A 273777-nucleotide genomic window follows, 5' to 3' on the forward strand; every position below is an offset into this window, starting at 1 on the left:
TTGAAGTTGAGTTCTGTGGTATGATCAAATCATACGATATCCCAAGTTCCACCGGCCCTCATGGACTCAACCAGATGCTGGACCAAGTTAAAGATCACCTGGAATGTTTTGACCTGGAGTGTGACCTTAGCCTAGAAAAGCGCGTGGATTCTACCCCGCACATGGCCCGAATCGGTTTCCAATTCCCTAAAATGAAGAACCTCAAAGACTTTAAAAATAACGCGCTCGATTGCTTCAGTTGTGGGGATCATTTGCAAGATATCTGCACCGCACGGATGCCAGCTTTGGAAATATTAGAGATCTCTAAACAGGACGGAACGGTGGATGATTTAGTACGAAAGATTGTACAGAAGCAGGATTTATTTGGTGGAGTGAAATATCTACGTGTGACAGATGTCCAGAATCCAGAATCAATTACTGGATTAAAAGCAGCATTCCCTAACTTGGAGAGTCTATCAATTTTATAAATTTACGGGGAAGTAGGACCACTTCTAGAAGTGTGTGCCACTCTTGGATTAAAATATTTGGATTTGGGCTTTGACGGTCATCTTGAAAATTTGTCCGAGTTTATTCAAAGTTTTCCAATTTGCGAGGAATTATTGTCAAGTATGAGTAAAATTTGTTGCATATTAGCCTCGAGTATGGACCATACTGTATGGTGCTTAATTATTGATTTTTTTAACGACACTAGACTTCAAGGTTTTGGACATCGAGTTATTTTCACGGGTTTCCGATGACTTGGATCTTGTGGTGGATGGAGTAGCGAATATGAAACGGTTTTTGTTGGGATTGAAAGGATTGGAGAACGTAATTATTTCGGGCATTATGGTGAGTCTGATTTAAAGTGATTTTAAAAATTTGCTAAATTTCATGTTTCAATTCATGTTTCGTATGTTTGTAGATTAACGATGAAACCTGGAAATGGGTGGAACCCTTCATTTACGAGAACAAAATTCCAATCGTGTTCGGCGATAGTTGCGGTGATTCTGTAAGCTTAGGCTTAAGAACTTATACACTTACGGAAATGTCGTAATTGCATGAGTACTGTGGTCACCTGAACCAAATTAAAGCTGCCTGTCTTCATATTACATACATGAATATGTACTATTTTACTACTGACTTACAATATAGACAATACTCAGCATGTTAACATTTATCTTAATTAATGTTAAATAGCGATTTGCCAGTTTTTAAAGATAATACTTGTCAATCATTTGTTTGTTGACTCCTTGTTTGTAATCGTTTTCAAGCTCTGGATTTAATATATATGTACTTATTAAATATATAATATTGGAGTCCTATGTTAAACTAAACCTATATTTGTGTATTTTTTCTTGTAGCTGTGTGACCATGAAATAATATTTTTAGATGAATTTTAGCCAGTAACCAGCCAGTAAATTACACAAGAATAATGAGAAGTCCCATGACATTTTTTGCCAGACACAATATACCTGGCATACCTTTGTTTCTTGCCAAATTTTGAACAATGATTACAGCATTTATTGTTAAATTAATGAAATAAACTTAATTATTCCTCTACCAACAATACAGAAGTGCGTTTATATATATTTCACTCTGGTCCTATTTGTTGACATGTTAATAAAGGATTACTTGACTTGACTTGACTTGTCCTAGGAACCGTACATCGGAGAAATAAATAGGATGATGGAGAGTTGTCACATAAATAATATGATATTGATAACTGGCTTATCTAAGAATACGATCAAAGATCAAAATATTGTATTGTCAAATCATCCTGATCTTTGACCAATGGCTGCAGCTTTTGATCTAGATTTTGATCTTGCAGCGTATATGTATTTACATAGTGTATATCTATCTTCATCTTGACCTTTTAGTTCAAGATAAAAATCGCAAATATGAAAAGTGTCATTTTAAAAACTATTGACACACTGATAAGACAAATATCGAACCCATGTACATAAACATGTATGTGTGCATTCAACTGCACACATTTATGTACGTACATACATCCTTTTTGTGCCAAATGCCAAAAATTTAATTAAATCCGTCATACATGCATTATAAAGTATGGAGTTGTAAATTTTTGGGTCTGATGACTTTTTTCGAAATGATAAATCATGGAATTGCAGATATATATTGCAGATAATTTTAATGCGATTGCAAAATAGTGTACAAATTAATTAATTAATTATTGTACTGTGTAAGTATGTATTATGTGGGGTAACCAGAGTACTCATAAATAAACAAGTGGACACGAAACCATGATAATAATCGTACATCGTCATCATGATTATCTATTTAATTGTAATTTAGTTAATTGAAATTTGCTTTACTGCAGTAATTTTGGTAAGTCCTAAACAATTAGAGGGGTAACCGGACATGAAATTCTATCCGTCCTCAATTATACTTATTTATTCAAGTCTAATTATGTTTATTCCCAAATAAATGGGTACAGATTATTATCAATAATTTACTCTGATCATAATTACTTGTTTTACATATGTCATGTCCAAGCTTATTTTGCGATTGTGGATTCGCAAATAAAATAAAATGGCGCCGAACAGTTCCCATCCCGCCAGTTGAGGTCGAATAGCGTGTGCTGGAATGCGCAGCTAAGATTTTCTGTATCGTCGGGTTGGTCGATGAACCATCTCGTGTAATAAAGCGGCTGCAAACTTCCTGCCACGACGTTGACCCAGACCCCCTCGCGCGACTCACGGGCCGCTATCCAACTTTGTGTTCCGGGTAGAGTTACTAAAGTTGAGGGTTCAGTCAGGTACTTATGAAATTGTAAAATGTTTCTAAAAATGTGGTGGCTTGTTTACCATTTGAGCCGCCGTTTATGAAGAGGTCAACCAAGATGCGATCCTTTCCTTCAGAGTCGACGGAAAGTAAGGTTTTGTTGTTTCGGTAGCAGGCAAAAAATGCGTCGTCAAATGGGAGCTAAAATTCGGTATGAATGAGAGGGTGGATTCGGATTTTTGTCGTATTAACAGTGAGGGTATTTATTTTGTTCCTTGGTATATTCTTACAATTAGTATCGTAAAATAGTTTACGAAGAAAAACAACGGGTTTGTAAAAATCGTCTGCTTGGTAACGTGATTTTTTGGTAACAAAATCTTGCGAGGCTTAGAAAATCCCGTAACCTTCGTAACTTATTTATTTTACGATACGAAGAATACTAAGGCGACAAAGGAATCATGAATACCTTCAGCATTTTTATTTAATGAAATTCATGAAATTTTTCTTAACAACCTGCTCGTCGGACACGTCCAGTTCCAAATCGCCATGAATTACAGTGGTGAATCCACTCTCCACAGTGACCATGGATGTCCAAGCTATTAAGACTGTCGAGATGGTGAGAAATCTCATGGCTGAAGAGGGTTTGGGTTGCATTTTTTTAATAGAAAATCTGCTAAATTATGTATGTGTTTCGGCTGAGAAAGCTGGAAACTATCTGACCAGACATGTCAGAAAAGTAAGCCTTTTTGTTTTTACCCTCGCGAAAGTATCATGGTCAATTCAATTGTTGGAGGAGCATATCGAATCAGCGATAAGTACGTATAATCCGGTAAGACCATTGTGTAACTTAAATGTGCAATGGTATGCATGTCTATCGAAGTAAGGTTAAAGGTGTTGTATGAACGTATGCATGTATGTACGTGCTACACTTTAAGGTGTGATCACGTCCAGGTCTGATTTGTGATTGATTGTGACATATTTATCTCAGTACTTGTGTGAAATTAGAGAAGCGTACGTGAGACTGGTCACACTGCATGTGGGATAATTGTTGCCAGATTAATGATTTGCATAAATTAGAAATAATTTCATAAAATGGGAAAAGGCGGCCGATTCGATCATCCAGCATATTTATTTAAATTCAGACGGTATTTCATAAAATGTATGTTTGGACATAGTGACACCAAAGTAAAATAATGCGGTGCACACTTTCCATATCTATGTATGTAGATATGTACATACATACATAGCTATCTGTTTCGTCCTAAAGCTTAGATACCCATGGACTTTTGGGGACCGTTTGACCAACATTTCACAAACGCAGGTATCAATCCACCACGCCAAATTTCATCCATCTAAAGACATGCAGTTAAGCCATATGGGGGTCACTTTTCCCAACTGGTCACTTAACTGCGAACTTTAATCAGCTTGTGGTTGCCACATCTAAACGCACACTTGGGGCAAGAATTTTTACAAATTCTCCCCTCTACACGCATCACATATTTAAATACTTGGACAAATTGCTTCCACGATTCTACCAGAAAGCAAACAATTGCTCCCAAAAGGACGGCACTACATATCACGAACGGAGTCAAGATGCCCCCATCTAGCTCCATCATGGCGGGCTTCTCTTCCCTCCTCTCACCAACGGGTTGTCTCGCGGCCCATTTCCTCACCCGCATTTCCACCTCTATCCGTTGATAAATTCCCGTTTCGAAAAGTATTCTGTAATATCCCGGGATTTTCGAGATAACTTCACCCGAGAAAATTACCCCGAACGGGACCGGATGTCGGACTTGTTTTCCCCGCGTGAATTTAATCCAGAAATAATTTCTCGACAGGAATTCAAATTCCGCGGCAAGATAGTCAGACTCCGCGATAAAGACGGATCTTCCGCACGAGACGATTTCACTTTCGACAATCTTCTGAAATTCCGAATACGATGGAAGGGAACGTTGGGAATAGATGGAAATCGGGAAATGGGGATGTTTCGGATGCAATAAATTCAAATTCGATATTTCTTCAGGGGTGAAAGTGTTGATGACTTCGTTTGACGAGAGGGGGCTTCCACCCACCACATTTTCGCTGATCCTATTCAGTGGAGTGTTTTCCTTCAGATCGAGCAAAAATTCGGGAACACGCACGACTTCATCGAGAGCTTCAAACGTGAGAGATAGCAGACTAAAACATGCTTCATTTTTGGCGGCATTCCCAATGTTCAAAATCATCAATAGATTTTCTTTGGTTACAAAATCGATATATTGACCGAATGCTTTGTAATATGGGACGACGTCCTTCAGAAAATTCGAATTTGAATTAACCCCTTTTTCGTAATCCCCGCCACACGAGAGGTCTGGAAAGGTCTCTTTCGTATAAGATTTAAACGGTGCGTTAAGTTCCGTAATCATCAAGCCACTATAGCAATTGGTCAAAATAACCGTCATCAAGCACCATGAGCCGAAGATCATTCGTAGCCAGGAGAGTTTCTCAATCTGCCCCGGGATAGGGGGCGCTTCTTCGAAAAGAGTGGCAAGTATGAAAAGCCAGGGAGAAAATAGGACCTTGTGCATTCCGATGCAATACAGAGCTAACAGGGTGACCGAAACTATTGACGCGACAGAGACCGCCAACCCTGCCCATAGCGCGGGTTGGAATGGGGTAATGTAAAACTGGAAATCAATACTGGATTCTTTGTAACACGTGAGAAATTCTAATCCGGTGAATTTTACGGTGATTTCTACATTTTCGTCGTACAATTCCCTGATTTCTAGTATTGGCGGGATATTCCTTTTAGGAGCGGGGATAAGTGAGACATTCCCGTGTCGAAATACAATCTGTGCTAGAACTTCGAAGGATCGGTTTGTCTTCGTAGAGAAGGGATTGATTTGTTGAGAACTTGATATTAAGGAGTAATTGATGTCGTCGAACCCTTGGTAACAGAATTCTTTAGGTTGACGCACCCACGAAAACATTGTGTCGACAAGAACGTCGGGCGTTTCGGTTTGCTTACAAACATCGTACGATCCTTTGACCAGAAGATGAGTCTCGCGGGGAGTGCAAATCTCCAATTTCAAACTGTTCGGAATTATGAAGGCGACCGCGAGATTTAAAAAATACAATTTCAACGGCGGGTTGAACCGATCTTTTGGCCAGATTGTGACCCAAATTGCGAACACGTTTTTTGCCATGCGCTTCGAGTATTCCCATTTGTTCGGAGTTACGCTGGAATACATGGTTTGCATCACGGTGGGATGCAGCCATGTCGTCCAATGAGGTGAAGTCATCTCCAGCAGAGGCATCCTGGGCATTAGGAGACTTACTTTGAATTGCGCGAAGCGTCCGTTTGAAATTGGGATTGCTTTAACCAAATTATTTTGATCGTGGTAGAGATGAAGTTCTCGAAGTAGATGAGGGGATCGTGCAAGTTGGAGGACTTTGAGGGGGGAATATTTCCCTAGGGAGGTTGGATTTTGGTGGAACTGGGCGGACTTAAGGCCATTGTCGGAGATAATTTAGAAATCGAAGTTGCTTCCGGGAAGGATGAAATCGTAAAGGTTTATCTGATTTTGTGAGGAAGTGAGTTCATGAAGGGTGAATAGTATTGTGGAGAAATGTAGGATGCGGGTGAAAGTTGACATTTTGAAAGTTCTTGTTAGTTTGAAGAATAAATTACCGAAATTGCTTTCAGGATTGGTAAAGTCGTAGAGGTTTATCTAATTTTGTGATGAAGTGAACTTATGAAGGGTGAATTATATAATGGAGAAATAAGTATGTATAAGATGAACTGCCGTTTTCGAAAGCTATTGTTAGTCTGAAGATAATAGATAATTGAGAAAGAGGAGCAAGCATGACGATGGACAGAAGCTTTTTAATCAACTCGCGTTACGTTACTCGCTAGACATGGAATTGGCGATAGAATAAGTAATGTGTGCGTGTCAAATAAATATAAAGAGAGGACATTACTAAATAGGTAAGTATGTATGTATGAATATTAAAGAAGTCATGCATATTATCAATTTTACAAAGTATGTACTATAATGTGTAAAATATTTATTCGAGTCCCTATAATGTACATACACAATATCTATGTACATATATGTATTATATATGTAAATATACGTATTCATAATACGTACTTATATACGTGTCTGTGTCTATATATTATGTAATATTTATTACTAAATTTGGAAACTTCGTATTTTACGATCAAGAGAAATTCATATCACAACACCAATTTTTTCATATGACACGATTTTATCATGCAAAATTACGTGCCCCCCACAATGCAAAAACTTTTAGCTTTTAGAAATCTGTCAAAAAGTAGTGTTAAAACATTTTGTCGATAATTTAAAAGATTTAAATTTCACGTATGAAGAAGTCCACAAATAAATGACAGGGTATTGAAACTCGACAGTATGTACATTTGCAATAGTTGGTTACGAATGAATGACAATAGTTCGTTAGTAAGTTATAATTTTCACATTGACAGCCTTTATTTTTTAGATTCGAATCTTGAATAATTTTTAAAAGAAATTTCTTCGAAAAATTTTGATTTAATGGAATCATATGCCATATAATTATTTATCAGGCAAAAAATTGTTATTTCACACAAGCTCATTCCCATGAAAGTTTGGTCACTATGCATAATTTACGGTTGCATTTCTAGCCAATTGACAATGGAATTTCCATATTCCTCCATCCATTCCATGTTTGCCCGCATGGTGGCGACAGAGGCTTGCAGCGAGTCGTTAATTGGGAGAAGAATTTCGCCATTGTCGACAATAAATGTGGCCAACTAATAATATTACGAGAATGTGTAAGCATTAATTAAGTACATCTTTATAACAAAATTATCACGGTTAGGCAACAATTTTTATGAGGAAATATTTGTCCATGAAATTTACACTACACGCGTCAAAAGTTGAGGAAAGGGTGAGGAGCTTTAATTTAAAGGGTCAAATAATTTTTAGTGTTTGGTACACCGTAAGAAATCTGATACAGTCACGAAGGTATTGATTTCTAGCTATTAAAATTACTACCGCTTGGTGTTAAAATTATATCGGACCGTAAAAATTTACTACCGATATGATAAAACTTTAATACCAAACTATTAATAGACGGTTAAGAGTGCAACAAATACAGAAAATCTTACCCGATTAAAGTCCGCCTGCGAAGTTAGGGACGCCACTAACGTGGACACAATTCTCTCCACTGGATTAAGCGACCCTTCCCCAAGTGTGGCGATGACTTCGGCCAGTCGAGTCTCGAGCAAGGTGAACACGAGAGGTTTGCCAAGTTTGTTCATGGCGACGCGTTGAATTGCCGTGACGGCGTCGGATCTCACCAAGGAGGACGAGGTATTCATGGCCTTCTCGATTAGGCTGGAAAATGTTAAATTATTTTAAATCCGAATTTTAGTGTTTAAACACCTTTGCATTCGGATGTCTGTAACCGTGCAACGTTTGTGAAATTATTTTGCAAGCATTTTGCAAGAAAAAAGATTAAAAATGGCTCATGTTTAGACTTATGTCTAAAGCATAAGCTAATTTGCAATTTTTTTTATAAACGCTTCCTGAATTTATCCCGTTACAGACATTCGAGTTAATCGGGCTAAAGTTCAAAAGTTGTCCACAGTTCGTAACTTACTCTTGTAAAGTGACAGTGTCCTGACTGCATCCCAAACCATTGAGTAGTCTCGGCTTGACGGGCGAACCCTGAGGAACCTCGAGATAGCGGGAGAACGTAAAATCGTACGCGGTGCGAGGTCCAGATGCGACAATGGCGCAATGCAGGACGGCTTGAGCATTTATGTTGACGCTGGGTTAAAAATAGATATAAAATTTCATGTCACATTTCTTACTTTTCAAAAGTAATTGAACTTTACGGATTTATCGCAGGATTCGCGGCCCATTCGGTGAAAAGCTGTTGCGCGAAGTTGTAGCATTGTGGTAGTTGCATGGAACACGCCCAATCGAGAAGTTTTGCCCGGTAGATGGCAGCAATTCCGATGTGATCGGGTGAATCGGGAATGCCAACTTTGAGCAGGGCTTGTTCCAGGCGGGGGAGGAGGTAGGCCTAAATTATTTGCATAGAAATTGGAGTCATAGATTCAAATTATAACTGAAATTCGTAATACCCGCCAAGCCTGATACGAATCGGACGCGCTGAGCAAGTTGTGCGTTTTCTGGAGATGCCTAAATATGACGTCCCACACTGTAAAGTGATCCTCCTGGGCGAGATAGGTCGTCAAATCGAGCGCGGTTTGGATAGCAATTCCATCTTTGAAAAGATAATTGTTTAGTGTAAATTAGCCATAATCAATAACAGATATGATTAACTCTATTATTTGTGAATGGCTAAGCGGTATAAATTTCTGAAAATAATTTTGGCCATTTATAAAATAAAATCAATTTGTGCAAATTTACGGTACATTGGCCTTCGAACTATTTGCAAACTTCAAAAAATGTTAGGAAGTTTGATAAGTTTCTATATATTTATGAGGTTATACAAATTTGAATAAGTAAATTGCAATTTGTTTTAGTATGCATAAATATTTAAACAAATTACATTACAATTTTGAAAAATTTCAAAAATGTGCAGAAAATTGAGGTAGTCAATTGTGTACGTGGGTGTTTTATTATTGATTTTCAAAAGGTATGTTCCGCACTGTTTCTGACCAAAATTTTGATGAAATAACAAACTTGAAATACATTTAGGAAGTCGTGATTTTTTTCAGCTCAATCGGTTAAAAGGAACACCCGCAATAAATCATCCAAATTTACCTCGAAAATATGCAAAAATTTACGACTTGATTCCATTATCATCCCAAAATCGTTTCCCCTTCATGCTTTTATTCAACGTTTGAAACGGATAATAATCACTAAGGGTCAAGGCTGGACTGTACGGGGGGTGGTTTATGACGGTGAAGCGTTTTTCGTCTGCAGCAGCCCTCGAAACCAGCGAGGTATTTGTTGGCGCGTTGTCGTCTAAAAAAAGGCCAACTCTTTATTTTGACCTCACGTTTCTCTTCAACCGCAGCACGCAGCTCCGTCGGGGTTCCTGCATAGGCTGCCCAGTATTTCCAGCAAGAAATTATGTAAGAAGGGGACCTTTTGTATCATTGTAAATAGTCATAATCAATTTTTTGGCAGATTTTTACGCTTTTGCTTTCATGGGCGGTGGTAACCCCCCGTGCTCCCATTACATGAAGTATTGTTTAGTCTGCAGGTCATAATAGTAAACCCAAGTATCATATGCAACTACTAAAATATGAAGCAGGTTCCAGTTTTCATTTAATAGGTTAAAATTGGCATTGCAAAGGTCAACTCGATCTTGTTGTTGAGATGCCGAAAGCAATTTTGGTACCCAACGGGCGGAAGCCATTTTCATACCTAAGTCTTCAGTTAACGTGGAACAAATTGTTGGTTTTGGAACACCCATCTTATCTGCTAAATAGGACAGTTTCAATCGTGGATCTCTAATTATTGGTTCCTCTAGTTTCTGGAGCCTTTCTGTGGAAGAAACTGATTTTGGGCGTCCTGGCGACTTTTTGTCCGAGACCACTTTTCGCCATCATTTGAAGTTACTGACCCAATTTATATTGTGCTTTGTGTTGGGCAGTTTTCATCGTAAACTTTAAGCATGCGATCATAAATCTGCGACACCGATTGCCCTTCCAGCGTTAAAAGTTAAGTCACACTACGATATTTAATTTGCAAATCTGACATTTTTTCCGTCGAGGTAAAGTTTGCTGATTTATTGCTAGTGGTGATGTTAACCTAAAGAGCTGAAAAAAATCACAGCATCCTAAATGTATCTGAAGTTTGTTATTTCATCAAAATTTTGGTCAGAAACAATGCGGAACATACGTTTTGAAAATCAATAATAAAACACCTACGTACTAAATACTTACTTCGAAATGCCATGACAAAGTAATCGTCCAACAGTTGACTCCTGCTGAGGGGCGTGATCACGGATGCATTTGCATTTAGCTGCTCCCGAATTAAGGTTTCCAATGAGAGGGTGTAAATGACCCGGTAATATCCGGTGGCGTCCTGATTGATCATTATCCACTTGGAGGTGTCTACATCTGTAAAAGTGGCGGACGTGGTGGACGAGTTGATCCAAAGTTGGGGGACGTGATTCGGCAAAGTTGGAACATCTTGGGACACGACGGTGACAGGAAGGTACCACAACGTGTCGGATGGGTCGTCCGTGTGAACGTATCTCATCTAATGGAAAATAAATATATAAAATTATTTACGTATCTGTAATGTAGAATTCGATGACTTATCGTCAAACATTTTTAATATTTTCTCGGTTCTGGGAATTTATCCTAAAATTCTGGACGATAAATTGGTAGTCAACAATTTGATTAATAGAATGACGGTGATGTTTTTATAAGTAAGATAAACCAGTTGAGGTCCAATTTTTCTGAAGGCTACTTCGAGGAGAAGTAGCCTTCAGAAAAATCATCTTTCAAAAACTGTCAAAATTTGTGGCGTATATTTTTAAACAAACTGTAACCACATGTCTACAAATTCTTTGTCCATAATTTTAAATTAAATTCCTGGAGCCTAGGAATGATTAAAAATGTGCTGATTTTCGCACATGAGACTCGCATGCTTTGCAATATTTTTTAAAAAACATTATGCATAAGCAGTTAGTGGATACTGGGGTACAGATTATTTTTTTCTGGGTCGGCAATAAAATTTCTACAAAATTTAAATTTGTCACCCCAATGTAAGTGACAACTAAATTTTCATTTAGCTGAAAACAGATGAACTTTGACCTACCTGCGTGATTTGGATAGAATTTGGTCCTGTAGCCGAGACGTAAACGAGTGGATGCCCTCGTTGTAAGGTCCACGTGTCCAGAATTGATTTGACCGTTAAACCGACAGGAAGTCGGTTATCTTCTGCCGCTGCGATATCCAAGTTGCGAAATAGATCGTCCGAATGTGCTCCTTGATACTTCCTGGGGAAGAAATATAACAATTATTGGAAAATATCTATATTTCCCCACAAATTTTTCTTCTACCAAAATTTTGGAAGTTTAACTTAAAATTTTTGAAATTTCCAATCACTAAATTTATAAATACTTACATGTCTTGCAGATAATATTGCAGGCCTTTCTGGAAAGTTACTTCGGTCAGGAATTTCTCTGTCATGCGGTTAATAGATGCCCCCTTGTCGTACGTGATCGCCCCCACGTGCGCGTCCGGTGCCGTCGGATGTACATTGTTCTGCAAAGGGTGACTATTTGGCTGGGCATCGGCAACCATGGAGTTTTGTAGCTGGCCGATGGTACTCTCACGGGCACGGAATTCTGGACGGACCGCGTCAACGCCAAGGTTGGCGACATATGTGGCAAAGCCTTCGTTCAACCAGCTGTTGAAAATTGGAAATGATAAATTTGTAAAATTTTGCACAATGAGTGGTAGAATTAAATTTGAGAAAGAAACGGTACATTTGGGTCCACCAATTTAGAGAGACGAGGTTTCCAAAATTCTGATGTCCAAGTTCGTGGGAGAGGACGCTCTGGTAAATTTTGTGTAAAAAATGCTACATAAAAATTTGAAAAATTAATTCGTCAAAAATAGTTTTAACTTTTTACCGTGATGGAATTACGGTTCGACTCTAACGTTTCGCCATCGTAATACATTAGGAGGCCCTCGCTGAAAAAGAGAATATTTATTATAGTGCGGGTTTGAAGTTCATAATTTTTTTGTATCACTAAAATTTAAAGCCTTCAGATGCTGAAAAAGGTAAATTTTAAGATTTAAAACTTTTCCAGATTATTTCTAAATTAATGTTAAAAAATTTCAAATTTTCAGTCAGGTTTATGCGTAAAAGGTACAACTGAAAGTCAAGTTAAAATTTTAATGAAAGAAAAGTTTAAAACCTTCACAAAATTTAGGAGTTATGTAGGACCTAAAACCGATAAAATTGTAATGCATTTTGGGTTACGGATTTATTAGTTTTGTGGAAATGAAAATTTCCGAAAAACCTCGCAGGTAAATTAAGATTTAATTTTTCTCTCATTTATTTGCCAAACTAAATGCGTATTCACCAATATTTTACAAATTAAACTTACCTGTACAAATTAAGTCCATAATTTTCCATCGCACCCGCCCCGAACTGTGGTACTGCAGCAGAATCCATCTTTTCCAGTGGGTACGGGAATTGGAAATAGTCATCGAAAAATTGCAATAATTCTGCGGAAACTTGGGCCGAGTAGTTGCCGCCGCCTCGAGCGATGAGATACGGTGGGGCGTAGGCTCGGACCGGTTTTCCCCCAAAAGTGGGAGGATCTGCTTCCGCAAAGGTGAAGTCGGAAACGACCATGGCGAAAAGATAGGTCGACATGGGAACGGTCTTGTTATACTTGTCGATTATGAAACCAGGTCGGGTTTGGCTAAATAGTTACATGTAAATTAAGTGTAAATAATTATCTTCTTCGATAATTTTGGATATACTGTAGAAATTATGAAATTTCAATTAAGTAAATTATAAATAATCTACAAAATTATTGAGGGGCAATTTATGCAGTCATTGGTAAATGTAAAATTTATAAGTTTTGTTAAATAATTTTACAAAAGTTTACGAAATAAAAAGGCGCACTTGAGTTGAGTAAGTTTAACAAAAATTGCGAGAAAATTATTTAGTATGTATACACCCGAAATAGTTAAATATCTATTTTTTACTTACTCGGCAGTTGAAGATAGTAAATTCGCATTTGCCAATGATGAATAATTAAATTTCCGAATAATGCTGAGGTCAATGGTTGCTTTTAGTTCGGGTTCGTCGAAGCAGGGGAATAATTTCCTGGCGTGGATGGATTCCATTTGAGTCGCGGCGAGACGTCTAAATATGGTAAAAAATATTGATATATTTTGCCAGAAAAATTTTGATGGCAAAATTGTTGCAAAAATTACTTGGTCTCTCCGGAAACAGGGTCGACATAAGTGCTGAGGTAGAGCCCATTTAAAATGTTGGTCGAAATTGGGGCAACAAATTCGATGTAGAGCTGGTAAAGCTGACCAGGATTTAAGATCGTGTTGAGGCTGATGGAGTAAAACTGCACCACGCCCTCGGTCTCGTTGGAAGTTTGTGTTACTTCAATTACAAGATCGGGTTGGTCTGGTTTGGTGACCTGGAAGGATTTGGAAACTTTAAGTAATTTTAAAATTTGTTATATGAGTGAATTTTTTTCGAAAATCCAATTAGAATGAAGTATGGTTACAAATTTTCAGTAGTGGTTCAAGTCACAGAATTTGTGAAGTTTTAAAATTGCTACATAAATTTAGTAAAACTTTTTTATGCTGGAGAAACTTGTTCGCAAATTTATCTATTAAACGGATATATTTTTATTTTGCAACATTATTGCAATATTTACCAAGTATTTTCTAATTTAAATAAGCTACGATGCAAAGTAAAAAAAGTTGACGTGAAGACGCCTATTAGATAGATAATAATTTTATTAGCGACTAATTTAATTTTTAATCTGAGTAATTGTTTGTTAGTAATTTTGTTAAAATATTTAACCCACTCGCGATTATAATCTTTAATTATTGAGATTAGGACAAAAACTTCACAGCCAAAATTTTGTTTTGAATTATGCAGCTCTTCGGTAATTTTTAAGTAGTAAAATTAATTAAATATTTATTTCTCCAATACTTAACCTATATAAATTAGCATATCTGCGACACTCTAATTTTCCTACATACTCACCTGAATTGAGGACTCATTAATCACGGGGAGATAAGAGTGAAGTGTTATCAGTCCGGTGGCAATGGTGGGTGTAATGTCGATCCGGACTTTACCAGGGGCTGTAAACTGGGCCCCGTAGGCGGGGTCATTATCCAGCAAGACGAGGAGTTCCAACTCGTAATTAGACGGAATTATGGTGCCATTTAATCTGTACAGGGGAGAAATCTCGTCCCCCTGGGGAACTACACTCTGACTTGGAAAATTGAGTGGGGTACCGTCATTTGGGTGAGGTGGATCCAACTGGAGGGGGACCTGAGCGCTGACCAGGGCGATGAAAAATGGCAAAATTGGCAAGACTTTTGCAAATGATGCCATCATTGTTTTTTTGAGGGAGGGGGGGGGGAATAAAATGCGACAGATTATGAAAAAAAGTAGTATTTTGTTAATTCCTTCAGCTCCTGACCACTAACTGGACACGATTGGATACAATGTAATGCTTTTATGGACATAATTTGCATGCAATTGGGTTGATTGATAAGTAAATAAGTAGATCAATCAAGATAATTAAGCAAAGCAGGTACATAATCAATTTTGTGGTTATCAAACAAACGAAGAATTGAATCGGAATGATGGCAAATTGGCATGCGTTAAGAGTATGGATAAGCGTACAAATTGCATACATACATATGTAGTCTGGTCAGGATTATAATTGATGTGTGCCAAGTCCAGTCAGATAACTAAGGCAACGACAAGATTACAAACATTTTCGAAAACGGGATTCATTTACATACAATTGTTTAAATAATGATTGTGATTCTTAAGAAATGATAATACATGTCGAAAAACAATGACAGAAAGGATGACAGATGTATGAAAATTGGCAAAATATCGCGTGATTGTTACTTCAATTGTTTAATTAATTACTCTTAAATTTTAGTTACAAGTAATTAATCCGAAATCCGAATTTATTTATTTATTGAAGTACGATACATATTTCAACCAGACCATGCACCTCCAAGTAGTCACCCCACATGCATATTTCACGCGCATGTAAATGTTTGTATCTGCATTTGATTCATGTAAGATTTCTTAACTGGCATATAAACAGCAACATAAATTCAGCGATGACAAAGTGAATGTCACGACCCCATAAATTTTACACATTGTGAAATTATAGTCTTTTAAACTTCATCCACATCCCCCATAGTTTTTGCATCGTTAAAGAAATGAAAGTATTTTTATGTGCGAGATAAAAATAATATGCATGCAGCATTAAGAAAATGCAGTGGACCGAAAGTTACCTAGAATCAAAGACCTAGAATCAGGTCGTTAAAGTTTTTGAAATCATTTTTATATTCGGTGCAGTCATACTTAAAAACAAAATATTTAAATGACGAATACAGGCATATACATATATGTACATATTTAATTTTCAAATAAATAATTAAGCTACACATTTCTCAGTTAATCGTCCCCATTAGGATGCGCTCATACATCTTTTTCACCGCGAGGGGTTGTACACCGTACTTTGTGGCTGCAAGTGTAAAAGAATTTGAGGCCCTAAAATACACATATATATACGATGTCACATCTTATCGTCTTACCGTACGTTATCCGAAATGGGGACGTGTACCCGTACAGATCGAAACAACCAATTATGTTTAGCGTGGTTCCCGTCAAGTCAGGGAAAGCTTGGGGAAATATGATGACGATGTCATTCGCGTCCGCCGCCTCCAAATAACCCGTTTCCGCAATGTAGTTCGGAACGACTTTCAAAATTCTGATGAGGTAAATAAACAAAAATTAAAAATGATGGTATAATTTTTCTTAGTAAATAAATATTCATAAGTTCATTCATTACGAGTTAGCATCGCTAGCAAAAAAACGAAGTTCACAAGTTCGCAAAAAAATGGCTTAAAAATTCATTACTCGTAGGCAAGTATTGAGTTCGCATTTTTTAAAATTTAAATTATGTGTGTTCCAATGTGAACCCGCTAACTCTTTGTGATATTCCCCCATCAATGGTTAAGTAGTTTAGTCATTTTGCCAAGTTCATATTCATTAGCCATTTTTCTCAATTAGATTTTGCAAATTCCTTACATGTGAATAATGTTCTGTCCACAGCCATGAAACGCAAAGTGTAATTTGCACACAATTCCGCTCTCGGGTCTGCATCTGTACGGGATGTAGGCGTAGCCGAACTCTTTCCACCCGTGAAAAGTTGCATTTTTCGTGTCGAAGAATTCATTCTGGTCAAACTTGAATAAAGTTCCGCTCGTCTCTTGACCAATTTCGAGCCTTGGATTGACCCACGTTTCTGGATAGAGGGTAGAAAACATGTCCTCAACGCCGGAATAGCCACACCCACAAACAGCGACGACACTGATAGAGCAGATTCTGTGATCATTGACGGACGAGGTGGGCTAAGAAACAAGTGAACAAGTGTCAATTAGTAATTAGTGTGTAAAAGTTTAGTTGTATTTTTATGTAAAGTGCATATTTATGTATGTATGCGGAATAAACTACTTATGAATAAGTTTACGAGGTTACGGACTTGCGAAAGTTCACGTGAATTGCATCCATGAAACTTTGCAAAATTTGTATATTTATAGTACAAAAATATTAAATACTAAATATATATATATATATTTTTTAGAAATATCACAAGTATTTACATACAAGTACATATTTACCTATTACGTAGTAGTTTCTAAGATTATGAAGGAAAATGACTTATGTATGTATGCAAATAGCAAGTATGCACATACACACGCAGATCACAGATGAAGAGTACTTGTCTCTATAGTTTGCAAAATTTGTGAAAGAACGTTCGAGTGATTTCTTCCCTTGGGTTGATTTACAAGAGATATATTGGTTAGTCATAGTTTTTATAAACTTTGTAATCGATCTTAAGTCTCCGGATTTCAGGGAGATTTTTACTGGATTGCAATCATCCGAGTGAAATGTGCATATCTACATCCATAAATCGTCAAAATCGCATTAGCATACTTACGTAACAATGGGTCGACGGTATTTTTGCTACCATGTCCTTTAGGTGACGAACACCGTAATGTCGAAAAAGACCAACGTTGAATCTTGATAAGACTAGAATTTAGCAATAAACTGAACTTAATTTGTCTAACAAAAAAACATTAATATTTGAGGCCGTGAATATATAAAGCAAGAGGAGTATTTTTAGTCAGTCTCATCTTCTTAGATCAATTATGCCCTGACGGACTTGAGATGACCTAATGAACTCCTACCAGTGGCCGAGGAAGCGTGGGGACAGATGGACAGTGTTCCCACGGGTATTCGATGTCCCCATCATCTCCCCATGTTATTTATATGAACCCCTCCCTCCCCTCGCCTACAATGTTACTGTTCAGCTAAATAATATTAATAGTCTCAATTCCTTGGAAAATTTTTTGAGAGGTTATTTGGTTTTTTGGAAGATTATGAAATAATGTGCCAGGAAACCTTTTAGATTTTTTTAGACTGTTAATATTGGCAGAACAGTACTTTTCCCACAGATTCCGTGGCCACTTCCCAATATTTTGTTCACGACTCCATGTTTTATAATCTTGTTACTCACAAGCTGGAACGATATGGTCGATTGCTCCGTGATAGACGTAGGCTCTAAAATTTTTCAAATTTCGCGGGTCATCAATGAAACCGCGCGATGCTAAATAATTAATCCAGACCGTGTGGTGCGTAAAGTTAAAAAATTGAGCGGGACTTTCAACCAATATAATTCCCACAGGATAAGGACCTATATCGAAAATGATATAAAACTTGAATTTACAAATTTCCCTAATTTTAGCAACACAAAATTTATATGAATTCTCAACTCACCCCCTGCAAATACACCGGCGCCCTTTACGAACGATGAATAAATGAAGGACAGCATCATGGAGAATGAACCGCCGCCCGATAACCCGGAAACTGTGATGCCTGGTTCGATATTAAGCCGACCTGATGCAAAAAATTAAAAAAAAATTATTAGCACAAAAATAATTATGCAAATTTTATACTACAAATATAAATATATTTACGAAAATATTAATTACTCACTCAATTTTTTATAATTTTTACCCCTCCCCCTGTCGGAAAGGAAGAGGAGTAAAATTAAGACAAATAAGGAACGATAACTAAAGCTGGAATTAATTAAGGGTAACATTTTTGTAAAATTTTGAGCACTTGTTTTTTACAAAATTTTTACAAACATGGGAAAGTTTCCACACTGAATTTTAATTCTGACAAAAAAAAATAATTTTAGCAACACGACTCATTTTTTAACACTGAATGAAGAAATCTCATTACAATGTGCCAACATGTATTTTTTAAGTCGTCTGAAGAAAAGTGGAGCACTGCAAGCATAAAAAATTTAATTGATACTTATTACTAGGAAATTGCCGTAATTTAGGAAAAGAAGATTTGACCCATGTAAAAATTTTAGGATGGACTGAACACGCAGAGCGGAGCGGATGCAATGAAAGTGTGAGGTTTAAATAATTTCATAATGATTATTATCGTCAACTGGCAAGGTGGTAGGTAAAGGAAGTTCATTTCATACCCTGTCGCATAGAGATTTGCATATGTGATATGTACTTAGGTTCGACTCAGATTTTTAATTTTCTTGAAATGTCTCTAACGCATCTAACTTTTTTCTTAGGTGAGGCAAAAGTAACAATGGGTGCCCGTAAAAAAAGCGTCACCATGGTTACGGCGAAGCCTAAGTATGCTTTCGTATACACCCTTTGAAACTGTTGACAAGGCTAGAGCCTAAACGGTTAATCCTACGCAAATGGTGTAAAGAGCAATCGTGCAGAGGAGATTGAGGAGATGCGGTTTTACAGCTTTCCCGACGGAAAAGTTGCATTTTGAGCCCCCAAATTTCAATTTGAAACTTTACAATCAAAATTTGAGACACTTGTGTCAAAGGAATATATGCATAGAACCTGATTTTATTGTAAAAATCGGTTATGCATCATTTAAAACAAATCCGATTGAGATCGGTTCAAAACTGAAAGAGTTTTGATGGAGGCATCTGAAACCATTCATGTTGCTAAGCATTCTTCATCAAAATTGCAATGTAGCTGGTTGCTAGTAGAAGCCAATATCGCAATTTACTAAAATAATAGTAGTTGTCTTTAAGAAATTTCTGGTATAAAACATTTAGACACGCACTTGCGGGTCAGAGTTAGGAAATATGGGATTTTTGATTATTAATCTGGACTAGGGATAATTGTAAATTCTACTGAAAATTTTAAATTTAATAATTAGATTACTTTGTCAAATTTACGTTTTATTGCTATATACGCCACCAGGCGTATTTGCATTTTATATTTGAATGTCCTACACATACTTTGGTTTGATATTAGAAATTCAGATTGATTTGTAGTTTTTATTGCATGAATAACTAGTGAGCATCTTATGTCAATTGATAATCTAAAAAATGTTCTCCTGAGCAAAACATTGAAGTTACATACATACAAATATTTAAGAGCAAACTAAAAAATTTAATTCTAACATAATTAAACCTCACACAGATAAATAATGTGGTACAATTTCTTAATAAGCTCTTCCGCATTGGGATCGTCCTTCCCCACTTTTTGCAAAATGATATGAGCAAACTCCTTCGCCAAGATCGCAGTGTCCTTAAAATTCTCGTTGTGCTTGACAATATTTGCCATTTCGAGATAGCCTATCTTGATCTGGTACTTGAACGTGTCCGGATTATTATACTGGACCACGAGAGAGGCGAAATCCCGTAAAAAGTTGGTGGAACTTGCCCTGAAGGAGGCGGGAAGCGCTGTGCTGAGTACTTTCAGACATGTGATGGCTTTCTCGACATGGTTTAGCGTGTAGAAGATCATTTCGTTGAGACATTTCGTTGCCGCGGTGACATTTTGGGGATTCAAGAGGGCCGCGTGGCTCTCGCAGTATTTAGTCACGAGGTCCGTTGGCCAGTAAAGACGCGGAATGGGGAGCAAGACGTCCTCAGCGATGTCTCGGATAACCCGACAGAATTGGGTAAGTCGTGCCAAATCGTAGTCGTACCCGACAGCAGCAAGTCGTTCGAAGATTTCGTCCCGATCCATGGTTCCAGACTCGATGAGACATTCGATGTAAAGGTGTTCAAACAGGCCGGCTACGGCCCAGCTGTACGCTTCAAGGTCGGCGAAGGTCGCGACCTTTTCGGGTGTCGGGAGGGCCAGGAATCTCCCCGCTAAGGAGGCAAAGTTGGACATTGTGGTTCGAATGAGGGAACGATAAGCGGCGGAAAGCGTGCTAAAAGCCGCTTGTAACTTGGTGGTGTTTTTCATAAGATATTTTTCTGCGGGATTCATACCGTCTGAAAATTAATGATGGAAGTTAAAGTTTTCTTTGACTAATTTTTGCTATTTTTGTAGGTTATTAGTTTGGAAATATTATTAAATTGAATATTGGGGGTATTCATTACGAGTTCGTATCCCGACAAAAAATGCTGGCCTTGGATATGTGCAAGTTGCAAAAACCATAATTGTTTTGCTAACATTGCTAACGATGCGAACCGTTATGAATCCAGAATCAAGATATAACTGTGATGCGAACTCGCAATGAATACCCCTATTAATTGAATATGAATGATATTTTGCAGGATCTTCGATTTCGAAATACTTATCTACAAACTTACATTCCACATCGCTCGTGAAACCCCCCAGTTCGTTATCTCTCAATAGTAGGGGATATTTTTCTGTGAGATCTTCAAACCTTTTACTTTCCGGAATGTTGTAGTCATCCTCTAAAAATAGTATTTTAGGGATTAGTTCCTACAAAAATTTAACCACATGCCGAAAACCTGTTAAATACTTATGTACACGTGCTTACAAATAATCACATGTTTAGAAATCTAGTAGATATAATCGCGCAGGTCTTGATTTCTCGGTATTAAAGTTGCTCTTGGTATTAAGATTATACCGGTTCGTAAAAATTTTCTACCGATATGGTAAAACCTTAATACCGAGCAATTACTAAACAATATTACTTCAAAATACCACTTTGATTGAGTCAGACATAAATAAATACTGTTTGGTATATTAATTTAACGCTGGATTTCTAAGAGCGTATGTATTTGCTACCGATCGTGTCCGCCGTCCTCGCCCAGAGGTAGCACACAACAAAGACATCCTTCAGATTCTCGGGGAGTTGGGCGATAATGTAGGAATACGGTTTACTCTGCATGACGAGGGTTTCATAGCACCACTCCATGGCGGGATTTTGATCCAGCCCGGGCCTCTTGTACCTCTTGAAGAAGAATTTGACCAGGGTGACGAAGGAGAGGAGGCGGAATGGCATGAAGGCAAAGTTGTGAATTGACACCTCCTTCACCCCAACTTTTGGGGCCATCTGAAAGTTATTGGAAAATGTCAAGACATATTTTGCAAATGGGCGAAAATCCTCACTTTTGCAAGTGAAATAGCCGGCAATTTTTTTCAAAAATTCTACAAAATAAAAAAACTCTCTGTAGTACAGCTTCTCTTCCGTTGCGGTTTTCTTATGTAAATATTTCACACAAAATTCATGCACTAAAACGTCAACTTTTTTTATCAGAGAAACGATAATAAAGTATGAATAAATATTTACTTAGCATAGCTGAAACAGTGATGGGGTACTAAATCCTACTAAATACATATGTATGAAGATGTAGGTACATACGTACATAAATATGTATGTATATAATTAAGAAAAACCATCAATGTTTCTCTGCTGCGTAAATGAAAATTTCTTGAAAAAAATATTTTGGACTAATTACTGTTTTTAGCTTCTTAGGAAATCTTTCTTACTTTTCACTTCTTAGGAAATCTTCTTCAATGTGTACATAGAATCTATGAAAGATAGAACAGTCAAACAAAATTGGTAAATTTCTCACCTTCGCTCTTCCTTAGTAAAGATTTTAATAAAGAGCAACGCTTATTTCTTTAGTCAGGTAATTGAAAACGTCACGATCCCATTCTCACTAACTTTGAGTTATTACTAAACGGATTGTATGGTTTAGTAGTAAAAAGTAGAAATGGAACAATTCGTCTTATGGTTTAATTACAATGCAAGCACTGGATTGTTATTGAAGCTTTGTAATTAAGGTTAGTTTATTTTTCTGTTGTCATGGCAACGAGCCGGTTTTGTATACAATCCAGCTTTACGTAGGTATGTATGTATGTACCTATGTACATTATACGTAAATAAATTGAGATACAGCTTACAGTGATACATACATATCTGAGATGCATGAGAAAATCTCTTCATGACATCCTGTCCCTCTTGGTTGTTTTGACAAAGCTGTGGATATTGCAGAATTTGTTTAGTATCCCTTTAAAAAATTTCAATGTCGGAAGAGTTTTTTTTACATTTTTGATAATTCGGTTTATGGCTCTGCTTGGGCAATTAGTAAATACGTTGGCACAAAAATGTTAGCCAACTGTGCAATAAATTATGAAAGAAACTAGGCAGTCCACGTGTATAATGGAAATCCCTTATTTGAATTTATGTATATATTTATTTATCTAACAATGGAGGTCTCCCAACGTGTGCTCACAGATTTGGAAGAAATTAGTATCAATCGATCACAAATATAATTAGTATGAAATTTTCAAATAGAACTATCTGGCAATGCGCAGGTTTGGCGGAGATATTTGCATAAAAAGCGGAGAAAACGCACCAAAAGGCAGGCATATTTTTCATTATCCAAATTTCCTGCGCATTTTTCCCGCTTTGGATGGAAATATCTCCGCCAAACCTGCGTATTGGCAGATAGTTCCATTTGCAAATTTCATACTAATTATATTCGTGATCGATTGACACCAGTTTGGTCCAAATCTGTGAGCATACGTTGGGAGACCTCCATTGTAAGATAGAAATAGATATGAATCCTATACATATGTAGGACTTTATTCTCAAGGCGCTGTTAATTCCTTTAGTTGATAACCTCAAACTTGTTTACCAAGAACTAATTATGCACGTGTCGTTCTGCTCGTTCTCATGATATTTAGAAATCATATTTATACTTTGTGTTTAGCTACATACGTTGTGTCAACTTTCAAGAATTCTAGTTGAATAGACACGACCACGACGGTTATATAAGCCCTCAATCACTCGGGATAAAACAGTATCGCTGTCTAGGCATATCCATCCAATTAAGTTTGATGGGAATTTTGTCGAGGTGAAGTAAAAAAAAGGTAAATAGACATCCTTTACAGTTGAAAATCAAGTGTGGCAGTGCAAAAACAAACCGGTCGTGATGAAGAACTAATATTTTGCAGGAGACGCAACCACAGTTTTTAGGATAAGTGTACATATGTGCATATGTACATTGTAAGGTTTACCAGAAAAAGAGACAGTTTCGACTTGCCCTTTCAAGTAATTCCAGTCGCAGTTAGATTTTCTGATAATTTCTGATTACGCATATGTGTAGGTATATTACGTTATTTGTTTCAAACGGGTGTACGTGAATATATGTATGTACATATTTATATATGACGATTTCACAATTCGGCTGTGCACCCGCTTAAAATCACACGTAATACACTCTGTCATCTCTAGTATACACATCCGTATGCTCAAAAATTCCTGTATAATTTGATAACAATTAATCTCAGAGGTTCCAATGCGTGACGAGAGACAGCCAGGGTTTTCACGCAAGCTTTCCTAGGGAAGCGCATACAAATTTTGAAATTATATTTTTACCTCCAAAATTATCACAACAAAGTTTCCAATTGAAGCTTTCCATTGCTTTGTATGTGAATACATAGAAAAAATAGTATTCCAATTTTACACACAAGACATTCCAGCTCCAAATATGGTTCTTTCTATCTAATCTGTATGAGCATGCAGTTCTCAAAATTTTGAAATGGTATTATCGCTCGCAGTCATGCTTCTGAAATCTGCAGGATGCTGTAAATAGGCGAAACCGTTTGACTATAATCCTCCTGTAAATTGGTTTGTCAGTCTAATTATTCACAAAACTTAATTTAAATTGTGCACATTTTTTTGCATAGGTTCGTAAACAATGGAGACAGTCAAGCAAAAAAGTTGCAAATCTTGGATCACAAAACCTCGCGAGATACTCGCTCTCCGGACACTGATTAAGCTGAAATATGCTCGAGATCCTGGGCAGGAGAAGGATCAGTGGTGTTACGACATGTTGCTCAATTTTGGCGAGGCGTTCGGCATGATGTGCAAGTTACTTCCGAGTGAGATGCAACATTTCCTAGCTGCTCTATACCTCGCCTTACGTGTCATTGATACGATTGGTTTGTGACTACAATTTTGATCAAAATTGTGGACTTATCTATTGTTAATTTTTCTTGAAATAATTTGTAGAGGACGATGTGGGAAAGAGTTGTGAGTGCAGGATTAAAGATCTCGAAGGGGTACATAACTTCTTAAAGGACGCCAACTACCAGACGTCCTGCCAATGTAAGAACTTTTTAGTGCACCACTAACTAAGTATACTATCTAGTACACACTCTAAGAAACCCGGTAACTAAATAAGTTATTACCAGGCGGAGTATCTATGTAACTCTTCCGCATGGTAATTAATTTATTATTGAGTGGTAGACATTTTGTTACCAAACCGGTAATAACTTCGGTCGCGAGATTTGAAAATATGGTAACTAATTTTCTACCACTCAATAATTAGATGCGGTAGAGTCACATACATACTCTGCCTGGTAATAACTTAGTTCCCGTTTTTCTTAGAGTGCACATGTATCAATGTATGTATGCAAGAAATTATTAAATCAACACTCTTGAAAATCCAGCATTAAAATTATTCCAAGTGGTATGTATGTATATACCAGCTTTACATGAGAAATCAATACCTGCGTGACTATTTCAGATTTCTAATATTGAAGGATTTAGTTATTACTTAAATAGATATTAATTTTCAAGGTTTTTTTTGTATTATTGAGCATTTATTTGTGTTTATTTGAACGTGGGACTAGTGGCCTGTCCAGGTTGTAATTGACAAATTTTACATACTTATTTTTCCAGATGGGCTCAACCCCAAGGAAATTACCCTGATGCAAAACCTTCCAAAAGTTCGCACCTTTTACCTCCAGCTCTCCCCCGTCCTTCAAACCCTTGTCGACTCCGCGGTGCAGGAAATGGCACGAGGGATGATAAAGTTCCTCGCAAAACCGCAAGATCAACCGCTTTGCGATACCTTTGTCGACCTGGAAGAATACTGCTACATCGTGGCGGGGATTGCTCAAAAAGCGATATTTTCATTCCTGACAGAGGAAGGGTTTGAACTTGAAGAAAACGTGTCACGCCTAATTCCAGGAGAACCGGGTTGGCTGACGGGGTCAATTTCGTACTCAATTTTCAACCAGGAAGCCAACATTATTCGCGACATTGCTGACGACACGATGGCGGCGAAAAGTTCGAGACTTTACTGGCCAAAGGAGCTTGTCGAAAAATACGTCGCCCAGCAGAGTGACCTCGTCATCCCGGCGAATCGAAAAGTTGCGATTTCCTGTTTAAACGAGCTCATAGCGCACACGCTGACCCACGTGGTCCCGATGTTGGAGTGGCTGGATAATCTAAAATGCAAGAAAGCCAAGGAAACCATGTGCGTCTTCTTTTTAAAGAATTTGGCCACGCTGGCGATTCTTTACGGGAATGGGAAAACTTTTAAGTACGTGTTGAAACCGAGCGTACCTACGTTGGCGTATCTGCTCGAAATTAGTACCGATTTTGGGAAGATTTTACAGGCTACGAAGAAATATTGTGGTGTGATTTGTAGGAAGGTGGGGCCACGAGATGTGCATAAGGGTCTCGTGCTGAGGGAGGTTTATGCAATAATGGCCAAGTGTGATTATCTTTTGTTAAAGTGTTAGAAACTTCAAGAATCATGGTAAATCGTGTTCAGTTTGTTAAATTGTTAGAAAATTAAGGAATTGTGGTAAATCGTGTTCAGTTTATTAAATCACATAAGTTATGTATGTACTAATTATGTAATACATACATGTTTGGAGTCAAAATGTAACAAAACAATATGTACATATTTATAATACGTTAATCAGCACATTAATTATGACAATCGCCACATATTTATTTGTGAATTATTCAGGGGACATGGTGTTTAGGTATACAGAAATGATTTACAATATGGGAACTTTTATTAAGGATGCATTCACAATGACTACAATTAATGATTCCAAAGTGCAAATGTTGCGTAAATGGTGCATAAATATATATAAACTGCATGGATTATACAGTGATGTTCCACATCGAATTTGTACCATGTTTTGAGTACATGTCCATTTTTGCAATTTTGGTGAATTATTTTTCTTGAAATGTGATCCTCCCTGAGCCTGTAAGTATGTCAACGGGTTCCGACACCCTACTGGTGTCAAATGCGTATGAAATAAATGAAAACGTTTTCAAAAAACCTTAAATTATTTGCTTAAATTCTTTAAATGGTTTTCAGGGAAAAGATGCGAAGTGCAGATTAATATTAGGAAGGAAAGCCAAATCATAATTGAAATTAAATATCCCACGGCGATATCTTCTTGAGAGGAAGGCTTTCCTGTTGTGTCATAACTTATGACTCATAAGACAGAAATTAAGCACCCTTTAAGACGACTCACTCTATATATTCCATGACCCAACATTATGCATTTTGTACATCAATAATAATTTTAGATAGTTTGGAGGAAGAGGTTTATAGAATCATTGCTTGTAAAACAGTATTTGAACAACTTAACAGTGAAAAATTCTCTCATTGGATAAATTTTATCCAATTGTTGGACCCTTGGAAGAAGATACTATATAAACTGGAAGGTGGAGTTTACGTGAGAGACTGGGTATCATTACGTTACTCACGTGACGTGAACAACAGCGCCCAAATCGTCGAAATCTTTTTTTCTCAACCACAGGCCGCTGGGCTCGCTCACCAGGCAGCAGCTCCAGCAAAGTTCAGTTTTCCGCGATTACATTAGCCGAATGAGCCGAATTATCCTATTATTTAACATTGGTTTCTTTTATTTTGGCGTTCAAGTTATTCAATTTGTGTCAGAATTTGAGTAATTTTATTTTGGCGTTCAAATTATTCAATTACTCAAATTCTGACACAAATTAAATAACTTGAACGCCAAAATAAAAGAAACTACTTTGAAGTAATAGGATAATTCGACTCATTCGGCTAATGTAATCACGGAAAACTGAACTTTGCTGGAGCTGCTGCCTGGTGAGCGAGCCCAGTGGCCGGTGGTTGAGAAAAAAAGATTTCGACGATTTGGGCGCTGTGGCTGATTCACATGCGATTTATTTTGTTTTACATTTGAGCAAGGAGCCACTACGGTTGGTTGGACCATTCTCTGTTTTACTCAACCAAAGCTCACGCAAATCTTACACAACTTTATTTATGTAGAATGTGTTAAAACCTTGCAGGTTATAGGTTGATTTGCATAAAGTTATTTTGTATAAGGGTCATATTGTCTAATCTTTATTGAATAAACACTTTTTCACATAACAGTACTTTTTACATAATTGGATATCGCATAATTTTAGGATTGAGTATACTCGTGCAGGCAATAGCCAATTAATTGGTAAGTCTAGGATTTCAAGTGTATTTTTGGGTTATTAATACATAAAAATGTGACTTCATAAGTTTACATATACCCTTATACCCTTATATGTAGAAACTTATGAAGTGAACTTGTACCATCTGACCATTTCAGGGCCAGGCATTCATCAATCCTAACATTTTGCTCATTTCAGTGGTTATTATTTTTCCGGTTATAATTTTTCTTCAGCTTCTAATACAGATTTTGTGGAATACTTAGCTTGGTTCCCCTTACGAACTATTTTTGGTGAAGAAGATCATTCAATTTCTTAGAAGCCAGTTCCTTATTTGAAATTTAGTTTGTTTATTGGAACACTGCGTGTGGAGCGAGAGAACTAAGGCACCAAAAATGCTGGACAGAACCAAAGTTTGTACAAATCGAACGAAAATTAAGATTATGCAAATTCTAGTTATGCGAAATTGTTATTTTGCATAATTTGAAATTAGGCAAATTCCCATTATGGGATATGGGTATTATGCAAAATAAATTATGCAAATCAACCGGAGGCCAACCTTGCATTTGCAAATTTTGAAGTAAATGTGTGATCGTTCGACACTAATTTGATCAAAATCGGAGGGTAAATAAGTAGGTTGAGAAACCTCCATTGCCCGTTTAATTTGCATGTTCCAATGATTTTCTCATTTTTTGCAGCAAAATTAAATTGAGCGGAATAAATGAGGAATTAATTAGTATAATTGCTGAACCATGTACATATGTACCTACACATCCTACATACATAAGTACATATGTACATATGTATGTATGCACATTTTTGGGAAGAGAATAACTTGGTAGCCACGTCCAAGTTTAATAATTTAGGTAGTTAGGGGTATACCTAAATCCAATTAAGGGATTGCATTAATTACAAATTTTCAGTGTTTGATGTGTTTGATTGAACAGTGGTAGAAATCTGGTAAGTCACACAGGTATTTACACTCGGTATTAAAGCTGCTCCCTGGTATGTAAAAGTTTGGTCCTGAAATGGTGAAACTTTAATACCGAGCTATTACTGCACGGTATTACTTCTAAACACCACTTTGGTAGAGTCATAATATGATTGTCATATATGAATACCGCTTAGTACTGGATTTCTAAAAGTGTATGTGTGCCAAACCAGGGGGTACTACGTATATTTCGACGCTAAATACTACCTTTTATCGGGCAGTGTTGATTGACACGTCGAATCGATTACAAATAGTATGCAGTCTTACTAAGGAATTAAATCTGTCGATATGTCCTATTTCATGTGCCAATTCATGGTTTAATTGGTTAATAATTACCTACATTATTATAATTAATTAAGCGTTAAATAATATAAAAATGGCCCTAGCCATACGAAACGGAACGAAAGGATATACAGAAGGGAAATTTGTGCTTAATAATCTCAACATGAGTGTTGCTCGGGGAGAGATGTAAGTTTTGCGAAGACTTAAGTAATTCTAGTTTGCATGGAATTTCAAAATACGTCATATTTTTTTAAAATCATAATTTTATTTTAATTGTGGATGTCTTCTTTATTTTTTCAGTTATGGTCTCCTTGGAGCAAGTGGTTGCGGGTGAGAGGAAATTTTGTGCTTAAAAAACTACCTACCTTATAAACACAAACAATTTGCAAAAAAAAAATTAGCCAAGATTGAACGTTTCAATCTCATTTAAAATTTCAGGAAGACGACCCTGCTGTCCTGTGTCGTCGGCCTGCGTAGGCTCGATAGTGGTGGCATCTTCGTGTTTGGTCACCAAAGGAAAGGTCACCTGGGTCACTTGTGTGGCTACATGCCTCAGGTAATTCATAAAACAACCTTACTTTTAAGAATGTCATCAACTTTTGTAAATATGTATGTATGTAAATACATACGTACGTGATCAACTTCATAATTAATTACCGAATATATTCAAATTTGTGTGACATTTTACCCCTCAGGAAATTTCCCTCTTACGTATTTATACCATTCACGAGGTACTCCACCATTTCGGGATGATTTACGGCATGTCGCACGAAGCTATTGAAACGGAGATCAAATTTCTCGCCACATTTCTCGACCTACCCCCCACCACGAGGCGCATTGAACACTTAAGGTGAGTACTTAATTAGCTAAATAGCCGTGCATGACGCATGCACTCTTAGAAATCCATACTTTATATGACGTAAAATATAACTCGATATAACTTCCAAAGTGCCACTACCCCACTTATGGCGAATCGCTCTCTCTCGGCCACAAAGTAAGCCATTTTACCCTGTAACAATATTCACAGGGTAACTAAGCGCAACGACCGTAACCCTAAATCACGTTGATTATGACTTTACTTTCTTGCTTTGATGACCCCAGGAAAAGTTACTTAAGCGTAGTCGCAGTATTTAGTACTTTAATAATATATTTTATTTCACATTCAATATTGCATTACAAATTACCCTTATTATGAACCACTACACTCTTAGAAAATTCAATATCTTTTCATGAAGTAAAATGGAACGTTATGCGGTTTAAAGTAAACCTCACTTGATTCGAAGTAAAATGGTCAACTTCATTCAAAGTAATGACAAAACTCACCAAATGTGAAGTAAAACCACTATTTTCTAAACCATAAAGTAAGCTATTATACCATTTAGAGTAAGCAAACCCCATTTAGGATATTCTTCAGACGCTGACTTTTCCCTCGCTCTCATTACAACTCGCAGCTCAGCCAGTCAGTGCTGGTTAGTTAAATTGATAGTTAATTAATTAGTTAGTTAACTCATAAGCAAATAATGGAGGAAACGAGGAGGTTATTGCAACAATTTGGACGGGGACGCTGAAGGGTAAGAAATTCGCACAATTTGCATAATTTATACACAAATTTAATTTACATTGCGTTTAATTTTTTATTTTAATTGTCTTTAAACAGATGACGATATTACGGACGAGACTCTGTTAATAATTTCAGGAGCAAATTGTCAGGTTTTCTAGGTCATTTTAGGTCGGCTTTGGAATGCATTGTACAATTTGTGAGAACTTGGTATATCTTTGTTTTAAGTGCAAAACTAATTTTAAACCTTTAGTATAACATTAAAAAAATTATCTTAAGTTAATAGGGTCCAGCGTTTACAAATATCCTCACTAGTGGTTCATAATAAGGGTAATTTGTAATGCAATGTTGAATGTGAAATAAAATATATTATTAAAGTACTAATACTGCGACTACGCTTAAGTAACTTTTCCTGGGTCATCAAAGCAAGAAAGTAAAGTCATAATCAACGCGATTTAGGGTTACGGTCGTTACCCTATTGGGCGCTCAGTTACCCTGTGAATATTGTTACAGGGTAAAATGGCTTACTTTGTGGCCGAGAGAGAGCGATTCGCTATAAGTGGGGTAGTGGTACTTTGGAAGTTATATCGAGTTATATTTTACGTCATATAAAGTATGGATTTCTAAGAGTGTAGTGAGGATATTTGTAAACGCTGGACCCTGTTAACTTAAGATATTTTTTTAATGATATACTAAAGTTTTAAAATTAGTTTTAGTACTTGAAACAAAGATATACCAGCTAAGTTCTCACAAATTGTACAATGCATTCCAAAGGCGACCTAAAATGACCTAGAAAACCTGACAATTTTCTCCTGAAATTATGAACAGAGTCTCGTCCGTAATATCATCATCTGTTTAAAGACAATTAAAATAAAAATTAAACGCAATGTAAATTAAATTTGTGTATAAATTATGCAAATTGTGCGAATTTCTTACCCTTCAGCGTCCCCGTCCAAATTGTTGCAATAACCTCCTCGTTTCCTCCATTATTTGCTTATGAGTTAACTATGTAACTAATTAAGTAATTATCAATTTGACTAACCAGCACTGACTGGCTGAGCTGCGAGTTGTAATGAGAGCGAGGGAAAAGTCAGCGCCTTGTTTGACTAAGAATATGCTAAATGGGGTTTGCTTACTCTAAATGGTATAATAGCTTACTTTGTGGTTTAGAAAATAGTGGTTTTACTTCACATTTGGTGACTTTTGTCATTACTCTAAATGAAGTTGACCATTTTACTTCGAATCAAGTGAGGTTTACTTTAAAGCGCATAACGTTCCATTTTACTTCATGAAAAGATATTGCATTTTCTAAGAGTGTGTGATAAATTTTCCTCCAGTTTTGCCGTATTTTTAAAAATCTATACGAGTTTATCTTTGTTTCTTGCAAATATTTCTAGTGGGGGTCAAAAGCGGAGGGTGTCCTTGGCCGTGGTCATGATCCACAATCCTGCCCTGCTCATACTTGACGGTATAATTTGAGCCAACTTAAATATGTATAATTATTATAATTATTTATGTATAATTGACATTAAGATGTAACTTACTGATGACCCCCTGTAGAACCTACGGTAGGCCTGGACCCCTTATTACGACAAAGGCAAATATTTTAGATAAACCTTTTATTAACTTACGATTATCATGCTTGCAAAAAATCATTTGGCGTTCTCGATATAACGGCTTATACATATATTTAAAATCGCTACTCATTTAGAAACTATGATTCATTTGGTAAGTTTGATAAAAATTGGCAAAATACTTGGCAAATTACGTTCCAAGCTAAATTTGCGAGATTTCCGAAGTTTGACGTAAGTATGCCCATTGGACTGTTGCACTATTATTTATCTTTGATAGGATTTGGGAGCATTTAGTAGAAATTTCGAGGACGCGTGGGACCACGATTGTCATATCAACCCATTATATCGAAGAATGTAATCGATGTGATAAGGTGAACACTTAAATCAAACCATCTATGAATTATGTTTCTTAATTTGTGGAATAACTTGGATAAACGTGCTTCGGATTATTCATGGATTTAAACGATTTAAGAGGACACAAACATTTTACAAACACACGCATTTCGATTTATCAAGTACATCCAGGCGGATTTTTGTAGTTTAAGATAATTTGTGCATTTTTATTACTCCAAAATAAATCAGGGCGACATATTTTGAAAAATTTGGATTTCAAAACATTGAATTTGAAGGATTTATCTAGGATTTTACGAGTTCTTGCAATTTTATAAAATTAAAAATGCTCCTCCAGGTCGGTTTCTCGGCGAGGACGCACCGTCCGCCTTCCTCACCCTCTACAACTGCCCTTCTCTCGAGGAGGTCGCCCTCCAGCTGTGTCGACTGGACGAGAACCACGCCCCAATTTCGACCACACTACAACCCGATATTACCGGAAGTTCTAGCAGCCCGATATTTCAGGATGGGTGTGTCGTCAAGGCCAAGTTTTTTAGCAGATTGTCAACCACCTTACAAGATAACGTAGCCCTGTCGCCCATGAATGTCGATACGAACCACATCTCCATCATTCACACCCTCGTCGTCAAAGCTTGGCGGAGGCGGAAACGAGATTGGGTGTAAGGGCAACATATTTATATGAAGTTTAGTTCATATTTGTAGTCCAGATGTCAACGCAGCCGGTAGCATTTTATGCGCCGACGCTGCCGAAAAATCATCCACAATTGGCGACAAATTGGTCAACCATGTGGTCAGTACCACGTGGTATTTATATACCAGTCTACCAAGGTGGTTGTGATAAGTATCAGTAGTACCGATTGTAAAGTTTTACTACTTCTATATAAAAGTATTCTTACAGACCAGTATTTATAATTTTAATACCAAGTACTTAATTTTCATACTAGGCTCATTTTTGGCGAATTTTGTGTGCCAGTCTGTGTCTTCCTCATATTTCAAAACGTTGCTGGTCGCGAACCTCGAACCCTGCCGGTCTCCTTAGTCACGAACGATGTCAATTTATCCAATAATTCACACCTCTTTAAACACTGCTCACAAAACGTAACGAACCAAACTTCTTCCAAATGTTTGGAAAATTCAGGGATTTGTAATTTTTTGGAAAACTTTGAAAACAATGAATTCGATTGGGTAAGAATTTTTAAGAATTTTGGACGTTGGCATGTTATAAACACTTTGTAATTTTACATACTCAGATCACTACGTCGACGTATCAGGAAGGGTATGAGAGCATCCAGAATGGAAAAACCATCGCCCTCCTCGCCTTCCCAGGAAACTTTGGGCATCATATGAAGGACAGAATCGTCCAAAGAAATTTTGCAGACAGCGGGACCATCGACGGCTCCACGATAACGATCGCTCTGGACGAATCAAGTATGATTGAATTATCTATGTAAATACACTGTAAGAAATCAGTTATTGATTTCTCGGTATCAAAGTTGCTACGGCTTAGTCTTAACATTATACCGGCCATAAAAATTTACTACTGGTATGATAAAACTTTAATATCGAGCTACTACTACATACATACACTGTAGTACTGACCAATACCACTTTTGTAGAGTCATATGCATATATATATGAATTATATATTCTCACAATATCTTGGTATTATTTTAATACCGGATTTATAAGAGTATATGCATTTATGTAAAACGAGATAAACTTGAGCTGGTCGCTCTACTTTGTATGTACATATCTATAAATAAGCTTAAATTAAAAACTTCACGCTCACGCTAAAATTTAATCTTTTTCACACATGATTTCCGAGTTTTAAACTTGGAAATTACATACATATATATCTATGACTCACAAGGGACACTCACGACCTGTCGTTTGAGTCCAGAGTACCCACCATGTTTTTTAGAATCTACTAGGACCCCTGATGAAGGATTCATTCATATTTCCGTGTAAAACTCATATTTGGCCCAATGGCGTGGCGCCAAACTTAAAAATTTGCATTTTCGACCAATTTCAAACCCCCATAACTTTTGCAGTTTATGTCGGATTTTTAAAATTGTATGCTTAAAATGATCAGAAAAGTCGAAATTTTAGAGAAAAAAATAAAAATACAAAAATTTTAATTTTTGAGATATTTTTAGCATTTTTTCGACGAACCCGAAATTTCGAAATTTTGCGAAAAGTTAAAAGCGATAATTTAGGAAAAAATTTCATAGAATACGAAAGTTGAACTCCTTGTCATGATTTTTGCCAAAAATTTTGAAAATCCGTCCAGGATTTCAAAAGTTATGGCGGTTTTAAAATGAAAAACCATCAAATTTGGCGAATTTGGCGCCACGCCATGGCGCCAAATATGAGTTTTACACGGAAATATGAATGAATCCTTCATCTGGGGTCCTAGTAGATTCTAAAAAACATGGTGGGTACCCTGGACTCAAACGACAGGTCGTGAATGTCCCTTGTCAGTTTTGAAACTTATTGTCATAAAATATTTCTAGATTTAATAACATCGTCTTGGGCAAAGCAGACCATTGTAGCAAAATATATCGATTTTGTCACGGCCATAGCGAAGGCTTGCTCTTCAAGTCCTCCCGCAGCTCAGCAGGGTATTCCGACCCCGGGTTTTACTGGGTTGGGGTTTTGGGGTTTTACTGAGTGGTAAATTAATAAAACCCAGCGGGTTTTACTATGTTAAAGGGGTTTTACTGGGGTTTTACTGGGTTTTACTCGGGTTTTACTAAGTTTTATCTAAATTAAAATAGATAAATCAATAGAATCAGTTTGCAGGTGAATATCTAACTCGAATTAAGTACTCTGATTAATATTCCGTAAATTTCTCTATTTATTTCGAATTTTTGTTTGTGATCTAAAAATCATAATTTAAAGCTTGACTTGGAGTTTTATCAAATTTGTATTTTTCTTGTGTTTCTGGCATTTTGAATTGAAGTTTTTTGATAACTCTTGATAAAATTCATTAATTTAACAAATTGATATAATATTGTAAGTTTTATTACTTCGCCCCAAACATTGAGTAAAACCCAGTAAAACCCCAAAACCCAGTAAAACCCAGTAAAACCCCGAGGTAGTTGTTTTCAGAGTAAAACCCCGGGTTTTTCCGAACCCTGCAGCTCAGCCTCCTCTTCAAGTAAGGGATAAAACTACTGAACTGATTATGGGCAATTACTGACATTTTTCGAATGGTGAAATTAATTACAAAATTCAATTTCCCAGTACAACGCCATCTATGGAGGCATTGGGATTCACAGTTTCCTGGCATTTACACAACCCGGGATTTTAATTCTGTAAATTTATGTATTACATATCTGAAATTAAGAGTGATAAAATTTTGAAGCTGATTTACATATTTCATCCAGCACGATGTTCATGGTGTCCTTGTCGACCGGCGTGTTTTGGAGTATCGACAGAGCGGCGGGCCTGGAGGATCGCGACTACGCGGCCGGTGTGTCGCTTCGACATCTCATTGCAGCCAGCATGATTTCCGATTCGGTGAAAACAGTGGTCCAGATGGCGCTCTTTGTCACAATTTTATTCAGTCTTTATGACGTTGAGGTTAAAGGGTCACGGATAGTGGCGCTCAGCCTGATATTCGTGACCACCATGGCAGGAGTTGCGATAGGTTAGGTGGTTGGAGGAAGTTTAAATTTGGCGCGTTCTCATAAATTATTTTTCGATGCAGGGTGCATGATTTCTTCGCTGCGGGGCAAGGACATTGAAGTCATTATAATGGTGGTGTTAATCAACATGGTGCAAGGGTATTCGTCAGGTTAGAGTTTTTATTTATACAGGAATTTTTTGATCTCCAATTGGTAACGTGCGTTTAGTATGGCCCAACCATCTATATTATAAGCTGGAAATGCCTTTTGGCAACGGAAGTGAAAGTTATTTTGAGTGACGAAAGTGAAAGTGGAGAAAGTTAAGTTTCGAATGGGGCGAAAATTCAAAATAAGTTAAAAATTCAAAAATTTCAAGTCAGATGGTGGTTATCTTGGAGTTTTTGTTTAATGGTGCTTATCTGAAATTGGTTGTGTGATGGTGCTTATCTGGGAGTGGTTGTCTGGAAGTTGCGGTCTGTTTAGGGTTATGTAGGAGTGGTTGTCTTATGATGGTTATCCCGGGGTGATTATCTGGGGTGGTTGTCTAATTGTGGTTATCCTGGGGGAGGGTTATCTGGCAGGGGTTGTCTTATGATGTTATCTCGGGGCATACCTGTGCAGCTTCACTCAATTTCCGCAAATTGAAGCTTCATTCACGATGAAGGAGTGAAGGAGAGTGAAGCTGAGTGAGGGAGTTGAAAAGTTTGATCGAGTGAGTGAAGGTGAGTGAGGGAGGCCCAAATGAGAAATGAGTGGAATGAAGGGTGAAGGAGATAAGGCTTCATCTCCTTCATCTCTCTCACTCCTTCTCCTCCGGGTGAAGGAATACAGGGTAGATAATTAGTTTACATACTCAAATAAGCGTCGCAATATTAACATAGTACGGTCTCATATTACCCCATGCAATTTTCACCGTGCCCCAACCCAGTCTCACATTACCCCAGCCCAGTCTCAGATTGCCCCAGTCGAATCTCACATTGCCCCAGTCCAGTCTCACGTTACCCCACTAGATGGCGCCAAAAATACTTTATGATGACTCGAGGGACTGAATTGACTGAAACAAAGAGTGAGGAAAATAGCTGAGTGAGGGGAATGAGTGAAATATAAGGAGTGAGGGAGTGAAGAGAACTAGATTTATCAGTGAGTGAAGCCTCACTCAGGAGGGGAGCTTGCGAGGTTGATAATAACAGATCCTGATGCCCTTTGGATATGTGGTAGGGTCCTATGAGTGTACTAAAACCCTGAAGTGGTTTGACTCCATAGCCACGTTTGCGCCCGCCACACCCACTCAAAAATGCCCAAAAACCGCTTTCACTCCAGTTTTCACTCACTCAAATCCACGCCAAAAATCCAATTTTGCTCGGATTTTGAAATTTCTTTCACCATTACACTCCCAGATAGTTGCTTTCTTCAATCCAATGTCAATCTCAATTTTGATGATGATTATTTCGCAGGCATAATTTGCGTTGTTGATTACTACAACATTGCTCATTCAGAATTTTAAATTTTAAAAATACTAATAATTTCGAAAATATTGAGTTTGATATCGAATTGAAGAAAGCAACTATCTGGGAGTGTAATGGTGAAAGAAATTTCAAAATCCGAGCAAAATTGGATTTTTGGCGTGGATTTGAGTGAGTGAAAACTGGAGTGAAAGCGGTTTTTGGGCATTTTTGAGTGGGTGTGGCGGGCGCAAACGTGGCTATGGAGTCAAACCACTTCAGGGTTTTAGTACACTCATGGGACCCTACCACATATCCAAAGGGCATCAGGATCTGTTATTATCAACCTCGCAAGCTCCCCTCCTCAGCCTTCCTTCACGCGAGTGAGGGGAGTGAAGGGCAATTTGGCTCGAGGTGGGAATGAGTGAAGTTGAGTGAGGTGAGATTCACTTGCTCAGGTATGTCTCGGGGTGATTATCTGGGAATGGTTGTCTGATGATGCTTATCTGGGGTGGTTGTCTGATTGTGGTTATCTTGGGCGAGGGTTATCTGGCAAGGGTTGTCTTATGATGGTTATCTCGGGGTGATTATCTGAGAGTGTTGTCTGATGGTGCTTATCTTGGAGTGGTTGGCTGATTGTGGTTATCCTGGGGGGTGGGTTATCCGGGGTCGTTGTCTAATTGTGGTTATCTTGGGCGAGGGTTATCTGGCAAGGGTTGTCTTATGATGGTTATCTCGGGGTGATTATCTGAGAGTGTTGTCTGATGGTGGTTATCTTGGTGGGGAAGGTTATCTGAGAGTGTTGTCTGATGGTGCTTATCTGGGAGTGGTTATCTAATCGTGCTTATCTGGGAGTGGCTGTTTAATGGTGCTTATCTGGGAGTGGTTGTCTAATGGGGGTAATTTGGGGCTGGTTTTCATGGGGGGGTTATCTGGGGAGATTATCTTGGAGTGGTTATCTACGATGGTTGTCTGATGAAGGTAATCTAATAGTGGCTATCCTGGCTACTTTATTTTAAAGTAAAGTAAAGTTAAAGTGAAGTGGAAGTTGGTAACGGGTTGGTCACTTTAAAGTAAAGTTAAAGTGAAGTGGTACAGTTATGTACACCCGGGGCTGACTTCTAATTCACTTCCAGGGCACTTCGCAGTGAAGTAGCCAAGACAACCTGTGACACAGAGCTCAAGATAACTACCATGAAACATTTAATTTTGTTTAATTCACTAATTTCCAGAGACATTTCATTTAGCTTATTTTGAATTTACCCGTCATTCTAAAGTATCTTTACTATCACTTTTGCTGAGGAACATTTACTTTTACTTCGTTGCCGGCAGACATTTGCAGGTAATGATTCTCGCTGGCCCGGCGGGAGACGGGCTTATTCGCTAGTAGAATAGAAAGAAAAAGAAGAAGCACTCTGCTCTTTGTTAAGCAAATAAGGAGGATGATTCTCCTATGCGACTCTGAGAGGTCGCCAGAAGCTCTCAATGTTAAACTAAATGGCAAACTCACAGAGTGAACTCCTACGCCATCTATGATATGCATTGGATCATCTCATTCTGTGTCCTTATATCGTGGTGGTTAATTATTCGTCGCTAGAGCCCTCACTAACACTATCTCTTACGCATTTTGTATTTACCAATGCTGAGATCCTACCCATTGGGCCCAACTCCTGAAAAGTTTTTGTGATAGACGGATTAAGTTGCATTTTACAATTAGACGCAGTTTTCTAATCTCTATTTTTTAAGTTACACTACGCCCCAAAAATTATTTTGCTGAATTATTGTTAAGTAAATGGACAGTATTTCTCTTAAACAAATTTGAGTAGTCAGTTTTTAACGACTAAAAGTAAATCAACTTCCGTGTTATTAGCCCGGTAAGAGGGGAAGCGCGCACTGTTTTAAAATTTCGCGCGAACTATGTACCTTTATAATTTGTGCTAAACACAACTGTTTATTTCAGGAAGTCTGTTACCCTTAGACTGGGCGCCATGGTATTATCGCCAATTTTTCTGCAGCCTGCTGCCCTCTTCGTTTCCAGTGGAGGCACTCCGCTCCATAACTTCGCGGGGGTGGGGACTGGACAACTTCTATGTTGCGAGAGGCTTCCTCAGTGCTATTGTGTGGGGTTTTTTCTCCTTGGTCGTCATAGCATTAGTCGAACGGAGAAAGCACAAATGATCATTTTCGAGACGTGGTCAAGTCAGTGAAGCGTTCGGCCATGTGATGACGTCGAGGGTCGTATCGTCAATAAACGGACTGTAGCTAATTTTTTAGATGCCTTTGGAAATGCCCTTGATTGTTCAATTTTTCTAGGTGTAGGCAATGTATTTAAATGGATATTTCTAAAATACATTCAATTCGAAGTCTTGAGATTGATGCATCTTTTGATAGGCAAGTCTAATTGCAAGTAAATTTCTTGTTCTACAAGACTATAGTTTAAGCAAAAAACAATTTATTAAATAATTTGACATTTTTTCATAATAAATTTCCGAAAAAAATGGATTAACTAACTTTGCTCAAAACCATAATTTTGTGGAACTAGAAACCAGGTTGGAATTACGTGTAAAAAAATTAGTAAATCATCTAAGGAAACATTAACCACCTTACAGATTCACAGAGCTGGGCGATTATCTGTTTTTAAGGGTCGATTGAGGATTATAGATTAACCACAAAATAATGTCATTACATTTTTTTCCTGGGATTAATTCATGTCCGGATTAATCTGAATTAATTCATAAATTCTGCAAACTTCGGGATTATGCGTTAATATTAATAATCTGGAACTGGAGCAGAAACCAGAATTGAAATTTGATCCAACTACGCTGCTAAGTTTTCAATAACAAAGCAATAAAACTATGACATGACACAGAAAAGATTGGTGAGTGACTTGAAGTTCATAATTTTAACAGTTAATGTCGCATAAACAATTTGGTGAGGTAGTGTAATTGTAGTACCAAGGGAACCCATTAAATGTTGAAGATAATTGTGGTTTTACTTACATAAATCGGCTAATTTGTAAAGTTTATTCAATTTTAATAGTTTCTCAAACTTCATGAATGTAATTCTTGGCACGAATTATCGCATTAAATTGTTGTTCCATTAACTCCACACATTTCGACATGAATCTGATCCTTCATCCCGTACTGCTTCGAGTCCTGGAAAGTGTACACTGACCCGAACAACCATCCCTCCACAAATTCGACATACCATGGAAGTTCTTTACAATCAGGGAATTTTGTGAGCACAAACTTCCGCAATTTTATGTAATCTGCCACGAATTCCCTGATAAAAATGAAACCGCAATTCCATTCAATTTAGCCATTCTAATTTTCTGGATAAATCATATGCATACTCGAGAACTTTGATTTCGTCATCAACGAATCATTCAAGGATAGACCTTTCCTCACTTTGAAGAAAACTGTACCATCCTCTTCCCCGTACAAGAGTTGTTTCTGCACCCCGAACAAATCGTTCAAGATTGCCACCATCTGCAAAAAAATTGGTTTTCAGTGATTAATTGCAAGGGTGCAAGTAATAACCGTATGAAAGTGGTTTCTTGCAGACATTTTGACCTGCAAGAAATGCAAGGAGCAAGAATTTACATCGCGCCCGTGTATTTCACAGGGCGCGTCCCTATTTCTTTCAGTTTCTAAATAGCACCTTGAATTTCCTGCAAGAAATGCAGCCAACCTGCAAATATGTAACTGCTGGTTTCGGAATAAATGAATCCGGATTTCCGTACTTTTCGTATTACCTAGTTCATTGAACGCGTCGCTAGATGGCGCATATTTCTTGCGCCTTGCATTTCTCAGGTTTCTTGCTTTGCAATACAAGAAATGTGGAAAACTTGCCAGAAACGAGAGGCTGTTGGTTTCGGGAATGAATTAATCTGAATTTCCGTACTTTTCGTATTACCTTGTTTGCCATTTCATGCCATGTAGTGAACACCGGGTTGATTCGGAGAAATTCGGGTAGCTCGATATTTTCCAGCATCTTGATAACGGTCATATAAATGGGGAGTCCAGCTTCCTACGGTAGGATAACAAATATGTATGTAGTTGTACTATTACACGCACTCTAAATAACAAATAGTCTCCCGAGAAGTGATAAATAGACGTGAGTGCGTTATAACGTTATAACGACCTCACGTCTTTTTATTAATATATTTATAAAAATTTAGCATTTTTATCTATTTCGATAAATATAATATTTTTTTTTACATGAAAGTGCTAAAATTTTTAAACAACGCGGTTACTTTTGGTGCATGAGTTTTTTATTTATTGTCCCTTGCCGACAAAATGTCTGCTTAATCATTGTCATAAAACAGGGAACTAAAATACCTCTCCCGGGTGACGATTTGTCTCCAAATTATTTAAAGCGTATAACTTTCAGTAAATTATTCAAAAAATTAGTCACCATACATACCGACATCCTAAAATATCTGATTGTATCCACGCAGTACTCGTCTATTTCTCCTTCCCTCGACTTGACAAATGTCCACCCAGAGGACTCGAAACACCGAAGAAATTCAACTTTCCCCGATTTCAGAAACTTTTCAGTTGTTAAATCAGAATTTGCAATTTTAGCAAATTTAAAAATTTCTTTTCCCGAGTCTGCAATAACAGCAAGGAATGGTTGTTCCTTGAGGAAGTCCAAATTGATGACATGTGTTTTCAAATTTTGCAAATCTTGTGAAAAAGATCTCATTTTCATTATGACCATTAAAAAATGTTACTAATTTATTTACCAAGCTTGTTAGAATCTTCATCTTTGAATGCTTTAACTACTGCTTCGCGAATCATGTCGAAATTCTTGGCCTTTTTCAAGTCTAGACTATTTTTGTCGTTATCGTCAGAAAATCCGGACTTTTCCTTGGTATCGTCAAGCCAATTGTCAAATATCGTCGAGAGGATGAAGCAGTGCGAAAGTACGCGAAATTTTGCTGAATAGATTGGATAAGTGGGACATAATCGGAGGACATAAGAAACAGCGTGGTCGATAATGTACTCTGCGCAAGCAGGTTTGATGAATGATCCGTAATGGTCAGACACCCATTCTTCCAACTCTTGCTTAAGGGGAGCTACTTCTTGTGAATCTTGTGAAATGGCGTCTTGGTTGATACGTCTGGAATTGAGTCGTATTTTACATAGCAAAATTAATTATTAATACTGAGACTCTGGAGACCAAATACGCCATATCAAGTACTACAAAATTCGAGATTTCTCAAAATTTCTCAAAATCAGGAATATTTATTTTGTGGAAAGTTATAATATAACTTTCTGACTAACGCTGTTTCTTATGTCCCTGTCCCTTTAATTTAGTAGTTTCACGTATGTACACTAACCTATATATGTTGAAAAGGAATTTTTGTTTTTCGCCAAAAAAAACTCAAGAAATGACAATTCGTCAAAAATATTTCGTCCAGTACAGGAAAATGATGAAAATTTTGATTTGTTCCTAATTACTTATGAAATCAATGTAGTTCTCAAAGGAGATTTTTGTTGGAAAATAATGGTCACAGTGAGGTTAAAACGTAATAAATTTAGTTAAGTAACTTACTGAAAAGTTGGTGGGATGAAGAATGAAAATTCCTTCTCCAACTTAGAAACGTGACAAGCTGTCACTGCCTTTTGAACCGAAGGGCTCAATCTTTCGGAGAATTGACTGACATTAATTGAGAACTTGATCACGCAGGGGGCTAAATCGCGTCCTTTATTACCATTCTCCATATTTTATAGCAAGTCCTATATTTAGGAATTTTAGACTTTGTTAAGTAATGAAATAATAGTGGGCGAGTGAGCGGTGACAAGGAAGTTGTCTCGGTTTTGTTACATTTGGATTTCCTAATTTTATACAAGATACGGAAGGGTTAGGGAAATTTCCTCAATTTATTAGCAGATTTTTATCAAAGAAAGTACATGAATAGTGTTTTAATGATATATGTACATACATCAGGGTATTCCGACCCAGGGTTTTATTGGGTTTTAATGGGTTGTTAATGAATAAAACCCATTGAGTTTTACGGTGTGCGGAAGACTCCAGCCCATGGACCCCCGCAAGTGGGGTGTCCACCCCACGGTATCCAGCCCGTGATTAACTCCAGCCCGCGAGCTCCAGCCCAACCGGCAAGGGGATAATGTAATTGTGACGGAAAATGTGGTCAGGCATGGAGGGTTTACGCATCGCGAATGACATTAACCGAATAACCCCCATTATCCTATTATTTAACACCCGTTAATTTTATTTTGGCGTTCAAATTATTCAATTTGTGTCAAGAGTTTGAGTAATTGAATGACTTTTACGTCAAAATCGTCATCGGGGGGACATTTAATAGCCTGTCGATGTTAAGAAGGCCTGGCTTCGTATATCCTGCAACGCTAATGTCCCCACGATAACGTCATCTTCCGCCGTCACTGATTGAGAACCCCTCCATGGCTGTCCATCAAGATGGCTGCCCTCCGTTGTTGCTTTAATTCAGGATACCGTGAAAAGCCGTTCACAAAAAAGGTCTCCTTCTTCGGGGTCAACGGTTTTTCACGTTTTCAAGTTTCCATGTCAGCTGCGGGACAACGGATATTTCCGTGGTAAATTTTTTTAGCTGGGGAAACGGCAAAACACGTTGACACTAAAAACTAAAATTAAGGCCTTGGTTCAGAATTTTCCGTCGTAACACTAGGTCACTTCATGTAAGGCGTATCCAGGTTAAGTTGGAATAGGGGACTTTAAGTCATACCGCGCAATTCACCAAGATTTTTGTCCTGCTATATTATTTATTTGCTAAACTATCTACTATCTTACTAACAATTTATATGGCAGTGCACACAATGTATGCACCACCATTCAATAGTCGAACCATCATATTTAGGAAGGTGAGATTATTAATATTAGTAGTCATGGCCCCAGCTAAAAATAAAATAAGGTAAAGTATACATAAATATATGACTAACAATCCCGATTTGCCATGCACCGTCTAAATTCCATCGGCATTATAACGGCACCGACGGCTGAGCTGCGTAAATTCTGCCACCCCTCTGCCGCGTATTTCCCGTCACACTATTTTCATACGGCAGGGAGTCAACCTGGGATGCATAAGTACTACACAGTACCATTGCTGGCCAGTATGCAATTTGCCGAGCATATATGCAGACGTAAAAATCCTTCTTTCGGCATACGGTTCACCTGCGGGAAACTAAGTTCACCACCGCCATCTGCACGCTCTCTTTACATCTTTTACACAAACTGCCCGCACCTTTATAATCTTTCCTTGCCTTGGTGCATTATTATTTTCCCTCGACTTGGTGAATTGCAAGTTAACTTATTTATTGTTTTAACAAATATAAAAATGACAAAGTTTGCGGTAGTGTTATTTCCTGATGAGGAAGATTGTATTGATGTGATCTCTTCATCGTGGGTTCTTCCGTCCATGACTCCTGATCAAAAAGGTGGCGAGAAAATTTGTCGTTATCCACCGCATAGTATTCGAGGAGCGAAATTGGCAAAGTTGGTTATCAGTCATGTCCAACCATCCTCCACGTGGCTAGTCTGCTCGTGTCGTGTTTTGTGTGAGTTTGGTAAGTTTAGAAAATTACATATTCATCTCTATTAGTGCAAATATAAAATTTATTCATGAATTTAAAAAGATTTTATTCGATTTCAGATGATTACTTAAAGGCAAGAGAAGCCTCAATTCGAGCCGAAGAGACTTCCAACTTGGAGTCGTCAGCGGTGGAGGAAGCAGATGTGCGTCGTTTGCGAAGACAGAAAGCTTTAAAAAGCCAGAAAAAGACGTCAACCAAACTAGCCAACACTCATGAAACGCCCAGCACAAGTCTTGGAATTGAAAAGGATAATCCGATTAACTTAACAAATATCGACGAGTTCAAAATTGTTGCAGTGGCACAACAATCCGAAGGTCACTCGATATAAAGTATTAATATAAAAAATATCCGAATTTACATGTTAAAATGTGGAATTTTAAAATGCTTTTTAGCGATTAATCAGGCCAAGTCTCCCCAACATTTTGAGAGTGAGGGGGGAGGAGGATTTGTACTCGAGACAAACCAACTCACACCTGAACCACCTATGCCATCAGGTGAACTTCCCAGCGCCGAAACTATCATTACATTGTTGAAGGAGTATCAGGCAAAAAACGAACGTAAGGACATTCTTTCCATTAAACATTCTTTCCACGAAAAATGGCACTTCATGTAAGTTTTTGCAGGGTTCCAAGAAGCTGTTATTGATAGGCTGATTCACATAAGCCATAAATTAAAGAGTTTGAATCTGGGTCCCTCATCAACACCGAATTTCTCATTGGAAGGGGCACCGCCACTTCCGTTGACATGTAAGGAGGATCTTCATGCTCTCAACATTTGGCTGCTTTTGGGGAAAAATCAAGAATCTATGGTACCGATAAAATAACTGAATCGTTATTCAAGTGAACCGAATAAATTAAGATTAATTTTCATTTTATGTTAAGGTTACCTTCCTCAGTCTTCATGGCGGGGACAGTGTATCATCCGTTACAGCAAGTGTGATGAAGGAGATTTTTACAAATCAATTTGCAATTACCGTCAGCTATACTGGGAAAGGAGGCAAAGCAGTTTGTGGAATTAAGGGATCTCTCCTACACAAAATTGCAATTATTAGTAAATCGGAATTAGTTTTTATTAACCGAAACAAACTATTTTCATACAAACTATGAATAATTATACTAAAATTATAAAATTTGTGTAGGAGGAGTGAGATCAAATCGAGGATATGAAAACTCTACAGAATTCGAAATAAAAGAAGCAATTAAAAATTGGTTGCGGAACGCTGGAGACCGATGTGGGGGTCGCGAGGCACGTCGCCATCATAACGTTTAAATATGAGCAAGAAATCAGCACGGACGGAGAGGCGCTATCGCCGTAATGAAAAAAATCGTATTTTAAGTTTAATTAAGGGTAATGATAATTTAGTTGATAGTAACATTCCAAAATTAGTAGTCAATCCTGTTAACGTAGATATACATATGACACAGGAAGATCCTGACATATTTGATAAAACGATTGTAAATCTAAATAGTGAAGCGTTAGCCGACCCATTACCAAGTTTATCTTTAACAGATAGTATTAGAGTTTGGGCGTCACAACATTACATTAGTCATATGGCAATTAAGGACTTACTTAGTATTTTAAATCCTCACGTCAATAATATTTTACCAGCCGATTCGAGAACCTTAATGAAAACCCCACGAGTTATTAACGTGCAAAAGCTATCTGGTGGAGAATTTGTGTATTTTGGTATTCTTGCAGGAGTAGTTAAACGAATGTCAAAAAATTATACCAGCTGCACTTTCCCAATAATCTCTAAGTTTGAAAATGAATGTCAAAACAAGGTTGTGTCAATATCAGTAGGAATTGATGGGCTGCCAATTAGTAGAAGTAGTAAGAAAGAATTTTGGCCGATAATTGGCCTGGTCGATCAAATTGAAAACTGTTATCCATTTATTATAGGCTTGTTTTATGGAACATCAAAACCGACTGATACAGAATTTTTACGAGAATTTGTTAATGAATCTTTGAAATTACAACAAACAGGATTAATTGTGGGTATCTCAAAGTTTAACTTCAAAATTTCTTGCATTATTGCAGACGCCCCCGCAAGAAGTTTTATCAAAGGGTGCAAGCAGCACAACAGTTACGATTCATGTGAACGATGTGTTCAAGAAGGTGAATGGTTAGGTAGAGTAATTTTTAGAGAAATTAACTGCCCGCTTAGAACGGACGCAAGTTTTTTAGCTAAGAATGACCCTGATCATCACAAAAGCGACACAGAACTAATAAAATTAAAATTAGGCCCAGTTTCTCAGGTGGTTCTCGACCACATGCACTTAGTTTTTTTGGGGGTTACACGTAAAGTACTTAGATATTGGGTCAAAGGAAAGTTACCTCATAGATTATGTTCTCGGGAAGTATTGTTTATCTCGCAAAACTTACAAAGGCTCAGACCATTTATTACCAGAGATTTTCAACGTAAACCACGACCTTTGTCGGAACTTGACCACTTTAAGGCAACCGAATTTCGACTAATATTACTGTACGTCGGAATTTCCGCATTTCACGATTCAATTCCGCTTGAAAAGTTTAAACATTTTTTAAAACTACAATCCGCAATGTTTATTTTATTATCGCCAAACGCGAGTATAGTTTCGTGGAATCATTTGGCTAAGTCATTGCTGGTTCAGTTTGTACAAGAGGCAGAAATAATTTATGGACTAGAATTTATGGTATACAACGTTCATTCTCTGATTCATCTTTCCGATGACGCCTTACTTTTTGGAAACTTAGCAAACATTAGTGCTTTTCCGTTTGAAAATTTCATGCAGACAATTAAAAGAATGTTGCATTCTAATAATTTTCATTTGAGTCAAGTAGCGAAAAGGTTAGCAGAAAAGGAGGCCATGACAGTGGAAATTGACCAACATGTGAAAACGAAAAGGAATGAATTTACAAAATCTAAATATGATAATATATACTGCTTAAATGACGGACGGTATGTTATATTAAAAAGTTATGTAAATGAATTTATTTCTGATTTTTATAAAGTTGAAGTAATTGGGAAACTACCTGATTATCCATTTAATAGTTTATCAATAGGTATATTTTTAGCAAATGTGTCAAAACATGTTATAAGTGTTAATATTACTGATATTTGTCACAAATGTATGTTTCTGCCGTATGGAAAATCTTTTTTATGTGTACCATTACTTCATACTATGAAATAAATATGTAAATGATAATAATGCGGATTGCTGTCGGGAAAGTGTGTAAAGTATTCATTGCAAGAATGTTACCATATGCATGCCGTTGATGGCACCACACAAAAAGCATACGATCGCATGCTACCAGCAGACGCTGGCCCGTCGACATACTGCCGAGCGCTTGCGACGTGAGGTAGTGCGGCCAAAACTGACACTCAGCCGACGGTTTTCTTAAATCTGAAACCAGCACGGATCCCGACTACGGGCCGACGGTGCTGGCAAATCGGGAATGGAACCTTTTTTCAAGCTACACGAGATAAGCTTAGTGACATATGCTAAAACATCGAGCTAAAAATTAGAAATGACGTGGTACTTATCTTTCCGTTGAATGGGCACTTGGAAGTCAAATATTTGAGGGCAAAGTTCACAGTAGCGGCCTGTTTTTTTCTCAAGCGGGCGAGAGGAGGAGTGAAAATTTTCTCCTTCGAGTTCACTCCGCTCCCTTCACTCTCGCACTAGTTTCGTTACTAGTATGCAATCAATATGCATTTCCAAAAATATAAAACGAAATGTGGTAATAAAAATAAGTCGACTTTAAGGATTATGATTTCTATTTAATTAATACATTAATTAATTAGACACTTATAACTTATAGAACCCATCGTCACTTTCTTATTACGGATAGGTGGATAGTAGGATTTTAAAAAGCAAATATAAAATTATATGAATGTATGTATGCACCAATTTACGAGATTGTTAAATTTTCTCAAAAATAATATACATTGAATAAAGTGCGAGCGTGTGAGGATAAAGGGAGCGGAGTGACCTCGAAGGAGAAAATTTTCACTCCTCCTCTCGCCCGCTTGAGAAAAAAACAGGCCGCTACTGTGAACTTTGCCCTCAAATATTTGACCTCCAAGTGCCCATTCAATGGAAAGATAAGTACCACGTCATTTCTAATTTTTAGCTTAATTTTTTAGCATATGTCACTAAGCTTATCTCGTGTAGCTTGAAAAAAGGTTCCATTGTAAGTGTTTTGCCGTTTTAAGTTAATTATGTATGTATGGAAAATAAATAATATGCATTGGTGCTCCTTCCGTATCTGGTTCCTAGATTGTTCAACATCATATTGTGTAAAGCTAGGACTTTTAACGGTGAATTGAATAGTACTATCAACTATGTACAAAGGTTGCACTCAAGCCATAAAAAGTCCTAAGACGTATGCATTTGTAAATATTAAGTATGTAAGTCGTACATACATACTACCTGGAATTTGTACAACCATAAAATTCATAATGACCTGAAACATACGACTTCGGAACTATCTCTTAAAGCATCCAATATTGTTGTGTGATTTTTTATTCACTTGACTCAAACCAAAAAGTTGAAAAGGTTGAAGCTGTGAAGACAAAGAGATTTATCTACATGTTTGTAGGCACGCAGCGAAATCGCAATCAACTGTCCTGCTGTCCGTCAGTTTAGTAACCCGATGCACAATCAGATTCGGTCCGAATGCGTTCCACGGGTGGCTAGCGAATTCGGCCCACATGCGGATCTTGCCGCAAAAAGATTTCGCCCCGAATGCGTAACCCGAATTCGGTCCGTATGCGACTTTCAGCATTCTATGCGCTTTCGGAGTACAGCTTTCTATCCGCGTGCTATATATCTCACTCGCTCCGAATGATATTTCCCGAATTTAAAATAATTAAAATACATAAGTCGAAAGTTCACAAATCAATTTACTTTATTTAATGTAGCAACGGAATACATATAAACTTACATTTATATTGCATCCTAATATACTGACAAATTATATCATTTTATAGTACCACCTAGAATGGAAACTTACTTGAAAATTTAAGAAGAGAGCTTTGGTGTTTTCCCAGCTCATATCGGATACAACATGATTGGTTTATTTTTGATTACTTTTGACTTCCTGGACCTGATGGCCAAGAACACTGGGCACTTATTGGCACTTAACCAGTTTGATGACACATCCGAAACCAAAGTTTTATCTTCTTCTACGAAAACCACGGCAACGGGTTTATTCTTTAAACTATTCACTGTTTTCTGGGACGTTGAGTAGCGAAATCAGCGACCGGTGCTAAGTGCTAATAGCGAAAGGCATGGCATATAGTTTTTAAAAACCCCGCTGCTGAGCTGAGCTCGCCCCGCATTCGGGCCGTAGTCGGCAGCAGAATTCGGATAGCGAGAGAAAATCCGAATTCTGCTCGATAGCATAAATTTGTCGGTTAAACGAAATCTTTTTTTAGCTTTGAAACCGAAGGTGGCCCACCCGCTACTGTGAGTTACTACATAGAATCTGAAATTAGAAATCTATCCGTAGTCGTAATTGAGGCGATAATTTCGGCCGCCTCTAAACCGAAAACATCGTATGCGGGACGCATTCGGGCCGAATCTGATTGTGCATCGGGAAGTACCAAAACCAACAGAAAATCACACATTTTCTTCATATGAAAAAAAACAGAAATTACCTATAAATCAAATAACTTTTAAATAATTGTACGCTGATGGATTATTATTTTGTACTTAACTCTCGTGCCTTTGGTTTGGTGCAATTAATAAGCAGCAGTCAATCGATGTTTCGTCAAGGTATCGTTTAATTTGATATACCAACAAAATTCTGCATTATTAAAACAATTGTCATAATTTTATTTTGTTCGAAAGTCTACTATATATGCTAATTATCTTTAGCAGAATTACGTGCTAGACCAGATTAGTACATAAATACCTGTCAACTATTTTATCACATTTTAAATTTCTAACTTATCAGACCCTTGCAAAAGTAAAAACATGGAACCGGAAACCCCCTCTCCGGAACAACAAGCTTTACAAAATCCGATCGTAAGTATACTTGCACAAAATTTATGACCTATGTAATATTTACAAGAAATAACTAGCATGATGTTAACATGCCTTTATTTTTACCAGATTCTTCAAAAAATATTTCAAACTGAACGTCTCCCTGTAAAAAACTTGCGTCTGGTTTGCCAATCATGGAATCAAATAGTACTCTCCCTTCCCTAACCAAAATTAGGTTTCGAGTTGTTGCATCCGCATGGATCAGGGGACCCATTAAACTGCTGTACTACAGCTCCTCTTGAATTATTTTGCCTCAACATGGAACCCAAACTCGCAAGATGTATATTAGAATTGGAAGAAGGATGTCATCAAAATTATTTTCAGCCAAAAATTTGCTCCTCTTCCTCCCGACTACTTTTATTTTGCAACACGTTTTCTCAACTCATCGAAGAAATAGTACTCACCTTCGAGGAAAAAGACCTGATCTGGGCCATGTTCGAAACATTGCAAAACTTCTGCCCAAACTTGAAAAAGATAGATTTCAAAGTGCATGAAATGAGTGAAGACTACATGCGTTCCCAGGGTATGGCACCCCTTTGCATCAGGCCTAAGTTGACCTCTATCGAAATACGTGACCTCGAAGGGCGAACAAGTTTCCTAAAGATGATACAAATGATTATCAATTCGACCCCAAACTTGACCCATTTCGTCTACTATGGCAAGCGGTGCCCAGATTTGAGTCGATGTGAAAAAATTAAAACTATTGAAATTCTATGAATGGCATGAACTTATCGTATCTTTCAAGTTGTGCTGGCACCAATGGACTCAACGAAATGTTGGACCAGGTGAAAAATCATCTTCAAGTTTTAGTCCTGTCGAATTTTGCTACATGTGATGATGAATATGAAAATCGTGATGTCGAGGATGGAATAGAGCTCGTGGCTGAAATTGCTTTCAAGATTCCAAAAATGCAGAGTCTTATCAGATTTGAAAACCACGTGGTGGATGCTTTTACTTGTGGAGATAATTTAGAAGATACTTGCACCGTGAGACTCCCATCCCTGCAGACTTTGAAGCTCGAAAAAACATACCCTTATTACTTTCCGTCCAATCTTGACGACTTGTTGAAAAGGGCGATGAAGTCGAAGAATTTATTCAGTGGGGTCAAAAATCTTGTGCTAACGGATGTACGGGATGTCGAGTCAATTAATGGATTAGGCCAAGTTTTCACAAATTTGGAGAGTTTATCAATTCTTGAGTGGCACAGTTATGAGAAAGGGGTGGATAAGAAATTTGCCCATCTTATCCAATGGGTGGCCTGTTGCGACGACTTGCCTTCAAGTAAATATGACGATATACATAAGTTTTGGCTCATTTTGTGCGCACATTAATTTTTTTATTTTGTATTTTCCTAGCTCTCAAAAAGTTTGATGTAAAAGTTTCAGGATGGCCTAGAGGTAAGGTGGGTGCTCCCGTTTCGCGTGGAGTTGAACGCATGAAAATGTTTCTTGGGGTAATCAAAAGAAATAAATTGCCTGATGTAACTATTAAGAATGTAAAGGTGAGTTGTATTAGACGTAAAGTTTTTCTCAAAGTAATTTTGTGATTTCCGATATTTCTAGTTTACGGAAGAAGTACGGCAATGGATGGACCCCTTCATTCTTGACAACCAGATTCCTATTAAATTTGAAAGAAAATAGGTAAATGTCCGATGATGAAAGAGGAAACATTTACGAAATGGACACAATTTTTTAGTATGAATGAACGATTTATTTCTAACTTTTTCGGGAAAACGGCCTGATTTGTAGTACATATTTATGTATGTAGAGGTCAATAATTATCAATTAGTTACTTGACATTACGCAACGTGTGTACCTCCATATTTATGAATCGATACCGAAATATGTAATCCGTTCACCGTCACTGTATACAAAGTTTATTAAATTTGAATAACTTATTTATAATTTATAACTTATTTATAGTTTACGAAAATCCACAGAGATAAGTACATACCTTCGCCCCTGCTTTGCATTGGATGGGTTGCATGTAAAATTTTTGACTTTGGTTTACAAACTGATAATACCACTCAAGAAATTTACAACGGAAAGTTATGGAGCGCAAACCACACCCGCCTCGTGTAATCTTGGTTTTACTCGGACATGTTCATTTTTGCTAAAATCAACGTTTATGAAAAACTAGTGAGCGAAATTAGTTTCGGGTCTTGCCAGAAGCTCGACAAAAATGTTGGTTAGAATGCACAAACTATTTCAGATAACTTATGAAGGTCCAGGGGATTTCATTCATTTTTCAGGTAAAATACGAATTTAAATCATCACAGTGATTGAGCAAAGCACATTTCTTTTCATATGTACACACTTGATGCACATCAGGATGTGCAAATTTTGGGAAGAAATTTATGCCTATTTGCCTATTTCCGTATGCTTACAAATTTAAATTTATGTAAAGAATAACGATAACAATGTAATTTGCTTTCGTGAGGAATTTCCACTACTTGTTAATCTCAGATTTCAAGTAAAAAATTTCAGTATCCCATGACCCATGAGTAAACAATGACCCCAATTGGTTTGATACTATGGCCACGCATGCCAGACCCTCTCAAAGGGACAATAATTACAAAAATCAACCTATTCAGGCCCTCAGTAGAATTTAATTTTGCTCGGATTTTGAAAATTCTTGCATCATTGTACAAAAGGATTTTGTAGTCTAAAATAGTTACATATTTTATCACACTCCGTGTCAACCAAAGGTTTTTTAATTTTTTTAAATACATAGTTTTGAAAATTTCCTTCTTAGCAGTATGTCTTCGAAAAAAATCAAAATTAAAAAAATGAGTGGAAAATTGGATATGGGGGAGCGACTATCTGTCTCTATGAATCTATAATTTATTAATTTGGGCATTCTTTCCGCCGGTGATTCTTTCCGGGAGATCTTTTTTTACAAGATTTCCTCCACGAGATTTTTTCCGATTACGATCTATGTTGTAAGTATGTACTGTAGGCGTGAATGAACAAAGTGGGTAATAAGACTGATTTATTCAATCATCATTTACACGAAAAATTAAAGTATGCACATAAATTCGTAATGCCATCTAAATAATAATTTCTCAAATCTTCTGTAATTCTCGAAACGAGATTTAACATTACATCTTCGTTCGAGTAACTCCACCCTCCTCGACGTGAATCTGATCCTGCATCCCGTACTGCTTGGAGTCCTTGAAAGTGTACACCGACCCGAACAACCATCCCTCCACAAATTCGACATACCATGGAAGTTCTTTACAATCAGGGAATTTTGTGAGCACAAATTTCCGCAATTTTATGTAATCTTTCACCAATTCCCTGATAAAAATGAAACCGCAATTTAATTTAATTCAATTTGGTTATTTTCATTGTTTTCGTAAATTATGTATGTACATACTCGAGGACTCTTATTTCGTCGTCAACCGCATCATTTAAGGATAGTCCTTTCCTCACTTTGAAGAAAAGTGTTCCATCCTCCTCTCCGTACAAGAGTTGTTTCTGAAGTCCGAGCAAATCGTTCAGGATTCCCACCAACTGCAAAACAAAATGAATTTCAGTGATTCGGATGCAAATAAATTCTTCCAAGAAATAACTACAGAAAAGTCGTGGCTTCTTGCAAATATTTTGACCTGCGAGAAATGCAAGGCGCAAGACGCTAAATACTTCCCGTCGCTATAGTTCATATAGCGCGTCGCCAGATGGTGCATATTTCTTACTCCATTTTGCACCCTGCATTTCTTCCATTTCTTGCTTTGTAATACAAGAAATGTGAAAAACTTGCCAGAAACGAGAGACTGTTGGTTTCGGGAATGAATTAATCTGAATTTCTGCACGTTTTACCTTGTCGGCCATTTCATGCCATCTGGTGAAGACCGGGTTGATTCGGATAAATTCGGGTAGCTCGATATTTTCTATCATTTTGATAACGGTCATATAAATGGGGAGTCCAGCTTCCTAGGATTACAAATATGTGGTCATATAATTTTCAAAAATGTCAATTTTTTAAAAATTAAACACCATACCAACGTCCTAAAATATCTAAATGTGTCCACGCAATACTCGTCCAATCCTCCTTCCCTCGAATTGACAAAGGTCCACCCGAGGGACTCGAAACAGCGGACAAATTCAATTCTCAAAGATTTTTTAAACTTTCCACTTGACAAATTTGGATTTGCGGCTTTAACAAATTTAGTAATTTCTTTGCCCGAATCTGCAATCACTACAATGAATGGTTGCTCCTTAATCATGTCCATATTGGCGACGTGTGTTCCCATTTCGTCCAAGTCTTATTAAAAAAATATGTTTTCATCTTTTTAAATAAATATTAATGTTGGTAATGTGTTAACGTTGAGCGTATTAATGTCAACTAAATACATATATCATTGCATGTCTCGCATATCTCACAAATTATACCAAAATAGCTTGCGAAGTTTTGCGAAATTTGCAAGATCTCGCAAAATTTTTGCTGGAAAACCATGGGATTTTTTTTTGAAATTTTTAATTGGGCATGTTTTTATTTCACAAAATCATCGTACCCATCACCAGACATGGAAATTCCTGAAATCCATGGAAACAACATCAAAATAGGTGTTTCTGGATGTACACATACTTGCGAGATTTGCGAAATCATATTATGCGAATTCCCTCCCGATACAAGCTTCAAGTTTGCTAGTAAATGATTTGCGATCTGGAATACGACGTTGTCGTGAGTACGCTCAATGCATGTTCAGCATTTATTTCTTACCAATTCCGTCAGAATCTTCATCCTTGAATACTTTAGCAACTGCCTCGCGAACCATATCGAAATATTTAATCTTTTTTAAGTCCAAACTACTTTTGTCGTTATCGTCAGAAAATCCGGACTTTTCCCTGGTATCGTCCAGCCAATCGTCGAATATTGTCGAGAGGATGAAGCAGTGCGAAAGTACGCGAAATTTTGCAGAATGGACTGGATAAGTGGGACATAATCGGAGGACGTAAGAAACAGCGTGGTTGACAACGTACTCGCCATAAGCAGGCTTGATGAACGATCCGTAATAATCAGACACCCATTCTTCCAATTCTTCCTTGAGGGAAGCTACTTCTTGTGAATCTTGGGAAATAGCATCCTGGTTGATACGTCTGGAAATGAGGTTTAGTTTACATGACAAAAATAAATCTTTTGATTTTTTTTTCACCGTGAAATATTTCATTATGGTTTGAGTTTTTAAGTTAGATAAATAGTTTATTAGACGTCGTGAATTACGTTGTTTTGTTACCCGACGACATTAATTATTGAGAAATTGAAGTTACCTAACCCCATTTTCATCGAATGTGTTGTACATACATACGTACGGCTTATTTCAGAACGTATCGGTTGGATACCAAATGCATTTAAAAATCCAGATTTCTCAAAATTTTCTAGGAACGAACATTTCTTTGAAATTTTGTGGAAAAGTCTATGGTAAATGAAAACTTTAATGTAAATATGGTTTTTTGAAAAATATTTTTCTTCCCAAATTTTGTAATTTTCCCTATACCAACCAATGTTAAGAAGAGGATTTTTTGTTGTTCAAACTCAAAGTGACAACTCGTTAAAAAATATTTCGCATTTGGCAGGAAATCATGAAAACCAAAATTGTTTACTAAGGAGGACAACCCTTCACCGACAGAATCACCGATCTTAACGTCCTTTGGATATGTTGTAGTCCTAGGTGAGTCTAGCAAAAGTGAAGAAGGATTTCATTCAATGGCCGCATTTGCGCCCGCCACACCCACTCAAAGGTGCGAAAAACACGAAAAATACCCTGTTTTCGTTCATTCAAAAAATCACCAAAAATCCAATTTTGATCGGATTTTCATAATTTAAGCATTTTTGTGATCCTAGATAGTTGCTTTATCATATCCAATAGCTAACTCAATTTTTTGAGTATTTTCGAAACTTTCCTGACCAGGGGTATGCCTTCGAAAAAATCAAAATTTCAAAAAAATTGAGTTAGCTATTGGATATGATAAAGCAACTATCTAGGATCACAAAAATGCTTAAATTATGAAAATCCGATCAAAATTGGATTTTTGGTGATTTTTTGAATGAACGAAAACAGGGTATTTTTCGTGTTTTTCGCACCTTTGAGTGGGTGTGGCGGGCGCAAATGCGGCCATTGAATGAAATCCTTCTTCACTTTTGCTAGACTCGCCTAGGACTACAACATATCCAAAGGACGTTAAGATCGGTGATTCTGTCGGTGAAGGGTTGTCCTCCTAAGTATAATGCGTAATTATGAAATCAATGTCATTCTTAAATGAGATTTATGTTCACAATGAGGTTAAAACGCGTTAAACAAATTTAATTAAGTAACTTACTGAAAAGTTGGTGGGATGAAGAATGAAAATTCCTTCTCCAATTTGGAAACCTGACACGATTTCACACCCTTTTGAACCGAAGGGCTCAATCTTTCAGAGAATTGGTCAACTTTTACAGAGAACTTGATCACGCAGGGGGCTAATTCGTGTCCTTTGTTTCCGTTCTCCATATTTTATGGCAAATCCTTTATCTGATAATTTTAGATGTTGTCGAGTAATGAAATGAAGTAGCGAGTGAGCAGTGACAATGGAACTTTACTCGGTTTTGTTGCGTTTGGATGGCGTAATTTTGTACCAGTTGCGAAATACTGGCGAGGTGTGTGAGGCACAGAATCGTCAAGTTTATATTGGTTTGAGAGTAAAATAAGTGCTCCTGGGAAAATATTGCAGCCTAGTTTCGCAACTGTTGAGGCAGGATATGGTAATGACGTACAGTGTTCCCTGGAAGAACATTGTACGTATGTACATATTTAATATGCACACAAGTGATGTACAAGAATGTAACCATGTATGCAAAATATTCATGTTGAGGCAGTTGAGAAATATGTTTTCAGTTTATTGTCAAATCTTTCAGCAAGATCAAAGTAAGAAAGTACATGAACAGTGTGACGTACGTGCATATACTATCCTCTTACTTGAGCGTGTCACCTCTTTTTGATAAATCTCACTATGCCCACTTCCGGCCATACGGGCTTTCGATGCTGAATAAACTCTATGTAATGCGTCAAAATATGAAAATTATGTAGTCTGATGCAATTCACTCAGAGAATGTCCATGAGTTATGGAAAACACATTTTTTATTATTGCACGGCTTTGGGAATTTATTTTAAAATTCTGGACGACGAAATTGCATAGTCATCATAGATGAATAAAATGGCGGTGAGTTTTTTAAGCTAAGATTAAGCCAGTTTCGACGAGCTCCAATAATTCGACGAGATCAGCTTCCGCCAAAAATGACGATGGGGGAGGATCCAATTAAATTTTGGGGTAAAACGCACCACCCCCTCCAGGCCAGGTCATGAAGTCGCATAATTTTTTGATAAATTCCCAGTTCCTCTCAAAAACTTCATTCATACCGCTTGTAGCTTTGGTGCATATAAACAAATGTGTATAAATCAGATTAACATATATTTCGCAGTTTTTATTACCTAAGTACTAATTTTTTTCTGGTAATTGCACATTAATTAACACCGAGTTTTTGAAAGGAAATAGGTGCGAATTTCATGAACCAGGTGGAAACCTTTTAATGGGTTTTAACTTCACCTTTTACCATAAGGTTTTATAGATAATAAAACAGGAGTATGTACATACCTACATATGTACAAACATGCATACATACATGCATATGTACCCGTACATACATAATGTTGGAAATTGTGGTCATTTGGTCATTTAAAATTTAACAGCGCCTGAAAACTTTTCATTGTTTGGAGAATATTCCGCTTCAACTTCCTCCAGTGGGACATCCTTGTTTCCCATTCGAACAATCCTTGTCCACCGTTCTGTGCGTGGTAGTTGCAACATTTTTTCCGCGAAAGTCATTTCCTCCCGGGATAGGGACTGTTTTGCAGAAAGCTGTAAAGTGAATTAAAGCCCCTTAAAAGAACAATCCAATAAACAGGTTGAACTTAAATAATACCTGTTTTGGCACCCCATATCGGTGCAACTGGTACTTGAAAATGGCGTGGATAAAATCAGTGAAGCTAAATTCAGGCCAGGTGGTAGGAATGAAGTGGACATAGGCGTGGCTGGCCTCCCACATCATGAAGTCGGATAGTCGCAGATCTCCCCCGGTCCGAATTAGCAGGTCCACGGGTTTCATGTCACTCAGATTTTGGGCCTGTTCGATTAAATACTCGTTCCATTTGGATGGCGGGATTATGTCCGAGTTATCGTTGACCTTGTCGGATTTGGTACCTTCAAATGCGTTCAAACTTCGAAGAATGCCTTCCCGACCTGAAATTGAATTAGTTTAATGAAGGAATTAAAAGTTTAAATTGGAGAGCTAATGAAATATTCTCAAAGAATTTTTCAATAAAAATCAATCGAAAGGTCATCTAGTATTTTCCAAGCTGCAATTCATACAGGGGGAATGGATCAAGGATTTAAAAAATAAATCTTGTCCTAAAAGCAGCCCTACAATAAACGGTCTCCTATGATGACTTATTAGGTGCAAGTCAACCATTTCTTATCTGAACTGCCCACACATATGTAAATATAATTACGAAAGTATAAGTACTAAATATTGTAATGTGCAGTTTATTTTCGCATACCTGTATACCCCACGGCCATATTGAGCTTGAAGGGTTTAAAGTTTTTCGTTTTCTGCATCAAGTTTGCCAAGCGAAATTTCAACTTTGACGGAATACTTTCCCAATTTCCGATCACTTGGAAACTCGTATCCCTATTTTTTCCGGTTTCACTACAAAACAAAAAAATAGATTAAGAAAAACAATTAGCTTGAAGACCCTCTGAGAATTGGGGATCTATTATGTTGTCGAGCGGACAAACAAATTAAAAAATATATAGCAATCCAATTCTTTAATAGTTTCTGGGTAAATTCAAAAAATAAAAATGTCCCGTTACTCATTGGACACTCCTTACAAAATACAAAATTATATTTTGTTGCATACATATGTGCATTAATTAAATTTAAATTTAGATATGTGAAATCTGAAAAAAATCCTCATTTTCAATTTAAGAAATGAATTTTCTTACACATCTTGTATCATAGATCCAATCTTTTTATAAATGACATCCATCACGCCTGCGATTTCTTCCTTAGTGCGCTTAAAGTTTTCGGAGGAGAAGGCGTAAACGGTAAGTTCGTTACATCCGATCGCTCTGATCCACTCTTCCAAACCGAGGCTCACCCTTGACCTGCAAATGATAAGTTATAAATCAACCAGAATTGATACCAGACAACTTTTTATGTCTTCTAAAATATTTTTTTTTAACTTTATGTATTAGGTTTTACACGCTAAAAAAATGATTTACCCAGCTTCATGCCCGTTCACAGTGTTTAACCCTTTTGTTCTCGCATAGCGGCGATTTCTATGAATAAATTAAGACCACACATTATTGCGAAGTTTAATTAAAAGCCTTTTTAGCTTTTTAATTGTGCTAACCCATCCATTATGATGGCAATGTGATCCGGTATTGGGCCCATTTTTGCAACTGACGTGGCCAAAATTTCCAGCAAGGAGAGAGAATAAGTGTCCATTTCTGTCATTTTGAGGAATTATTTTTTTCTTAAAATGCTCCACTTTCTAGTAAAGTGGGAAGAAATCGATGGTGAGATACTTCATCGATGCGTAGTTAGAATGTGGGTATGGTGAGAAAATGATATGACTTTATACCTTGACCTACGAGTTCATTTTGTTGTTAGTACAGTACAAGATTTCAACCTGCGTCACATAAGTGATGAAGAACTTGTACGTACCTGGATACATATATATTTATGCAATTGTTATCAAGGAAAGGCTATGGGAAAAATGTTATGCATTAATTTATTAAGCCTTTTCCACCACAAACTAACCTACGACAGTGTGAAACTGTGTAAAGATGTACATATCTATGTATGTGCATAGTTTGAAGACCTGGCGTCAACTAGATTCTGAGTAATGGTGATATTGTCTGTGGGAAATAAAAATCTGATCGTTTCCGACGATATATTTCGCAACTTGAGTTGTTTTGCTAAAAACTGGACTGTGTAGTAGGAGGGAATATTCCGAGATGTCAAACAAGTTAAGAGACTAAAATGAGCATACTTCACAGTACACGCATTGTCATACATAAAGTGAACAATTTATGAAATTATTTTTTTCTTTTTGAATTATGTATTCCAAAATTTGTGAGTTTTTGCATTTGCTTAGAATTGAGCATGAAGTGATCAAATCAGTAAATTCAAGATAATTATTCTGCTCAAGGTGCATCAATCGGATTTTCAACTAGATCAGATCGTCACAAGTATTGTCACTACAATATGACTGTTTCAAGTCATAGACACGTATACCCAGCCAGAACCCGATGTTAAAATAACGTTGACACAACCGTTTTAAGGTGCGATTTGTGCACTGTTACATTAAAGAGCAGAAAAAAAACGAAATCAACATTGACACTATGTTACGCAAGCCAGGTTTATCAACAGTGCATCAGCGCATCATTTTCACGTTGCTGAAACGCGTTGAGATAGTGTCTCAACGCGTTTTCACTGTGAATCCGCAGCGCTGATTTTACTCTTATTCAACGTGAATTACAGCTGCTGTGATGATTAAAATCACACTTCAGAACACGTTCCGCCATTTTAACCACGCATTCCGTTCCACACATTTAGTGAAGTTAATCCACACTCTCAATTTTTCTAATCGTTCAAGATTTAGTTAAATAATTACAAATTAATTTAAATTAAGTTAAATGGGACCTAAGCACCAAGTGAAAACCCCATTTGTTGTCGTGCTGTTCCCGAATGAAAACTCTGTTGAGGCAATCCCGTCATCTCTTCTGTTCGATAACGAAACAAAGTGTAAATGGCCAAAGAAGGTCACTCCGGCTTTTAGTAATAAGAAAAAGGACAAAGCATTAAGGCCTGGCTCGGATTGGGATGATTACGATTGTCGAGTTTTAGGACGATTTGGTAGTTTTCAATGTTATTTATTCAATTGATTTAATTAATAATAATTTTGGTAACTTATTTTATATAGCTACATATGAGGAGGCCACTGATGGATTGAAATTAGCTGAAGCTACGTCAGATATCGAAACTAAATCAGATCAGCAACAGCATAGGACCAGAAAAAGAATTGCTTCTCGGCCATCCCCAAAATCAAATTCGTCAGCCGGATCAGATGAGGAGGAGGAAATACCGGTCATTTTGAATCCTAGTGTTGTGGTCTCAGCCGAAGATGATGCCGACTTTAGCCCAGAAAGCATTGTTGAGCCGGATGGAAATTTTCTTGGTAATTTTTTTGCTGTTCAATGATATATTAAAAGTATATTATCGCTAAAACCTGATGAATTGTTATTTAGTACCGCCAAGTGTTTCGGTCGCTCCTTCAATAACCGTGGCTCCAGCTTATCAAGTCGCGGGGGATCATCAACAATTTCAGCAGTCCTCTCAAACCATTCTTTTGAATTTGGATGGTTCATTTAATTTAAATTCTCAAAATACGGCCCTTTCACACCCAGCAACAGTTTCTATCCCTGTGGGAGGGCCATATACAACCAGCAGTGGAGACTTAACTTTGGGTAAAATTGTATAACTATAATCGATTTTTGAAACAATTAACCTATTGTTTTATTACTTGGTGTAAACTAGTTTATTTGTAATTTCAGGATTTCAGCAGGTTGTTATCAATCATCTTGCAGCAATTGAGAAGGAACAGAAAGATATTCGGGGGCTTCTAACAGAGATTAAAAGGAATCAAGAGTCAGGAGTGTCGCCAATTGCTAGGCCTGTGCTGGATTTCTCTACTCTTCCTCGATTTCCATTAAATAACGAGGGAGAACTTGGCGCCTTTGAGACACGACTTCAACTTGTGGATGAATACAATTTATTTGTAATTGCTTAATAGTTCAATTTAGTTCAAATCAAGTGTAATTTAATTAATGGTGGATCATTTTATATTTTCATCGTTAATTTAACAGGTAGAATATTTGATTGGAATTGGAGGAAATGACCTCAAGGAAACAGTGACAGAAATCTTAAAACGTGTTTTCAGTAAAGAAGTGAGAATTCAACTGAGCTACACTGGAAAGGGGCTGAACAAAATCTCATACTCTTCGTTTATCAAAATTAATGACGCTTTAATCGGTGAGTATAAACCCTACATGTAAAAATATATATGCTTTTGAGTTACCCTACTAATTAGTAACATTTTTATTTTGCAGCGGCAACTAGACGAAACAGAAAACTTGTAAATTCATTAGGAGGAATCACAGAAATTCAGATCAAGCAAATCATTATGGACAAACTTCGTTTCAGTCGTAAATAACTATTGTGTGGCATTTTATAATATTGTCTATGAAGATTATAAATTTATAGTAGGAATTATGTCAGCGAGTAGAAATAGAAGACGGATAATTCAATCAAATGTTATGAAAATACAACAGGAAATTCACGATAAGGTGTTAGCTCAATCTAATGTTTCCGAAGAAATAGAGCAGCCTGCTTTAATGTTGGAAGAAGATGAAGTAGGGTCAAACTGTCAGATATTTTTACAGCCAAGTTCTAAATTAAATGAGGTCCCATTAATTTTAAATTCTAATCTAGTTGAGGGTGACGAATTAGAAGTTGACTTAAAAGACAGGTTAGCTAATTGGGCAGTACAGCATAATATTACGTCAACTGCCATTGATGATCTTTTGGGCATTTTATCTGCACATGTGACAGGTTCTAATTTACCAAAATGTGCTAAGGGTTTAGTGGGGACTCCAAAAAATTATGAAATTAGCGAGATTCAGGGTGGTTCATATCATCATTTTGGGCTGAAACAAAAATTGTTATTCTTATCTAAGGTGTTTACAATACCAAGGGATGGAGTGCTTTGGATAATCCTAGGAATTGATGGATTACCAATTAGTAAATCTAGCAAAAAACAATTTTGGCCAATTCTAGGGCGATGTATCAACGTAGCGAATAATGTCCCATTTTTAATTGGTTTATATTACAGCGATAATAGCAAACCTGTGGATGTCAGCGAGTTTCTCCAACCATTTGTAACAGAATTTAAGAAACTGTCACAGGAAGGAATAAGAATTAATGGTATTCTTTATCAAGTTAGACTACAGTGCATAGTTGCAGATGCCCCGGCAAGAAATCTTATTAAGCAAACTTCAGCATTTAATGGTTATAATGGTTGTGACCGTTGCATTGATAAAGGCGTATGGTTAGGTCGCGTGGTATTTAAAAATTTACAAGCGGATTTAAGGTCAGATATTGGATTTGTTGGGCAGGAGGACGCCAATCATCATGTAGGTATTTCCCCATTAATTGGGCTAGGCGTTGGCATGGTTTCTGGGGTTGTTCTTGATTACATGCACCTTATTTGTTTGGGAGTTGTTAAAAAGCTATTGAAATGCTGGAAAAGAGGACCCATGCACAAGGAAGGGAAGTATACAATATATGAAATTTCAGATAGACTGATTCAACTTAGAAAATTTGTTTGCTCGGAGTTTAATAGGAAGCCAAGGCCACTCTCGGAGTTGGAGTTTTGGAAGGCGACAGAGCTCCGAAATTTCTTGTTGTATTTTGGCCCATTTGCTTTAAAGGGTTTACTTAGTTCTGAAAAATATGAGCATTTTATGGCTTTAAGTATTGCAACAAGAATTTTGCTTTCAAATAATCGTAATTGGTATAATTACGCCCGACATTTAATGTTTGAGTTTACAAAAAATATTGGTAAGCTATATCATGATCAATTTTTGGTTTACAATGTTCATTCGCTAATTCATTTAACGGACGATGCTGATAAGTTTGGGTCGTTGGAAAAGGTCAACGCTTTTGCTTTTGAAAATAGTATGCAGTCTTTGAAGAAAATGTTGAGGGGTAAGAGTCGTCATCTTCCACAAGTTATTAGGCGGGTGACAGAGTTAGAAAAGTCTAATGTTTCAAACACAACGTTTAGGATCGAAAACAATCTCCATATATCAAAAAAAATTAACGATCGTGGTTGTATTCTAAAAACTGGTTGTGTTGTGATTGTTGTTAAGAAAAGTGAAAATGATTTTGTTGTGAGAAAGTTTAAAGGACAATCAGAGTATTTTACTAAGCCTTGTAAGGGTTCCAAATTTATGATTCAAAAGGTATTTAATTTAGCTTTCCGTTCAACAACTATAACTCAATCTGAAATAAGATGTAAAGTTATGTTATTTCCTATTAGTGCAGATAACTCTTTTTTCTGTGTCCCGTTATGCGAAGAGTAAAAGAAGTTTTAATATTTAATGTCTTAGTATAATAAGTTAGATATAATAGATATTTAATATTTAATGGATAGTTTTAATTTTGTTCATGAAAATAATATTGTTATTCATTTTGTTTTTGGGTACGATATGAATAAATAAATTCATGAGAAAAATAACATTTTTGTACATGATTTTAACGTGCAACCACCCTGTACTGAGCACCGTGCAAGCATAAACATTGTGACAACGATAAGCCAATGTTACACTTTGTTGCAATGCACGGCCAAGTCAAGTTTCACCAATGTTGATAACATGCTGTAGCCACGACCGGGCACAGTGCTCACACCATTATGCTCCGCCCTGTTTGTAACATTAAACTAACACGCTTTAGGCGGACGTCATACGTAGTGCATCAACACTGTTGATCTAACGTTATTGTAACGTTCGGGTTCTGGTTGGGTAATTTGCATATTTTGGCTTATTTTTATGCATATGTATTATTACATACATACTTGTGAAAATGTAGGCATCTACAAATGTAGAGGAATTAAGAATACGACAAATTCTTGGCAAATCCACTTCCATGAGTTTCCACGCACTTACATGTAGATCAATAAATAAATGACAGATTTGTGTTTACTTGTTTAATTAACGTAATGTGTATATGCTTATTTACAAAATAATGTGAATAAGTTAGATCGACATGTACATATGTAGAACGCAATCGATTGCGTTCTAAAGATTGCAATCTTTAATGTTTTCAGAGTAAAAAGAATACTGGCCGCTTGAACATGAGAAGTATTTTTTGGCACTGCCCGGAATACATACGTTTGTATATATGTGAGACGATTAAAACTTTGAACAATATTGGCTGGGGACAATATAAGATAAAGATAAACTAAAATTAGAATAATATTGTGTAGTAGTGGCTCGGTATTAAAGTTTTGCCATATCAGTAACGTATTTTTATTTACCGGTATATGTAATTTTAATACCAAACCGTAGCAACTTTAACACCGAGAAATCATACCTGCCTGAATACACCAGATTGACATATAACAGCATTATGTCATCTTCCTTTACGTAATAAATATGGTATAATCTTCCCTCTTTCATACATAGCAATAAAATTGTCTTATAAGATTATCTTTGTTTTGTCAATGCAACCGAAAATTTGCGTAGTTTGCAAATGACGTAGACCATGAACTGTTTGTATATCACGTCTTTTTGCAGATAAGGAGTTACATACTTTGGACCCCAGATACAAAAAACAATTCGTGCCATTGATACAAATGTATGGTCCGATGAGTGATCTCCAATTTTTCATGCAGTCGCAATTTGTCACTTGAACTCAAGCCAAGTGTATCTATTAATCTCAATTAAAATAAACTACTTTATCCCTAAATACGTCGTCATGGAGACGGTTAATAAAGCTGACAAGGCTGCTTTGTTATTGGACGAAATTAAACTCAAGATAAAAGGTGGTGATGAATAATTTATTTTAATCTTGGATAAAAAAGTAAAATTTTTCGTTTTTCAGAAAATGAAATAATTTCCGCGTACAGCGATTTACTGGATGACCACTTATTGCTGGGATTTCTAAACGGGAAGAAGCTTAGATTGGATGAAACGGTGAAATGTGTGAGTGAATAATTTGTGTAAAATTATGTAATTCTAGATTTATTTAGTTTACATAGAATGTTTTTTTTTGTATATAAAAGTTGGAGCATTTTATTAAAATGAGGACCGGCAAGTATAAACAATTTACGAAAAAGTTCCGCCCCTCGACCGCAACCATGGTGGATAAAGGAATTGTCAACATTTTAAAAGAGAAGGATCCCAAGGGCAGAGTTGTGGTGCTGTTCCAAGCCAGTAAGTCAAGTCATACATAATTGTTTATTTTCAGAGTGGCGTTTAAATACTTTAGCACAAATTTAAATATTTACATCTGTTTAAATATTCAACTTTTTAACCATAAAGTTTTGAAACATTATGTATTTAAAACAATTCTACATGGTCATTGTTGTGGATGTAAGTATTTTAAACGTTTAACTTACGCTTACCTTTTCCGAAATTTTAAATAGTAAGGATGATTTATTTTAATTAAATGGTGTAAATACGTATACGTACATACTGGAAATAACAGAAAACACTCTTAGAAATCCAACATTAAAATAATACCAAGCGGTATTCACATACATAAATACATATTTGACCCTACCAGAGTGGTATTGATAAGTAATGCAGCGTAGTAATACCACTAAGGTTAACGCTATACCACATCGGTAGCAAATTTTTACGGACCCTGAATAAATTTAGTGCATACAAAGCAGTGGCAACTCTATTAGTATTTAATACCGAGAAATCAATACCTGCGTGACTATATCAGATTTTTAACAGCATAGCGGCTGCGCAATGCCTAGGCGAACACTGTTTTTTTAAAGAATATGTATGTCCAGTGGACATATTCTTAAAAAGATTGAAAATAACTCCAATTTTTTAATTGCAGGTCCATGGATTCCGTCCGAGGCATCGCTAGAGGACTGCATCGCAACCGCGATGTTTTTCATGGATGAGGCGATTCGCAGCGTTTTCTCGGAGGGGAATGAATTGGTGTGTATCGTAGATTGTAAGGGGTTTGGATTCAATCAAGGGAGACATTTCACGCCTAGGATTATTTTACTAGCTGTGGAACTCTTCATGGTATGGCCATTTAACATTTTGAGATTAAAATGCGTAATTTTGTACTTTCCGTACTTCATTAATTTTCTAAATGTATTTGTACATACATACTTCACATAACGAATTTCATGAGTGGATCCATTACAATTTTGACACTACAGGACTTTCATAGTACACTCTTAGAAATTCAGTATTCAATAGTACCAAGGAATATGACTCACTTACCAATGTGGCATTGATAAGTAATACTGTATAAAACATATAAAGTTTTACCACATTAGTAGCAAATTTTACGGTCCGGTATCATTTCAATACCAGACGGTAGCAACTTTAATACCGAGAAATAAATACCTTATGTATCAGATTTCTAACAATGTACGGTATTATTACATTATTGTTGTTTTTATCAAATTGTAGCGAAGTTGCCCCAGCAGACCGAAGGCGTTTCACATCGTGAATGAAGGGTACGTGATAAATGGTCTGCTTCGACTGCTGAGGACACAACTCGATAAGAAATTGCAAGATCGGGTTAGTTTGTTTAAATATTCAGTTAAGAGAAAATATTCACTTTGAGAGTATTCATGATACCTTCGTATCCTTAGTATTCTTCGTATCGTAAAATACTAAAGTTATAACGGTTACGAGATTTTGTAAGATTTTCTCATCGAAAGTCACGTTACTACGCTTACGATTTTTACGAAACCTGCCCCCTTGTTTTTTCTTCGTAAACTATTTTACGATACTAATGATATGAAGGAATAAGGACAGATTTGTGTTATGGAAGATTTAAGAAATTATTTTTACGTTTCTAAAAATCAATAGATTCTACGTGGCCAAATATTAATACAAATATTTTTGATGTTTGGAAATTTTGCGCAGTTTCACTTCCATTCTTCGGACTATGAAGGGTTGCATGAACACGTGCCGGCATCCCTGCTTCCTGCCTCCCTCGGGGGTGAGGTCCTCTCACTGGAGGAAGCGTGTGATGAGGTCATCATTCCCAGGATCTTACAGAGAGATGATTTCTACAAGAAACTGGCCAGGTAAGCATACTTAGGTATTTGGGTACCTTTTTATTTCTGAAAAATTTCAAGCAATTGAAATTTTAGTTTGACATTAAACGTCATTTTTCTTGATTTGATAGGAAGGTGTCATTAAGTTAAGGAAGGAAACGGTTAGATATGGAAACTATATATGTATATTAATTTTTTATCGATTTAAGACCGGATATGTAAAGATGTAAATGTATTGCTTACATACTAATTAAAATCGGAATAAAAATACGCTGTGGGGTTTATCAAGTAAAATACGTATCTCATCAAATTTTATTTTTGAGAATAAATCAATATTTACTTAATTGCGTTTTGAGCGACTTTGATAGGCAAGATAAGTCTGCAAATCTGCGTTAAATTATACAAGTACGAGATACGAATGTACTCTCCAACTTGCACAAATTGTGCAAAACTGTGAATTTTGTATTAAACAGTACCATTCAAACTGGACATCGTTACATATTTACATACATACATATGTACATATGTACGTTAGTGTATGTAAATGTGTATGTACACATATTAAAGGCAGGCTCCACTTGTAGCGAATATGTACATCAAGAGCAGACATGTACATATGAATTTGAGGGCATGGTCATTTACATATTTAATATCAACTTCTCATATTTGTGCGTATCACTTCCAGCACTGTGTATGATAAATACTTCTGTATACTTCAATTAATCTCTGGAAAATTTATGTACACGAGCACCACAACTTTATGCAAATTATGTATGTATGTATTTCTGTATATATGTGTCTGCTCATAGTTACATACATACAAATGTGTTTAGATAAAGGCAGATATAAGATGAATTGATCGAGTGGCCATGCGTTTTTTGTGGAAAGGTCAGTTACAATCAAGTGGACTTGTAAGAAGACTCTAAGGACTATGCACACAACCTGTGATCGATGTGGGCAGAGTTGGAGGTCAAGGTGACTGAAGGTGATACATGGGACTTTTTAATATGACGAGTTTAAGAGGGAGCGAACTAAATTGTATTTCTAAATAAATTGGTAGCTTTAGAATTAACCGGCGAAAAATGGAAGGGTTTTAAACCACGGCAAGTTTCTCGCGTTACAAATTGTGTACATACATACGTCGAGCTTATATACATACGCACGTATGTATGTAGGTATTTACTTACATATGTGCGAATGCATAGCGGTAGAATGTAGGCATACAAATATGCGTACATTGGCATAATTATAAATACGACAAATACACTAAACTTACATAGTTTTCACATAATTTAGGACATGATGCGTGGATGTATTTGTGCGACGTGCTTTTGCAGATAAAGAGTGAGATCTGACCTGAAATGAGAAAAACAATGCATTTCTGTTATGTATATTGATTATATAATACCTACAGATTTAGGTAGGTGTAGGATCGAATGGTCAGCAAATTCCAATGCAGTCGCAATTTATCACTTGAGCTGAAACGAACAGAATTAATTTTAGTTTTTAATACTCGACCAAAGTCGATCTCCACGTTGTCATGGAGACGATAAGTAAGACTGACCTGTTGCTGGACGAACTTAAAGAGAGAATAAAAGGTGATAAAATAAATAACTATCAGAACCAAGAATTGTGCAGTGGTGTGTGTTACCAGTTGAACTTGGCGCTTGATAACCCACGTGTCTCACATTGTCCAAGCTAATGTCACCTAGCGGCAGTTGGGGCACTATGTTACATTTTTCGTTTCTAGAGGGCGTTTTTCGCTAAAGTGTCAAAACGTTGACGAACACGATAACAACGAAACACACCCTTTAGATCTCCCGAGACTCGATCAAATGAACGGGCACACCCCCATAGTTGACATTTGACCTGTGACATGCGTACACCCCCTAAAGTTGACACTTTACCTGTGACGTTGGCACACCCACTAAACTTGACATTTGACCAGTGACCTGGGCACACCCACTAGATTTGACATTTGACTGTGACCTGGGCACACCAACTAGACTTCACATTTGCCCTGTGACCTGGGCACACCCACTAGACTTGATATTTGACCTGTGACCTGGGCACACCCGCTACACTTGACCTATGACTTGGGCACACCCACTACACTTGACATTTGACCTGTGACCTTGGCACACCCACTAGATTTGACATTTAACCTGTGACCTGGGCACATCCACTATACTTGACCTGTGACCTCTGTGCCCCACGGTATAGTTGACACTTGACCTGTGCCTTACTAATTTTAATTACCTACAAGCGCCACCTATCGGATGTTGGCTGTTTTTCAGCGCTAGAGGGCGGGCTTTTGCTTTAAGTGCCTAAACGTTCTTAAAATGTTAGAACAATGCCATACTTCAGAGTTGTGACCGAACGTTTTCCGTGATTAACCCCTAGAGTCCTGAAGAACGTTTTTCGTGGCCACCCCCTTTAGAGTCGTGACTGAACGTTTTTCGTGGCCACCCCTTTAGAGTCGTGACTGAACGTTTTCGTGGCCACCCCCTTTAGAGTCGTGAAGAACGTTTTTCGTGGGAACCCACTTTAGAGTCGTGAAGAACGTTTTTCGTGGCCACCCCCTTTAAAGTCGTGAAGAACGTTTTTCGTGGGAACCCACTTTAGAGTCGTGACTGAACGGTTTTCGCGGCCACCCCCTTTAGAGTCGTGACCTAACGTTTTTCGTGGTAAACCCATAGAGTCGTGACCGGACGTTTTTCGTGGTAAACCCATAGAGTCGTGACTAAACGTTTTTCGTGGCCACCCCCTTTAGAGTCGTGAAGACCTTTTTTCGTGGGCACCCCCTTTAGAGTCGTGAAGAACGTTTTTCGTGGGCACCCCCTTTAGAGTCATGAAGAACGTTTTTTGTGGGCACCCCCATTTAGAGTCCTGACTGAACGGTTTTCGTGGCCATCCCCATTTAGAGTCGTGACTGAACGTTTTTCGTGGCCACACCCTTTAGAGTCGTGACTGAACGTTTTCGTGGCCACCCCCTTTAGAGTCGTGAAGACCTTTTTTCGTGGGCACCCACTTTAGAGTCGTGACTGAACGGTTTTCGTGGCCACCCCCTTTAGAGTCATGACTGAACGTTTTTCGTGGCCACCCCCTTTAAAGTCGTGAAGAACGTTTTTCGTGGCCACCCCCTTTGGAGTCGTGAAGAACGTTTTTCGTCGGCACCCCCTTTAGAGTCGTGAAGAACGTTTTTCGTGGGCACCTTCATTTAGAGTCGTGACTGAACGGTTTTCGTGGCCACCCCCATTTAGAGTCGTGACTGAACGTTTTTCGTGGCCACCCCCTTTAGAGTCGTGAAGAACGTTTTTCGTCGGCACCCCCATTTAGAGTCCTGACTGAACGGTTTTCGTGGCCACCCCCATTTAGAGTCGTGACTGAAGGTTTTTCGTGGCCACACCCTTTAGAGTCGTGACTGAACGTTTTCGTGGCCACCCCCTTTAGAGTCGTGAAGACCTTTTTTCGTGGGCACCCACTTTAGAGTCGTGAAGACCGTTTTTCGTGGGCACCCACTTTAGAGTCGTGACTGAACGTTTTTCGTGGCCACCCCCTTTAAAGTCGTGAAGAACGTTTTTCGTGGGCACCCCCTTTAGAGTCGTGACTGAACGGTTTTCGTGGTCACACCCATAGGGTCTTGACTGACCGAATTTCGTGGTCACACCCATAGAGTCGTGACCTAACGTTTTCCGTGGTCACCCCCTTTAGAGTCGTGAAGAACGTTTTTCGTGGTCACACCCATAGCGTCGTGACTGAACGTTTTTCGTAATAAAATAATAAAATCGTTGTGATTAGAGCCCGCATTGCGGGCTTAAGAGACTAGTAGTCTTAGAAAACTGGTATTAGATTATTGATTTGAAAATTGCGGTAATGAGTGAATTAAGTGAGGAAGATGAGAAGGAAACTCATTGAATTTTGAAAAGCCAATTGAACCAAGAATGAGAAAAAAGTTGCGAGCTGGCCGGAATCGAACCGGCAACCTTTCGTTCTGATCACTACCGGGTTACCACTTTCCCCACAAAGCCCTGTGAATGGCTGATGCTTAATTCTCACACTTGGCTGATGCGTATTTTTTAAGACGGGAGGGATATTTCATCCTCTTCACCCCGTCTCAAAGCATCGAATCGTAAATTTGGAAAGGAGAACCGCTGAAGTATATTGTAAACATTGATTTGAAAATTGCGGTAATGAGTGAATTAAGTGAGGAAGATGAGAAGGAAACTCATTGAATTTTGAAAAGCCAATTGAACCAAGAATGAGAAAAAAGTTGCGAGCTGGCCGGAATCGAACCAGCAACCTTTCGTTCTGATCACACTTGGCTGCCGGTTGCCGGTTCAATTCCGGCCAGCTCGCAACTTTTTTCTCATTCTTGGTTCAATTGGCTTTTCAAAATTCAATGAGTTTCCTTCTCATCTTCCTCACTTAATTCACTCATTACCGCAATTTTCAAATCAATGTTTACAATATACTTCAGCGGTTCTCCTTTCCAAATTTACGATTCGATGCTTTAAGACGGGGTGAAGACATGAATGTAAATACTATAGGGATTGGAATTGTATGGGTAGGAGAGCGAGACAGAATGGGGAGGGATTATGCGGGATGTTGCCTCATGCCACGATTTGGTGTCTGGTGTACGAATACATAGTGCTTCTATAGGATTTGGTGCTTGTGCCCGATTACTTAGTGCTTTATGTAGAATTTGGTGCCTCTATCCGAGTAATTAGTTATTATAAAGAATTTAGGAATATTCAAAGGTGCTGCGGGGTTGGAAATAAGTATTGTTAAGTTCAAGTTTTGTACAACCTAAAGCCACATAAATTCAATACTTGACAGAACTATCATTTTTAACAATAAACGTTAATACAATTCACGAATATCTAAAACAATCAGTCCCCATTAAATAGAATGTGTTTACTTAAACGTTGGCGAATTTGAGGTTTATTTTACAATTTTCGTTTACCATAAAAGTAAACCCTGATCCTTAAAAAACTGCACGAGCTTTATAGTAAGGGTTTCTTGGGACTCTGGGTTCGAGTAAACCTTAGCTGGCCGTGGGACGGCGGAGCTAAATAATTCTCTGGCAACCGTTGGTTTTACTTGTCGTTTTGGTGTGCTTGGTGGGGACGTCAGAGTGTCATTGTTAGCCTTTCAGGGTGTTAAAATTTATGTACTGTAGGTCACGTTGGATTGAAAAGCTTGGGTTGTTGATGGGCTAGCCAAGTGGTTCTTTATTTCGTTGTGGTAACTGTCAAATTTATGATAACAGTTGGGGCAGCAAACCATAAGGTGGTCAGAAACAAATCCGCGTTCTCGAATGTGTGGAGCTGTTAAAAAATCCTTAGGTTAATCCCAAGATCAATAGGGTTTCATGTAAAAATGATGTTCGTTAATCTTACGAGTTTGGACCGAGAGTTCCATATTCTGAGAATCCGGGTTAGGGCTCGATTGCACACAATAGGTGGAAAAAGCGTTAGGAGATAAACGACTTCGGTTGCCAACACTACGAGATACCACCTCGAAATGCAATGAACATATCGTGGAGGCATCACTGTTCCCCCAGTTTTCGTCGTTCACCAAACCTCTTCCAAAATCCAACCATTACTGAAGTCGATCGGGTGCTTTTGGAAATTTAAAAATTTAGTAAATAAATTTTCGTATATAAATTCATAATTATTACAACGATCGAACGAATTAAAATATCTGAACATTGATATTCCCGGAGGTAAACCGTAACGCGATTTGCACCCAGGCACGGATCATGTTATGTGACAATTTGAGTTCTGTCAAAAATATAATTTCAGCAAATGCTAAATTTAAATGAACAAAATTGTAGTATTTGCCAGTATTTAGATTAATTGTAACGATAATTTGAAAAAAAACTGACAAACACAATATTTGTACACATAAAATCAATACTGTACTCAATTCTTACAGTAATGGTCACCCGGAGCCTATGTGGGGGTGACTACAAGTGATATATTTGTAACAAAGCTTATTATCAAAAATAGGGGGTCCAGGCACCAAGTTATGCAACACAAAGGCCTAACTGCAAAAGTTTATGACAGCCCCGTCGTGGTGCTGGATGATGACTCATCCAGCCACAACGTGACACAAATATGCATACATGTTCATAATGTTATTATAAATTAGTTTAAAAACATTACAACGCAATTAATCAATTTATAAAATAAATCAAACCGATACAAGTATTGTTAAATTTTTCACCATTTCAGAGTTACGTATTTTGCGGGTACCCCCTATGTCGAAATAAAATAAAATCTCCTTTAGAACGCTAGATGGATTCAGACGCACAGTCTGTCTCTCGTGAATCTACTGGCCAAGATATAAGTTGGCCAATCCCTATAGTATTTACATTCATGGGTGAAGAGGATGAAATATCCCTCCCGTCTTAAAAAATACGCATCAGCCAAGTGTGAGAATTAAGCGTCAGCCATTCACAGGGCTTTGTGGGGAAAGTGGTAACCCGGTAGTGATCAGAACGAAAGGTTGCCGGTTCGATTCCGGCCAGCTCGCAACTTTTTTCTCATTCTTGGTTCAATTGGCTTTTCAAAATGGTATTAGATTATTACTGACCGCAGTACATACTTAAATATAATTTTTACGGGCAGAGTAATAACGGGAATTATCGATTATAAAGAAAATATTTATTTTTGTTTATAGAAAATGAAATAATTTCCGCATACAGTGATTTACTGGACGACCCCTTATTGCTGGGATTTCTTAACGGGAAGAAGCTCAAAGTGGATGAAACAGTGAAATGTGTGAGTGATTTTTTTTGTAAAATTATGCATGGGATACTAGTTTGACCACTATATTTATGTGTAAGTTATATAAGAATTTTTTGTTGCATGGAAAGTTGGAGCATTTTATTAAGATGAGGACCATCAAGTACAAATACTTTACAAAAAAGTTCCTCCCATCTACCACAACGATGGTGAACAAAGGATTTGTCAATGTACTTAAAGAGAGAGACCCAAAAGGCAGAGTTGTCGTACTAACGCAAGCATGTAAGTATCTTTAATTGTTATTTATGTATAAATAGTTACATACATGATTATTTGTCGTGACTGTATTTTAATTTTAAATGGGTATTTGATCGATTTAAAATAGTAATTATACGATTCAGAAACTTTGTGACAAATAATTTCTTTAACAGTTGAGCCCGATGCAAGCCTTACGTAATAGTAATGTCCGTCTGCCTGATAATATGTAAATCCTGGTTCTGGCGAAGCAAAACTTATTTAGTTAGAGCTTTTTAATTAAAATTAATTAAGCAATTTGAACATGACATGCACATGACGTGTCAAATTTGGCCCGGAGGTCAATTTAAAATACGGGCAGATAAATTATTCACAAATTCTAAACAAAATTCTTATAATCTACGTAATAAATATTTAATTGGGCTTCCGTCCACATAACATCAATATGACCAAGGGGTCAAAACTGGTCGAAATTAGTTACCCCCACTTCAGAAAAAAATTAAACAAATTATAAAAAACTATTTCCTAATGATTATTATTTTTTCATTTCAGGTTCGTGGGTTCCTTCCGAAGTAACGCTTGAGGACTGCATCGCAACCGTCATGTTTTTCATGGATGAAGCCATTCGCAGCGTATTCTCGGAGGGGAATGAATTTGTGTGTATCTTGGACTGTAAAGGGTTCGGTTTCCATCAAGCGAAATATTTCACTCCTAGAGTTATTTTACTTGGTTTGGAAATGTTTACGGTAAGGAGATATCATTTGAATTTGAATTTTTTAAGACTGGATTTATAATTTTGCATATCAAAATCATTATAACGGGCGTACTCACAACAGTGTTGCATTTAGAATTGTATGTAACTCATTTTAAAAATTTGTGAGCTGCGGGATTCGCAAAATTCATAAAAACAGTCCTGTCACCATTTTCCATGGATTTCGGTAAGTTCTTTCGCTGGTGATGGTGAGGATGAGTTTGCGAAATAATTTTGCAAAGAAAAAATCATGCCTAGTTGCTGGATAAAAATTTTTTTTAATCCTTGGTACTCCAGCAAAAATTTTGGGAAATTTCGCAAATTTTGGTCGAACCTGGCAAGTCATTTCATACATACATACGTATGCTCCATTTACAAAATATGCGAGATATTTAAACATGCATGAAATATTTGTCGTGAGTACGCCCAATAATTTTCATGAGTATACTTGACTTATTATCTGGAGAGCTGAAAGCAGTTCTGCTTATACCTATTTGTAGCGAAGTATCCCCAGCCGACCGAAGGCGATGCACATCGTGAATGAGGGGTATTTGATAAATGGTATTCTTCGACTTATTAGGACGCAGATGGATAAAAAATTACAAGATCGGGTTAGTCCCTTTAAAATACCTTTAAAATTTTTGGTTATACTGAGGTTATTAATTATTCCTTCGTATTCTTAATGTCGTAAAATAGTTTACGAACAAGGGGGTCAAGTTTCTTAATAATAGTAAGCTTAGTAACACGGTTGGTAATGATAAAAAAAACCTTGTAACCGTTGTAACTTATTTTACGAAGAATCCTAAGACTATCAAGAAATAATTACAATTCAGTTTAAGTGTTAATATTTAATTATAGGTTAAATTTAATTAATTTAACGATTTAACGAAAAAAAATTAACTCTTCTAATTTAACCAGACTAAATTTTAGGAAACCGTATGGTTTTAATGATGTATATAATGCAGGCTGAACGAAATTTGTACCATTTTTTGCCAAATTTTGCAGTTCCACTTTCACTGTTCGAACGTGGAAGGGTTGCACGAACACGTACCGGCATCCATCCTACCTGCCTTCCTGGGGGGTGAGGTTCTCTCAATGGAGGAGGCATGCGATGACTACCTGGTCCCCAAGATCCTCCAGAGAGATGATTTCTACAAGAAGCTGGCCAGGTAATAAAATTCGTGGAGTTGTTGTTTACCAATAATTTGGTACCGTTAAAGTTCTTAATTTGTTTAATAGGAAGTCGTCGTTAAGTTAACCATGTGAGGAAATTATAAGTAATTTTTTCAACTGTGTAAAAACTAAAAGCCAGTATTTGTAAAAGTTATAAATTAATTAAAACCGTAATAAAATAAGCTGCGGATTTTCCAGTATAAATAAATGTCATTAATTGTTATTATTGCATGGCAATCATATCCCATGATAAATACTTATCGCTAAGCGAATATGCATGTATGGAGGATAGATATGCAAATTAGTTACAAACTTTGCAAATTAATTAGATTCACTATAAATGCATATGCATAGTCTGAATATATAGGTATTTGCATAATTTGCTTAAAAATGCTTGAATTTTAGTCTAATCTGTATGGACATATATAAGATAAAAGGCTTGACACATACATACATAAGTATGTAGACAAGTCAGATCATATCTAGCCAGTTATTCAATGCCAACTCTTACGTACTTAAATGTCAACATGTTTGACGTAGATATTTCAATTAATCTCATTGCATCAAGATTTGCACAATTTTCTTAAAACAGTGAATCGTGTGTGCTAATCTGGAGAAACTTTGCGTAGTCAGGCAAAAATTAACTCATTTGGAGAGATAAATAAAAAAGTTGATACAAATTTGAGAGCATGGCCATTTATTCAATGTCAATCTCACAGTCAGTGCCAATGTATGGATACATTTCAGTTAATTTCATTCCATTTGGTAAAACTTAGGATGAGTAAAAAGCTCACTGCACCGCGTTATGTAAAATATTTTTCGCGAAATGTTGAGATAAAGACGGAGAATTTGGGTGGATCCAGTGGCAACTTGTGTGAAAAAATCAGCTTGACTAGATAGATTAATATAATGGAGAAAAATTTTATGTATGTATGGAGACCCTGCATAAAGGATGCGATCGATTTGGGAGAGGTTATAGGCTTAAGTATCTTATCCTTCGAAGTATGTGTGTTGATTATATTATGGGGCAACGCAGTGGGAAAAATGCTCCAAATATCAATAATAACTAGTGCCTTTACGTAAGATCCCTCACTTAATTCCGGACATGATGTCGATGGAATTTTTACCGTGAAGCATTTGAAGGAGGTTAGTGGTCAGTTATCTGAGACACGTACATATGTATGTATAGATTTATTTAAGTATAACTTAAAAGTACTTGGCTTGGCCAACTTAAATAAATAATTAGTTAAGAAATTGGTGATGTATGGTTACATATTTATACATTATAGATCGGACTCCATCTTTGTGTAAAATGCACGTGTATCAGTGTCAAGTAAGTGAGTGTGTTGTGTAAAAAATATGCGGATGCGTACATATACATACGTATATGTTAAATATGACAGATCCACTAATTTAGGTTCTATTTAGTAAATATGTGTCTACTATTAATAATTGTATTTATATAAATACACAAATACATATAACAAGAAACACTGGGTAAATTTGCAATAATATTGAGACGACATCATCATACAGATAAAATCATGTTGAGATTTTTTTACGTACACGTGGAGAGGAAGCAGATAAGAGCAAATACTTAAATAGATAAATGCTTATATAAATACAAATTCAGTGGTGCATACGTACGTACTTATAGTTTACAATTAAGGTTTTGGTAACGTTGTATCTATGCTTACACAACGTGGCATTGTCTATCATTTATTAGTATCGTGTTTATTTAAATAATTAATGTTATCCTTAAATACATTTTCAGATTTTGGGATTAGAATTTTAACGACAGGAGTTTGTTTTGTTTTATAATTATATATGTAGATATCTGGATGATTTAGATGTGAGAAGTTGTGATTTGCATGTAGGTAAATAGGCGTTAATTTTAGTTGTGAAGAGTATTACATTTATTTTTAAGGATTTAACTCGTATGGTCAAATTAAGTACGTAAATATGTATGTCTTTAATTGACATTGAGATAATTATGTACATGTCAACTACAAGACATTAACTTTTCCATGCAGATTGGGATTGGACTAATGAGAAGGATTGATTTAAGAGACATCAAAAATGTCGCACTGTCACGGGGTGCATTTTTAGGACGATATTCTGGTACTGATTTACTTAATAGGATAGAATTGCCATTAAATGTATTTCATAAGTTTTCATGAACCCTTTATACTTAAGTACTTTTGTGTACAAAATCAGTTTTGCAAATTTTAATATAAATGTTTTTCCGACTTGTTGTCACATAATAATAACTAAAGTTTTCGTTCATTTGGACATACATATGTATGCAAATATACCTCTTTTAGACATAAATACACATAAAATTTAGCTTATTATCACATGACTGGCACAATTTGTTAGAAAATTACAATACGGACTTGGGAGGAACTTGAACTTGAGTACATATTAAAATTTTCAGTGTAATTTGACAGGTGTTACAAATACTTTACTTTAAATAGACTCAATATGTACAATTATGAAATTGAACACATAACTTTATTACGTATCCATTATTATGTATTAACTTAATTTATGCTGTCATTCTAAAGTCATGGCTCGTATTATCTGTATTGTTGATTTTTTTGATAGTAAATGATCTGTCACAATAATGTAAGTATTTAATTTAAGTAGTAATATTCTTTGAAATTTGCGTCGAAACTTGTCATAATTCCGAGAATTTAAGTATGCATGTGACTTACACATACGCATATCCCTCTTAACATCTCGACTATGACTCATAATCGACTTTTCCTTTTTTTCATAACTCTCTTTTTGAAACCATCTGCTACTAAATATTAATATTTTTTATAATAGCCGACATTATATGTCCAGGTGAATTTTTATCTGGTCACATGAGTTTTTTCGGATATAAAATCAGACGAATTCTCCCCAGTTCAGTATCAATCAGTTCCTTTCCGCTTAATAAACTTGTCTACATACAAGAAATCATTACAATCTTGAAGAAATGTAAGTCATAAGTTTTTTTATAAATTTCTGAAAATAAATAAGCTACCCAACTTTTAATTTGTATACTCGTAGATGAAGAACATCAACGCTCTCGTCGTCCTGGTCGTCCTTCTCGTCGGGATGGTTGCGGTGGAGGCAGCTCCCCAGCGGTTCGATTGGGCGTGCACGTGGCGGTGCTCGTTGTACAATGTGTGCATGGCGAGGGGTGCGTCTAACGGAAATACCAACAATTGTGGATCCTCGCCAGCCGGGTGCGTGTGTGATAAGCCGTACTGGCTTTAAGCATGAAGCCAACAAGGGAGTCTTCAGATAAGTCTCAAAAATTGGAAGAGTTTTAACTACAATTCGGGATTAAATGACATTTTAAAAATCTCCTATTCTGTAAAAATTAATAATAAAAAACATTTAGACTTGCATGGAGGATTTTGTTAAAGTTTTGAGACTATTCTCACCCTAGTGAAGTAATTTGTAAAAATATTGAAGAAATTCACGCAGGTAACTTTGTAAAGCGATAAACTTACAAAATTTTACAAATATTTCCAAAGAAAATCAACTTATCTGTTTAAGTTTTTGTAAACTTGCACAGATAAAGAGCGTCTTTTTATTTGGTAAAAGTTTGTAAAATTATTTTATGAAATTTACAAAGTAACCAATGACCTCACCAACTAAATAATTCACATGTGAAGGCTATGCATGAAGAATGTTATTAGTCCATTCCTGGATAAGCTTAGCTCAGGCTTACATACCTAGATTAAGTTTAAAATATGAGAAAGTATTGGGACATTGTTGGCCATTATTTACTTTATGCGGTGACATCGTTAATGCACTTATGACCTTTGTAGTAAAGATATTTTAGACATTTACATGCACAGTGGCCATACTCACAATTACTTTTTCCTACCTTGCAAATTGATCATATCAAAATAGCATAAGTTTTGCAAAACCTTTTACTAGAAAACAATGGGTCTTTTAAGGTAAATTGACGATTTATTTAAGAAATTCGTATTTGTTAAATAAGTTTATATGCGACAGAACTTATGCATGTATGCAGAAATGTATGTAAGAAGTATATGCATGTGACTATGTACACCTAATAATGTATCGTATGTACATAGTTTATGACCATTTGTTTCTTAAAAATGTGAAGTATCCTGTCCTGAGCTTGATCGCCATTGTGTCGAAATTTGTGTACATTTAATTTTTGCAACCTTTCGCAAATTTTCGGATGTGACGATACCATAAAATAACAGGATATTATTGACTTCATTCATTCATTCAAATGGCATAATTTCGTTTCCTTAATCACAGTATTTATTTATTTATCATCCGGCTGTGCATGTAAGGCCAGCTAAAAAATACTTAATAACCCGTCCTACAGGATTTATCGTCATTTACATTTCAAATCTTTGCTAATTCGCAACTTAAAGTCGTTCAGCTAAAAGTATAAGAAAATCGGAACCATGAAACTCATCATTATTGGACTCTGTTACATCGCCATATTTTCTTGTGTATTAAATGACCACGTGGTCCAAGCCGTAAGTTAATATCACTTTTAAAGCATATTTATAGAAAATTTCCAACTATCAGATTTCAATGTTTTAATTCACAGAATCCACTTCCGGTTCCAAATTCAATCGTTACTTTACACGCCGACTGCGCTGCTAATTGGCACCAAGATGCTATGTATGTAAATTAATTAATTAAGAGAAATTAATCAAAGAAATTAACTCCTCTAAAATCAAAATGATATTAAAAAACTTTAATTTAATTTATTTATAGGGGGCTGGGAAGTGACCAAACATGCATTACGGATAAAGACGGGTCTGGTGATACAGTCAAGGGCACACCCACCGATGACTCAGACAAGAAGGGAGCACGGAAAGTTGGGCTACCATTATCTGTCGTTTCATAATTAAAAGTATAATATGCAGAATTAGTTTTTGCAGAAAATAATTATGTGAAGCAATATCGTACAAATATTATGGGTATAAATATATTCGCAAGAAATTTGCTAAAATAAAGATAACGTATGTCAGTAATTAACATCGCATATCAAAAATGTTTATTGATTTGCGAGACGAGTTTTCAATTCGCACTGCGAATTTCGCAGTTACATAATAAATTTTCGTAGAAATTGACGGAAAAAATTATTCACGACTTGTTTATCGCAACCTCGGCTAGTATTTTTATTTAATTCGCAAAAAATTGGCAAAAAAATATGTTGCTTTACACATTTTAGCCAACACCTTTCAAACCTTAATATTAATCGAATACTGAAAAGTGAGAACTTTTGATATGTACATTTTGACGTAAGAATTATTTCCCGACGGGCTACTTATACTTTCTCTTATCCGCCAGTATCGTGACCACCACGCATATCAAAATCCATCCAACTGCGGATACGAAGCCCATAAAAACGGTGGGATGCGTAATTCCCCACGCCCTCGTGCAAATTGATCTCATCGCCGCCACCAAACTGGTCACGGGATAAAACTGAAATATTTGGCGACTAATCCAAGGCGCCATATCCAAGGGCCACAAGGTTCCTGAAATAGAAAATTTAGTTTAAAACACGTGTCATTTTTTAGCGATATAAGTCAGTATGTACTAACCTGTGGAAAATAGCTCGTCGCACGTTACCAGAATCATGATAAACATGCACTCGAGTATTTCGTTGAACAATGTTGACACCATGAAACCTGAAAAGCGGTCAAAAAAAGTTTTACACAATTATTCACTTGGAAAAGTATTGCGTTGCCAAAAAAATGAGGCTAAATTTTTCCCACGGACAAGAGAAACATGCACAAAAACGGCGAGAAAGTAATGGGTATACTCACGGCAACCTACGCATTTCTACCAAAATTGGAATTTAACATGCCACAATTTACAAAATTCCCGAGTTTTAAAAAACCTTTTTGTTTGACAACCAAGAAATTTTTCGCAAATTTAGCTTAAAATTTTCATGTGCATATAGGTACTTATTTCGCAAAATATTTGTAAAAACGAGTTAAAACTGGAAATAAGATATCTTTAATTTAATTTCTATTTTCTGACTTGCCTACAAATTGTCCACAAACAGAGGTCATGAAAATGAGGGAGACCGCAAGTACCCATGACCCCCTAATTTGCATATCATACAGGCCGCAAAGTAACCCTAAGAATATTCCGATTTGTATAAAAATCATGAAGCTTTGAGTGACAAGGGAGACGACGAGACGATGTGACACGGTCACTCCGGCGACACGATCGCGCTCTTCCAAACCGAGGAGACGATCCTCCACGCACAACACGGAGACTGCCATTGACATGACAAACATCAACCTGGAATGTAATAAATATATTCGGAAATTGTCTGAAAATTGTGAAAATTGTTTCATTTTTTAAGATTTATGCCTTGTAGGTAAGTCTTATGGGAATATATTTTACACAAATTTACTCAAATTATAGAAATCAAAAAGTGATATCGGAAATTTGTGAAACTTTAACATTTTTGATGATTTAATGTAACGGAATTTCAGAAACAGTTATGTCCTTGCTTAAACTGAATTAGTCCGAGAAATTTTGGGTTTTCGAGAAAGGTTACAATTTTAAGTACTTATGTATGTATGTAAAACTTACAGAATGACTAGACCCGTCTGCATGAAGACGATGTAGTCAAAAACTTCAGCGGATCCGTAGATGGTTCCCATCTATGTACATAATCCATAACAACATTGTTAATTGTCCATATATTCATTAAGATTCGGAAAATACAAAATTTGGGGGTAATTAAAATTTTACCTTAAAACCATAAATGGCAAAAGTTTGTAATAAGATCAAATATTAAATTTGTGCATGAGTCATGTATATGTATTTTGCATAATTATGCATGCCCAAAATTTGGAATCATGTAAATATCCCTAAAACCAGAAACATTTTATGACCACATTATTTAAAGTACAGACTAACCTTAATGGGTGGCCGGAGAAAGTCGGTCGCTATTGGACACGCTTCTATAGCACGTGACATGTAAACAAGATATTTCTCAACGATGGTTTTCTTCGCCCAAAACGCTAAGATCATGTCTACAAAAAAAATTCACTGCAATCTAAATCTGGAGTTTGCACATATAACTAAATAAATACTTGATTCGTCCATTCGCATTGATAACGTGGACCCGAGAACGGTCTCATTGTCTGCAAAATTTCTGTGCATCATTCTGTTCTTTAAGTGATTTTCATAATCATGCGGAAATTCAATGAGTCCCATCGCCCTGCCTTCAATAATGTGATCGAGTCCTTCCTGGTACGAATACGTAGGGATCTAAAAATAAAGTTAAGCTTATCAAGTTAACCTTATCGAAGGATAACAGCATATGTGTATTTCTACTAACCCAAATAAATTGGCCTGTCTCAAATGTATTGATAAAATTGCATATCGCAATGTTCGAAAAACATTTGTTGGGTGGCGTGTTGCTAATTTTTTTGCAATATTCTTGCATTTCGGAATGATTGGTAAGGTTGAAATCTGGTATGTTGTGAATCAGGCTGAATTTCACACGGCCAGGTTCTGGACCCATGATATTTTGAAATACGTAGACGCACATGATGGGAAGGCAAAGTTCCCAAATGTGCAGTCTGGAAATTTAGGACAAATTTTGAAAACATTAATGTGAGAAAGCTTGGATCAGAAATTTATAACTAATTGACCAAAACTCATGGTGCTTATACACTTTTAGAAATCTGGTAGTCTATTCACGTAAGGATTAATCTCAGGTATAAAATTGGTACCGCTTGGTATTAAAATTATACCCGTGGGTACAAATTTGCTACGGTCAAACTTTAATACCAAGTTATTACTATACGGTATTACTTATCGATACCACTTTGATAGAGTCATGTATCAATACCACTTGGTATTATTTTAATACAGAATTTCTCAGAGTATAATGTACTTATTTACATAGATGTGCGGTGCGTGCATACCTAAAATCTCGTTTGTGTCGGTGTAACCATTTAAAAATTAGTGCCCACATAATGGACGTGTGATCCACTTTTTTAGACGTTGATAAGAGCTCATCATTTCCTGACTGGGGAACAACAACGGTCTCCATATTTGTCTCTTTGTAGTAATCTTCACTGAGTAATTTGTAGCTTGGCCAGGTGCGTTTGATGTCACTTTGGAGTTGGTCATTTTGAGACAAATACAGTACCAGATCAGTCATCTTGTCGCAATTGTGGGTCGCTAGGAGGGCCTTTGGGTGGTCTTCTGCCAACAGCCGCCCACCACGCATAAGGCCGATCTAGGATTGACAAAAAATATTTCTCTGCTATATGTATGAGTGCGAATAGCTTTTATCTACCACTGATTTGTGCGAATTTACTTTTTATCCTCAGATTTGAAAGAGTTACACGTTACAAATATGCTAATTTAGTGAAATACATACATGCAAACATCGTAAGCACAAGAAATTAAGCAAAATTTTGAGACCGTAATCGAATTTTGAAATATGCATTCCTCTTTCCTCTTGTGTATGTATGTGCATACATAGATGCATATCGGTTTTGCAAATTTAAAACGCCAAAAAGTGACTAAAGTTTTGGAATATTTGCAAATGTATTTCTAAGAATTCAGAATTTCCAAGCTTTATTTGTGCCGAATAGAAAATTAATTGTACTTCAATGTTGATTATGTAAATACATATTTATGTATGTATGTATGTGTTCAGTGCTACCTTATGACAAAGCTTAGTCTCCTCCACGTAATGAGTTGAAATCGCGATAGAAGTTCCAAAATTTTTTGCAATGTCTATCAAATATTCCCATATTCTGAAATAAATAGATCAGTCTTGTAAATGTGTACATATATATGTGCCATAATTCCATGATTTACATATTTACCTGTGGCGTAATAAAGGATCCAGGCCTACGGTAGGCTCTACAAGGGGGTCATCAGTAAGTTACATCTTAATCTCAATTATTTATAAGTTGGCTCAAATTATTACCGTCAAGTATGAGCAAACGTGGATTGTGAATCATAGCGGCAGCCAAGGACACCCGTCTCCTTTGCCCACCGCTGTTAAATTTTAGCAAAAAAATGCGTGTGAATTTTTAAATATTTTTGCCTTATGGAATTAACGATAAGATAATTGCTCACCTTAACTCGCTAATTGGTCTATTGACTTTTTGCATTTCAAGAAATTTGATCAGGAAATCAATCCTATTTTGAATTTCGATTTCACTCATTCCGTAAAGTAGACCAAAATACTTTAACGTTTCTGACACATTGAGAACCTCTAGAAGAGCGGTGTCCTAATATTTAATAAATATTTTAATTCACCAAATACGGGTAATTGCTTAAAATGTAAATAATTCGGCATAGTTTACCTGGGGCATATATCCGCACAGCGTGCCAAGATTTGTTGGACGTGGTTGCCCGAACACGAGAACTTGGCCGGAGTCAAGTTGTCGCGAGCCAACGATACAGGAAAGCAGTGTCGTTTTCCTGAAAATAAGTAAAAGTTGATGTATGTATGAATTTTTCGGGGTTTCAGGTAGGTTTCGGACCCCACAAAAAAATGTGACGGATTTTTTAATATTTTACTCTCACACGCCGCCCAAATCGGTCACATGTTTTCATACGTGGTACTTACATAAAGTAGGCTAAACCCGTTTATGTAGGAAATTTTAGAGTAAATTTTCAATAAATTACATAAATTCTGCTAGCTTACCCACACCCACTGGCACCAAGTAATCCATAACTATGTAAATACATACATTTGGCAAAATGAAATTTCAAATTTTCAGAGCTTTTAACTATAAAATTATTATTTTTTTTTACATTTCCCCCACGCCCACGTTAAGATTGACATCGTTAAGAACCAATTTACCGTCGCCGTACCGCTTAAAGCCGTTCCGGATGGTTACAGCCATTTCAAATTTTTGTTAAAACAGATTCAGACTTTTTATCAAAAAACTTAAACTATTCGGATAATACGTTTATTAATATGCATGCAATCTGAAATTACACACACTTCGCTTCGAACTTCGTGACCTAACCGACGAAGAAGTGGATTTTGTTAATGTTTTACTTTTTAATGGGCGACTCATAAATTTTTAATGTGATAAATCTGTATGATAATGGCGATTAATTACTTGTCCATACACTATGTGCCGATGCAACCTTTGGTACTTACATAAACAAAATCTGCCAAATCTTGTGTGAAATTTATACTGGAGACAACGCAAAAGAGATAAAAGCATTAATGGCATTTTTTAAGTGCACGCCAACATCCCAGAGACCTTCTAACGTATTTCACGCTTAGAAATTTCTATATTTTAATAAATTTATAAATTTAATGTTTTTATGACCGTCTAGTGAATTCAATTCTCCAAACGACCCCGAATCGTAAAGTGATACATTTCATTACAAATTATGTATTTTTATTAGTACAACTACGTTTGACCACAAAGAATTATCCGTAATGTTGCAATTCCATAAAGTCGTTACCCTACGGAGAGATGAGATAAGGTGTTAACTGCAAGACGGGAAACCCTGACTGAAATGTTGTAAAAATTAAGGAAAAAAATTCTATTTAGCTTTGCCTGAGCCATAAAAAATAATTGCAGATATAGTTTCCCATCCAATCTGGGGTATGTCATTCTTAATGCGTACATAATCTCCTTTCTAAAAAAGATCATACAGGTTGAGCACGTATGATTTAATATTTATCCAGTTGCTACTAAATTTTCAAGTATGTATGTAAGCGTATGCATGTAGTTATGTACGTGTGCTCTTAGGAAGCCATTAAAACTAAAGACCAATGTTTTTACCTTTTAATTGCTCTGAATTGCGAAAATGGGGAAATTTAAGTCGTTGGATAATCATAAGCTTTAACGTTCGATTTATGTAGATATGCGTAATTATGCATGCACATATTAATTATGATGATTAATCATCTTACGATAATGTAAAGTTTTGCCCTGGTATGTGAAATATTTAATACAGGGTGTCCCAACATCTGTATTTTATGCATTTGCAAAAGGGCTGTTGCACCTTATCCTGTCTCATAGAAGGCTAGAATATTCTTAAATTATAGAAGGCTAATTGGTCAAGGACTAGATCTAAAATTGCAGACATCGATTTTTAAACTTCTCCATCCTATCAGTCTACTACTTAACTAGAAACTACTTCCGGCCACTATAGTTCATAGATCGCGTCTCTAGATGGTACATATTTCTTACACTTTCTTGCGATTTCTTACACCTTGAAATTTCTTGCTGTGCTTGCTTTTCAGTGATAGAAATATAGCAAACCCTCCAGAAACAAAACACTGGCTTTGCTAATTTTTCAATTTTGTAGAGGGCCAGTCATCTGCAAAATTGAAAAATCAATGTGTACTAGGGTTGCCGCGGGTAGCAAAAATGCTGCCCGTTACCCGACCCGCTACCCGCAGCTCCACTACCCGTACCCGCACGGGTACCCGTGCGGGTACCCGTTACCCGCTACCCGTTATGAGAATTAAGCTAAAAACTAATCAACCTTCCGAAGAAATATGATTGAATCAACATTTGATCATTTGGGTGTAGACGTACATATGTGATATAATGCTATGCAAGTAAGTAGCCCATGCCATAATTTTCTATATCGATGTTATTAGGTGCTTCTTAAACTACTTATAATGGAACCTTTTCTATGTAGCTACACAAGGATTTTCTCGCGAGCTATATCAAACAATCAAGCCAACAATTAGGAATTACCTATCTTTCCTTTGAATGACCCCTTTTAAGAAAACTATTGGGGGCCAGAGTTCAAAGTCCACCATGGTGGACGACATTGGACTTAAGCTCTGTCCAGTGGAATGAAAACTCCAGTGGAGGAAAAACATGGAGAACAATAAATTCAATAAAATTCTTTAAAATTCAACTTTGCCGATAAATATTTTTCTTTGAAATGACCAGTCAACGGAACGATAAGTATCACGTAATCGCTAATTTTTGGTTGACGATTTGATGACTTGCTATACAATCTTGGTGTATCTAGCTTGAAGAAAAAATATTACTTGGTTATTTGTCAGTTTGATTTTTTGAAATTTTGATCTAAATGAAGTTTTCATTTAACAAAATTTTTCAAATCGACAATTTTTTTGCCTTTAATCTGCTTCAGGTTTGTCACCAGCACAAATTAAAATATCGGCAGTCTTACATTAAATACACCCAAATGCAAGTCAAATTAGCACTGATGTTTTAGAGCAGGCAAATTATGCTTAACAAACAATAGGTGCTCCGCATTTTCTGGAGATAAAAAGTATTTGAGGCTGCCGTAAACTTTTTGGTTTCCGAAAAGACAAACTGGATATACATAAACGCTTGGAAAATGGTATATTTTGATGTGGATAAATAATAAAATAATAATTTTATAAATGTAAGGCTTTATGAGCTTTTACCTTCGTTTGTGAGCCAATTTATATTTGCAATTGAATAAAAACTGAACTACCCGTACCCGTGCGGGTAGTTCTAGCTACCCGCAGATAACGGGTACTGTTAGACAGCACATTGCTGCTCATTTGCAAATTTTTAAACAACTGCTGAAACCTTGTGGCACATTATTTGCAAATTAGTGCAAATTGATTGGTCATGTGACAGGATTTTTGCAGGTCGTTGTTTCCTACCCAATTTGGTGATATATTTATTGTGAGGAGACTACATATGCAGAGTCATATAATGCCTGCCACATTACCCATACATTACTTACACATTATTCCATTCACCACTTTACTGTGGAGCTTGGGATTTACTTGGGTGACATTACATTACATTATGCTCCGTTGTATCATTGTTCTGCTTGAGTAAGAAGCTACAAAATCGTGCGGGTATGCGGGTAACGGGTACCCGACCCGTTACCCGCGGCAACCCTAATGTGTACCATACTTAGAAATAATTGTGTTATTCGGAACACTAAGATTTCATTCATAGCCATGACTTAAGCATTCCAGAAATTTTGCTTATGCAATTTTCCTTAGCATAAATTCAAATTTCTTTTGATATATGTGATGGGTGTAGCAGTTTTTGTAGATAATATTTATATATGGGTTTAAGATTTCATTTATTGTTCCTCGAAATAGCACAGGACTAGACAGGATTTTCAACTTGAAGCTTTTCCCATTTAACCCAATGTTATAAGGCACGTTTAAGCATACGGTATGCTGCATACCCCTTAACCAGTTGAAAAATCCCAATGAAATTTTCCCAAATTGAACATCTATATATTTATGTCAAAGGTACTGAGAAGGGTAGTTTGTTGTCGAATCGGTGAGAATAGGTTTTGGCCAAGAAATTTAGTATTCCGGACCAGCGTGGCTGGCCCCACAATTCTTTTCTATGCATTGAAATATTTTCAAACAAACTATTAAAACTAGAGATCTTGAAGGAAATTGGGTACAGGATAAGTTTTAGTAACGCATTATGCATAGTTTTTCAATAAAAGGTGCACAATATGTTGGTTCACCTTGTATTATTTTTCATCCGCGGATCAGACTCATTACTAATGAGTCATTAGTGTAATTCCATGGAAAAGATTAATTGCTCAACATATCTGACATTTCGATAATACATGCAATAACTTTACAATATGAAATAAATGTTAAAATCCTGTAAATGTTGTAATCACTGAAATGATGCATATGTGCAAGTAATTATATGCAAGTTGGATATTATATACTTTATACATGGATATTGTCAGTGATATATAAGTATGTAAATATATACGACTGACACATACATACATATGTACATATGAGGATGGGTATTGCAAAAAATAGATATTTGCAACAAGTATGTATAGTAGTGAGTTCATATTCGATCCATTTAGACAAATATGTATTTAAAGGCTGAATCAAGTCATAAAATAGGAATTTTAACTCTGTAGGAAATATTTCAAAAAAAACTTCATGTCTCGGAGTTTCACCAAGGTTCCTACAGATATTAAATCTCACATCAATTTCAAGCTTCATATGTATGAATGCAAATTAGGTGACTAGCGATGTACATACTTTGGACAGACTATGCATACCTGGAGTAGATAAATCCATATGTATGTATTTACAAATTTGATTGGAAAAAAGTTACATAATAATCATCAATTCACGGAAATTTTAACCACAAATTCTAAAGTATATGTAGTATTTATTCCTCGTCCTCAATTCTTACAATATGCGCATAAAATAAAAACAGCTACTTTTACAGACACCAGGTCCTATTTCCATTTTAAGACCGCAGTGACCTCAGCTTTTAAGTTCTGAGACCCTTCATCCTACTGTGCATGTCATTTACATATGCATGTAACTATATATGTACATTAATACTTATCGAGTATTTAAATATGAATTATGGACAATTTACGTATGTCTTGCATATATACTATGTACATACATACATATCTACATACGTTTAGTGCAAATATATTTCCTAAATATAATTGTATATACATTTATTTACCTTAAAAAGCAGGTTAGCTGTACATAAATATTTGTGTAAAAAATAAAAATACATACATTTTTACCGATACGAAAATAACTAGCTAACATTAAATAACTTCCGGTTCCGCCCAATCAGGTTCTACAGCATTCCACCCACTCGGATAGTAAATATATCTGTACTGCCAAACGTAGTACGTCTGCCTCTCGCCCCCACCGGGGTATAACGTTTTAATAAAATCCTCCCTAAAATGCGCCGCATAAACGATTTTTTCCTTCCCGCCACCTAAATAAGCCGCCCACCAGGAGAAAGAACTATTCGGAATTATAAAATGCTGACATTTCGATAACAGATAAAATTCCTCCAGACTCGTTAATCTCGTCGGATCGGACACAATGTAAATATCTTGGTTGGAAAAATCGCTAAAATTTGACAAATATGGTACAAAAGTTTGATTTGCATAATTTAAATCGTCGGAAAATACAAATAACGATATATTCTCAGGTTCCCCAAGTTTTTCGAATAACGCGCTAAGCGCCCCGGTATAATAGGAGATGGGAATTGTAGCATTAATCCTAATAAAGTCGCCCCGACGGACGTGGATACCGATGGTGGTGCCTTCCTGGGAAATAATGTCGTCCCACGCGCGGGCCTCGTCGGACAAGAATGCATCCCCGCGAAATTTGAAAATTTCCCGAATTTCGTCGCGATATGGAGAAAAATAAAATTCAGATTGGCAATAGTCACTTCCCCAGAGGACGGTTCCATTCGTGGAGTAAGATCCAGCGAGAATTGCAGAATCTGCGATGTTCCTATGGCGAGGAATTGTGAACGTTTCGTCGATCGTGTTCCAGGGGAAGAGGGGAATTTTGAAGGCGGAGAGGGCAACGGAACGGTCAGTAACGCTTAGCGGGCGGATGGGTGTGGGCGTTGTTGCGTTGGGGTCATGTGAGACGACTAGGTTTAGTTTGGCGCGAAGAGCGGCGTTGAGTTTGATGTAAAGGGGAAGGTCGTGTTTCCTGGCGAGGGCGTAGTGACACGCGTACTCGAAGAGTTGGTTTCCTATGCCGCCTTTGAGGCCGAGGAGGATGGCGGGGGGGATTAGAGAAGGGGGCGAAGGGGTGGAGGATGGAGATGGTGAGACTTCGCTAGGCGGAAGGATGTTGTAGTATGATTTGTTGGTGATTGAATTAAGAGATTCAAAGTTAGGCGAGCTAAAGGCTTGCATATTTCTGAAAATGGAAATATTTTAATAATTAGTCGGGCAAAATTTGCATATGCACATATTTTTGAGAAAAGCATTTCATTACATGTGTCATAGTGTTTTGACATTTTTTCGAAATTAGCTTTTGAAATGGGAAAAAAAACTTTCTAGAAGAAACCAATTATTTCAATATTTGAAATGTGTTGTGTATAAGATAATATAAAAATCATAATGACCCTACATATTCATTCACGCGAAACCAGTTCCGTAATTTCACCGTGCAGAATTTTAGTTGTTGAAAACAATCTATGAAAATCGGTACGGTTCGCTCCTCTGGTTCCAATTTTTTCAAATTTCACCTCAGAAACTTTAATTACAAGCCTTTAGCAATCTATGTACAAAATTTCAGCATTCTATCATCAATATAAGAAGGGGTCATCGTGCAGAATCTTATAGATGCATTAAAAATATTCTGCACAATGACCTCATCCGATTGTACCAGACGGACGATTAATCTGTAACGTGTGTCACTAGATGGTAACGGTTTTGCCCCATTGCATGTACCGGTTTTTTTTAGAGTGTATACATAAATATGTACTTACACAATTATTAATAATCTTACCTCATGTATTCTGCAAGTTTTACCTCCTTCTCGTTTTCTGACTCGTTAAAAACGTGTCTCGATGAAGCAGACAATTTATTCTCGTTCAAATTAAACACCCACATTTGCGACCTTTCACTCCCAATGTAGTTTTTGTTTAGAGAGAAAATAAATAAGATGGTCACCACGGCGAGAAAAAGTAGGGAATATTGTTGAGAATTTCCAATCATGGCGTATGCGTGATTCCCTCGAGATTTATTACGTACACAGAATTAACTTAATTTATTACTTAAGTAAATGCAGGTCAGATTACGTGTTTGTTTTTTAGTGTAAGGTTGAAATTTAATGTGTCAATCATTCCAGGGTAAAGAATGAATCGATTTGTACAAGTAAATCAGTAAAATACACAGAAATTGAGAAACTGGGACTCGGACAGATTTAATTCTTACCTTCTCGTTTTGGTATTCATGATATGCATTATCTGGGAATATGTACCTGCTAAACCTGGCCAATTTGGCATACGCACATACACATGCCGGCAAAATACACAGTGACGACTTAAGATGCGTCAATAGTAATAAATATGTATTTAATAAGTATTTAATTTTGTATTGTATTTAAATACCGCGTTTTGATGTGTATTATTTATTATTTAAACTTTAAATATTAAATTTCTAGTAATTATATAGCATTTAATATTAAAATACTTTAGTGATATAAATATATTTAAATTAGTAGTACTCAAGTCTTGAATTTATTCAAGCATTATATCTAAATATTTATTAAGAACCTATTTAAAAATCTGTAAATATGTCAAAAAGATTCGAATGTTTAAGCATTTAGTATACTTAAATACTTAAAACAAGTTCAACTATTTAAGTATTTAATGTCTAGTTAAATAGTTGAACTTGTTTTAAGTATTTAATGTAATGTCTACTTGCATACCACTTAAGTATTTAAATATTTAACGATGAAATATTTAAAATAACTCTGATAATACATAAGAGTGACTGTATGTATATACGCGTACGCACGTGCATGCATACATAAGTAAGGTGTGTCCAGGAATAAATGGTTCCGCGCATAATGACCTGTGTATTTCGACCAGGTTAGAAGAGTTTTATAAAGCCTTCTGTAAATTGTAGGTAGGAATCAGACATGTCAGTTTTTGCTTCGATGGATTTTTTTTATTTCATTGTTGGCCATCAATCCGACTTCCCGCACCAACCCTCAAATTACCAATTTTCAACCGAATTTCGAAATGAACTGGTTAATTTTTTGGCATTAACATTCGAATTCTTCTAGCTTTTTCTCCTTAGAGCGAAGGTTAGAGTACTTCTTTTACATAAGCCTCAAATCTTGCCGATTTTTTGCGAATGGGGACAATTGGAGGGTTTTTGTTTTTAGGCCCATCTGTCTCAATGTAATCCTATCTTGGAATTTTGCTGGGAATGTAGATTTCATGTACAACTTCTGTCGATAATCTACACTCACAAGGTGTCCTAAGTTAAAAAATGTACTTTTCGAAGTTTTCGAAGGATCCAGATCGACGTTGGTCTCGTCATTATTGATGAAAAATTTTCACGACATTTATCGACACGTTTTTTTGCAACTTTTTTGCAATCTGCTGTTTAGGTCCTGAATGTTTTTTGTGAGACTTCGGTTATTTTTTTCTGTAATCCCCAGTTTATATACTTTAATGTTGCGGAACAAACTTTTTGAGATTTGCAGTAGCCGAGCAGCGCCACCATTTGACGTGGAAGAGTTATTGCCGATGAGTGCTTTAATGTATTTCAAGATTTTCTTGGTGGCTATGACGAGAGTTGATCTGAAATGTTTTTTGAATTTCACTTTTTGTCATCCTCATACATCGAAATATAAAGACAATTTGTCGTTTTGTGACAGGTTTCCGTTTTGAAGTACTGCCACGATATTTTCGAATAACGAGAAGCGACGATTTTGCGGTTGTGAAAATCTTGATTCGCGAGGTTTTCATTTTTACCGCGATTGCTAGTAAATTTCACTAGTTTAACCAAAAATGCATTATATCCCCAGGAGGCGCATGTAATTACGTTTCTAAAAATCAAAAATAGAAAAATACACAGATTGCGTTGTGTGCATACACAGTACCCGGAACCATTTATTCCTGGACAAGCTATATGTACATAAACATGCAAATATTTAAGTTCACTTTGTACAAGACTTATTGATCTAATACTTAAAGGCTGTGTAGTAATGAAAGTCTTATTTTAATTAAATTTGGCCTGCAAAGGCGCGTTCTATTACGAAATAAATTAAATTTTTACAACTTGTACACTAGCGTTTTGTAACTGTCCTATTGTACCAATGCCTCGTAACACCATAGTTAAATCGGAGACTCGATCAAAACGAGTGAAGGGGAGCGCTCTGACAGAGAAAATAATAACTACCACAGAATCTGAGACACAATTTGAGGCTGGATGAAAAGAAGGCCTGTGTCCTATATGTGGCGTGCAAGTTCGCTATATCAGTTTCTATAGGACACAGTCGCCACCACTCAGGCACGGGCCTGAAGTTATCCCCCTTACTCTATGAACTCTATGAAGAGCTCTCGTCGCTTCATCCTTATATTGTATCATATATTGTTTCATATTGTTTCATATTGTTTCATATTAGAGACGTTGAGCGAGAGTACATGATTGTAAAAAATTCACTGTAGTTTAGAATCACAATCAAAATCCTGGATTGTACCTTTCGACAGGTTGAGCGAGAATATTTTATGGGAGGATTGTACTTCTGATTAATTTCTGCCGGCAGATTTGAAATTATAAACAATTGTTTACAAGTCCAAAAGTGACAGACAGTAAAATGTCCACCTTAAGTTCAAGTTTAATTAAATTGGGTGTGCTCACTGGTGATTGTGATGCCTTTTTGTTGGCTGCTGCAGCAAAGCGGATTAACAAATTTAACAAATCTACATTTTTCTGTTTTGATGAAATCGAGGTTTCTCGTTTCAAGTTGGATTTTAGATTTGAAAAAGCGGACATTTTGCGATTGAAATCAGAGTTACGGGTTCCAGATGTGTTAAAAATGCCTAATAGGACAGAATTCAGCGGACTAATTTGTGAGCCTTCCTGACATAATAATTACACTTGTAATTGATAATAATTTTATGGGTCCTTTCCATATATTTCAGGCTTATGTGTTATGCTACGACGCCTTGCTTATCCTAATCGACTCTCAGATCTACAAAAGTACTTCGGATTTTCGCCTCAAGATTTGTCCTACATTTTTAACTCAATGATTAATCATGTTTATGGCAATTTTTATCATCTTCTGACATCTCTCCAGTTATGGTGGTTATCTCTTGAACATCTTAAAGAGTTTTCGGGAGCTTTGGTCAGGAAAGGGTGTCCAATTCCATCTTGTATTGGGTTTATAGATGGTAAATTATGGCAAATAACAGAATTATGAAATTTTACATTTAACATGTTTACAAGATCTGCATTTAATTTGCCAGGAACCTTACACAAAACTTGTCGGCCCACTCGATCCCAACAAGAAGTTTATAGCGGTCATAAACGGTCGCACGGACTGAAATATCAATCGGTTGTGACTCCAAATGGAATGGTTGCAAATTTATACGGACCTATCCCAGGGCGAAGGCATGACTCATACATGCTACATGAAAGTGGGTTACTTGACAAATTAGCAGTTCATTTGGGTGGTCAAGAAATGTACTTGTATGGCGACAGTGGATATCCACTCCACAGAAGCTTAATCACTCCACATATTGGAAACCAACTTTCAGACCAGCAAAAGTTATTTAACTTAACGATGAGCAAATTGCGGGTTTGTGTAGAATGGGAGTTTGGTGAGATAGATAAACAGTTTACATTTATTGATTTTAAAAAGAACTTAAAAATATTTCTGCAACCAGTGTCAAAATATTATTTTGTAGCTACCATTTTAAAGAATTGCCAAAATTGTTTATATGAATGTCAAACATCGAAGTATTTTGGGGTTAAGCCTCCGACACTCGAGGAATATTTGAGAAATCAAAATCTAAACTAATCACAAACATGTTCTAGAAATGAATGGAAATAAATCAGTTTATTGCATGTAAGCTATTTAAAATGCTATATTTCACATTTTTTCATGAGCAATTGTAATAGGGCTGTCTGAGTTGCCATCTGACTCTTGCGTTCTTCCTCTCGAAGGATTAATTCTTTTTCTCGCAATTTAAACTCTTCTTTATCTTTGTCCCGTTGATGATTAAAACGGTCCCTCTCCAACTCGAATTGCTGCTGTTGAAGGTCTAATTTTTTCTTCTCTAGATCTCGGTCGACCACTTTTTCAGCGCGCTCGGCGTCATAACGTTGCTGTTCGACATCAAGTCTTTTCATTTCTTGCTGGCGTTCTGATTCCTGTTTCTCTTTCCACAAATCGATTAGAGTAGAGTCAGTTGGACTCTTCTTTGGAACAGGGCCAGGATTTTCGGGGCTCGAACCTAGTAATCAAGGTTAAAAATGTCACCTACTATCCAGCATAATTCATTTGAACAATACAGAACACCAATACAAATTAAATTAGCATTACCACTTCTCTTAATCGTTGTACAAGCAGCAACACGTATCTCTTCAGCCTTTAATTTACTATCGTCAAGTTTTTTCTGTTTTGCTTGTGTGTAACCTTTTTCCAATAGCTTCTGATCATCAATTAAGGACATTAGGTCGTTTAAGAGCCGCACTATTTCGCAAACCTCTTCTTCAATTCCGGACCTGGTTAAAAAATGTCAATAAATATCTAACCAGTGGTTTTATTCTGATGTGTTTGAATATTTGTCACCTGTATCTATTCTTTGTTTCTTCCTTACGGTGTGCTTCCAAAACTAAATCAAACCGTCGATGGACAGCGAGCTTGTCCAGTGATAATTCAAATAATTTATTTATAGAACCAGCAATCGTAGCCCATGCGTCGCCCGGTTTTACTGAGGAGAATGGGGTGTGCGCCAAAACAGCCTTAACTAGGGCAAGGTCATGATTCAATTTCCATCTAAATTGTTTCTTCCTCTGCTTTCTCCCATCAGCAACAGCAGCGTCTGCGTCGTCTCGTTTTCGCTCTTCTTCCTGCTAACGATTTAATAATTGAATATTTAAATAGGGTTGAATTAAATAAATAACCATTTGCAAGTACCTCTGCAAGTAATTGTTCCATATTCTGCACTTCCAATGAATCGTTACAACTCAAATATAAAGAGAGCAATGAGAAATATTTTGACCAATTTTTTTCACTTATTATTTTTTTCGGAAAACAGTGATTTTTGGATGACTGTTTAGAAACGCATACAATACAATGCTGGTTGGAGACGGAGATTTGTATTTTTGTGTTTGACTAAAATTCTGGCTAATATTTGATTTTCCCGCTGGGTTTACAATCGCAAAGTACAATCATGTACTCTCGCTCAACGTCTCATCCATGTATTGTACTCTGTCATTCATACACCTTTTCTCCATAAGCCCTACATACTATTCGCTGCAGATATTTGTCTGGAATTTTTTTAGAAATTGAATTTGTACTCCTCTGAATTTTTTACTCTCATTTTACGTGTAGGGGTTTCTTGATTTGGTTTTCTGATCCACGGAGAGTATTAAATTTCAAAGAAGAAAATTATAGTTTGAAAGGTCGAAAATATTTTGAAAGGTCAAAAAGCGACTAGAGAAAAGCAAGACTTTCATTAGTACACAAACCTTAATATGCAGTAATGACTTATAGATAAGCTGATTTGCGGAGGAGTATCGAGCTAGCCATTTAGTTTAATGGCCTATTTTACAAAAGGTTCAGGATTACTGGCATAAATATGATCGCCAAAAAACTTTGATCTTTCTGGTTTAATCTTTTCCACTAATACGATTAATCTGCTCTATCGCCGACATTTATTCTCTTTCCATTCCACGTACTTAATTATAAACAAAATATGACTGTTATAAAAAAAGTGTTGCGAATATGAAGGCAGAGTAATAAATACATATATTGAATTTGAGAACAAATCATGCTCAATAATACGATTGAAATAAAGTTATGAATTATTGAGAAGAAATTTGAGTAAATGATTTGATGAGACAATTGAATATGTTGTTATTCTATTCTAAATTTTTACGTACATGTGTGAATTTTATTGCCTTTATTCGGTTTCATTGTGCTATTTGTACATATGTATTTATCTGGGTTGTACAATTTGACTCATTGCGAATTTTATTTAGTCAGAAATTTTCGCAAAGAAATTGATCTAAATATTTACTCTCTCTCTCTTTCCGATAAGACCACAACATAGGAAATTGTACCCGGTCGCCGTCATCCACCCAATGAGGGATTACCAACCAATCGGCATGATAACCGGTGATAACAAGGGTGATAAGAGGATATCTGGTCTACTTATATACATATTTGTTGCATATAATATATATGCGAAACACTAAAAACTTATCACACAGTCATCATCACCACGACAAATGAGACGACGTTCCGTAGCAAATAATTTAGGTCAAATACTTACCTTCTAAAAAATTTTGAGCCTGGTTTTAAAATTTGATTTTTATTAACTTGAAAACATATTGTCAGGAACAATTTAAAGTTTGTAGACTGCTATAAATTTCTTGGAAATATTGTGAAGAATGAAGCAGGGAAGAAATGATGAGAACGTCGGGGTCCTTCAAAACTTTGTGGTCTCGGTGTGGGCGATGATTTGGAAGTTTAAAATCGTCATTGTCCTCTTAATCGTTTTGTACTTGATACACTACAATTTCTTGAGGGAGTACAAATCCAGGGAGGAATTATTCGCAGATGGGTGTTTGGAAGGTAAGAGAATTGAATCTTTTGAAATCTGGTCAGAATAGGGATAAATGTAAATTTGCATTTTCTATTTTTTTTCAAAGGTACGAAATATGTGGAGGACAATTTCGCCAATTTGGATCAGATGGACCCCGAGCTTGTGCGGTACGTGAGGACGAGATATCTCATCCCACCGACATCGCCGAATGTTCCGTATCATTTTAAAAATCCTGGAAAGGATATAAAAACCGGACATGGACAATGGGTCAGGAAATATTTGAAAGATAAGGTGAGTAGGGTTTTGGTTTATAAGTAGAATTAGTTGACTGGAAGAGATGCTTACGAGCGAGTTATCTTCTTGTCTATGTTTTGTCTTTAAGAATGTCTCAAATTTGTTTAAAGCACTAGAGACAATGACAGGTAATTTTGGAGGAGGGATGTGTGACGGTGACCCTCACTGAGCAAAATGAAAGTTTGTTAAAAATCATAGGGGAAAAATATATATTTATTCGTATTTATGTAGGTTTCATACAATTCTTTTGCACCGGTTTATTTAGTCTTTATACTTTAAATTCGGATATATATGCATCCAGTTAAATAATTATTCCTTTACTCATCAAAGCATTTACCGTAAATTTATTTAATCCTTAGCTAACGTCACATTAACACGCACATATCTATTTAGAAATCAAATACGTAAATCCCGAATAATGCCAAAAATTGTTACCCAGCCGGGAATCGAACCACGGCTCCCTTGAATTCATGTCAAGTGCTCTGACCTCTGAGCTACTAGGGCAATTAGTAACATTATAGGGACTTTTACTGATATTTGTCTGTGGCCTTTTTCTGTGAATTTCTACTTTCTTTTACGGTGGTAACGAACTGTTGCCTACCAAAGAAAGTTCACTTTTGGCCTACGATGGAAAGTTCTTTTTTATTCCGAACTAGGAATTTGTTTTGATTTTAACACTACTTCTATCCTTGTGGAAACCAAATTTATTTAGAAATCAAATACGTAAATCCCGAATAATGCCAAAAATTGTTACCCAGCCGGGAATCGAACCACGGCTCCCTTGAATTCATGTCAAGTGCTCTGACCTCTGAGCAACAGTTCGTTACCACCGTAAAAGAAAGTAGAAATTCACAGAAAAAGGCCACAGACAAATATCAGTAAAAGTCCCTATAATGTTACTAATTGCCCTAGTAGCTCAGAGGTCAGAGCACTTGACATGAATTCAAGGGAGCCGTGGTTCGATTCCCGGCTGGGTAACAATTTTTGGCATTATTCGGGATTTACGTATTTGATTTCTAAATAAATTTGGTTTCCACAAGGATAGAAGTAGTGTTAAAATAAAAAAAAACATCTAGTTTAATTCACTGCCACAAAACTACACGAAGAAACAGGGATACAACTAAAATTAATTCAACGAATAACAATGGGATTGCATATTTATTTAAATAGTAAATATTACATCAAAAATCCTAAAACTATTACAAGACGAAGTCAAATGATTGATACATATCATATTTAAAAATTTGCACAACGCTATCTAATATTATTCATATAAATAAGAGCTTTTAATACTTATCATATCCTAAATATTACATATATTATATACGTTATAAATCGATAGTAAAGTATAATAGTACATATATTATATTATATTTATGCATGCTTAAGTACATACATATGTCTATGCAGACATGGCTTACACGACTGATATAATTTCGGCATTTCGGTATTTCTTTGCGTGTAGTATGAATTGATCTTTAGCCATAGAAGGATAGCATGTCTTATCGAACACGATAGGAATTTTGTTCTCATAAATGAATGATTCCACCCATTTCCATGTTTCTTCTTTAAACTACAAAAATTCAAAACTTGAATTACAAAATGTAGAGCAAATGTTAAATAATCAGGCTCACTTCAATTCCGGTAATCATTACATTCTCCAATCCCTTTAATTCCAAAAGGCACTGTTTCATCTGCGCTTCTCCGTCCACGACAAGATCCAAGTCATCAGAAACCCCGGAAAACGACTCTATTTCCAAAGTTTTGAGACCTAGTCATAGTGTCGTTTAAAAAATCAATTAAGCATCATACTCGAGGCTCATACATATGCAATAATTTTGGTCATACTTGGCAATAGTTCCCCACAAATTAAAAAACCTTGGACAAACTCGGACAGCTTTTCATGACGATTTGAAAGATACAAATTTAAATATTTTAATCCAAGTGGGGCACAAACTTGTAGATGTGGGCCTACTTCCATAAGGAGTGATGACTCATCCGCATTAAACTGATAAATTGATAAAGTTTCCAAGTTTGGGAATGCTGTTTTCAACCCAGTAATTGATTCTGGATTCCGCACATTTTCCAGACGGAGATTTTTCACTCCACTAAACAAATCCTGCTTCGTTATTATATTTCGTAATAAATCATCGACCGTGTTGTCCCTTTTGGTTATATGTAAAATTTCCAAAGCTGGCATCCGCGCAGTACAAATATCTTGCAAATGATCCCCACAACTGAAACAATCCAACATATTATTTCTAAATTCTTCAAGGTTTTTCATTTGAGGGAATTGGAAACCGATGCGGGCATCAACATCACTCGGAGAATCCTCGAGCTCATACATATTACTCTCCATTTCAAAATATTCCAAGTGATCTTTAACTTGATCCAGCATTTGGTTGAGTCCATGAGAACCAGTGCAACTTGGGATTTTGTTGGATTTCATATAACCGAACTCCAATAACATCCATGTAATTGCCCCGTTCCGACTTAAATCTGGATATTTTCTGCAGGTAGGTGAAATATTTCAAGTTTGGGGCAGAATTAAGAATTAGTTGTGTCATCTTGAGGAAGTCGGAGCCCTTACTAAAATCCGTTATTCCAATGGAGGTCAACTTATCCTGGGTATTTAAGGGTGCAACAAGTTTATCATTAATATCAGAAAATTTCATCGGTTGGCAACAAAGCTCTAATCTGTTCAAATTTGGGCATCCGTTTTCTAATATTGCATACACTGTTGGGATCAGGTCTCTATCGGTGAAGGTCATGGCAAACTCTTCGACCAATTGGGCAAACTGGCCGGAAATGTGGAGCAGTTTGGATTCAGCAGCTCGAATTCTTTGAGTACGGGAATGTTTATTTATCGATTGACATCCGTTTTCCCTTATGCTTCTTGCAAGTTTGGGTGGCATGTTGATACAAAGTAATTGAAATGGGGTGGCATAGCAGCAGACCTTTTCCTCGGGCGACGATTCCGACTTTTCGGAAAGCAGAAGGGTCAACTTTGGGTCTGGAAGGGAGAGTGTGATTTCGTTCCATAAGTGGGAAACGAGTCGGGATGTTTTTCCAGAAACGTCAGTGATTTGAAGTATTTCTTGAAGAATCTTTCAAAAAAGTTGGAGAAGGATTGACTTAAATTTTAAATATTAAAGAACAATAATTTTGTAAAAATTTTGGTGGGGAACATACGGCCGGATTTTGTAGAGCTTGTCGCATCGCGCAATTTTGTAGTTCTTCCATTTTTCCTACTGTGGTAAAAAAAATTAAATAGATTAAAATTCCTTGAAAAAAAAATAATTAATTACAATTTGTAATTTACAAACCTTGACCTGCAACGGATAAGAAGGTTGGTGTTGATTATCCACCTTTTGTAACGGCAAGAACATAAGGGTCTCGAGTTAAATGTATATTAATTATCGTAAAGTAACATTAATTACGTATAAATACAAATTATAAAGAAAAGTTGTTTTACTTTACGATTTGTTGTGAAATCTCAGCCGGTTATAAAGTAATCGGTTCGCGGTTGAACTTTGTCTCCTTCAGCTTTTCATGCATGCAATTTTGAACGTATTTTTTACTTTTACAATTAAAATAATTTGACATTTCTCAGCTTTTTCATTTATCAGAAAAAACTAAAAATTTAAAGCTCCATACTTTCTCATGGCGAATGTTCGAATGAATTGACGTTACATATGTCAACGATGTAATTATTCTAATTGTGTCTTCTACTTTTGTAGAACAGACCATGCAATGTCCATAAAATACAAACTTTCACGCAATGGAAATTCGACACAAATTCTGGCCTTATCAGATTTGTATTATGTAACTGAAGAAGAAACATGTACAAATATCAATTTATGTATTTGTGGTTTTTAGAGGGGCGGCGTATTTATCGAGGCTGGCGCAAATGAGGGCGAATTTCACTCGCACACTCTCGAACTGGAAATGGAACTGGGTTGGAGCGGCCTTTTAATCGAGTGCAATCCAACCGTGACGCCGTATCTGAGGTCAAAAAGAAGGAAAGCGTGGGTTGCAGGCGTTTGCATCTCGACCGGAAATAGACCCGCCGTGGTAAGCTGTTGCTTCAGAATTTGGAATTGTCAAATTAATTATATAATTTAAAAAACATGAATTTTGAAATTCTTCCATAATTTGCATTACTAAATTTGCAAACATTTTCACCCACAAGTTAAACTTCTCCAACCCGGAAGGATGGACGTACAGCGGTCGAATCGGTCCCGCATGGAACCTTCCGGTGGCGTCGAATTGGACTTATTTCGACGTAGAAAGCGTTCCCCTCTACACCATCATTGCTGCCGCAGGATATAAAGAAATTGACTTTTTTAGCTTTGACGTGGAAGGAATTGAATTCGAAATTCTGAGACAGTTTCCCTTCGATAGGATTGTATTTAAGGTTGGTAGATAAAAAAAAATAAAATTTTAATGGATGGGATGGAATTTAATTAGCATTTATACTGATGATGCTTTTGACAGCTCATAATTATGGAGGTGCAATTTATCGACCAAACTAAACGAGATGAACTTGAAGCCTTTATGAAGTCGAAAGGGTACAGTGCTGTGGAGAAGCAGGGATTGGACCATATTTATAAACATGAAAGTTTAATTGTAGACTGATCAGGAATTGTGGATTCAAGATATTTTGAAATTATGTATATCTTGAAATATTATTTAATTTAATTTAAATAAATAGTTATTTATAAGAAATTTATTTACTTAAATTAAAAGTCTTGGGAAGTCAAAAATTGTGATCAGTGTATAAATAAATATTTACATATATTTTGTTTGATTTTGTGTGGTTGAAAAATTATAATTTTGTACGCAAGTAGCGATTCGATAAGAAATATACTGCATGAAAAATCCATCGAGAACAAGCTGAAATTATGCTTAATAAAAATGAGGCTTTAATTATAATAAAAAGTTAAACTTTGTTATAATACATATTTATGAAATCTTATTAATTGTAGAAATTTATTTCACATTGATTTTAAATCTCACACTGGAAACATTTGACTGAGCTCATTGCTGATCATAATTTATGATATTTTGATATTTTGATATTTATGATTCATAAATATCATAATATTATGATATTTATCAAAGCAAGTCAAGGTAAATGGGCTGTCCAAAAATTACGTAACGTTAGAGGGGGGGTCTAAGGCTCAAAGTGTTACACATGCTAAAGGGGGGAGGGGGATGTAGAAAATCGCGATTTTTGCGTTACGTAATTTATGGACGGCCCCTTACGCTCAATTTTGACTCCATATTTATTGGGAAAAGCGAGATTAATTAATGCGCGTCTGAATCAATCAGTCGTCGGCGGGTATTGATTGCTGGCTTGCCGAGCACAAACAAAACGTCGGTGTGGATTGTTTTGGTTTCTCATATTTATCCAATCGCTCGTGTTGCTGCGGAATTGTGGAGAGAAGTCGACAAGTCAGATAAGCCATGGAATTCCAATAAAATACAAATAGTAATCACTCATTTCACTATAAATACGAATAGACCAATCAAATTGGATTCGTTTAGTTAATGTAGGTTTTATTTTAATTATTATGATTATTTTTAGACGAGATGCCTGTAACTCTAACCTCCGTGCTGGGCTTCATCCCCAACGCACTCTGGGCCCCACTAAAGAAGTTCATCACAAAGGATGGCGTCGTGACGTTTGACCTGGCCTTCAAAATATCGACAAAGTACACTCCTGCCCTTCTCATCGTGGGAGTCTGCCTCTCCTTTGCCAACCAGTTTGTTCGGAATTTGGAAATTGATTGCGTCACGGACAGGTGGTGGGGCCAATGGGGCTCTCCGTCCCGGTGGCAGTGTTAATTCCGACCTCAACGATTACTGCTGGAACCACGACACGTTTCTCGTCCTGAAGGCGCTGGAACCCGAAATGCAGGGAGAAGTTAGCTACCCGGGTGTCTCTGGTTATCGAAAAGATCGAGATGGAGTAATTCGACAAAGATATTACAAAATAGTTTGGATGATTCTGGTGAAACTGGCGATCTTTTCGTTCCTGCCGTACTTCTTCTGGAGGGTGAGATCATTATAATTTTGTAGAAATGTGGAGTTACAGGTTAACTATGGCGTAAGTAAGTTAGTAAGTTGATTAGTTTAGTAGTTAACTCCTTGATTAGTAATAATTAACTAAAAATGCAGTTAAAATATATTTTTTAATGTTTCTGTAGGCACGAGGAGTTACCAAAATTAAACCACTTTTGGACGTATCCTCAGACGTCACTGAGGACATCACGGAGCATGAGATTCGGGTCAAATTTTTTCTGGAAAGTGTCGGATTTAACGATACATTTGGGATATATTACATCTTCTGCAAACTATTCGCCACCCTGACGCCCGTGGGAGAATACGTTTACCTTTGCGGCGTCATCGGTCCACGCTACAGATATTTTGGGGTGCAAGTCTTTGCCCACTTTTTGGACGAGACTGCACCTTGGCCAAATCCGATGGATGTCCTGTTCCCCAAGATGGCAAAGTGCAACTGGATAGTTTATGGGTAGGTTTGGTTAAGATTTAAAAATATGCATTTCGATATTTTTCTAATTAAAGTAAAATTTGAAAGCTTCGGAGGAGATTCTGAAGTTAAGTCGGCCATTTGTCAGCTCCCAATGAACAATCTTACCCAATGGACGTTTTTTGTATTCTGGTGGTGGATGGCGTTCACCTTTGTGGTCAACATCCTATCACTTTTGAGGGTCAGCTTATTCATGTGTGGCCTGTATCGGAGGTTCAGTTATAGAAAATTTGTCTCACGAGCGTGCAGGGACGATGTGGAGAAGGGAAGAAGTTCCAGGGATCAAGGTACTGGGAAATTGAAGAAGTTTAGCAAGTCGGACATTATCATGGTGAAGTTAAGCTTTGGAGATGTGATGGTAATTAATGTACTTTATAAATACGACTTTTCCTAAGATTACGAATTTTAGAAAATTGTTTACCCAGTTTTCTGTGTTATAAATATTACCGTGTCAATATGTATGTCTTACACAAGCTCTTCCTTTTCCTCTAGGTTTTGTCATTCATTAAGAGGAATTTACAAGAATGGGAATTCCGTGAACTTATCAGAACCTTGGTCACCACTAAAAATCATGTCCTACAAATGAGGAGCCCTACCATTTCTAAGCCACACAAGAACCCGCTTTCCTTCAAAAAAGCTAAGCAAGAAAAATTGGAAATGGGGTTCATCATGCCAAACTCGTCTTCCCCCCAAATTTCAATCGCACCCAGCGCCCCACTACCCTATTCTGACCAGTCGACCGAAATCATAATTGATGAACAAGAGGAGGATTCTATCTCGTCCGACCCTTTGCCACCCGTTTGGCCAGTTCTTAAAGCCCCCGTGAAGGTGGAGAGACGAAGCACCTCAAAGGATTTGGAATCAAAGTCTAAAAATAAAACAAAAGACAAAAAGAATACCGGGTCATTTTCCACCTGGGCGGACGAGTCAGCCAGCAATTCAAATACTACGTCTTACCACAGCAGTTACACACCAGCGAACGCAAATTATAACACCGATGACAACGGCACCGACGCAGATTGGGCGTAGGAGACTTGAAATCATAGGTAGAAAGTTTTTAATTTACTCTACTCAAAATTGTAATAGAAAGTAAGAATATTTATAGAATTGACTAAAATGAAGTAGTTCATTTTTACGATAGAATTTAGAATATTATTTTTCCCAAACATTCGTACTTGCAGCATCGTTTGTATGTGATTGAAAATATACTTATACTCTTTTAGATAACTAAATATGACCCATACTTTTAAAATTTAAGATACATATGCAGTAGCTTTAATCCAGAGAAGGTATGTTTGTCTCTACATTCGCACCTACTAATTAGGTTAATGTTGACCAAATTCTCATTAAGTTAAAGGAAATTTCATTGTAGATTTTATAAATAAATTGTTCACCTTTAATAAACTTTGTATACAGTGACGATGAACGGATTACATATTTCGGTATCGATTCATAAATATGGAGGTACACCGGTTGCGTAATTTTTTCAACTAACTAATTGATAATTATTGATCTCTGCATACATAATTGTGAACTAAAAATGAGGCTGTTTGCCTGAAAAAGTTTAGAAATATTCTATATTAAAAAGTTCCGTCCGTATCATACATGTATTTTTCATCATCTGATGTTTGCCTATTCTATTTCAAATTTAATAGGAATCTGGTTGTCACGAATGAAGGGGTCCATCCATTGCCATACTTCTTCCGTAAACTAGAATTATAGGCAGAACACAAAATTAAAAATTATTGAGGCAAACCCCTTAATTAAAAACTTCAAAACTAAATTACTTCTAATATAACTCACCTTTACATACTTAATAGTTACATGAGGCAATTTATTTCTTTTGATTACCCCCAGAAACATTTTCATGCGTTCAACTCCACGCGAAACGGCACCCACCTCCTGAAGCCACGGGAAAACTTGTAGATCAAACGTTTTCAGAGCTATGAAAGGTGAAGAAAATATAAATAAACGTATACACAAAATGAGCCAAAAATTTATGTATATCGTCATACTTACTTGGAGGCAAATCGTCGCAACAGGCCACCCATTGGATAGCATGAGCAAATTTCTTTTCCGTTTCTTTCCCGTAACTTTCCCAATTAAGAATTGAGAAACTCTGCAAATTTGTGAATACTTGACCTAATCCGTTGATTGACTCGACATCCCGTACATCCGTTAGCACAAGATTCTTCACCCCACTGAACAAATTCTTCGACTGGATTGCTCTTTTCAACAAGTCGTCAAGATTAGACGGAAAGTAATACGGGTATGATTTTCCGAGCTTCAAAGTCTCCAGGGATGGGAGTCTCGCGGTGCAAATGTCTTCTAAATTATCTCCGCAAGTAAAACCATCCACCAACTGATTTTCAAATTTTATAAGACTCGGCATTTTTGGAATCTTGAAAGCAATTTCAGCCACGAGGTCGATCCCTTCAGTGACGTCGAGATCATCTTCTTTATCATACAATGAAACCACGTTATCCATCACTAACACTTGCAGATGAGTTTTCACCTGGTCCAACATTTTGTTAAGTCCATTGGCTCCAGCACAACTTGAGATATGTGCCAAGTTCATGAAACTCATGTCAATCATGATGCTTTTAATTTTACCACAGTGACTCAGGTCTGGATATCGGTCGCCACGGTAGACGAAACGTGTTAAGTTTGGAGCCGCATTGATAATCATCTGTACCATCTTTAGGAAAAGGAAATCATTTCGTCCACCGAAGTCATACCCATATATTTCGATAGAAGTCAACTTGGGTCTGATCCAAAATGGTGCCATATTCTGGGAACGTGCGTAGTCTTGACGCATTCCGTACACTTGGAAATATATTTTTTTCAAGTTTGGGCAGAAGTTTTGCAATGTTTCATACATCGTCCAGATAAGGTCCTCATCGACGAAGGTGAATACTATTTCTTCAATGACTTGCGAAAATATGGGGCAAACATGAAGTAGTCGGGAGGCAGAGGAGCAAATTCTTTTGGAGTGAGATGCTTCGTCCAATATACATCTTGCGAGTTTGGGTTCCATTTTGAGGCAAACTAATTCAAGTGGAGCTGTAGTACAGCAATTTAAAGGATCCCCTGATCCATGGGGATTCATCAGGTCGAAACACAATTTTGGCTCGGGAAGGGAGAGTATTATTTGATTCCATGATTGGCAAACCAGACGCAAGTTTTTAACAGGGAGACGTTTAGTTTGAAATATTTTCTGAAGAATCTGAAAAAAATAGTGAGTTGTTATTTAACATCATGTCCGTCATTTATCGTAAACTTTGTGCAGCTATACTTACGATCGGATTTTGTAGAGCTTCTTGTTCCGGAGAAGGAGAGGGGGTTCGTGGTTCCATGTTTTCACTAATTTGTAATTTGAGGTTCTGAAATTTAAAAATTATATAAAAGGGTTTAATAGATATTTATGAAGCTGATTGTGGTTCAATCGATGTTAACACGTAATTCTGTTCAAGATATGATATGATTAACCATTGAATTAGTGTAGCACAATTTAAAACAAAATGAGAATTACAATTTGTTTTAAGCAATTTGTTATTTTGTCTTTTTAACAAACTTACTACTAAACGAGGATGAATATCGACTGCTGCTTATTAATTCCACCAAATTTAGCACGAGAGTTAAGTAAAAAATAATCAATCAGCGTACAATTGTATAAAAGTTCCTTGATTTATAGTTTTTGATTTTTTTTCATACATGGAAAAAATTTGCGATTTTCTCTGTGGATTTTCGTAAACTGACTGACGGAGTGAAAGTTGATCGCGGTTTCGCTATGTGCCTAAATCATCACGTCTTTGTCTGTAAAGCTTCAGATTTTGTTTGATTCAAATAAATAAAAAATCACACAGACAATATTTTATGCTTTATTTGAAAATGCGTTCCCAAATCGTATGTTTTAAGTCATTCGTCAAACTAATATGTAGTTGAGGTCTTGGGGTTCTGAATTTTATGGTTGTACATACTTTCTACAAATTCCAGGTACAACAGTGCATGCATACATCTGAGTTTTTATGGCTTAAATTGAACCTTTATACATAATGCTATTCGCAGTTCAAAATCATGGCTCTACACAATATAATGTGTTGTAGAGGACCTATATTTCACAATCGAGGAATAAGATATGAAGGAGGACCAATGCATGTTTACCATAATTTATAAAAACGACAAAAACTTAAAATACACAGTCTTGATTATATATTTACAGATACATATACATACTTACTCTTATTTTAGCTTGGGCCATAATCTCACCTTCCTAAATATGATTATTTAATGGAAGTGCATGCACAGCACATGAACACAGTTAGTAAGCTATTCATAATAGGAATATCATATTGTATGTGATTGAAAATATATTTATATAATGTCTTAGATATTTATATAATGTTTGATAGATATTTATTAAGCGGATCATGGCGTTGTTAAAAACTGTACACTTTTCAACGAAATCAAAATTACATACAATTCGTTTTAACCAAAATTTAACAAGGACTTGTTATTAAATCCTGTAGCAGCAAACTATCGGTGACTTGCTGCTGCTATCACCAATTTGCGGAATGTTTCCTTCCCAAGTAAATCGAGCATGTCAGTCAGGTCTTGAACCGAGGTTTTATCGATGAGCCGATTGTCCAAAATGAATTTGATCACCTCCCCCTCCAAATACTAAAGTGATAATAGAAATATGGAATTATACTTTTGAATCACGTATGCAAGGAAACTACAACAGAAAAGCATGTACCGAAGCGTTTGCTAACGCAGCCTTTTGCATCAAAACGAATGCATTGTCCGCGCTGATATTCCGCACCAGAATCTCCTCACAGGAACGCCGAGCTTTCTCGTCACAATAACAATCCGCCAACTTCATAAGGTCTAAAAAATAATTCGGCACATTTATTACTTACGTTTTTAAAATATTTTAAAGTTATTGTTGTTTAAAATAAGCATAATTACCACAAATATTGTCGGTCTCGTCCACGGAAAAGGTGACCCTTCTGTGGTAAATGTGGAAAAGGAGAGCTTGGAATATGTCATACTTAGTGTCCTTGATTTCAATCAAGCTACAAAAGTTTGCCGTAAATTAATAAACTTCAACGGACAAGTATGTATTTTGAAAGGTACTTACGATCCTTCTGTTTCACTCCAGTTGCCGCTAAACATTTTTTGGAAATATTCACTTCTACGCGTCAGAACCCATTTATGCGCGGAAATGGTTTTCCCCTCCAAGGAAAATGTAACGTCCATATCTTCCTGTAAAGTAGGGTAGTAAAAATTATAACTAATTTTTAAGGGCAACTTGAGAAATTTAACTAACCTTGCTCTTCCATAAATCATCACTAAACGTGACATTCCTTCCTTCATTAGCCACAACAATAGTCCGGTAGCTTTTTTGGCAAATTTGAGCAGTGCATTGATTCATCGGAATGGTCGAATAAGAGAAGATCCTAACTATCTGATTTCCCAGATAGCAAGCAAAACGTACGTTATCCTTCGACTCGACAAGACAAACGTCTTCCATCCAACATGATTCAATGTCCTGGACGTCTTTGAACTGAACATTAACCAGTGGAATCGTTGACCACGCTGGATTTCCATCAGATTTGTTAACCCTCCACGAGTACACTTGACCTCCAGCAGTCAACGCGCAAATAGTTCTTCGTGTCGTGGCAATCTGTAGGCAAATAGACACAAAATTTCATTGAAAACACTCATAGAATTTGATGTACAACGCATCGCAAAATTAAATACCTTTTTAATTGATAAGCCCGCGCCTAACAGCAAGTTTTGTGGGTCATTGGCACACACTCCAAATCGAAATATCTGTCACAAAATTGAAACAAAGGAGTTACATGCAGAACTGTTAGCAAATCCGGATTCCAATTAAAAAAATCCTCAAAAAATCGAGGACGTTTGATTTATTTAAAAAAACAATAAACCGTTGCAAACGAAATGTAGCAAAGGGGTTAAAATACACGGAATTATCTGTGTGGTACGCTCACAACGTCTTTCAGCACTTTCCCGTTATTGTCTCACATCACCCCACGTCTAATTTTTGCCCGGTTTGACACCCCACCCGCCTATTTCGAACGTACACGACCATACCTTCCAAAAGACACCCCACATGACAAAAGTCATTTTTCGACATTCGACACCGCCCACACGGTCACGGGATCGTCGCACGTCGAAATGATGGCGATTTTAGAAATCCCCGCCAAAAAATACGTCTAAAGCGGTCGAAACGAAAAATTCGACAATTTTCGACTTTGGCGTCGTCTACCGGTCACAGGTTCGTCGCACGTCGAAATGATGGCGATTTTAGAAATCCCCGCCAAAAAATACGTCTAAAGCGGTCGAAACGAAAAATTCGACAATTTTCGACTTTGGCGTCGTCTACCGGTCACAGGTTCGTCGCACGTCGAAATGATGGCGATTTCTGAAATCCCCGTCCAAAAATACGTCTAAAACGGTCAAAACAAAAAATTCGACACCTTTGACCGTTGACGTCATCACGATGGCGCCGTGACCTTCTGGCTACAACGCCCATCTTCAAATCATCCCGTCCCCAAAAATTAGAAACACGTTGGCGAAAACCGGATGTCGAAATTCGAATTCGTTCTAAAGTTATCGTGGATACGGACGGACAGACGGACAGACAAAACATTTCCATAAAGGGGTTTTCACCCCTTAATAATAAAATTCCATTTGCAGCAATGAAAAACCGGTAAATCGCACCCAAGTTTTGAATCGTATATTTATATGTAACTATTAGTGTATACGTATGTACCTGTCCTTGGTCAGTGAGGACGAAATTTGCCCCAAAGCTACACCCCACCGAGGTAACCTTCCAGAAATCCCTGCCCATTGCAAAGTCCCATTGTTCCTTGTCCATTAACCTAGGCGCTAGGATGGTAATGCCACCAATTGTACCCCAGTGATAGACAGCGCCCCCCACCGTTAACGCCACGACGCGCCCCTTTCCCACCCCTTGCAACGCTACCTTCCGTACTTTCCTTTTCCGCAGACCCACCACTTGCGTTGGCGTGCACCCATCCTTCACAAAATATGAGAACCGTCCCAATTGCTTCATTTGCTTATCAATTGGTGTATCGGCTGAGCGGAATTCACTGCACCACGAGTAGAGGAGTCCGTTCTCCGTAATTGCGAGGTTGATTGATCCAATAATAAATTCTGTAGCATTGGCAAAATTAGGTATCTATTTTCTGCCAGTATCTTTAGTAAAATGTGTACCTTTCACCCGAACGCCGCACAATTCAAGAATTTTGGTAATTTTTGCATCTCCAAATCCTCCATGGATGAAGTGGTAAGTTTCGTCCATGCTAGTAACGACGAATCCTTCCTTGTCGTGGACATGGACCAATTTCGCCGTCTTCAAAATGTCCTCTCCTTCCGCTCCCACGGTGCGAAAGACGGTCCAAAACTTCAACTTATCTTCGGTAGGAATGATCCCATTCGATAAGGTGGGAGATCCCATTGCACAAATAGTTGTAACTGCTGGTAAGTTTTAAATTAAATGGGGAGAGTGGATAAGGTGTAGTAACGGGAAGGATTATGACAGCAAAAAATAATCCAGCAGATGATTTATTTGTTTATTATTGCCAGCGGCCCAGCGCGCTGCCAAGCAACTAGATGAGGAAATTGAGCTTGGCGACGGAAATTGCAGCCAGGCAAGTTGAAAATGGCCAAGAAAATCACACTTTGTGGTTTATTAGGGTGAGTTTTGTGATTTGCACACCGTGTGATCTCAGAGATCTCAGGGAATGCATGCAATTGAGAAAAACTCCAAAACTTTGGCCTTACATAGATATACAAAGTTCGTAATCACGTCTTCTTTCATGACCAACTTTTCGATATGGAAATGTGGATACATAGCTTATCAAGTTATGCTATACATATGTCTGCACAAGTAAGATGGTTAAAAGGTTACATGTGTACCAATGCAATGCATTTCATGAATGCACATCCCAATAACTGCAAGGTATACGTAAAAACATATGACAAATATTTGCCCAGTTAACTTTTCCCCTTCTAGTTGTTAACATCCAAACACAAATTTCTTCGCGTTATTAATACTCGTTATTAATACGTTATTAACAGCCGAGTTCATCCAAAAAATAAGCAGTATCAAATGAAGCCCTTCAGTGAATTCGGTGTAATGAGTCTCCTCGGACTTTGTAATTTGGTAAGACCTTTAAATTTCCGTGTTCCTTAAATAAACATGGTATTTATGTAGGTGCGAAATGTGACTCAAACATACCGGCTAAAAATCGTCAACGCGAATGATAACAAATTTGCGGTATCAGTTTGATTAAGACAAAAGCTAAATATGCACACACTCCCAAATTTGAATATTGCCACTCAGCGATAACAAATTGCCGGCTTTATTCAGTGCGCATAAAAACTGAAGCTCTATTGCTCAGCTTTTAAATTCATATACATATTTTTTTAATTTCAGATACTTGGACCCATAATTATTTCTGGGGGAATCGTTTCCGACGTTGCAAATTACAAAGCTCAGAGAAACGCCAACAACAAAAGTATTGAGCTAGCACTGGAATATGTTCCGCTTTTTTGCGCCTATCTTTGCATGATAATCTGCTCCTTTTGTTCGGGATTATGTGCAATTATGGCATCCGCTGTGGTCGACTGCAAATGGGTGATCAGATTGGCAAAGGTGGCGAATTTCTTCTCCAAACTTTTATACTGGCAAATTCTGCTGTTCGTGCTGTACAACTGGGATCCAATGGAGTGGAGGATCTGGGAGGGACTTCCGACGACGTGGGGGTCGATTAATTTGCCCACCCCGACATGTCTTTATTGTGTCCTGGGACAATTATATTTTGTGAACCAGAGTACTAAATTAATTAGTGGGGTGCAAAATTTGTTAAAATGGGAGCAAGCTGGGAAGAAAACTGGTCGTAAAAGAAGGAGAGAATGATATCAAATGTAGGATTGTATTTATCTATTTGTGAGCGAGTAAGTATTTCAGTTTACTCGATACATAAATTTGCGTATAAAAGTGAGACGCTTATGGATTGAATTTTTAAAATCTGATTTGTGATATTAGTTTAAAGCTAATTAATTTCGGTACGGGTTTATCCAAAAAAAATGTGTAATAAGGAAATATTTTATAACGATTATTAACTATTTATGTTATTTGCTGATAAATCAGCGTGAAATAAATGTCCTATACAAGTATACAACATATGCAGGTACATATGGTTAAAAACATTTACGCGTTTTCAATTTATTCCGGAGAATCGTTAGTTTCATCTTTTCTTAGAAAAATACAAAAATTTTAAGTTCTTTGGAAAAAATGATTTATGCAGATAAATATATGTACACATATATGTATACATGCATAATATCTCAGTATGAAAGACTAGTCACATACTTAGGTAATTAAAATTTGCACAAATTCACGAGAAAATATAAATTCGCGTCGATCTTGCCGTACGACATCGCATAAAGCGGTTCCCCCTCAACCTTGACCACCACCGCCCTGCTGAACTGACAATCTAAACGCGCACGCCGCACTCCTGGTGGGTTATTCTACAGTCCTATGGGCTGTAAGGTAGCAACCCAAAAAGTCCTGTTTTGATGGGAAAATGCCAGCGTGCACGCTCGCTCGCCTGCTCGAGTCATGCACATGACTCCGTGCAAAAGCAGGTGAGCGCGCGTGCACCCTGATCAAAACAGGACTTTTTGGGTTGCTACCTTACAGCCCATAGGACTGTACTAGCCAATTAGCCTCCAGGGTAAGTGATACGAAAGGTCAACAAAATTTTATTTTGCACAAAAACTCCAGGAAATTGACATTTTTACAAAAAGTTAATCCGGAGACTTACTTGTTCGGGTGTCTAAATTCTTTGAGTAATTCATCATGAAATCATGGAATTCTCCGAAATTCGGGATCAACGCCGCTGATTGAACGCTGCCGCGCAGCATTGTACACGCCACCGCCGATAAATCAAATTTCCTATCACTTCAACATTGGAACGCATGTTAACTCCGCCGACGCAGCAAAATTGATCGGCGTTGACCTCTGCTCCAAACAATATAACCACACGAGCCGGATGAGCTCGTCGTCTTTCTTCACATCGCATCGTCGGCCCTTCGGATAGGAGAAAGTTGGCATTTAGCTAGCTTATTTTCAGTTTTGATTTCCATAATAGCGTATGTAAGTCTTCTCTGTCATTTCAGCCTTCGTATTAAATTCAAAGAAATATGGATGGAGTGCACGTGTGCTTGCATTACAATTTGAAAATATCCCAAAACAAAATGGCAAAGTTGATATATAGTACGTACATATTTAACAACCTTTATTCGCCTAAATAATTTCAGTAACTTAAGAAGAGAAACTTATGTATGTGAGAAGCTAAAAACTCATAAGATGTTTATTACAATGGAAAACAAAATTCTTGTCTTTATCCGCCAATGACGATAGAATTGCTGCCAAAACCACCATTGTACATGCAGCTCCCGTCCGCACTGAAAGTTTTAATCAGTAAATAGGTAAGACATTCGCATATAAATTTATGTATCTGTACATACAAACTAAATATTTTTAATAAGGGGTGACACAAATGATCACGAACGCTGGCTAGGTGTCCACGTCACAGCACCATTTACGACACATGCTAAAAGTTGCATTTAACTCGTGATGTGGGGGATTTTTCTAAATAGGATATCATTTATAAACCACGTATAAATTTAAATTCATTTCACTTACTAAGTCGTGCCATACTCGAGACAGAATTTTCTCGAGGCCTCCATGTGCCGATTGAAGCACTGCCAGTACACTCCCCACGAAGCGTCCCACGGCGCCCCAGAGAACCCACAATTCATGACGGGTGGCGTCTGTGAAGATATCAGCGCGACAGACACGGTCATAAAGACCAAGACAAAATATTTCGCAGAATGACTCGGCATGATTTTCCCCAAAAAATATGTTACAAGAATAAAATGAAACTTTTTTGCGGACTTTTGCTCAGAATTTCACGAACTTGACTGTTAGAAATATTGAATGGTGACTTGTTCTTTTATGAATGTTAGCAAGTGAAATAAAATTGTTTAATGTTGCTTTGTTAGAAATTATTTAACTCAGAATCCGTGCAGAACGAATGTGACCAATTATGCAAAAAATTCTAGCTGATGCGGCGACCTATACAAAATATTGAGAAGAATAGTATTAGCCAGATGCAAAAAAACTTGATCCCATTCTCAACGCACGACCTGACACTGAATAAACAAAATTCAGAGAATTCGAGATGATTCTTTATGCGGGGATGTATGTATATTTTGCTGAGTAAATAAATTGTACAATTGAAGCATGCTTTAGAATTTTGCCAATTCCTTTTTCATGATAGAATAATAATAATAAAATTATGACCATCTGTGAATCAGTGTGAATAAAAGTTTAGCTAAACATAGCAATTAAATTTTGGTGATTCATAATATGAGACATGGGACAAATTTCAGGATTGTTCTGCTTACTCATTCATACATAGATATTAATCATAAATTTGCTACTGCTTGGGGCCAATTAATACGGAAATAGTTTTATTTACCAACTTTTAACACTTGGATTAGCATGGGGTCATTTTATATCTTCAAAAAAATCGTAAAAATGAGAACCATATTGTTTTACTTTTCCGGATGTAATTTTTGATGAGTCATTCATGCACGAGTACGTACATATACATGATTACATGCACGATTACATGTGTATTTCCAATTTTAAATAGTTCCCGGAGTTTTTCTTTCTATATGAAAAATCAATTGTGACATCAAAATTAATTTCTGTTAATAATCATTTGATAAATACCATATAATTAATCGTGTCCCTAATTCTTGGGCATTTTATCCAGCCGGTGGAGAATTAGTGACCACTTCCAAGGGTTACTTGAATGTCAAAAGAAACCTTAAAAGTATCGAGATTCTTGTGTCCATATAATTGCGAACACAATTTATACTCCTAATAAATACAACATGCGCTATGTCGATCCATTCAGACTTAAACTGTCAAATGCCCTGAGATATTTATCCTACTTCCACAACGTTTGTTATCACGACATTTTTCATGGCCAACTTTTCGATATGCAAATGTACATAACTAGCTTATCAAGCTATACATTTGTCTGCATTGGTGCAGGCACTCTCACTGCACTGGTCAGTGAGATGGTAAAAAGGTTCATTTTCTTTCTTACATATGCATGTACATACAAATGCCATGTTTCACGTCAAGGATAAATAAATTCTGCAATTAAGATTACAAAAAGGTACATAAATATGTATGTAAAACTCCGAGATAAATAATTGTCCAGTTAACTTTTCCCCTTTTGATTGTTAACATCTAAATAAAAATTTCTTCACGTTACTCAAGTTCATCCTGAAAAAATTAGCAGGAATCTATTTGAAATCTGCAAGGAAAATGAAGATATTCCCTCCAATGTGTCTTCTCGGAATTTGCAATTTGGTAAGTTCATTACATTTACATCTGTATATGTACGTACATATGTACATACATATTATGTGCATTGGTAATGAAAATTTTGACCACCCAGTTTTATTACCACTTGGTGACGAACACTGCTTTGTATTTTCAGTTTCTGGGACCAATAATTATCGTGCAGGGAATCTTGCCAGAACTTTCCGGTTACCTGGTGAAGCTGAACGCCAACGAAGACATCATGGAGATCGTTCAGGAATATGTCCCGGTTTTCGTCGCTCATTTCTGTATGGTCGTCTGCTGCGTTATTTCGGGAATATGTGCAATTTCTACGTCCTGCCTGGGCGCCGGCAGGTCAGTGATCACATTCGCAAAGGTGGCGAATTTCTTCTCAAAACTGTTAGTCTGCCTGGTCGTGGTGTTTATATTTTACAACTGGGATCCGATGGATTGGAGGACGTGGGACGGATTTCCGAGGACATGGGGGTCGATCTCCTTGCCCACCCCGACATGCTTTTATTGTTTCGTGGTGCAATTTTGTTTTGTGATACTGTGTACTCAATTAATTACTGAGAAACAAAATGAGGCGCAAAATGTGGTAACGGTGAAAAAAGTTGAGAAGAAAGCAGGCGGAAATAAAAATAAAGGGAAGAATAAAGGTCAAAAAAGAAGGAGGGATTGATTTCTGAAGAAATTTATGTACGTATTTATTTGTGACGGGATAAGTAAATATTTCAGTTTGATCGTATGATTTATGAAAGTAAGGAGCGTATGAATGTAATTATTTAAATCGTGTGTAATGTAAATACATTTAATGGAAAGTAATATTCCGTAAATAAGCTTATTTTATAACGATGGTTCAAAAATCTGTATTCGTGTATTAATTAAGCAATTATTTAATCATCTTATTTTATATTTCGATAGTGTAAAGTCGAGTAAAAAACTGTGTAAATATATGCCTTTTGCTAATTGTACCAGAATTTCGTCAATTTAATTATTGAAATCAAACATTTCATCCGGTCCAAAAAAAGTTACACAATTTTGAAATGAAATCCAAGTAGATAGTCCAAGCAGGAGTAGGGAAAAATGTATGTATGTACATACATATGTAAATTTACATATTGACCCCCATCCATTCATACCCAAACTGTCAAACTGTCCTGAAATATCTGTATCCTGACCCTACATAGATACTTACACAAAGTAAGTTATCGTGTCTATCATACATATTCAATTCTCTGATATGAACATGTCTAGCATATCTTGCTGATCAAGTTGTATCAGCAAAATTGTAAGAAAGGTTTCTTTTCTTACCTTCCGTCTTTCATCATTTCATGTACTTATGTATTTATCTACACATGCACAGCCCAACATGAGTTAAGATTAGTAAAAGGTATTTATACACATAATTAGATAAAAAACCTGAGATACATTTTTGCCCAGTCCAGTTACCTGTTGCCCTTCTGATTGTTAACATCCAAATACAAATTTCTTCACATTACTCGAATTCATCCTGAAAAATAGGCAGAAATCAGTTTCAAATCTTCAAGGAAAATGGAGCAATTCGTAGAAATGTTTCTGCTCGGACTTTGTAATTTTGTAAGTTTCCATACTCTTTGATATGTACATACTGTTATATTGGCACTGAAAATTTTGTTTTATTACCATTTGGTGACACACATTCCTATTATATTTTCAGTTTCTGGGACCAATAATTATTATGTCGGGAATGCAGCCAGAACTTGACCGTTACCAAGTTAAGCTAGAAGATAACAACGACAACCAGAACATATTAGTGGAATATTTCCCAGTTTTCTTTTCCCACATCTGCATGTTGCTCTGCTGCTCTATTTCGGGAATATGTGCAATTTTTGCATCTACGCTGGACGATGCCGAGTGGGTCATCAGATTGGCAAAGGTGGCAAAATTCTTTTCCAAAACGTCATTCTGGTTAGTTGCGTGGATCATATTCCACAACTGGGATCCGATGGAGTGGAAGACCTTGGTAACGCTTCCGGAAAAATGGGTAACGATTGAGGTGTCCATCCCGACATGGTGTTATTGTTTCTTGGGTCAAAAATATTTTGTGAGCCGATATACTGAATTCATTAATGAGAAACAAAATGAGGTAGAAGATTAGGTCAATTTGAAACAACGTGGGAAGAAATCGGGTCAAAAAATTTGAAGTAAAGCGTCAAATAAAAAAGAGGAATTGATTTCTGGAGAAATTTAAGTATGTATGTATTTAATTGTGACTCAGCAAGTACTTATTAATTTAATTATTTAAATCCTATGTGTTATGTAATTATATTAGTTTAAAGGCAATTGATAAGTATTCCGTGAAATTTATTTAAATTATTAACTACGCAAATATTTTATATTTAATGATGGTTTATAAATCTATATTCGTGTATTAATTAAGCATTTATTTAAGTTAATAATGTAATTTTTAAGCATTGATTATGATTCGCTGGTGTAAAGCCGAGTAAAAAACTTTTTAAATATAAATACCATTGACCATGCGCTTTGCTAATTTGAGAATGACAAATTCTCAATTTACTTATTGAAAACAATTCTTCGTCCGTTCCAAGCAAAATTTACCAAATCTCACCTTAACCATTCATATTGTCTTAATTTGATTTTAAAATTAATTTCGGTTAAAAAAATTGTCACATATTATTAATCTTCGTCCAGATTCTTGAAGCATTTTTTATCCATCCCGTGGAGAATTGGTGACCACTTCGTCGCTCGAGCGTCGAACGAAACCTAAAAAATCATCGATATCCTCGTGTAAAGCTGGTCAGCATTTCTGGACTGCTGCTGGTAGATTTCTAGTTATTTTTTGAACCTAAACCATGGTTCCACCAATTTGTTGGAACGAAATGTGCAACGATGTGCGAAAGCGGGGTGTGGATGAAAGCATCACGGCGTGGGTACGAAAACAAAGGTGCGGCTGGGGGCGGGGGTCTAAAGTCCTATACAAAATAAAATCGTGGCGACTTATGTGTGTATAGATACTAGATAAGAGAATGCGGAAACCTTGTACATACATACTTCAGCATATGTACCTATTTAAATATGTAATTGTGCATCAAGATCAAGTGTAAATGTTTGCTTCACTAATTCTAAGAAAAATGTCTACTTTATTTTATGCTAGATTTAGAGGCTAGATAGAATTGTGAATCACAATTTGTGATTAGATATTAATGATCTCACCTTCCAACGATCGTTCGATTATTGAATGGTGCAGGTACATACATATTTATGCATTTGTATGTAAATATGTACATATTTTTACCCATCCATTCATACTTAAACTGTCAAATTCCCTGAAATACCTGTACCCTGACCCTACATACACAAAGTACATACATACATACGTTGTCGTGTCTATCATACGTATTCAACTTTCCGGTATGAACATGTCCAGCACATCTGGCTTATCAAGCTGTATCAGTAAAATGGTAAGAAAGGTTCATTTCTCTTACCTTTCGTCTTTCATGTACATATCCACAGCCTAACAAGAGTTAAGATTAGCAAAAGATATTTATACCCATATTTAGATGAGTAAAAACCTGTGATACATTTTTCTCCAGCCCAGTTAACTTTTGCCCTTCTGATTGTTAACATCCAAATATAAACTACATCACGTTACTCGAACAACCGAATTCATCCTGAAAAAATAAGCAGAAATCAGTTTCAAATCTTCAAGGAAAATGGACCCATTCGTTGAAATGTTTCTGCTCGGACTTTGTAATTTTGTAAGATCATGAAGTTTCCATACTCTTTGACAAATACATATAGCACTGAAAATCTTGACCAGCCCCTGCGTCCCTGGTCTCAGTTTTATTACCATTTGGTGACACACACTACTATTATATTTTCAGTATATGGGACCAATAATTATTTTATCGGACATCATGACAGACCTTGACCGTTACGAAGCTAAGCTAGAAGCCAAGAAAGACATTCAGGAAATCCTACTGGAATATTTCCCCCATGTACTTGCCTATTGCGGCATGATACTCTGCTGCATTATTTCGGGATTATGTGCAATTTTGGCATCCACGAGTGAGGACAGAGAGTGGGTGATCAGGTTGGCAAAGGGGGCGAATTTCTTTTCCAAAACGTTATACTGGTTAGTTTGGGGGATCGTACTGTACAACTGGAGTCCGTTGATGGAGGGGAGAACCTGGGAGGGATATCCGAGGTCACGGGAGTCGGTTAAGATGCACTTCTAGACATTCCTTTATTGCTGCGTAGCGCAATTTTATTTTGTGAAGAGATGTAAAAAACTAATTCAAGACATAATTAACCAAAATTAGGTAAATTTGAAACAAGGTGGGAGGAAAACAGGTCTAAAAAGAAGGAGGAATTGATTTCTTGAGAAATTTAGGTATGTATTTGTGATCGAGCAAGTAAATTTTTTAGTTTTATTGGTATAGTTTGTAAAAATGAGAAGATTATGGATTTAATTATTTAAATCCTTCGTGTGATGTACGTATATTTAAGTTTATTTAAAGGCGATCAATATTTCGCAAAGTGTATCGAAATTAATGACAAATGTACTGCGTAAATATTTTGTAATAATGGTTTTAAAATCTGTCTTCGTGTATTAATTGAGCAATGATTTAAGTAATTTTTAAGCATCTATTATATCTCGATGCTGTAAAGTCGAGTAAAAAATGTACAAATATATGTATGTATATATGCCTTTGGCTAATTATACCAGAATAATTTCAAGATGGGAAGAAACCAGGTCAAAAAAGAAGGAAGAATTGGTTTCTTGAGAAATTTATGTATGTATTTGTGATCGAGCAAGTATTTAAGATGCTATCGTGAGTACGCTCAAAATAAAGAATAAAATATGTATATATTATAGATATTTGTCATTTAACTAACATTTGCATTGCCGGCATTATTTATCTTATTTGCGGAACCAGAAAATAGATGTAAGCAAAGACATCCCGCTCCGCTTGCAAACGGATCAAATGCAATTAACATGGGATGAGTAAGAAACGTTCCCCAATTTGACCCAAAGAAGACTTATTGAATAATTTTGGCCTCTATCCAGGAAAAAATATTGTACTCGATAAAACTCAGTCAAAAATTTGAACTTATTTCACCAAATGTGGTCAAGAACCGCAAAAAAGGTAGCTCAAAACAGTGGCGAAGCACTTTTTGGAGCGTCTGACAAACGCTCCTCCAGATTTGGTGGAATGGGGTGTATGGACCTCTGGAAGCAATAAATAATTAGCTGAGCAGATAAGCAGAAATCCTTTTCAAATCTAGAACTTCCGTGAATTCGGTGAAATGCTTCTGCTCGGATTTTGTAATTTGGTAACGTCATTAAGTTTCCATACTCTTTGCCCAGTCTTTGCGTAGTTCCAATAATTTTATTACCATTTGGTGACACACATTCCTATTATATTTTCAGATACTGGGACCAATAATTATTACATCGGGAATGCAGCCAGAATTTTACCGTTACCGAGTTAAGCTAGAAGACAACAAAGGTATTCAGGAGATCGTACTGGAATCTTTGCCCCATCTACTTGCTTATTGCTGCATGTTACTCTGCTGCTGTATTTCGGGATCATGTGCAATTTTTGCATCCGTGCTGGTCGACTGCAAGTGGGTGATCAGATTGGCAAAGGTTGCGAAGTTCTTTTCGAATACGTTATCCTGGTTAATTGCCTGGATAACGTATTCGAGCTGTACAACTGGGATCCGATGGATTGGAGGACGTGGGAGGGATATGCGAAGTCATGGGAATCGATTAAGTTACCTTTCTGGACTTGCATTTGTTGTTTCGTGTTGCAATTTTGTTTTGTGAAAATGTGCACTCAATTAATTACTGAGAAGCAAAATGAGGCGCAAAATGTGGTAACGGTGAAAAAAGCTGAGAAGAAAACAGGTGAATAAAGAAGGAGGAATTGATTTCTGGAGAAATTTATGACTGTCTTTGTGATCGAGCAAGTATTTGTATTTCAGTTTAATCGATATCGTTTATGAAAGTGAGAAGTTTATGAATTTAGTTATTTGAATCATGTAATGTAACGTAATTATATTATTTTAATTTTTAAGGCGATTTATTCCCTGAGATTTATCGAAATTATAAACTGCGAAAATATTTTGTAATGATGGTTTATAAATCTAAATTCGTATTCGATTTGTTTAAGCAAGCAATTATTTAAGTAAATAAGCAATGAAACTTTTAAACATTGATTGTGATTCGATGATGTTACATAAGTCGAGTAAAAACTGCTTAAATATAAATACATGATTTGCTAATTAATTACATGAGAATTGTCAATTTCACATTGTCAATTTATTTATTACAAACAATTATTTCGTCTGTTCCAAGTTAAAGTTACAAAATTTTGAAATAAAATCCAAGTAGTCCATTAGTAGGAAAGAAGTATGCCCAAGTTTTCGATTTCGCATATCGAAACTAAACATGAAAATCAAATTGATACTTGGGCTGATCAGAAAAACCTAACAACGGTGACAGATAAAAATTTTCCGAACTACGAAGAAGCCCCCCCATGTCAAAAGGTAACATTGACATATGGCGTGCGTATGCCATGGGGACCGTCAACAAAGACTAAAACTTGGTGCAATTTTATGGTCTAATGAGGGTAAATACAACTATTTATTATCACCGATCCATAAAATCAAATCCCAGAAATTTTGGTGTGTGTTGTCCACATGGATAATTTTATCCGTGTGGAGAATTGGTGACCACTTTCAGTGGCCGAGTTCCGGAACGTGGGAAAGATCTTGATAAATATCTAGATCCTGGTGCGGTATTTTCGAGCTGTTAGTGGTGGATTGTCTACATTTTAACCCAAACCAGGGTTCGTCTCTGTGGCAACCAATTTGTCATAGAATAATAGTCTTAATCAACCTTCGCATATCTCGTAAATTGAGCATATTTAGAAGCTTGCGTAGCTTTGCAAGATTTCTACAAAACTATTGCTGCAAATTTTGAAAACTATTGAAATTTCTTGCGAAAATTTTGAAAACTATTGAAATTTCTTGCGAAAATTTTTCCACAAATTGGGCATGTTCTTAGTTCGCAAAATTATTTCGCAAACTCATCCTCACCATCATCAGCAAGACAAATTACAGAACTGCATGGAAACAATATCAAAACAGGTGTCTTTAGTGGATTTGCCTTAGATTTAGAGTGCTTACATAGAATCCTGATTACGAATAATCTCACCTTAAAACGATCGTTCGATTATTGAATGGTACAGGAATTTATGCATATGCACATGCATACATATATGCTGTATGGACATATATATTGAGGTGACGTGTCCAATTGACCCAGTCCCAGTCGCATTGACAAATTGATCCGCTCATATTAACCCAAGTTATATTCACCCAATGCTATCAATATATGTACATACTCCATTTTTCATACAAAAAAACTTATTTCAGTACTTCAATTCTCGATCATTCAAACTGTAAAATACACTACTTGCACAAAGCTAAGTTCGTTATCATGTCGTTCATGACCAGGTTTCCGATATGAACATGTCTAGCTTATCTACATATCAAGCTGTATCAGTGAGATGGTAAGAAAGGTTCATTTTCTTACCTTTCGTCTTTCATGTACGTATGCACAGCAAAACAAGAGTTAAGATTAGCAAAAGGTTTTTACATACATACATATTTAGATGCGTAAAAACCTGAGATTCATTTTTGTCCCGGCCAGTTAACTTTTGCCCTTCTGATTGTTAACATCCAAATACAAATTTGTTCACATTACTCGAACAACCGAATTCATCCTGAAAAAATAAGCACGAATCTGTTTCAAATCTTCAAGGAAAATGGAGCCATTCGGTGAACAGGAGCCAAACGATGAACCGCAGCCATTCGATGAACCGCAGCCATTCCCATACGGTGAAATGGACCCATTCATGGAACTGTTTCTACTCGGATGTTTTAATGCTGTAAGATTCTTAAATTTCCATACTTTTTGACAAATAAATAAGTACATACACATTGATAGATTGACACTGAAAATCATTCCCTGCATGGTCTCAGTTTTATTACCATTTGGTGACACACACTACTCTTATACTTTCAGTCTCTGGGACCAGCAATTATTGTATGGAGAATCAAGCCAGACTTTGACCGTTACCTCGATAAGCCAGAATTCAACAAAGACATCCTTCAGGAGATCCTACTGGAATATTTGCCCCATGTACTTGCCTATGGCTGCCTGATACTCTGCTGCTTAATTTCGGGATTCTGTGCAATATTTGTATGCATGCTGGACAACCGCACGTGGGTGCTCAGACTGGCAAAGGTGGCGAATTTCTATTCCAAAATGTCATACCGGTTAGTTGTGGGGATCATAGTGTACAACTGGAGTTCGAAGAAGTGGAAAACGTGGGGGGGATATCCGGTGTCACAGGAATCGATTAAGATATCCTTCTGGACATTCATTTATTGTTTAGTAGTGCAACTTTATTTTGTGAAGAGATGTACCAGGCTAATTCACGACCTAAGTAACCAAAATTAGGTAAATTTGAAACAAGGTGGGAAGAAAACAGGTCAAAAAAGAAGGAGGAATTGGTTTCTTGAAAAATTCATGTATGTATTTGTGATCAAGCAAGTATTTAAGATGCTCTCGTGAGTACGCTCAATATAAAGAATAAAATATGTATATATGTATTTGCCATTTAACTAACATTTGCATTGCCGGCGTTATTTATCGTATTTGCAAACAATAAATTGCTAGCACAGAAAAGATAAATAAAATTTATGTATGTGACATGAGTTATAGCGAATTACTTGCTATGTAGCTTTGAGTTGTGCTTTTTGCGGGGTGTGCAATGAAGAACGCCAAAGGTTGGGAGCGAAAGAAGGACCATGGCATGGCTGCGAAAAGAAAGGTGGGGATGGAGGGGTGGAAAAATTCAAAAAAATACTCCATTTATATGTACGTTTAAGGCATGATGAAACCTTCTTGTTCAACATATGTATGCAAATATGTATGTATGAATTTTAAGTGTAAAAAATGTCTACTTTACTTTATTTCATATTAGATTAGGAAGCTACGTAGAATCGGGATTATCAATAATCTCACCTTTCAACGATCTTTCGGTTATTGAAGGGTACAGGTATTTATGCATGTGTATAGGTATGTACATACATATATTGACCATTCAAACTGTCAAATTCCCTGAATTACCCTACTAACAACAAATCCAGTTCGTTATCATGTCTTTCATGACCAGGTTTCGATGTAAACATGTCTGGCTTATCAAGTGGGGTTAGTGAGTAGGTAAGAAAGGTTCCTTTTCTTGCATACCGTCTTTCATATACATAATTACGTACATAATTATGCTCAGCCCGACAAGAGTTAAGACTAGTAAAAGTTATTACCTACATATTTAGATACGTAAAACCCTGCCTGAGATACATATTTATTTGTCTAGTCCAGTTAACTTTTTCCCTTTTGATTGTTAACATCAAAACAAAAATCTAAGAGCAGAAACTCTGTTCTAAATCTAGAATGCCGTCCTACAATGAACGTAGAGACATTATTAAGCTATCATTGTGCAATTTGGTAAGATTCTTAAATTTCCATACCCTTTATTTCACAAATGCATGCAGATTGGTGGTGGGAACTGGAAATTGTGACCACCTGCCTTTATAGCGTCAGATTTACTACCAAATGGCACATTATCGGACTACCTATACATATTGTACAAAAGTACTATTATGCATATTTTGCAAAATTTCAGATACTAGGACCAATAATTTTTATCTTGGGAATCGTAACCGAAGTTCAAGATTATGTGGAAAAAAGAGACACCAAAAATGCAAACGAGAACGATCTAACACTGAAATATTATCCGCTTTTCTGGGCCCATGGTTCCCTCATATTTTGCTCCTTTGTTTCCGGATTGTGCGCAAATTTCGCAGTCACCGTGTTCTGCAAGAGTAATTGGGAGATCAAATTCTTAAAAGTGGCGACGTTCTTGGCGAAAGCGTTATTCTGTCAAATTCTGCTGTACTTTTTCTACAACGTTGATCCGATAGGGTGGAGAACGCATAATGGACTTCTGGGGCCACGGGGACCGATTGAGTTGCCCGTCTGTACATGTTTTTATTGCTTTGTGGTGCAATACTATTATGCGACGGAGTGTACAAAATTTGTAAAAGAGGCACAAAAGCTGGCAAAAGTTCGACAAGGTATTGAAAGGAGGGTGCAGCAAAACAGAAGATGATTTCTGGAGGAATTTATGTTCGTATTTTTTTGCAATATATATTTCAGTTTGATAGATATGGTTTTATAAAAGCTGCAAGCTTAAGGATTTAATTATTTAATCGTGCGTTTATGTAAATATGTTATTTATAAAGACAATTAATAAGTATTCAGTGAGACTTATCAAAATTATATGCATACTGCGAAAATATTATATTATCATGGTTCAAAAATCTGTATTAATTAAGAAATTATTTAAGTAATGTTATTTTTAAGCATTAACTAACTATGTGTCTGGTTCGCTGGTGTGAAGTCGAGTAAAAATTTTTACATGATTTTTCATAATTGCACGAAATTGTAAATTTATTTATTGAAAACATTCATTTCATCCGTTTTAGAACAAATCAACAAAATTTTGAAGTAAACCGCAAGTAGTCCATCAAAAATTATGTGGATTGAATAGATCCGCAACACCTTACCTTGGCCAGACACATTGTTATAATTTGACTTTAAGTCTAATTTCTGTAAAAAAATTTGTAAATCTCATCAATCTTTGTCCAGATTCTTGAAGCATTTTTTATCCATCCCGTGGAGAATTGGTGACCACTTCGCCACTTGAGCGTTGAAAGAAACCTAAAAAATCATCGATATCCTTGTGTGGAGCTGGTCGGTATTTCCGGACTATTGTGGGAGATTGTTTGTTTTTTACAAACCCAAACCAGGGTTAGACTCAGGGTTCGGAAAACCCAGGGGTTTTTGTAGAAAAACCCAACCCCGGGGGTTTTTGTGGGTTTTTGGGTTTTTGTGGGTTTTTGTAGATTTTGGGGCAAGTTGAACCAGAATTCCTAAAATTATTTATTAGAGATAAACTAATTTAATATACAATTTTAACATGCAATTTTAACCGTAATCATTGATTAGGACTAATTACATCGAAAATTCCTGTTTGACATGTAAACTTGGAAATATGCAACGATATTTAGAAATTCAAGTCGCAAATGAAAATTCTCAAAATTTCTAGATGAAGCAGAAAAGTTAATTAGCATTGATATCCGTTGTAGTTTAAAGGATTTTGTTTCAATCTGCCTCAAAATCCTACAAAAACCCCGGAAAAACCCACAAAAACCCACAAAAACCCGCAAAAACCCCATTAAGCATTAGGGTTTTTCCGGAAATTTGATACCCCCCACAAAAACCCCAAAAACCCCAACCCACAAAAACCCGGGGTAGCGAACCCTGGTTAGACTCTGGTTCTGGTCACTTATCATGATTAATAATAATTATACTTCCAACGATTATTCGAGTATTTAATAGTACAGGAACGTATGTATTTATGTATGAATTTGTACATATGTATGTAATCGTATTTGCATATATCAATTCTTCAGACTCAAACCCCCAAATTCTTTGAAATACCCTAGCTTCTTACACAAAATCAGTTGTCGCGTCTTCTTTCAAGACCAACTTCTCTACATGCAAATGTGTACGAAGCTTATCAGGCTATTTGTATTTATACATGTCTGTACCGCATGGAGATGGTAAAAAGGTTCCTTTTCTTTCGTACATATGTACCAATGCCATTTTTCATGTATGTATGTATGCACAGCCCAAGAATAGTGCATTCTACATTTAAGATATTGCAAGGAAGATACGTAAAAACCTGAGACAAATATTTGTCCAGTTAACTTTTGCCCTTCCATTTGTTAAGATTCAAACACAAAATTTCTTCACGTTACTCGAACAACCGAATTCATCCTAAAAAAATAAGCAGGAATCCGTTTTAAATCTGGAACGAAGGGCTTCCGTGAATTGGGTGAAATGTTTGTGCCCGGACTTTGTAATTTGGTAAGATATTATTATTAAATTTCCATGCTATTTGACAAATAAGTACACATTGATACATTGGCAATGACAATTTTGACCAGTCCATGCATGGTCTCAGTTTTATTACAATTTTGTTATATTAGTATTATATTTTCAGATTCTGGGACCAATAATTATTATATCGGGATTCCTGTTAGAGTTTGGTGGTTATCAAGCTAAGCCGAAAGCCGACAAAGACAATACGGATATTGTGGAATTAGAACTGAAATATTGGCCATGTTTATGCGTCCATGTCTTATTTACAATCTGCTGCCTTACTTCGGGACTATGTGCCACTCTTGCATCCAAGACGGACAACCGCACGTGGGCGATCGGATTGGCAAATGTGGCGGATTTGTTTTCCAAAGCGTCAATGTTGTTAATTGGTGGGATGCTAATGTACAATTTTGATCCGAAGGAGTCGAAAGTGAGGGGATGGCCCCAGTGGAAATGGGAGTCGATTAAATTGCCAATTCCGACAGGGGTTTATTGTTTCTTTGTTCAAATATATTTTTCGATGCGGTGTATTAAATTAATTGACAAGAAACAAAATGAGGTACAAAATGAGGTACAAGATGAGGTACAAGATGAGATACAAGATGAGCTGCAAAATGAGGTACAAGAAGAGGTACAACCAGGTCCAAGTGGAGCAAGTCAAAAAGGCGGGGAACAAAAAGGTCAAAAAAGCGGGAAGCAAAAGGGGAAGAAAAAGGGGAAGGGAAAAGGTCAAAAAGGAAGGAGGCATTGATTTCTGAAGATTTTTTTGTGCGTATTTTTTTGTGATCGAGCAAGTAAATTCTTTAGTTTGATTGATATCGTTTATGAAAGTGAGAAACTTATGGTTGTAATTATTGAATCACTATTGAATTTGAATCATGTGTGTGTGTAATGAAATTCTTACCGAAATTGTATTCCTACTGCGAAAATTTTTTATAATGATGGCTCAAAAATCTGTATTCGTGTATTAATAGAGCAAATATTTAGGTAAGTAATGTAATTTTGAAGCATTAATTATGTATGTATATATGTTTCTCGGGTGTGAAGTCGAGTAAAAATTTTTATATGCTTTCTCATTGTACGACGTTGTCTTAATCTATTTATTGAACGCATTTATTTCATCCGTTTCAAAAAAATTTACAAAATTTTGAAATAAAGTCCAAGTAGTCCATTAATAGGAAAATATCTATATGTGAATTGAAGAGATCCGCAGCACCTGGCTTGATCAGACATATTTACATATTGCTATAATTTGACTTTTGAAGATTAATTTCTGTTTCACGATTTTACTGAATTTCTGGAAGGGGGCAATGTTCTCCTGTTCCTCTGTTCAAAAGAGCGAAAACATCTTGACAAATATCGAGGTCATTATGTGGAGCTGGTTCACATGTATGTATAAATTTATACATATCTGTATTAACCCATCCTTTCACTCAAACTGTCAAATTCCCTACTTCCACAAAGCTTAGTTGGTTATCATGTCTTTCATGAGCAGGTTTTCGATATGAACATGTGTGTCTTATCAAGCGGTACTAGTGAGAAGGTAAAATAGGTTTCTTTTCTTGCATACCATCCTTCATGTACGTATCCTCAGCCCAGCAAGAGTGAAGATTAGTAAAATGTATTACACAAATATTTAGATACGTAAAAATCTGAGATACATATTTATTCGTCCAGTCCAGTCAACTTTTTCCCTTCTGATTGTTAACATCCAAACAAAAATTTCTTCACGTTACCATAACAACTAAAAATAATTCTAAAGTCTGTTCTAAATCTACCATGCTGTCCAGAAGTGCAGCTAGAGAAATACTTGTGCTCGGATTATTCCATTCGGTAAGGTTCTTAAATTTTCATTCTCTTGATTTAGCAAATGCATACATGCATTACCCATCAATTGGTAGTGGGAATGGAAAATTGAGACCGGCTGCTGGTTTGTGGCGTCAGTTTTACTACCAAATGCCGCATTGTTACCAGACCCCTTATAATGCATAAAATTACTAATATATATATTTTGCAAAATTTCAGACCAGCGATTTTTATCTTTGACATCTATCCTGAGCTGCAAAATTACGCGAAAACAATTGTCTTCTATGGTTCCTTGATATTCTTCTCCTTTATTTCCGGATTCTGCGCAAATTTGGCAGTCACTAGATTCTCCAACAACAGTAATTGGCGGCTGATGAAATTGGGAAAAATGGCATCGTCCTTGTCGCAAGCGTTATACTGGGAAATTCTGGCGTTCATATTCTACAATGTTGATCCGATGAAGTTGAGGACGCCGGACGGACTTTTGGGCCCATGGGGACCGATTACAGTGTCCATCCTGATATGTTTTTATTGTGTATTGATGCAACCTTATTTTTGGAGAATGTGCACCTACTTGGTTAAAGTCGCTGAAGAGGAAGATGAAGATGAATATGAAGATGAAGATGACGATGAATATGGATATGAAGATGAATATGAATATGGATATGAACATGAATATGAATATAAAGAGGAGGAAATTAGGAAAAATCTTGTAAAGAAGGCGGATAGGAAAAGAGCGAGTATCTGATTACTGAAGAAATTTGTGTATGCATTTTCTTGTAATCGAGTAAATGTTTCAGTTTGATCGATATGGTTTTATAAAAGTTAAAAGCTTAAGGATTTAATTATTTAACTCGAGCGTGTTACGTAAATAAATATACTTATTAATTTAAAAACAGTTAATAAGTATTCAGTGATACTTATCAAAATTATATACATACGGCGGAAATATTTTATTACGATGGTTCAAAAATCTGTATTCGTGTATTAAGCAATTGTTTAATGTAAAAGTAATGTTATTTTAGCATTAACTACATGTGTTTCGTTGGTATGAGAGTATAAAAATTTTATATGCTTCTTCATAAGTACTTACACGACATTGTTAATTTATTAATTGAAAACAGTCATTTCATCCGTTGCAAAATTTTGAAGTAAACCCCAAGTAGTTCGTAAATAATTATGGGGATTGAAGACATCCACAACATGACCTTGACCAGACATACAAAAATATTGTTATAATTTACTTCAAAATTAATTTCTGTTAAAAAATGGGTAAACATCATTATTTGTAATCTTCGTCCAGATGCTCGGAGCATTTTTTTATCCATCCCGTGGAGAATTTGTGACCACTTCCAGTGGCCACTTCCACTTCCACTCTAACAGTGGCGGTGGAAGTTGAGGGGAGATGTAGGGATATTAGCTTTGAGGGCGGGTGGCTTATCAACCTTGGCAAGATAAGATTTTGCCGAATTTCTAGGGGGCGGGGCAATGACCCTTTGCTAAAACATCGAAAAAATCTTGACAAATATCGAGATATTTGTGTGGAGCAGGTTGGAATTTCGGAACGGTTGGTGGTAAATCGTCCGTTCTTTAAAGTGCATTATGTAATTATCTTTTATTTTCTTCTATTTCTTCATTTCTTCTATTTTCATCAACAAATCGATAAAATATGAATAAATCATGTGAGTAATAAGGGTCACGTAGCGGGTGCAAAAAGAAGGGTACAGATGGAGGGGTTCGAAAAGTCCTATAAAATTGGACTACAGCTTACACATGTACTCGTAAGAGACGGGGAAACCTTCCGGTTCAACATACGTCAATATGCCTGTAATTATCTAGATATCAATTTCAAGTGTAAAAATATCTACTTCATTATAATAAATATTAGAATTAGAAGCTATGTAGAATCGCGATTATCAATAATCTCTCCTTTCAACGATCGTTCGATTATTGAATGGTACAGGTATTTATGAATGTTTGTATATGTAAAAATGTGTGCATTTTGACCCATCCATTCAAACAAAATGTAAAATAATCCCTGAAATACCCTACTTACGAACACAAAGCTCAGTTCGTTATCGTGTCTTTCATGACCAGCTTTTCGATATGAGCATGTCTAGCATATCTATTTAGCTTATCAAGCTGTATCAGTGAGACGGTAATAAAGGTTCCTTTTTCTTACCTGCCGTCTTTCTTGTACATATTTGTATGTATGCTTACAAGGGACACTCACGACCTGTCGTCTGAGTCCAGGGTACCCACTATGTTTTTTAGAATCTACTAGGACCCCAGATGAAGGGTTCATTCATATTTCCGTGTAAAACTCATATTTGGCGCCGTGCCGTGGCGCCAAATTCGCCAAATTTGATGGTTTTACATTTTAAAACCGCCATAACTTTTGAAATCCTGGACGGATTTTCAAAATTTTTGGCAAAAATCATGACAAGGAGTTCAACTTTCGTATTCTATGAAATTTTTTCCAAAATTATCGCTTTTAACTTTTCGCAAAATTTCAAAATTTTGGGTTCGTCGAAAAAATGCTAAAAATATCTCAAAAATTAAAAATTTTTTATTTTTATTTTTTTCTCTAAAATTTCGACTTTTGTGATCATTTTAAGCATACAATTTTAAAAATCCGACATAAACTGCAAAAGTTATGAGGGTTTGAAATTGGTCGAAAATGCAAATTTTTAAGTTTGGCGCCACGCCATTGGGCCAAATATGAGTTTTACACGGAAATATGAATGAATCCTTCATCAGGGGTCCTAGTAGATTCTAAAAAACATAGTGGGTACCCTGGACTCAAACGACAGGTCGTGAGTGTCCCTTGTTAGCCCAAGAGTTAAGATTATTAAAAGGTATTACATATGTATTTAGCTACGTAAAACCCTGACATACACATTTGTCCAGTCCAGTCAACTTTTGTCCTTCTGATTGTTAACATCCAAATAAAAATTTCCTCACGTTACCATAACAACCGAGAGAAATATGCCTATACTCCGTTCTGATGCTACAATGCCGTCCTTCGAGGAAGTTACAGAAATTTTTGTGCTCGGATTTTGCAATTTGGTAAGGTTCTTAAATTTCCATACTTTTCATTTAACAAATATCTACAGACTTGATTCATTAGTGCCGGAAACTGTGACCAGCTGCCTTTGTGTCGCCTCAGTTTTATGCATCACCATTCTGTGACACATGCAACTTGTCACCCAACTTATCCGACTTCTTAGAATGCATAAAACTACCATTACAAATGTATATTTTCCAATATTTCAGGTCGTGGGACCCCTCATTTTTATGTGGGAATTCTTTGCCCTGGCTGAAACTGACGTGGAACAAAGGAACGAGCTGGAGCTAGAACTGGAATATGATCCGCATTTATGGGCCTATATTTCCATGATACTCTGCTCCTTTGTTTCCGGATTGTGCGCAATGTGGGCAGTCACCGTAGTCCGTAACGACTGCTATTGGGAGATCAAATTGGGAAGGCTGGCAGCGTCCTTGGCGGCAGCGTTATTCTTCCAAAATCTGGCGTTCATGTTCTACAACCTGGATCCTTTGGGGTGGAGGAAGAAGAATGGACTTCTGGAGACATGGGGACAGATTGACTTGCTCCCCGGTACGTGTGTGTATTGTGTCCCGGTGCAATACTATTTTACGAGGCAGACTGCTCTATTTGTTATGGATGTAGAAGATGTGGTAAAAACTCGACAAATGATTGTAAAGATTGCGCAGCGAAACAGAGCTAGCAACTGATTTCTGGAGAAATTTATGTAAGTACGTATTTTCTTGTAATTGAGCAAACATTTGATTGATATGGTTTGATAAAAGTTAGAAGCTGAAGGATTATTTAAATTATTTAAATCGTGTGTGTAATTGTAACATATATTATTTTAAAAACGATTAATAAGAATTCCATGAGATTGTTCAAAGTTATATATTTGCGAAAATATTGTGTAACGATGGTGTCTTCGTGTATTGATTAAGCAATTATTAAAGTAAGTGATGTAATTCTTAAGTATTAATTATATATGTAAATATATTTCTCGGGTGTGAAGTCAAGTAAAAATTTTTATATGCTTTCTCATTGTACGACGTTGTCTTAATCTATTTATTGAAGGCATTCATTTCATCGGTTTCAAAAAAATTTACAAAATTTTGAAATAAAGGCCAATAAGTTCTATTAATAGGAAAATATATGTGGATTGAAGTGATCTGCAACACCTGGCTTGATCCGGCATATTTACATATTGCTATAATTTGACTTTTGAAGATTAATTTCTGTTTTAAAAAACTTCGTAAATTTCATTAACTTTGACTCATATTACTGGAGCATTTTTTACTTGGAGTTTTTTTAATCTGCATTATTTACCTTGTTTGCAACAACAAATTCCTAAAAGATAGATAAATCATGTGACCAAGGGCGACGAAGGGGGTGCAAAAAGAAAGAGTTATAGTGAATGTGATGTGCTGAACGCCAAAGGTGGGGTTCGGAAACAGGGTCACGGAGAGGGTGCCAAAAGAAGGGTGCGGATGGATGGATTCGAAAAGCCCTATAAAATTGGACTGCACCAAGATTCCTAAACTTTTTAGCTCGTTTCCGTGGAGTGAATGTATTAGGATTATGTAATGAGGTTGTCCAAGGATGGGCCGTCTTTTAAAAATTATTAAAAATTTTCGAGTTGGGGACAGGCACGCATTTTTTGGCGTTGTCACCCGTTGTTGGGTGAGTGAGAAATTATTTTTCGGTGGACTTTTTCATTTCTAACTCGAATGCATATTATGTGATATTGATGACCACTTCTGCCCCCGATAATTTTGTATATTTCTACACTTATTTGTATACATATTTTTATGAAGATAGCGACCACAACCAGGAGGATAATTCGAGTTCCAGATAAAGAAATGTTTATTTATCTTTAAAAAAACTTGACAAAAATTGACATCCTCATGATTTTAAAAACTTATACCGTTAACAACTCATCTTCGGTATCAGCAGGAGTGGTTTCTGAATCTGCACCAGCAGCTGCTACCTCATCAATTACAAAATCTTCCAGAACTAAATTATCCTCCTCCTCTTCGTCCTCCAGGTCCACCGTTATCGTGGGAGTGATAATTTAATAATGAAAATTTTGTCAAGTTTTAGACAAATGAAAATTTTTTCTCCGGAACTCGAATTATCTACCTGGTTGTGCTCTTTATAAAAATATGCATATAAATACGTGTACAAATATATAAAAGTATCGGGGACAAAAATGGTCATCAATATCATATGTAATATGCAATCGAGTTAAAAATTAAAAGCAGTCCCCAGAAAATGTAGCAAAAATAATTTTTAAAATAATTTCTCACTCACCCAACAACGGGTGACAACGCCAAAAAATGCGTGCCTGTCCCCAACTCGAAAATTTTTAATAATTTTTAAAAGATGGCCCATGCTTGGACAACCTCATTACATAATCCTAATACATTCACTCCACGGAAACGAGCTAAAAAGTTTAGGAATCTTGGGACTGCACCTTACATAGACATAGAAATGTAAGAGACGAGGAAACCTTCAGGTTCAACATACGCCAATATGCACGTAATTACAGATATGTATCAATTTCAAGTGTAAAAATGTCTACTTCATTGTATTCCACATTAGATTTAGAAGCAACCGTGATTATCAATAATCTCGCCTTCTAATGATTGTTGGATTATTGAATGGTACAGGTTTTTAGGAATGTATGTATGTATATGTACATTATGTATGCATTTTGACTCATCCATTCACTCGAACTCTCAAATTCCCTGAAATACCCTGCTTACACAAACCTCAGTTCGTTATCATGTCTGTCATGAAAAGCTTCTCGACATGAAAGTGTCTAGCATATCTATCAAGCTGCATCACCGAGATGATAAGAAAGGTTCTTTTTTCTTACATGCCGTCTTTCAGCCACATAAGTATGTGCGTATGTATGATCACTATCAGCCAAACAAGAATTAAGATTATGTATTTAGTAAAAGGTATACATATTTAGATACGTAAATAAAAACCTGAGATACATATTTATCCCCGTCCAGTCAACTGTTGCCCTTCTGATTGTTAACATCCCAATAAAAATTTCTTCACGTTACCATAACAACCAAGAAAAACAAGCCTGGACTCCGTTCTAAATCTAAGATGACATCCTTCAAGGATTTTAGAGAAGTGTTTGTGCTGGCAATTTGCAATATGGTAAGGTCCTTAAATTTCAATACTCTTTATTTCACAAATACATACATAAATTATCCATTCGCATTGAAAATTATGACCAGCTGCCTTGGTCTGCCGTCAGTTTTATGACCGTTTGGTGACACACGCTGCATTGTCACCCAAGTTATCGGACTCCATGAAACTACTACCTATTACATATGTATGTATATTTTCCAAAATTTCAGATTCTGGGACCCGTAACTTTTATCTGGGGAGTCTATCCGGACCTTAAAGCTTACATGGATAATTGGGGCGTCAACCATTCAAACGAGAAGGAGCTAGAGCTAGCACTGCAATATAATCCGCTTGTATGGGGCTATGGTTTCCTGATAAGCTGCTCCTTTATTTCCGGATTGTGCGCTTTTTTGGCAATCACCGTATTCTGCAACGACTGCGATTGGGAGATCAAATTGGGAAACGCGGCAGCCTACTTGGCGAGGGCGTTAGTCTGCCTAATTCCTGTGTTGCTGTTCTACAACCATGATCCGCTGAAGTGGGGGACGCGGGAGATGTTTCTGGGGAAATTGGGAGAGATTAAGTTGCCCATCTTTACTTGTTTGTATTGTATCGTGGTGCAATACTTTTTTGCGAGTCAGGTTGTTAAATTTGTTGTAGAGGCGCAAAATGTGGCAAAATTTCAACAAGAAGAAGAAGAAAGAAAAAAGAAGGTGGGTAGAAAAAGAAAGAGCAAGTGAATTCTGGAGAAATTTAGGTATGTACTGATTTAAAATATGTGTGTAATTGTGATCGAGAATTCCAGCTTGTTCGGTATAAGATTATGGGTTTAATTATTTAAATCCTGTGTGTGATGTAAAAATTTAAGTTTATTTAAAGACACTCAATATTCCATAAGACTTATCAAGATTAATTATATACTGCGTAAATATCTAATTTCGATGGTTTAAAAATCTGTATTCGTGTATTAATTAAGTAATTATTTAAGTAATTTTTAAGCAATAATTATGTACTTTTCGCTGGTGTAAAGTCGAATAAAAAACTGTCCAGTTTGCTAATTAGATATACATACCAGAATTTCATATTGCCAATTTATTTATTCAAACCAATTATTTCATCCGTTCTAAGAAAAATTTACAAAATTCTGAAATATGTAAAATCCTAGTAGTCAATTAGTAGGGAATAATATGTTGCAGAGATTCGCAACACTTGACCTTGACATACATACATATTGTTACGCTTTGACTCTAAGATTAACTTCTGCTAAAAGAATTATAGTATAATTAGTCTAGTACAAATTCTTGGAGCATTTTATCCAATTTTATGTGGAGAATTGTTGACCACTTCCAGTGGTCACTCGAACAGTGGCGGCGGAAGTTGGGGGGACATGTGGGGACATTAGCGTTGAAGGATTGGACGCGGTGAGGCTTATTAATCTGGGCACGATATGATTTTTCTGAATTTCTGTGCAAATTTGATCCGCCACTGCTCGAAAATTGGATAAAAACTTGACAAATATGAAGTGTTTGTGCGGAGCTGATCTGTATTTCCGAACTGTTTGTAGAAAACTGTCTTGTTATTTTTTCAAATCCTAACCAGGGTTCGCCTCTGTGGTCAAGAATCAGTTTATATGATATGCAATAATTTTATTCATTATAGACAACAAAATATATATTTTTTACAATTTAACTAACAACTAGATAACACAACCTGCGTTATTTATGTTTATTTGCAAAAACAAATTGGTAAAAATATGTATGTGAATATGAACAGTAAATTACTTTGTGCTGTGCTTTTTGCGGGGTTTGCTTTGCAATGATGAATGGGGTGCGAAAGAAGGATCGCGGAGGGGGTGCGGACAGAAAGGTGCGGATGGAAGGGTGCGAAAAGTCCAATAAAATTACAGCTACGTACACGTACGTGTACTTAAGGGACAAGAAAACCTACGTATGCATGTATGCATGAATTTCAACTGTAGAAAATGCCTACTTTACTTTATTTCTTGTTAGATTTAGAATCTATGTAGAATCGTGATTATCAATAATCTCACCTTTCAACGATCGTTCGATAAACTGAACGGTACAGGTATTTATGCATATGTATGTACATATTTTGACCATTCAAACTGTCAAATTCTTTGAACTACCCTACTTACACAAATCTCAGTTCGTTTTCATGTCTTTCATGACCAAGTTTTCGATATGAATATGTCTGGCATATCTGGTTTATCATCCTGAATCAGTGAGAAGGTAAAAAGCTGTTCCTTTTCTCTTACATGTCATTCATGTACATATTTATGCTCAACCCAATAAACTTCAAGATGAGCGAAGGTATTCACATACAATACATATTTAGATACGTAAATAAAAACCTGAGATGCACATTTGTCCAGCCCAGTTACCTTTTGCCCTTCTGATTGTCAACATCAAAATAAAAATTTATTCACGTTACCGTAACAACCAAAGATAGGCCTAGATTCTGTTCTAAATCTACAATGCCGTCCTACAGTGAACGTAGACAAATTTTACTGCTTGCATGGTGCAATTCGGTAAGGTTCTTAAATTTGCATACTCCTTATTTAACAAATATGTACATACATAGATTATCTATTGGTACTGAAAATGGTGACTATTTAGCTGCATTTGTGGTGTCAGTTTTACTGCCAAATGCCACATTGCCACCCAAGTTCTGCTATTACATATGTACATTTTCCAATTTTTCAGGCAGTCGGACCAATACTTTTTATCTGGGGAATCTATCCCGAGCTTGAAACTTGCCTGAAAGGAAGTGACACCAAAATTAAAAACGACAAGGACCTAGCCCGGAAATATGATCCACTTTTATGGGCTTATGGTTCCATGATATTCTGCTCCTTTGTTTCCGGATTATGCACAAATTTCGCAGTCACCGTGTTCCGCAAACACTGCGATCTGCAGATCAAATTGGGAAGGGTGGCAGTGTACTTGGCGAAAGCGTTACTCTTCCAAAATCTGGCGTTCATGTTCTACAACCTGGATCCGCTGGAGTGGAGGACGAAGGATGGACTTTTGGGACCATGGGGACAGATTGAGTTGCCCTCCGGTACGTGTTTGTATTCTATCGCGGTGCAATACTATTTTGCGAGGAAGATTGGTAAATTTGTTATAGAGGCAGAAAATGCGGTAAAATTACGACAAGATATTGTAAATAGGGTGCAGCGAAATAGAGCGAGCAACTGATTTTTGGGGAAATTTGTATTGTATTTTATTGTAATCGAACAAATATTTTTGAGTTTGATCGATATGAATTTATAAAAGTTAGAAGATTAAGGATTTGATTATTTAAATCGTGCGTGTTATGTAAATATATTATTTTAAACAGTTAGAAGTATGGAGTAAGACTTATCAAAATTGTATGCATACTGCGAAAATATTTTATAACGATGGTTCAAAAATCGGTATTTGTGTACATATTAATTAAGCAATTATTTAAGTAAGTAATGTTATTTTTAAGCATTAACTACTTTGTTTCGCTGGTGTGAAGTCGAGTAAAAAAAATTATATGCTTTCTCATAATTACATAGCATTGTCAATCTATTTTTTTGGAAACATTCACTTCATCCGTTCTAAAATAAATTGACAAAATTTTGAAGTAAACTCCAAGTAGTGCATTCCATTAATAAGAAAATAAATATATGTGGATTGAAGAGATCTGCAACACCTGACCTTGATGAGACATTTATTTTTATAATTTGACTTTAAGAGTAATTTCTGTATAAAAATGGGCAAATATCATTAATCTTCGTCCAAATTTTTGAAGCATTTTTTTATCCGTCGCGTGGCAAATTGATGACTACTTCCAGTGGTCACTCGAACACTTAGGATTGAAGGATTGGACGAGGAGGGGCTTATTAACCTGGGCAAGATGTGATTTTGCCGGATTTCTGGGGGGCGGGGGGCAATGTTATCCTGTTTCCCTCCTCGAACATCGAAAGAATCTTGACAAATATCGAGGTCATTATGTGGAGCTGGTTGGTATTTCCGAACTCTTGCAGGAAAAGTGTCTATTTTTTGTAACCTGCACTAATCTTCTTTACAACACCAAATTGCTAAAAGATAGATAAATCAGGTCAACAATAGTTATCGTAAATTTGCTGTTTGTGGTGCGTGCAACAAGGAAGGGGTCACAAGTGAGGTAAGGAAGAAGGGTCGTGGAGGGTGTGGGAAAAGAACGGTGCGGATGGAGGGGTGCGAAAAGTCCATATCGATATGTTAGACAGGAGGAACCCTTCCGGTTCAACATAGATATGTACATATGTATATGTATAGGTAATTATGTATCGATTTTAAGGTAAGAAAAGTCTACTTTGTTGTATTTTAAGTACATTAGATAGAATAAGGTACGCAGAATCGTGAAATAATCTCACCTTCCAACGATCGTTCGATTATTGATTGGCACAGGCGTTTATGTATAAATAAATATTACATATCTGTATTGAGTCAATACTATTGACCCATTCACTCAAACTCTCAAATTCCCTGAAATACCCTACATACACAAACCTCAGTTCGTTATCATGTCTTTCATGACCAGGTTTTCGATGTAAACATATCTAGCTTATCAAGCGGTACTAGTGGGAAGGTAAAAAAGGTTCCTTTTCTTGCATACCGTCTTTCATGTACGTATCCTCAGCCCGACAAAAGTTAAGATTAGTAAAAGGTATTAGATATTTAGATACGTAAATAAAAATCTGAGATAAACATTTGCCCAGTCCAGTTACCTTTTGCCCTTCTGATTGTTAACATCGAAACAAAAATTCCTTCGCCTTACCATAACAAGCCAAAAATAAGTCTAAATCTACCATGCTGACCAAAAATGAAGCTAGAGAAATTATTTTCTTCGCATTTTCCAATATGGTAAGGTTCTTAAATTTCCATATTCTTTATTTGACAAGTCTACATTACCGGTCATTACCCATCAATTGTTGGAGAAGTTGAGACCATCTGCTGGTTTGTGGCGTCCGTTTTACTACCAAATGCCACATTGTTACCAGACTTCTTATAATGCATAAAATTACTAATATATATATTTTCCGAAATTTCAGTTCGTGGGACCAGCAATTTGTATGTGGGGAATGTATCCCCAGTTTCGAAATTACATGGACGAAAGTGAGGCCAAAAATTTCACCGGTGTGGAGCTAGCACTGAAATATTATCCGGTTTTCTGGGCCAATGCTTCCCTCATATTCTGCTCTTCTGTTTCCGGATTATGCGCAGATGTGGCAGTCATGAGATTCTTGGACATCCCTAATTGGCGGATCAAATTAGGAAAGGTGGCAACGTTCTTGTCGACATCGTTATGGTGGCAAGCTCTGCTGTTCATATTCTACGACGTTGATCCGATGAAGTGGAGGACGCCGGACGGAACTCTGGCCTCATGGGGACCGATTGAGTTGTCCGTCCCGACAATTCTTTATTATGTATTCGTGCAACTTTATTTTTCAGAAATATGCTACAAATTGGTTTAAGAGGAAGAGGATGAAGATTAGGAAAAATCTTGTAAAGAGGATGGATAGGAAAAGAGCGAGTAGGTGACTTCTGGAGAAATTTATGCACGCATTTTCTTGTAATCGAGTTAAAAGTTAGAAGCTTCAGGAGGTAATTATTTAAATCGTGTGTGCAATGTACATACCTATATTATTTTAAACAGTTATAAGTATGCAGTGAGACTTATCAAAATTATGTACATACGGCGGAAATATTTTATTACGATGGTTCAAAAATCGGTATTTGTGTAATAATTAAGCAATTATTTAAGTAAGTAATGTTATTTTTAAACATTAATTATTTATGTTTCGCTGGTGTGAAGTCGAGTAAAAAAAATGTATATGATTTTTCATAATTATACGACATTGTCAATTTATTTCTTTGAAAACATTCATTTCATCCGTTCTAAAACAAATTTACAAAATTGTGAAGTAAACTCCAAGAAGTCCGGCATTTAGTTGGGAAAAAATATGAATGTTGAAGAGATCCACAACACATGACTTTGACCATACATACATAAATATTGTTATAAGTCAACTTTAAGGTTAATTTCTGTTTTAAAAAAGTTGGTAAGTATCATTATAACATTCTACAACCTGGATCCGCTGGAGTGGAGGACGAAGGGTGGACTCCTCGAGACATGGGGAAAGATTGACTTGCTCCCCGGTACCAGAGGTCGATGCCGACAAATTTTCGGCGGCGGCGGCGCCAGTTTTTGCTGATTTTTCGGCGGCGCGGCACGGCGTCGCAATGTTGAAGGTATTGGAAATCAATTTTTTCGGCGGCGGCGGCACGTAAAATAGTACCGGTGTCGGCGGCGTATGGTCGGCGGCGTCGACCTCTGCCCGGTACATGTTTGTATTGTATCGCGTTGCAATACTATTTTGCGAGGCAGACTGCTCTATTTGTTATGGATGCAGAAAATTTGGTAAAAACTCGACAAAATATTGTAAAGAGGGCGCAGCGAAAAAGAGCTAGCAACTGATTTCTGGAGAAATTTATGTAATTACGTATTTTCTTGTAATCGAGCAAACATTTCAGTTTTATTGATATGGTTTAATAAAAGTTAGAAGCTTAAGGATTTAATTATGTAAATTGTGTGTGTAATGGTAATATATTATTTATCTAAAAGACAGTTAATAAGTATTCAGTGAGACTTATCAAAATTGTATACGTACTGCGAAAATATTGTATAACGACGGTTCATATATTTGTATTCGTACATTAATTAAGTAGTTATTAAAATAAGTAATGTAATTCTTAAGTATTAATTATATTTGTAAATATATGTTTCGCTGGTGTGAAGTTGAGTAAAAATTTTTATATGCTTTCTCACATGTAATTGGATGACATTATCTTAAGTTAAGATTCTTAACTATTTGTTGAAGGCATTCATTTCATCTGTTTCAAAAAAATTCACAAAATTTTGAAATAAAGTCCAAGTAGTCTATTAACAAGAGTGTGGATTGAAGAGATCTGCAACACCTGCCTTGATCCGGCATATTTACATATTGCTATAATTTGACTTTTGAAGATTAATTTCTGTTTTAAAAAAGTTCGTAAATTTCATTAACATTCGTCCAGATTCTTGGAGCATTTTTCATCCTTTCCGTGGAGAATTGGTAATCACTTCCAGTGGTCATTCGTACAGTGGCGGTGGACATTGGGGGGAGATGTGGGGGGATATTAGCTTTGAGGAATTGGAGGAGTGGCTAGTTACCCTGGGCAAGATGGGATTTTACTGAATTTCTGGGGGGCAATGTCTCTCTGCTCTAACATCGATAAAATCTTAACAAATATCGAGGTCCTTGCGCGGGGCTGGCAGGTTGATATCTCCGAACTGTTGGTGGCAAATCGTCCAGTTTTTTATAACTTGCATTATTTATCTTATTTGCTACTACAAATTGCTAAAAGTTAGATAAATCATGTGACCAAGAGCTGCATTGAATGTGCTGTGCTGTTTGCGGTGTGTGCAAGGAGGAGGGGGCAAAGTGGGGTGCGGAACAAGGGTCACGGAGGGGGTGCAAACGGATGGAGGGGTTCAAAAAGCCCAATAAAATTGGACTGCAACTAAAATAGATATGTAAGAGACAAGGAAACCTTTCAGGTTCAACGGATGTCAATTATTGTCAATATATGCACGTAATTATGTATTAATTTCAAAGTGTAAAAAATGTGTACTTTATTTAAGTCCATACCCAATCGGCCTCCAAGCTCTTTAAGACATCTTTTTCTGGTCTCGATTGTCATATTAGAGACGTGTCACAACAGTTTATCGTGAAGATGTCTGTATGTTATCTCTACCCTTACGTCATTAAATACATATCTCAAGGATGTCCAATGAGAGGCAAATTATTAAACCCCCATAATTATAGGTCTTAACGATATCTCATGACGACAAACTCAAAATCACATGACATGTTTGCGCGATTCTGCACTAAACAAGTGGCATCTACGCAATTTCGGTCGCCATGACAAAAATTAAATATCACCTATCCAAGCGACAATTTAGGCGTCGAGTGAGTCAAAGGGTAAGTGCAGTAATTAATGCACTTCGTCAACCTAAGGGGAAAAATATTGTACTGTCACAAGTTGGTCTACCAACTTCTGACCATGGTCATATTTCCGAATTGACATTGAATTTTAATACCAGTGATGAGTGGTCCACTACTGAAATAACATTAAATACGACGTCAACTAAAGCAATCAAAGTCAGTGTGCAAAAAAATACAGGCACCACCGAAGATATTAAAGAGCAATTGAGAATCTGGTCACTCAATAATAACGTATCACAAATTGCGACAAGTGAATTATTAAAAATTTTAAAAAGCCACGAGTGTTTTCGGACGTTGCCTGCTGATTCCAGAAGTTTGAGAAAAACTCAGCGTGTCTTTCAGTCAAGAATCGTGAAACCAGGAAATTACGTTCATCTAGGGTTTACGAATGGACTAACAGCAGAAATAAGCAAATTAGAAAATATTCCCAAAGTGATTAGTGTCCTCGTTAATGTAGATGGAATTCCAATTTCGAACAGCAGCAAAAGTGAATTTTGGCCTGTTTTATGTATGCTCGATTCGCCTAGTTTTGTAAAAAAAACCATTTTGTGTCGGAATTTACCACGGGGTTGGGAAGCCAGAAAATCAAAATGAGTTTTTGACCGACTTCGTCGCTGAAGTGAAACAACTCCAGACAAGCGGATTCGATTATCAAGGACAAAAAATAGGATTTGAAATAAAGGGTTTCATTTGTGATTCTCCAGCGCGTGCATTTATTACATGCACAAAATACCACGCTGGTTATTCATCGTGCGGAAAGTGTACACAAGTTGGCGAAAGGTATCAAAATCGAACGGTATTTTCGAGCAAGCTTGCAAGTAAACGAACAGGAGATAGTTTTAGTAATCAGGTTGATTAGGACGATCATCGAGGGACAACGATTTTATCAGAGCTGAAGCTTGACTTAGTCCAAAAGGTTCCTTTCGAGTTCATGCACCTTATCTGTCTTGGTGTAACAAGAAAACTTTTGAATCTTTGGGTGTTTGGTAAACCAAAGTACCATAAATTTAGTGGACATGTAATCAGCAATTTATCCCGTGATCTGGTTAAACAGAGATTTCTTACGCCAAGTGAATTCAATCGTAAACCACGCTCACTTATTGAGCTTGCAAGGTGGAAGGCAACGGAGTACAGACAATTTCTCTTGTATATTGGACCCGTAATTTTACAGAATTATATCCCAGCGAAATATTTTTACCATTTTACTTCCCTGCACTTGGCTGTGTTCATTTTATCAAACGACGAGCTATTAAATCGGCACAGGAAATACGCTAACAGCTTACTTGAATTTTTTGTACAACAATTCACATCTCTGTATGGGAAGGAAAATTTGTCATACAACATCCACGGGCTTTTACACGTCGAGGATGACGTGAAAAATTTTGGAAATCTGAATCGATACTCTGCATTTCCTTTCGAGAATCATTTGGGTCAGATTAAGAATTTAGTCAAAGGGGGCAACAGGCCACTTTCTCAAGTCTGCCGAAGAATCTGTGAGCGGGAAAGGTATAGAGGAACGCCATCCACACAGAGAAATAAAAACGTGAATCAGTCACGAAACTTCGCCCCGTTGCTACCAGGACTAATTTCCCCTCAATATCAAAAAATTACATTTGGCTCCTCATTCCTCCAAAGTGACAGTAAAAATTGTTACTGCTTGTTAAAAACTGGCGAGCTCATAAAAATTGTTAACTTTGCTACGAGAGAAAATGACCAATCATTGTGTGTAGTGGGAAGACTTTGCCGTGATTTATTGCCACTTTATACTGTGCCTTGTGACTCAAGAGAGTTTGGAATTTACAAATTTAAAAGACTCGGTGATTTGAAAGTGTGGGAAGCAGGTATCATAAGTCAAAAATATTTTGTTGTTCGTGAGGGAGGCAATTCGTTTGGAGCCTTTCCGCTGTATATATAATGGAATTTGCCGTCGTTGAGTTTATCAAAACCAAAGAAGTTGCAGTTATCCCTGTCCAATGGATTTCGAAGGACCTGACAAAAGGATGGTGGCCACCATATATGTCAAGTACAAAAATAACGACATCCGTTGCAAGAAAACAACCTGTGGACAGTAAAAATTGGAGACAGCACGAAATTCGAATCTTCAAACAATTTTGTAAGTTGTAAATTCATTACAAGAAAATAGTAGAATTTTTTATTACTATGATTAGCTGAATTTTATTTTATTTTCTAAATAGATACTTACAGCGAAGCTAACTCGCATCTCGGTCAGGCAGAAGATACATCCAATCTCGAATCTGAATATGAGTCATCGAACGACAAGCGGAATAACCGGAAGAGAAAGACGAAGGGTCGATTAGCATCAAAGGGCGACTCGGATAGCAGCTCTGACGAGCAATCCACCCCAAAGAATTGCCAACCCAAAACGTCTTCCTTGAATGTTTCAAATTCTCCACCATTGCTACCACCAACAATCCCACAATATTTGTCACTGAACATTGGCAGCGGAAATGCCCTTCCGTCACAATTATGCTTGACCAATAATTATGAGGATGAAATTGGTCAACCTTCTCCAAATACAGGTTATATTTTTGGTTTAGTACTATAAATATTAGCTACTATAAATAAAAATAATCTTTTAATTAACCAATATAATTCTTTTTGTAGATAATAGTGCGGCTGGAAATTGTGCGATCAAATCACAAGGAGGCAAGCTACATGAATAAGCTTACTAATCGTTATTTGTGCAAATCAATCTGTTTTTTGTAAAGTTACAGTGGTTACAAGTTTCGAAGACTACGTCATTAATTCATTGGAGCGAATCCACGAAAAACTGGACCTTCACACAGAGTTAATAATGAATTTAACCAAAATTTCACAAGTGAGAAAAGATCTTCGCCCAAACTTAGCCTTGAAAGCGCAGTTCAATTTTCCACTCGAAAATATGGAAGCCTTGGATCAACTAGAAGGAAGGCTGGTGTCTGATGAGTGTCAAGCTCAACTAGTAAGTTCAGTTTTGTTATGAGAGATATAAGAGCTGCGAAAAAATAATATGTTGCGATACAAATGTATTTGTCGAAACTGAAGTTTGATTTTTTGCCTACTTTATTTATGTTTTTGCTTGTAATTCGTGATTTTGGTTAAGGTGGAGTTTTTATCAGTAATTGGGGGATCCGATTATAAAGATAATGTGTCAAGAATTCTTCATCACGTTTTCGCCGACACACTAGCAATACAAATTGCGTGGGAAGGGATACGCAAGGTCAATCCAAAAAGGGCATTTAAGGAACTCCGGTTCAAGAATATCTTATTTGGTATGTAATATTGGTGTAGTCATATAAGAGTAATTGGACTGCCTTTTATATTCTTGTTTTAATACAGATGCAGTCCGGATGAACCCGATATGTACCAAAGCCACTGACAAAGAAATGAAAGAACGTGGAGCGTCTTGGTTTCAGCACGCTTCGGATCGGATGCGCGTTGCGGTGAGCTTGGAAAAATGTCTAATGCTACAATCTATTTACAATAAAATTTAAAATCTTAATTCTTAGGAAATGAAGCGACTGAAAGGACAAGCAGGTGATGCAACGCCGGAAAGTACAGAGACCACGAATTAATAATTAATTTCTTTAAATATTTGAATGATTTTTTTGTCAACTTAGTTGGTTAATTATAACCACATTGTTCATTTTGTTTGGGTAATAATCTAACGGTTGTAATTTTAATTGCTGAATAAAATTATATACAAATAAACTGGTGGACAAGGGACTAAATCATGCGCAGAGCGACATCATACTGAGACTTCCTCAAGACAACATTGAGATCATTTCTTAAAGACGTCTTGTGAAGATATCTATCCGATATCTGAAAAGCGGACATTTATAGCTCCCAAAGACGTCTTAATGTGCTAGTTCATCTTGCATTGGACATCCTGAAGACCATGTTATTTCTCTAAAAATTCGTCTTTGAGATGTCTTTTAGATAAAAAGTGGCCGATTGGGTATAGATTTAGAAGCTGCACGTTTACTTACATAGACTAGTGATTATGAATAATTGCACCTTCTAACGATCGTTTGACTTGCACAAAGTTCAGTAAGTTCGTTATCATGTCTTTCATTACCAGGTTTTCGATATGAACATGCCTAACATATCTATCTAGCTTATCAAGCTGTGCAGGTAAAATGGTAAGAAAGGTTCATTTTGTTACATGCCGTCCTTCATGTACGTATGCACAGCCCGACAAGAATTGAGATTAGTGAAAGGTATTTCCATACATATTTAGATACGTAACGAAAAACCTGAGATACATACACATTTATCGAGCCCAGTTAAATTTTGTCTTTCTGATCTGATTGTTAACATTCAAATAAAAATTTCTTCACGTTACCGTAACAACCGAGTAAAATAAGCCTGGATTCTGTTTTAAATCTATAATGCCGTCCATCAAGGAATTTAGAGAAATTATCTTTCTCTCATGTTTCAATATGGTAAGGTTTTTAAATATCTATACTCTTTATTTGACAATTGTCAAATATTTTCCCGAGTAAAAATTTGAACAGATTTCCTGCAGAAAATTGGCCCAATATTCTGCAGAAAATTGGTCCAATATTCTGCAGAAAATTGGTCCAATATTCTGCGGAAAATTGCCCCAATATTCTGCAGAAAAGCTTTATGCATAGAGATTTCTGAAGAAACTTATGCAGAATTATGCAGAATTTTGCACATATAGTTCTGCATAATAAGAGCGACACAAATTTTCTGCAAGATTATGTAAAAAAATATGCATAACACAATATGCATAGGGTTTTTGTCGATTTCAGCAGAACTCGACAGAGATTTCTATTCACCCAAGTCACCGGACTTTTTATAATGCAAGAAACAACTATTAAAATGTACATATGTATATTTTCCAAAATTTCAGATGCTGGGACCAGTAATTTTTGTCTTGGGAATCTATTCCGAGATTGAAATTTACATGAGTAAAAAACACAGCAAAAATAAAAACGAAACACTGAAGCTATCACACGAATATTATCCGCTTTTCTAGGCCTATGGTTCCCTCATATTCTGCTCCTTTGTTTCGGGATTGTGTGCATTTTTGAGATTCGGCGTCTACCACAAGAACTATAATCGGGTGATCAAATTGGGAAGGATGGCGTCGTTCTTGGCGAAGGCGTTATGCTGCCAAATCCCGGTGTTCTTTTTTTACAACGCTGATCCGATGGGTTGGAGGACGAAGAATGGACTTTTTGGACCATGGGGACCGATTGAGTTGCCATTCTGTACATGTTTATATTGTGTTGTGGGACAACCTTATTTTGTGAGGAGGTGCAACAACTTGGTTAATGAGACAAAAGAAGTGGTAAACTTTTTACAAGGTGTTGCAAGGAAGGTGCAAAAAAACAAAGCGAACAACTGATATGCACCGATTTAAAATGTGTATTTCTGCTGTGATTCCAGTTTGTTCGGGGTGGTTTATAAAAGTGGGAAGCTTGTGGGTTTCATAATTTAAATCCTGTATGTTACGTACGTATTTAAGTTTATTTAAAGGCAATCAATATTCCGTAAGATTTATCGTAATTTAATTAATGACGTACTGAGTAAATAAGCCTATTTTATAACGATGGTTAAAAGTTATTTATTCGTGTATTATCTAATTAAGCAATTATTTCAGTAAGTAATGCAAGTTCTAAGCATTAATTATGTATGTATGTGTTTTGCTGGTGTGAAGTCGAGTAAAAAAATTTTATATGGTTGCTCATAATTATACAATATTGTCAATTTATTTTTTAGAAACATTCATTTCATGCGTTCTAAAATAAATTTATAAAATTTTGAAGTAAACCCCAAGTAGTCCATTAATAGGAAAATATGTGCGGATGGTGCGGATTGAAGAGATCCGTAACACCTAACCTGACCAGACATAGTTATTGTTATAATTTGATTCTAAGATTAATTTCTGTTAAAAACTGGGTAAATATCATTAAACTTCGTCCAGATTCTTGAGGCATATTTTTATCCTTCCCGTGGAGAATTGGGGACCATTTCTAGTGGTCACTCGAACATTTGGGGGACATTGGCATTGAGGGATTTGACGAGGAGGGGCTTATTAACCTGGGCAAGATACGATTTTACTGAATTTCTGGGGGGGGCAATGTCTCCCTCCTCGAACACCGAAAGAATCTTGACAAATATTGAGGTCATTATGTGGAGCTGGTTGGTATTTCCGAACTCTTGGTGGCAAAGCATCTATTTTTTTAGCCTGCACTAATCATCTTCTTTGCAGCACCTAATTGCTAAAAGATAGATAAATCAGGTCAACAAGAGTTATCGTGAATTTGCTGTGCTGTTTGTGGTGCATGCAACAAGGAAGGGGCCACAAGTGAGGTACGGAAGAAGGGTCGCGGAGAGGGTGCCAAAAGAACGGTACGGATGGAAGGGTGCGAAAAATCCAATAAAATTGGACTGCAATTCATATAGAAATGTACCTTCCGGTTGAACATTGATACATACATACAGTAAGCAAAAGAATAGATCGTACCTTTACGAATTTTTAATTGCGATATGAAACCACGCACTTAGAGCTTCGGTGCTCTGCATGCTGTTGTATAAACTCATAGGCGAATAATTCCTCGTCGCCGATTTTTAAGGTCGCCCCCTGGTCAAAGGTCAAAATTTTTCCAGCAATTGAAAATGAGAGGCCAAAATGAAAACTTCATGGATAATTTTTTTTGACTTTCCAACATTTTTTATTGAATGCGGCAAGGCCTCACGAAAAAAATGAGCTATCATACGACCGTGTACGATTTTTTTGACGCCCACAGGAATTTTTCGCCATGGACAGTTTTGAAGGCTAAAATCGTGACCGTGGCGAAATTCAAAGAATTGAAATACACAAAAACATGTTAACATCGAATATATATTTTTCAGGACCAGCGATTTTTTTCTTTGACATCTATCCTGAGCTGCAAAATTTCGCGAATAAAATTGACGCCAACAATATCACCGACGAGGAGCTGGCACTGAAATGTTATCCGCTTTTAGGGGCCTATGGTTCCTTGATATTCTGCTCCGTTGTTTCCGGATTGTGCGCAATGTTGGCAGTCACCAGTTTCCGGAGCAACTACAATTGGCGGATCAAATTGGGAAAGGTGGCAACGTTCTTGTCGAGATCGTTATGCTGGCAAATTCTGCTGATTATATTCTACAACGTTGATCCGATGAAGTGGAGGACGCCGGACGGAACTCTGGCCTCATGGGGACCGATTGCGTTGTCCGTCCCGACAATTCTTTATTGCGTATTCGCGCAACTTTATTTTTGGGAAAAATGCGTCAAATTGGTTTACGAAGAAGAGGTGGAAGATTATTTGTAGGAAAAATCTTATAAAGAAGATGGATAGGAGAAGAGCGAGCTACTGAATTCTGGAGAAATTTATGTACGTACTTATTTTCTTGTCATCAAGCAAATACTTCAGTTTGATGGATATGATTTTATAAAAGTTAGAAGCTTAAGGATTTAATTATTTAAATCTTGTGTGTAATGTAGATATATTATTTTAAACAGTTATAAGTATGCAGTGAGACTTATAAAAATTATATGCATACTGCGGAAATATTTTATTACGATGGTTCAAAAATCTGTATTCGTGTACTAAGCAATTAAGCTATGTTTAATTTAAAAGGAATGTTATTTTTAAGCATTAATTAAATGTGTATGTGTTTCGGACTGTTTCGTTGGTGTGAAATCCAGTATAAAAATTTTATATGCTTTTTCATACTTAATTACACGACCTTGTCAATTTATTCATTGAAAACATTACTTTCATCCGTTGTAAAACAAATTTGCAAAAATTTTGAAGCAAACCCCGAGTAGTCTATAAATAATTATGTGGATTGAAGACATCCACAACATGACCTTGACCAGACATAGATACATAAATATTGTTATACTTAATTTGACTTCAAGATTAATTTATGTTAAAAAATGGGTCAACATCATTAATCTTCATCCAGATGCTCGGGGCATTTTTGTTTTCCATCCCGTGGAGAATTGGTGACCACTTCCAGTGGTCACTCTAACAGTGGCGGTGGACGTTGGGGGGAGATGTGGGGATATTAGCTTTGAGGGCGAATGGCTTATCAACCAGGGCAAGGTACAATTTTTGCTGAATTTCTGGGCGGCGGGGCAATGACCCTTTGCTAGAACATTGAAAAAATCTTGACAAATATCGAGGTATTTGTGTGGTTGGCAGGTTGGCATTTCCGAACGGTTGGTGGTAAATCGTGTAGTTTTTTTCAACAACAAATTGCAAAAAGATAGAAAAATCATGTGAACAGAAGTATGTACATATGTAGTAGCGAATGTGCTGTGCTGTCTGTGATGTGTGCAAGGACGAAGGCCAAGGTGGGGTGCGGAAGAAAGGTGCGGATGGAGGGGTTCGAAAAGTCCTAAATATGAAATTGGACAGCGACTTATAGATATGTAAGAGACGAGGGAACCTTCAGGTTCAACATATGTATGTAATTATCATACCCCGGAAAAATATTTTTTTATCCTACCCTACTCATGTTGAGCTCAACACGAGTAGGGTAGGATAAAAAAATATTTGTCCGGGGTATGGTAATTATGTATCAACTTCAAGTGTAAAAAATGTCTACCTCGCATATTTTATTCCATACTAACGTATAGCCCGGCCAAGGCCGGGTTCTAGAGTGGGGGGTGTGCCCAAAGCGAAAAATCCGTCATACTATACTTTAAATAATTCGCAGTGAAGACTTTGTCATACTACATACATACATCAGAGTGAGGGTTTGCCCAAATCATACTGCATTTTAATTAACCTGGTCACAGTACAATTTAATTTCCCCCTGTGGGGGTAGTTGAATAGTTAATTACTTAAATTCCCGTCGCGTGGGAGTAACTGCATAGCTAACTATTTAAATTCCCACGCTTCACGCTCCCGTTAAGTTCCATAAACCCCGTTAACTTCTACAATTAACGCCAAGCTATTGACGGATTCGGATTCAGCATCAAAAATACATTCGAATTGATATGCGACATAACGAATAAGCCATATTTGGACACCACGGTCACGGCAAGGTCACGGGGGCCTCGGAGGTCAAAACCATTAATGGCGTTGGATTCAGCGTAAAAAATACATTCGAATTGATATGCCACTCGCTGTGGGTGGAGTTTCTCAAACTAAAATAATTAATTAATAGTGTTTATCAAGATCACTTATCATGATAACCACTATTGATGAGTGATGTATGTATGTATACTGCTCACTCACTCAATTTACTTGCACACTGCAAATATACAAAGACATTTAATTTGAGATTGATGGCAAGCGTACGTGAAAGTCACGTGCAGGAGAAGTGAGACTCATGCAGAAAATTCATGCATGCAACCGTTGCTCCGCGTCCTTCTTTGTCTCCTCTACGGGGCAATTTGCATTGAGAGCCACAGGGACCCAGGCAGAACTTAACACTAACGCTTTATGGAAGTAGATTAGATTTAGAAGCTAAATACATACATTACATAGAATCGTGATTATCAATAACCTCGGCTTCTAAAGATCGTTCGATAATTGAATGGCAGACACAGGTATTTACACATATGTATGCATGCATGCATGCATACATTGTATTTTGACCCATCCATACACTCATACTGTCAAATTCCCTGAAATACCCAGCTTAAACAAAGCTCAGTTCGTTATCATGTCTTTCATGACCAGGTTTTCGATGTAAACATATCTAGCTTATCAAGCGGTACTAGTGGGAAGGTAAAAAAGGTTCATTTTCTTGCATACCGTCTTTCATGTACGTATCCTCAGCCCGACAAAAGTTAAGATTAGTAAAAGCAATTAAAAGCATTAGATATTTAGATACATAAAAATTTGAGATACACATTTGCCCAGTCCAGTTAGATAAGTATGTATGTCTGTATATTGACCCACCCATTCACTTAAATTGTCAAATTCCCTGAAATACCCTACTTCTGCAAAGCTCATGTCGTTCATAACCAGCTTTTTGATATGAACATGTCTACGTCGCATACATATCTGGCTTATCAAGCTGTGTCAGAATGGTAAGAAAGGTTCCTTCTTCTTACCTGCCGTCTTTCATGCGCAAATGTTCAGCCCAACAAGATTAAAGACAAGTAAAAGGTATTTCTTTCTTACATATGTACATAGTTAGATAAACCCAACCCGGAGACACATTTCAAATTTGTCGAGCCCAGTTACCTTTTGCCCTTCTGATTGTTAACATCCAAATAAAAACTTCTTCACCTTACCGTAACAACCGAGACAAATAAGGTTTTAAATCTACGATGACGCCCTTTGAGTTAAAAGAAATGTTTGTGCTCGGAATTTGCAATTTGGTAAGGTCCTTAAATTTACATACTCTTTATTTAACAAATGTATACATAAATTATTCCTGGGTATTGGAAATTGTGACCAGCTGCCTATGTGTGGCGTCAGAATTATTACCATTGGGTGACTGACGCTGCAATGTCACTCAAGTTTTCGAACTTTTTTATAATGCATAAAACTACTATTACTTATATAAATATAAAATATGTATATTTTCCAAAATTTCAGGTAGTCGGACCACTAATGTTTACCTGGGGAATCTATTCCGAGCTTGAAATTTACGAGGAAAGAAGACGCGCCAAGAAAGAGCTACGAGACACATATAATCCGGTTTTCTGGGCCTATGGTTTCCTGATATTCTGCTCCTTTTTTTCGGGATTGTTTGCAATGTGCGCAGTCACCGTATTCCGTAACGACTGCGATTGGGAGATCAAATTGGGAAGGCTGGCAACGTTTTTGGCGAAAGCGATAATCTTCCAAATTCTAGCGATTTTCTTCTACAACTTTGATCCGATGGGGTGGAGGACGCGGGATGGATTTCTGGGGTCATGGGTACGGATTAAATTGCCCTGCTTTACATATTTTTATTGCCTCATGGTGCAATACTATTTTGTGAAGACGATTGGCAAATTTGTTGAAGAGGCAAAAGACGTGGTAAAATTGCAATAAGGTATTGTAACAGGGTGCAGCGAATTTGACTGATTTCTGGAGAAATTTATGTTGTACTAATTTAAAATGTATATTTCTGATGTGATCGAGTATTCCAGTTTGTTCGGTGCGGTTGATAAAAGTTGATTTTATTATTTAGATCATGTGTGTAATGTACGTATTTAAGTTTATTTAATGACAATCAATATTCCGTAAGATTTATCAAAATTTATTATTTATATACCGCGTAAATATCTAATGACGATGGTTTAAACATCTGTATTCGTGTATTATCTAATTAAGTAATTTTTATTTGAGCATTAATTATGCATGTTTCGCTGGTGTATTTAAAGTCGAATAAAAAGCTGTGCAAATACATATATGCCTTTTGCTAATTATACCGAATTGCACATTGCCAATTTATTTAGTGAAACCAATTAGTTCGTCCGTTCCAAGAAAAATTTACAAAATTCTGAAATAAAATCCTAGTAGTCGATTAGTAGGGAATAATATGTATGTTGCAGAGATCTGAAACACTTGACCTCCTTGACAAACATATTGTTATACTTTGACTCTAAGATTAATTTCTGATAAAAGAATTTGATAAATATGTATAATTAGTCCAAATTCTTGGAGCAGTTTATCTATCCCGCGCAGAATTGGTGATCACTCACTTCCAGTGGTTACTCGAACAATGACGGTGGGCGTTGGGAAAAGATACGCGGGATATTAGCTATGAGGAATTGGAGGAGTGGCTTGTTAACATGGGTAAGATGCGATTTTACTGAATTTCTGGGGGGGGGCAATGTCTCCCTGCTCTAACATTGAAAAAATCTTAACAAATATCGAGGTCTTTGTGTGGAGCTGGCAGGTTGATATTTTCGAACGTTGGTCGCAAATCGTCTAGTGTTTTTAACGTTCATTATATAACGTGCATCTTATTTGCTACAACAAATTGCTAAAAGATAGATAAATCATGTGACCAAGAGCTGCATTGAATGTGCTGTGCTGTTTGCGGTGTGTGCAAGGAGGAGGGGCCAAAGTGGGGTGAGGAACAAGGGTCACGGAGGGGGTGCGAACGGATGGAGGGATTCGAGAACCTCATTGAAATTGGACTGCAACTAAAATAGATATATGTAGGAGACGAGGAAACCTTAAGGTTCAACGAATGTCAGTTATTGTCAATATGCATGCAATTAATTTCAAAGTGTAAAAAATGTCTACTTTATTTACTTAAGTCCATTAGATTTAGAACCTGCATGTTAACATAGACTAGTGATTATCCCACCTTCTAACGATCGTTTGACTTACACAAAGTTCGGTAAGTTCGTTATCATGTCTTTCATTACCAGGTTTTCGATATGACCATGTCTAACATATCTATCTGGCGTATCAAGCAGTACAGGTAAAATGGTAAGAAAGGTTCATTTTATTACATGCCGTCCTTCATGTACGTATGCACAGCCCAACAAGAGTTAAGATTCGTAAAAGGTATTTACATACATATTTAGATACGTAACGAAAAACCTGAGATACATATTTGTCCAGCCCAGTTACCTTTTGCCCTTCTGATTGTTAACATCCAAACAAAAATTTCTTCACGTTACCATAACAACTAAAAATACGTCTACAGTCTGTTCTAAACCTACCATGCTGACCAAAAGTGAAGCTATCAAAATTATTCTGGTCGGATTATGCAATTCGGTAAGGTTCTTCAATTTCCATATTCTTTATTCAACAAATACATACATACATCATCCATCAATTGGCAGTGGGAACGGAAAATTGAGACCAGCTAGTGGTTTGTGGCGTCAGTTTTACTACCAAACGCCACATTGTTACCAGACTCCTTATACCCTCCATAATATTACTAATATATATATTTTGCAATATTTCAGTTCCTAGGACCAACAATTTTTATCTGGGGAATCTATCCTGAGCTTCTAAATTATATGGAAAAACGTGAGGCCAACAATGTCACCGACGAGGAGCTAGCACTGAAATATCATCCTCTTTTATGGGCCTATTTGTCCATGCTATTCTGTTCCTTTGTTTCCGGAGTATGCGCAGATTTGGCAGTCACCATATTCTCGAACAACAGTAATTGGCGGATCAAATTAGGAAAGGTGGCGACATTCTTGGCGAAAGCGTTATTTTTTCAAACTCTGGCGTTCATCTTCTACAACGTTGATCCTTTGGAGTGGAGGACGCCGGACGGACTTCTGGGGTCATGGGGACCGATTGAGTTGCCCATCCCGACATGTTGTTATTGTGTATTGGTGCAACTTTATTTTTCGAGGATATGCACTTACTACTTGGTTGAAGAGGGTTAAGATTAGGAAAAATCTTGTAAAGATGGATAGGAAAAGAGGGGAGAAATTTATGTACTTTTAATCGAGCAAATGTTTCAGTTTGATCGATATGGTTTTATGAAAGTTAGAAGCTTAAGGATTTAATTATTTAAATCGTGTGTGTAATGTTAACATATTATTTTAAAGACGGTTACATAATAAGTATGCAGTGAGACTTATCAAAATTATCTATATGCATACGGCGGAAATACTTTATTCTTAGGTGAGGCAAAAGTAACAATGGGTGCCCGCAAAAAAGCGTCACCATGGTTACGGCGAAGCCTAAGTATGCTTTCGTATACACCCTTTGAAACTGTCAACGAGGCTAGAGCCTAAACGCTTAATCCTACGCAAATGGTGTAAAGAGCAATCGTGCAGAGGAGAATTAGGAGATGATGTTTTTCAATATGCCCGATAGAAAAACTTTACTCTTCGCTCTCAAATTTGGATTTGAAATTTTAAAATCAAAATTTGAAATACTTGTGCCACAGGACCATATGCATAGAACATGATTTTATCATACAGAAATCGGTTGTGCGTCATTTAAAACAAATCCGACTGAGATCGGTCCAAAACTGAAAAAGTTTTGATGGAGGCATCCGAAACCATTCATGTTGCTAAGCAAGAATTACAATATTCCTAGTTGGTTGCTACTAGCTATCAATATAACCACTTTCCTAATACAAGTAGTTACGCAATTGCAATTAGCCAAATTGGTCAATTCTAATTTCCATTTTTTGCCAATCGCCCAAAAACTTTCTTCCTGATCAGCGTTGGGCATGATTATTAATCCATATTCCAGATTAATTACAAATTATTTTTGCAAATTCAAATCACATTCGGTCTGCATTTCAAAAAGTTTAACAATTTTGAGGTGCAATTAATTAAAAATGTGTCACCTAAAATACTTGAAATAAAATAATTTTAAAAAAGCTTGCTTAGGCGAGGCGCTGCTAAAAGTGAAAAACAAGGCCTGTGGGCATATCTTTTAAATATCTCGTACCTTTATCATTGTAACAGGAGTTGGTGGCTTTGCATCACCGCGAGGCCAAACATTTTACACTAAATCTCTAGCAATACAGAATATATTCTCAAGAATTAGCAAAAACATAATCTGGGTTCGCGAATTTCCCAAAATTATAATTTGTCACCTTTTAATTCGTATTGAAAACTAGTTGTTTCACTATGTAAATAAAATTAGGAAATACATCCTCGCGTGGTGTCCTTCTTATTCGTGCGTCGGTATCTTAATTTCTTGCATAACACCTGCGGAAAATTGTGCACGTCCATAAAATTTAGTATCTACCTGAATTACTAACTAACTTTTGAATTAAATTATGAGCTAATTAAACATGATTGATCATATTGGTCCTCCGCATAATAAGTTTACAAACTCCACCCAATCTTATAACCCTTTCGAAGCAATAATCGTTTGTTTAAGCCTTTTTTTATATAGATACAATTTTAATTACCAATAATTCCATTTCTGAGCAGAAGATGTTAGTAATAAACGGCGTGGTATGTTATATGGTCAAAATGTTTGGCCTCGCGGTGATGCAAAGCCACCAACTCCTGTTACAATGATAAAGGTACGAGATATTTAAAAGATATGCCCACAGGCCTTGTTTTTCACTTTTAGCAGCGCCTCGCCTAAGCAAGCTTTTTTAAAATTATTTTATTAATTAGGTAATTATTTAAGTAAGTAATGTTATTATTAAGTATTAATTATATTTCGCTGGTGTGAAGTCGAGTAAAAAAAATTATATGATTTTTCATAGTATACGACATTGTCAATTTATTTTTTTGAAAACATTCATTTCATCCGTTCTAAAACAAATTTACACAATTTTGAAGCAAACTCCAAGAAGTCCGGTATTTAGTTGGAAAAAAATATGAATGTTGAAGAGATCCTCAACACCTGACTGACTTTGACCAGACATATTTATTTTTATAATTTGACTTTTGAAGATTAATTTCTGTTTTAAAAAAGTTCGTAAATTTCATTAACATTCGTCCAGATTCTTGGAGCATTTTTTATCCATGCCGCGGAGAATGGATGAGCACTTCCAGTGGTCACTTCAACAGTGGCGGTGGGGAGATCTGAGGGAATATTAGCTTTTAGGAGGAGTCGCATATTAATCTGGGCAAGATAGGAGTTTGCTAACTTTCTGGGGGGGGGGGACTCAATTTCCCTTTGTTCCCCTGCTCGAGCATCGAACAAATCTTGACGAATATCGAAGTCTTTGTGTGGAGCTAGCTATTTCCTGTTGGTGGTAAATGGTATAGTTTTTCATAACATGCATTATTTATATTATTTGCAACAACAAATTGCGAAGGATAAATCATGTGCACATGAGTCATAGTGAATTACTTGTTAATTCTTTGTACTGTGTTGGGTGCAGCGAAGAATGCCAAAGGTGGGGTGGGAAGAAAAGGTCACGGAGGGGTGCGAAAGGAAAGGTATGGATGGAAGAGCGAAAAGTCCAATGAAATTGGACTGCAACATGTTTATGTATCAATTTATGTATCAATGTATCAGTATGTATAAATGTCAAGTGCATATCATTTCTACCGCATTGTATTAATGTTAGATTTATACAGAAGAATTAGCTACGAAGAATCGTGATTATCAATAATTTCACCTTCCAATAATCTTATATTGATTAAATGGTACAGGTATTTATGTTGTACATACAAAGGTACATATATTGACCCATCTATTCACTCAAACTGTCAAATTCCCTGAAATACCCTACTTCCACAAAGCTCATGTCGTTCATACCCACCTTTTTGATATGAACATTTCTATTTAGCATACATATCTGGCTTATCAAGCTGTGTCAGTGAGATGGTACATATGTATAAGAAAGGTTCCTTGTCTTATCTCAGTCTTTCATGCACAAGTGTTCAGCCCAAACAGATTTAAGACTAGCAAAAGGTATTTACTTGCATATATACATATTTAGAATCTAAATTTTAGATATCACGTAAGTAAAAACCTGAGATACACATTTGGCCAGCTAGTTACCTTTTGCCCTTCCGATTGTTAACATCTCAATAAAAAAATTTTCACGTTACCATTACGACCGAGACAAATACACAAGGTTTTAAATCTACGATGACGTCCTATGAAGTTATAGAAATTTTTGTGCTCGGATTTTGCAATGTGGTAAGTCCTTAAATTCACATACTCTTAATTTAACAAAGATTTACAAACATTATCCATTGGTACTGGAAATTGTGACGAGCTGTCTTTTTTGTGGCGTCAGTTTTATTACCATTTGGTGACAGACGCTACGTTTTCACTCAAATTATCGAACTTCTTATAATGCATAAAACTACTAGTATTTAAATATGTATATTTTCCAAAATTTCAGGTACTGGGACCACTAATGTTTATCTGGGGAATCTATTCCGAGCTTGACGCTTACGAGGAAAAAAGAGACGCCAACAACACAACCAACAAGGATCTAGAATTGGAATATAATCCGGTTTTCTGGGCTTATCGTTGCCTGATATTGTGCTCCTTTTTTTCGGGGTTGTTCGCAATGTGGGCAGTCACCATATTCCGCAAGGAAGGCAATTGGGAGATCAGATTGGGAAGGGTGGCAACGTCCTTGGCGAAAGCGATGTACTGGCAAATTGTCGCGATTATCTTCTACAACCTTGATCCTTTCGAGTGGAGGACGCGGGATGGACTTCTGGGGCCATGGGGACGGATTGACCTGCCCTTCTTGACATATTATTATTGCTTCGCGGTGCAATACTATTTTGCGAAGCAGATTGGTAAATTTGTTCAAGAGGCAAAAGATGTGGTAAAATTGCAATAAGGTAGGGTTCAGCGAATTTTGACTGATTTCTGGAAAAATCTATGTATGTATATGTACTGATTTAAAATGTGTATTTCTGATATGATCGAGTATTACAATTTGTACGGTTTGGTTTATAATTTTGGTTTGGTTTTGGATTTCATTATTTAAATCATGTGTGTAATGTACGTATTTAAGGTTACTTAATGACAATCAATATTTTGTAAGATTTATCAAAGTTAATTATTTATATACTGCGTAAATATCTAATGACGATGGTTTAAATATCTGTATTCGTGTACTAATTAAGTAATTTTTATTTAAGCATTAATTATGTATGTTTCGCTGGTGTAAAGTCGAATAAAAAGCTGTGCAAATATATTCCTTTTGCTAATTATACCAAATTTCACATTACAGTGAAATACCCAATAAGGTAGTTCGTCCGTTCCAAGAAAATTTTACAAAATTCTGAAATAAAATCCTAGTAGTCAATTAAATAGCAGGGAATAATATGTTGCAGAGGTCGGCAACACTTGACCTTGACAAACATATTGTTACACTTTGACTCTAAGATTAATTTCTGATAAAAGAATTTGATAAATATGTATAATTAATCTTCGTCCAAATTCTTGGAGCAGTTTATCTATCCCGCGCAGAATTGGTGATCACTCACTTCCAGTGGTCACTCGAACAGTGGCGGTGGACGTTGGGGGAGATCTGGGGGGATATTAGCTTTGAGGAATTGGAGAAGTAGCTTAACCTGGGCAAGATGCGATTTTACTGAATTTCTGCCCCCCCCCAGAAATGGAGGGGCAATATCCCCATGTTTATACTTGGAAATTCCAAGTATCACAGGACGTATCTAACAATGGAACCTTTTTTCAAGCTACACCTGGATCGAGTAGCGACTAATGTCAAAAAATCAAGCCAAAAATTATGAGTCACATGATACTTATCATTCCGTTGAATGGCCCCTATGAAGAAAAATATTGGGGGTCAAAGTTCGCACTCCTCCCTGGTTTTGGCCCCGTGGAGGAAAATGCAAGAGAAAATTTGCTCAAAAATTGAACTTAACCGCCAATATTTTTCTTCACAGGGGCCATTCAACGGAAAGATAAGTGTCACGTGACTCATAATTTTTAGCTTGATTTGTTAGCATAAGTTGCTAGTCGATCCGAGTGTAGCTTGGAAAAAGGTTCCATTGTAAGTGTCATTTTTTGGAAAATTTTGATAACTTGTTTCCAAATACACCCTTCTGGACGGTTGGTGGGCGTCCTATGTCAGCCGTTTTGTTTTGTTTGCTTGGAATAGCACATCACATCCTTACCAGATCGTTCATACATGCTTATATGCGACTGATGTATACATACATTTAAATATGTAAAAGGCGAGGAAACCTTCAGGTTCAACATAGTTATGTGCATATGTCACTAAGCTACGAAGAATCATGATTATCAATAATCTCACTTTCCAACGACCGTTCGGTTATTGAATGGTAAATGGTAAATTGTGCATGTAATGTGAATGGTAATTTATGCATATGTAAGTATTTGTATATTGCCCCATCCATTCACTCAAACTGTTAGATTCCCTGAAATACCCTACTTAAACAAAGCTTCGTTCGTTATCATGTCTTTCATAACCAGAATTTCGATATGAAAATGTCTGGCTTATCAAGCTGTGTCAGTAAGATGGTAAAAAAGGTTCCTTCTTCTTACCTGCCGTCTTTCACGCGCAAATGTTCAGCCCAACAAGATTTAAGACAAGTAAAAGATATTTACTTACATACAAATATTTAGATACGTAAATAAAAACCTGAGATGCACATTTCTCCAGTTCAGTTACCTTTTGCCCTTCCGATTGTTAACATCCCAATAAAAACTTCTTCACCTTTCCGTAACAACCGAGACAAAGAACGTTTTAAATCTACGATGGCGTCCTATGAATTTAGAGAAATTGTTTGGCTCGGAATTTGCAATGTGGTAAGATCATTAAATTTCCATACTCTTATTTAATAAATTTTTAGTTACAAACATTATCCATTCATTGGTACTGAAAATTATGGCCAGCTGCCTTTGTGTGGCGTCAGATTTATTATATAAATGTAAAAAATGTATATTTTCCAAAATTTCAGGTAGTCGGACCACTAATGTTTATCTGGGGAATGTTTTCCGAGCTTGAAACTTACGAGGAAAAAAGAGACGCCAGCAATACAGCCGACACGGAACTAGGAGACACATATAATCCGATTTTCTGGGCCTATCGTTCCCTGATATTCTGCTCCTTTTTTTCGGGATTGTTCGCAATTTGGGCAGTCACCATATTCCGTGACGACTGCAATTGGGAGATCAGATTGGGAAGGGTGGCAACGCTCTTGGCGAAAGCGATGTACTGGCAAATTGTCGCATTTTTCTTCTACAACGTTGATCCAATGGGTTGGAGGATGAAGGATGGACTTCTGGGGTCATGGGAACCGATTGAGTTACCTTTCTTGACATATTTTTATTGCGTCGTGGTGCAATACTTTTTTTGCGCGGGAGATTGGTAAATTTGTTCAAGAGGTAAAAGATGTGATAAAATCGCAATAAAGTATTGAAAATTTAATTTAAGCGAATTTACCTGATTTCTGCAGAAATTTATGTATGTATGTGCTGACTTAAAATGTGTATTTCTGAAGTGATCGAGTATTCCAGTTTGTACGGTTTGGTTTATAAAAGTGGATTTCATTATTTAAATCATGTGTGTAATGTACCTAGGTATTTAAGGTTGTTTAATGGCGATCAATATTTTGTAAGATTTACATATCTAAATTAATTATGTGCTGGGTGAATATCTGATAGATAATGATGGTTTACAAATCTGTATCATGTACTAATTAATCAATTATTTAAGTGAGTAATGTAACTTAACTTCTAAGCATTAATTATATGTTTCGCTGGTGCAAAGTCGAATAAAATATATTTATATGCTTTTTTCCTATTTATAAATACACATGAAAATTTTACTGTGTCAATTTATATATGGAATCAGTGTTAACTTTACACTGTAAAGTTGAGTTAAGAGACAGTTAAATAAGTTGTGCGGATTCATGACCTGGAACAAATTTGAGACTTACAATAAGTAACTTATTCGTATTGATAAAGAGCATATAAATATTTTATGAATGGATGGCAACTATGTAATAATGGAAGAACTTTAGATATTCGCAAATTTTAAAACTCAGATTTAATTTTGATTAAGTGTTATTTTAAAGAGAGCTTGGCTACTTTTTTATATTCGTTTGTAAGGGTTTATTCAATTTTGATTCATTTGCTTACTTCTTACAATTAGTAATAATTTGATTTTGATAAATGATTTGATGCTGACCATTCTTTATGTAATTTTCATTAATTACTTGATTTTCCTCAAAACTTTGTCGAAAACGTCCGGAAATGCTTTCCTACAACTGCTCGACGCCTTGCGAACTTTATCATAAGCCGTTGTATCATACATTTTGCGTAATTCTTCCCGATTGAGGAATACATCCCCGTAAAACCCATTATATCTGAATAATACAAAACATAAAAAAACAAATTCCATAAGAATTTTAAAGTGGGAAACTACATAAATAATCTGGTGGAAAATATATTTTTTAAAAACTAACCCGTCATTATGAAGGCAGTACTGTTCGCATTCTCCAATCCTCTCAGCAATAGTACGCCCAGAAGGTATAGCAGTTCCATAGATGCCAAGATTCATGTAATCTGCGTTATATATTTGAGGCGTTTTCCACATCGAGTCGTTACTTATTTTCGTGGGACACCACCAAATTGGATAAAGCTAAATAATAGTTATTTGGTATAAAGTGCCCATACTTACAAGGGAGGGAGGTCTTCCGGCGTATGCGCTCCGATTTTGACCAAATTAGTGTCAATTAATCACAAACTGAACGAATACGAAATTCGTAGTAAATTTGCAAAATGAAAAATTTGCCGACTATCCATGCCATTTTCTTCTCTTCGGATGCAAATATCTCCGCCAAATTTGAGTATTGACAGGTAGTGTGTTTTGCAAATTCCATGTTACCAATAATTAAATTAGGATCGATTGACACTAGTTTGATCAGAGACCTCTATTGTCAGTAAAACAAGGTACTTATTCACACACCTTAAATATCGTGTCCAATTTCCTCAAAAATTCATCCAACTTTTCCATCGGGACGCAAAAATCCTGCAGGACCTTGTCTTTAATCATAAATTTCAACAGGAAACTCGGCGTCAATCCAAGCACAAGTTGGGTATTGATGGGATGCATCCATCCGAAGAAAAACATGACGATTCTATTGCTTAAGAGTGGCATGTTGTTCTCGGCCTGCCAAAACATGCCGCGAGAATGTCTGTGAAAATAGTCCCGGAGAGGAAAGTACTCGACATACGGGGGCGACGACGACCCCTTTTTCTTGCTCGCTTTCAATTTTTTCATAATATTTTCCACCATATTGTGAAAAAAGGGTTTATACCAGCGATTAATGTAATTGATCTGGGATTTTTTAGGATTGTCCGTGGTGTCGCCAAACATGAGCATAATGTCCGTCATGGAATACATGATGCCTTCCACGTAACCGTGGTTCTTGTTCCGTTCTCGCATTAGTTTAATGGCGGCGGGAACCGAGGTCATGTGGACGTACTCGATCTTTATGTACCTGTGAAGAAGGGGTTTCTTTTAAAAGTATTTTTCTCAACAAATTTCGTCCACTTACTTTCCAGCTAGTATTAGTGGCATCGTAACGGCTGTAAGGAATCCGATCGTCCCGTAAGAACACGGCATGGCGTTGAACAGATCGGAATTTTCAGTCTGAAAAAATGTTGGTAAAACTTGCAGTGATCTTCTATTTAATAATTACTCATTATTCAAGAGATTTTTAGGGTTGTATAGCCATTATTAATTACCTTGGAGCAGTTCACTATGTCGCCATCTGCCGTAACCATTTCGAAGGAAGTAACCGTATCAGTAAAGAATCCGTAGTGATGACTGCTCGTTTCTATTCCTGCTCCAACAATTAAGCCTCCTAAATACATGAATAACGAGTGATAATAAGTTTTTTTAAACAATCTGATAACAATATTAATAGATAAATACCCACAAATGTTTCTTATCAACGGTAAGTGACTCCAGTTCCGGAATGACAGGAATTACAAATCCCAAATTTATAAGTATTTCAGAAAGTTGTCCCATCATTACGCCCGGCTCAACGGTTAACACCTACAATTACAATTATCTATCTCAATACGATACTGTTTATTGCCCAGTTTTAAAAAACACAAGAACCATGCAAATTTTGAAGTTTGAAGAATTTTACGTAATTACATATCAGTAATGTAAACAAATTTCTATGTATATGTAACATAGAAAGTTTCCATGAAGCTTGGAAGGTTATCATGAAAAAGTATAAATGCTGCTACATATATATTTACTCTACTGACGAATGATGAACTCATCTATGAATGATAACTGATAATTATGTATAATTCTTGAAAATTCAGGATTTTACTGACCCTTGGTATCTTTAAATTTCGAAAATCAGCACAAACTCAAACATTTCGTATAGTGGGCGTACTCATGTCAATCTCGTCCTTTCGCATATCGCCCAAATTGAGCATAGCAACATAACTTGCGAGTTTTGCGAAATTTCGCAAACATTTTGGGGACAAACCATGTGATTTTAGCAAATTTACCCAGTAATTGAGCTTGTTCTTATTTCGCAACATTATTTCGCAAACTCATCCTCACCATTACCAGTCAGATAAATTACAGAAATGCAATATCAAAATTGATGTTTCTGGTAGATTTACGAGATTTGCAAAGTCATATTTTGCGAATCCCTTCACGACACAAATCTTTGACCTCTTTATAAGTTTGCTAAATGAATTTCGATGCGAAGTAAGGCGTTGTCGTGATTACGTTCAGTATAGACGTATTAATATTTAAATACTTAATTTAAATAAATAATCCATGCACAAAAAATCATTACCTTATTTTTCACATCGATTTCGATCACGTCATTTAAATCCATCTGTACCTGGAAGTAGCCTTTCTTGTTAATTTTATTAATCGAAAAACTTTGCCAGGCCGGTCGTCCCGTGCACATGTGTTTTTTCCTGCCACCAGCGATCCATTCGCGAACCTGGCGTTGGACATGCTACACTTTTGTTGCATGTTTCTTCCAATCCGTGAAACACCTTTGTGTGCTCCTCGTCATTCGAATGTAATCAAATAGCTTGAAAAAGGGAGACAATAGAATGATAACTACGACCCCACAAGCCCCAAAGGCGGACCTCATGACAGATATTTGGTCTGGAGAAGGCATGTTTGTTGATGGATTTTGCTCTCGGATACTGGTCCAATTGGTGGATATGCGTTAGGTCTTGTATCCAGTTTCTTACAATGTTTACGTACAGCTGTAAGATGGCTTATGTGCAACAGGAAAAGTACCTTATCTTTCGAATAAATCTATGTTATGTGTATTTATTACATAGTTTCAATATTGCGTCAAAAAACTGGTTAATCCTTGCTGAATGTATGAGAATACAAATTTCTACGAAATCAAGGTTATACAAAGTTTGTAAAATACACAGAAGCAAAATAAGCCAACAACAGTGGGAAAGAAAATTCACATACATACATATGTACAATATGTTATTCTTCATGTTACATATTCTAAGGTAGAGAATCTTTACCAAGAAATCTCTACTAGAGATTTCTTAATTGCAATTGCAAATGCCAATTAAAGTGGGAACTATCTTCTTCGTAAACGCAACTCTGCAGCTCAAATTAGTCAGTGCTTTAAACACGTCAAGCCGAGAACGAAAAGATTCCGCGTACAAGTACACATATGCATGTATCAATTACAAATTGGTTTCATCATCTACATGAAACGACAACATGTTATATGTTGTGAATCGAGTGAATAGTTTGCAGTAAATAAGATAACTTGCTAATGATACATATATATGTATCAATAATGTATATGACGAAACTCTTGTTCCATGTATGTATGTCTGTATGTATGTACCGATCTAAAATGTGATTCTGATTTGATCTTGTATTCCCGTTTGTTCGGTATGGTTTATAAAAGTGAGAAGCTTAAAAATCTATACTCATGTATTAACTATTTGTAAGCAATTATTTAAATAATTTCTAAGCATTAATTGTGTATGATTCGCTGGTGTAATATAGAATAAAAATGCCTTACTCCAAATTATACGAGAATTTGACATTGTCGTTTTATTCACCGAAGAAATTAATTTCACCCATTAAATAATTATTGCCCTTATTAATACCCTAGGATTGCATGTCCTGGAGCCTGGGAAGGGAAAAAAGTAGACCAAAGTGAAACCATCTTTGTCATGCACTATGTACTTACATAGCAACCACCAAAAGCTCATGGTCTCAACATGCCTCATTTTATTACCGAGTTTTACTTTGTTTCACACATACGCATAAATAAAAGCATCTGCATGATTTTACTTCAAATACGCAGAAAACCACTACTCAATATTGTTCGCTGGTTTGCCTAATTTTAGCGGTGATTGACTAAATCCAAGTAAATATTTTAAGTTACAACAAATGATGTTCAAATGATTCTTGACTTTGGTTAAAAAATGAATATCGACCAAGTTTAAGAAACCACAATTTCACATTAAATTCATCTTTTGAAATTCGGCAAAAAGGGTTGTAGTACAAACAAATTTTAATAATATTTAACAACCACACCCTCTACGAAATTGACTTGTATGGGAAAAACTTAATCCAAAAAGGAAGAAGAAACGGTTACGTATGTACAAATTTGGGTAGCATCATTTTCACATAATACATACCTACATGTATATACCTATTTACATACATAAATATATTTTTCGAAGATATTTATGGAGCCCATTAAATAAATGATGTTAAATGATATAATTTTAAAATAAACAGTAGCCAACAATATTTATTAAGGCTCTCATTTCTCGCGTGTCAAAACTCGTCCTCTAATTTAAAATGCATATCAAACAAGATAAACAAGGACCCGATAAATAAACTATTTTACGTAGAGTTGTAATTATTACCGTACCCATGGCATATTTAACAGAATTTAAATAAATTAACCATAACCCCAGTTTTATAATAAACGCTCAACCAAAACTATCTAACATGCCAAGTATTAATTTTCATGGACAGTGTACAACTCTAGTTTTAATTATCCTGCAAACTTGATATTTTCAGGTATTGAAAACTCGTGGAAATCTTCTTCAAACAGAGGAATTCCTACATCCTGCTTGAATTTCTATTTACCTAAAGCATTATGTTATCATGAAGTAAATATCAAAATATGTAATTATAGCTCGATAAGTAGGTGTCGGCCAACGCCTACGTTAGACTTGGTCACCTTATGTAAATGAGTTTGACATTTCGTTAAGGAACCATTTACGTATGTATGCACGACCAGAGTGCAAAGTGTACGAAATATCGGAAGGTATTAATATACATCAATGTGCATGAATACCTATACGTAATTTGGAGTCAAATTGTCTCAAAATGAAGCAGTTTATTAAAAAGAGCTGCTCACTCACAAAATAAAAAAGTTGTCACGTTTCCGCCAAAATTTTGCGACATGTTGTCCGACCGAGCGACAAGAATCAATCAGTGGTTGCTACAATGCGGTTGCTATCTCCGCCTTATTCGTAATTACTTAGAAATTAATAAGTTTCTTGGAAATTTAATTGTTTAGAGTTAAATTATTTTACATTTCAGCTTTCGAATGGGACACTAACTTGAACTGGTTGCGGGCCATGACCAGAAAAAACTTGGCGTTGTACTATTTCAACGTGTTTTACATGGTGGTGATGAATGTCTTCTCGCTAATTCGACTTTCACAGTCGTACGATGAAAAGGAGTTGCCCTTGGTGTCGAAAATCTTGACATTTACGTGGGCGGGGGCTTACTCGTTTACGACTTTGCTCATTTTGCAGAGCGAAATCCTGGGGTAAGAATTTGCTATAATTGTTTATTATGTGCTTCAAATTTGTGTGGATTATTAATATCCGTTGGTATATTTGTACTTGATATATAAAGTATCCTTAGTTCACAAAAATTGAGAGTTTATGCAAATTTTTGCCAATTATGTAGAAAACTGCTAAAGGTAGGTATTGATTTCTCGGTATCACAGTTAATACAATTTTACCTGTCCATAAAAATTTGCTACCGAAATGTAAAGCCGAAATATTACTAACAAGTATTATTTATCAATACCACTTTATTAGAGTCATATATGTATGAATACCCTTATAGCATTATTTTAAAACTGGATTTCTAAGAGTGTTAATTACATATGTACAGAAGTTATGAATACCCGGACTTATTTTATTTTACAAATTTCAGAAAAGATGTCATGGCGTTAATCAACATGATGCTTGACCACCTACAAAAAGTAGGGAGACAAATAGAGAAAAAAAATACTGACCAATTTTCCACCCAATTCTACATCGGTATTGGTCTGCTTCTGTTCAACCCTGTTTTGCACGCTCTCGTCATCACGACAGAACCATGCGTCCCGGTAGCGATCAGTTCACTCTTGGCCGATTGTGACGTTGGCGGAAGTGGGGCCTTGCCACATGGCGTCTTTCATGGGCTCGTCTTCATCCAAGAAATATACGGAATCACCATCCTCTTGTACACGTTTGCGTTCAACTGGAGCATCATTTTCCTCGGGTTGGCTTGGATTTTGACAGAGTTGAGAAATATAAGGTGTGTCCAGTAAAAAAAATTGGTACTAATGTTCGACATTATTCATCTTATTAATCGTTCATGGATTATAGAATGAGGAGGACATTTCAAAAAAATTCCTAGTCTAAGAATATGAACTTTGATAAATGGCAGGAAAATATGGCAAATGTGCCATATTTTCCCTATTTTGAAATAGGGTATGCCAGTGAACAAAGTACCTACGAATATATTTTCGCCCGATAGTTTTTACCAATTTCCGAGTTTTATTTTTTTGCGTCTCACCCTAATTCTACAGTTATTCATATTTTTCATATTTATATGTATGATTTTTTTTGTTTGTCTTATTTATAATATCGAATTACAGGATCGGACTCCCTACATCATCGGAAGAAGAAATGTACAATTACCGTCACGTTGAACTAATCGTGACCATGCTGAACTACACGGTGGTCATCTATCTCACCTCATTCCCATCCATGCTGTTCCTCGTCGTGGCGCTGCTTCTATTCGGCACGATCCGCGTCTGGCATCTCGACCCCAGGGGAAACGTCGTCTTTCCCGCGTGCATGACCAGGTGTGGCTTCGAAGCCATGACGCTCACCATGTTGGCGGGAAGGGTGAACTTGGAGAGTACAAAGGTCATTGTCGAGTGGAAGTATGGCGGGAGGAGTAAATTGGCGCGAAAGTTTCAGCAGAGTTGTAGAAGCATTAAATGTGCGGCGGGATCAATGTATACATTTGAAAGTTCCATCGTAATCACCAGCTTGGATAACTTAATCGCACTCACGTGCAATCTTCTCGTGGCTATTGAGTAGAAAAAATGCAAATAATTTGCAACTTTATGTTAATGCAAATTTCTGTGTACTTAAAAAGTGAATTAATAATAAAGAAAGAGTATAATGTCTAGTTAAAAAATAATGCTAATTTCAGTATGCATATATTTTATAGTAGAGGCTTAATTTTTAATTATATAGTCGAATAATGTAATCTTCAGATATTTATGTATCCGCTTTGCAATGGTTTATTTACTTAAGTCAATAACAAATATAAGAAATCATTTCTCAACCTCAATCTGCCTGCATACATAGCAATTCATTTTTTAGCAAATTCAATTATTCAATAACTAAGGACTAACATCAAAAAACAGCCAGACCTGGTAAAGAAACATATGGATGGACAAGCAATTCAGTAAAAAAAAATACGCAAATTAATGCGAACAACGAAAAAAGATGTAAAGATGTAACAACGATGTATGTAAAACAGAAATGTTGATTGTCGTCCCTTATTTTTAGGCAATTACTTGCGAAAAGGGGTGAACCGTTCATCCTTCACATTCGGAAAAGTTTCCGCCATCCTTTTGTACAAATGAGTGATGTCATTTTTCCAAATCCAACAGTTGCATCCAGTCGTACAATCTGGATTCCGATCAAGAAATTCTTTCTTCTCGGAAGGATAGTCGATATCCAAATATCGAACTGTCGTGCAAGGAGGGTCGATTTGTGGGGTGAAGAAATCATGTAAAACTTCGTGGCCTCTACCTTTGATTGCAATCGTAGTCAAGGATGGGAACTGTAAATTGTAGTCAATCTTCTGGTTCCCTGCGGCTGTCTCAAAAACAAAATCTTCTGATGGTCGACAGGCAACACGTAACAAATTTTCCCGTTTTTCTGTTTTAGACATCAGGCACAGGGTCATTCCTACCTTGATATGAATTTTTTTCAACTTTGGCATTTTTGGAACAAGAATCGTTGATCTAAACTGTCGGCCTCCCTCGGGTTGTGGCTCCCAAGGTCCCCAAGCGATCAATTCCACCTCCATCTTGAAATCCTCCAATGTATTTGAAAATTTGTTAAAAATTTTTTGCAGTCCCCTCAATCTGCTGGATATTTCGAAGTGCACGTGGATAACACGAAGAGGACATGACATAGATAAAATTCCAGCTTGGCGTGGATCCGAAAGGTCAAAGTTGACTTCTGCCAGTTTTGTGAAACGGGAGGCGTCACGGCAAATTTCTTGTCCAAATATTTTGCCGTGATCGTCTACACAAAGGCGTTCCACATTTGGGCAAAGTTCCAAAATAGATCGGGCCAATCCTTCCTTTTCTACTTGTTCTTCGATGACTAAATGTGCATAATCCTCTTCAAAATCGTAGTCGAATTTGATCATCAATTTCTTCACGGATGAGAGAACGAATCCGGCTGGAAACTTGGTCTTTAAACCTGCAAGTCGAGGGTCTTCAAGAAAAAAGTGGTCACTTTCAAAATCTTCTGAATCCATTGGAACCGTGACCACAAATTCTAGTTGAGTGAGATTAGCAAATTTGCTCAGCATTTCGCAAAAGTATGTGACATCTTTTGGTGAGGGCCAAATCATGGATAACTAAAATTTAAACAAAACCTTCATTTTTCGTTTTATTTTTAAAATGTAAATTATCCTGCAGGATTATTATTACCTCTTTCACACGTAATCCAATCAAGTCAGACAAGACAAGAAGTCTCCTCTGCTCATCAAAATATCCAGGGGGTGGCGACTTCAAATCCTTAAACTGATTTGGGATGAAACCGGAAATAATTAGTATTTACTCCTATTTTTTTAACCATACGATCCTCGACGTCATCACTCTCATTACTAATAGCATTGCAGTGGTGACGTCGAGGGTCGTATGGTAAATAAACGGACTGTAGTTAATAAGATTAACTACCAGGTCTACTTACTAATTAATTATTAACTTCATGCAAATGACTACAATTCAATTCAAATAAAGTTTACCCATTTTCTTGCTTTCGGTCCCTTTACCCCGGCTTCAATCCTTCCAAAAAAATATCGTGTCCATTTGCCAAGCTTGTAAACAGGCCACGTGTCTACCAATTGCTGATAAAAATGATAAATAAAAAAAAGTAGAAACAACATTGATCAAGTTCACTGTCACGTGAAAAGAAATATTTCGGGTATTCATTACTGTTCGCATGTTCACAGCGTAATATAATTTTGAAAAAAATGCAAAATAAAGTTAACTTATAAGTTAAGGCTGGTATTTAGAAAAAGTATATAATAAATTCTATACTTGTACTAAATAGTAGCTTTCGAGATGCGCAAGTTCGCAAACAAATTTTGAAACAAATTTTTTTTGCGAACTTTCTTTCTCGTTGCTTTGCTACGGATGTGAACTCGTAATAATGAATACCCTGATTGTTAGAAATAAGTCTATATAATTCAAATTGCATTATTCAATTAAATTCAAAAACTCACCCGATTTATTAAATACCACAGAATATTGCTCTCATGGACGGATTTTATCTCCCCAATTCGCAATTTGGAATGATATGCCCCCCGAGTTTCCATTGTTTCGGTGTAGGATGCCACAGTCTGAGCAAAATCCTTCTTGACCGAGGGCGAAGACAAATCCAGCAATACGTTTCGTAAGAGCTTCTTGCGAGCCTCTTCTTCCCACGCTTTATTCAACAAGGTGCACGTCAGTAGGTCAGAATTGGACAAGAATTTCGTAACGTGTTCAATAATTTGAAATATGAAAACTTAATATGAAATTGAATCAAAATGAGAGAAATGATTTAGGTTGACATACATCCGGAATTTCAAGAGCCATCCCTTTTGACCTGGTGGCGCCAATTGGTCCAACTTTTTTCCTAGATTCCGAGCTTGTCCTCTTTTTGACACGCTTCATTTTTAAATACAATATCTGAAATTATACATAATATGCCGTGTATTAAATATTTGCAGTTAATATGTAGCCCATTTGCTAAATTAATTCGTGAACAGGGCACATCGATATGTCACATCGACAAGCACACCAGAAAATGTTGCTTACCTTAAAATCAACGAATAATTTGTCAGAATTTCACAGAATTTTAATTTATTTATTACCACAGGTACTGAACTTTCTACTCGAAAATTTTCCGTTTTCGTTCCGTGCGGGCGTTCCCACGATTTAAAAATCAAGCCCTGACGAGGATCTTCTTGCCCCTCTTTGTTGATGATGGATGCATGCCCATGAGGCCTCATGAGGATTTGGTTTCATGCAAAATTCATGAAATTAGAAATACAAAATATGAGTTGCATAATTAAAAACATAAATAACATATTATTATTAAACAATTTAAACTTGTTACCACCGAATTTTCCACAAAATCCCGAAGAAATACTCTAATTTTTGAGAAATTTTGGTGTGATGATAATTTACCGATTACCAAATTACCATTTATCGACTTTTATTTTTTCAGAAGCTGCATTCTATTTTACAATTTGAAAGAATACCTAGACACATGTTCAATTTATTTGCGCACTTATTTGTACACTTATCTATTTATATAACGTTTGATTTGTTTCAAACGCGTGTAATGTTTCAAACGTATATACTTTTTTAATGTGGTTCACAAATTAGAAAGTTACAAACGCTACTGTAATATATTTTTTTTACTTTAGATACATAAGTACTTTTAATTTTACTCAATTGATTGACATTTACTCAATGAGTAATACTCATATTTCATGCAATATTTAATTGCATTTCCCATTCACAGAGCTGGGAAAATCTAGATTAAAATAATCAAGATTAAGATTAAGATTAAGAATAATTAATCTTAATCCATAATTTTAATCAAGAAATTTGATCGTATTAATCAATAATTTTAATCTTAATCTCACAAGTCAATTTAATTAATTTAATTTTTAATTTTTAATCTTTGAATCTTCGACTTTAATTTTAATCACGATTTATATTATGATTAAAATCACGCCATCTGTTACTCGACTCCTTGTAAATCTCTAAATTTCAACGCACGATCGTCTTTCAACACTGGAACCATTTTTAAAAATCAAAACAATTCTAAATTTCTGACAGGTTCCCTTTTTTGAAAGTAACGTTATTTAAAACTGTATTCTTTAAAAAGATTAAAAAATTTGCTGCCATTAAAAAATTAATTTAATTAAAAAAAATTAAGAGTTATTATTTTTTGAAATTTAAAAACGCGTTGCATTTGAGGTGAGACTAATTTTTACTCGTATTACAAGTTATTGTATTCGCCTTAAATTTAGCTGATAAAAGTTTAATAATTTTGAATAACAATTTTGAAGCACCGATACTTCATACTTTTCTCAAATTTTAGAATTTACGATATAATTATAATATCGATGTAAACTATAAAAAACGGCGATAAAATAAAATAATTCTTAATGACTATTATATTAATCTAGATTAATTAATCTTTAATCTTTAATCTGTGTCATAAAAATAGATTAATTTAATCTTAATAATTTAATTTAGTAGCGGAAGAATAATTTTAATCTTAATCTTAATCTCTGATTCGGGGATTTTTAATCTCAAATCTTAATTTTTAATCTCGAAACTCATTAATTTCCCAGCTCTGCGGCCATTCACCATTCCAACCTGAACCCCTTCCCTCTTCCACTCCAACGCGTTGAAGTGAAGACGATCATGAGACTGACCTGGTTGGGAAAACTGTTACCATATTTGGGTGACCGGGACGGGATGATATAGTTTTTGGTGGAATTTCTCTCACAAAACCTGAAAAAATTAAGGGCCGAAAATCATAACCACTTGCAAGAAATAAACCACAAGAAAGTAGATTCTTGAAGGTTTTTTGATCTGCAAGAAATGCAAGGTGCTAGAAACCACTTCCCGCTGCCATAGTTCATAGGAAAGTTGAAAGATGGCCCATATTAATTCCACTTTTCTGTAGTTTCTTGCACTTTACATTTCTTGCTTTGCAGTGCAAGAAATGAAGCAAACCCGAACGAAAAGAAAAACTGGGGGTATTAATTACGGATACGAGTTTGTGAGAAAAAAATGCATAGTACACAGATTTGTAGGTACATAGATTTATAGCCCTGGAGATGCGCAACTTCTTAAATGGATTTCCAAGCCAATTTTTTGGCGAATTTGCAAATTGTATTTTTGCTAACCTTGCCAACGATGCGAGCTCGTAATCAACACCCCCACTGTCGATTCTATACAAACATTGAGCACATTACCTATCGATAAACTCGTTATTTCCATCAATCGCTGGGAACATGATGTCAACTCCGCCATAAAAGATAAGCCTGTCCCCAAACAAGCAGTACAAGCTGGGTCGGATATCCTGAAATGATAAGTTGACCTTCCAATCTGACACGTCTCCGCTGTACGTCCAAGCCCGGTCGGATCTTTGGGCTAGATACGTAAAAAATTGGTTGGGCAGGTAGTCACCTGCATTTGTTTTATCTGGATAGGCAAAACTTTCTCTCCTGTTGGGAGCTCGATCCCGGTAGAGGTGCGTGAAAGTGGGTGGGTTTGGAATGTCTGGCCCACAACCGGAAAACATTAAGACGAAACCGGTCCCATTTTTGGGGGAAGTTGGTGTAACAAAGGTTCTAAGTTTTAGGAGAATCATAGGACCTTCGACGAGGCGAGGGGCGTAATCTCCGGCTCTCCTGTAAATAAAATATGTAAATTGGTCTTATTTTTAAGTTTGCTGTGCAAGTATGTATCTTTTAAAGAGAAATTGTATATCTAAATTTGTAGCTATAAGTTTACTTTAGACCTGCATATACGTTTTTTGTTCAATTTTGACCGAATTTGTAAGTGGAAAAGTAAACTTCAAGTTCGAATACTTCTCTAGTAAACGTTTATATGTAGAGGTAAGTAAAATATACAATGTTAAGTTAAAGTTTAAGTAAATTTTGAACGTAGTAAACTTAAATTAGAATCAATTATCTATATGATTTGGCAATTGACATGCATACGAAGCACACAAGTGATGGACCTTATGTATTACTTATAAGATAAGTGAAATTAGACCTCAGATTATAAGATTTATATCGAAGTCGGCATTATAACTCCACACATATTTATGTAATTATGACATTAATTATATACAAAAAAGCTACCCACATTGTCCAATTGACATGCCCACTAACTTCGCCGTCTAAAAATAGACGACTAATTTCGAGAAACGAGTTGACGAAACCATCATCCAAAAGCTGGACTTGAATTTGCGAGTTGAGATTGCTCCTTATAAACCAAACGCATCCAGTGTACGGGACAAGAAGGGATTTATGCCGGTACCGGATTATTCCAGAGTCCGAAATTATATTTCCGCCACAGGTTGTATCTAAATTAATTTATTTAAAACTTGAAATTTTAGTGTGTTCCTCAAAATTTTGAGGAAAGTTGTAAATATTTTGAAAAATTACATTCTTTCAAGGCTGAGTTGCACTGTTGTCCATCTGCATTATGACAAGTTTTTAAATAATTGGGCATGTTTTTGAATATACAAGTATGTATAAGTATGTTAAGTGTTTTACAAAATATGGAAATCTTACCAGATTTGTGGAAAATTGTAAATGCAAATATAGCGATGTGCAGGATTGCTGAAGATTTTAGGGTCATTATGTTGGTATATTAATATGCGCCAACTTATTATGCAAATTTTTTTGCAAATAAATGCAGATGTATGCAACAACAACTTTGCAATGCTCTTGCACTAAAGTTGACACTCAACGAGCTTTTTTGCAGACAGTCAACAGTGATCATAAACTTGGAACTGAGGATGAGTTGTTTAGATAAATTGATAAATATGTTGTTAAGGAAGCCTTGAGCTGCATCAAAGCTGCATTATATAAAATTTGTTTCCATCAAGTTATGCATGTATGTACATGCACATGTTTTTGCACAAAAGGAATGACGCTGGTTACATATTTTTTCTCCGAAATTGATACGCATGCAATTGAATTCATTTAGTTTTCATGATTTATTTTGCATGGAAATATTCCAGTATCGAGATTGTATTTATAAGGTATGTAGCATTTATTCACTATGGCAGTCGAGGTGTCAGCATGTCGACACATTGGTTATGAATGAATGCGCTTATTTATTTTCAAATTACAAGTTGTTAAGATATGTATGTATATGTACATAAATACTTGTTTCGAGGAAAATACTTTGGTTCCAAATTGCAAATTGTGATCAAATTATTGTCGCTAACCTTTGCCATTGATGCATAAAGTTTGAGCGGAATATTATGTATCACAACTTACCTGCATACCTACATAGATAACATGCATTACGCACATGTGTGAAAATGTTAAGCTGATTAATTAAACTCACACAATTCTGACCGAATTTATAAATTTAACTTATGTAAGTATGAGGGGATATTGCTTGCTTAACGCGTGTTACCCATTCATTAATACTATATTTTGATTCCCACTCACCTGCGGTGACCTCATGACTTTAACTGTTCAGATAAAATTGGTCAGTGATTTACACACGTCACTTGGAGAGCTGAGGACGAACGCGTACAAGTAGACATACATATCGATCAAAAATTGGTTTCATCATCCACATGAGAAGAAAACATGTTATACGTTGTGAATCGAGTGGACAGTTTGCACTAAATTAGATAACTTATATGTAACGAGACGTATCAATACTGTATGTGACGAAACTCCTGTTCCATGATAAGATGAGTGGTAATGTTGGTTATATGTATGTTAGTTTGCTGTAGTGAATGGTTGATGGAGAGAAAAACTAATTGCAGAGATAAATTACATAAAATAAATAATTAAGTGTTGCATGTTCATGCTTGCCATTCGTTACGAAATTTTGTACGCTGGACAAAATCATGGTCATATTTAGTTGTCAGTTCAAATGTGTGCTTAATTATAATTTTATATACTTGTGAAAATCTATTTAGTTTGGTAAAAATTTTACCTATCACTTAACAAACAGAGGAGATACAAAAAATGTGCAACATTATTCCCGTGGAGACCGGAAGTGTGTTGCTGAAGGAGCTAAAGGAAAGGATAAAAGGTGAGAAGGAACAATTTACATGTATTTGATTGTATAATGCGTTATGTAAAAAGTATTGTGTTAACTCAGATAATGAAAAACTGCATAATTTCGCTGATATTTTCGACGATAAGCTGCTAGTTGGATTTCTCCGGGGGAAGAGGAACGACATGGAGAAGACGGTGGCATGTGTAAGTTTATCCAGGAAATTATAGTGTTTTGTTATGCATGTGTGCATATGTGCATAATGGTGGCAGCTATTAAATTTATAATAGCTATAAATTACTCGTATAAATTACTCGCCACACCCACTTCCCGCCAAGGGGGTGTGGATTTGGGGGAAAATGAGAAAACACGTCAGGCATATTAATTTAAACAGAATTTTAACGCTGAACACGAATACGATACCCACTATGACCTGCAACACTTCAGTGACCATTTGCACAAGGTTAAAGGTGACACTTTTCCCACCCCTTGGTTAAATGCATTGTAACGGTTTATCAGATCTTCATATCTGGCCGTCTGCCTGTTGATCTGATAAATCGTGAACGCCACGCCACATAGGCCTGAAGCTTTGAACGGACGTTCAGGTCAAGAGGTAGGCCTGAACAGAAATAGGGTCCTGTAGGCCACATGGTCAAAACGTCAGGATTTTATTAAATTATAACATCCTGTTAGGACTCAAATCGATAGTGTTTCCATAGAGCTGTCCAACAGCGCAAGTCATTTTGACCTGCAACATCAAAGTGACTGTGTGAATGAGGTAAAAGGTCTTATATGTCGTAAACATGTTCAATGTTCGATGTGCCCATTTTAGCAAATTTTGAATACAACATGAATTTGGTACCCGCTTCTAACTCTGACAGCTCAATGGCCGTATGTATGAGGGCGAAGGCCAGAAACGCTGTAAAAATGTCAGACGTGTCAATTTGAACAGATTTTTAAAGGACACAAATATTGTACATTGGGTGTGTGACATGTGCATAAAACATTGGGGGTTTAGTATTATCTATCGTAATCTGAAAATTAGAGTAGATACAAAAAAATGTGACCCACGCAATTTTTTAAAACTAAATTCAGTTCGGCACCCATATTCATTTGTTCTGATTCTGCTTCTGCCGTTATCGTATCGTATTATGGTTTTGTCTGTTCGTCCGTCTGTAAGCAGGATATCTTCAGAACGAGCCAACGTAATCAAAACCGTTTTCGGCATTGTGTTTCTAATTTTTAGTTCTCGGTCGAGTTCGATAATAGCGTCAGTCGGATCACATCCCACACAGGGGGTGGGTCAATATTTAATTATATTATAATTTATTATCTGATATCATTTCCAAGGAAATTTTATCACAAATTCAACGTCGTTAATATTTTTGACTTCATTACCATGCGGACGAGGTCAAAGGTCAAATATATATAATTGTCAGATACGATGTCATTTTCAATGAAATTTTAAAAGTTCAGAAGCTACTTTGTTATATTGGTTTGTAATGGTTTGTTTGCCATAAATATTAACATTTAAAAACTACAAAATAAATTATTTTTACAAAAAAACACTCTTAGGTGAGGTGCTACGTCGCGAATAAAAAAATAAAACAAGAAGTTTATTATTTCTTAGCCTGACATGACTTGGATGACATGTAGATAATTTGCATGCACAATAATAATTGTGGTGTTTCCATTATTCACATTTCCTCACCGTGGGCCCATCGTGGTAAAAATCTAGACATATTGCGAGTTCCTTTTAGTTTTCCCTTAGAATATTTCAAGGGAATAGTATTAAATAATAAAAACCCTCACTGAGAGTTTTCACGACCTTCGTAACTGTAGATTTGTAAAAAAAAATATTCGTAAATTTACGTCATTTACAAAAGGTTGGCGTGAAAGACCCTTCGTAAAAAATATTTCGTAAAAACTGTTTTTAATTTCCTTGCCCAATATCATCGGCAACTATGGTGTTCGAAATATCGTGATTTTGTATTGTTACGAAATTTTTTTACGAACGAAAAAGATGCCTCAACCTTGGGTATATTTACGAAGCAACGTAAGCATGGAGTTTTCGTAGATGTTGTAAATTTACGCTATTAACGACAATTACGACAGTTACGAAGGTGACGTGAAAACCCTGAGTGACAATTCGTTGCCAATTTGATGGCACATCACAAATATCTGAGTTGTTTAGCCGAATTGGCCGGCTTGATATATGGGGAGAGATCATTACGTGATAGCTGTACAGAGAGTGAATGCACAAAATATACTCCTATGCGAGACAAATCATTTTAATGTTTTATAAAACTTCTTCAATTTATGCAAAATTATCCGAAATTAAATTCGTAAACTAATATTCAATTAATTTGCATGTCTTAATACATATGTACCGAATAAGTACTTTAATTTGATAAATTATCTTATAATGATGGGCCCACGGTGAGAAAATGTGAATAATGGAAACACCACAATTATTATTGTGCATGCAAATTATCTACATGTCATCCAAGTCATGTCAGGCTAAGAAATAATAAACTTCTTGTTTTATTTTTTTATTCGCGACGTAGCACCTCACCTAAGAGTGTTTTTTTGTAAAAATAATTTATTATACCTATGTGGACACATGATCACCTATGTGGACATCCACACCTATGATGGGTGTGTATATACAGTATTTATCTAAACTCGGAAAAAATGTACAGTTTTTAAATATATGTATGAATTATTTACAAATAAAAAATTGTATGAAACTGATCTACATATGTAAATACACATGTATGTTTTTTAAGATATAATTCATGTTATGACGATAGTTTTTGTTTTAATTCGTTTTCAAAATAGTTGGAACACTTTGTCTACGTGAGGACAGAAAAGTATCCAATTTTTACGCAAACGTATCTACCCTCAACGGTGACCATGTTGGACAAGGATCTTTTCAACATTCTTCGCCATCCCGACCCGAACGGTCGTGTGGTTGGCGTGGTGCAAATGTGCAAGTGGAATCCGTCCATTGCTCCGATCGAGGATGCCATCGCGACTGGAATGTTCGTCCTTGATGAGGGAATTCGAACCTATTTCTCCACCGGAAATGAGCTCGTCTTACTCTTTGACTGCAATGGATTGACCTTAAGCCATGCGAGAACGATAACGCCAAGGATTGCGATCCTCCTAGTGAACATGTTCGTGGTAAGAAAGGAAGAGAGATGATTTATTGTTTTAAGCCAGCTCAAATTTTTAAATTGATGGTACAACAATGAAAATGAAGACCATGTTCAACCCATATTTTGTTTGGACCGTTTTTAAAGCATGTGATTCGTTTAGGGAAGGGTTTCAAATTACTTAATGTCTCAATGAACATTGGTGACGTGATTCAAAAATGGTCCATTTTTGAAACACCAAACTCGTAGAAAAAGCACAGTTATTTGCAGTAATTTGCAAATATCTGAACGACTAATGCAGATAAAAATATCATGCCAAAACGAACGACGTTATTTCAAATTTTAAAGGCAGAAAATTAGATTAATTTGTCTGTCAATGCCAGAAATTTATCCACCCGCGTGTTAACATTGTTCGAAGAATATAAAGCTACCCTATTTAAAATTTGGGCTGAACATGGTTTGTACTCGTACATATGTATTTTAGGTAATTTGAATGACTTTGTACATAGTCGGGTACGAAATTCTTTGATAAACGTTTTTTACTGCAGAAAAATAACGGGTAAGAATTTTTAATTAAAATTTTCCATATAGATGCATAATATACCTGTGTATAATATAAAAATACTACCTTTCCAAATTTCCTCTCCTGGAGTACACACGCTTGAGAAATCTGATGGACGGCCGGTCGCTTGGAGCACGCGCGGTTTCTACCGGAAAATGGTCACAAGCGTTGAGAAACAAAATTTGAGAACTTCTGCACCAGTGGAAGTTTTAGAGCAGGCCATGGTCTCAATTTTAAGCCGCAAGTCATAATCCAGATGATTAAGGTCTGCTATTGCCGATGGCATTTTTGTGACCAAATTAAATCGATGAAATGAGCTCGGAGTCAATTTTCGACAATTTTTGCACCATATGGCTGACGAGGGAACCTCTTATAGTGCCCGGAGCTCCCAGCATAACCACTATGTGCATTCGACGTAGATTTTAATACTACTCCGATGATGTGACAAAATTTCCGTGTCAAAATGACATTTCGTCAAGTGGTGACGACTTTAGTGACGCACCGAACGGTCACTTTCGCCATGAAGAGGAACGCTTTTCACCACTCGCTCCTCACTCATCTCACTTACATCTCAACCCATTTACTCATTGAGTAAACTCGCATCCAATTTAACTGTGTTGACAATATGATCCTTGTTTACTATTTGTAGCCTTTTAATATTTTTTTTTAAATATTCGGAGTTTAAAAATTATAGAACGTCTATAATTGTATCTATTTGTGAGGCTGTTCTTAAAATCGCCAAGGACAGATATTCGGGAGATTTCAACGCTTCATCAATTCCAGTTAACAATGTTGAAATTGTTGACCGGGTTTTGTGGAAGATTTAGTTAATAATTCAAATACGGACTTTGAATCTTCTATCACTTTAGAATTTGACTATGATTGTGATATTGACACATATGTCGAGGGATACGATTTAATTAGTGATACAATAAATGAATTTCATGAGGATTCTGAAGATGAGGAAGACGTCGAGGAAGCTTCTGCAAGTCTGTCGCAACGAGTCTCACAGAAATGGGAGGAAGAAGATGTCGACGGTGTCAATTTTACCTATCAAGAGCTGGTCAATATTCACATTAGCAGCAGACATATTGAAGACAATGCTTGTGAATTTGTCCAAATGGTGAATGAGAAGAGGGCACAAATAAATCCGTAAATTGTAAAGATATAGGAAAATCCCTTGTGAGTAAATGGGTTGAGATTTAAGTGAGATGAGTGAGGAGCGAGTGGTGAAAAGCGTTCCTCTTTTGAAAGCATGGGCGAAAGTGACCGTTCGGCGCGTCACTAAAGTCGTCACCACTTGACGAAATGTCATTTTGACACGGTAATTTTGTCACATCATCGGAGTAGTATTAAAATCTACGTCGAATGTACATAGTGGTTATGCTGGGAGCTCCGGGCACTATAAGAGGTTCCCTCGTGAGCCGTGACCTTTTAAGAAATTCAGTTTCTATTTTTCGATAGGCCGGACTTCAAAGGTTTTACACTAAGGTTTGCAACTTTGGAAATGTAATTCTTGGCTTGCGCTGCAACCCTTTCTAGAGAAAAACAGGGTTTCGCTTTCTCCAGCAGATTAATTCAAATCCAAACCATCAAAGACTTAGGGGGATGAGATCTTCGACGTTTTCTATTTGCCAGGGGTGTGTATGATTTTTGCTTAGTGCAAATTCTTTAATTTTCTTTGTTAAATTTACGCAGGGCTTAGGATAAGTTTCCACAGGAAACCGTGCGTAATCCAGGCGATCAGTTTACCATCAGATTTTGTAAGTTTGTGTGCTCCAGAGGAGGAAATTTGGATATTTAGTATTTTTATATTATACACAGGTATATTATGCATCCGTGTGGAAAATTTTAATTACAAATTCTTACCCGTTATTTTTCTGCAGTAAAAAACGTTTATCAAAGAATTTCGTACCCGACTGGGTACATGCATAATAATTGAGATATTTGAGCTCCGTTGCTTATGAATAATTTTGGTAATGCATCACATTTGTTTTTAACACATAAATAAATAAGTAATTTAGATACCCAGATGACAAATTGTTGTATAAAGCTATGCTTTAAATATGCATCATGCCAATTTTTTAATTTCTCTTGTAGAAAGCTATACCCAGCCGACCTAAGGGAGTCCATATTATACATGAAGGATTTGTAGTGCATAATGTATACCGGATATTTAAAAATTTACTACATAAGAAATTGAGGGAGAGGGTAAGAAAAAATAAATGCACATTTTGCAAGAACGGTGAAATATGAAATAATTATTTTGAACATTCACGCAGTCATTCGTAACTTAGGTATATTTAAAAGCCGTAAGTTTTGTAAAATAATTTTACAAACTTTTCCAAAATAAAAAGATTCCCTTGATATGAGCAAGTTTACACAAATTTCTAAGCTAACTTTCCTTTCAAATATTTGTAAAATTTTGCAAAAAGTTCGTAAGTTTATAGAATTTACGGATTTTACAATATTACCTTACCAATGCCTGCGGTAATTGTCTCAGAATAATTACGTGAAAAAACTTCGTCACTAGACACTACATATTTTAAATTACAGGTCAACATGCATGCATCCGATTTGGAAAAGTTGCATAATCATTTGCCACCAGCCATACTGCCGGATTTTTTAGGTGGAGATCTTACCGTTGAGGAAGCCTTTGACACATCCTTGCCAACAAGTATACGCAGGATGGATGGATTTTATGAAAACCTGGCTAGGTAAAGCTATTCAATTAATGTTTAAAATGTTATTGAACGTACATACTTATATAAATAAAAATAATTGCGGGTTTCTATTGCAGACAAATATAAGGAGGAAGGGCGACACACATAAATTTGAATAGTGGAAACGAAACTTGTTATAGATAATTCAAATTATGTACAAATTATGTATTAAAATTATATGTATGTAAGGTTCATATGGCTTATTTATGGATTTCTTCAATTGATAAAAGGCTTATTCACGTAAATATGTATCATGCATGTAAATACCTCACCTCCCATGTGCACTATATATGCTAGCATATTACATATGACATAAGTATGTGATAAATAACTTTGTAATTAATAATTTAACACTTAGTTATGTAAGTGTTAGTGTCTATCCATACATACGTACAGAGGGATTTGTGTGTCCCGATTTAGTTCGACTTTTCTTTCGTAGCGACAATTATAATGATTGTAATTGTATTTGCAAAAATTTACTAATCACCTTTGCAAACTCTTTGACCTTTCTGAATAATAGTTTATCGCGAAATCTTAAAATAAAAGCAAAACAATATGATAATTAAGTAAATGCTTTTTGAACAGTATTTCATTGAAATAATATCTACATAAATTGATTTATTAAGTAATTGATAATTTATTAGCCCATCTTTAAATGACAATGGTAATTACATATGTACATGGCAAGGGTTAGATACATAAATAATGTAGAAATTGAACATTGAATAGTTTCATCACATACAAACCACACGAACGTACTTACATATGTACGTTTCAAGTATATTTAGATACATGATTCAAGACAAAAATGGGAAATTTTATAATCTATTTACATAATGTACAATTTTATATTTTTTATAAAGAAGTGATAACCTTGACAAGATTACAGACTAACTTTGTTCCAAAATAAGCTCGAACTTTTGTTTTAAACAATCCCTACACCCACCGTAAAGCTTAATTAATGACGCTGAATAAACTTTAATAGCTGATTTGTCTTCAACACCCAAGTGGTGTATATTTTTCAGAATTACCTCATCCCAACATGAGCCCGATGGGGGCAGGTTCAAAGCGTTTCTTACACTTGGGACATTCCACGGATACAATTCCCCCATTAAAACTAGCCGCAGGGGAGCTCCTTTTACACAGTGGGCAGACATACGGCAATTGTTTTACATGTTCTGGCAGGCGTGCTAACAAAGTCTCCAATGTTTCCACCCCTTTATTCTTGTAGGCCTGAATTTCCTCCGGTTTTAAGTCCGATTCGAGGAAGAAAACGTCATAAAATTTGAGCCCAAGGACATCCGCATTTTCGACGCGGAAGAATCCCCCGTCCGCCCATCCAGTCCCCCACGAGTTCATGAAAACGAGTCCATCCGGCTCACATTTAACGAGAAGAACGGCATGCCCGCCATACGCGCCGGTATTGTGGTTACCGATATCTTTAGATTTCAAAATCCCGGTCGGATTCTTTTTAAAGAATTCTCCAAAATCGTCCCATTGGTCTCTCACATTTACTTGGCCTTTCTTCCTCTTAGAAAGGGAAAATCTTGCGACGATTGGTCTCCGCTGAGCAATTGCCGCCCTGGCTGCCGCCCAGGCAGGGCTTTACTGTGCAACCGGTAAAGTTTGGCATATTTTTCAAGCACCATGGCAGTTTGAGCCCCATCACTCCCAAATTCGGCAACTATTTGCTTCAACATATCGTCAAACTCGGGATGACCGCCACTCCTCCCCCAAACCCGTCTCGTCGCTAGATGAAGCGCGGCAGCAACCGCGTTGGCATAACATGCCCCGCCAATTTGATCATTTGGCTCTAATTCTAGTTTTGAAGAGTTTATGTACATGCCGAGTGAGACACGACTGAACATGTTCCACACGGCACTCCCTCGGGTAAACATTTGATTAAGAACGGCAGTAAATTCGTCCACAATTACGGGATGATTAGCCTGTACGAAGAGTCGGTTTTTCCCACGTGGCGATAACTCCCAACCACGTTCGAGTAGGATGGACAATGCGGAATTGGTATTATCCACAGCGCTGCTGAGGGCGAACATTTTTTTATGAGCAGGTACCCAATTTGGATCTAGGTCGAAGTAAAGTTTTCTGGGAAATGGAATATTGTTCGATGTGAGAAGAACGGTGAGGACTTGTATCTTTCTGGAAGCGAGAGGTGCCGCAAATCTTGTGGGATCACCATCCGTAGCATCTCCATCGGTCACCAATGCCAAGACCTTTTCTGTGTGGGAGGACCTGTCAAATGTGTCGATCGCTATTTTTAAGGCGCGACACATGGGGGTCATGTCGTAAGTGTAGGGCTCAATGTCGTCCATAAGTTTTTCGAGCTGTTGCTTCGTTATCACGTTTGAATTAGGACTTTCTCCAGGTTTCACGAACGACCGAATGAGTTGAGCAACATATTGGAGACTTCTTGGCTGCGGGGTGGAGAAGAAGGACAGTGCTTATTCTATTGCCAATTTTGCATTTTCTTTCGTTGCAGACTTCTCCGAATTTTGTATAGGGTCAAGTCCAAATCGTCTAAGAATTTTCCATGAGGTGAAATATCCAGCTGTATTCGTGGCCTTGCTTGCCAAACCAGATCTACATTGGACTGGAAGCTCATTTGCAATAAGTCTCGCTTCTTTTGGTTTACTTGCAAAAACTTTGCATAGGAAACGAGCTTGGTTTTCTTGGACATAACTGGTAACGTATTTTTCAGAATATGGAGCCCCGTTAGCTTTAAGGAATTCTATCAAGGATCGTTTCGGGTCAGGGAGGCGGTCCTTGTTGGGGTCAACGAGTTCTAAAAGCTGGACGAGGTCGCAACAATTATTTCCTCTTAGGCCGAAGGCAAGGATGAAAATGTCGTCATTTTTTGTTCTGTTCTCTTCATTTTCACAGATTTTAAGCACTTTACGGATCGTATATTCGGCTCGAGTTAATTCTTTTTCTGTAGTTGAGCTGGTTTGTTTAAGGGCTAGGCTGTCCCTCATTGAGCCTGAGACGTCGAGTAGAAATCCGATTAGCGTGGTGGACATTATCTGTTAGAAAGGGATGGAGGATTTGAAATAAATACTTACGTACATATGTATCATAGGTAATTTGTACACTCTAAATAAAGTCGTGGAAAATTTATTCAAGGTTGAGTAAAATACATGGAGGATGGTACAACAAGTGGGCAAAATTTATCCAACAGAATTTAAACGTTGAAATACAGCAAGACTTACTTGGTTTTATTTCAATTTCATACATGCATACATACATATGAAATACCTAAATACTTTCATTCATGTACCTCTGCTGGTAAGTCTTATGGTTTGACAAAATCGTGATTTATGCAACCTAGAAGGTTGATGTATGTGTAATTTATCCAATTTATTTATTTAGTGTGTTTAGCTGCATACATTTGTAAATAGGTATATGTATGTATGTATGCGTTACACAATTGTGATATAGTAATTACACTTACACATGTCCATTCAGTATACGTATGATTTGTACTTAGGTATTTTAATGATCAGAGCATACAATTTTGCATGACAATAGTGAAAACTACATAATTTCTTATTTACATATATGTTTATACATATGTATGTATGTATGCATATATACATATGTGAATGCATATCTATATACATATGTACATAATATATATTTATGTAGATGAAAATTTAATAACTGTTCCTGCATTTACATATGCCAGAGGACAATAGTATATATATCAATGGTTAATATTTAACTTAAGTTTAGTACCTGTCTGACCGTAAGTAGCGTTGTACATGAGTTGTGAGTAACTGTACCGCAATATTGCTTTGTGTCCGACAAATTAATTAATTCCGCACAACGCGAGGGTATTTATTGGAAATTGTATTCATGCATCTACTACACCACCAATAAAATGCAATTCAAGTGATATGAAGCGACGCCAGTGTAGATTGCTTACACATATTGACAAATAAAATATGCAGATAAGGAGTTAACATTGGTACAAATATTTACATATGGATTTCCCGTTGGTTGCCTGGGTTTGATGTGAATTGGCAAGGGTCAGTACTAAACCTCTTGTTTTCGATGTATTTATCCCAAGAAAATCTGGATGAAACGTTTCCTATAAGGATAAGAGTCCAATTGCCAATTGCATCGGCACATCGATCAAGCTTCAAATTAAAAAAAAATAAACATGCAGTGTCCACTCTCGCATGTGTAAATATTTTCGTCAAGAGCATACGTTTGAATTGCTCGTATTTAGTTTAGAAAGTTTAAAAACTATGATTTTTATTTAAATTTTTTACATACGAATGAGTCACAGGGGTGTGGTCAAATTAAAAAAAACATACGTGTCAAGATCGAACTCTTTGACATCGAGCTCAACACCACTGAAAAAATGTAAAGATTGCATTGACTTGATCACTTACTTAGAGGGCTGGTTCTTCTCAAGTACAAGTAGTCTCCGAAGTTCGCATTGCGGGCTTATAGATTAGATACAAATTAGACACATTTACATTAGACACAATTATACACATTAGATACAAATTGGTCAATCCAGAATTAAGGATTGAGATTAGGATTGGGGATTGATTAGTCCTTAATCTCAATCTCTAATCCCAAGTTTTAGAATTTTAATTCTTAACCCTTAGTCCGACATCGAGTTTAAAATGTTTACATTTATTGAAAAGTTGAAAATCTAGGTTCTGTTGAGATCCCTCCCCGTTCGAAGTTGATTGCATTTTGTTCATTTTTCGTTTCTTCTTTAGCTGAAATTTAATAAACTGGGAACAATTTTGCAAAAACTACTCGGAACATGGTAGCCATGTAGGCGAAATAAGCATTGGTGTGACCTTAAAACAAATGTGAGTGGTCGAGAGTAAACTGACGACTATAGGTGGGTTCCCAGGTATCGGGTCAACTGCCGACTATAGGGAGAGGGCCCGAGTCAACTGCCCATTATAAGGGGTGTGGACGGATCCCGCTCAACTTCTGACAATAGATAGAATTTCTAGGTCGCGGGTCAACTGTCCAGCATATGTAAGTGTTCCGAAAATTATAGTCATGGGTCAACTGCCGAGTTTAGGGGGTGTACCCAGACCCCGCCCAACTGCCAACGACTATAGGGGGTGCTCCTAAACCTCTGGTCAACTGCCGACTATAGGTGTACCAGGTCACGGGTCAAAAGTCGATTATAGGGGACATGCCCATGTGACAGATTGAATCTTGAATCTAATCGATGTGCAAAGGGTCAAGCCGTGTTCAATTTGGGATTTGTTGAGTTATTCCGGTGGTAAAGTTTTCTGAACGTTTTGACACTTAGCGTAGAACGCCCACTACCGGCGAAGAATACAACATAGTTCCTGAAAACGCCGATGAGTGGCGCTGCTCGTTTGCCAATTATTAGTATTGATGACCTTTGACCTCCTTTTATGACATTTGAGAATTAATTTGCAGGAGAAAATAATTTTTTGTGATGTCAGGCTAGAGAAAACGATTTTGGTATGAATTTAAAATGAGTGCGAATGTCACGTGATAAATGACATCCAATAGAGGGCGCATAATGCGTGAATATGAAAAATCGATAATCTCATAATGCCCCAATCATTGAAAATCAAGGTGGGCGCTTATGTTGTTTATTAAATTTAAATAACATAAGTTGTGTCTCATTTTGCCCCATGTTCAACCAAGTTCAGCGCACACTCTCAAATTGGACAGACAAACACAGTGAGTCACGGCTATTCTTAGTATTGATTGATTGCATCATCCTCTCAGCAAACATCAAATCCAGTGAACTGCATAATTTGCATCGTAATAGTCACTATCTCAATGAGGTTAATAAAGATTTACTGATTCTCCGAATTAATGCCATGGAAGTAAATACAGACTGATGCGAACATACATCTGATCCCATATTCAACGACTGATGAACGATTCAACGATGATTCATAAAAGTTACATGTTTATTTGAAAATATTTAAAAGATACATATTTATATACATATATATTTGCATATATCTGCATAAGTACATAGACATGCACATATGCAGGAGCTCGGCGGATATCATACATATTTGAGGTTGTAGGGCGAGAATTTTTCATGGATATTGGAGGTTGGGCGAGATTTTGGCCCTTATATGGATATTTGGAGGTTTTCACCCGATATCCACCGAGTTCTGAGCAGATTATCGAACTTTCCGAAAGCTTAGATGAGACTTATGTGAGTATCTTTATTTGTTTATTTTTATTTGTGTAACTGGTAACTCTTAAGATGAGAAGTTGATAACATACTGAATTCCAAAAATTGACAAAATTATCGTTATTTAATGGTTGACAGATATACCAAAATAAGCAGGTAAAGGTAAAGATGTAGGTAAAGGGGCTCTATTCCTTGGATTGGATTCTGGAACCATAAGTTCATTAGATCCAGCAACCACGAAATTAGTTTAGAACATTTCAAATTTCCAATGAATACAGTACATGACAAACCTGTAGAGCTCAGGAGATGAACACATACGTAAATTCGTAACCCACTCAAGATCCCAGATTTCCAAAAGTTTACCTCTTTAATGTCATGAAGTCATGAAATAAATCCTTGAATAATGTTCTTAGATTAAGCATTTAAGTGTGTCATATTGCACTAATCTAAATTACCATGCGTGTTGCAGGCGCAAATTGGGATTATCTAGTTCATAAATAAGAAAAGCGCAAATAACAAAATAACTACCAGAAGTGTATGCACATATGTACATATGTATTTTGCACTGCGTTTGATGCGTTATTTAATCGGAAAATACTGTACTGTTCGAAATTCATTCTTTGGAGAACATTAGATACCTAAGTACATACATGTATGAGTCGTTAATCGTTAAAATTTGCCAAATTAAATGTTTTTTAATAGTTTTTATTTTTTAAATTTAAGAAAGAGGTGCAAAATACATATTTGTGTATGTATATTTCTCATCCTGCATAACACACGTCAACATACTTTTCTTCACTTGCTCATTATTAAGCTGGATTCATAGTCCGTGATTTATTCACGTTTTGCTCATCATGATTTCACTCGTTCATGATTACAGCATACCAATTAGCACCGTACCAATTATAAATAAAATCAACCAACCAACCACAAAATCCGGTCAAAATTTGTTGTTTGAAGATCTTGGAGTGTGGACAGATATACGATACGAGTATACGCGTATTTAACTTAACAATTAATCATGAACAAATCACGGGCTATTGATCCAGCCTTAAGCCATGGCTGGCTGCATAATTAACTATACATATTTATTCGTTCATGGGTAAAATTTTTAACTACATACATAGCAGAATCACATCACCTCCATTAGGATAATGAAAAGACTATTAGTTTTCTGCGAGTAATCTAATCCGCCATAGATATTCTCGCATATCTGTATCTATTGTATTTGCGGATACACGGATGTTTTAAATATGGATGTACACATACATATGCATAGAATTATTCATGCATCGACCTTGTGCTACGATCTTTTGACGTATGCATGATTCTGGTCTAACACGTGTCGAATACGTGAGTGCTTTCACATGCACCTGTCAACGAAAATAAGACGTGTGCTTGACAAATAATAATGCAACGAAGGATTAAATAGTCCAGAGGCATAATCGTAATATTATATTTTGCACTTTAAATATCATTTACATATTTTTTAGCAGTATGTGCACCTGCAGTGAGTGCATACTACTTGGTTGGTATGATAGCTAGAAAGAATATTTTTCAAATATCGATGAAATAGATTTAACTTGATAAAAAGTCGATATATCAAGTACAGTGAATGTATCATGGTCAAAAATTGTTAATATTGCTACGTTATTGAAATTATCCATATTTTCGCATGGCTGAATATAGAATATTTTATTCCGCAGTAGATACACTCTAAGAAATTTTACACCTGATTATTCCCGAGCGGTGAGTATGTGTGACTTAACCGGATTGTGGTAATATGTCACCACCACTGGGTTACAGCTGAATCACCACGTAGGGTACTAGAGGTGAGTCGGGCTTGGGCTTTAATCGGGCTAGCCCGAGCCCGCCCAGGCCCAACGGGCTTTGGGCGGGCCGGGCTTTTGAGTTTGGCCTTTAAGTCGGGCCGGGCCTGGGCGGGCTTTATTGAGTAGGGCTTGGGCGGGCCCGGGCTTTTGAGTTGGACCCATGAGTCGGGTCGGGCCTGGGCGGGCTTTTCTTGAGTCGGGCTCGGGCTTTACTCAAAAGCCCGACTAATATTTTTCGTGGAGTTAGGAGTAATATGAGAGTCAAAAGTTTGGCCAAAAGCGCACCATTTATATTTTATACTTGCAATTCACAATTCATTATTGTATTCTCATAGGATTTTCATTAAAAAGTAATTCCAATATCAAAAATTTTCAAAATGGAAATGATTGTTGTTATTGGTGTGAAAAAATTACTACCAGGGTTGCACATCTAAAGTGTGAAAGGACGGAGAATACAAAATAAGCTTACTGTGCAAGAGGATACATATTCAAAGAAGGTCAGGCTATTGGATCAAGCGAGGTCAGCATATCCTGAAATTTTGGTGTGGCGCCACACAATTTCCACTGATGCAGAAAATTACTCCAAGGATATTATCAATCCCCGCATCACAAGCAAGTGATGAGAGAGTGTTTTAAAGCACCGGTTTAACGTTGACCGCCTGTCGCACTGAACTTAGGATTAGTGGCAGTGGTTTATCCAACCTGACACTCGTTCATAAAAACTACGTTTTTTGTTTACTAAACATCATTGACACTAACAGTTTTGGGTTTATTTATTTTTGTACCTTGTGAAAATAATTTATTTTTTACTAAACCTTTGAAATATGTTTGTTAAATAATTTGAACTTCTTTATTTATCAATTCGTGTTTCGTCATGCGTAACTTAGAACGCTCTACAAATCTTATTTTTAATTGTATAAATAATTTGTCACGCCATAACAAAAAAGCCCGATTAAGCCCTATGGGCCCGGGCTCAAAGCCCGATGGGCTCGGGCCTGGGCGGGCTTTCTCAACACCAAGCCCTATAGGGCTTGGGCGGGCTCGGGCTTTAGAAAATGTGGACTTGGGCGGGCCCGGGCTTTTGAGTTGGGCTTTGAATAGGGCTTGGGCGGGTCGGGCTTTTGAATAGGGTTTTTGAGTCGGGCTTGGGCGGGCCGGGCTTTGAAAATCTTAGGCCCGACTCACCTCTAAGGAGTACCCACTAGCTCGGTGACATTCTATCACCAAGGGAAAGCATACTATTTACCACCGAAATGGCAAAAACCCTGATCACCAGAGCCGGTACGCTTGTCACAGAATTTTTCTAGAGTGTACACAAGAAATTCTGAATTTGTACAACGTCGTCAACGATTCGTGAAATATTTATTCTCACAAGAAAAGCAAACGCATGTAAAGGAAGAGATTGCATACGTACATATATACATAAATTTATATTTGCTTTCTTTCGCCACGTGTTCCACATCTCGACTCCAGACAAGCGTACATAAGTAAATCCGGATATACGAAATTCTGAATAAATGGATAAGTATCTCGACTTTTCTATTCCGTATTGAATCCATCCCAGTTATTTAATTCGGATTGTGTGGTTCTTATTAATGCATGAATCTAATACCGGATGGATATTAGTTTCTCATCACACAATGGTTTTTGCACGGCTGACAGGACGATGTTTAAGTCCTTTCTTGGAATGAGTAAATCTCGACACAATAAACTTTCCTATTTGGTTTATTCTACGTAATTATGTACAGTAATATCAGGACAGTGCTATTGGAAAGCATTATAAAATTGACGTCATGCTTTTATAATAATTGGGCTACTTTGATTTCCTTTTGTATGAAAATCGTACATTTCATTAAAAAATGATATTGATGCAATACGTATCGATGTATCTAAATACATATATATTTAATTCTTAGCGGATTATTGTTTTTTTCAGATTCAAGCTCATACACATATTTAGTGAACCTACTAACGATAACCTTCGTATATCTTGCAAGTTAAGCATACATAACAAAATTTGTTAGGTTTTGCCAAACTTTTGCTCGAAAGGCATAAGATTTTTTCGTAAAGCAACCAGACACATGCATTGTTAATTTTGCAATCTCATCCTTTCCATCAAAAGCGATAGATTTATTTATACTAGATACGCCAAGGAAATCGAATCAAAATTCGATGTCAGAAATGTTTCCATGAAATTTGCGAAATCGTGCATACCTTGCGAATCCCTTAAGCACTAAAATTGCTTGTACTTTGCAAATTTGCTGTACGGCCATTATAGTTTTTACTTTTCAATAAAGTTACATATGTACGTTATAGTGGAGGAAATCCTTTACAACGCGTACATTTCCTGTGAACTTTGCTCGAAAATCTCGAAAGTGAAAGACGCGCACTTTCTTTAGGTTGTAAGGAACAAATTCTCCAAGTTACCTAATGTATGTATGTACATACATATTTATTATTTCTCTATTTTAAGTCTTTGTGATTTGCCTTAGGCTCCACGTGAACCATTTCAATTAGGAAGAAGAACAAGTTGAAAAATGTAATAAATATTTTCACCCAAATACATATGTACATGATGAGTAGGACGAAAGTCGACATGATGCTTTAGGTACATAAAGAGTACACACACGTGTACAAATTGTGATATTTATCAGCAATTTTGGTGTGAGGAGACATTTATTATTTTAGACAAGTAAGGAAAAAACACCGTCTGCTGGGCGGCATTAACATTGTAAAAGTCAATCGTACTTAAATGATTTAAGTACGATACGTATTTAAATATGTACATAGATGCTTATTTATCTTTCATAAATATGTCTCGTAATTATTTTTAAATAAAACTACGTATTTAATGATTAATTATTGACACCAGTATTATGCAAGTTTGGCAATATATGTACATACATAACATGCACAACTTAATGTATGACTTTAAGAATTCTTTGGCAATAAATAATGTATTTATGTATATTCACACTTATGAACATAAATATGTGTGGTATCGAATAACGTAAATACATGAAATGTACATACTTAGATTCATACATTTTAACGAAATATTTACATACATTTATAAATACAACTACACTGTTTAATATGTAACCACAATGGTTCAATTAAGACTCCCCCCGACCGCACATTATTGCCACATATTTAGAAAAACAGCCAGACGTGGATAGTCTTCGGTCCCCGAATGACCCATAAATCAGCGGATTTATGGCAGAATTCATCATTGCTAAGACGAAAAGACCGTCTTGAACCCATCTCGGGGCTGAGGACAAAGCGCTGGCACGATTTACCATGTACCTGCACAACAAATCAAATGGACCCATAAGTACATAATACGTAAATAATGATCAATATTTGCACATTTTATTTTATTTTTTAAAATATTTATTATGAAAAATGTATGAATTCTTTAAGCTTCATGCAGCCAATTCACTGGACGACAAGGACTAACTTTTTCTGACAAAATTACACATGTGTGTAAGTATAACACGTATGAAAACAATGACTTTCGGAAGTAACGATTCGGATCTGGAAATAATAAATCGAAAAATCCTACAATTTTGAAAGTTCTTACAAAACTGTGAGAGAAATCGACCCTGTGGCTGAATGAATGAAATGATGCCCTCATGCAGCCATCCATGCACAAAGAAATATGTATTACGTGTGTGCATATATATATATATGCAAGTATTTACACATATACATAATTCGACGAATACTTAAATTAACAAACATGCCCGTGTTTTGAAAAATTAAGAAAAGCCCTAAATATACATACTCTTTTTAAGTTGGTCAGGTAGTGACGCATGAATATCTATGTATGCATTTATGTACTTATGTTCTTATAAAATACCCTGGAATGTAAAAATTTTAATAAATGTGAGACACATCAATCGTGTTCGTGATGTAAATGTAAAGTATTCCTCACAGCGAGGTGGTATTTAATATGCAATGCAGAGTTAATTTAGCCCGAGCCAGGATCAGGTTACTCTTTTAAATTTTTGTCCCACGACCTAAGTACTGCATATTTCCTAATTTTGCAATATTCATCGATGTGGGTGGGTGATTCATCGATATTCACCGCAGATGCATAATTGTCGTTAGTTTTCTCATAAATCTAGCATGTAAAATTCTACCTTTCTCCTACAAGACAGACACACGGACATGATGGTTACATATGTAGGCCCTGGCTCGAGCTAAAAAATTCATTTTTACGAATTCTCGACAAGTTCTTATACCCTTGTATTTATACACACGCCACTGATGTACTTACCAAGACGTCATGACGACATATGGCGTCCAACAGAGGAGAAATGTAGCCAGAATGATAAACGTTGTCCGAAGCGTTTTCACCTTCGCCCTCGCCAACAATCGACCCCCGGCCTGATTCCGTCGCAGAAATGGAGGTGGTCGACCCCTGTCTGACCCCTGAGGTGATACTGGTTCAACAGAAATTAGTCGTGATTGATCCAATTTAGCGTCTAATTTCAGGCCGTGGGGCCTTATTCCTAATGGTGAAATTGGCTCCCCTCTGGATACAATTTCAGGCTTAAGTGCTTCTGCATTTGTGATAATTGAGTTCGATTTTGAAGTAATCTTGTCAAGGGGAAAGTCTCCATCGATTTTTGCGGTGTTGTGATCCGGGATTGAATTTTCCTCTTGGTGGGAGAAAGTTGCCGATCTGTGTTCATCTGATAGAGGGAAACAAATTAGAGGTTTTATTTTCATGCAAATCTTTGCAAGTGATAACCTTTCGGACAAATTTTGCAACCTTATAAATTTTGATGGGTTACAAATTGCTATTTTTAATTGGAATGAATGATAAAAAAAGTTTATGTGCATACATATTTACAATCCAAATAAGTTTCAAGAGCTATTTAATGTTAGAGTATTCAACTAAATTTATAAAACTGTAACTTTGTAATAAGCACAAGAAATTGAGTACGTTCAAACCGTTTCAATCATAAAGAAGCTACTATACAAAGTAATGCGAATCGTGCCTATTCGTTATGTAAATGGATTTGAGTATGACATTAATCGGAGATTTAATTTTGACAGGATGAAGACGAATTTCTTCCTGGATTTTATTTCTGAGAAAATATCAGCCTGTCATTTATCAATCAAAATATATGTCAAATACATAAATAAAACTATGTATAGATTACATCCTTCCTCGAATTATGTAAGTTGTTGTGTTCATATGAAACTAATTAATATCAAGCTAAAGTCCACTTCTAGCACTGTCACTAGGGATCACTTTAGGAGATTGCATTTGCATTGCGTGAAGTAGAAAAATCTAGTACTTTATGTAAGCTTTCTTGCCTGATTGGTTACATACATATAAACAAACTTAGAAACAGCGAAAGCAACACATCTTTCACTCGCGTTATAAATAAGTAAGTCCAATGTCACGTAGAGACAATCTGTACATAAAGCATGTATTTGTAATTGGAACCCCCTACGATCATAAATACGCTTTATGGACGTATGTAAACTCCTTTGGGACTTGAGAGATCAAGACATAATATCCTTGCCATGTGTATGTACATATTTCCTAACGTGCCAACAAAGGGGTCATGGTCACCATTCCAAGAAAACATATGGCATGTTTTAAATCCGTATTTACGTCAGTAAGTTCCCATGTTTGGTAACAAAATTGTCAGTGATTTACCACATAAATATTTATTATAGACCTGTAAATACATTCCGCTTTACTAAAGCGACTTTGGTAAAAAATTTAGCAATATTTAGTCGTCCAGGTAATACTAATTTATCACTATTTCAACGAGAAATATGTGTGGTAAAATTTTAATACCGCGCTATTACTCACGGTATTACTTGACAATACACTTTGGTAGGATCATAAATAGTGTTTGGTATTATTTCAATACTTGGTTTAAGTTTTGCTACCATATTAATGGGAATATAAGCGGATTATGAAAAAAAAATTAAACCGAACTCACAAGACTTATAAAGTTTGCAAAGGTCACTTGGTTTACAAAGGTACTTATTTCCATACCTACGGATAATTCGATGTCAGGTTGGTGGGTGCTCTCCTTAGCGTCGAATATTTTGCAGAGGATGCTCCCATACGTGAAAGTGATGACCGTCACGGGAAGGAAGTAGACCACGGAGAGGGAAAATATGCTATATGTCAACTCTTGGGCTTTATTCCGAAGGACAAATGAGGCTGCGACACATTGCTGGAAATTTGGGAAGTTTGGGTGTGGAGCGACGTTGTAAATGGCAATCTGTAATTTGTTAGAAAAGTTTTCACATTGATCAACTTTTCATTATCCAAATTCTGTGGGAAATGTGGTTTAGAATTTATTTTCAAAATAATTTTGCATGCAACATGTGGGAAATAAGTACGGTACAAAAAATCGTGTTGAAATTAAATACGACTTGGTATGCATTGTTGGGAAAGTTTGCAACAAAGAAAGTTCGCTAAAGTTATATTAACAAGTTTTCCTGGAAAATGATTTAAAAACTTGTGCATCCTTATAGATACATGTATTTATGCACATAAATACAAATACATCGTTCCAGAAAAATTTGCAAACTTTCAGACCATATGTTCATGCTAAGGATAAGTCGTAATTTCGCAATTTAATTTATTTAGATTTGGAAATTTTTTGGCTAGTGTATACTTATAAATATTTGTCCTCCGAAATGCTTATCATCGATACCATGAAAAGCCGTAATTAATTTGGCTAATTAATTAATTTAGATTTAGAAATATTTTAGTAATTTTGGTTGAATTATTAAAGAAGGTTATCATAGATATCGTTACACATTTAATACTTATTTCAGAAATTAAATAACTTTGACATGAACACTAGTGCGATTAATCACATGCGAAATTTGAGAACTTTGGCATCATCGACCTTTACACTCATAATTTGCTCACCTGCGGTAAAGCACACACTGTAGCAGCCACCCACGCAATTCCCCCCATCAACTTGGCCCTCTCCTCCGCCCTCGCTAGCTTGAAAGGATACACTATTGCGAAATATTTATCCACCGTGATCCCCGTTACCACCAGGGAGCTCAAATATTGCGAAAAAGCTTGCAAAAACTGGCACCCTTTACACAACAGGTTTCCCCCATACCACTGGATCGTGACTCGCCAAAGGATTTCCATCAACATGCAGGTGAAAGTGACGAGGAGGTCGGCAATGCAGAGGTGGCGGTACAGATGAGCGATCCTACTCCTCCGGTGGCGCTTATCGTATCTGATGACACTGATAAGCTCGGATACATTCAGGGTGGCAGAGATGACAAAGAGGAAGGAGTAGATAAGGACAAAATTGAGCGAAAGTTGACTTAATTCCCGGAATGAGGTGGGCTCACGTAAAGTCGTGGTGTTATCGGGTAGTTCGAATCCACGGTAATTTCGGAAAGGTTCTCCACCATCTTGAAAGACGGAGGTGCCCACAATGGCAGAGTATTTTGAGTGAGGCATTTTGAGACGGTGGGAGAAAGCGAGAGGAGAAAGTTGTTCCTTGCGTGAGAGACAAATCTCAACTGGTGGGTTTGCATGAGAATCCGTGGGAAAATTCTGTACTTTCTCCCAAAATTCCCTGGTTGGTTTACATTTCTTGGAAATACGGGTTATATACATTGCATGAGAGAAAGTGTGCATGTCTCCCGGATTCGGGTTCTCCTGTTGCTTGATGTTATACCGGTAGGAAAACACTGTGTATTGTACTTCGTGTGCAGATGTGTGTATGTATGACAAAGAAAATTTAACCGTTGTATAATGTGCATCCTTAGAAAGTAACATTGTTTCCCCTTCGCTGAGTCGTACGTAAGTATTTATTTAAGTAATCAGTTGGAAATAGAAGGTTGGTTACATCCCATTCACCAATATTTTCATGTGCGTGCGTTCCATGACGTTCTTTTTACTCATGTACTGCTAATTTCAGTCTGAGTGATCGTGAGGATGTATTTCATTTCCTTTTCCATTGTAGAATCCATGATAGTGCTTGCACCATCTTCCTTATTGACTTTTTCAATCAAGAAGTGGTAACAAGACTCTTGTTACAAGAGACAGTTTAACGAGAAGATTGCAAGCTTGAAGTACTTACCATTGAATTTGGCAAATTATCTAACGTGTCGCTTATTATAGAGAAACCTTTATATCGAGCGTACTCACGTCAACCTTCGTATATCTCGCAAATTGAGCATAGCAACGTAACTTGCAAAGTTTTGCGAATATACATACGAGATTTCGCAAAAGTTTTGCTGGAAAATCATTGGATTTTTTTCGCAAATTTACCAAGCAATTGAGCATGTTCTTATTTCGCAAGATTATTTCGCAAACTCATCCTCATCATCGGCAGCAAGAGAAATTAAACAAATGCATGGAAACAATACCAATGGTTTCAATAGATTTGCTAAATTTGCGAAGTCATACTTTGTGAATCTCCTCACGACAGAAATATTTTGATCTTCGCAAGTTTGCTAAATGAGTTAGGATGCGAAATAAGACGTTGTCGTGAGTACGCCCATCGTTATGGTATAAGAATTTAGTAAAGGAAAACTGCTTGTAATTATAAAATTCTTTGAGTATGAGAAATTATACTTGTAAAATCATAATTACTAAAATTAATCTTATAAAATTGATCTATTGATCTATTTATCTAATATCAAATTCCTTAATTTTTGTAGTCATTGATCGAAAGAATGAGCCTTTATGTAAGCTACTTCCTGGCGTCTTTCGAGGCCAATTTTTGGCACGCATTGTTGAGACGAGCCTCTCATGTAGTTTGTCTCACGTAGATAAGAGATCATTCTGGGTGGCTTTTATTCCGGAGATTTTGTAAAGGATGAGACATAATCCTCTCAAATCAGATCCTCTTATGCATTCAAAGTTTAACTGAAGATGAGGTGAGTTCCAAGGAAATATTACTTGTGTAAGCTCATTGTATAATGTACTTTCATACCTACGTAATATTCTTTATACAATAAGTAGAATACGAATTTAGTTAACGTTATTAATAGATAGATATGTACTTGTAAGGCTATGTATGTATGCATAATGTGAATTAAGGTACCCCTTTCTCCCTTAATTGGATATTGTATAATTCTCTGTTCTTGTTAAAATTATTTGTTATCAAATTATGCAATTACTGAATAATTATGTACTAAAGATAAATAAGTATTTTTAGCTTTCAGTTTAAAATGTGTATGCAAATATTATGTACCTAACTCTTGTTGGGTTGCATCACTCGAAGAATTTTTTAAGCAGAAATTTATTACTTTAAATGCTTAAATATTTATACGCATACATATGTACATTTTATTATTCAATTTTAATAATATCAATTATTTGAATTGTCACATGAGTTTCTCAAACCTTCATTCAGCCCGACAGTCATTTAATATAACAGAAAAATGATAATTTATAACAAGTCCTTCCTCAATTCTCTGCACTCCACAACATCTGCATGATCTTCATCGAAGAGGGTTACATAGCATTGCAGAGCTTGATCCACCAAATCCCTAGCTTTCTCCTGCTTGCCATATTTTTTATAAATCCTGGCCAAGAATACCTGAGCTTCAGCTCGCGTAGGAGCGAATTTCCAATTAAAATTATCCCTTGTAATGCCACCTCTACGGGCAGCTTTGTCCACATCGGTCAAGATCGATTTTAGCAATTCCTTCGCTTCGGAGGATGAATTGTCACAATTAAATAGACAGGAAGCCAAGTAGTATTGGATTTCGAATCTTTCTCTATCCATCCCATTTCCTTGAATATTTCCGTCAGAAGTTTTTCGTAATAGCCTTCTATAGATTTGAATTGCTTGGTTGTTATTTCCCAAGTGCTGATGGCATAGTGCAATGTTGGTTAAAACAGGGATAACCTGTCATAAATACGAGGGATATGATAAGATAATACTGAATTATGCATAAATATGTGCTTATGCGCTGAATAATATCATTATTATTAAGTACATATGCAAGTGCATATCTATGCACAACATTTGTACAACCGGTCGGTAAAACAATCAGTTAGTTTAAGTATTTAATACATTTTCATCCGCATCCGCAGAATATAACCACAGTAGTGAAATTTGCTGGACTTATTTTCTTGACCACATTGAAAATTATGTACACTCTTAAAAACTCGGTGTTAATCGTGCTTCTCCAAATGGTGATAATGTTTTTGAGAAACACTTGAGTGCTCAATCATCGTTGAAACATTTTCAATAATAGGCCAATGGTTATTAATGTGCTAAAATTAGGATAAATCACAAATTATAAATAATGGTAGCAGGTGAAGGAATTTTCTACCGACAAAACCAAGTGCCAATAAAATAAGCGTTTGAGCGCGATTAAAACTTAATTTTAACTTGGTCCCATCAAAAGTTAGGCGCTTTTAGGGTAAGAGACCGAGGTGATTCTTTCTAAGAAAAATATGTATATCAATGCTAAAATATCTTCACAAATACGTATGTAATGTTGAAGTTAGTAAAGTATTCAAAAACCAATTCAACTAATTTCATAAACTTAGGATTAGTCGGGATTTATGCACATGCAGATGAAAATGCATATGTAATGGATACTTTTGTCTGCCAGGTGTACATATGGAAAAGTTTTCTTACATGAAGGCCTGAATTTTCCCCATAGATTTCTTTCTTGTCCCTTAACACCTCGCGAAGTTCGTCCAATGCATCCTTATATTTTCCCAATTTCATTAGCTGAACAGCAATATTGTTACGAGTAGAGCATAAATTTTCCAAGTCCACTTGAGGAGACTGTAGGAGTTGGCATATTTTTATGTTTTTATATTCTTTAAGCGCATCGGGCGTTCTTTTACTATGCGTGGCTAAACAGGTCGCATAGCTATTTCGTAGCGCCAATAGGTTGACATCCGTTTCAGGACAGGACTGACGAACGAAGTTTACCTGTTCTTCGCAGAATGTCTGGCAACGTTGGAACGCCGATAGATCAAGTAATCTTTCTGCAATCTTGCTCGGAACGTTGCTTGTTTTATGGATAAATTTTTTATCGCAAAGTGATACTGTGTAACGCCAAAAGTCAACTAGATAATCACTTTCTTCCAAGCATTCTATACTTTCCATGGTTTTAAATGAATCAAAAACTGTTATAGCTGTCGACTTTTTTTCCTTTGGTAACATTCGATTTTTAACCATGACCTGAACAATGTAGGGAATTTGTATTACACCATTTTCCCTATGGATGAGTGACATACTAACTAACTCTTCAGTACATTCTTCAACAGATGTGTCGAGTTTCATTTTGTTGATGAAATCCTCCCGAAGCGTATTGCTTCTGCTGATTGACAATATCTTTAACAGGATGACGCATGCTCTCATCTGGGAAGAATTATTTCTGACAAGCTCGTTAAGAATTTCTGTATACCCGATAAATGTGGATCCCGAGTAGAGATGTGTCTCTATCGACATGATGTGAAGAAATCTGGCCTCCTTGTAAGAATTCAGCTCGCTTATGTCTCGTCTCCGGGACTTAATTAAGTTGCTGAGATGGTTAATATCGGAAGGATTATAGGCACACTTTTCACATACTTTTATTAATTCGGTTTCAACGGAATTTTTAAATCGAGCCCGGAGAAATTTAATCGCGTCAGGTTTTGTGAATCCATTGAGGTGGTAAACGTTCTCGTCGATGATGTTTTCCCTCCTGGTGATAAGCACCTTGGTATCGCTGTGTCGTTCCGAGCATAATTTTATTATAGTTTGCATTGATTGTGTTATCTCGACTAAGTTATCGATCAGGAGGACGACTGATCTGTCATGTAAGGTGTCTAAGAGTTTGTTGATCTGGGTGTCTAAATTTCTGCTATCTCGATTGTAGGTTGTGAGTGAGTCTAATATAGAGGCACGATTTTTCCCGTCGAGACGAATAAATTCTGAGTGTCCGGATTGACAGAAATGCATCGCTAAATGTAAGGCAAGCACGGTTTTTCCCACTCCAACAGTTCCCGTGATGAATAATATGTTTTCTTTTTGCAGAAGATCTAGACACTGGCGGAATTCGTTTTCGCGTCGAATAAATCTCCGACAAGGTGGCGACTTCGGGAGGGGAAAAAGTTGTGAAATTGTACTGTTTTGTGTAGTCTTTAGGTCAAAGGCTTCTAATTTCTCTGAAAAACGCCAGCAACAAAAAGTAAATATTTACATAAAGTAATATTTAAATACTGATGTAAAACATATTTAAATCTCACCTGCCGATGAAACAAATTTATTCTTTCTCAAAATTTCGGATAACTTTTTTACGTTGGCCTTAGCCCCAGATAATGATTTCCAGCTTTCTAAAATGTATTTTAACTTGTCATAAGTTTCTTGGAGACCATTGGCGTATTGTGTAATTGGAACGGATAATAAATCTGCAAACTCCATCGTGCTTCTTAAAAGGGCTGTGTCCTCTTGCAAAATGCGTATGACATCTGTGTACGGAAATTTGTCAGTCATTATCGGAATGAACGAAATAATAATATGAGGGTGTAGATCAAGGTACACAGATCAACAATTCTTCTGAATCGCGTGACCAGTTAACGGGATGTGAAATCATCACAAATTGATCAGGCTCATTTATATGCCAGTCAATGCATAATGTGTATACATAAATTTAATAGGCATAATCTTATAGATAGGTACATAATATGTACATATGACAAATTGTAAATGTAGCTAGATACATTTATACATGGACATGGCGTCCATGTCCATGTGACACTATCGTACACATTTACCAATAAGAGTGGAATTGTTTTTTAGGGGAATATTTTTGAAGTAAACCGTGATTCAAGTCAGTATCAGTGTCATGGCTGAATGTTAATCACAATTGATTGGAAACATGAGCACAACTACATACAAAAGAGTTGAAATTAAATAATATCACGTTGTTGAGCAATAGTATCGCGTGATCATTATGTACTCAAATCAAAACCCATGAGCCTGTATTAATTAAATGATACTGTTAAGTTTTCGAATCAACCAGTTTTTTTTAAATGAAACTTACGATTAATTATCAGAAGCATGCATGCATTATTGGTACATATCGCATCTCACCTGTTTAAAAGCTGGTAATTAATGTTTCTGCGTTAACGTTGCTCATTTCCAGCAATGTCGCAATACGTATCTTACATACATAGATATGTATTTAACACACTATCAGGTATTAACCTCGGTGTAGAAATGTTTAAAATCCAATGTCAAACGTTTACATACGTAGCTTTATTAAGTAGCGCAAGCTACTTTATGCGATGACTTACAATGCACATGTCAGACATGTTTCTCACAGATCTTCCTCAAACTAGCACTAAAATATCCATAAACTAAGCACAAACAACAATTGATATGATACTTGAGCACTTCTGCAGAATTCGCGAAGTTGCGAAGGTTTTAAGTTGTCAAAAACGCACATTTTCACCATGCGAAACTATATGGGGTTCACCACTCCGCTTCCCGATTTTCTCTTGCGCTTCTCTCCACCAGGTCATCAGTTTTCACCTCTCGATGCATAATTTAAGCAGCGGCTAACTTCTCAACCAAATTACCATTCGAATTATCATTTTTTTATTTTTAATCATTTTTAACCATTTTTGATTTTTGAAATGGATTCCATTAACTTCTTATCAGTGGCAAAATCATTTCAAACACTGGTTGAAAACAGTTTTGAGTGGGCAGATGAAAACTTAAGCAACTAATTCTTAACCAAATTATTATTTGTAGTTCTTTAACATTTCGTGTTTTTATTTGTATATTAAGGTTCCTATGTGTGATAAGGGCCAACATCACACAAATTCATGTGATTTTTGTCATAAAAGTCTTTGAAACAATATGAGTTTTGACACCAGCTACATTTTATAAAAAAGAGGCCTTCACAAGAAGGTAACACGCACTGTATACCAGAATATGTAAAGCAGACTGATTTTACATTAGCGAATGTTGGCTTCTCATCCCCGATCCATAGCCCACTTGAATACCAACAATACTTTATCATCGGTATAAATGATGGTGCACTTAAAAGAAAGTGAGCAAGTGCGATCAACTTTAAAATTCCGTTTCGGCTAAATAGTTTAGCTTGAACTTCATTCTTGTGGCATAGCGCATTGTAGTGATAAAATTGTTTCGATAAGTATTTTAATTCTCGGTGAAAATAGGTGTCCAATGGCTGAGCAACATCAGTACAATTCTCTGGAACGAATTTCACTGTGAGTGCCGGCCATCCATCATCGGGATTAAATTTCGACTCATACATTTGAAGGTTTATCTGTCCAGTCCAGTGGTCCAAAATGTATAGTACATCACCAATGATATTGGGATGTATAATTTCGTCCAGAAATGTAGCAACTAAAGGCCTGCTTAATTTGCCGGACTTGCTAGCGGTGACAAACAGGTTTGGAGCAGAAAACAGTGTCTTCTTGACTACTGGTCCAATGGTGCCACTTGCCTCCTAGAGACAAGTTAGGGATTTTGAAACATTCGGTGTGAAAATTTAATCAGTTAAATTTACCTGTAAGCATACAAATACTTTTGGTAGAATTGTTCCTGCGTAGGTAATAGTATACTGTACTGTATACGAGTGGGTCACCTTATTCTTTGGGGATATCGCCGAACCGAACGTTGACCTCTCGCCTTTCCAAGACAACGTCCTATTCGACACAATCTCGTATTTGAAACCAGTTTGGTCCGTGTTCCAAACTAACGTCGGGTCATGAACAGAAATTAGTGGTTGCATTTCATTCCTGAACTCTTCAGCCATGAGACCTATTTGTTCCATATCACGAATGGAAGACCTGTTCACTAGTTTTTGGATTCTTCTTGAAGAAATCCGGTTTCTACTTCTAAATCGAGCAATCCAACTATCTGACGCCTTGAATTTGAAACCTGGATATTCATTAGCCTTCGATACTGCCCAGCGCCGCAGATCCATACTGTGGACCGATCGGAATTCTTGGCGAGCCTCGCGAAAGAGTTGTAGGACATGATGCTCAATTTCCATATAAATATCGAAGTTTGTTCCGCCTTAAACAAAATATCCTAGGTAAATCAATTGAAAAAAGTTACGAAATAAAAAAACTCATCTCAAAGTTTACCCATGCGTATTTGACTTTTCCATCTTTGCAAATAATTACGATGTTTGACCTTCTTAAATTTGTTCTGGAATGTTAAGAATTTCCACGCCGGATTGCTTTCAAATGCATTTATGGCTCTTTTCTTGTATTCCATATCCACTTTGTCTCGTTTAATTGGCTCTCCTTCTTCATCCTCGTAGTCATTTAGCGCAGATATACTATGCACCCCGTAAATACGATGTCAGATTAACTTCAACTCTTGAAATTTGTTAACCCAAGCTTTACTACCTTCGAAATGTTCTTCCTCTTCAACAAAAATGTATTCGATGAGCAGCTCATCAAGATTTTTTAGAAGAACTTCTGCAATTTCCTCCTCGGTTGGAACCTGATCTGCCCACTCAAAACTATTTTCAACCAGTGTTTGAAATGATTTTGCCACTGATAAGAAGTTAATGGAATCCATTTCAAAAATCAAAAATGGTTAAAAATGATTAAAAATTTTAAAAAAATGATAATTCGAATGGTAATTTGGTTGAGAAGTTAGCCGCTGCTTAAATTATGCATCGAGAGGTGAAAACTGATGACCTGGTGGAGAGAAGCGCAAGAGAAAATCGGGAAGCGGAGTGGTGAACCCCATATAGTTTCGCATGGTGAAAATGTGCGTTTTTGCCAACTTAAAACCTTCGCAACTTCGCGAATTCTGCAGAAGTGCTCAAGCATCATATCAATTGTTGTTTGTGCTTAGTTTCTGGATATTTTAGTGCTAGTTTGAGGAAGATCTGTGAGAAACATGTCTGACATGTGCATTGTTAGTTAGTCTGTCTGTCTGTCTGTCCGTCTGTCTGTCAACACGATAACGGGAGAACGGATGGAGATAATCGAAATCGGTTTTCGCCATCATACGTATGACCCTAGGGGGAGGATCCCCTAAGCTTTTGGGGTCAGCCGGACCACACCCCCCGGGCGCCAGTGGGTGTGGTTGGGGTAAAATGAGATTTCTACAAAAATTGAATCTCCGGATCCAGGGCAGTTAAATTAAGTGTTCCCAAGTTGTGCCACACCCCCTCGCGCCCAGTGGGTGTGGCTGGGGCGCAGTGGGTGTGGTTGGGGCAAAATGAGATTTTTACAAAAATTGAATCTCTGGATGCAGGGCAGTTAAATTAAGTGTTCCCAAGTTGTGCCACACCCCTTCGCGCCCAGTGGGTGTGGCTGGGGCGAATGAGATTTTTAGAAAAATTGAATCTATGGATGAAGTAGAGTTGAATTAAGTGTTCTCGAGTTGTGCCACACCGCCTGGCACCCAGGGGGTGTGGTCGGGGCAAAATGATATTTTTAGAAAAATTGAATCTAGCATGTTAGATATATAAAAAAGTAAGATTGACTAATTAATCAGGATTGATAAAACAGTAAAACATGTAAGATGCATGATTCTTCAGAATAGCAAGATAGAATAAGGAAATCTCCATTATTTTGCTATTTTTACATAATTCAGATTCGGCAATCTATAATTTCTTTATTTTGTATCGCATTCTCAGCATTATTGCGCTACTTGGGTACCCTGCGTTGCCGCAGTTGATTATTTATGAGAGTTTATGAGGAGAAAAATGTTAATTGCATGTTGCAATGAGACATACAAATTTGGTATATATATTCACACATGTATAACTCTATTATTATCTAGCAATCAGATAAAAACTGTATGGAAGGTGAAATCGTCACAAGTTAGTGGTCATCATCATCAATGTGTGACAGTATAGCGATAAGATGGATATCAGTTTTCATGAGACACAAATAAATATGCTTATATTTCCGATAAATTAATATCGTTGTGAATGAAGATAAAGAGGTGTGCTTTACCGTGCACAGGTTTAGTAACAATCTCACCTTCCTTCCTTCCTTCGACCAATATGACCAATGTCCCAGCCTTCAAGAATAATTCCGGATTTTTTACACGTACGAAACAGTGACCTAAATACTACCAACCCCACTGATCAATAACTTGACCAGTTTTGTAAATAATGCAACATGACTTTGAGATATAGTCAATAGTGTATGTGCATCTGTTCAAAATCTCAAGTCGTTTCAATGAACTTTCTCTGAGGAGGGGAGGTTGTGTACTATCAACTCCCAGATCGATGCCCTTTGGATATTTTGTAGTGTCCGATGAATGAACAAGAACCCTGAAGTGGTTTGATTCCATGGCCACATTTGAGTCCACCACACCCACTCAAAGGTGGCCAAAAATCGCTTTCACTCCAGCTTTCACTCATTAAAAACGACGCCAAAAATCCAATTTTACTCCGATTTTCAAATTTCTTTCACCATTATACTCCCAGATAGTTGCTTTCTTATTTCCAACATCAATCTCAACTTTACAAAATTCGTAGTATTTTTAAAATTTAAAATTCTGAATGACCATTGTTGTAGTAATCAACAAAACAAATTATTCCTGCGAAATAATAATCAAAAAAGTTGAGTTTGATGTTGGAAATAAGAAAGCAACTATCTGGGAGTATAATGGTGAAAGAAATTTGAAAATCGAAGTAAAATTGGATTTTTGGCGTGGTTTTGAATGAGTGAAAGCTGGAGTGAAAGCGATTTTTGGCCACCTTTGAGTGGGTGTGACGGGCGCAAATGTGGCCATGGAATCAAACCACTTCAGGGCTGTTGTACATTCATGGGACACTACAAAATATCCAGAGGGCATCGAGATCCGGGAGTTGATAGTACACAACCTCCCCTCCTCAGTTATCCCAACGTAACCCATTTAGACGGAGAGACACGACCTGTACAAACATACACACCTACTCGAGCTAATAATTACACAAATTGATCATCAAAGTTCCATTAAACCCATGTTGCTCATTCCTCGTGAAATTTCATCTGTCAAACTACCATTCGTTTATCTATTGCTTCATTATCATGCGAGTAATTAATTGCGTAGTATTCTATATTACGCTTCTTATGCAATTTAAAACACGCCACTACCAACCTTCATCTCATGAGACACAATAAATAGGCATATCACACGGTAAAACATATCGGATCAAACGATTTCAAGGTGATCAAACACCAATTTGCTTCCTTGTTGTCAAGATAATTACTTGGACAACCATTTCTTTCTTCATATTCATTCTGCTCAAATCCTTCACCGAAGCTGCAACATTCCTTCCACAAAACTAGACTTTGGGGACAAATATGGCTTCGGCCGACATTGCAGGTACCACGATTAACAATATACATACGTATAGTAAAATCATGGTTCTGGTTCACCTCATTTGCATAAATTTCATATCCATTTTCAACGGTACTGGCTTTCCATGGTGAATACATAAATGCTATGCCTCTAGCTAGCGTATCAAAATATGCAAACGAGTCGGAAAAATTTTACTGTACATATGTGTCAAGTTGATAAAAGTAAAAAATTTACAATTTTCTTTGCTTTGAACAAGACTCTGCTACAAAGAGGCAATATCTACTTGAGACTTCTGACCACACGAGCTCACCTGAGGACAAGATTCGTGCAAATAATCAACGCCTTAAGAAATTATTACCTCTCGGAAACTATGATGACCTCAACGTAATCTCAGAATAAATCAGAGTTTGCAAGGGCAGAAAGACATGCCGTGCTAAAATGCCTTTTTGCTTATTACGCATTTGAATTTTGGCGACGTCCGATTGCCGGAAATGCGGTTCTTCTTTTCTGGTAAAATCGGGACAATGTGATTATAACCATATATTGTAGGTTACAATGGTATAATGGTATCCTGGTCATGATACATTTCCTGATACGAAAAATACCAAAAGATAATGAGTCGAGCAAAATGGCCCACAAAACAGCAAGTAGGGGGACGTTCATAAATTATGTAATGCAAAAAGTGAGATTTTCTAAACCCCCTCCCCCCTTTAACATGTCACATAAACACGATATCATTGGAGGCTTAGACCACCCCTTCCCATTCTCGAGTTACCTAATTTAAGAATGTCCCCTAGGCATGAATTTTTGTTCCTTGAAAGGCGCCTTTTTGCACACTCTGGGAATATCAAAATTAACAAAACCCAATCGTCAAAATTCTTCCGTATCCAAATTAAATTCTTACCTAGGTCGAAACCCCAGTCAGTTCTCCGTCCGAACTTAAGGAGGCAGTTACGAAAGCATTGGAAGCGAAAGCGACAGACGTATGTGATTTGAAAGAAAAACTCCGTGAGTCAGAGCTGGCTAGGAAATCAAGCGAAAATGAAGCAGCTAAACTAAAATTAAGGTAAATACATATTTATGTAAAAAGTCGCCAAAAATGGATGCAACTCTGCTTAAAATTATATGAACATCGATTTAAAGAGCCGATCAGCTATCGGACGATTATGCAACCCTTGCCCAAGAAAAGAAAGACTTGCAAGACGAGCTGGACAAGAAGAACGCATTGCTAGGTCGCGAGCAGGGTCGACGAGCCAACCTTGAAAAAAAGTTGGAAGACGCACAAACCGTAATATTGGACCCGTTTATTAACAAATTACATGACCCAATTTGTAATGAATATCTGATTTATGTTTAGGAAAGCTTAGAAAAATTGGGACAACTTGAGGACCTCAAAGACGCTCTAAACGGGGAAAAGGAGTTACGACATAAGAACGAAGATAAACTTGACGAGCAGATTTTTATGTACAAAACGACCTTAGAAGTTCGAGATAATGAGTTGATGAATGAAATAGCGAAGGCTAAAAATATTGCAGAGGAAGCGAAAAAGAAGGACGAGGAGGTATATAAATATGTACTTATGTATATTATAATATAATTGGTCATTCGGTTTGATCAGGGTTTCATGGTCATTTTTACCCATTGTATGTACTAGTGTACCCATACTGGATTTACATCAGTTTTAGTACTATACTCTATACTACAGTAGTATAATCACATGAATTGCAAGGCGCACTAGGTGATATCATATCACTGATATGAATGTTACAATGGGTGTGCGGAAGACTCCAGCCCACCGACCCCAGCCCGTGGGAGTCCAGCCCACCATTTCCAGCCCGTGATTAACTCCAGCCCGCGATCTCCAGCCCACCAACTCCAGCCCTTAATTATCTCCAGCCGTAATTATTTCCAGCCCATAAATATCTCCAGCCCGTGTATAAAAACCTATCCGTACAGCTTTGCTTAGCTCGAACCAGGATTTATTAGAAAACTCAAGTTTCTTAAAATTGTCTTTTCAAAAATTTTGAAATTCAACCCTTCTATATTCTAATTTGCAATTTATTTTACGACTCCATACTAAATTTGAGCTGAATGTATAAACTCTTAGAAATCGGTGTTGGTCACCCGTTAGTACCTCTGGTTACTTTTTGTTCATATTTGACTTCATATTATTTCATGAGAATCCACTAACTATCACCCTGCCGAATTTCAACTTCTTACTATTTCTAAAAATCGGTATGGGTCACCCCATAGGGTCGCTCTAGACAAAAATTTTACCAATTTCACTTCATATTCTTTTATTAGGGGTCAACAGCAGCCTCTTTGCCAAATTTCAGCTCGATTGGATTTTCTCTTTATAGATATGTACATACGTTCATAAATTTCATAACGCAAAGGGGGGTGGGTGAATGATCAGGGTCCAATGATATCGTACCTATGTGGCACATGTTAAAGGGGGTGGGTGGGTGTCCAAAAAACCGAAAATTTGCGTTATGAAGTTTACGAACGTCCCCTAATGACTGTGCTTTTTTGCACTATAACCCAAAACGGGGTACATGGGTGTGGTTCCCTTGCTGACGACTCTGTTTTCCAGCTTGTGTTGGTGGCACAAGGACTAAGCATACTCGAAACCCCGTTTTGATATTCATTTATGTATTGGGGCAGGAGATATTTATGGGCTGGAAATAATTACGGCTGGAGATAATTAAGGGCTGGAGTTGGTGGGCTGGAGATCGCGGGCTGGAGTTAATCACGGGCTGGAAATGGTGGGCTGGACTCCCACGGGCTGGGGTCGGTGGGCTGGAAAAATCCGCAAATCGTTACAATGTGGTGCACATTATTTTTTAATGTTCTGATGTTTTGTATTTTTCAATTTTTCAATCTCACAATATTTAGACTCACTAACTTTTTCTTCATTTTACTACTAAATACATATTTAACACCCATATTAATAGATCTTGCTTAAAACCCTGATTTTAAATTATGTATGTCAGTATGTCTAACTAATCCTTTGCACAGCATATAAAATTTCGACATGGAATGACAGAACGTCACAGGATGAACGAAAATTTCCTTAAGAACCTAGTGAACAAAGGCCTGGATAAGGTCAAAGATTTGGAACTGAAATTAGCATCTGCGGAGGCACAATGTGATATCCTCAAGCCAGAGATGGACAAACTTAAAGGGGAGAATGACCGGCTAAATAAGGATTTAGATGCGGCAAGAAAAGAGGCAAACAAGGCAGAAAAGGAAAAGGACAAATTTGAAAAACTTTACACCGATGAGAACGCAGAATGTCGAACGCTGCAGGATGACTTGATCAAATTAAAACTTACGGACAAACTTGATTTGATTGACTTGGACCATGTTGTTGGCGATTACAATGAAATCCTCGATAAAGAGGAGGCCAGGTGAGGACAGGTTTAATATAATAAAGTAGAAAGGGTGTATACCTAGTTGAGCCTGTTATCCGATTTTCGGTTAAAGTATTCATCCGAGCCGAATCCGAATCATTCGATTCGGTTTGGATATTTTTTCAGCCGAAATATGTATTCGGATTCAGTTCGGGCAGATCAGAAAAAGTTTCCAACGAACTTAACTACTGTAGTACCTATTTGAACATAAATAAACTAGGAATTTCACTAATTTTGCTAAAGTTGCGAATATCTGAATCTTGCGGAAATGAATAAGTTAAAGGCAGGGAAGTGTATAGATTTGCATTTTTAGTAAGTATTGAATCTTTGACAGGCAGCGTTCCACCAGTGGTCGTGGCCCCCGACGAGGACGCACAAAAGATCAAAACAACAATGAAAAACCCGAACAAAATTTGTTATAAAGTGGATGATTTACCAAGTCTAAAATTTTTAATGGGAACATTCAGTCGATTTGTTTTCTGATGGTTTTATTATCTAGAAATATTATCATTCGAGTCAGTAAACTTGTTTTGATGTAGCTTAAATTAGTAAAGACTTTGTTAATGTCGAATTTATTGAAATAAATTACGTGATTGTGAAAAGTAATAAGTAAAATATTTTCATATGCGATTTGATGCTGGGTATTTGCAAAAAGTACCTCCCAAGAAATTTATTTTAAATGTTAGATAGAACCGTTTACGGGTAATATAAATACATACAGGTACATATGCATATATGTAGTATGTATGCATGTATTTACATATATATTTAAATACGTAACGCACATAATGTAATGTAACATACTCTCATTCATTGCAATCCAAATCAATATAATAAATTTATGTCAAAATGTCAAATGTCAAAATTTCGAAATGGTGCAAGCGAGCGTAGCTCGAACCGAACTTTCCGAAAAAGTTTCGAATACATATTTGGAATTAGTGCCATTGTTTTACATACATACATTGGCAAAAAGCGTAGCATAGAATATGCAGTTACTCGAGTTCCGTAGGTCAACGCCATGAAAATGAAAAGACAAAGGATTAAAAGTGTTTTATGCTATTTCAGATGGGACCCTTTTTATTCGATAGCATTTATCAATGAGATACATCAGTACAAAAGTATTGAAGGTACACGCATACATACATATGTAATGTAGGCAGGAATGATCTGCCAATTTCCACTTTAGACAAAAACAAGGGATGGTCATTGCATCGGTGATAATACTTTTGTAACAATAAAATAACTGGGTCAACTTATTGTTCATCGGTTTGCATGATATTGCATATTTAAAAATATAAATTATTACAAATATTCGTCATTATAAGTATGACGACAAGAGGTTTTGATTCCTCCATCAAGTGTACAAGCATTCTTTAAGTAAATTAGTAAACTAGTTACATACATGTAAAAGTGTAGCACGCCTTCGTAATTATGATAAAGCTACACTTTTCTCCTTATTATTTTCTGAGTTTACAAGAACTTTGGTTGGTTCTTAATTTCTGTAATGTTAAGGATCCTGTCTTCTTCATAACGCTTCGCAAAGTTTTTATGGGGTGGTCGTGATTGACGGGGTGCCTCGTTTGGGGTGGGACTTTGGTGACGTGGAGATTGTTGTTGCGTGACAAGGCCGTATCGGTGAAGGTATTCTTTTGTAGCAAAGGAAAGATTTGATGGCGTCATGCCGTAAACGGTTGTTTCAGTTGGACCGGTTGTAGCGTTGGCTGAAAAGAATTATGTATGTTTTAGATTTAAATTTTTCAGAAGCAATTTATTTAGATTAGACAATATAAAGAATTGCTCCTACTTTGTATCGCATCAAACCCTCGTAACTCGTTAGAATTAGGATATTTTTGTGCAGGGGAATGAAAATTGGAACCAGTCCTAGGTGTGGATTTGTATCGATGTTGATTATGATGCCGTCCGGACGAAATACGATTATTCTCGTTAGAACACGGATTTCTGGTTCTATACAGACAAACCATATTGATCGTGAAATGCATATCACATTAACATTAAAAAGAATATATTAGATCGCTTCACCTTTCTGTATTATTCTCGAATGGATGTGGAGATGGCTGAGGTGGCGGTGTCCATAACTTGGCCCCAGGAGAAGCTTGCCGTGATGGATCGCTAAACATGAGATTTCCATTGGGTGACACGTTTTGTCCTGGTGGTTTTACCTTAATAACAGGCTTTACAGGGTTTTCATCCTCGTCAGAAGATGAAGCGTCTGAACCGAATAGCTCCCCGCTAATGAAATAAAAAGAGAAACTTGCAAAAATATCGGTACACTTTTCCAAAAAAATATATAAAGGAAAGTCACCTTCCACTATGAGAACTGTCATCCTCAAAGTCTTGGAGTTGAAGGGATTTTATCCCACTCGCCGCCGATAAGAGATCACTTGGCGCATTGAAACTGGGAAGTTGCATGGGTGACAAGGAATTATTATTCTGCACTCTCTCTTGGGTCAGAATTCTCTCAAATTGTCTACCGTTTTTCTGCTTATTTTGATTATTAGGGTGACGATGTTGATGCTTAGGGGTTAGAATGGGTGAGTCATTGTCCGATGTGGTTGTCGTAGTCCTTTTCGGTTGCGACCGACGAGTTAATTTTTTATTAGAAACGTCGTCCGTTTGGACCTGGGTAGAAATAAGGGCTCCTATTCATAAAGAAAGTAATTATTGATTTAATTATTTTATACAACAAAAGGATTAATAATCTATGTACATATTTAAATAAAGTAATGTACCTCGACGAAAGATCTGAGATAGAAATCCATCCTGAAATTGCATAATTTTATCTAATTTTTCCTCCATCCGTGTTATCGTCTCCCGTTGTGACTGCAGTTCTTTGAAAACATTATAATCCGCACCAATAGACTGAGCAGAGTTTATCTTATCCATGCTACTTATCCCCTGGCCGGAAGAATTTAGCAAATTGTTGCGTAAAGTAGGTTCCGAACTTCTGGAATTTATCACCCCAGCTGGCGAAGTAGTTTCCACCATCCCAGAACTATTTTGACTTGAGGGTGTAACTCTGCCGAGAGAAGTTTGTGATGAATTTGCATTTTGTTTCGGTGTGTTTCCAGGCAGAGAAGAATTGTCAGGAATAATGTCCGAGTCGAAGATGAGTGATATATCGGGTACTTGGAAGACTGGTTTCTCCTAAAGTGAGTGAAATATAGTGGCAAATTTATTTTGGTGAAAGGACGACCCACAAAATTAAAGTTAAATGAGTTACGGGAAAGTCAAATGGTGCCGGATATCGGGATAATCTCGGTGGAAGACGAGGTTCCAAGTCGTCAATAGAGACGAAACTGTGCCCTTCGTCTTGGCTTAACGACATCTCAATTAACTAAATAGTGCAAATTATAACTTGAATGCGAAATGTAAATAAATAAGTTTTGGAGGCAGCAAAAATTCGCTCCCGGGATGATATAATTCAAACCAAGTGTAAAAACAGGGAAAAGTAAGAACTGACTCCATTATAATTTCGCCGGGTCGATTTTCTATACTTTTTTCTGAGAAAAATTAAGCCTTCATAAATACTACATTTATACTAAAATTTAGCAAGATATGTACTGTGCGGGTGGAGCCTAATAGTGAAAAACCATACGTTTCTCCTCTCTCCAACCAACTCTCTTGTCCTGAGGCCTACGGTTTTTCACTATTAGACTCCACCCGCACAGTACATATCTTGCTCAATTTTAGTATAGTCATACTAAATTCATACAGAAATAATAAATAATAAAATAAATGCGACTAAATTTCACGTATCAAGGTTAATTTTCAACTATCCATTATTCTACAGAACGGATGGATGTTATAAAACTGTGTTATTATTATTTCAAGTATGTTAATATGTAAATACGCAATTAAAACATGATTGATTGTAAAAATGCTCATAAATATGCAGCATTTAATTACCACTAACTTTTATTTTATGTACAAAATTAACTCCATGCCAATTTTATTTCATGCGAAAAACATCATGCATTTCAATATCAATCCGCCCACACGAAAGCAACGTGAACAAAGTGCGATGCAAAAAATCGATAAACTTGCCACCCTGGGGCTACCACAGATTACGGGAGTATAAATTCTTATCAAATCAGCAACATATTTGAAACTAGTTAATAACCGTAGTTAAAGTTTCTTGGATAAACTATGTATTAACTAGTTTGTTCTTAATGTAACCAAATTATTTGACGTGATAAAAAACAGCCCCGTCGTGGTTGGAGAACCCCCCAGTTTTTGGGGCGGTTGAGACTTCCCGCCCCTTCGCCACCACCACCACTTTCCGCTCAGCCCAAACACTGGACAAGCAGTCAAACAAAACCTCCACATATACAGAAACAGTAGTAGAAAAATATGAAATTTAGTGAAAAAGTTAATTATCTCTGCCAACCTGATTAAAAGTTCAAGGTGGTGATAACCCATTAAAAGAGGAGGATTATCATAGTCAAGTCATAAGTAGTGTTGTCGTCATCGCAGCGGATGAGAAAAAGTGGGTAAAATTGGATGAAATTGAGAAATTTGGTTATTGATGTTGATTTCGAATGGTTTAATTTGTGGGAGGTGAATGTAAAATTTAATTTGGTAATTAATTAACTACTAAATGTTAGTAGCTGTGGGAGTTGTTAATTATGTACGAGATGACGAGGAGGAGGAAGTTGTAATGGTTAGATTAGAGATGACCGGGTTGATGTTGATATGATTTTGTTTATAATGTACCGTTGTTGTTAATTTTAAGATTTTACAGTTAACTTTCCGTTTTTATTTCAGAATAAAACGTGCCCAACTTTGTGATTGCCGCCTTTACTCTGCACTCCCATCAGGTCGGATGGACCTGACTCGACCAGCCTTGTCATCATCGCCATCTCAGTCGTCACCATAGATAAGAACGTGGCCCAGAAAATGGGGTCCGGTCGGACCTGTGAGGTCTGCTCTGAGCTAGCCTCACTCCTCTCGTCGTGTAAGTCAATTAATTGTTGGCGTCAATTAATTTTCACAAATATATATTTCAATTCACTCTATTTTTTTCTACTTAGACGACGGGAAGCGGACCCCTCTCACGTCATACGATGATATATCCATCTCTCGTGAAGAGGTTGAGACCATCCTTCTCTACATGGTGTCATGGTCTCAGCGCCAATGCTCGTGCTGCTTCCGGTCAGACCACAAACATTTTGAGAGGTTTAACTGGGCTCTGCAAATCCTCATTTTGGTCGTGGTCGAAATAATTAAACGGTTCGGAACCCAGTCTCAAGAAGCAACAACTCTGCCAGAATCTCCTCCATCTCCTCGACCTTTGTGGGACTTTGATGATAAAGATAAGTTGGTCCATTTTGTCTCGAAACTCTTCACCAACTCGTTCCCGACCTATATCGGGTACAAAACCCATTCTGGAGGAGGAGGTACCAAACTCTCTGACTCGGAACTCACTCCCGCTGAAGTGCACAACTTGTCGCAATATTGCGAAATCAACGAGTCTGAAGCACCCCCGTATCTTTATCGCAATATCGGCCTGTTTTGCCGCTCTGGAGGGATGGAGGCGCTCACGATCTGTTTGCAGAACAATACACCAGAGACGTTAGCCCTCCACAGGATGAACATGCTCGTCTCACTGGCTTCCAATGTTAAGAGTTGGCTCAACTTTAACGCCCTTCTCAAACTGTATGTTCCCTTCAGGTCGGCGGCGTTGGGGTATATGTGCGCGCTAGTGGAGACCGAGTTGAAAACAGGGACGGCGAGGAACATGGCGGGTGAGGGGAGGATTGTTTTTCAGTTGTTAAATTATGGTTTATTTTGCATTCCATTTGTACTTATTTAGTAGTTTGTTACAATTAGAACTAATTATAAATATCGAATTTGCCAAATTTTGAAATTTTCACACCGTTTTGGAATTTAATTTTTATACAATTTCTTCTTATTTTTTAGAGTATATCTGGTCATCTGTGAAAGACCCGGTCGATGCTCACCTTTCGTTCGACAAGGATGGTCTCGACCTTGCTTTCCGGTTAGTATTACATTTCAAAATTATTATGATTAGCCAATTTAATTAATTTATCTAATTAATTAGCTACTTCCTCTGCCCCACACTGACCATGCGACTCGCTGGCGTGAACCAGATCAACAATTATATCAACCTGTTCAACGAGCTACTCAATTCGGAGCACATGCGGGAGCCGGACCGTCTCTACGAATTGCTGTGCGGTTGGCTCCTCTCCAACCAGGTCGTCGACCACATTTTTGGTCCCAACCTGCACGTTGAAGTGATTAAACAGAGTCACACGATCCTCTCCTTCCTCGCCATGGAAAATCGACTGACGGAGGAACACGTGGAGATAATCTGGACCGCGGCGCAGCTCAAACACTGCTCTAAACCTGTCTTTGACGTTTTATCGTCCCTCATACCACACATGGAACCCGGTCCGGTACTCCATTTGCACCACTTGTTACAAAAATTAGAGCCAAAGGATCACTCTGAGCAGGTAATTCTTAACTTCATAATTGTCTACTTAATTAACTTCAATAATTAATACTGGATATTTTTTAGAGTCTCTACCTCGCCTCCGCTCTGATCAAATTTATCTGGACGAACGCAACCAACGCGATGGAGGAGGCGAACACGTTGACCACTTCAATCCCATTGGGAAGTGGGGGTAGTTTGGTTTCCGTCCCGGCATCGTCATCATCCCCGTCGAATAACGGTTTGCAATTTCACCATCATCGCGTAGGGAGACATCATCACCATCATCATCACAGCGGGTCGAGGAGGAGGGCGGCCTTGCGTGGTGGGGATGTGTCGTCGAGCGAAAATTCGGTCAGTGTAGAAGGCTCGGAGGAGGACGAAGAGGAAGATGAAGATGAGGAAAATCATCACCATCAACGACACCACCACAGAGGGCAAGGGCAAAGATTGATACGACCTTTGTCACAGGTGAGTGAATGAGGTCGGGACGAAGAATAGGTCAAAAGTTACAGGAATATATTAAATTTATTTCAGCTCAAACAAATGGAATCTGACGAAGAAGAGCCAATTTCTCCAACCTTTCTCAAGCCGACCTGTCACCTGTCAGGAGAATCGTCGACGTCAGACGAGTCTCTCTCTGAAGAAGAAGAGGACGACGAGGAGGACGAAGACGGCGTGCGGAGTGAGAAAGGGGGCTGTTCTTCCGGTGGTGGTGGTGGCGGTTCGACACCCTATGTCGAAACACATTCTGACTCTGATGCGGATGAGGATGAGCCGGAAAATGAGGTGCTAGGAGGAAAGGTCATCATCAAAAAGAGGAAAGTACTGAGGAGGAAGGCTACTTCGCCGGTGAAAAATGTCACAACTCCGAAAGGACAAACCAGGGTGACGACAGGTCCTCCGAGGGTGGTAAAAATGGTGCACAATAACAAACCTGTGAGCAATACGTCTAGTCATGGTGGGTGAAATTATGAAGATTTTTAAATTCTGACATGGATTTTATTAATTTACACCATTATTTTATCCAGGTGACCATAAACTACAGCAAGTTCCCGAAGCGTCACCGTCCGCATTGAGCGACGCTGTGGTTCCTAACCAGTCGCTCCTGACAACCTTCTACGCTAAAACGGGAACCACGGGGGACATTTCTGACGGCTCGTACTCGTCGCGTATGTCGAACAAGTCGGATAAAAATATGGCAGATTTCGACGGAGAGGAAAGTCCTCCGGAAGATGTCGACTTGATGGCGTCCCTTACCCAGAGTCAGCTCGCCGAAATGGCGACACGTGTTCAAACTAGCCAAAATCTCACCCCGCAACAACTCCAACCGCAATATGTGCAACAGCAATTACTCGACCCTAACATAGTCCTGACCGTGGGTGGATTACAGCAGGTCGGAAGTAATAAAAATAAAACACAACTTGGACCCGGAAGTGGAAGTACGACTCTGCTCCTCCCACCGCGCGCTATGAGGATGTTCTTCCGCAGAAAAAGGTTCCAGTCTGTGTCCTCGTTTAATTTTAAGATTGACGACGTGATCGAGCCGGGCGTCACACTTTTGTGGGATTTGATTCAAGATGATAAAATTGTATGGGTTTTAAAAAATTAGATCAATTATGATCAATTAAAATTATGATCAAGTACTCAATTACTTTTAGTAGTCGACTAATTAATCTAAATTATAATTTTTAGGTCCAACTCTCGGACGGATTAGCCATCGAGGCTCAAAAAGCTCTCTCAAATCTGCTTTGCTTCGGTGCGGATAAAGCCATCCGATTAAAATTCGTTGAGGGATGCATCCGGAATGTCGCGGCGAATCAGGCGGTCGTCGTATCACTCAGAATCTTGCCAAAGTTGTTGTCTTCGTTTAATAATATAAACCAGATGCGGTTGCCGAATGGGGCGGGGGATTCTCATCAAGTAAGTAAATTCTTGTTTTCAAACTCTGTTTAGAATTTTTAGTTACTAACTGGATTTATTTTTGATAAATAGGTCACCTTATGGGCCGTCCGAGAACATGCCATGTTGGACAAACTGTTCGCAAATTTACAGACTTTAAAAAATAATGCAGACTTGGTGTCAACGTCTCCATTTCCGTATCATGCCCACGTCCAGGCGAGGCTGGATTTTCTATCTGCTGTGTTTTCATCAATGGGGTCGCCGGACGATTTCAGGTTTCAGGATAATAATATCATCATGTATTAAATTAATTAACTTAAGGTTAACCATTCTGTTTTATTTTCTCGCTAGATTGAGCGTCGCCCAAGTCGACACTTTATGGGAATGTCTCGCTCGCGATCCAAAATGTAGCGACGACCTCTTTGTCTGGCTGACGAATCAAGTACGGTCACGCGACCAACATGCCCTCTCTCACGAAACTTTCCGCCACATCTTGATGGCCAAGTTACCCTCGCATCCCCCCGAATCGATAACTATGCACTCGCTCACCCTCTTCCAGCAACTCTGCAACCTCGCGAGACTCGCAGTTTTGCAGGATGTCGAACTTGTCGCCGGTGGTACACCCGTCGCCTCAATGGACTATTTGTGGAAGATTGCACTCTACGCGCATAACACGGACGTCAGCCTCATGGCGATCCAATACTTGAACAATTATTACATCGGGCGACAGCTCGAGAAGGAGGAAGAGTTTGTAGAACGGTGAGTGAATATTATATGTGGTTATCGTAATTTATTATAATTAATTATAAATTGTTTTTATGTCTAGATGTATGTCACATCTCGCCGAAGCCACGAGAGAATTAGTGTCATCAGCCTCGACAAATGACGAATCTCCGCTCCTCCGCATACAGCGAGCCCTTCTCTTACTCAAGTCCCACCTCGAAATGTTTCGACGTCGGTATGCTTATCATTTGCGGAAGTGGGCCATTGAAGGTTGCGGGGTCGGGTGTCACGCCCAACTCGTCGGGGATAAGGGCGCCCTCCCCCTTCGGGTCGTAATCCAGCCGGCCAGTTACCACGAAAAGGTGACCCTTGAACTCACCACTTCTGATTATGTGGCCGATTTAAGGGCAGAAGTCGCCAAATGGTGGGAGCGTGTGGCTGGAGGGGGCGGAAGTGATAAAACGTCGACATCAACGACGCCCGTGTTGGGGTCTCTGCTTGCGGAAGGACCGATCAGGATGATTACCCAGGGAATCGAATTATCGGCCGATTTTGATGAAAAATTTATTGGCGAGGTGCCAATTAAAGATTTACAGGTGAGGAGAATAATTAGTATAATTTTGCAAAAACTATGTATTTCAATCATAAAATTATGACATTTGACAGATCGTCTACGTGTCCATGGGGGCGTCTCGTCCAACCTCTCGTAACAAGGGGCGTGAGTCGTCCACCTCGCAGTCGTCCCCATCGTGCGGGGTCGACTACTCGTCCTCCCTTCCACCCCCGCCCAGAGACAAGCTTCCCGTCACCCTTCTCCTTCAGCCGACCCATTTTGAAGCCCTTTTCTCCCTCATGCAATCCCTCGCCGAAATTAAGACTGGATCCGGACCTCACACGAAGGCTCAAGTCCTCTCGCGTCGCGTCTGGGATATTCTGATGCTACTCCCCACCAACCCCGAGATCCATGCAGGATTTAAAAACACTGGCGACGACTTCCGGTCACTTTTGGATCCCTCGTCACCACAAAAATTGATGTATTCGCTCTACATTGTGGAAGCCTTGGTCAAGATGAATAGCAATCCACAGGGGTTAGTTAATTGATAGTAAAATTTATTTGGATTATCTTGCTTAAGGGTTGATTTTTTTATAGTTTGGAGGATGAGGCGGCTGCGACTGTGTTGCCGTGGCGACAAAGGTTCGTCTCCCAGGGCGGACTTCGCCACCTGTTTGGCATCTTTACATCGGGCGTGCTGGAGTTTTCCGAGGGAGGAAAGGACTGGTCAGAGTGGAAACAGGACTGTTTGGCGTCTCTGTTAAAAATTTTGTGCTACTTGGGCGTCGTTCCGGAAGAGACGGAACATCTCTCCGAATTATTATACGATGTTAATGAAGCTCCGAAGAAGAGGGTGAAGCGGAGGAAGGGTTCCGCCACGGAGAAAACACCCATCCCGAGATTGAACGAGGTGATGATGAGATGGATTAACTAATTCGATAGTTAATTAATTCGTGGTTTAATAATAATGTTTTTTGGGAGTAGACGATGATATCTGTGATGGAGTTGGAACTGGTGATGCCAAGATTGACCTTTATTTTACAAGCGTGCTCCCATCCGAGGGATCCGAATGCATATAAGACTGGATTTTGGGGGAGGGCACAGGTCAGTATGTCGCAGCCATGATAGCAACTAATCTAAATATGTGCATGCGCGATTTAAAATTGTATTTATTAATTTCTAGGTGGTCCACTACGCCATGGCGCTGCTTATCTGCTGGTCCTTTTCCCACCGAGATGTCCGCGCCACGCTCTACTCGCAGCCCGGATTTTCCACCTGGTTACGAAAACTCGTACTTGAGGACCCCGAGCCTGTGGTGCGTCGTGAAATCTGCATGGGCCTCTACCGCCTCTGTTTGGGCATCTCGACCGAAGGGAATACCGGTCTTGATGCGGTTCCCCAGCTCATCGCCCACCTTTTGACGTCCTTATCCGCGTCGCTCAACATCCGCTGGACGGCGGTCAGCGCGTCGTCCTCATCCCTCTCTTCCATCGAGGACGGCAAAGAACCATACGGTCCGGCGTGTCGCGACTATTTCTGGCTGTTAGGGAGACTTCTCGATTCTTTAGATGAAACCACGGTCCGTGAGAGCATCCAAAAACCGGAAGCTTCCGCCGTTGACTTGGACACTTTGGCGGTCAATTTACGCCAAGCGATCGTGACGAGGGATTATTTAGAAACGAGACACAACACTGTGTGTGACGATGGGCTAGTTGGTAAGGCGATGATGAATCAGGGTTCAGGTTGCATGAGATTTTTTTTTACATTGCTTTATTAATTTTGCAGGACTTCTCACTGTGATGAACGTCGTAATGAAGCACAACCCACCCTTCAAGTCGTCCCCTGCAGGACAACGTTTCCTGAAAGAAGTTTTCGATACCCTTTTCTGCCTCCCGTCCCCTTCACAACGCTACCTCCCCAAATGCAAGTCGCCACCAGCTAGGTCGGCGGCGTACGACCTGCTCGCCGAGATGGCGCGGTGCTGTCCAGACAACTATTTTCAGTTGGGAACACTTCTCTTGGAACAGCACGGGACGGAATCGCACACTCCGTATGTTTGGGACTATTGGCCACACGAGGACGGTAGAGCGATCTGTGGCTTCGTAGGACTCACCAATTTAGGCGCGACTTGCTATATGGCGGCCTGTATGCAGCATTTGTACATGATGCCACCTGCGCGTGGGGCAATTTTAGGGGCCAAGTTCAACCAGGAAGCGAATCGACACGAGCCAACGTTGAGGTAATAAAGGATGCATATTTATTGCTAAAGTAAATGTGCTAATTTTGTGTTGATTTTAATTTGCATTCAGAGAGCTTCAGAGAATGTTCGCTTATTTGATGGAATCTGAACGGAAGGCGTTTAATCCACGAGGATTTTGTAAAATGTACCAAATGGACCACAAACCATTAAATACCGGCGAGCAGAAAGACATGGCCGAATTCTTTATCGACCTTGTTTCTAAACTGGAGGAAATGACGCCAGAGTTGAGGAAATTGGTGAAGAATTTGTTCTGTGGGGTGACGAGTAATAATGTAGTGTCATTGGTAAGTGAATTCATTTATTCATTTTAATGAGAAATGGTCAAGTCATGGTCAATTTTTAATATTATTTTCGATGCAGGACTGCCCCCATGTATCTCGAACATTGGAAGAATTTTACACTGTGCGCTGCCAAGTAGCAGACATGCGGAATCTGTACGAATCTCTGGATGAGGTCACGGTCAAGGATACCCTCGAAGGGGACAATATGTACACATGCTCGACCTGTGGAAAGAAAGTCCGAGCAGAGAAGAGGTTTGTGATCATTTTTATTTTATTCGGTTTTGGTGTGATCTTCTTATTTGAAATTATTATTATTTTTACAGAGCCTGCTTCAAGAAACTCCCCAAAGTGATATGTTTCAACACGATGCGCTACACGTTTAATATGGTGAGAAAGTTTAAATTCTAGTTAAACCAATGAATAATTCAATTCTTGTAAATAATCCTTGTAAAGTTAACAAGTTTACAAAATGTTTGGCACACACTACTGGCGTTAAACCTAAAATATTTTGTGTTTTTAGATCACGATGATGAAAGAGAAGGTCAACACCCACTTCTCCTTCCCAATCCAGCTCGATATGTCCGGCTACGTGGAGAAGACCCTCATGCCTCAGCAGTACGCGGAGGAGAGAGCCAACTCTTCAACCAGTGGTGGTAGTGATAGTGTCGACCTGGAGGAAGAGTGCTGCACGTACGACCTTATCGGAGTCACAGTACACACCGGGACTGCTGACGGCGGCCACTACTACTCTTTCATTCGGGATCGCCTACCACCCAACCGAGACAAATGGTACCTCTTCAATGACGCCGAGGTCAAGCAATTCGATCCCAATCAGCTCCCCGCAGAATGTTTCGGAGGAGAGATGAGTGTAAGTCTGAGATGATATTAATTTGTGGTGGAAATTTGACTTGGTTTTTTCAATATTCTCTATTTGCAGACCAAGACTTACGACTCGGTGACCGACAAGTTTTTAGATTTCTCTTTCGAGAAGACCAACTCTGCCTACATGTTGTTCTACGAACGATCCCCCATTCCTAAAGATTCGATGAGCGCTATGGTGCTAGCGGCGCAGTCCATGTCACTTCCTGGTGGGTCGTCGTCTTCGTCACATCATAACAGGGTCCCCGTCCCAATCCCTAGTCCGACGGTTATGTCGACCGTTCCCGCAGTAGAAGTTCCCACGTTTGAGCTCAGTAAGGAGTTGGAGGACTGGATTTGGATGGACAATACGCAATTTCTCCAGGATAAGAACATCTTCGAGCATACGTACTTCAAGTAAGTGGCGAGGAGAACAAAATTGGCGACGGAAATTTTTCATTCAAAATTAGGTTATACATCCACGGCTCTCGTAACGTAACTCGTCACTTAATAGTCAAGAGTGCTAATATTTAGTGTAAATTTCAAAGCAATTAACTAAAATATGACGCAATTTAATATATTTATGTATCAAATTATGTATAATCGGCAACACGTCGAAATTACTAAAACTCTCATTCTAAATATTTCTATATGACTTTTTACAGTTTCATGTCGCAAGTTTGTTGCCAAATTCCGGTCACCCTACACGGTCAAGAACAGGTCATGATCCTCGCGGCGAAGCTATCGTCGACCTTTTTTCTCGAGACGTTTATCCATGCGAAGGAGAAGCCCACCATGATGCAGTGGATGGAATTGTTGACGAAACAATTGGTCATGTCACCCTCCGCAGCGGCCTGGTTTTTGGAAACGATGGCGTCTCCAGAGAACTCTTGGCTGCCTCAAATTCTACTCAAATGTCCGAACCAACTCGTCCGCTCAATGTTTGGTCGGCTCTGTTTCCATGTCGTCCAAAATCTCCGCCCCCATCAGCTCAACCTCTACAGTAAGATGCCCGACGGGATGGAATTTGACCATCCCGACGATATCCAGATGTCAGAATTTGGATCATTTTCCTGTGTCGCGAAATTCATTCAGAGATATCTCTCACTGGTTAGTGAACAATATGAAATTTAAATAATGTACGCAAACTTTTGCAAGTTTGCAAAAGTCGTAGCCTAATTTTTGACTAATAATTACATAATTTTTCACAGCTGGATCAGAGTGCTAAACCCAGTTTGAAAAACCTTGCCGAATACTTCACATTTTTACATGATTTTACCAAATTGGGCGACGAAGAGTGTCTCCTGCTCATTCATCTCCAAGCTATTTCGAGAATGGTGAATTTCTACATGGGAAGTAAACGCGAGCAGGCGGTGAGTAGAACAATTTACTAATTTTTAAGGTCAAATCCTATTTAATTAATGTCGTATTACATCCAGATCGAACGTGGAGAACTCGGCTCGGAAGAGGAGGAAGAGGAAGAAGAAATTATTTCCATTCCAACGGAGAAGAGTAAAGTTGCCTCGTTGGAGAAGATGATTGCCCTAATTGCCACACTAGTAGAGAAGTCACGCGACGAGAGCAACGTTCTCAAGTTGTCGCGGAGTGATAGGGAGGCGCTCATGTCACCGAGAAAGGTAGATTAACTTGCATTTGAGAGAATTTTTGTGAAAGAATCCTAACTTATTTGCTTAAATTTCTTAGGCTACGATCCACTTCCAAATGTTCCCTTTCATTCTGCAGCAGATTCGTGACGGGATAAATTACAACCAGTCGAGAAACATGATCTTTTCCCTGTCTCGATGGAACGAGAAGCTGGCAGAAGACATTGTCATCGCGATATTCCAAGCGATCAACAAACATCCGGATGTGAGTAACACAAAAAGGGTCATAATTATCCATACATGCATTATAAACTGTGAAATTTCATGAACTTGTAAACTAATGTTGGTAAAATTAAAACAGTGTGTAAGGTGGATAATTTTACAAAGCTGGCCCGAAATGTTAAAATAGTATTGTTACTAATTTGTAATATGTTTTCAATAGATGTGCCACCCCTACTTTAAAGTGCTTAATCTTCTCGCCGAGCTAGTTTCCGGCCCTGTCGGAATGCCCAAGTTTACCGAGCTGATCCTCTCCCGTATCATGGAGGTGGCTGAGATCTGTCCCTATCCGACATTGGAATGGTTGGGGGCACAAGTCCCGCGAAACAAGGTTGTCCACTCATGGTGTTTATCCTCCCTCGGAACATGGGTTGAGCACTTCCTCCTGGGAAATAACAACCAGCGGGTTCGAAACGGTGAGGAATTTGTTTTTTAAGTACGTATTTATATAAATTGTGACGATTTTTATTTTTGCTCTATACACAGCGGCCGCAACTCTCTTGGTATCTCTCGTTCCTTCGACACCATTTCGCCAGGGATATCGGAGCACGAAAGTGTATGGAATGGGGAATATTGCAAGTAGAGAACTTGTCCCGCTTACGGGGGAAGCGCTCGGTGTTTTGCATGATGTGAGTAATAATTAATCAGTGGTTAGCATATGCATTATTAGCATTGCAAATTAAATGGTGATGATTTTATTGGCCTAGATTTATCATCGTCTCCTCCAACTCCTCAAACCGGCGAGACACTACACGGAGATAAATTCCCACGGGACGTCAAAACTGGTCGCGTACTTTGGAGTGCTCACCTACTTCACGGTGACGAAGACGGAGAAGCTTCTGGTAATGGATATTTAGCAATTAAATTCATGGCCGGTAAATTAATTGTGTTTCTGTCACAGTTTGGTCACCACTTTCTTGACTTGTGGAACCTATTTCACCCTCGCTTGTCGGAACCTTCGGTTGCTTGTCACCACAATAAATCCGCCCTGCTAACCTTCTGGCTCCATGCGTGTACCGATTGTCCCGAGAACATTCAGCGGATCACGTCCAACCCCGCGGTTGTAAAGCAGATCGGGTTCAACTATATTCTGGCGGATCACGAGGACCAAGAAGTCGTCATGTTTAATAGAACCATGCTCCCCGCGTATTACTCCATCATGAGAATGTGTTGCACACAAAATCGTGCATTTGCAGTAACGCTTGCCCGACATCAAAATATTACTTGGGCGTTTAAGAACATTTCGCCATATCAGACACAATATCCTGCGGTAGGATTTAATTGAAAATACTCACAATTGAGGAATTATTTAATTTTTATTGTCACTTTATGTGCAGGCGGTTGACGAGTTGTTCAAATTGATGCAAATAATCTCCCAGAGACATCCTGATGCGAGCGAGGCTGAAGCTGAAGAGGTCGGAGCGTTTAGGAAGAACGCGATACTGTTGTACTTAAATGTGAGTTAAATTAAGTAATTCCTGTCAAGTAATTGAGTGTGTATAATAATTAATTTATGGCAGAATCTCGACGTCCGCTCGTCCTATGGGACGCTAATTTCCGCGCTACGAATTCTCATCGAAACGGTGGAAGATCGCGTCTACTTTGTGTTGCATAACGGTCTAATTGTTCTACTAGAAGCGATCAACATGATTCATACTATGCACCATGAGGCAACTGCGTGTCACGTAACGGGCGAATTGGTCGACTTACTTTCCCTCCTCTCAGAAATTTTGAGAACCTTCCGCCCCAAAGAATTCGCCCACGGGATGTCGCAACAAGGCACAAGTGCCAGCGGGGACGTGCCGATACAACGGTTCATCTCTGCGTGTAAAGAGTGGCCAGAAGTGTTGAGGAAGTTGGCCACTTTGCTGAATACGTACAATTGTGCGGATCTAAGAAACTCGGCGACTGGTGAGGGAATTGAAATAGTAATTAATTGTGTGCTGGTTACTGAATTATTGTGATTGATTTAGATGCACTGACTGAATTTTTATACACAATGCCGATGGACACGCTCCGCACTCTGGTTCCGCTCATGGTCCATTGGCACACTGCCTGCCAGGATGCACAAACGTCTGGAATGGGACCCACGTTAGGACCGTACTTTCCGAAAAGGTCGTCTTCACACGGGGGAGGAGGACCCTTGAAGCACACCGTTCGCCCACCGCGACCCATGTTGCAAATGGCGTTTCCACATTTGGGCCAAGAGACTGCCAAAGTTAGTGACGGACGAGTAGTAATTTTTAATAAATAGTTAAGAGAACTTTACGTAACTAATCTTTGCATAATTTTTTTACAGGGTCTCGACGAAGAGTATGACCGGCAGCTGCAAGAGTTTTATGGTCAGTACCATTTCTACGTGGATCTCATGTGTCGCGTCGCCTTCATGAAGGACGCCGTCAACCAAGAGTTGATCACGCTGTCCGCCATGCTCGGCTATGAGGCAGCCCCCCTCCACTTCATCCACTTCCCCAAGTTATGGCTCGAAGTTTATAATACGCCGGTGAGTATGAAGAGGAGACAGTTTCCGGTGCGAATGTAGTGATTAATTTTTAACCAATTATTTTGCAGAGCATCGACCGGAAATACATCACTATGCTAGTCAACACGACCTATTTCACGGATTATGTGGAGTACGTCATCCTCGAGGAAAGAACTTGTCTGACGAATATCGTTATTTTTAACTTTCTAGCGACATACTTTCCAAAGGTGGGATTGAATATCATTAAATATAATTTTCTGAGTGACTAATTATGACTTATCTTTTACTAGATATTCGACAAGATCGCCACCACGGACCAAATCTGCAAACAACTCGTCTCGATAAAGCTTGATTTGCAGAATTTGGTTACCAAAAAGATAATGGACGTAGAAACGCTCGCCATGGGGATACTGGGTGACCTGAAAGTGATCTCTCTATTTTACCTGCCCACCATAAATAGAAAGGGATCGACACCAACCCCGCTTCCCGCCCCAGCGCCGACGATCCCGTCGCTCCTCTCGGCTCTACGGCAGCTAAACTCGTACCTCGAATCGCTACTCGTTACCACATTAAGCTCAACTATTTCAGTGGGGACGAGTCGAGGAGAAGCTGCGAGCGAGGCATCACCGAGTGGAGGTAAGAAAATGTGCATTTTACTCGAATATTTATGAACTCCACAAATTTATAAACATTTCCACAAATTTCTAAATATTACGAAGATGAAATTAACATAAAAACTTATAATTGTTACACAGTAAATTCCTTATTAATACTAATAATAATTACCCAATTTTTTAGGCGAAACTCCCGCCAAGAAGAGAAAACTATCCCCCACGACCACGACTGAAAACCAGGATAATATTAACATAACGCTAAGCGACCCGCAGCCGGGAACTTCGGCGTCATCATTGTCGTCCTCATCTGACCGTACCGTTCCTTCCGGCTCGACCTGCTCGGGATGTTCCAGTTCGACTTCTTCAACCTCCTCGTCATCCACGTCGACCAATTCATTCCTCCTTTTCAGCAAGGAAGTCGCGACACAGAAACGTTTCATAACTCGAGATCTGATAAACCTCCTCCTCGGTACGATTGACACCCTGGTGCGGGGGATTTCGCCGCCGAGTGGAATTCCTGACGAGGAAGAGGACAACGATGAAGACGACGACGGAATGGACACACGAGGCCCACCCGACGACAAGAAGAAGCCGAATGACGATAAAAAAGAAGAAGAACAAGGAGAAACTAAACCAGAGACTGAAGAGATTCAAAATAAGAACTGATAAGCAAAGAATTAGAGGGTGCCGTGTTATTTAATTACGTATTAATTAATAATAATCACAATATACATGTTTAGTCATTCAATAGCTCATCTAAATATTTACACGCGTATTTCGTAATAAGTTCGAATTTGTAGTAGTTAAGGGGAGGGGAGATTAATTAATTATTATTTAAAATTATTACCACAGGTATAAATACACACACAAGTACATGAATTATACTTATTATTATAAATGATGAGCCATTCTCGAGCAATGTTTTATATGAATTGGTAGTAAAAATAGAAGGACGTCGAATCCAGTATTATTGCCAAATTTGAGGGTTTCATGGTTATTTAATTTGCATAATTAATTATGTAATAACTCCACATGCAAAAGATATTGGGACATGACAAGACAAGATTGGACAAGACTGGACGTGATATGGTCCGAGTTGTAAAAATACGAGCTATTAATTTTTATCATGCCGTGTCATCTTTCCATTCTTCACGTATGTACTTATTATGGGATAGCCATCATAATATTTAACATGTAACAATATTTACTCACTGGGAGAGTGATTATAAAATAATATTTGCTGTTTCGTGTGGATGTGCAGACTCATGCAAAAATACGTGCGAATTAATCGTCACAATTTCGTTCTTTCTCCAGCAGCAGGGTTTTTTTGCAGGTTTGCATGATGAGTTAGTACCAGCAAGGCCACTCAATTCGTATGCACTTCTATGCATAATAAATAAGTTCATGAACTTATAAAATAAGTCCATGGTACAAATTTTCGTTCAGTCCACGTTTTGATGCTGACTAGTGTAGAAATGGAGTTGAAACGGGTTATCATATTTTCATTTGTGGGTGTTGTGGCCCTTATCGGTGTGGGAGGCGTGGACGACTTATCGTTGCCAACCCCACCACCTCCGACGGTTCATCTGGGTCAAGGCGTGCTTCAGGGGAAGACTGAAATAAGTCGGGGTGGACGGAAATTCAATGCCTTTTATGGGGTGCCCTTTGGGAAAATTGCGAAACGGTTTGAGGTACTTAAAAAAATGTGTATCGTTAAAGTTGGTTAATTATGGGAGGAAATTAATAACTAATTAAATTCAACTTTAGATGGCTAAACCGGCCGATGGTTGGAGCGGGGTTAAAATTGCGACCGCAAAAGGACCTGAATGTATTAACACTGGGTTTGATAATTGGAGCGTGACGGGAAGTGAGGACTGCCTTAATTTGGACGTCTACACGCCACATGTAATTAAGTGTAATTTCAAGTAGGTTATGCAAATCAGTTTCATGCAAATTTTTGTAATAATTTGCATAGTTACCGTCAAATGAGTCCTCGGAAAGTGGGAAGTTGCTCCCTGTTTTGGTTTGGATTTACGGGGGTGGTTTCGTCGGTGGATCGAAGAACGCGTATGGAGGGTCATACTTTATGGATGAGAACGTCATTTTGGTCCTTATAAATTATCGCTTGGGCGCATTTGGTGAGCCACGAGTTTACATAAAATGTAGCAATTGCTACATTTTATACATCATACATTGCTACATCATAAATTAATTTATGAAAAATGCATGCAAAAATTTATATGCAAATTTTGTATTAGGATTCCTCAATGCTGGAGTCTCAAGTGCGAGAGGAAATCAAGGTATGACTGTTGACATATTTAAATACTAGCAGTTTTTGCCAACCAATTAATTATGCAAAATTTTTATCCAGGCATGAAAGACCAAGTCCTCGGACTTCGTTGGATACGCGACAATATCGCCCACTTTTCCGGAGACAAGAATAAAGTCACCATTTTTGGCGAATCTGCCGGCGGCGTGTCCGTCTCCCTTCTGACCGTTTCGCCCATGGCGCAGGGTCTCTTTCACGGCGCAATCATGCAAAGTGGGACCGCCGGGATGCCATTTTTCTATCATGGCGTCGACGGTCCCAGCCTCGCAGTCAAGTTGGCCAAGGAGGTGGACTGTCCGTCAAGCAATATGGAATACTTGGTCGAATGCTTACAGCGACTGGACCCCAAAGTTATTGGACCGTACAGCCGTATGATTAATGAACTTGTAAGTTGTAAGAAAACGAAAACTTCAGAAATTTAATTTTCGAAATCCACTTTTCTGCAGGGTTTCGACGAATCCGCTATCAATATGAGCCCCTCGTACGAAACATACCTTCCCCCTGACAACTCCACTGTAGACGTGTTCCTCTCCTGTGACCCGTACAAGCTTGCCGCTGCCGGAAACTACTCCAAAGTTCCCATGGTCATTGGGATAGCTGCTTTTGAAACGAACGGCATGATATCTCACACCCTTAAGAATGCCAGTCTCGTTAAGAAATTGAATCATCAGTGGGGTCGGATCGCCCCGAATTTTCTATTCTTTTCGTCAAGGGCGGAAGATCCGGGCGAAACAAGTCACGCGATTAAGACGCACTTCTTTGGCGATGGGAAAATCGACGCGTCCTCTTCCTCGGGTTACGAGTCGCTCATGTCCGACCGCCACTTTGTGCACTCGACCCGCGTTTTTGCAGACCTATATGCGAAACATGTGCCCGTTTATTTGTACAATTTTACCCAGATGGTACCCGTCGTGAAACATTCGCATGTTCAAGATGGTAAATGCGGTAGTTTTCGTGCGGTTTGTAACCCAGTAATCGTGTACATAAATTATTGTGCAAGTAAGGATATGCGTATATAAGTCAAGTGTGGAAAGGCGGATCGTTTTTTGTTTGATTCAGTATTTCGTTTTTTGCGGGTTTGCCAAATATATTTCTTGGACTACAAAGCAAGAAATGCAAGGTGTAAAAAACTGCAAGCAAGTGCAAGAAATGTGCGCTATCTCGCGACGCGCCGTGTGAACTACACTGGCGAGAAGTAGCTTCTTGTGCCTTGCATTTCTTGCAGGTCAAAATACCTGCCAAAACCCAGTTTTTTGCGGTTATTTCTTGCAAGTAGTCATTTGCACCGGAGACATTTTCTCAAGTTTTGTAAACATTTTAATTTATGGGGTTTACAAGGTTACAAGCATGCAAGTGAATTTCTGAAAAGTTAAGTAAATGATTTATACAATGATTTATACACGAATTTTTAGACGGAAAAAGTCGAAGAGTTCCATCCCACGCGGACGAGATTCCATACATGTTCGAAGTATCCGGTGACTTCGCCCAGATGTTCAACCAGATTGGGAAGGGTCACGAGGACGAGAAATTCTCTCGAGAAGTTGTGGCCACTTGGGTAGCATTTGCTGCCACGGGGTATGATATTCGTGATTTAACATCTTCTGTATTACACTGCTAGAAATCTGGTGTAGTCAGGTTGGTAATACAAACTTGGTATTGATTTCTCGGTATTAAAGTGGCTACCAGTTGGTATTCAAATTATATTGGACCGTAAAACTTTGCTACCGACATAATAAAACTTTAATACCGAATTATTACTACACGATACTAATTATCAATACGATTTTGGTATAGTCAATGACTATTAGTCATATATGAATTCCGCTCGGTATACCATCTTACTATTGGATTTCTACAAGTGTACATACATACATATCTATCTATGTATGCAAATACATAAGTATGTTTGTAGTGTGGTTTTTTAATTTTATTTAGGAAACCAAACGGTCCTTGGGTTGATTGGCCAGCGTATAACGAGCATGGTACATCGCCCAAGAAGTGGATGCATATCGAAAAAGGAGCAAAAGTTGAACCCATTCCAGACTCGTGGGAAGTTAGTGATAAATTTTGGAAGGGTCTGAACATCAAGGAACTTGGGGGGACGTGGAAGTCAGACGAAGCATAGATAAGGTGGGGTAGTGTATTGTATAAATTCATAAAGATACATTTTTTGCTGTATGTATCAATTTGAATGTCTTTATTGTAGTAAAAGATTTTTGAGTAATGAAAGAAACAAACAATATTTGCATAGATAATTTGACAGAATTTATTGGAATTTTCGGAATTTATTTTATGCACAGAAAATGGAATTACTTAATAAATTTGTATTGTGGTTGAGTACCTGTATGATATATGTACTTAAAATGTTACTTTAATGGGATACAATAAAACAACGGGAGTCATATCCATTTAGGATTGGCCCTTGGTGGCATTTGGCTACTTATTAGCAGATAAAATCTGTAAATTCTGTACATACAAACTTTTACAAAGTTTTATACATATTTCTAAAGGAAATTAGCTCACAAATTTTTGTAAATATTCTTAGGGCAAGGGCGTGTTTTTATTTTAGTGTGTAAAATTATTTTACTTACGGATCTTACAAATTACTAATGACTGCATAAATTGTGTCAATAAATGGCTAATTTAATCCCCCATCCTGCGAGCGGAGAAAGTTTTCTTCGCAACTTTCACTCTTATTTCCCATTATGTGATTTAATTTGCATTTGGTTTGTGCAAATATTTAGTTTTTTTCGCAAATAAGCAACTACTATGTACAGCATCGCCTAAGAAAAATATAATTGCACATACATACAAACCAAAATAATTTTGGTCATTTACGTCGATGTACATTTATTTCAAAGTAGAAAAAATGGGCTACATATTTATAAATATATAGGCGCATACTTATAAATTATTTTAAAATTACTGACAGATTTTTTGCGAACTGTGTGCACCAATCATTCTCCTCATCGTGTTTCATGGCGTTATTTGAGGAGAACTCGTTTTTTTGCAAAATGTGATTGTACTGACATTATGAGAAACCTCACACTACCACGACGATTCGCTGAGAGAATTCATTTGCTATTGTCAAATTAATATGCCGAAGTTAATTATGTACATATGTATTTACATATGCAATTGGTCAGTCATTTCTATGGCATTTATATGTAAAATGATACCTAAAGAAAGCTCGATTCAGTTTTGGATAATAGAAATTGTGAGTCTTCTGTAATACTGATTAATTGCAGGTGGTCAATAAAGTAGTTCTGCAAGTGTATTTATGTACATAGCTAATTTTTCCTCGAGACAAGTTTTCTGCAATACATATGCCACATGGAATTTTTATTATGCTGTTGTACTACGAATGATGTTATATTGTCACATTGAAAAGTCAAATTTGTGTTTCAACCTCTAAAAATAAATGATTTAGATATTCGGAAATGGAAGCAATGAATGTAACCCGTTGTATTTTTAAATCATGCAGAAAATTGACCTGTAATTGTGTTGGCCATGAGCCTTGTAAGGATCATTCATTGAATAAATTTAAAAAAATTGCCTACAATGCAATGCTCATATCTCTAGCCTGAGTCTATTGCTAAATTTCTGCCTACATATGAATTGGTAGTAGAAATAGAAAGATGTCAAATTCAGTATTATTTTCAAACTTGAAAATTTCATGGTTTTTATTATTATGCATATGTATGTATATAATTCAATAGTAATTCCATACAGATTTAAAATACCAACAATCACCCAATGCAGTTTTAACTTAGCAAGTCAGGGACAGAGTCTAGCCCTAAATTTCTGCCAGATGATCTCAACCATTCTTTCGAGCAATGGTTTACATCAATTGGTCCGACTTATTAATTATGCCGTGTCATCTTTCCATTCTTCACGTATTATAGGATACCAATCATCATATAACATACTAAATAACAATATTTATTCACGTAGAGAGAGTGATATCTATGTACTAAAGGGAGGGCAGCCTGGTGGATACGAATTTGGCCTTGAATAACCCCGGAACGGTTTGTCGTAGCGGGTCAAAATTTTGAACAGAAGAGCATGTTATCCTCAGATAGTTGTGTGCAAAATTTCAGCCTTCTACTTTGAAAAATGCCTGCCCCACAGCCCCCAGAAGCTGAGACAGTCATTTCAAATAGTTCCAGAAAACATTACTAATTAATTCGTCAAGGGCGGAGGATCCGGGCGAAACAAGTCACGCGATTAGGACGCACTTCTTTGGCGACGTGAAAATCGACGCGTCCTCTTCCTCGGGTTACGAGTCGCTCATGTCCGACCGCCACTTTGTTCACTCGACCCGTGTTTTTGCGGATCTATATGCAAAACACGTGCCCGTTTATTTATACAATTTTACCCAGATGGTGCCCGTGAAAGACGGTATGAGATAGAATTAGCGAGTTTTTTTGTAACCCAGTAAAGATATAAATTATTTAATTGCACCTAAAAATATGCTATAATCACCTGTGGAAGGGGGCAATTGTTTTTTTAGTCACGTTATTTTTCCAAAATTTTATAAAATTTGTAATTTATAAAGTTTACAAGGTTACAAACATGCGAGTAAATTTCTGGAAGTTGCAAATGCTTTGTATACCGATTCACGAATTTTTAGACGAAAAAAGTCGAAGAGTTCCGTCCCACGACGACGAGACTACATACATGTTCGAAGTATCCGGCGAATTCGCCCAGATGCTCGCAACTATTGGGAAGGGTCACGAGGACGAGCAATTTTCTCGAGAAGTGGTGGCCACGTGGGTAGCCTTTGCTGCCACGGGGTACGATCTTTGTGATTTGACATTTAATGAGAGTGTTCAACATTGTCTGCGTACATATCCTTAGTATCGTAAAATAGTTTACGAAGGAGAAACAAGGGGCCAAGCTTTGCAAACATATTAAGCTCAGTAACCTGATTTTTAATGCAAAATCTTACGACGCTTACAAAATCTCGTAACTGTTGTAATTTATGTTGCGATACGAAAAATACTAAGGAATAAGCATGTAGAGGAAGGATGAATACTCTCAATGTATTGTGTACGTATATATTTGTATTACATATTTTATTTAGGAAGCCAAACGGTCCTTGGGTTGATTGGCCAGCGTATAACGAGCATGGTACATCGCCCAAGAAGTGGATGCATATCGAAAAAGGAGCAAAAGTTGAACCCATTCCAGACTCGTGGGAAGTTAGTGATAAATTTTGGAAGGGTCTGAACATCAAGGAACTTGGGGGGACGTGGAAGTCAGACGAAGCATAGATAAGGTGGGGTAGTGTATTGTATAAATTCATAAAGATACATTTTTTGCTGTATGTATCAATTTGAATGTCTTTATTGTAGTAAAAGATTTTTGAGTAATGAAAGAAACAAACCGTATTTATGTACATAATTTGGCAAGATTTATTGCCACGTGTGTTTTTTATTTTCTACATATAAAATTGAATTACTTATCCTTAGTAAATGTGATTGAATAGCTGTATAAGTATGTTTATGTAATAAAATCCAAGTTTAACGCCAGGTCACAAAACAACAGAAAACTTTCACTTTACTGGACACGGCTTAAAAATAAATATGTATGTATAGTGAAAACATTCCACCAATGAATAATGTACTTTCACTCACGAATGAATAAATGAGGTAGTTCACGGAATCCTTGCATGGAGACATTGTAAACTCCGTAAATGCTGTAAAATTGCAAACTGTTACAAAATTTTACGAATATTTCTAGGGAAAATTAGCTTACCAATTTTTGTCAGATCAAGGGCGTAAAATTATTTTACAAACTTATGGACTTTACAAATTACCCGTGACTACTTGAATTGACTAAATAAATGGCTATCATAATCTCTTATCTTGCGAGAGAAGTTTTTATTCATCACTTTCACCCTTCCTGTCCATTATGCTAGTTAATTTGCATGTACGGTATATATGTATGTACATATTCATATATGTGCCAATTTTCGTTTGGCACTTATTTAGCTATTTTTGTCGTAACTGTGGAGGGCATTACCTAAAAAAATACAATTGTACATATCAAAATAATTTTAATAACTTGTTTCATGGTAGAAAAATGGTCTACAGACGTACCTACATATGTGTACGTACTTATAATTTATTTTGTTGCGAGAACTTTGTGTGCCAATCACTGTCCTCATCCTAATCGTGCTTTATATATATTACGTTGGCCAGCGAGACCCCGAACTCGGCCGGTCTCATTAGTCACGAATGATGTTAATTTATTTTATCCAGTGCATGTATCATTAAGTAGCTCATAGTTTTTCTCCTAACAATTAGGGAATTATACTTACATATCTAAAACACGTTACATTTTCCTACGAGCAAGTTTATTCCTCCCAGTGCAATACATATAAACTATAAATTGCACGTTCTAATTATACATATTTAAATATGTTATTATTTTTGTGAATATGCAGTACACCAGACGTAATGCTTGAACGTATATGTATGAATGAATAATTAAGGAATTAATGGTCACCTTAATTTTATTCTATATACATCGTCGCTGGAAATGTGTTATAACTTGTAAACCAGTCTTATCAGATTGAATGTGACTAACACTTGAATAAAGGTAAATTGAATTGAATTGGATTATGCATATTTTATCGACATGATACACACAACACAATTAATTAACAATGAGATTTACATACATAGGGACCTTTAGATCTTCGACAGGACTGGGATTTTGGGGATTTCCCCTCAATTCATTCTCAATGTTACACTGCGTAAAAACTGGTAGTGATTAAGCAGACTTTTTCAGTGGTACGAACGTCACATCGTAAATATGTACAAATTTACATACTGAACTGGGTCGACTCTTTTGTGACTTGTATAAAAGTGGTCGCCAATTTTCATCATTCTCATGATGCATACATATGTACGTCCTGACATGCTAAGCACGACCGAATAACTGTTTATAGATAAAATGACACCGATGAGAAAAAGAAATATTTGAGACCGGATCACCTTAGTACATATATGTAGGTACATATGAAGCAAGTACATTACATATATAAACGTCTTCTAAACTGTACGATAAATCCCTCAGATTGATTGGACCTGATTTTTAAGCATGCTTGTTAATATCTAATTGATGGTCGAATGTCGAAGAATTTGTAGTAAAAATTTTGTACCATATACATACCTAGGTATATTGGTTATATTTTCCTTGTGGCCAATAAGTATGCGGAACAGGACGGGATTTTAATTTGCATTGGATGGATAAGTAGAAATAACTGATTATACGGTGCAACCCTATTTTGCGAAGACTTTGTCCGTTTATCAGCAGGATAATGCGAGAGAAGAGATCGAGATAATTGAAATAGGTTGGCGGAATCATACCCTCAGGGGAGGATCCTATGAAATTTTGGGGATAAATAGGACCACCCCCCTCGAGATCAAGGGATGTGGTCATATAATTTTTGGGGGAATTATGTACGTGTTTCACCCTTTTGCTACATTTCTTTTGTGATGGTTTATTTGCAAAGTGTGTCTAGAATGATGAAATTACCATGCATGTATCCGAGTTCAGGTTGTCACGATGGAGGGCATGTAAATAAATATATTGTGGTTATATATGTATGTGATGTGCTTATCTTCATTATATATTTATGTATAGTGTCGGCATAAAGCTTTTTCTTCCTTGTACATCGCTACATAAATACATATATATGTACCTAAAACATACATGTAAAAAAAATATCAGTATGCATGAACGCTAGGTTACATTTTATCCGCATTTTTCCTTGTACCGGCTTTATCCCAGAAAAACTTCAGGTGAAATGTGTAAAAGTGTATGTATATATACATATGTAATAAAATATAAATACATATACATATAATCGCATCTATTTATGTGTAGATAGATATGCACAATTGTACATATGTATATGTAAATAATGGCACATCTTCCCTATCATATCTGGAAGTCTAGTTCCCACCATAAAAAACCCACGGTGGGTACATGCGTCAATTGTCCAGAGTTAGAAGACCCCCAGCTCTCCCAGTATTGAAGGTTGTTATTAATAAAAAGTAATTTTATTATATGTAGATACCATCTCAATTAAAAACACTTCGTAAAAGTGCAAATATGCTACACACATAAAAGCGATAGCTTATATTAGGGTTGCCGCGGGTAACGGGTCGGGTACCCCGCATACCCGTTACCCGCATACCCGCACAATTCTTGCGGGTACCCGTTATCTGCGGGTAGCGAGAACTACCCGCACGGGTAACGGGTAGTTTAGTTTTTATTTAATTTTCGACACAAATCAGTGCACAAAGACAGTTAGTAGCAAGTTAGTCCATTTACCAACAAAAGCGTCAATTTATTATTTATCCATTTCAAAGTCATTTGCCAGCAACGAGGTTTTATAACGAGCGCGTCTTCGCGGAAGCAACAGAAGCCTATGTCGGTCTCAAATGCTTTTCACGCCCAGAAAATGCAGAGCAATTATTGTTTCTCAAAGATAATTTGCCTGCTCTAAAATGTCAGTAATAATTTAACTTATATTTGTCTGTATTTATGTAAGACTGACGAGATTTTAATTTGCGCTTTGAAGATGAAAAACCTGAATCCGATTGAAAGCAAAAAATTTATTTGTAGACAATTTTTTGAATGAAAACTTCATTTAAATTAAAATTTGAAAAAAATTCAAACAAAAAATTGAACCTTTTTCAAGCTACACAAAGATTTCCAAGCGAGTGTATCAAAAAGCAGGCCAAAAATTAGGAATCGCGCGATACTTATCTCCCCGTTGAATGCCCTCTCGAAGAATAATATTGGCGGCAAAGTCTTATTTTTAAGTAAATGTTTTGTATCTTTTTCCTCCACTAAAGGAAATCCAGGGTGGACTTTGAACCCGGCCCCCGCAATAGTTTCCTTTAAACTTGTCATTCAACGGAAAAGTAAGTGCCATGTGATTCCTATTTTTTGGCTTAATTTTTTGATAGATACATAAATCGCTAAGAAATACCTGCATTGCTTGAAAAACGATCCAATTGAAACTTAAAAAAGGTTTCAGAAATAACGAGTGCCATCGACGAGCAAATTATTGCATGCGTTACTTGCAAATCATTATCTCAAAGTACATATCAACCCGAATGAACAAATAATTGATTAAATCAAATTTATTCTGAAGTGTGGTTAGTTTTTAACCTAATTCTCATAACGGGTAGCGGGTGACGGGTACCCGAACGGGTACCCGTGCGGGTACGGGTAGTTGCGCTGCGGGTAGCGGGTCGGGTAACGGGTAGCATTTTCGCTACCCGCGGCAACCCTAGCTTATATGTGTCACTAGATCATGTGAGAAATTAGAATAATTGCGAAACCATGCGAAACCACGTGTATGTATCTGTTCATACTTAAAATATATATGTAGCAGCGGTACATACATACATGCTTGGTCAGTTAATTAAGTAAATATGTACGTCAGTGCATTTTCGCACGCATTTATGATTTCATACTTTCCAAGTTTTATAACTTTCCATGGCTCTACATATTTAATGGTTTATTTTTGTATGCAACTCTATAAATAGTCATTTTTTTCTTGTGGACCTTGTGTACTTGTATATGTATGTATGTATAGATGTGAGGAACTACGATAAGTATGTACACACTTACATAAAACTGAAGTATTAAAATAATACCAAGCGGTATTCATATATCACTCTTGAAAAAGTGGTATTGATAAAAAAAATGCCGTGTAGTAATAGCTCGGTATTAACCTTTTACCATATCGATAGAAAATTATTAAGGAGACCGGCATAATTTTAATACCAAGCGGTAGCAACTTGAATACCGAGAAATAAATACCTGCGTGACTATACCAGATTTCTAACAGTGTACGCTTGTGGCTACATGATATACATAGTTTTTATACAATGAAATACCAATACATATGTCTTTAAGTACTTATTAAATTGCTTATCATACAAAACTATGCCATGATAATTATAGATATTTCGTTGCTTTTAAGTATTTTCAGAATTCATACTGCTTTTAATTTAGTCATCAAATCAGGTAATCATATTTATGCATAATGAAATGAAGCAACATAATTGTGCTTTTCTTGGAACTCGAAGATGGGCTTGGCATGATAATTTTGTACGAATTCCGTTCATAAGTGTACTGCATCTTTAATAAATATGTGAGTACCTGTGTAACAAATATTTATCTGTAATTACCTATTTGTATTTTCCAACCTAACTCAGGAAAATTTACCAGACAATTTCTTGTTGCGATTGAACTCCGCAAAAACAATTAATTAATTCACCTTCATTTTTCCAACCGTCTGGAGAGGAAAGATGCATTCAATAGCAAATTGTTTTAGGAAATGTTACTGAAAATAAGTAATGCACTTTCATGTCTGACAGTGATTGCAGAAACCTACCGCAAACATAATTGAGGAAGTTGTTATCAATTTCAGACCTTATCACCGTTTTCGCACACCTTCATTAGTAAGACAAAACACTTACTTACCTATGTACATACTTATGCGTTTATTGATCAGGCATGTAAATATGTACATAAAAATCAGACATCATGTAATAGTGCATAAGATGAATTAAACTGTGCGTCATCAACCTGTCTGGATCCGATTAGAGACCGTGCATAAAATATGTGACTGTTTCATAGGGACTAATATATTATTTCCCAATTTTAATAATACACTGTTAGAAATCTGGTATAATCACGCAGCTATGGATTTCTCGGTCGGTAAAACATGCATTTGATATTGTAAAACTTTAATACCGAGCTGTTATTAGACGGTATTACTTATCAATACCACGTTGGTACATAGAATCATACATGAATATCCCTTCGTATTATTTGAATACTGGATTTCTAAGAGTGTAAAATGTGTGTCCCAACAGGATGACAATATTGTATTTTTCAAAAAAATCGATCACATCCTTTATGTACATTCCCTAATGTTTAAAGCGGTTGCAGTTCCAGAAAGGGCGAAAAATCACTTTCTTTGGGACCCGCGTAATGATGGGGTCAATTCGAAGAGGATCTTTGATATGTAATGTGTTACATAAGATTGGATAACCTGTTTTTATCCCCCAAAGTTTTGTAACGACAAATATCGTGCAAATTGGGACAACCTCTTCATGGGTTTTCCACCCAGACAATAAAAGACTCACTTTAATCAAATCGTAAAATGGATGTCAGATTTTAGTAAAGAAAAACCGCAAATAAATATGTACGCATGCAGCTAATAGACTGGCAACATTTTATGTAAGACGAGACGACCACTTTTTACTAATTAGTTGGGTTTGACACCTGAGTCGAATAAAGTGACTGATGACCCAGAGACAGTTTAAAAAGTATGAATAGTACGTTTGACTCACTACCGGCGCAAACTTACATAAAATTACGCAACACTGCAGTCTAGACTTCGGAAATTTTTTGTTGTTTCATATTTAGTTTCTATATACAAATAAAACGCTTGTTTGTTTGCAATCCCGTGATTGATAAATACTTTGCAAAATAATCTGTAAATGATATAATGGACCAACAAACACAACTGTCATTCGCTAAAAGCGTAATTTTGATAATTTATATATCCAGCATTAAAATAATACCAAGCGTATCGGTATTTAGATATGTATGACTCTATGTACCAAAGTGTAAGGTAGTACCGTGTACTAATGACTCGGCATTAAAGTTTTACCATGTCGGTAGCAAATTGTTTACGAACATGTATAATTTTAATACCAGGCGGTAGCAACTGAAAAATCAATGCCTGCGTGACTATATTACATTACATTTCTATTTGACAACAACATTTTGTTATTCATGCAGATGGTTATACATCTTCAATAAGTCCTGAAATAAAAAAAAACACCAGGTAAATATCTTTCCTGATGGGTAAGACATATATGCATCATGGAATTATCCATGATGCATACATACGTACATGCATACCTAAGAACGTGATTCGTCTGTAGGTACATATGTACATTTGCATGCACACCTTTCCTGGTAAAAGAAACAACTTTCCACTTCCCTACTGCGTTTAACCTTCCAATGTGCAAATATACATAATAAGTACGTAAACACATATATTAGCACATTGTGCTTATTTACATATTTAGGTTCATGTACGATAGATATGCACACACGAGCAAAAACATTGCACTTAATTCGTGGAAAATATACATATGTACGCAAATGGCTTGGCTATCAAATCCCATGCAAGCTGAAATCAAACTGTAAACAAATTCACAACAAAATTCATTTAAAACTAATTAAAGGGAAGCCAAAATTTTTTAGATAGGACATTTCTTAGAAATTTCCTTTCCGGAATCATCAATTTAGTAATTAATATTTGTAACGTGTCGCAGTAACAAGATGCGAATTTTATGACTAATATTTTCACTTTGTACATACTATTAAATTAAAATTGAGAGATGAATGTTATGCGAGAATCAAATCCGTCCAGATTAATAGTCAATGCTGAGCAAATAAATTGTACTCGCGTGAATCAGAGGTGCAAATTTGCGAAAACTCAAAACTTAGCGAAATATATTGCACTCAATTTTTCATACTTCAATTGTTTAAACCCTGCATATACATACATATGTAGGTATATGTATTGACTTTAGAGACCCCAATAAATAAATGAACATATACCTCAAATAGCTACCGTAATTGGGATCTTTTTAACCAGTGAATTATTAAACTTGTTACATTTTATCGCATGCAAATTTATTCCACCCAGTTCAATTTACATATTCTAATTATTTTTTCATTAGTGGTATAACGACAATTATTGCAAAATGATAGAGTAAAAAACACATCTGACTCTACATTAGGTTCAAATGAGGAATGAATGACAATCTCACTTTTATTCAAACTCGTCTCACCAGGAGACCCACGACTAACTATTTTTTTATCGACATGATACACGGTCCATTAAGATTTGCATGAACGTGGAAGCTTTAATTGCACAGGACTGGATTTCGGGGATTCCCCCAAATCCACTTTATTACTGAAAGTGTATGTACAGATGTATGTATGTTCACATATAATAATCCCTGCATGTGCACCTAATTGAAAACTGGTCTTGATTAAGGAGGCCTTTCCAGTAGTTCAAACATGCGTCATATGCATACAAATGCTGCATGCCAGCGCTGAACTGGGGTGACTCTTTGGGGGCCATGTGTAAAGGATGTCGAGACTTTTTGATCAGATACATTGTGAATTAATATTTACGATGATGCTTTTGCTTTTACACCTACAAGACCATGAGGACACAGGTAAATATGCATCTACAAATATAAATATGTACATATATACCTATGCAAGTTACGTGAGACGCTTGGTGTACAATACGCGGTCAGTTTCATACAACCGATATTGAACATATTGTGTTGTAAGGAGTGCAACAAGGAGTGCAACAACGTGTAAGGAGTGCAACAAGGCACACATAAAACAACTCATAGAATTAGATCGTACTTATCCTTAGAATGGAGGTGATTTCCCAACGTTTGCTCACAGACTTGGACTAAACTTGTGTCAATCGATTACAAATTCAATTAGTATGCAATTTACAAATAGCACTAACAGCCCATGCTCAGGATTGAAGGAGATATTTGCATAAAAATAGAATAAAATGCGCAGGAAATTTGGAAAGTGCAAAATTTGTCAACTTTTAGGTGCTTTGTTTTATATTATTTTTATGCAAATATCTCCGCCAAACCTGAGCATTGGCTGGTAGTGCCATTTCCAAATTTTACCATACAAATTTCCCATGCCCTGTCATCAAATGCGCACATACATATATATGTGCGAATTCTATTTGTATGCTAAGTACATATATGTACATATATCCTGACGGTATTGTAAATGAAGTATTGGGAGGCCTTATGGGTATTGTTATCAAGTCGGTGACAATCTTTATGCAGGTCGCCATGTATATATCTTTGTACGCAAATACGCGACAATATGTGTTCCATTCACCTGTAAAACTGATTTGACATGATTTTCAAGTTTTTTCGTGCACGTATCTAATTTCCAATCCTAAAGTAAACTTTGTGTATTTCACGTCACGTGTTCTTCATTAGGAATACGTATATTCTGAACAAGATGGGATTTCCATTCACACTTTTTGCACAATTATGTCAAAACTGATCAAATGAACCGACACAAGATTAACGTTAATGGGTTCGGGTTGTCACATTTGAGAAAATATCAATTTGTGCAGCTTTTTATGTACGCATTATCTTCATTGCATAATTCTGACAAATAGGAATATTTATTTATGTGTGTCAATCAAGCTTGTTATTCTGTTCTAATTAATCATCGTTAATTGCCAATCGCACTAAATGTCGATCTGCGTATTTTACAACTTTCCTTTAACCAAACCTGTCAAATTTTTTAATTTGACAACTTTATCTGTACAGTAAAATTATTAGAACTGCTGAAAAACTCGAGTGGATTTTCCAATCATAACTTTCTCGAGTGTTGTTAAAATTTTATGTGCAGTTGCACGGCAATAAATCAAGAGACATTATATAAACGTCGTTTTATGTAATCCTCATGAGTATATGCATAGACATGAAAACTTTGGTAAACTTATGTATTAATTATAGTAAGAAATCGAATGCGAAAATTAATTTTGTATGCAAAAATACAGAAGCTGTGTAAAGCACATGTCAAACAGTGTCAATTTCGCATTATTCTTTATTCACCATGAATAAATTTGGGTCTTAAATACTTTTTTTGCAGTTTGCACCTTAGTTGTCATTAACTTATTCTAAAAGAATGTATGTATGCACACATTTCCATGAGAGAATTATGCATGAGGGTAAATTTAATCTCTGATCAATTCTGATTTCTCATACTTCAACTAATTGATTAGCACAACACTTTCCTCGTTACGTTTTTATGTCAATCGACACATTAAGTATTGCTACCTTTGCTTGGCCAGACTAATACATACGCAAAGAAAGAATACGGTGAAATAAATATTATGTATGCCGTAAATGCTCTATTTACATATAACCTATTCTAGTTACATACACCCGAGTCTCTACATATCGCCGGGTCTGGAGACCAAGATTTAGAAAATTAACGGGGCCGGAATTATGATCTGCGTTGTAGGAAGTCTCTGCGCTCCTACCCGTGAAAATGAATAATCCCTGAACTCAAAATGGGGGTAGTCTAAATAGGTTAACAGTTATGTGGATTATAATCGACCCATGATTATAGTCTGGTCAAAATTCCCTATTGGCGATTATATTATTTCTCTAAAAAATGATTGTCTACTAGATAAATACACGATCATCCGGTTGTTATCGAATTTTCCTAGAAACGTATAACGAGAAACAACATGACTACCATTGAATTGAGTAATTTCTTTGCTAATAACATCAAATCTAGTCCTAATTGAGCAGAGAGATTAACCTGTCCATTCAAAGTTCCTGTTTATAATAGTAATCGATTATGATCCACATAATTGTTAACCTTGACTTACGGGCAATGCTGCAAATTACCGGAGAAACAAAGTTTAGCCGGGTCTCTGTATAATTGTAGCCGGGTGTGTTACATGAAGTTTTTATATTTTAGCCCAGGATATAATTAGAGAATTTGCGATGCTTATCCTGAATATGTACATATATATGTCGGTACATGTACATATATATGTATGTAATTGCACACCGCCATGCGCCAGACACCCCGGTCCAACTATGTACATCGGTTCCCACCATAAGAAAAAATGACTTTATCCATCCACACATGTTCAATGTCCATTCAACACTTTTCCGAACAGAACACACTCAAACTCTCCCACCAATTAAGGTTATTAAAAAAGCGTAATTTTATTACATATAACATAAAACTTAAATCACCTCATGCAAATATGCAGGTTGTTAATTACCCCAGGACACACAATGGTATAGATCATGTGAGAAACTAGAGTAAGTAATTGCGTAACCAAGCAAATAATGCAACTACATATGTATCTAAATCTAAGTACAACATGTGCATATAACACGAGGCATTTACATACCTAAGGGGTTTGTGAAAACTTGCTTCTGTGCCATTTGGCCTTGAACTTAAAGCTAAAAAATAAGGACCATATTTTTTCAAGTATAAATGAAGATAAAAACAAATTTAGACAATTCACCTAGACCTTGGTAATATTGTAAAATCCATAAATTTTGTAAACTCACAAAATCTTACAAACATATCTAAGGAAAATGGGCTCATAAATTTTTCTAAAGTTCCTCAGATCAAGGACTTTTATTTGTTTTGTAAATTTTTGAAATTTATTTTATAAAACTTTCAAATTTTACATGCATTTATATGAGTAAAAAAAATTGTGTTTTATTCACTTTTTAATACCCAGAATTAAAAAAGACACGCCTTACGTACATGTGTACATATTTACATTGCTGGGAATAAGTTAATTAAGTTAGTAAATGTAAATTTTCGTCCAAATGAACCTTCAAGTTCAATAATTTTCCATGGCCTTATCTGAACAAGATTTTGTAGATTTAATATCGACTTTTGTACACGTACGGTAACACATGATTTGACTTTGCAATTTCAAGACGCTCTACTTAATAATACCCTTCACCACCACTAATTACGACTCGAGGTGAAGTGACCCTGTCTTTCTTGCCGAGTATGTAGAGCTCAACTTATTTAACCTAACAAATTAATCCTAAGCCAGATTCCCAGACGAGTCCCATTCCAGTCAGTCGTGCAGGTATCTATCTAGGTACCAATTAGTCAGAGGTGTATCAAGTCAAGTAATTGCAATCAGGCAAACTTTTCCCTCTTCGATGATGCGTTATATACACAAATGTACGTATGACCAGTGCAAGTATGCATGTATCTGTAGATGGTAATAACGACGCTATTTTTCCTTTTGTCGGACAGTGCTTACTTACACGTCGACTCGATTACAAGTAGTGTGCAATCTTTTTAAGGAAGTGTGTAAATTTGGCAATATGTGTTACTGTACGTGACAATAGTGCAATACATTTAATTAGAGTGGATATATGTATATAATTAAATTTATTGCACGTGGTGATTAAATAGGAGAAAAAAGACAATATAAAAATGGCGCTAACAGTACGAAACGGTACGAAAGGATATGCAGAAGGGAAGTTTGTGCTTAATAATCTCAACATGAGTGTGGCCCGGGGAGAGATGTAAGTTTTGGGATGATTAAAAAACCGTGATTTTTATGAAATAATGCATATTAGGATTTAATTTAAGTTAGTCTCATGTTTATTGACAAAATTCGTATATATTGTCAGCATAATAAGGTAAACGTACATACGGAAGTAGCTTTAGTGAGAAGTTTTATGCGAAGGTTTCGCTAATAAAGTTTTATACCCAGCTATAAAATCTCATTACTGAAAAACCGTGTGAATACTCTGTTAAATCGTTTCTCTCCGAATATGCTGCGTGCACATTTAAATGTGCTATACTTTATAACTAGATTCGATGTAATAAATGTGCTACTTTGTCCCAAACATACCTGCGGGGTTAATTTACCCATTAATCACCCATTAATTTTTAATTTTCATCAACTCCTCAATTTCATCAATTTCAACAATAATCTCATTTTGCCCCAAACCACATTCCTTGATTAGCAAGAGGGTGTGGTCGTGAATCAGTATTAATTTATGGTGTCATATGGTGAAAGCAGAATTGAAAAAATCCATCTTCGTACTAGCCCCGCGCCCCAAAAATTAGATGACAATATTCGAAAGCAGATTATAAAAGATTATTAGCAGATTATGAATCAGTTCTGTGTGTTTTGCTTGTGCACAGACGACGGGTAGGGAAGATTTGTGCATAAAGTAGATAAAGCTACTTAATAATTAGCAACTACAGAAAATAGATTTTGAAACTTAAAAGTGAAAATTGATTATTTTTTCCTACACATTTCAAAAATATTAAATCCGACATGTCACTATTTTTTTATTGTTTTCAGTTATGGTCTCCTTGGAGCCAGTGGTTGCGGGTGAGATCAATTTACTTATGTGCATATTTTAAAAAAATCAGATATAAAACTATGGCAGACTTGAATTTTTTGAAAATTGATAATTCTGAAACCCCGGACTTCAAAAAATGTTAAAATTTACCCCAGCTTATAATTTCATTTCACATTTCAGCAAGACGACCCTGCTCTCATGTGTCGTCGGCCTTCGTAAACTCGACAGTGGTGATCTTATCGTGTTCGCTCAACAAAGGAAAGGTCATCTGGGTCACTTGTGTGGTTACATGCCTCAGGTAGAGATATAATTCAAATGAGGCGTTCTGCGAATGTCATCAACTTTTGTATGCAGTCAACTTCATGCACTCTAAATAAATGAGTACTGTTCACCCAATATTAATAGTCACAAAAAAATCTGAAAGGTTTTTTGCCAGATTATTTTGTACTAACAATTAGCAACCAAATAACCTCTCAGATAATTTCAAGGAATTGAAACTATTAATTTTAGATGACCAGTGGGTGAAAGTATTACTACCGCTGTAGATATTATGCAATTCCACCGCATGGTAATACGCACAGTGACAAATTTTTACCGAGAGTAATGAATTTCCTCCAGTGTCGGTGATATTTTATTACTAGAGCGTTGATATTGTAAATAATTATGTGGATATATTCAAATTTGTGTTACAAATTGTTCCCCAGGAAATCTCCCTCCTAAACATTTATACCATTCACGAAGCACTCCACCATTTCGGGATGATTTACGGCATGTCGCACGAAGCTATTGAAACGAAGATCAAATTCCTCACCACCTTTCTCGACCTTCCCCCCACATCGAGGATCATTGAACATTTAAGGTGAGTAGGAAATTAAGAAAATGGCCGAGCTTGAAGCCCGTGATAGATTTTCCTCCAGTTTTTGGCCGTCATGGTATTTCTCACATTACGAGACTAACCTAGTTGCTTGCAAATATTTCTAGTGGGGGTCAAAAGCGGAGGGTGTCCTTGGCCGTGGTCATGATCCACAATCCTGCTCTGCTCATACTCGACGGTAATAATTTGAGCCAACTTAGACTTGAGATTACGATGTTAATTAATGATGACCCAATTTTAGAACCTACGGTAGGCCTGGATCCCTTATTACGACAAAGGTAAGTATTTTCGATAAACCTATTATATTACTAAGATTAGTGATTCATTGGGCGTGATAAAAATAAGGGCTTATTTCCAGTCGGAACTCATTTAGTAAATCTTGCGACATACAAATATGATTTTTTACTATGTATTTATTTGGGCAAGTTTGAAAAAATGGCAAAAAACTTGCAAACTTAGTAAATTACGTACATACATATGCTAAATTTGAGATATTTGTGAAGCCTGTTGCTAGATTGGCAATTCTTAAATATTTATGTTTTCCAGGATTTGGGAGCATTTGGTCGAAATTTCGAGGACGCGTGGGACCACGATTGTCATATCAACCCATTATATCGAAGAATGCAATCGATGTGATAAGGTGAACCCTTAAATTAAACCATCAATTAATTATGTTTCTTATTTAATTTGTGGAACAACTCGGAAAAACGTGCTTCGATTTATTCATGGATTTGAAAAGTTTAAAAGGACACAAAGCGTCCCGATTTACCTAGCTAAAGAACATTTTTATTATTTCACAATAAAGCAGGGTTACAAATTTTGTAAATTTTAAATTTCAAAGCATTGAATGTGAAATATTCATCAAAGACTTTTATAAATTTATGAGTTTTTGCCATTTTATAAAATCACAAATGCTCCCCCAGGTCGGTTTCATGCGTGGGGGCCAGCTTCTCGCCGAGGACGCGCCGTCTGCCCTCCTCACCCTCTACAACTGCCCTTCTCTAGAGCAGGTCGCTCTCCAGCTTTGTCGCATGGACGAGAACCATGCCCCCATTTCGACCACGCCACAACCCGACATCACCCGAAATTCGACCACCCCCGACTGGATTTTTCAGGATGAAGGCGTCGTCAAGGCCAAGTCGTTTCGCAGGTTGTCCATCACCCTGCAAGATAACGTGGTCTTATCACCCATGAATGTCGAGACGAATCACGCCTCCATCATCCACGCCCTCGTCGTCAAAGCTTGGCGGAGGCGGAAACGAGATTGGAGGTGAGGCTTATTAACTAATAAGGGACATCTCCCAACGTATGTTCTCAGATTTTGACCAAACTAGTGTCAATCGATGGCAAATTTAATTAATATGAAATTTGCAAAAAATACTACCTGAAAATGCTCAGGTTTGACAAAGATATTAGCATCCGAAGAGGAGAAACTGCGCAGTTAATTTTGAAATCGTAAAATTTGCCTACTATAAAGCCGGTTTTCTCCTCTTTGGGTGCCAATGTCTTTGCCAAATTGGCAGATACTGTCTTTTGCAAATTTCATATTACTTAAATTTGCGATTGATTAACACTAGTTTGGTCAAAATCTGAGAGCATTCGCTGGGAGACCTCCATTGTACGTCCAATTCAGAGGCACCGAGTGGTGGTGGTCACTGACCACGCTTCAGCAAAAAAAAAATCAAAAATAATACATAAGCATTGTCCATGCTCTTATGTATGTACTTACGTAACAGAGTTTAATTTGAATTTAATTACAGGCTAATTTTTAGCGAACTTTGCATACCAGTCTTTGTCCTCATCCTGTTTCAAAACATTGTTGGCCTAGAACCTCGAATCCTGCCGGTCTCATTAGTCACGAACGATGTCAATTTGTCCAATAACTCGCAACTTTTTCAACACTGCGCACAAAACGTGACGAAGCACAATTCTTCGAAATGTTTGGAAAACGCAGGGATTTGCAATTACTTGGAAACCTTTGAAAACAATGAGTTCGAATGGGTAAGAATTTATGAGAATTTTGGATATTGAATCTTACATACATTTTTAACTTTAAATACTCAGATCACAACGACGACGTATCAGGAAGGGTATGAGAGCATCCAGAAAGGAAAAACCGTCGCCCTCCTCGCCTTCCCAGGAAACTTTGGGCATCACATGAAGGACAGGATCGTCCACAGGAATTTTGCAGACAACGAGACCATCGACGGCTCCACGATTACGATCGCTCTGGACGAATCAAGTATTTAAATATAACTTTGATATAAATACTTATTTATATACAATGGAATCTTTTTTCACGCTACAAATACACCCGGATTGTGTAGCGAGTTATGCATATTAATACATACATAAATCAAGCAAAAAAATTAGTTATCATGTGGAACTTATCGTTCCGTTGAATGGCCCCTTTGAGGAAAAATATTGGGGTCAAAGGCCTGGTGTTCGACCAGTGGAGGAAAAAGCGAGATTGAACCCCAATATTTTTCTTCAAAGGGGTCATTCAACAGAGAAATAAGTGCCATGGAATTCTTAATTCTGTGCTTGATTTTTTTGTTTAAGTCGCTAGATAATATCTACACACCTACCAGGTGTAACTTGAAAAAGGTTCCATTGGTAGATCTATTTGGTTGTCTCATCATGCGATTAAATGCTTAAACAAGTATGAAAGTTTTCTAGCAAAAGTATTTAACTCCTTACTTTTTTGGATGACCCCAAATACTCATTTTCCTACAAGCACAATTATTTTAAAACTTTATAAAATATTTCATTTTCAAGATTCAATCTCTTCATCCTGGATGAAGGTGACCATCTTGACCAAATATATCAACTTTATCGCCAACATAGCTACGGCTTGTTCCTCAAGTCCTGCCGCGGTCCGACCCCCGCTTCAAGTAAATAAAATTTAAAGCTATTTATTTTAACTTTACTTTTCATTAAACACGAAATTAAAATTAAGTACTAAATTTGAATTTTACAGTACAACGCAATCTATGGAGGCATTGGGATCCAAAGTTTCCTAGCATTTACGCAACCTGGAATTATAATGCTGTAAGTTTGCCTAAATTAATTGCAATAATTTTTTTGCAAATAATATCGACTCATTTTTTGACAGCATGCTGTACATGATGTCCCAGGCGACCGGTGTACTTTGGATTCTGGATAGAACGGCGGGGCTTGAGGATCGCGACTACGCGGCCGGAGCGTCCCTTCGACACCGCATTGCGGCCAGTGTGGTGACCGACTCGATCAAAACGGTGATACAGATGACCATCTTTCTTACCCTGTTATTCGGTTTTTACAACGTTGAGATTAGAGGATCCTGGATAGTGGCGCTCAGCCTGATATTTGTGACTTCCATGTCAGGGGTTGCGATAGGTTAGGTGATTCGAAGAAAGTTTAAATTTGGCGCGTCCTAATATATTATTCTTTTGTTGCAGGGTGCATGATTTGTTCGCTGCGGGATAGAGAGCTTGAAGTCATTATAATCATGGTGTTCGTCAATGTAATTCAGGCGTACTCGTCAGGTTGGTAGCTCTGAATTTATAAGAAATATGCAAAAAATTATTAGACTTTCTGCTCAGTTTGACCCCTTGCGAAACAAATTATGTGTACAAACCAATGGGAGAAACATGCCCAGTTTTTGTCTATTGATCAATAAAAATCAATCGAAAATCCAATTAGATTTGGTAAACACCCCGGTAATACTCCCTGACTGCGACAGTCCAACCAAATATTTCATCTGTAAAATTACCCTTACTTCAATGCTCGCCTGACTTTGCACACGTCATAATTTTTAAATTTTTTGTGCACCCTTTACAATTTATGTAAATTTCAGGAAGTCTCTTACCCCTGGACTGGGCGCCATGGTATTATCGCCAATTTTTTTGCAACCTGCTCCCCTCCAGTTTTGCGTCGGAGGCACTCCGCTCCATAACTTCGAGAGGGTGGGGATTGGACAACTTCAACGTGGCGAGAGGCTTTCTCAGTGCTGCTGCGTGGGGCTTGTTCTCCCTCGCCGTCGTAGTATTCATCGAGCGGAGAAGGCACAAATGATCATTTTCTAGACAAATTAGTAAAATTGAGTGAAACGTGCGATGATTAGAAGAAAGTAGAATCCCCGCCAAAAATTTGGCGGGGATTAACAAACACATTACCCCGAAGAGAGTTTCTGAAGTTTTATTCTATCCAGGAAGGGAAGACGTTAGAAATAAATTCTTACGTACATGCAAATTGATTGTAAAATTTGTAAATATTTATAGTCAGGATATGTTAACTAAATTATAATATGTACATATATATATATGCATAACCCATACATGCATGCGTAAGAAATTCGGTGGACTGTAGATACTCCATTGCTCAACTTGATGATATTCATCCTGACTCAATTATCGACTGAGTCAGGATTCCTGACTATGAATATTCCACATGTACATACACAAAATTACGGATAATTAATAAGAATGATATACAGGGTGTTTAAAAAAATATTTAAATATGATATACATACATACATTTATTGTACATAGTTTATAATAAATTTGAAACCGACTGCTTTGAAGTAAATCTAATTTTCTCAATAAATATTTTTACATAAATAATTCATTTTAATATTGGTAAATGAGCACAATACATAAATAAATATATATAAATATGTATGTATGTATGCAGATGCGCGACAGAGCAAGTCTTTTCTTCGGATTAAAATAAACTGCTGCATTTCAATGACGTCAACAAAATTTCTTTGTCAAACACTCGTACACACTTGGTATTCATTTCACGATGCCAGTTTGCACATAATTTATTAACTTATCATTAATTGGGCTTAATTGATTTAATTTAAACAGAAATAAATTGATCCAATTCTTTCCCCATGAATATTTAGTCACAAGTAATTTATTGTCACTTAAAGACTGTCATGAATACAGTGTTGTTAAAGCAAACATTATCCTTCTTTATATATATACTATAAATACTTTATAATTTTACAACGGGTTAACTTAACCTTTACGCAGAGATGTCATTCCAATTGAAATTTTAGGTGTTTAAATTTCTGTGTTCCATTTTTCTTAGTGAGGCAAATACATAACATTCCGTTCAGTCCACTCCGTAACTCTGACGGGCACAATGTGGAATTCCGGTTTTAAAACTAGTTCATACGTTTATGCCATATTATTATTTGGCGTAATTCTCACAGTGGGTGGGAATCATCACCACCATCCTCCGACGGTCACTTTGGGTCAAGGCGTTCTGCAAGGCGTGCCCGCAACGAGTCGGGGTGGGCGAAGTTACAACGCCTTTTATGGCGTGCCCTTTGGGAAAGTGAAGAAACGGTTTGAAGTAGGTGACTAAAAGACGGTATTTTTATATCGATTCTAAAAACAACGTATTTTCCATGTTTGCATGAACTTAAAATCAAAATCAGTAAAAATGAATGTTTGGTAAGTTAATTGTTGTTAGAAATGTAGTAGGAATTGTCCATGTAAATTTCTAATTTGGCGAAAAAATAATTGACCTCTAAAAGATAAAGTTTGCCAAACACTTTGTTCATGCAGAAGCATGTGATAAGTCCAATTACACGTTATGTAAAAACTAATGGGTGAATTACATACATACATATGTACGACAAACTTGAGCATAGGATCTTTCAAACTGAGAATATATAACTTGTCAAGTTTTGCGAAATTTGCGTTCGCAAAATTTGTTGAGAAAACTTTGTGCGTAAATTTATTTAGAAAATGGTCATGCTCTAAAAACATTGCTCATATTTCCTAAGCTGTTTACCATTAAGCTAGTTGCGATGGGATATACGGCGTTGACGTGAGTATGCCAATAAACAGAAACATATGCCTCTATTTTTGAAATTACGTTGATTATGTAAATAGTTGAGATTTGTATTTATCTCGATTATGACATACTTTTAATCATAAAATTGGCAGATTTCTGAACCTGCCGATGGCTGGAGCGGTATTCGAATCGCGAATAAACCAGGACCTTCATGCGTTAATTCGGGACTTTTCTTTGGTAAAGTGACCGGTTCGGAGGATTGCTTATTGTTGGACGTGTATTCGCCACAGGTATTTTTAAAATTTTGCATAGCCGAAATAGACAGATTTTATAATTACCGTGTTTATGAAAAAGTTGAGGTCCAACGAGTCATCACAAGATGAGAAACTGCTCCCCGTCATGGTCTGGCTGTATGGCGGGGGGTTTGTTGAAGGGTCAAAAAATGGGTTTGGAGGGGCCTATTTTATGGATGAAGATGTCGTCTTGGTCATCATCAATTATCGGTTGGGTGCATTTGGTGAGACCCGTTAGTCATAAAGTGCAAGTATCCATTTAATTTAGTCTCTTAAAATTACAAGTCTCCATAATTTCGAAAACCTCGGATTTGGTGATCTTTAAATATTTTTCCTTTAAAAACCTTTAGATTTTTCTAAAAACTAAATTTTAGTCGTAATAGTAAACTAAAAGCTAAGAATTTATGAGTAAATAATCGTTAATAAAACATTTCAACTTTTCAATTCATATGTGAACAGGCTTTCTGAACGCGGGTGTCGCTTCTGCTCGAGGAAACCAAGGTATGAAAATGCTTACAGTTTTTATCGTAATAATTTTGTACATTATTAATGTGATTATCATAAATGCGTATGTCTACGGAATTAAATTTTACTCCTACAACAGTAGTCTCAACTTACCTCGTTTTTATGTAATGCCAGGAATGAAAGACCAAGTCCTCGCGCTTCGCTGGATACGCGACAATATCTTCCACTTTTCCGGCGACAAGGACAAAGTGACGATTTTTGGTGAAAGTGCGGGTGCAGTGTCCGCCTCTCTTTTGACTTTGTCACCCATGGCGGACGGTTTATTTCATCGCGTCATCATGCAAAGTGGCACGGCCGGGATGCCATTTTTCTATCATGGCGTCGACGGTCGTGATCTGGCCGTCAAGTTGGCCAAGGAGGTCGACTGTCCGTCAAGCAACATGGAATACTTGGTCGAATGCTTGCAGAGGTTGGATCCCTCCGTTTTTGGACCGCATGCAAGAATGGTTAACGAACTGGTGAGTTACTATTTGAATTTGGCGCTGTATTTCACACTCCCTCAGATGGGATTAACTTACCCTAATCCCGTCTTTACTAAACTTAAATAGCGGGATATTTAAATTTTACTTAAACTCCCTCCATTATTTTAGGGCTTTGACGAATCCGGGCTTTACATGGGTCCCTCCTACGAAACTTATCTACCATCCGATAACTCTACTGAGGACGTTTTCCTATCCGAGGATCCCTACGAGATCGCACGTCGCGGAAATTTTTCCAAAGTTCCCATGATTTTGGGCCTCGCTGCGTTTGAAACTTATTCGGGGGCGATCTACACTACGAAACATGACCACCTCAGAAAGCAGGTGAACCATCAGTGGGGCCGGGTTGGTCCGAATATGCTCTTCCTTACTAAATCTGCGGAAGATCCCGCCCTAGCGAATCAAGCGGCCAGAGCCCATTTCCTGGGGGGAAGTAATGTCGAAATAAATAAAACGACGATGATGCAGTACGAACAATTAGGATCGGATCGCCATTTGATTCACCCGTTTCGCATCTTTGCGGAACTGTACTCGAAACACGTGCCTGTTTATTTGTACAATTTTACGCATATGATTCCCATCGTGAAGCATAAAGATCCAAGGATGGCCATGTTTTTGCCAACTTTTAAAGGTGGGTTAATGTGCAAAATATACATGCATTACGAACAATGGAGATCTATGTACATACCGCATTGGTAACGATTTGTTACCGGAGGGTGTCCTGCATAGTATATGTAAGTAATGTAAGTAGTGCTTCGGCTGCAAGTAACCACCTCCAAGTTGAAAGAAATAGCCACAAGAAAGTGTTTTTTGTAGCTATTGTGACCTGCAAGAAATACAAGGCACAAGAAACTACTTCCTAATAGGGCACGTGCTAGATGGCACATGACGTATATTTCTCGGACTTTCTCGCAGTTTCTTGCACTTTGAATTTCTTTGCGTTTATTGCCTTGCAGTGTAAAAAGTGTAGCAAACACGCAAGAAACGAAACACTTAAGTGTCATAATTTTACGAGATTCAAATTTATCTATCATTCTGCGGTCATTATTACGTCTCTATATTCATTTAGCAGGTTTGAATTCGTGGCTAAAAATATGTAGTTTTAACAATGGAAAGTTTGCGATTTATTATGCAGAATGCAGATTGTCACAAAATTTTTGCAGATGGACAAACAAGACGTTTACCATCTCATGCGGACGAACTCTCGTATCAGTTTCAAATGAAGGAATTATTTGCTGCATTTTTCCAACCAATTGGACATGGCCACGAGGATGAAGCATTTTCTCACGAGTTTGTCGCAACATGGGCCAAGTTTGCAGATACTGGGTACATAATTTTGGTCTCATATTTGCACACTAGTTTCAATTAGTGTACTTTTAATTGTATGTATTTAATCAGTAAACCGGATGGTCCTTGGGGCGAATGGACAGCATTTCGTAAAGATGATCCCAACCGAAGAAAGGTACTACATATTGAAAATCCTCCTAAATTAGAACCAATTCCGGATTCTTGGGAAACAAATTCTGCCTTTTGGGCGAGTTTGAACTTGAAGGAGTATGGAGGAAAGTGGAAGTCGGAGAATTAAAGTGTTGCTTATCGTTAGTTTTAACTTCTTGAAGAGAAACGATAATAATTTTAAGGTCACAATTACTAATTACAATTTCTAAAATATGAATATACATTACAGAATTTGTAATTAATTTCAAAATTCTGTCAAATAAAGTTTTACAGCAAATTTAATTACTGATTTCATGAAACCATAAATTTCCCTATTTAACACAATAATCACCTTGTGAATCGCATATTCGGACAAAAACACGACCCACGCAAACCCCAAGGCAACCGACAAAATAATAAACGGTGCTAAAAACATGCCAATCTCAATTCCCCCCTGGCCCACCTTACTCCCAAACATATTCATATTTCCCACCCTACCGCTAACCCAAAGTTGTTGCACTAACCCTGGAATACTACCCAACTCGTCGTTTTCCGTACTTTTAAACTTATTCTGCACCAAAAGCCTTACTTGTCCCGCCACGTGTGAATTTCTCCTCCACCAGGAATGTATCCCTGATTCTACTAGTGCCCCTAAATGGCGGGAAAGTATGTCATACACCCCATTAGAATACGCGATCCAAGGCACCTTATAAGTTACCGGGTTCGGACTGTCGTTTTCCACTTGGATGAGCTTTGCCCCAAAAAAGTTCAAATAGTTTGAAAACGCAGCGATATCTTCTTTCACACTTATCACGGCAAATTTATTTCCAACCTCGGTACTCCCCTCGCAACTAGAACAATTCGAATCGTGCGGGTCCGCACAAGTCTCAACTTGCACTGAGCGAGAAATATTTTCCGCTATTTCGACCCCCTTATGAAACGAGGGGACAAAAATGGTGCGGCTGAGGAGAGCAACGGCGATGGTGTGGAGTCCTTCAGCGGGGTCGAGCATCTCAAGCAGGTCGCGACACAATATTTCCAGTGGCGACATGGGAACTTTGCTAGCAATCGAGGTGAAGTAAGTCGTAGTAATCAAGGGAATTTCGCTTTGTAACAAATCATTCAGATATTTGGGAACGTCCGGTCTTGGGGTGGATGTCATGCACGAGAAGAGCGCCCCCTTGTAGGCGAAACCGAGAAAGAGGGAAATCATAGTCCATCCTGAGATTGCGGGAAAGCAGATGTTCCAGATTCTCGGGAATTTGATTTTTGACCACAATAGGTCCGACTGATCGAGGAAATTTCCCAACAACCAGAGCAACGATCGCGTCCTTTTCCCTGACACGTGGAACAGTAGAAGAGCCAAACTTGATCCAATCGCGAGAATGAGGATCCATATTCCAATGTCGAAAGGCAACAGGATCGCGCCCAAGTTCGCCCTTGCAACGATTTCTTTGGCTTCGAGAAAGACGGAAAACATGTAAGTTTCCATTCGCACGCCGTAATTGATCCAGTCGAAAGAGAAGGATTTTCTGGATCCGACGAGAAACTTGATAATTTCTGAAAAAGTCATTGTTTCCGAGCTGATGAAGCTTACAGAGTCCGGAGCAAACTCAGGTTTAGGGGTAAGCGAAACATTCTTACGATAAAGGAAGGACGATTTGACGCAGTCGTTATCAAAAAATCGGTGAATTCTTGCTACTCGGTCTCTAGGCGTGTAAAATGAGCAGTATTCTTCTTTATGCCATGTGTACATGTACATCATGAAAACCTTTGTCTCTGCAAGATCTGAATTTAATTGTTTCCAGGACATGATAAGTTCCTGAGTAGAGGGAAATTCCGATATTCGGGGACCAACGAGATCATTTGAGCTTCCATGGTCTCCCTTAACCCATCGAATCAAACTAGTCTCCCCAGTATCACTGTTAAACACTCCAAACACTGCGTTGGTAGCAATATGAGAAACAGTTGGAAATTTCAAAATCGAATTTTTGCCCAGGTTGGTATCTTCGAAAAAGATAAAATGCGGGTTCACCGAGGAATCGAGGACTTGCAGGATGGCGATAAAAATTTGGAGTGCGACATCGTCGGAAGGCAACCAATACGAAAATATTTGTACAACATTGCACATATTATGCTTCGAATATACGCTTCGATAAGTGATGTCACTCTGATAAGTGGCCAGAATTTCTTTCAAGCCAAAACTTACCTTCTCGTGCATGCTAACGATGGTTTCGTTAATATGCGTCAAGATTGAGGGAGGTTGCTGTAGGTATTTCGGGTTAATCCCACTTAATTCGGAGGGAAAAATATCTTGGCCAATTCTAACCGCTGCGTCATACCGGGTGAAGTCTGTCCTTATGTGAAAAGTACAATGGGAAAAATAGGTCGGTATGGGAACACAATGACACGGCGAGAATGAGAATTTAATAAGAAATGTGTAAACAAAAATAATTTTGTGTGCATTTTTGGACTGCATTTTACGCTTAAATATGTACATGTAAATGAATATGTATATATGTATGTAAATATGTACATACATTCGTCCGGAGATATGTATCTGAACTAGTCAGGAAATCCGACAGAAGGACAAGAAGAGTGAAGTGACACATGCACTTATGTACTTATCCAAATGTTGGCGAAAGTTATAAGCAAGTTTTCCTTAATGTGTAGCCCTATGAAAAACAGGATGGGCTTTACACAATGAAGAATTAACTTTCTGGGTGAAATATAAGTAAGTACATACACATACATAATTACAGGACGAAAAGATATTTATCACCTGTTTTCATGATACTAACCACTAATTTTAATAATGACTAAAGTAGACTATGCTTTAGGCATTTATGTATGTATGTAGGTCTACAATTATGTACTTCATATATATGTAAGTAGATGTACATATTTATGTATGTACATACAAAAGCAGTCAAGAAGGAATTGTGCAGTGTAAGTAAGCATGAATGTATCTATGTACATATTTACATAGATATGTATGCAAGCATTTGAACACATACTTAAATAAAAGTTATTTCCAAAAGGTTTATACAGGATTTTTGAAAAACTTGAAAATTTTTGACATAACGATGTATTTCTTACAGAAATGATAAATAATATGTACACATGTATACATACATATATGTAACGATTTTGTCTCAAAATTATTTTGAGTGTAAATATGTATATGCATGAAAAGCTTTTCACAAACTGGATGTAACAGAGACCTTTTTACCGTTATCATAGTCCGGTCAAATATGTTTTTATCTATCCCTTCTCATGTTTTGGCTCAACACGAGTAGGGATTGATAAGAACATACATATGCAAATACATAACCGGTCTCTGGTTATCTTCATCATCAGCCCGTGTACGGACAACTGACTGTTTCCAATCCACAAATAAACACAACTTTTATTCACGCACATAATTTCCAATTATTTTTGTCAATTTCTCCTAATTTTTGTGCACTACTTTGCAATCATACCTATAAAACTAGAGGGAGTTCGTGTTCTGAGCGTTACATATACAATCATAAGATGAAATTTAACCGCTCCAACGATTTTGATGTTTCATAGCTTAAAATTTTCGTAATTTTTAGCTGAGTAAGAATCTGCAATAATATTGGGGTGGCGCCAAGGTAGTTTTGGCGCTAGAGGCCAATATGTGCGAATTTAATGGGAATTTTGAGATATTTAATTTTTTGACCAAAACTCATCAAATATCGTTGAAATTGTGTTCAAAAATTATTTTGGGCCTAGATTTAATTATTTGATAAGATTTGGCAGCCAGATTTGCAAATTTGCGAATTTTGAGAAATTTGGCGAAATCTCCCCTTATTAAGATATCCTAATACAATCATAAGATGAAATTTAACCGCTCCAACGATTTTGATGTTTCATAGCTTAAAATTTTCGTAATTTTTAGCTGAGTAAGAATCTGCAATAATATTGGGGTGGCGCCAAGGTAGTTTTGGCGCTAGAGGCCAATATGTGCGAATTTAATGGGAATTTTGAGATATTTAATTTTTTGACCAAAACTCATCAAATATCGTTGAAATTGTGTTCAAAAATTATTTTGGGCCTAGATTTAATTATTTGATAAGATTTGGCAGCCAGATTTGCAAATTTGCGAATTTTGAGAAATTTGGCGAAATCTCCCCTTATTAAGATATCCTAATACAATCATAAGATGAAATTTAACCGCTCCAACGATTTTGATGTTTCATAGCTTAAAATTTTCGTAATTTTTAGCTGAGTAAGAATCTGCAATAATATTGGGGTGGCGCCAAGGTAGTTTTGGCGCTAGAGGCAAATATGTGCGAATTTAATGGGAATTTTGAGATATTTAATTTTTTGACCAAAACTCATCAAATATCGTTGAAATTGTGTTCAAAAATTATTTTGGGCCTAGATTTAATTATTTGATAAGATTTGGCAGCCAGATTTGCAAATTTGCGAATTTTGAGAAATTTGGCGAAATCTCCCCTTATTAAGATATCCTAATACAATCATAAGATGAAATTTAACCGCTCCAACGATTTTGATGTTTCATAGCTTAAAATTTTCGTAATTTTTAGCTGAGTAAGAATCTGCAATAATATTGGGGTGGCGCCAAGGTAGTTTTGGCGCTAGAGGCCAATATGTGCGAATTTAATGGGAATTTTGAGATATTTAATTTTTTGACCAAAACTCATCAAATATCGTTGAAATTGTGTTCAAAAATTATTTTGGGCCTAGATTTAATTATTTGATAAGATTTGGCAGCCAGATTTGCAAATTTGCGAATTTTGAGAAATTTGGCGAAATCTCCCCTTATTAAGATATCCTAATACAATCATAAGATGAAATTTAACCGCTCCAACGATTTTGATGTTTCATAGCTTAAAATTTTCGTAATTTTTAGCTGAGTAAGAATCTGCAATAATATTGGGGTGGCGCCAAGGTAGTTTTGGCGCTAGAGGCCAATATGTGCGAATTTAATGGGAATTTTGAGATATTTAATTTTTTGACCAAAACTCATCAAATATCGTTGAAATTGTGTTCAAAAATTATTTTGGGCCTAGATTTAATTATTTGATAAGATTTGGCAGCCAGATTTGCAAATTTGCGAATTTTGAGAAATTTGGCGAAATCTCCCCTTATTAAGATATCCTAATACAATCATAAGATGAAATTTAACCGCTCCAACGATTTTGATGTTTCATAGCTTAAAATTTTCGTAATTTTTAGCTGAGTAAGAATCTGCAATAATATTGGGGTGGCGCCAAGGTAGTTTTGGCGCTAGAGGCCAATATGTGCGAATTTAATGGGAATTTTGAGATATTTAATTTTTTGACCAAAA

At 37.0% G+C, this 273777-nt stretch overlaps 47 protein-coding genes and 10 long non-coding RNA genes across 72 annotated transcripts; 36 read left to right on the top strand and 21 right to left on the bottom strand.

Annotated features, from left to right (window-relative positions):
• Nucleotides 1-2286: 2286 nt before the first annotated feature.
• Nucleotides 2287-3453, bottom strand: LOC110849766. Its single transcript, XM_022097209.2, has 3 exons — nt 3238-3453; nt 2808-2925; nt 2287-2736 (listed from the first exon to the last, which is right to left on the bottom strand). The coding sequence occupies exons 1-3, from the start codon at nt 3376-3378 to the stop codon at nt 2498-2500; spliced, it is 498 nt and encodes a 165-aa protein (XP_021952901.1). The 5' UTR covers nt 3379-3453; the 3' UTR covers nt 2287-2497.
• Nucleotides 3454-6876: 3423 nt separating this feature from the next.
• LOC110849633 (aminopeptidase N) lies at nt 6877-14894 on the bottom strand. Its single transcript, XM_022097061.2, has 14 exons — nt 14454-14894; nt 13658-13875; nt 13431-13586; nt 12817-13137; nt 12337-12397; nt 12190-12260; nt 11826-12110; nt 11517-11697; nt 10634-10952; nt 8858-9000; nt 8606-8796; nt 8368-8538; nt 7874-8102; nt 6877-7516 (listed from the first exon to the last, which is right to left on the bottom strand). The coding sequence occupies exons 1-14, from the start codon at nt 14808-14810 to the stop codon at nt 7370-7372; spliced, it is 2850 nt and encodes a 949-aa protein (XP_021952753.1). The 5' UTR covers nt 14811-14894; the 3' UTR covers nt 6877-7369.
• Nucleotides 14895-15804: 910 nt separating this feature from the next.
• On the bottom strand, nt 15805-18182 carry LOC110850302. The gene is made up of 5 exons (XM_035852289.1): nt 18025-18182; nt 17446-17537; nt 16533-16855; nt 16037-16212; nt 15805-15966 (listed from the first exon to the last, which is right to left on the bottom strand). Exons 2-5 carry the CDS (start codon nt 17476-17478, stop codon nt 15893-15895), a joined length of 606 nt encoding a protein of 201 aa, XP_035708182.1. The 5' UTR covers nt 17479-17537; nt 18025-18182; the 3' UTR covers nt 15805-15892.
• Nucleotides 18183-19743: 1561 nt separating this feature from the next.
• On the bottom strand, nt 19744-22509 carry LOC110850303 (botryococcene synthase). 2 transcript variants are annotated; one of them, XM_022097739.2, is made up of 4 exons: nt 22345-22509; nt 21554-21821; nt 21109-21216; nt 19744-20787 (listed from the first exon to the last, which is right to left on the bottom strand). In XM_022097739.2, exons 2-4 carry the CDS (start codon nt 21819-21821, stop codon nt 19967-19969), a joined length of 1197 nt encoding a protein of 398 aa, XP_021953431.1. In that variant the 5' UTR covers nt 22345-22509; the 3' UTR covers nt 19744-19966. The 2 variants fall into 2 exon arrangements, with proteins under 2 accessions (XP_021953431.1, XP_035708376.1); XM_035852483.1 differs by having other exon boundaries at nt 22259-22509.
• A 1079-nt stretch (nt 22510-23588) lies between these two features.
• LOC110850304 (botryococcus squalene synthase) lies at nt 23589-26859 on the top strand. Of its 2 annotated transcripts, none has more exons than XM_022097740.2 (4): nt 23589-23828; nt 24467-24721; nt 24792-24887; nt 25464-26859. In XM_022097740.2, exons 2-4 carry the CDS (start codon nt 24478-24480, stop codon nt 26309-26311), a joined length of 1188 nt encoding a protein of 395 aa, XP_021953432.1. In that variant the 5' UTR covers nt 23589-23828; nt 24467-24477; the 3' UTR covers nt 26312-26859. The 2 variants fall into 2 exon arrangements, with proteins under 2 accessions (XP_021953432.1, XP_035708428.1); XM_035852535.1 differs by lacking the exon at nt 23589-23828 and adding an exon at nt 23867-24399.
• A 2503-nt stretch (nt 26860-29362) lies between these two features.
• On the top strand, nt 29363-30266 carry LOC118435609 (ABC transporter G family member 20-like). The gene is made up of 5 exons (XM_035851906.1): nt 29363-29454; nt 29569-29598; nt 29707-29824; nt 29964-30118; nt 30218-30266. The coding sequence occupies exons 1-5, from the start codon at nt 29363-29365 to the stop codon at nt 30264-30266; spliced, it is 444 nt and encodes a 147-aa protein (XP_035707799.1).
• Nucleotides 30267-30474: 208 nt separating this feature from the next.
• LOC118435632 lies at nt 30475-31206 on the top strand. Its single transcript, XR_004834929.1, has 2 exons — nt 30475-30839; nt 30926-31206. It is a non-coding gene; the product is annotated as an uncharacterized LOC118435632 (long non-coding RNA).
• An 838-nt stretch (nt 31207-32044) lies between these two features.
• Nucleotides 32045-34202, top strand: LOC110850306. The gene is made up of 6 exons (XM_035851907.1): nt 32045-32073; nt 32164-32294; nt 33089-33410; nt 33454-33555; nt 33696-33936; nt 34002-34202. Exons 1-6 carry the CDS (start codon nt 32045-32047, stop codon nt 34200-34202), a joined length of 1026 nt encoding a protein of 341 aa, XP_035707800.1.
• Nucleotides 34203-54423: 20221 nt separating this feature from the next.
• LOC110849767 lies at nt 54424-58037 on the bottom strand. Its single transcript, XM_022097210.2, has 6 exons — nt 57773-58037; nt 56175-56551; nt 55453-55715; nt 55271-55384; nt 54828-54964; nt 54424-54748 (listed from the first exon to the last, which is right to left on the bottom strand). Exons 1-6 carry the CDS (start codon nt 57940-57942, stop codon nt 54550-54552), a joined length of 1260 nt encoding a protein of 419 aa, XP_021952902.1. The 5' UTR covers nt 57943-58037; the 3' UTR covers nt 54424-54549.
• Nucleotides 58038-58551: 514 nt separating this feature from the next.
• Nucleotides 58552-61108, bottom strand: LOC110849724 (isoprenyl transferase). The gene is made up of 6 exons (XM_022097163.2): nt 60901-61108; nt 60770-60826; nt 60491-60652; nt 60046-60194; nt 59412-59728; nt 58552-59347 (listed from the first exon to the last, which is right to left on the bottom strand). The coding sequence occupies exons 1-6, from the start codon at nt 61002-61004 to the stop codon at nt 59165-59167; spliced, it is 972 nt and encodes a 323-aa protein (XP_021952855.1). The 5' UTR covers nt 61005-61108; the 3' UTR covers nt 58552-59164.
• A 5873-nt stretch (nt 61109-66981) lies between these two features.
• LOC110849641 (alpha-tocopherol transfer protein-like) lies at nt 66982-69663 on the top strand. The gene is made up of 7 exons (XM_022097072.2): nt 66982-67155; nt 67215-67315; nt 67396-67546; nt 68184-68377; nt 68774-68884; nt 69236-69399; nt 69501-69663. The coding sequence occupies exons 1-7, from the start codon at nt 67089-67091 to the stop codon at nt 69517-69519; spliced, it is 807 nt and encodes a 268-aa protein (XP_021952764.1). The 5' UTR covers nt 66982-67088; the 3' UTR covers nt 69520-69663.
• Nucleotides 69305-71471, bottom strand: LOC110849643. The gene is made up of 4 exons (XR_002547866.2): nt 70934-71471; nt 70782-70847; nt 70646-70725; nt 69305-69435 (listed from the first exon to the last, which is right to left on the bottom strand). It is a non-coding gene; the product is annotated as an uncharacterized LOC110849643 (long non-coding RNA).
• Nucleotides 69776-78504, top strand: LOC110849642 (alpha-tocopherol transfer protein-like). 3 transcript variants are annotated; one of them, XM_035851812.1, is made up of 7 exons: nt 69776-70354; nt 76057-76157; nt 76253-76403; nt 76929-77122; nt 77628-77738; nt 78133-78296; nt 78367-78504. In XM_035851812.1, exons 1-7 carry the CDS (start codon nt 70321-70323, stop codon nt 78383-78385), a joined length of 774 nt encoding a protein of 257 aa, XP_035707705.1. In that variant the 5' UTR covers nt 69776-70320; the 3' UTR covers nt 78386-78504. The 3 variants fall into 3 exon arrangements, with proteins under 3 accessions (XP_035707705.1, XP_021952765.1, XP_035707706.1); XM_022097073.2 differs by lacking the exon at nt 69776-70354 and adding an exon at nt 70812-70967; XM_035851813.1 differs by lacking the exon at nt 69776-70354 and adding an exon at nt 75851-75950.
• Nucleotides 73739-74848, bottom strand: LOC118435566. Its single transcript, XR_004834887.1, has 2 exons — nt 74772-74848; nt 73739-74699 (listed from the first exon to the last, which is right to left on the bottom strand). It is a non-coding gene; the product is annotated as an uncharacterized LOC118435566 (long non-coding RNA).
• Nucleotides 78505-80242: 1738 nt separating the features above from the next.
• On the top strand, nt 80243-83324 carry LOC110850185. 3 transcript variants are annotated; one of them, XR_004834997.1, is made up of 4 exons: nt 80247-81285; nt 81358-82820; nt 82895-82968; nt 83065-83324. It is a non-coding gene; the product is annotated as an uncharacterized LOC110850185 (long non-coding RNA). The 3 variants fall into 3 exon arrangements; XR_002547945.2 differs by having other exon boundaries at nt 80914-80928; nt 81133-81285; nt 81358-82968; XR_004834996.1 differs by having other exon boundaries at nt 80243-81285; nt 81358-82968.
• A 996-nt stretch (nt 83325-84320) lies between these two features.
• LOC110850307 (ABC transporter G family member 23) lies at nt 84321-88650 on the bottom strand. Its single transcript, XM_035851908.1, has 12 exons — nt 87995-88650; nt 87651-87768; nt 87421-87575; nt 87269-87339; nt 87165-87201; nt 86999-87092; nt 86250-86566; nt 85658-85901; nt 85410-85587; nt 85234-85349; nt 84904-84974; nt 84321-84606 (listed from the first exon to the last, which is right to left on the bottom strand). The coding sequence occupies exons 1-12, from the start codon at nt 88036-88038 to the stop codon at nt 84321-84323; spliced, it is 1731 nt and encodes a 576-aa protein (XP_035707801.1). The 5' UTR covers nt 88039-88650.
• Nucleotides 88651-92457: 3807 nt separating this feature from the next.
• On the bottom strand, nt 92458-95099 carry LOC118435538 (O-antigen biosynthesis glycosyltransferase WbnK-like). The gene is made up of 2 exons (XM_035851720.1): nt 94565-95099; nt 92458-93970 (listed from the first exon to the last, which is right to left on the bottom strand). The coding sequence occupies exons 1-2, from the start codon at nt 94771-94773 to the stop codon at nt 92848-92850; spliced, it is 1332 nt and encodes a 443-aa protein (XP_035707613.1). The 5' UTR covers nt 94774-95099; the 3' UTR covers nt 92458-92847.
• Nucleotides 95100-95487: 388 nt separating this feature from the next.
• LOC118435617 lies at nt 95488-98630 on the top strand. The gene is made up of 3 exons (XM_035851917.1): nt 95488-97646; nt 97719-97967; nt 98043-98630. The coding sequence occupies exons 1-3, from the start codon at nt 97391-97393 to the stop codon at nt 98594-98596; spliced, it is 1059 nt and encodes a 352-aa protein (XP_035707810.1). The 5' UTR covers nt 95488-97390; the 3' UTR covers nt 98597-98630.
• LOC118435618 lies at nt 98629-100178 on the bottom strand. The gene is made up of 4 exons (XM_035851923.1): nt 99719-100178; nt 99371-99654; nt 99122-99303; nt 98629-99032 (listed from the first exon to the last, which is right to left on the bottom strand). The coding sequence occupies exons 1-4, from the start codon at nt 99737-99739 to the stop codon at nt 98662-98664; spliced, it is 858 nt and encodes a 285-aa protein (XP_035707816.1). The 5' UTR covers nt 99740-100178; the 3' UTR covers nt 98629-98661.
• A 559-nt stretch (nt 100179-100737) lies between these two features.
• Nucleotides 100738-106534, top strand: LOC110849686 (protein Star). Its single transcript, XM_022097121.2, has 5 exons — nt 100738-101380; nt 101458-101642; nt 105525-105719; nt 105838-106062; nt 106143-106534. The coding sequence occupies exons 1-5, from the start codon at nt 101197-101199 to the stop codon at nt 106281-106283; spliced, it is 930 nt and encodes a 309-aa protein (XP_021952813.1). The 5' UTR covers nt 100738-101196; the 3' UTR covers nt 106284-106534.
• On the bottom strand, nt 102776-105454 carry LOC110849687. 6 transcript variants are annotated; one of them, XM_035851921.1, is made up of 6 exons: nt 104972-105444; nt 104838-104896; nt 104382-104752; nt 103494-104269; nt 103280-103416; nt 102776-103218 (listed from the first exon to the last, which is right to left on the bottom strand). In XM_035851921.1, the coding sequence occupies exons 4-6, from the start codon at nt 104113-104115 to the stop codon at nt 103063-103065; spliced, it is 915 nt and encodes a 304-aa protein (XP_035707814.1). In that variant the 5' UTR covers nt 104116-104269; nt 104382-104752; nt 104838-104896; nt 104972-105444; the 3' UTR covers nt 102776-103062. The 6 variants fall into 6 exon arrangements, with proteins under 6 accessions (XP_035707814.1, XP_035707813.1, XP_035707811.1 ...); XM_035851920.1 differs by having other exon boundaries at nt 103494-104155; nt 104236-104752; XM_035851918.1 differs by having other exon boundaries at nt 103494-104752; nt 104972-105013; nt 105121-105142.
• Nucleotides 106535-106986: 452 nt separating the features above from the next.
• On the top strand, nt 106987-109627 carry LOC110850191 (innexin shaking-B). Its single transcript, XM_022097659.2, has 5 exons — nt 106987-107139; nt 107236-107706; nt 107858-108183; nt 108250-108559; nt 108694-109627. The coding sequence occupies exons 2-5, from the start codon at nt 107563-107565 to the stop codon at nt 109228-109230; spliced, it is 1317 nt and encodes a 438-aa protein (XP_021953351.2). The 5' UTR covers nt 106987-107139; nt 107236-107562; the 3' UTR covers nt 109231-109627.
• Nucleotides 109571-112148, bottom strand: LOC110850308. Of its 2 annotated transcripts, XM_022097744.2 has the most exons (6): nt 111916-112148; nt 111780-111805; nt 111501-111584; nt 110221-111427; nt 110005-110144; nt 109571-109911 (listed from the first exon to the last, which is right to left on the bottom strand). In XM_022097744.2, the coding sequence occupies exons 3-6, from the start codon at nt 111555-111557 to the stop codon at nt 109834-109836; spliced, it is 1482 nt and encodes a 493-aa protein (XP_021953436.1). In that variant the 5' UTR covers nt 111558-111584; nt 111780-111805; nt 111916-112148; the 3' UTR covers nt 109571-109833. The 2 variants fall into 2 exon arrangements, with proteins under 2 accessions (XP_021953436.1, XP_035708038.1); XM_035852145.1 differs by having other exon boundaries at nt 111780-112148.
• A 256-nt stretch (nt 112149-112404) lies between these two features.
• On the bottom strand, nt 112405-116057 carry LOC110850309 (RCC1 and BTB domain-containing protein 1). The gene is made up of 8 exons (XM_035851856.1): nt 115465-116057; nt 115001-115404; nt 113965-114036; nt 113531-113887; nt 113342-113466; nt 113170-113276; nt 112958-113088; nt 112405-112881 (listed from the first exon to the last, which is right to left on the bottom strand). Exons 1-8 carry the CDS (start codon nt 115706-115708, stop codon nt 112738-112740), a joined length of 1584 nt encoding a protein of 527 aa, XP_035707749.1. The 5' UTR covers nt 115709-116057; the 3' UTR covers nt 112405-112737.
• Nucleotides 116058-116224: 167 nt separating this feature from the next.
• Nucleotides 116225-117439, top strand: LOC110850034. Its single transcript, XM_022097518.2, has 2 exons — nt 116225-116416; nt 116690-117439. Exons 1-2 carry the CDS (start codon nt 116363-116365, stop codon nt 117170-117172), a joined length of 537 nt encoding a protein of 178 aa, XP_021953210.1. The 5' UTR covers nt 116225-116362; the 3' UTR covers nt 117173-117439.
• Nucleotides 117440-120444: 3005 nt separating this feature from the next.
• On the top strand, nt 120445-121665 carry LOC110850049. The gene is made up of 2 exons (XM_022097533.2): nt 120445-120712; nt 120843-121665. Exons 1-2 carry the CDS (start codon nt 120668-120670, stop codon nt 121365-121367), a joined length of 570 nt encoding a protein of 189 aa, XP_021953225.1. The 5' UTR covers nt 120445-120667; the 3' UTR covers nt 121368-121665.
• A 451-nt stretch (nt 121666-122116) lies between these two features.
• Nucleotides 122117-123189, top strand: LOC110849619. The gene is made up of 2 exons (XM_022097047.2): nt 122117-122284; nt 122385-123189. The coding sequence occupies exons 1-2, from the start codon at nt 122240-122242 to the stop codon at nt 122823-122825; spliced, it is 486 nt and encodes a 161-aa protein (XP_021952739.1). The 5' UTR covers nt 122117-122239; the 3' UTR covers nt 122826-123189.
• Nucleotides 123190-124253: 1064 nt separating this feature from the next.
• On the top strand, nt 124254-125568 carry LOC110849620. Its single transcript, XR_002547862.2, has 2 exons — nt 124254-124446; nt 124573-125568. It is a non-coding gene; the product is annotated as an uncharacterized LOC110849620 (long non-coding RNA).
• A 2804-nt stretch (nt 125569-128372) lies between these two features.
• LOC110849986 lies at nt 128373-129392 on the top strand. The gene is made up of 2 exons (XM_022097473.2): nt 128373-128649; nt 128787-129392. The coding sequence occupies exons 1-2, from the start codon at nt 128527-128529 to the stop codon at nt 129222-129224; spliced, it is 561 nt and encodes a 186-aa protein (XP_021953165.1). The 5' UTR covers nt 128373-128526; the 3' UTR covers nt 129225-129392.
• A 726-nt stretch (nt 129393-130118) lies between these two features.
• LOC110850098 lies at nt 130119-131261 on the top strand. The gene is made up of 2 exons (XM_022097581.2): nt 130119-130274; nt 130453-131261. The coding sequence occupies exons 1-2, from the start codon at nt 130221-130223 to the stop codon at nt 130936-130938; spliced, it is 540 nt and encodes a 179-aa protein (XP_021953273.1). The 5' UTR covers nt 130119-130220; the 3' UTR covers nt 130939-131261.
• Nucleotides 131262-132537: 1276 nt separating this feature from the next.
• LOC110850006 lies at nt 132538-133857 on the top strand. The gene is made up of 2 exons (XM_022097494.2): nt 132538-132761; nt 132898-133857. Exons 1-2 carry the CDS (start codon nt 132735-132737, stop codon nt 133525-133527), a joined length of 657 nt encoding a protein of 218 aa, XP_021953186.1. The 5' UTR covers nt 132538-132734; the 3' UTR covers nt 133528-133857.
• Nucleotides 133858-134332: 475 nt separating this feature from the next.
• LOC110849990 lies at nt 134333-135670 on the top strand. Its single transcript, XR_002547900.2, has 2 exons — nt 134333-134609; nt 134802-135670. It is a non-coding gene; the product is annotated as an uncharacterized LOC110849990 (long non-coding RNA).
• Nucleotides 135671-137483: 1813 nt separating this feature from the next.
• LOC110849843 lies at nt 137484-138674 on the top strand. Its single transcript, XM_022097305.2, has 2 exons — nt 137484-137651; nt 137859-138674. Exons 1-2 carry the CDS (start codon nt 137571-137573, stop codon nt 138336-138338), a joined length of 561 nt encoding a protein of 186 aa, XP_021952997.1. The 5' UTR covers nt 137484-137570; the 3' UTR covers nt 138339-138674.
• Nucleotides 138675-140623: 1949 nt separating this feature from the next.
• Nucleotides 140624-141844, top strand: LOC110849806. The gene is made up of 2 exons (XM_022097260.2): nt 140624-140802; nt 141006-141844. Exons 1-2 carry the CDS (start codon nt 140749-140751, stop codon nt 141513-141515), a joined length of 564 nt encoding a protein of 187 aa, XP_021952952.1. The 5' UTR covers nt 140624-140748; the 3' UTR covers nt 141516-141844.
• A 1312-nt stretch (nt 141845-143156) lies between these two features.
• On the top strand, nt 143157-144416 carry LOC110849825. The gene is made up of 2 exons (XM_022097279.2): nt 143157-143323; nt 143499-144416. Exons 1-2 carry the CDS (start codon nt 143270-143272, stop codon nt 143991-143993), a joined length of 549 nt encoding a protein of 182 aa, XP_021952971.1. The 5' UTR covers nt 143157-143269; the 3' UTR covers nt 143994-144416.
• Nucleotides 144417-145509: 1093 nt separating this feature from the next.
• Nucleotides 145510-146574, top strand: LOC110849944. The gene is made up of 2 exons (XM_022097428.2): nt 145510-145670; nt 145859-146574. The coding sequence occupies exons 1-2, from the start codon at nt 145617-145619 to the stop codon at nt 146279-146281; spliced, it is 477 nt and encodes a 158-aa protein (XP_021953120.1). The 5' UTR covers nt 145510-145616; the 3' UTR covers nt 146282-146574.
• Nucleotides 146575-153028: 6454 nt separating this feature from the next.
• On the top strand, nt 153029-153805 carry LOC118435664. The gene is made up of 2 exons (XR_004834952.1): nt 153029-153300; nt 153735-153805. It is a non-coding gene; the product is annotated as an uncharacterized LOC118435664 (long non-coding RNA).
• Nucleotides 153806-159005: 5200 nt separating this feature from the next.
• LOC110849792 lies at nt 159006-160238 on the top strand. Its single transcript, XM_022097244.2, has 2 exons — nt 159006-159200; nt 159421-160238. The coding sequence occupies exons 1-2, from the start codon at nt 159150-159152 to the stop codon at nt 159859-159861; spliced, it is 492 nt and encodes a 163-aa protein (XP_021952936.1). The 5' UTR covers nt 159006-159149; the 3' UTR covers nt 159862-160238.
• A 1090-nt stretch (nt 160239-161328) lies between these two features.
• On the top strand, nt 161329-162379 carry LOC110850084. The gene is made up of 2 exons (XM_022097567.2): nt 161329-161544; nt 161739-162379. Exons 1-2 carry the CDS (start codon nt 161491-161493, stop codon nt 162171-162173), a joined length of 489 nt encoding a protein of 162 aa, XP_021953259.1. The 5' UTR covers nt 161329-161490; the 3' UTR covers nt 162174-162379.
• Nucleotides 162380-165190: 2811 nt separating this feature from the next.
• On the top strand, nt 165191-166381 carry LOC110849887. The gene is made up of 2 exons (XM_022097358.2): nt 165191-165360; nt 165569-166381. Exons 1-2 carry the CDS (start codon nt 165310-165312, stop codon nt 166019-166021), a joined length of 504 nt encoding a protein of 167 aa, XP_021953050.1. The 5' UTR covers nt 165191-165309; the 3' UTR covers nt 166022-166381.
• A 1364-nt stretch (nt 166382-167745) lies between these two features.
• On the top strand, nt 167746-169050 carry LOC110849911. The gene is made up of 2 exons (XM_022097385.2): nt 167746-167982; nt 168135-169050. Exons 1-2 carry the CDS (start codon nt 167821-167823, stop codon nt 168546-168548), a joined length of 576 nt encoding a protein of 191 aa, XP_021953077.2. The 5' UTR covers nt 167746-167820; the 3' UTR covers nt 168549-169050.
• A 213-nt stretch (nt 169051-169263) lies between these two features.
• LOC110850310 (delta(24)-sterol reductase) lies at nt 169264-172359 on the bottom strand. 3 transcript variants are annotated; one of them, XM_035852279.1, is made up of 7 exons: nt 172011-172359; nt 171123-171241; nt 170929-171047; nt 170739-170833; nt 170147-170681; nt 169644-169819; nt 169264-169544 (listed from the first exon to the last, which is right to left on the bottom strand). In XM_035852279.1, the coding sequence occupies exons 3-7, from the start codon at nt 170965-170967 to the stop codon at nt 169391-169393; spliced, it is 999 nt and encodes a 332-aa protein (XP_035708172.1). In that variant the 5' UTR covers nt 170968-171047; nt 171123-171241; nt 172011-172359; the 3' UTR covers nt 169264-169390. The 3 variants fall into 3 exon arrangements, with proteins under 3 accessions (XP_035708172.1, XP_021953438.2, XP_035708171.1); XM_022097746.2 differs by having other exon boundaries at nt 171119-171241; XM_035852278.1 differs by having other exon boundaries at nt 170929-171241.
• A 4393-nt stretch (nt 172360-176752) lies between these two features.
• On the bottom strand, nt 176753-180916 carry LOC110850114. 2 transcript variants are annotated; one of them, XM_035852099.1, is made up of 6 exons: nt 179630-180916; nt 179331-179444; nt 178997-179199; nt 178517-178618; nt 178200-178292; nt 176753-178126 (listed from the first exon to the last, which is right to left on the bottom strand). In XM_035852099.1, exons 3-6 carry the CDS (start codon nt 179087-179089, stop codon nt 177044-177046), a joined length of 1371 nt encoding a protein of 456 aa, XP_035707992.1. In that variant the 5' UTR covers nt 179090-179199; nt 179331-179444; nt 179630-180916; the 3' UTR covers nt 176753-177043. The 2 variants fall into 2 exon arrangements, with proteins under 2 accessions (XP_035707992.1, XP_021953287.1); XM_022097595.2 differs by having other exon boundaries at nt 179574-180916.
• Nucleotides 180917-180980: 64 nt separating this feature from the next.
• On the bottom strand, nt 180981-183311 carry LOC110850217. Its single transcript, XM_022097684.2, has 5 exons — nt 183086-183311; nt 182957-182989; nt 182655-182874; nt 181757-182194; nt 180981-181289 (listed from the first exon to the last, which is right to left on the bottom strand). Exons 1-5 carry the CDS (start codon nt 183150-183152, stop codon nt 181139-181141), a joined length of 909 nt encoding a protein of 302 aa, XP_021953376.1. The 5' UTR covers nt 183153-183311; the 3' UTR covers nt 180981-181138.
• A 942-nt stretch (nt 183312-184253) lies between these two features.
• On the top strand, nt 184254-191175 carry LOC110850001 (alpha-tocopherol transfer protein-like). Its single transcript, XM_022097488.2, has 6 exons — nt 184254-184574; nt 184644-184744; nt 187380-187724; nt 190359-190469; nt 190815-190975; nt 191059-191175. The coding sequence occupies exons 1-6, from the start codon at nt 184508-184510 to the stop codon at nt 191066-191068; spliced, it is 795 nt and encodes a 264-aa protein (XP_021953180.1). The 5' UTR covers nt 184254-184507; the 3' UTR covers nt 191069-191175.
• A 5825-nt stretch (nt 191176-197000) lies between these two features.
• LOC110850274 lies at nt 197001-197572 on the top strand. Its single transcript, XR_002547973.2, has 2 exons — nt 197001-197183; nt 197301-197572. It is a non-coding gene; the product is annotated as an uncharacterized LOC110850274 (long non-coding RNA).
• Nucleotides 197573-201698: 4126 nt separating this feature from the next.
• LOC110850311 (gonadotropin-releasing hormone receptor) lies at nt 201699-206468 on the bottom strand. Its single transcript, XM_022097747.2, has 4 exons — nt 205914-206468; nt 205023-205254; nt 203277-203694; nt 201699-202300 (listed from the first exon to the last, which is right to left on the bottom strand). Exons 1-4 carry the CDS (start codon nt 206466-206468, stop codon nt 202111-202113), a joined length of 1395 nt encoding a protein of 464 aa, XP_021953439.1. The 3' UTR covers nt 201699-202110.
• A 1828-nt stretch (nt 206469-208296) lies between these two features.
• Nucleotides 208297-211538, bottom strand: LOC118435522. The gene is made up of 3 exons (XM_035851690.1): nt 211218-211538; nt 209614-211136; nt 208297-208872 (listed from the first exon to the last, which is right to left on the bottom strand). The coding sequence occupies exons 1-3, from the start codon at nt 211462-211464 to the stop codon at nt 208411-208413; spliced, it is 2232 nt and encodes a 743-aa protein (XP_035707583.1). The 5' UTR covers nt 211465-211538; the 3' UTR covers nt 208297-208410.
• A 1104-nt stretch (nt 211539-212642) lies between these two features.
• LOC118435757 lies at nt 212643-214287 on the top strand. The gene is made up of 3 exons (XR_004834990.1): nt 212643-213028; nt 213159-213262; nt 213338-214287. It is a non-coding gene; the product is annotated as an uncharacterized LOC118435757 (long non-coding RNA).
• A 2857-nt stretch (nt 214288-217144) lies between these two features.
• LOC110850312 (tropomyosin alpha-1 chain) lies at nt 217145-221267 on the top strand. The gene is made up of 7 exons (XM_022097748.2): nt 217145-217293; nt 217526-217653; nt 218178-218335; nt 218413-218557; nt 218627-218830; nt 220288-220679; nt 221017-221267. The coding sequence occupies exons 1-7, from the start codon at nt 217272-217274 to the stop codon at nt 221102-221104; spliced, it is 1137 nt and encodes a 378-aa protein (XP_021953440.1). The 5' UTR covers nt 217145-217271; the 3' UTR covers nt 221105-221267.
• A 464-nt stretch (nt 221268-221731) lies between these two features.
• Nucleotides 221732-224140, bottom strand: LOC110849718. Its single transcript, XM_022097154.2, has 6 exons — nt 223924-224140; nt 223433-223847; nt 223006-223342; nt 222723-222932; nt 222487-222647; nt 221732-222403 (listed from the first exon to the last, which is right to left on the bottom strand). The coding sequence occupies exons 1-6, from the start codon at nt 224026-224028 to the stop codon at nt 222153-222155; spliced, it is 1479 nt and encodes a 492-aa protein (XP_021952846.1). The 5' UTR covers nt 224029-224140; the 3' UTR covers nt 221732-222152.
• Nucleotides 224141-224999: 859 nt separating this feature from the next.
• Nucleotides 225000-239688, top strand: LOC110850209 (ubiquitin carboxyl-terminal hydrolase 34). The gene is made up of 37 exons (XM_022097676.2): nt 225000-225189; nt 225468-225657; nt 225734-226447; nt 226623-226701; nt 226765-227176; nt 227242-227625; nt 227692-228115; nt 228186-228745; nt 228850-229077; nt 229150-229331; nt 229408-229815; nt 229883-230375; nt 230446-230867; nt 230930-231242; nt 231317-231436; nt 231516-232047; nt 232118-232571; nt 232642-232876; nt 232953-233125; nt 233197-233260; nt 233394-233741; nt 233811-234148; nt 234397-234841; nt 234943-235104; nt 235171-235368; nt 235436-235600; nt 235778-236030; nt 236101-236243; nt 236322-236456; nt 236516-236884; nt 236952-237071; nt 237135-237525; nt 237588-237832; nt 237914-238117; nt 238186-238323; nt 238387-238732; nt 238895-239688. Exons 2-37 carry the CDS (start codon nt 225600-225602, stop codon nt 239374-239376), a joined length of 10737 nt encoding a protein of 3578 aa, XP_021953368.1. The 5' UTR covers nt 225000-225189; nt 225468-225599; the 3' UTR covers nt 239377-239688.
• Nucleotides 239689-240122: 434 nt separating this feature from the next.
• On the top strand, nt 240123-243693 carry LOC110850210 (esterase E4). The gene is made up of 8 exons (XM_022097678.2): nt 240123-240401; nt 240478-240615; nt 240686-240848; nt 240969-241010; nt 241082-241425; nt 241486-241975; nt 242452-242614; nt 242975-243693. The coding sequence occupies exons 1-8, from the start codon at nt 240168-240170 to the stop codon at nt 243162-243164; spliced, it is 1764 nt and encodes a 587-aa protein (XP_021953370.2). The 5' UTR covers nt 240123-240167; the 3' UTR covers nt 243165-243693.
• Nucleotides 243694-245599: 1906 nt separating this feature from the next.
• Nucleotides 245600-246427, top strand: LOC118435619. The gene is made up of 2 exons (XM_035851926.1): nt 245600-245835; nt 246126-246427. Exons 1-2 carry the CDS (start codon nt 245615-245617, stop codon nt 246313-246315), a joined length of 411 nt encoding a protein of 136 aa, XP_035707819.1. The 5' UTR covers nt 245600-245614; the 3' UTR covers nt 246316-246427.
• Nucleotides 246428-246491: 64 nt separating this feature from the next.
• On the bottom strand, nt 246492-247582 carry LOC118435620. Its single transcript, XR_004834922.1, has 4 exons — nt 247144-247582; nt 246800-247066; nt 246679-246740; nt 246492-246614 (listed from the first exon to the last, which is right to left on the bottom strand). It is a non-coding gene; the product is annotated as an uncharacterized LOC118435620 (long non-coding RNA).
• Nucleotides 247583-257964: 10382 nt separating this feature from the next.
• On the top strand, nt 257965-264519 carry LOC110850313 (ABC transporter G family member 23). The gene is made up of 15 exons (XM_022097749.2): nt 257965-258249; nt 259041-259070; nt 259222-259339; nt 259746-259900; nt 260023-260093; nt 260157-260193; nt 260462-260555; nt 260839-261185; nt 261676-261916; nt 261980-262157; nt 262694-262809; nt 262896-262966; nt 263031-263293; nt 263356-263442; nt 263754-264519. The coding sequence occupies exons 1-15, from the start codon at nt 258158-258160 to the stop codon at nt 263969-263971; spliced, it is 2118 nt and encodes a 705-aa protein (XP_021953441.1). The 5' UTR covers nt 257965-258157; the 3' UTR covers nt 263972-264519.
• Nucleotides 264520-264884: 365 nt separating this feature from the next.
• On the top strand, nt 264885-268644 carry LOC110850314 (carboxylesterase 4A). The gene is made up of 8 exons (XM_022097750.2): nt 264885-265258; nt 265858-265995; nt 266060-266222; nt 266458-266499; nt 266638-266981; nt 267114-267633; nt 268166-268328; nt 268401-268644. The coding sequence occupies exons 1-8, from the start codon at nt 265046-265048 to the stop codon at nt 268585-268587; spliced, it is 1770 nt and encodes a 589-aa protein (XP_021953442.1). The 5' UTR covers nt 264885-265045; the 3' UTR covers nt 268588-268644.
• The last annotated feature ends 5133 nt before the right edge of the window (nt 268645-273777 follow it).

Source organism: Folsomia candida, unplaced genomic scaffold, assembly GCF_002217175.1.
Source record: "Folsomia candida strain VU population unplaced genomic scaffold, ASM221717v1 Fcan01_Sc005, whole genome shotgun sequence".
Lineage (NCBI taxonomy): Eukaryota > Metazoa > Arthropoda > Collembola > Entomobryomorpha > Isotomidae > Folsomia > Folsomia candida.

Bases quoted from the DNA above. Each gene is read 5' to 3' on its own strand.
- LOC110849633 (XM_022097061.2), bottom strand. From the start codon at position 14,810: ATGATGGCATCATTTGCAAAAGTCTTGCCAATTTTGCCATTTTTCATC. The intron at 13,876-14,453 runs GTGAGTATGTAG...AAATCCTTCCAG, and splicing joins TTAATGAGTCCTCAATTCAG to GTCACCAAACCAGACCAACC. The intron at 9,001-10,633 runs GTAAGTATTTAG...ATCTTTTCAAAG, and splicing joins CTTTGTCATGGCATTTCGAA to ATGGAATTGCTATCCAAACC.
- LOC110850210 (XM_022097678.2), top strand. From the start codon at position 240,168: ATGCTGACTAGTGTAGAAATGGAGTTGAAACGGGTTATCATATTTTCA. The intron at 241,011-241,081 runs GTATGACTGTTG...ATTTTTATCCAG, and splicing joins AAGTGCGAGAGGAAATCAAG to GCATGAAAGACCAAGTCCTC. The intron at 241,426-241,485 runs GTAAGTTGTAAG...ACTTTTCTGCAG, and splicing joins GCCGTATGATTAATGAACTT to GGTTTCGACGAATCCGCTAT.
- LOC110849911 (XM_022097385.2), top strand. From the start codon at position 167,821: ATGCACATTTCTCCAGTTCAGTTACCTTTTGCCCTTCCGATTGTTAAC. The intron at 167,983-168,134 runs GTAAGATCATTA...CCAAAATTTCAG, and splicing joins GGCTCGGAATTTGCAATGTG to GTAGTCGGACCACTAATGTT.
- LOC110850306 (XM_035851907.1), top strand. From the start codon at position 32,045: ATGAAGTTGACCATTTTACTTCGAATCAA. The intron at 32,074-32,163 runs GTGAGGTTTACT...ATTTTCCTCCAG, and splicing joins ACCATTTTACTTCGAATCAA to TTTTGCCGTATTTTTAAAAA. The intron at 33,411-33,453 runs GTAAGGGCAACA...TCATATTTGTAG, and splicing joins AGGCGGAAACGAGATTGGGT to TCCAGATGTCAACGCAGCCG.
- LOC110850312 (XM_022097748.2), top strand. From the start codon at position 217,272: ATGGCTTCGGCCGACATTGCAG. The intron at 217,654-218,177 runs GTAATCTCAGAA...ATTCTTACCTAG, and splicing joins GAAACTATGATGACCTCAAC to GTCGAAACCCCAGTCAGTTC. The intron at 218,558-218,626 runs GTAATATTGGAC...ATTTATGTTTAG, and splicing joins AGTTGGAAGACGCACAAACC to GAAAGCTTAGAAAAATTGGG.
- LOC110849687 (XM_035851919.1), bottom strand. From the start codon at position 104,115: ATGTTATTGGAGTTCGGTTATATGAAATCCAACAAAATCCCAAGTTGC. The intron at 103,417-103,493 runs GTATGACCAAAA...CACTATGACTAG, and splicing joins TTGTGGGGAACTATTGCCAA to GTCTCAAAACTTTGGAAATA. The intron at 103,219-103,279 runs GTGAGCCTGATT...GAATTTTTGTAG, and splicing joins TAATGATTACCGGAATTGAA to TTTAAAGAAGAAACATGGAA.
- LOC118435538 (XM_035851720.1), bottom strand. From the start codon at position 94,773: ATGATTGGAAATTCTCAACAATATTCCCTACTTTTTCTCGCCGTGGTG. The intron at 93,971-94,564 runs GTAAGATTATTA...TTCCATTTTCAG, and splicing joins AAACTTGCAGAATACATGAG to AAATATGCAAGCCTTTAGCT.
- LOC110850310 (XM_035852278.1), bottom strand. From the start codon at position 171,057: ATGTATTTAGGAGGCTTAATTGTTGGAGCAGGAATAGAAACGAGCAGT. The intron at 170,834-170,928 runs GTAATTAATAAT...ACATTTTTTCAG, and splicing joins ACATAGTGAACTGCTCCAAG to ACTGAAAATTCCGATCTGTT. The intron at 169,545-169,643 runs GTTAGTTTTTAA...TGTATTATTCAG, and splicing joins TACTGCCTTCATAATGACGG to ATATAATGGGTTTTACGGGG.
- LOC110850304 (XM_022097740.2), top strand. From the start codon at position 24,478: ATGGAGACAGTCAAGCAAAAAAGTTGCAAATCTTGGATCACAAAACCT. The intron at 24,722-24,791 runs GTTTGTGACTAC...AATAATTTGTAG, and splicing joins ACGTGTCATTGATACGATTG to AGGACGATGTGGGAAAGAGT. The intron at 24,888-25,463 runs GTAAGAACTTTT...TTATTTTTCCAG, and splicing joins CTACCAGACGTCCTGCCAAT to ATGGGCTCAACCCCAAGGAA.
- LOC110849724 (XM_022097163.2), bottom strand. From the start codon at position 61,004: ATGACAGAAATGGACACTTATTCTCTCTCCTTGCTGGAAATTTTGGCC. The intron at 60,653-60,769 runs GTAAATCATTTT...TATCATTTGCAG, and splicing joins GTGAACGGGCATGAAGCTGG to GTCAAGGGTGAGCCTCGGTT. The intron at 60,195-60,490 runs GTAAGAAAATTC...TTTGTTTTGTAG, and splicing joins GGATCTATGATACAAGATGT to TGAAACCGGAAAAAATAGGG.
- LOC110850114 (XM_035852099.1), bottom strand. From the start codon at position 179,089: ATGGAAACTCGGGGGGCATATCATTCCAAATTGCGAATTGGGGAGATA. The intron at 178,619-178,996 runs GTGAGTTTTTGA...CATTTTTATCAG, and splicing joins TGTGGTATTTAATAAATCGG to CAATTGGTAGACACGTGGCC. The intron at 178,127-178,199 runs GTAATAATAATC...TTTAAATTTTAG, and splicing joins TTGGATTACGTGTGAAAGAG to TTATCCATGATTTGGCCCTC.
- LOC110849843 (XM_022097305.2), top strand. From the start codon at position 137,571: ATGCCTATACTCCGTTCTGATGCTACAATGCCGTCCTTCGAGGAAGTT. The intron at 137,652-137,858 runs GTAAGGTTCTTA...CCAATATTTCAG, and splicing joins TGCTCGGATTTTGCAATTTG to GTCGTGGGACCCCTCATTTT.
- LOC110849825 (XM_022097279.2), top strand. From the start codon at position 143,270: ATGCCGTCCTACAGTGAACGTAGACAAATTTTACTGCTTGCATGGTGC. The intron at 143,324-143,498 runs GTAAGGTTCTTA...CCAATTTTTCAG, and splicing joins TGCTTGCATGGTGCAATTCG to GCAGTCGGACCAATACTTTT.
- LOC110850217 (XM_022097684.2), bottom strand. From the start codon at position 183,152: ATGACCCTAAAATCTTCAGCAATCCTGCACATCGCTATATTTGCATTT. The intron at 182,990-183,085 runs GTAAGATTTCCA...GTCATAATGCAG, and splicing joins TACAATTTTCCACAAATCTG to ATGGACAACAGTGCAACTCA. The intron at 182,875-182,956 runs GTAATTTTTCAA...AAATTAATTTAG, and splicing joins CAACTCAGCCTTGAAAGAAT to ATACAACCTGTGGCGGAAAT.
- LOC110849944 (XM_022097428.2), top strand. From the start codon at position 145,617: ATGCTGACCAAAAATGAAGCTAGAGAAATTATTTTCTTCGCATTTTCC. The intron at 145,671-145,858 runs GTAAGGTTCTTA...CCGAAATTTCAG, and splicing joins TCTTCGCATTTTCCAATATG to TTCGTGGGACCAGCAATTTG.
- LOC110850006 (XM_022097494.2), top strand. From the start codon at position 132,735: ATGTTTGTGCCCGGACTTTGTAATTTG. The intron at 132,762-132,897 runs GTAAGATATTAT...TTATATTTTCAG, and splicing joins TGCCCGGACTTTGTAATTTG to ATTCTGGGACCAATAATTAT.
- LOC110849766 (XM_022097209.2), bottom strand. From the start codon at position 3,378: ATGCAACCCAAACCCTCTTCAGCCATGAGATTTCTCACCATCTCGACA. The intron at 2,926-3,237 runs GTTGTTAAGAAA...ACCGAATTTTAG, and splicing joins TGGACGTGTCCGACGAGCAG to CTCCCATTTGACGACGCATT. The intron at 2,737-2,807 runs GTAAACAAGCCA...CCTCAACTTTAG, and splicing joins CATAAACGGCGGCTCAAATG to TAACTCTACCCGGAACACAA.
- LOC110850209 (XM_022097676.2), top strand. From the start codon at position 225,600: ATGGGGTCCGGTCGGACCTGTGAGGTCTGCTCTGAGCTAGCCTCACTC. The intron at 229,816-229,882 runs GTGAGTGAATAT...TTTTATGTCTAG, and splicing joins GAGGAAGAGTTTGTAGAACG to ATGTATGTCACATCTCGCCG. The intron at 233,126-233,196 runs GTTTGTGATCAT...TTATTTTTACAG, and splicing joins AAAGTCCGAGCAGAGAAGAG to AGCCTGCTTCAAGAAACTCC.
- LOC118435522 (XM_035851690.1), bottom strand. From the start codon at position 211,464: ATGACTGACAAATTTCCGTACACAGATGTCATACGCATTTTGCAAGAG. The intron at 211,137-211,217 runs GTGAGATTTAAA...GGCGTTTTTCAG, and splicing joins TAAATTTGTTTCATCGGCAG to AGAAATTAGAAGCCTTTGAC. The intron at 208,873-209,613 runs GTAAGAAAACTT...TATTTATGACAG, and splicing joins GGGAAAATTCAGGCCTTCAT to GTTATCCCTGTTTTAACCAA.
- LOC110850001 (XM_022097488.2), top strand. From the start codon at position 184,508: ATGTGCAACATTATTCCCGTGGAGACCGGAAGTGTGTTGCTGAAGGAG. The intron at 184,575-184,643 runs GTGAGAAGGAAC...GTGTTAACTCAG, and splicing joins GCTAAAGGAAAGGATAAAAG to ATAATGAAAAACTGCATAAT. The intron at 184,745-187,379 runs GTAAGTTTATCC...TTTTCAAAATAG, and splicing joins TGGAGAAGACGGTGGCATGT to TTGGAACACTTTGTCTACGT.
- LOC110850098 (XM_022097581.2), top strand. From the start codon at position 130,221: ATGCCGTCCTACAATGAACGTAGAGACATTATTAAGCTATCATTGTGC. The intron at 130,275-130,452 runs GTAAGATTCTTA...GCAAAATTTCAG, and splicing joins AGCTATCATTGTGCAATTTG to ATACTAGGACCAATAATTTT.
- LOC110850307 (XM_035851908.1), bottom strand. From the start codon at position 88,038: ATGTATTTACATAGTTATGGATTACTTGGTGCCAGTGGGTGTGG. The intron at 87,202-87,268 runs GTAATAATTTGA...ACCCCCTTGTAG, and splicing joins ACGTTTGCTCATACTTGACG to AGCCTACCGTAGGCCTGGAT. The intron at 84,975-85,233 runs GTTAGTCTGTAC...TTATGTACATAG, and splicing joins TTCTCCGGCCACCCATTAAG to ATGGGAACCATCTACGGATC.
- LOC110849887 (XM_022097358.2), top strand. From the start codon at position 165,310: ATGACGTCCTATGAAGTTATAGAAATTTTTGTGCTCGGATTTTGCAAT. The intron at 165,361-165,568 runs GTAAGTCCTTAA...CCAAAATTTCAG, and splicing joins TGCTCGGATTTTGCAATGTG to GTACTGGGACCACTAATGTT.
- LOC110849767 (XM_022097210.2), bottom strand. From the start codon at position 57,942: ATGGAGAACGGAAACAAAGGACACGAATTAGCCCCCTGCGTGATCAAG. The intron at 55,385-55,452 runs GTATGGTGTTTA...TTGTAATCCTAG, and splicing joins TTAGATATTTTAGGACGTTG to GAAGCTGGACTCCCCATTTA. The intron at 54,965-55,270 runs GTAAAACGTGCA...TTTGTTTTGCAG, and splicing joins GGCATGAAATGGCCGACAAG to TTGGTGGGAATCCTGAACGA.
- LOC110849641 (XM_022097072.2), top strand. From the start codon at position 67,089: ATGGAGACGGTTAATAAAGCTGACAAGGCTGCTTTGTTATTGGACGAA. The intron at 67,547-68,183 runs GTAAGTCAAGTC...TTTTAATTGCAG, and splicing joins TGTGGTGCTGTTCCAAGCCA to GTCCATGGATTCCGTCCGAG. The intron at 68,378-68,773 runs GTATGGCCATTT...ATCAAATTGTAG, and splicing joins TAGCTGTGGAACTCTTCATG to CGAAGTTGCCCCAGCAGACC.
- LOC110850302 (XM_035852289.1), bottom strand. From the start codon at position 17,478: ATGGTAGCAAAAATACCGTCGACCCATTGTTAC. The intron at 16,856-17,445 runs GTAAGTATGCTA...CTTGTTTCTTAG, and splicing joins TACCGTCGACCCATTGTTAC to CCCACCTCGTCCGTCAATGA. The intron at 16,213-16,532 runs GTAAGGAATTTG...TTACCTCATCAG, and splicing joins GGACAGAACATTATTCACAT to AATTTTGAAAGTCGTTCCGA.
- LOC118435618 (XM_035851923.1), bottom strand. From the start codon at position 99,739: ATGGAACAATTACTTGCAGAG. The intron at 99,655-99,718 runs GTACTTGCAAAT...TTAAATCGTTAG, and splicing joins TGGAACAATTACTTGCAGAG to CAGGAAGAAGAGCGAAAACG. The intron at 99,033-99,121 runs GTAATGCTAATT...CTTGATTACTAG, and splicing joins TACAACGATTAAGAGAAGTG to GTTCGAGCCCCGAAAATCCT.
- LOC110850311 (XM_022097747.2), bottom strand. From the start codon at position 206,468: ATGCCTCACTCAAAATACTCTGCCATTGTGGGCACCTCCGTCTTTCAA. The intron at 205,255-205,913 runs GTGAGCAAATTA...AACAAATTACAG, and splicing joins CAGTGTGTGCTTTACCGCAG to ATTGCCATTTACAACGTCGC. The intron at 202,301-203,276 runs GTAAGTACATCA...TTTGTTGTGCAG, and splicing joins TATGTCGTCATGACGTCTTG to GTACATGGTAAATCGTGCCA.
- LOC110849806 (XM_022097260.2), top strand. From the start codon at position 140,749: ATGACATCCTTCAAGGATTTTAGAGAAGTGTTTGTGCTGGCAATTTGC. The intron at 140,803-141,005 runs GTAAGGTCCTTA...CCAAAATTTCAG, and splicing joins TGCTGGCAATTTGCAATATG to ATTCTGGGACCCGTAACTTT.
- LOC110850303 (XM_022097739.2), bottom strand. From the start codon at position 21,821: ATGGCCCCAAAAGTTGGGGTGAAGGAGGTGTCAATTCACAACTTTGCC. The intron at 21,217-21,553 runs GTAGCAAATACA...TACTATTTTTAG, and splicing joins GAGGACGGCGGACACGATCG to AGGATGACTACAACATTCCG. The intron at 20,788-21,108 runs GTAAGTTTGTAG...ATTAATTTTCAG, and splicing joins TTTCACGAGCGATGTGGAAT to ACGGTATGAATCCCGCAGAA.
- LOC118435619 (XM_035851926.1), top strand. From the start codon at position 245,615: ATGCGAGTAAATTTCTGGAAGTTGCAAATGCTTTGTATACCGATTCAC. The intron at 245,836-246,125 runs GTACGATCTTTG...TATTTTATTTAG, and splicing joins GTAGCCTTTGCTGCCACGGG to GAAGCCAAACGGTCCTTGGG.
- LOC110850084 (XM_022097567.2), top strand. From the start codon at position 161,491: ATGCTGACCAAAAGTGAAGCTATCAAAATTATTCTGGTCGGATTATGC. The intron at 161,545-161,738 runs GTAAGGTTCTTC...GCAATATTTCAG, and splicing joins TGGTCGGATTATGCAATTCG to TTCCTAGGACCAACAATTTT.
- LOC110850309 (XM_035851856.1), bottom strand. From the start codon at position 115,708: ATGGGATCTCCCACCTTATCGAATGGGATCATTCCTACCGAAGATAAG. The intron at 113,467-113,530 runs GTTAGTTAAATT...CCTACTTTACAG, and splicing joins ATGATTTATGGAAGAGCAAG to GAAGATATGGACGTTACATT. The intron at 113,277-113,341 runs GTAAGTACCTTT...AAACTTTTGTAG, and splicing joins TGGAGTGAAACAGAAGGATC to CTTGATTGAAATCAAGGACA.
- LOC110849718 (XM_022097154.2), bottom strand. From the start codon at position 224,028: ATGTCGTTAAGCCAAGACGAAGGGCACAGTTTCGTCTCTATTGACGAC. The intron at 223,848-223,923 runs GTAACTCATTTA...CACTCACTTTAG, and splicing joins CGGCACCATTTGACTTTCCC to GAGAAACCAGTCTTCCAAGT. The intron at 222,933-223,005 runs GTGACTTTCCTT...TTATTTCATTAG, and splicing joins GACAGTTCTCATAGTGGAAG to CGGGGAGCTATTCGGTTCAG.
- LOC110850308 (XM_022097744.2), bottom strand. From the start codon at position 111,557: ATGGAACCACGAACCCCCTCTCCTTCTCCGGAACAAGAAGCTCTACAA. The intron at 111,428-111,500 runs GTAAGTATAGCT...TATTTTTTTCAG, and splicing joins AAGCTCTACAAAATCCGATC to ATTCTTCAGAAAATATTTCA. The intron at 109,912-110,004 runs GTGAGTTATATT...CTATAATTCTAG, and splicing joins TAACTATTAAGTATGTAAAG to TTTACGGAAGAAGTATGGCA.
- LOC110850191 (XM_022097659.2), top strand. From the start codon at position 107,563: ATGCAGGGAGAAGTTAGCTACCCGGGTGTCTCTGGTTATCGAAAAGAT. The intron at 108,184-108,249 runs GTAGGTTTGGTT...AAAATTTGAAAG, and splicing joins TGCAACTGGATAGTTTATGG to CTTCGGAGGAGATTCTGAAG. The intron at 108,560-108,693 runs GTAATTAATGTA...CTTTTCCTCTAG, and splicing joins TAAGCTTTGGAGATGTGATG to GTTTTGTCATTCATTAAGAG.
- LOC110849792 (XM_022097244.2), top strand. From the start codon at position 159,150: ATGACGCCCTTTGAGTTAAAAGAAATGTTTGTGCTCGGAATTTGCAAT. The intron at 159,201-159,420 runs GTAAGGTCCTTA...CCAAAATTTCAG, and splicing joins TGCTCGGAATTTGCAATTTG to GTAGTCGGACCACTAATGTT.
- LOC118435609 (XM_035851906.1), top strand. From the start codon at position 29,363: ATGGCCCTAGCCATACGAAACGGAACGAAAGGATATACAGAAGGGAAA. The intron at 29,599-29,706 runs GTGAGAGGAAAT...TTAAAATTTCAG, and splicing joins CTTGGAGCAAGTGGTTGCGG to GAAGACGACCCTGCTGTCCT. The intron at 29,825-29,963 runs GTAATTCATAAA...TTTACCCCTCAG, and splicing joins TGTGTGGCTACATGCCTCAG to GAAATTTCCCTCTTACGTAT.
- LOC110850313 (XM_022097749.2), top strand. From the start codon at position 258,158: ATGGCGCTAACAGTACGAAACGGTACGAAAGGATATGCAGAAGGGAAG. The intron at 260,094-260,156 runs GTAATAATTTGA...ACCCAATTTTAG, and splicing joins TGCTCTGCTCATACTCGACG to AACCTACGGTAGGCCTGGAT. The intron at 263,294-263,355 runs GTTAGGTGATTC...CTTTTGTTGCAG, and splicing joins CATGTCAGGGGTTGCGATAG to GGTGCATGATTTGTTCGCTG.
- LOC118435617 (XM_035851917.1), top strand. From the start codon at position 97,391: ATGTCCACCTTAAGTTCAAGTTTAATTAAATTGGGTGTGCTCACTGGT. The intron at 97,647-97,718 runs GTGAGCCTTCCT...CATATATTTCAG, and splicing joins AGAATTCAGCGGACTAATTT to GCTTATGTGTTATGCTACGA. The intron at 97,968-98,042 runs GTAAATTATGGC...TTAATTTGCCAG, and splicing joins TTGTATTGGGTTTATAGATG to GAACCTTACACAAAACTTGT.
- LOC110849686 (XM_022097121.2), top strand. From the start codon at position 101,197: ATGAAGCAGGGAAGAAATGATGAGAACGTCGGGGTCCTTCAAAACTTT. The intron at 101,381-101,457 runs GTAAGAGAATTG...TTTTTTTCAAAG, and splicing joins CGCAGATGGGTGTTTGGAAG to GTACGAAATATGTGGAGGAC. The intron at 105,720-105,837 runs GTAAGCTGTTGC...TTCACCCACAAG, and splicing joins CCGGAAATAGACCCGCCGTG to TTAAACTTCTCCAACCCGGA.
- LOC110849619 (XM_022097047.2), top strand. From the start codon at position 122,240: ATGGAGCAATTCGTAGAAATGTTTCTGCTCGGACTTTGTAATTTT. The intron at 122,285-122,384 runs GTAAGTTTCCAT...TTATATTTTCAG, and splicing joins TGCTCGGACTTTGTAATTTT to TTTCTGGGACCAATAATTAT.
- LOC110850049 (XM_022097533.2), top strand. From the start codon at position 120,668: ATGAAGATATTCCCTCCAATGTGTCTTCTCGGAATTTGCAATTTG. The intron at 120,713-120,842 runs GTAAGTTCATTA...TTGTATTTTCAG, and splicing joins TTCTCGGAATTTGCAATTTG to TTTCTGGGACCAATAATTAT.
- LOC110849642 (XM_022097073.2), top strand. From the start codon at position 70,910: ATGGAGACGATAAGTAAGACTGACCTGTTGCTGGACGAACTTAAAGAG. The intron at 70,968-76,056 runs GTGATAAAATAA...TTTTGTTTATAG, and splicing joins ACTTAAAGAGAGAATAAAAG to AAAATGAAATAATTTCCGCA. The intron at 76,158-76,252 runs GTGAGTGATTTT...TTGCATGGAAAG, and splicing joins TGGATGAAACAGTGAAATGT to TTGGAGCATTTTATTAAGAT.
- LOC110850314 (XM_022097750.2), top strand. From the start codon at position 265,046: ATGTGGAATTCCGGTTTTAAAACTAGTTCATACGTTTATGCCATATTA. The intron at 266,223-266,457 runs GTGAGACCCGTT...ATATGTGAACAG, and splicing joins TTATCGGTTGGGTGCATTTG to GCTTTCTGAACGCGGGTGTC. The intron at 267,634-268,165 runs GTGGGTTAATGT...AAATTTTTGCAG, and splicing joins GTTTTTGCCAACTTTTAAAG to ATGGACAAACAAGACGTTTA.
- LOC110850034 (XM_022097518.2), top strand. From the start codon at position 116,363: ATGAAGCCCTTCAGTGAATTCGGTGTAATGAGTCTCCTCGGACTTTGT. The intron at 116,417-116,689 runs GTAAGACCTTTA...TTTTAATTTCAG, and splicing joins TCCTCGGACTTTGTAATTTG to ATACTTGGACCCATAATTAT.
- LOC110849986 (XM_022097473.2), top strand. From the start codon at position 128,527: ATGGAGCCATTCGGTGAACAGGAGCCAAACGATGAACCGCAGCCATTC. The intron at 128,650-128,786 runs GTAAGATTCTTA...TTATACTTTCAG, and splicing joins TACTCGGATGTTTTAATGCT to TCTCTGGGACCAGCAATTAT.